This window comes from Oryza glaberrima, chromosome 4, assembly GCF_000147395.1.
Source record: "Oryza glaberrima chromosome 4, OglaRS2, whole genome shotgun sequence".
Classification (NCBI taxonomy): domain Eukaryota; kingdom Viridiplantae; phylum Streptophyta; class Magnoliopsida; order Poales; family Poaceae; genus Oryza; species Oryza glaberrima.
In genome coordinates, this window is record NC_068329.1 from 22234835 (window position 1) to 22457157 (window position 222323).

The 222323-nt window shown below is 43.8% G+C and overlaps 25 protein-coding genes, 5 non-coding genes and 1 pseudogene across 53 annotated transcripts; 16 read left to right on the forward strand and 15 right to left on the reverse strand.

Annotated features, from left to right (window-relative positions):
- The first annotated feature begins 147 nt into the window (after positions 1-147).
- Positions 148-2526, forward strand: LOC127770879 (G-type lectin S-receptor-like serine/threonine-protein kinase At2g19130; annotated as a pseudogene).
- Positions 2527-5922: 3396 nt separating this feature from the next.
- On the forward strand, positions 5923-7319 carry LOC127771412 (sialyltransferase-like protein 3). Its single transcript, XM_052297325.1, has one exon. It carries the CDS (start codon positions 5935-5937, stop codon positions 7177-7179), a length of 1245 nt encoding a protein of 414 aa, XP_052153285.1. The 5' UTR covers positions 5923-5934; the 3' UTR covers positions 7180-7319.
- A 5463-nt stretch (positions 7320-12782) lies between these two features.
- LOC127771003 (uncharacterized) lies at positions 12783-19810 on the reverse strand. Of its 10 annotated transcripts, XM_052296789.1 has the most exons (7): positions 19479-19726; positions 18760-19224; positions 17559-17681; positions 16476-16552; positions 14515-16314; positions 14133-14322; positions 12783-14047 (listed from the first exon to the last, which is right to left on the reverse strand). In XM_052296789.1, exons 3-7 carry the CDS (start codon positions 17599-17601, stop codon positions 13338-13340), a joined length of 2820 nt encoding a protein of 939 aa, XP_052152749.1. In that variant the 5' UTR covers positions 17602-17681; positions 18760-19224; positions 19479-19726; the 3' UTR covers positions 12783-13337. The 10 variants fall into 10 exon arrangements, with proteins under 10 accessions (XP_052152749.1, XP_052152752.1, XP_052152747.1 ...); XM_052296792.1 differs by lacking the exons at positions 18760-19224; positions 19479-19726 and adding an exon at positions 19792-19810; XM_052296787.1 differs by lacking the exon at positions 18760-19224.
- Positions 19811-22629: 2819 nt separating this feature from the next.
- Positions 22630-39193, reverse strand: LOC127770566 (DNA mismatch repair protein MSH1, mitochondrial). Its single transcript, XM_052296329.1, has 22 exons — positions 38847-39193; positions 36708-36840; positions 36502-36599; positions 35948-36023; positions 35398-35517; positions 34731-34778; positions 32589-32653; positions 32267-32352; positions 31527-31691; positions 30965-31074; positions 30659-30764; positions 30496-30571; positions 30301-30359; positions 28331-28398; positions 27539-27712; positions 27253-27459; positions 26722-26978; positions 26250-26393; positions 25596-25647; positions 24545-24844; positions 23384-24091; positions 22630-23296 (listed from the first exon to the last, which is right to left on the reverse strand). Exons 1-22 carry the CDS (start codon positions 38966-38968, stop codon positions 23072-23074), a joined length of 3399 nt encoding a protein of 1132 aa, XP_052152289.1. The 5' UTR covers positions 38969-39193; the 3' UTR covers positions 22630-23071.
- A 297-nt stretch (positions 39194-39490) lies between these two features.
- Positions 39491-41148, reverse strand: LOC127770051 (protein LOW PSII ACCUMULATION 1, chloroplastic). 2 transcript variants are annotated; one of them, XM_052295715.1, is made up of 4 exons: positions 40849-41148; positions 40135-40731; positions 39969-40019; positions 39491-39881 (listed from the first exon to the last, which is right to left on the reverse strand). In XM_052295715.1, exons 1-4 carry the CDS (start codon positions 41049-41051, stop codon positions 39740-39742), a joined length of 993 nt encoding a protein of 330 aa, XP_052151675.1. In that variant the 5' UTR covers positions 41052-41148; the 3' UTR covers positions 39491-39739. The 2 variants fall into 2 exon arrangements, with proteins under 2 accessions (XP_052151675.1, XP_052151676.1); XM_052295716.1 differs by having other exon boundaries at positions 40854-40985.
- Positions 41149-45815: 4667 nt separating this feature from the next.
- On the reverse strand, positions 45816-47652 carry LOC127772281 (benzyl alcohol O-benzoyltransferase-like). Its single transcript, XM_052298305.1, has 2 exons — positions 47150-47652; positions 45816-47057 (listed from the first exon to the last, which is right to left on the reverse strand). Exons 1-2 carry the CDS (start codon positions 47582-47584, stop codon positions 46143-46145), a joined length of 1350 nt encoding a protein of 449 aa, XP_052154265.1. The 5' UTR covers positions 47585-47652; the 3' UTR covers positions 45816-46142.
- Positions 47653-49422: 1770 nt separating this feature from the next.
- On the reverse strand, positions 49423-70392 carry LOC127772279 (CLIP-associated protein-like). Of its 4 annotated transcripts, none has more exons than XM_052298300.1 (21): positions 69892-70392; positions 69083-69238; positions 68926-68988; positions 68764-68832; positions 68253-68418; positions 67132-67293; positions 66532-66629; positions 66089-66163; positions 65948-66016; positions 65790-65875; positions 65590-65707; positions 64893-64991; positions 64433-64793; positions 62488-64280; positions 62256-62354; positions 61667-61771; positions 61508-61582; positions 61351-61419; positions 61176-61244; positions 60403-60504; positions 49423-49943 (listed from the first exon to the last, which is right to left on the reverse strand). In XM_052298300.1, exons 1-21 carry the CDS (start codon positions 70228-70230, stop codon positions 49785-49787), a joined length of 4332 nt encoding a protein of 1443 aa, XP_052154260.1. In that variant the 5' UTR covers positions 70231-70392; the 3' UTR covers positions 49423-49784. The 4 variants fall into 4 exon arrangements, with proteins under 4 accessions (XP_052154260.1, XP_052154262.1, XP_052154261.1 ...); XM_052298299.1 differs by lacking the exon at positions 49423-49943 and adding an exon at positions 59064-59609 and having other exon boundaries at positions 69892-70389; XM_052298302.1 differs by lacking the exons at positions 49423-49943; positions 60403-60504; positions 61176-61244 and adding exons at positions 50344-50446; positions 51466-51534.
- LOC127772280 (benzyl alcohol O-benzoyltransferase-like) lies at positions 56183-58062 on the reverse strand. Its single transcript, XM_052298304.1, has 2 exons — positions 57399-58062; positions 56183-57299 (listed from the first exon to the last, which is right to left on the reverse strand). The coding sequence occupies exons 1-2, from the start codon at positions 57939-57941 to the stop codon at positions 56400-56402; spliced, it is 1443 nt and encodes a 480-aa protein (XP_052154264.1). The 5' UTR covers positions 57942-58062; the 3' UTR covers positions 56183-56399.
- Positions 70393-77883: 7491 nt separating the features above from the next.
- Positions 77884-81403, forward strand: LOC127770109 (GDSL esterase/lipase LTL1-like). The gene is made up of 5 exons (XM_052295782.1): positions 77884-78445; positions 78553-78680; positions 78763-79005; positions 80425-80677; positions 80811-81403. Exons 1-5 carry the CDS (start codon positions 78199-78201, stop codon positions 81044-81046), a joined length of 1107 nt encoding a protein of 368 aa, XP_052151742.1. The 5' UTR covers positions 77884-78198; the 3' UTR covers positions 81047-81403.
- Positions 81404-81654: 251 nt separating this feature from the next.
- Positions 81655-84006, reverse strand: LOC127770111 (2-phytyl-1,4-beta-naphthoquinone methyltransferase, chloroplastic). The gene is made up of 8 exons (XM_052295787.1): positions 83742-84006; positions 83562-83626; positions 83394-83484; positions 83215-83303; positions 82948-83081; positions 82796-82857; positions 82495-82594; positions 81655-82109 (listed from the first exon to the last, which is right to left on the reverse strand). The coding sequence occupies exons 1-8, from the start codon at positions 83901-83903 to the stop codon at positions 82009-82011; spliced, it is 804 nt and encodes a 267-aa protein (XP_052151747.1). The 5' UTR covers positions 83904-84006; the 3' UTR covers positions 81655-82008.
- LOC127770110 (uncharacterized) lies at positions 83976-90497 on the forward strand. 3 transcript variants are annotated; one of them, XM_052295784.1, is made up of 6 exons: positions 83976-84411; positions 85063-85833; positions 86744-86854; positions 87895-89514; positions 89999-90063; positions 90156-90497. In XM_052295784.1, the coding sequence occupies exons 1-2, from the start codon at positions 84084-84086 to the stop codon at positions 85776-85778; spliced, it is 1044 nt and encodes a 347-aa protein (XP_052151744.1). In that variant the 5' UTR covers positions 83976-84083; the 3' UTR covers positions 85779-85833; positions 86744-86854; positions 87895-89514; positions 89999-90063; positions 90156-90497. The 3 variants fall into 3 exon arrangements, with proteins under 3 accessions (XP_052151744.1, XP_052151743.1, XP_052151746.1); XM_052295783.1 differs by having other exon boundaries at positions 86744-86830; XM_052295786.1 differs by lacking the exons at positions 86744-86854; positions 87895-89514.
- Positions 90498-90546: 49 nt separating this feature from the next.
- LOC127770108 (protein trichome birefringence-like 2) lies at positions 90547-94274 on the reverse strand. The gene is made up of 5 exons (XM_052295781.1): positions 92947-94274; positions 92505-92697; positions 92220-92416; positions 91950-92108; positions 90547-91658 (listed from the first exon to the last, which is right to left on the reverse strand). Exons 1-5 carry the CDS (start codon positions 94188-94190, stop codon positions 91316-91318), a joined length of 2136 nt encoding a protein of 711 aa, XP_052151741.1. The 5' UTR covers positions 94191-94274; the 3' UTR covers positions 90547-91315.
- Positions 94275-95769: 1495 nt separating this feature from the next.
- Positions 95770-95857, forward strand: LOC127772394 (small nucleolar RNA SNORD25). Its single transcript, XR_008017383.1, has one exon. It is a non-coding gene; the product is annotated as a small nucleolar RNA SNORD25 (small nucleolar RNA).
- A 338-nt stretch (positions 95858-96195) lies between these two features.
- LOC127772395 (small nucleolar RNA SNORD25) lies at positions 96196-96283 on the forward strand. Its single transcript, XR_008017384.1, has one exon. It is a non-coding gene; the product is annotated as a small nucleolar RNA SNORD25 (small nucleolar RNA).
- Positions 96284-96358: 75 nt separating this feature from the next.
- LOC127772381 (small nucleolar RNA snoR136) lies at positions 96359-96502 on the forward strand. The gene has a single exon (XR_008017372.1). It is a non-coding gene; the product is annotated as a small nucleolar RNA snoR136 (small nucleolar RNA).
- Positions 96503-96952: 450 nt separating this feature from the next.
- Positions 96953-97039, forward strand: LOC127772393 (small nucleolar RNA SNORD25). The gene has a single exon (XR_008017382.1). It is a non-coding gene; the product is annotated as a small nucleolar RNA SNORD25 (small nucleolar RNA).
- A 79-nt stretch (positions 97040-97118) lies between these two features.
- LOC127772391 (small nucleolar RNA SNORD25) lies at positions 97119-97206 on the forward strand. The gene has a single exon (XR_008017380.1). It is a non-coding gene; the product is annotated as a small nucleolar RNA SNORD25 (small nucleolar RNA).
- Positions 97207-98855: 1649 nt separating this feature from the next.
- LOC127770413 (isocitrate dehydrogenase [NADP]-like) lies at positions 98856-104711 on the forward strand. The gene is made up of 15 exons (XM_052296124.1): positions 98856-99273; positions 99391-99434; positions 99528-99637; positions 100739-100776; positions 101378-101455; positions 101861-101914; positions 101996-102097; positions 102186-102271; positions 102379-102482; positions 102897-102965; positions 103046-103161; positions 103298-103332; positions 103423-103565; positions 103719-103841; positions 104374-104711. The coding sequence occupies exons 1-15, from the start codon at positions 99033-99035 to the stop codon at positions 104465-104467; spliced, it is 1437 nt and encodes a 478-aa protein (XP_052152084.1). The 5' UTR covers positions 98856-99032; the 3' UTR covers positions 104468-104711.
- Positions 104712-106307: 1596 nt separating this feature from the next.
- LOC127772187 (glutaredoxin-C6) lies at positions 106308-109140 on the forward strand. Its single transcript, XM_052298181.1, has 4 exons — positions 106308-106487; positions 107482-107570; positions 108580-108678; positions 108853-109140. Exons 1-4 carry the CDS (start codon positions 106384-106386, stop codon positions 108945-108947), a joined length of 387 nt encoding a protein of 128 aa, XP_052154141.1. The 5' UTR covers positions 106308-106383; the 3' UTR covers positions 108948-109140.
- A 183-nt stretch (positions 109141-109323) lies between these two features.
- LOC127772186 (uncharacterized) lies at positions 109324-110863 on the reverse strand. The gene has a single exon (XM_052298180.1). It carries the CDS (start codon positions 110765-110767, stop codon positions 109580-109582), a length of 1188 nt encoding a protein of 395 aa, XP_052154140.1. The 5' UTR covers positions 110768-110863; the 3' UTR covers positions 109324-109579.
- A 3383-nt stretch (positions 110864-114246) lies between these two features.
- LOC127769919 (transcription repressor MYB6-like) lies at positions 114247-117086 on the reverse strand. 2 transcript variants are annotated; one of them, XM_052295580.1, is made up of 4 exons: positions 117027-117086; positions 116626-116830; positions 115408-115537; positions 114247-115302 (listed from the first exon to the last, which is right to left on the reverse strand). In XM_052295580.1, exons 2-4 carry the CDS (start codon positions 116789-116791, stop codon positions 114753-114755), a joined length of 846 nt encoding a protein of 281 aa, XP_052151540.1. In that variant the 5' UTR covers positions 116792-116830; positions 117027-117086; the 3' UTR covers positions 114247-114752. The 2 variants fall into 2 exon arrangements, with proteins under 2 accessions (XP_052151540.1, XP_052151539.1); XM_052295579.1 differs by having other exon boundaries at positions 116626-116922; positions 117027-117073.
- A 9230-nt stretch (positions 117087-126316) lies between these two features.
- LOC127771575 (protein CANDIDATE G-PROTEIN COUPLED RECEPTOR 7-like) lies at positions 126317-128212 on the forward strand. Its single transcript, XM_052297501.1, has one exon. It carries the CDS (start codon positions 126476-126478, stop codon positions 127826-127828), a length of 1353 nt encoding a protein of 450 aa, XP_052153461.1. The 5' UTR covers positions 126317-126475; the 3' UTR covers positions 127829-128212.
- A 3136-nt stretch (positions 128213-131348) lies between these two features.
- On the reverse strand, positions 131349-132205 carry LOC127770880 (probable inorganic phosphate transporter 1-7). Its single transcript, XM_052296652.1, has 2 exons — positions 132200-132205; positions 131349-131657 (listed from the first exon to the last, which is right to left on the reverse strand). The coding sequence occupies exons 1-2, from the start codon at positions 132203-132205 to the stop codon at positions 131349-131351; spliced, it is 315 nt and encodes a 104-aa protein (XP_052152612.1).
- A 1244-nt stretch (positions 132206-133449) lies between these two features.
- Positions 133450-138607, reverse strand: LOC127771685 (E3 ubiquitin-protein ligase WAV3-like). Its single transcript, XM_052297610.1, has 2 exons — positions 138059-138607; positions 133450-135626 (listed from the first exon to the last, which is right to left on the reverse strand). Exons 1-2 carry the CDS (start codon positions 138326-138328, stop codon positions 133770-133772), a joined length of 2127 nt encoding a protein of 708 aa, XP_052153570.1. The 5' UTR covers positions 138329-138607; the 3' UTR covers positions 133450-133769.
- A 6078-nt stretch (positions 138608-144685) lies between these two features.
- Positions 144686-148331, reverse strand: LOC127772192 (general transcription factor IIH subunit 2). The gene is made up of 4 exons (XM_052298196.1): positions 147922-148331; positions 146037-146498; positions 145578-145956; positions 144686-145148 (listed from the first exon to the last, which is right to left on the reverse strand). The coding sequence occupies exons 1-4, from the start codon at positions 148252-148254 to the stop codon at positions 145021-145023; spliced, it is 1302 nt and encodes a 433-aa protein (XP_052154156.1). The 5' UTR covers positions 148255-148331; the 3' UTR covers positions 144686-145020.
- Positions 148332-157683: 9352 nt separating this feature from the next.
- Positions 157684-164183, forward strand: LOC127772008 (receptor-like serine/threonine-protein kinase ALE2). The gene is made up of 8 exons (XM_052297978.1): positions 157684-157981; positions 158969-159103; positions 159263-159355; positions 159458-159829; positions 159913-160164; positions 160611-160994; positions 161119-161359; positions 162863-164183. Exons 1-8 carry the CDS (start codon positions 157933-157935, stop codon positions 163611-163613), a joined length of 2277 nt encoding a protein of 758 aa, XP_052153938.1. The 5' UTR covers positions 157684-157932; the 3' UTR covers positions 163614-164183.
- A 335-nt stretch (positions 164184-164518) lies between these two features.
- Positions 164519-173000, forward strand: LOC127772007 (uncharacterized). 4 transcript variants are annotated; one of them, XM_052297974.1, is made up of 19 exons: positions 164519-164882; positions 164993-165051; positions 165220-165301; positions 165666-165733; positions 165929-165998; positions 166626-166707; positions 167697-167761; positions 168178-169245; positions 169321-169383; positions 169487-169533; positions 169671-169716; positions 169808-169887; positions 169987-170103; positions 170773-170854; positions 171087-171212; positions 171346-171420; positions 171674-171799; positions 172054-172158; positions 172497-173000. In XM_052297974.1, exons 1-18 carry the CDS (start codon positions 164553-164555, stop codon positions 172117-172119), a joined length of 2652 nt encoding a protein of 883 aa, XP_052153934.1. In that variant the 5' UTR covers positions 164519-164552; the 3' UTR covers positions 172120-172158; positions 172497-173000. The 4 variants fall into 4 exon arrangements, with proteins under 4 accessions (XP_052153934.1, XP_052153935.1, XP_052153936.1 ...); XM_052297975.1 differs by lacking the exon at positions 169321-169383; XM_052297976.1 differs by lacking the exon at positions 164519-164882 and having other exon boundaries at positions 165913-165998.
- A 150-nt stretch (positions 173001-173150) lies between these two features.
- On the reverse strand, positions 173151-175966 carry LOC127772009 (uncharacterized). Of its 3 annotated transcripts, XR_008017258.1 has the most exons (7): positions 175596-175966; positions 174609-174741; positions 174320-174445; positions 174176-174243; positions 173560-173647; positions 173302-173472; positions 173151-173211 (listed from the first exon to the last, which is right to left on the reverse strand). XR_008017258.1 is itself a non-coding variant. In XM_052297980.1 (6 exons), exons 1-6 carry the CDS (start codon positions 175797-175799, stop codon positions 173396-173398), a joined length of 693 nt encoding a protein of 230 aa, XP_052153940.1. In that variant the 5' UTR covers positions 175800-175966; the 3' UTR covers positions 173151-173395. The 3 variants fall into 3 exon arrangements, 2 of the variants coding, with proteins under 2 accessions (XP_052153940.1, XP_052153939.1); XM_052297980.1 differs by having other exon boundaries at positions 173151-173472; positions 174176-174240; XM_052297979.1 differs by having other exon boundaries at positions 173151-173472.
- A 2503-nt stretch (positions 175967-178469) lies between these two features.
- LOC127769830 (endoribonuclease Dicer homolog 4) lies at positions 178470-194050 on the reverse strand. 3 transcript variants are annotated; one of them, XM_052295486.1, is made up of 25 exons: positions 193764-194050; positions 192619-192796; positions 192200-192310; positions 191722-191862; positions 191300-191375; positions 189971-190035; positions 189737-189871; positions 189496-189624; positions 188660-188795; positions 187581-187674; positions 187163-187355; positions 186544-186704; positions 186232-186438; positions 185856-186121; positions 185506-185780; positions 185004-185428; positions 184724-184824; positions 184037-184248; positions 183727-183936; positions 182891-183349; positions 182494-182766; positions 181702-182031; positions 180944-181280; positions 180419-180533; positions 178470-178892 (listed from the first exon to the last, which is right to left on the reverse strand). In XM_052295486.1, exons 1-25 carry the CDS (start codon positions 193856-193858, stop codon positions 178721-178723), a joined length of 4896 nt encoding a protein of 1631 aa, XP_052151446.1. In that variant the 5' UTR covers positions 193859-194050; the 3' UTR covers positions 178470-178720. The 3 variants fall into 3 exon arrangements, with proteins under 3 accessions (XP_052151446.1, XP_052151448.1, XP_052151447.1); XM_052295488.1 differs by lacking the exons at positions 191722-191862; positions 192200-192310; positions 192619-192796; positions 193764-194050 and adding an exon at positions 191506-191546; XM_052295487.1 differs by lacking the exons at positions 191300-191375; positions 191722-191862; positions 192200-192310; positions 192619-192796; positions 193764-194050 and adding an exon at positions 190610-191252.
- Positions 194051-197197: 3147 nt separating this feature from the next.
- On the forward strand, positions 197198-198319 carry LOC127769980 (uncharacterized). The gene is made up of 3 exons (XM_052295640.1): positions 197198-197378; positions 197494-197650; positions 197780-198319. Exons 2-3 carry the CDS (start codon positions 197529-197531, stop codon positions 197988-197990), a joined length of 333 nt encoding a protein of 110 aa, XP_052151600.1. The 5' UTR covers positions 197198-197378; positions 197494-197528; the 3' UTR covers positions 197991-198319.
- Positions 198320-204584: 6265 nt separating this feature from the next.
- LOC127772364 (ammonium transporter 1 member 1) lies at positions 204585-206724 on the forward strand. Its single transcript, XM_052298399.1, has one exon. It carries the CDS (start codon positions 204736-204738, stop codon positions 206230-206232), a length of 1497 nt encoding a protein of 498 aa, XP_052154359.1. The 5' UTR covers positions 204585-204735; the 3' UTR covers positions 206233-206724.
- The last annotated feature ends 15599 nt before the right edge of the window (positions 206725-222323 follow it).

Here is a 222323-nt window from a genome sequence, read left to right on the forward strand (position 1 = left end):
ATGATGTATGAACTGCTGTTATTTATTTTCTAAAAAAATGAACTGCAGTTAACTAAGCTGCTTTGCACTGTGCCACTGTGCAATTATGCATACTGCATAATCGCTTCCAATTGACCATGGAGTTTGCACACCACAAGCCAACGCGCCATGGCACTTCTCTTCGTCCCATTTCTCTTCTCCCTACTGATCACCACCTCCCCGCCCGCTGCAACGGACACCGTCACCGCAGGCCGGCCGCTGGCCGGCGGCGACAAGCTCGTCTCCGGCAACGGTAAGTTCGCACTGGGATTTTTCCAAATGGCCGGCGGCAACGGCAGCAGTAGCACTGCACCGAAGTGGTACCTGGGTGTATGGTTCAACACGGTCTCGAAGTTCACCCCGGCATGGGTGGCCAACCGAGAGAACCCTCTCGCCGACGGCGGCGCCTCGTGGCAGCTCGCCATCTCCGGCGACGGCAACCTCGTCATCTCGAACCGCGCCAACAACAACTCCATGACAGCTGCAGCCTGGTCCAGCCAGGCCAACACCACGACGAGCAACAACACCGTCGCCGTTCTCCTGAACAGCGGCAACCTCGTCCTCTCCGACGCCTCGAATTCCTCCATCATCTTCTGGAGAGCTTCAGCCACATGACGGACACCTTCCTCCCCGGCGCGAAGATGGGGTGGAACAAGGCGACGGGTTTCACCCACGGCCTCGTCTCCAGCAAGAACTCCGGCGACCTCTCACCCGGCGTCTACTCCGCCACGCCGTCCTCCGACTTCGTCAACCCGGGCCTGTTCCTCGCGTGGAACTCCTCCGTGGTGTACTGGTCGACGGGGCCATGGAACGGGGACTACTTCAGCAACACGCCGGAGCTGACGGCTCGGGCTCTCTTCACCTTCGACTTCGTCAGCAACGACCACGAGGAGTACTTCACGTACAGGCTGAGGAACGACACGATGGTCACGAGGTACGTGCTCGCTGCCTCCGGGCAGGCGAAGAACATGATCTGGTCCAGCGTCTCGGAGGATTGGGTGACCTTCTACGCGAAGCCAGGAGCTCAGTGTGACGTGTACGCTGTCTGTGGAGCTTTCGCTCTCTGCAGAGAGGACATGCTCCCGTTCTGCAACTGCATGGAGGGCTTCTCCATCAGGTCACCACAGGACTGGGAGCTAGGAGACCAGACCGGTGGATGTGTTAGGAACGTTCCTCTGAATTGTGGTGTGACAGATAGGTTCTATGCCATGAGTGATGTTAGATTCCCTGCTAATGCCAAGAACATGGAAGCTGGGACTGCCGATGGATGCAAACAGGCTTGTCTGAATGATTGTTCTTGCACTGCATATTCGTACAACGGCAGTTGCAATGTTTGGAGTGATGGACTGTTTAATGTTGCACGGCAGTATAACTATAACCAGAGTAGCAGTGGAGGAATTCTTTACCTTCGCCTTGCAGCTGAGGATGATGTTAGTGAGAGCTCAAAGCACACAAGAGGATTGATCATTGGAGTGGTTGCTGTTGCAAGCGTTCTCATTCTGTCCTTGTTTACAATTGTTATCATGTTTGTTAGGAGAAATAAAAGGAACTGTTCATCAGTCGGTAGAATTATATGTGGAACAGTAGCTTTTAGGTACAAGGATCTCCAGCATGCAACAAAAAACTTCTCAGAAAGATTAGGGGGTGGCAGCTTTGGTTCTGTGTTCAAGGGTGTTTTGACTGACTCCACTGTAATAGCTGTCAAAAGACTTGATGGTGCTCGTCAAGGAGAGAAGGAATTCAGAGCAGAGGTGCGTTCAATAGGAATAATCCAACATATTAACCTGGTCAGGTTAATTGGTTTTTGTTGCGAAGGTAGCAATAGGTTGTTGGTCTATGAATACATGCCAAATGGTTCACTTGATTCCAATCTTTTTGGGAGTAAAGTTGCATCTCTGGATTGGAGTACTCGGTATAAAATAGCGCTTGGTGTTGCCAGGATTGGCCTACATGCATGGGAATTGTCTGGACTGCATCATACATTGTGACATCAAGCCACAGAATATTCTTTTGGATGCATCATTTGTTCCCAAGATTGCAGATTTTGGGATGTCAAAGCTCATGGGGAGAGATTTTAGCCAAGTTCTGACAATGGTACGAGGAACTATCGGATATCTTGCGCCTGAATGGATTAGTGGAATGGCCATCTCATCAAAAGTGGATGTTTACAGCTATGGAATGGTGCTGTTGGAAATCGTATTTGGAAGAAGAAATTTTAGAGGAGAGTGCACCAGTAATGCTACCTATTTCCCGGTTCAGGTTGTTGGTAAACTCCTTCAGGGGAATGTGCAATGCCTATTGGACCAAAACATTCAGAGTGACATCAATTCAGAAGAGGTTGAAAGAGCTTGCCGAGTTGCTTGCTGGTGTATTCAGGATGATGAATTGAACAGACCGACCATGGCACAGGTAGTCCATATACTTGAAGGCGTCTTAGAAGTCGACATGCCTCCCATGCCAAAGTTGCTTCAGGCAATTTCTGGCAACATGGATTCGACTAAGACATAGATATGTGGTCAGTGACATAAAATTGTTCGTGTTTAGTTTGTCCCTTTTTTTTTGTAATGGGCCGGCCCGCTCGAATCCTAGTGGCGATCGATCGGACGGTGGGCTGGTGGTGGCCCACAGACCGGCGAACCGTCAATCAAACAGATTAGCGCTAGCCTCAAACAAAGGCATAAGTGCCAATCAAAATCAAACAGGTGCTCTAAATAAAAGCTAAGCATAACAACCAACTAATGATCTTTTATATTTCTTCTCCAGCTCCAAGCAGCTTGTGCTCCCTTTTTCCGGTAAGGATGCACTACAACGCACTGGTATATACACGAGTTATCCTCTTCATGGTGGTAATACACCTCGTGTGCATGCTCGTCCATATCTGCTTAGCGAATATTAGTTTAGATTACACTACAAGCTTATCCTAAACTACTAGAATTGATTGAAATGATCTATACCGTATACGACGTGACGCGCGTTTTTTTTCTTCTTAAAATTAAAGCACTTTCGGTAAACGCGGCGGTGCTCAATGGCTTTGCTCATCTTGGGCAGGTTACAACACGGGAACTCTTCTCCGGCCCCAGTTGCTCTCGTGACGAGTGAAACATCAGTGAATTAGGCAATGCCCAATGGCCTCATTTTCTGTTGTCTTATCGGTTTTATAACAGAACAAACACTTAATGGTGGGGACTAAATGAAAATTGTTAGGACAGGAAAAAACAAAATTTCATCTTAAAATAGAACATATGTATATGTAAAGAAATATTATTAGGAAGTAAAATGAGTCATTTCTAATAGTTTTCCCCGCGTTGTTGTTTTCAGGGCATGTTTATTTCACGAAAAGAAAATTTTTAGGTTTGACCGGATGTCGAAAGGGGTTTTCGGACACAAATGAAAAAACTAATTTTATAACTCGCCTGGAAACCGCGAGACGAATCTTTTGAGCCTAATTAATCTATCATTAGCACATGTGGGTTGTAGCACTTATGGCTAATCATGGATTAATTAGGCTCAAAAGATTCGTCTCGCGATTTCCTCCCTAACTGCACAATTAGTTTTTTAATTTATCTATATCTAACACTTCATGTATGTATTCAAATATTCGATGCGATGTTTTTGAGAACTAAACAGAGCCTTAGTTGGTGGAAGTGTTGTAGTCTGTCGACGGAACAGTTAATAGGAATAAAATAGACCCTTTTTTTCTACAGAGGTAGTAGATTTTAAGCCCGGAAAGACATGTGTAGTTCAAATAATATCAAAAGTAAAAAAAGACAATTGTGAATGTGATTACATTTCTACAAATAAATTAATTTTTTTTGTCTCAGTGTAGATCAAATTTTAGTTGGGTTGATACAATCTACGTTTTAAAATATACAATGCTACAACCTTCCGATTTTATGTTTAAATAATTACTATTTTATTGTGACAAATATATGTTAAGCGTGACTTATAATTTTTCATATTTACACTATTTATTTTATAATGAATTGTCATAAAGATATCTACATCAGTGCAGTACACTTGAAAACAAAAGGAGTAGCACTCTATATGCTCTTTTCTTCTTCTTCTTATTATTATTATTATTATTATTATTATTATTATTATTATTATTATTATTATTATTATTATTATTATTATTAACCATTTAGACCCCGTATTAGAAGCGAGCACACATGCCACCATGATTAGAAATTCAGAACTATTGATTTCCTGAAGAGTGGCAGATTTGTGGTGGTCACGTCCTCTCCTGAACACTTGGACAATCATATATATCGTGATTAATTTTCTGTTAAGATTAGCTAATCCTTTTTAATAAAAGAAATATAAACGCTTACACTCACAACTTCTGCACACGCACACCCACACCCTACTCATATGAATAATATTAAAATAACCGGCACCAATAACTCATCGATAAACGAACGTGGAGAAGATCCAAAACTAACAACGACATTGAGGCATGACATTTGTTAAAAAGTCCAGCCGAAGCCTACGTCTTCGGGGTATTGATTATGAACACTCCCACCTGATCTAGCATAATTACAGTATATTAGAGTTACAATGACTCTTGATTGGCACACCACCGGTCAGTTGTTTTCTTTCGTCTACGCTATGTCGTCGTGCAATTACAAATTATAATTGTATCTCTCTATTTAGAGAGTTTAGGACAGAGATCGACTCTAGCTCTATCCTAACACATGTACAACCCCCAATGCTAAATTGTAACATACTTTATACATATATTAGATAGAAACTTTATCTAGCACCCTCGAAAGACCGGACCGACAATATCTTAATATTGACGAAATTATCATGGGCATCTCTCCATCAACAGGTATGTACTAAAAGAATAAATTGTCATACATATGAGCACACATGTCAAAGATTAAAACTTGAATTCGGATAGACATGTTTCATAAAAGAATGAGACATGGTAGGACCGTCTCCAGGGTACACCGGCAAAGCGGACAATAGGCTTGCAAATGCTACATTAATCCAATGGAATGCTACAAGCTCATTCCTGCATTCCAAATGGGACATGGATCCTCTGCAATACTGCATTTACAATATCAGTGGTTGACATGTGGACCTGGTCCTATATGTCAGTGGCTGCTATTGTAGGTGTAGTACTGCAGACAATTCCCACGGTTACAAATGGCATGATAATAGGGTCAGGGACTCAGGGTGTTACCGTGCGTGTAAGTTTTGCCCTTTTTGTTTTTTTCTTCTGAGTGAAAATTCGCATGTTCTGGGATCTTAAGATTCCATCGCTGGACCCAGATTTGCGTGTAAAGATGACCGAGCACTTCGACCAAATGTTCAGTTCAGAGCTGGACGGAATGTCGATCAGCTGCCATGTTAGACCACCGAGTCACCGACCGGTACGTGTGTATCTTCCCATTTTCCACCGAGGATCGTGCCTGGGACGACGAGACGCACGCACACGCGCGCGGGAGCAGTAGTACACGACTCGAAATACATGCATCACATCCCACGACGTCGCCGCCGATCGACCTCCCCCCCGCGGCCCGCGCACTAGTTGATCACTGCCGCGCGAGCAGAAAACGCGGCCTCCTGGGGGAGGCACGGCTCGGAACCTTCGCCAATCGCGTCTCGTGGTGCACCATCTGCCGCTCCGTCCCCACATGAACCTCCGCCAACTTGCCACGAAAACCAATTGTTTACGCCGCCGCCGTGCCCTGAACCCTGCAGGCGAAAGCTTCAGCTGGCAAATTGTATTTTTTTTCTGCGTGGTAATCTCAGCCGTGAGCCGTCAACGGAGTAGAAATTATTAATTGAGAAAATTGTGCGCTAGTATGGGCGTGGTTCTGTATCTTCGGTTTCCAGATTCCGTCTCCCCGTTTTGACGAAACATGGGCTACATGACAGTGAGGATGCCATTTGGAACACCCGTATAAAATGGCGGATTTGCCCACAATCGTGGCGTGTGCTCTCTCTCCTCTGATACTGCAGAGGCGAGCTGTGCTGGGCGGGAGCTTACTTGGCGAGATGAAGAGGAGGCATTGGAGCCACCCGTCGTGCGGCCTCCTCCTGCTCGTCACCGTCTTCTGCCTTCTCCTCGTCTTCCGCTGCTCCCAGCTGCGCCATTCCGGCGATGGCGCCGCGGCCGCCGCGCCGGATGGTGGTGCGGGACGGAACGATGGTGATGACGTTGACGAGAGGCTTGTGGAGCTCGCGGCCGTGGACCCGGCGGCGATGGCGGTGCTGCAGGCGGCAAAGAGGCTGCTCGAAGGGAACCTGGCGAGGGCGCCGGAGAGGCACCGCGACGTCGCGCTCCGGGGGCTGAGGGAGTGGGTCGGCAAGCAGGAGCGGTTCGACCCCGGCGTGATGTCCGAGCTCGTGGAACTCATCAAGCGCCCCATCGATCGGTACAACGGCGACGGTGGTGGCGGCGGCGAGGGGGAGGGCCGGAGGTACGCGTCGTGCGCGGTGGTCGGGAACAGCGGGATCCTGCTGGCGGCGGAGCACGGCGAGCTCATCGACGGGCACGAGCTCGTGGTCCGCCTCAACAACGCGCCGGCGGGGGACGGTCGGTACGCGCGCCACGTCGGCGCGAGGACCGGCCTCGCGTTCCTCAACAGCAACGTGCTGAGCCAGTGCGCCGTCCCGCGCCGCGGCGCCTGCTTCTGCCGCGCCTACGGCGAGGGCGTGCCCATCCTGACGTACATGTGCAACGCCGCGCACTTCGTCGAGCACACCGTGTGCAACAACGCCTCCTCCTCCTCGTCGGGCGCCGCCGACGCCACCGCGGCGGCGCCGGTGATCGTGACGGACCCGAGGCTGGACGCGCTGTGCGCGCGGATCGTCAAGTACTACTCGCTGCGGCGGTTCGCGCGGGAGACGGGGCGGCCGGCGGAGGAGTGGGCGCGGCGGCACGAGGAAGGCATGTTCCACTACTCGTCGGGGATGCAGGCGGTGGTGGCCGCGGCGGGCGTGTGCGACCGCGTGTCGGTGTTCGGGTTCGGCAAGGACGCGTCGGCGCGGCACCACTACCACACGCTGCAACGGCGCGAGCTGGACCTTCACGACTACGAGGCGGAGTACGAGTTCTACCGTGACCTCGAGTCGCGGCCCGAGGCGATACCCTTCCTGCGCCAACGCGACTCCGGCTTCCGCCTGCCGCCCGTGTCGTTCTACCGCTGACACGCCACGCACGCAACCCCGCAAACGCATAGCATGCATAAAATTCTTTTTTGTAATTAGATACGTGTTTTAGTCATTGCAACAAAGCGAAGCAAACGTAAACAACAATCCGTGAACATTTGGGTCGTGAACTCGTGATCAGCTCGCTAATCTTTTGCCGTGCTTTGGCTGCAACGACATTGGCTTTGTTTGCGACGACGGCCACGATACTTTCGTTAGCCTCGATGGCGCGCAACTTGCACTCCATGATTCCATCAGCTTTGTCTAAGATAGTTTACGACTTACGAGTTACGAGCCTTCTTCCGTTCCCATGCACGTATTATTGTTTGGCGGCCAAAATCGCAACAGGCAGTTGACTCGTATTTGCTCTAGTCCGCGGCTTTGCACGGGCAGCACTTAAAATCGTCACGAACTAGTGGATCTGCAACTCCAAGGCGCTGAATTGGTAAGCACATTGTACGATTGCTGAGCTTTATTTGGCAGAGGACAAGTGGACTCTGCTGAGTATTGATTTCGCCGCGCGTGAAACATTATGAATCAATGCGACTTTTGCGATTCGGGCCGAATCCAAATATAGGAGTAGTATTTCCAAACTCCAGCCAGTTAAATCTCCACTGAGAACATCTCTACCATGGTTTACTTCTGGTGTTTCTAAGCTTTCACCTGTCTGTGATGACGCATTTCAGAAAGTTCTCTCCTAGTACTAAATTTACGGCCCATCCAGAGATTTTTTTTTAAACTAATCGACGAGCTTCAATTTCATTGAATAGAGGAGTAAACTTTACAAAGCGAAAGGAAAGAAAACGAGCTCAGGGCCTTCGGTCCGAGCTAAATAAAAGAGAGGCAATTATAGGCCCATCCAGAGATAGGTATGCTAAGATTTTCCCATAGCTACATTCTTCTTCTGAGCTCCTTAAGGAATCAGGATTCTCATGTAGTTTTGCACAAACTGTGCTCTACCATTCTACGGACTGCCTCTGTAAAGTTCAATACAGTGGAAGATCCATGCGATCTTCAGTTCTGTGCTAGCCTAACTAGTCCATGAAAATTAAACCGATGAGAGAGCTGGGTCTAAAGGTCTTCAGGATTAGCAGACACACACATTGGAAGAAATCAGAGTACAATAATGGAAGAAACAGAATGGTTACTCCACTGAAACCATTTACCTGACGCCTCACATGCAAATAAGTTTTGCAGACAAACAGCTCTAGGAGCAGGATTTAATCCTTCATTGGCAGCATCCATGTATATGATATGGACAGTCCTTGCAATTCATCAGGAATATAACAGACAGGTGAATTCACTAATTCATAATATTTAACGAGATAGATTATGAAAATATAAGAGACTATACAAACATACAAATCTAAATTCGATCTACACATGAAAAAAACAAAAATAACAAACTTTATCTGCGTTATACCGACACTATTCACTGTCTGATTTAATTGTTTTTGTTTCTGTAGTTATAAATCAAATTTAGTCTTGCATGTATGTTTATAGATATAGATTTGTATCATCTCAATTATAATGTTACTATTTTAAAAATAATTCTATAACTATTTTAAGTTGTATGCAAATAATAGATGTCATAGTATTTAGATATAGAAAAACCCTGCCCAATAACTTCACGGAGATCACAATGCGAGACACTGTAATCTAACGAGGATCAAAACCACTCCTCTGAACAGGGAAAAGATATTGTTCCCAGTTGAAAAGCTGGTGAAAAGTTTGATTATTACAGGGCACGTAAAAACCAACCAGATAAGGCCAGAACATTGTGTAACAACCAGGTAAGGTCAGAAGTCTAAAATATGTGCCCCAATGCCCACTCATCAAAGTAGGAAAATTAATGGTGCCACAATGCTTTTCTCAAATCAATATCGCTGCTCCTGCCCCATTGACCGATGCCTATTTAACATTTAAACTGATAGTGCTGCACCTTGAAAAGAGAAAGATGACGTCCAGATTAGAAAAATCTCAAGCCTGGAGAACGTCCAGTGCTGACAAGAGCTCAAAGTTGCCATATTGTTGCACTAGACAAACGATTCGGGCCCAAGCCGCTGCCTAGTGCGCGCTCTTCCTCGCCGCCGCAATTGCTTCCTATGGATTACCGTTGCACTGGTATTGAAATACCGATTGACAACTGCTCCAAATAATCTAGGACAAACACTGACAACGACAAGGCCGTCCAACACTTCACACACAATCTGTGGTCTGATATGCTTCCAATTTCAACAACAGATGCTGAGATGTCTCGAAGAAGGAGGAGAGAGGAGCAAGAGAGGACCAGGATGCGGTGGCGCTCCAGCGAGGGACGGCGTGAGTGAAGTGGTCCCGGCGTTCTTGCTACCAACGGAACGGGTCGGAGTTTTAAACTCCGAACGCCCTAGGCCTCTTACAACCGTCCGATCACATTCGGGCGGCCAAGATTGAGTAGCAGACATGCCTCCCTCCCTACCGCCTACCGGCTGGCCCAACACTCGACGCGGCGAAATCTAGACCGCACGGACCTCATCGAATAGCGATCATCGATAAGATGACCCGGGGGGTTCGGAGCTGAAAACGAAGAGGAAAAATTTTGCCAAAAATGCGGAGTAGAATTCGTTGATTCTCGGATGTGAAGATATCAAATGGGATACATCAAACTCGCATGTCCCGTGATCCAGCCAGGTTCTATTGATCATGTCTCCTTCTCAACAGTTGTACCTTGTCTTGGGTCTTTGGCTTTACTATCACCGGAAAAATCAAAGTCTCGGACTTCAGAGTTTGAAACTCTGAATGTATCTCGACTCTGATCACTTGTTGGGCCATCGTAATGGAAGCTGGGCTTTGACTTGCAATTCAGGCCCAACTCGGCCCCGTGCGCTCTCTTCCTCACCGGCGCAATCTCTCCTTCCAACCTCGCTGCGGCTCAGCCACGTCGACTTCGGAATCGCCGGCGTCTCGCCGTGACGCCGTCTCGTCTTCACCGGAAACTTCGCGTGCGCAGGTGCGCTGCCACTGGTCGTCGTCTAGCTGGTGCATCCATCTATTCTCTGCTCCTTTTCCTTCGTTTCCTTCCCTGCTTGCAGTGCCGCTAGCTACGTGGTTCTATCTTGGTAGTGATGAAGACTTTTTTTTTTTAAAAAAAAGAAGGCAATAATTTCTCCTTGTATATTTATAAAGGAGTTACAGGGAAATATTTACAGGCGGGGAGTTTAGGTCATTCCCGGACCACAGCGTTTAGCGTGGAAGACAGTTGGAAAATGTGTGGTGGAGTTGCTGCCCAAATCTCTGCAGTTAAGAGTTTCTGAAGATGATGGAAGCTTTATGTCAAAAGAAAAAATAGATGACGGAAGCTGGATTCGGAATGTTGTAATTTGCAAGAGCTCGAAGTATCTCCATCTAAAAACCATCTGCAACCATCTAGCTCAACTTAAGTGTATATGTCCTCCTGCTGCAGATTTGTGGACGAAGGGGAGTAGATAGATATGTGTGGTTAGGGTAACAGAACAAAAGAAACTCCTGCTTTGGGCCAAAGAAAAATATATATAAATTCTAGAGTTTGAATCCTATGGGAAAATCTATGACAACACTGACAATATCATCCAACACTTCACACACTGTGATCTGATCTGTTTCCAATTTCAACAACAAATGCTGAGATGCCCTGAGGAAGGAGGAGAGAGGAGCAAGAGACGATAAGGATGCCGCGGCGCTCTAGTGAGGGACGGCATGAAGCGGTGCGGGCGTTCTTGATACCAACGGGAGGGGCCCGAGTTTAAAACTCCAAACCCCAGGGACTCTGGTGGCCGTTCGATCAGGTGCGTGCGGTCAAGATTGAACAGTGCCTCCGTACTCGACTCGCCAAAAGACTGGCCCAAGAAAGAAGCATCCACGAAATCTAGGCCGCACAGACCTCATCAAATGGTGATCAGAGACCCAGAGGGGTTCGGAACTTTAAATACCGAACCCCTCCGGGCTATTTGATCACTTGCAAATCCAACCCAAAGCCGCCGCCTTCTGCGCTCACTTCCTCAGCCATGTCGAGTTCGTGATTGTCTCCGGCGTCTCGTCTTTCACTGGAAACTTTGCATACTCGCGCTGTCCCCGGCCATCGTCTACAAAAAGTCCGTTGAATTTTTTTTTTTTGGAAATAGGCAAGATGCACTTTTTTTCTATTAAGAGAAATAAAATTATTTACAAGTCGAGGGCTGAAAAAAAAAATGAAAGGTGAAAGGTACTGGAAGTGGGCAAAGCTTCGAAAGCCTATTCTCGTGACATTGATTGGACAGGAGCTGAAGTGTCACCTGCTCGGCCATCCCTTTGGCAACATCTAACTAGCTTCTTGGCTTTTGATGGAACACCTGATTATTCAGCGCCTTCCAAATTGTCCAGGCTATGAGCGTTGCAACGGCGTCGAATCCTCACCGAAGAGGCTTGCAAACTTTCTTCTGGTTGTTGCAGAGCCAAAGATGAAAGGATTCATCAACATGCAGTTAGGCTGCCCAATCGCTTTGAGCACACACCACTAAAGTTGCCTGAATTCTGGACATGCGACTAATAAATGATTGATGGAATAACCTATTTTAGAGGTTTTTGTGTGTGTGTGTGTGTGTTGGGGGGAGGGGGGATGAGTTTGTGGACTCGCCTTGTGTTATCATTTCCCACTCTTTTAATGTCAAGCACTGTTCTTTTTCATGTGTATCATCCAAACGATAGTTTTGATGTTCTCATTGTTAATTTTTATATGAATTACATAGGCATGATATTCTATTCCTGGACATTTGGGATAAGGCCAAGTGTGCAATTCCTAATCAGACAGGGCCAGAATGTTTAACAAAGATAAGGTCAGGAGTCTAAATTACTTGCCCCCATGCCTGATCATTGATAAAGTAAAAAAAAAAAACTTAATGCTTTTTCTTCACCCAATATTGGTGTTACTGCCCCAATGGACAATTCCTACTTAAACAGTTAAACTAATACTGCTGCACCTTGATATGAGAAAGATGCCACCCAGATTAGAAAATCTTTGACCTGGAGAATGTCCAGAGCTGACAAGACCTGCTAATCACCTTTGTTTTTGTTCAAGTTGTCATCTTGTTGCATTTTTTCGATGATGGAAGCTTTATTAAAACTCAGTCAAATACACCAAGATGATACATTCCAACTGAGCTCACTCCTGGCCTCTGCATGAAATGCACACAGCCACAAAACATGATCTAACTAGATCCTCAACACAAAACAAATAAATTAGTGACTATCAAGCCGTAGACTAGATCGCCACACATGTTCCAGGGTAAAAAAAAACTCCTGTGCCACCTGATCCAAACGACGCGATACCACCATAACAGTATCATGAAGACCCGGTTTGTGGAGGACAGACCAGGTGCATAGCCACCGGGTGACTAAAGCAATAATCTATAAAGGAGAAGACACCGTCTTGTTGTTAAAAAATTACCCCGTTTCTGCTTAGCCAAATGGACCAACAAAGAGCTGTTGCACCCATCAAAAGCAGATTTCTCATATCCTTAGGAACACATGTAAGCCAATGCCCAAACATATAATTAACATCTTGAGGAGGTTGTAAGTTATAAACCATATGAATAACGGACCAAATCAAACGAGTAACATGACATTGGAAGAACAAATGTTGGATGGTTTCGCCCTTAGACAGAAGCAACATTTCTTATTAACATCTTGTTGCATTATACAATTCATTCTTGATTGGGACATTAAGATGCCCTCGTTTCAATTTTATATTCAGACGTTCAGATTGACGAATTTGACATAGAGCTCAAGACACCAGGATGCTGCCAACTGGCGCCGGAATGCATTATATAATACTCTTTGCAGCATATGGTCATATGGAGCAGTGTTCTGCTGCACCTCAAAGTCAAACACACACGGCCACTAAAAGTTAGTATTTCGCTTCCCAAAAAGCTACAATACTACTGACACCATATGCTATTGTTAGACTTCTGACTAACACAATTTGACCAGTAGGACATCTACAGAGTAAAGAACTGCACGATTTTGGCCAATCTGAGCTGTAGGTATAAGCAGAAGCAAGAGTAAGCAACTACATGGACTTATATACAATCTATGAAGCTGCTGAGGAATTCTTTCAGCACAACAAAATTCAAGGCAAGTGCTCATATGAAAGAAATTGCTTCCTACAGATTTGCTACTGGCATTGAAATGCCATGCTCTGAACAACAAATTGACAGATGCTCCACAGAATCTGTGACAATGTCCTCCAACACTTCACTGGCAATCTGCTCAGTGATCTCATCTGTTTCCATTGTCAATAGCTTAATCCAACCCTTCCCTTCCACCTCCTCCTGCATAATTCTTTCCAAGATTATTCCAGCATTGTCGTCCTTGTTTGCCGCAAAGCTCCCATCTCCATAAAGCCAATCGCTCACGATGTTCCATACTTCTTCACCCAAGGTTTCAGATAGTTTCTCCCTCCATGTTCTTAAGCATTCTCTACTCCATGGATAGCTGCATAGTAACGTATCCTGGCCAATCTCAACCAAGGCCATATTTACACAATCGAAAATGAGCTTTTGGTGTGACCTTCGCTCCCTCGATTTAGCATCCTCCTCCTTGCGATCCAAGAACTTGTCACACAATGCAGGATCAAGGGGGGATTCAGGCAGGTACCACCCTGTGAAGACCATACTTAACTGCAGATGGCATAATCCAGCAGATGATACTATCTCTTGTACAAGAGAGTAACATTTTAGTTCATCATAATCATAATCGGCATCATCTACATTGGAATGCTTTAGGCCACCTAGCAACGGAGAACCTGAGTTGGTATCTTCCCATGAAAATGAGCGGGCAACAGAATCGATAGCAGGGCATCGTAAGGCAACCCCTAAAGACATAGAGAACATGTAGTTAGTACATAATATAAGACAGCAATGGCAAGCTCAAGGGTCAGAACAGGTGACAAAACTTACTCTCGGTGCAGGAAGTTCTTCTTGAAGATTCAGGTTCATTACTGTTGCTATCTTCAAAAACCGTGTCAAGAATTGAAGTAGGACTAGTCTCATCGTGGATAGATTTTAGATCACCATTTGATTTTACTTCATCGACATCTCCACTTACACAGTCAGAAGATACAGGTACTTCTATGGAACCAGAATCCTGCTACATGTCTCTTATTAGTTACTGAGAGTAAGAAAACTGGAGTACAAAGCAGTATTCTTTTGTAGGAACTCGGGAAGAGATAATCAAAGAGCTTCACAAGGCCATGGTGGAAAAGGAGAATCCGGTAGACCAATGCATTGATAATTAAAAAAAACTAGTAAGGCATGAATATAATTTGAGATAAGTGCGTACTTTTGTAGAACAGGGAGCATGATTGGTGGAATTATCAGCTTCATCCTTGCAAAAAGCCATTTGTTCATCAGGACCAAGATTGTGATCAGACTGCGGCACCATGTGCCCGATACATCCAAATATCTCGCCTGAGCTATCAGATGAGAGGGAAGTTTTCTCTTTTGTTGGCCTTTTATTGCCTGGGAAGAAAAAACTTGATATTTTCCCCGTGAAAGATAATTTTGCTCTACCTGACTTTGTAAACACCTTCGGAGTCCCTTCAGAATTTGCAGATTGAGCATTCACTGCTACGTTGTCAAATATAGATGAAGACACTGGGACAGATTTTGATTTTGCTAAATTCCTTGGAGAGCTCTTCCCATTTTCATCGTACTCTCTTAAAGTAGATTTGCATGCATCTTTCATGGCCAACTCATTTCCTGTGCCACTTGACCGGTTGCTTGAAACAGAAATTATCCCAGCAACAGCTTCTTCTTTCTTAGCTACTTGAAGGGAGAGCATCTCACCCAAGGTGGTTGAGCTCCTTCGCAAAGGTACTTGTTCTTGATTGATCTCATTGTATGATACCATTGCCCATCTCTCTGAAAGCCGTTTTTTGGCTTCCCTGATCACAGATGACTCAGGTGAATGTGAATGGGCCCTGCTAAAAGTAGAGGCTGAGTGAGGACTGTTGTGTCTTCTGATGTAATCCCATGAATGTCGCGACATTGGACTGACTGCATCTGAGTCACTTGGGCTACCTCCATCAATGTAGTCAACTTCTGACCCACTGAAAGAGCTTTCATCTCCACCATACCCATTTGAATATGTGGATGATATCAGGGATTCGTCCCGCCGATGACGACTCTCTGGCATGTGCTGAACCGAACCATGCAGTAATTCCCTAGATCCTAGGATGGATGCATCATCTTGTAAACCTCCATGGAAGTCGATCCGCCGAGTTTGTTCAGATGGAGCTGCTCGGGCAGTTAGCCTGGCTCCTGTTCTATTAGGCTTCCCAGGGCTAGGCTTTAGGACCACTATCCTAGTTGACTTGGAGAAGTTGTCATCTGCTGAGTAAGATCTCTGGTGAGTCTTTCCCATCACAAGTTCATTTTCTTCATTAATAACTTGGTGTGTTCTGGTTTCTCTTATTCCATTGTTCTCAACAGATTTGATTGGCTTCAACACTGTAATACGCTTCGTCGGAGGCGGTGCAGGCGTTGTGTCAAGTCCATCGAGTTGCTTCAAGAAAGCAGGGCTTGGTTCTTCAAGAAACTTCAGAAACAACTCCCTGTTTGAACTTAGAACCTCAAGAGCTTCTTGAAACTGCTTTGAATGGATGAGATTCTCATTTGTGGCAAGGCGTTTTGCTTCCATGAACTTCTGTCGAACAGCTTCGATCCTAGTGTCACTCTTGTTCCCAGAAGATCTTTCCCAAGGAAAATTTTGCCCCAGAATATGATGTCTCTTTAATGGATCTTCAGAGACTTCGTACACATCCTTAAATTCAACTGTCTCTTTGGGGCCTATGTGTATGTTTGGTGTTGTCCTGCTGTAATGCTGCTCTTGCTGTTGTTGGGGCCTGTTTGTTGTTGCCAAATTATCAAGTGAATGACTTCTCCGCAAATTTCTTCTAGAAGATTGTAATGCTGGTTCTTTAGCAGGTAGATCGTCATCAAGCCCCATTAGTCTGGCAACGACACTAGGTGGCTTCCTCTTTGATTCCACTCCTTTGGACATCTCCATTGCTACTAATCTGTTCATTGGAGATATGGTTGATTTGTTGCTTGAAGAATTCCTAGTACTAGCTACTACCTGCTGCAATGAATACTATATTAGAAAAAAAAATGAAGACATACTTTCTGAAATTTACAAAATTGTGTAAGTGCTGTCCAGATATATATTTAGAAGGACAATCTGACACCTACGATAAATTGAAATTGCATATGCTAGAATAGGGCAAATGACATGATACTCACTAATTTGTCCTCTACACAACCTATTTTGGGATCAACAGTTCTATTGACATCTTGCCGGCTTTTATGAACTCGAGAGCCTGAAAGATGCAAGCTGAACAATTAACATTAGGCAGAAAACACTTATGTCTATCAATACAAACTAACAAATAAAGAACACAGTCAGTTTGATTTTTAAGGTCAGTGTCTTGCAACAAAAATAGCAAGAGCTCTTTTGAATTATTTTCAAATCCAAGAAGAGGAAAACATCCAGAAAGAAAAGACAAATGTGTCATCATCTACAAACAATCAAACATGACTGTTGGAGGCATGCCATGAAGCCCTTTGGCCGGACCTGCCGAAACCATAGTACCAGTAAGGATTCAAGCCAAAGACGTCAAGACCATTCAGGCAAAGCCCTATGGAGAACGCCATAAGCGAAGATGGCGAAGGCTGGAAAGCCGCGTCGGTACTCCGAAAGTAAAGGCATCTCGGGCGAAGGCATCTCGGGCGAACTACAAAGACTTCGCTATGACGAGTTCGGCATCAAGGAGGCCCAACAGGCCTCTCCCAGCCTTTTAGGCCCATTTGCCATAGACCAGGCCCAGCCTATCAGCCCATTAAAGGCCCATATGTGCAAATGACACTGCATACCCATGTAAATGTCCCTTTCATAAGGGCAACCATGTAAAATCCCCTGTAACCCTAAACCCTAGAAGGTGCAAGCTTGTGCTAAGGCTATAAATAAACCTCTAGGGCCATGTAATGGGGGGATCCCCAAAAAATTTTACGAATCAATACAATTGCTTTTACATTCCAACTACTGTTGAGAGAACCACGCCTTTCGACGTGGCACAGTTGTCCATTCGACAACAATGACATTGTCTAAAGGGAGACCACCATCTAACATTATGCAAATGAATCATTATTCAAACAATGCCAATGCCATCTAGCCCGTCTATCTCAAGTAACTCTAAAGTATAAATTCATATGCATTATGAAAGCAAAATCAGGAGTTGCCGACCCGGCGAAAAAAAGCAAAATCAGGAGTTGCAGATCACTTGCTTAAGCAGCACTTCAAAGAAAAAGTGGAAGAAATTTTTGTACCATCTCTGTGAGTTCTATCAGTTAGCACATTTTTGCTGGTCATCCCGGTACTCAGGTCAAACAAATTGATCACTGCCTTCTTATTACAAAGGAAGCCTCAGAGGATAACAACATTGATGAATCCTGAAAAGACAGTTATGACAAGAAATTCATTCAAATGGAACAGCGAGTATGGAACATTACAAAACCAACCTTGTACCCGTGATCCAAAAGCTGATGTAGCCAATTAAATCACAATAGAATTACAGGTAGCTGGTAAGAAACTGGCGAGCGAACAACCTAGTGCAGCAAAGCATATAATGCTCTCTTGCAAAGCCCTCAGTATTGAACCCTTAAATTTGAAACTGTGGGTATGGGCCATATAAGGTCAGACGAGCTTACTAATTTACTGTACACTGTAGCAAGATGCTGTCCTTCCAGGAAAACATCAACACACACATGCAAAGGCTGGATTTTTGCAGGCATTAGTAGGCCCAATTTGATGCAAGGAGAGTACAGTTCATGGCCCTGTTCTATTTAAAACCAAAAGAAAAGGAGAATGGCACGTCCGACGAAAAGATACGATGGGGACTGAGCAACACCAGGCAAGATGAAAAAGTAGAATGTGGTATAGTAGCAGCCAACAGGAGGTAAACATAAAAGCAGATGCACTATTCCAATTGGATGGAGAGGATTACAAATCCATGATTACCATCAAAAGGAATCTTTGCAGTAACAAAGGCTTTTAAAGGCTGCACTTTCCTCAGTCAGATAGTTCAGCTATCATGAACAAAACAAGTGCACAGCTCCACAGCTGGCAGGAGAGAGAAGGCCAAAGAAGCACGGCTTTCTACTCCATGGAAATCAAAATTCGAGCTGTTAACTTCAAGCTCATCTAGTTTCAAGAATTCAGAATTCAAAAGAACAAAATAAGAAACATATAATAGAAAACTATCCAGAGCAACGAGATCGTACGGGCTGGACCTCAAAGGGAATCTTGCAGTTTTCATCAGAACATCGGTAGAATGAAAAGAAGAGGACGCCAGGTATTCCTGATGGCAGATTAGCAGGGGGAGAGGAGGAGAAGTATAACGACAACGTAGAAAGGAATGAGAAGAACGAGACGTAACGTACGCCCTGAACCCCAAACGATCCCTGAAACCGAAAGCAAAAGACAGAAAAAATAAAAAAAAATAAAAGAGGAAATCTGATGAGCTCTTACTAAAGCTGCGGTTTTCGCAGCGGAGAACAAGAAGCACCAAGAACTCGAAGCTTTCCACGCGGAATAGGGCCGAATTCCAATCCGTGTGAAATCGAGACGAGCTGAGCGAAACCAGAACGCTCGTCACTACGCAAGCAGGAGCTCAGTGACGGACGGATGGCGGTGGTACGCATGAGATGGCAATATGGCATCTTGCAGCCAAACCGACCAAGCATTTAAAGTGTAAAGGCTCTGCATCCTTTGCTCTGCTCATCATCAGAGAGGGCAGCATTGCGAGCAATAAATTCTCGGGCGCGGGAGCGGAAAGGGACGGGAGGGGAGGAACTGCAGAGAAAAGGCGCCGCCTTTACGCCATCATCGATGGGAATTTCGGTCCGAGGGATATCACATAAACCCGAGCTCAGATCTTCACGCGCGCCCCTCCCGCACGGCCACCGGGATTTCCACGAACACACACCACCTCGCCTAAAGAAAAAAAAAAGGAAAGAAAAAATCGCCCGGATCAAATGCCGCACGCAATGGGTGGTCGAGGACAACCATCATCAGGGTTTTGCGGAGCGGAGCTGAAACGAGAAGAAATGAAAAGAGGAAGATCTAACGGAGAAGGCAAGAAAAACGAAAAACATCGGATAGGAGGCACGCAACTCATCCATCATCCGTGCATTAATTCCGGGAATGGTGGGAGAGAGAAAAAAGGATGGGAATCGGGAGGCGCGCACCTATGGCGATGCGGGCGGATGGCGAGCGTTCGCCCGCCGGCGGCGAGCGCGGGGGTGGGCGGGCGCTACGCGACGGCGGCGGTGTGGGGAGGTTGGTTGGTTGGTTTGGTTGGTGTTGGTGGGATGATTTAACCCCGACCCGCCTTAGTGAAACTGTGCGTGTTCTTGTTTGCTCTTGACCTTCTCACGCAGTCACGCGTTCCATCCATCCACCGCCACTCCGCGCGTGGGTTGCGTGCGTGCGTGCGTGCAAGAGAGAAAAAAAAGAAAGTGGACATGGGATGATGAGAAGTGGGGGAGTAATTAACTGAACTGAAAAGAACGGGAAGCAGCGGCGGCTGCACAACACGCCATGTGTGTTCCTTCTTTCTTAGGCTAATCCGTGGCACTGCTACCTTCCAGTCGTAGTAGTAGTACGGAGTAGGAGTACCGTGTAAATGTGCAGAGATTTATTCATTTGTTGGACGCTTGTACGCGTGGTTTTCTTTACGGAGGAGAACCGAAGTTTCTCTGTTTTGTGACAGGGAAGGCAAACCGAGATTCAATTTCAAAAGTCCCACATAATAACACGGCCGCTATTTATTGGAGCTTTGGAAAACAAGCATCTCGGTAATCCGTAGTCAAGTCGTAACGCACCAACTGTTCGTACAGGCGTGACGTAAAGCACGTTGACCGCGAACAGATTGATCCATCGGACTGCTTTCTCTGGACCGGCAGTTACAGTAACTCTTCGCTCGTTGCACCCTCCCTTTCGAGTTTTGACACATTGCAAGCGATTTACACCGTTGATCAGACGGGCCTCAACGGGCGTTTGTTTGGTTTTCGTCCTACCCTCGGCTCTGGCCTCTGGCCTCAGCTTTGGTGTGGTGCGTTCACGGGAGGTGTGGGGGCTCGGGCGATCGATATTCGATCGGGACGCCACTGCGCGCCTGTCTGGGGTCTGTGCCCGCCCGCGGTTAGCACTGTACAGCGTGCACTGCACAGCATGAGAACAGCCAGCCATGCGAGGCAGCGGTCGCGCGGTCCCGCGGACGTCGTACGCCCAAGTGTGGCTGCGAGCAAACGGGCGAGTTAGGCCGGAGCCGTACGTACTCCCCGCTCATCGAGATCCCCATCCACCCCCCGCCTCCCAGCTCCCTCGCCGGTAGCCAACCCGCGCGGCACACCACCACAGCTGCACGAGCACACGGCCGCACGGTGAATTCTGGTGTTTTTTTACGCGCGCTGAGGCTGATGACGCGGACGCGGACGCGGACGCCGGCCCGGCGAGCCGAGCGACACCGCGACAGGTTGGGCAGATCGACCACGCTGCCTGCATGCGCTGCGGCCGCATGCCTGCCTGCCTGTGGGCTGCTGGTGCAGGGGGTACTATACTCCTCGCGGTGTCTCGTCACGTGCCTCTCCGTCGCCTCGCCGCTGCGCTGCTCGTCTTCTCTTGTTCTTTTCCACGCGTGGACGCTGCCGGTGCGCGGCACGGGGAGGGGGCGTGTTGGTGTTTGGGGAGATACGATCAGAAGGAATTTCTCACCGCCCCGGGTTAACTTGTCAAGAAACGTCCATCGTTCCGGCGGATGTACGACGATGACAGATTCTGGTACCTCTGCAACACGAATACCGACGATTTAACGTCTCGTCCTCCCGTGAAAGAGATATTCCTTTCCTAGTACTTGCGTTTGCCTACAATTGTCCATATTTCTCCAAGTAAAATTTGAACCTAAGCACTAGCGAGTGCTTGGATAGTTGGACGAGCTTCTCCTAAGCAGGGAGTAGTATTTAAAATGTCAAAAGAAAAGTTTAGGATGATCAAGCTGTCTAAAGTCTTTTAGGTAATATAGGTTTCACTAATTACACTAGGCCGGGTCACTGAGGGACTGAGGCACATGTGACGTGGCTCACTGTTTGTAGATTTACGTAAAGCTGAACTTGCGAGGCAGACTCCACAGGTGAGATGCCTGACATTTCTGACCAGCCGAGAGAGCGTCCGCAAACCGGCAATCTATGTAACCCTGAACCGGCAGCTTTCGTGTGTAGCAGCATGACACACAGGTTAGTCATGACTCATGAGCCATTTCCAGGCGTGCCAGGCTGCCTGCTCATGCAAAAATAATGTCATAATGGTACTACTCATATGAGGCTAGGTTTTCAAAGATATCATGATCAATTGAGGGGGTGTTTAGATACAGGCATATAACGGTGTAAAGTTTTGGCGTGTCACATCAAATATTATATATAGTGTCATATTTGGTGTTTGGACACTAATAAAAAAACTAATTGCAGAATCCGTCAGTAAATCGCGTGACGAATTTATTAAGCTTAATTAATCTATCATTAGTAAATGTTTAATGTAGCATTACATTGTCAAATTATGAAGCAATTAGACTCAAAAGATTCGTCTCGCAAATTAGTCACAATATGTGTAATTAGTTATTTTTAAGACTATATCTAATACTTCATGCAGGTTATCAAACATTTAATGTGATATGGTGTAAAATTTTTGTGGGGGATTTAAACGGGGCCTGATTATACGTTCACGGAGGACTCATGGGTGCTGCTTGATCGTCCAGCGGACTGAATTACAGAAGACACGAGGTTTACGTTTCCTCTGCATTTTCTATACTTTTTTTTAATGTATAAATTTCTTTATCTTCACACATGTAGCAGCAGTAGTAGTAGGGCTGGTTAGTTAGCTGAAGTGTAACAGTCAGCCAGGTACGGAGATCTCATCATGCAAAACGGGAACTAGGGGGAGGCAACGATGCATATGCGGCTTCGGCACGTCGCCGTCGCGGCCCAAAACTGCCAAACCGCCAAGCGTGAGGCGAGCCCCCACACTCGTGTAAGTCTCTGGCAACGTAAAATCCGTCGCGAGCTGGCAACTTGTTCACGGTGACAAATGTCACCCGCATCGGATGCTGACTCTCACTTGAAGCCGAAGTCGTTCTGGAGAGCCGAGCAGAAAATAACTTGGCGTACCATTGTTGTCATAGAAATAAATATACAGAGGATAACTTGCACCTTTCTCATCACATATTCACAGAATCACATTATACTAGCTTTGGGTCATTGGGTGGAACATTTCGAGTATGTGGGGTTCAAGTATCTCACTCCCGTAACAGGGCAATGGCCCCCAGGGAATCTATTGATGAGAAACATAGGGTGAGAGCGTTTTGAATTTCGATAGCCACAATTTTGCAAACAAGCAGTCTCCCTGAAGAATATTTGGGAATTTGTTGATAGAAGATTAACTACACCAAGTTGGGACCTCATAGTGGTAGCCATAGTGTCATCAGTAAATCCAGTTGTTTTGAGTAGCGAATCATGTAGTACGACATAAATAATATCCGAATTAAGCATTTCGCAACATAAGCTCTCCCACTGCTCCACATGGACGAAGGCCCCTTACTATGCACAATGATGGCATACTACCAAGTAGACAAAATTGGGGCGGGCAAGATGGATACGACTTGCTCCTGCCACTTAACGTAATTAGCAACCAAACTGGATCAGAATTTACTCTCCTAGAGTTCGATTAGATTGCATATTATAAAGAGTTAGTAGTACATCAGATTTTCAGTGGGTATGCTCAGTGTGCTCTATGCGGCAATTGCCTCTCCTGGGACAAGAGATATACCGAAATTTCGATGCTTGCCATCTGCCTTGTTCATGAGCTTGAAACCTTTCAAAGGTAGCTGATTTATGAGAAGAGTTTCCAGTTGGCATGCAATGCTCTTCCCAGGTACCAAAATATATAATATCGTGGCATCCTGCATACCTTCCTTCGATCTGTGAGCACTAAGTCGACCCACAAGATCATCCGTCTGCAGACAACGGAGACAACATTTCATGACCCTCGTAGCAACGCGGTAAGAGAATGGAGATCACAGAGAATATGATAAAGAAAATACCTGTCCAATATAGAGCTTGCTGTCACGTCTGATAATTACATAAATGCTGGACCTGCCAACAGTTGAAGGTGGGGGTTGCTCCCTAGCACCCACAGCAACACAGACCACCTCAATCAGTTCTGAGATGCTCCTTTTGTGGTAGAGATCCAACAGTTTCTTCTTGCATATTGTGGTAACAACACTCTCAATTTCTTTTCTTAGTAATCCGAAGGAACCAGATTGAAGCTCTAGTCCATTTCTCAGGTAATTAGGCTTCTCAACCAAGCTATTTACAGTAGAGTTGGCTATGGATATTTCATGGTGGACAGCTGATGATGTCTGCTTGCTGTTTGTGCTCATAGCCAAATATAGTTCCTCAGCTCTTCTAATTATCAAGTCAGGCATACCTTCTTTCCTGGCTGTTTGAAAAGCAAGACTCTCTCTACAGATGCCATCCATTAATTTCCATGTTGGCTGAATGCATCCATCGATGATTTCTGTTCCCATAGCTTTGAAATCAGTATTGTGGAGTGACAGTGGAAGGTCACAAATGCCATGCAAATGAGTTGATATGATGCCTATGCAGCCAACATTATCGAGTCTTTCAATGATGCTACCAGCTATACATGTTCCTTTTGCTGTTTCTGTGCCCCTACATATTTCATCAATTAGAACAAGACTCCTAGCTGTAGCTTGGCAGACTAAAGATCGTATCTCTGACATTTCAATCTGTAACAAAGAGACAGATTTGCCACGGATATTAGGAAGTTCATCATAGACGATAATAGCAAAACATAATTTTTAGATTAAGAAACAAATAACCTAATGCATGCGGTTGGGGACCAAATAGTGCTGGTACAGCAACTAAATTCATCATAGGGTTTGCATTGAAGTTCTTATAGTGATGACCACGTTTTTTGAGATCTCGTGCAATTAGGCCTCAAGTTTCTTATCATGTGAATTGCCATATGCTACTTATTGGGGGTAGATCAACGTAAAAAGATAGCTAGTAAGACAATTAGTTTACAACAGCAATAGCTGTATCAATACAATTTTAGCAGGTTATATCCCATCATGAAATAAACTAACATAACATATGGTAATAACTAATAACACCGATGTCAACCTGCGAATGTAGTACACAAATTATATTTAAAAAATGAAAAAGCTATAAATTGGCACCTGAAACGAACTTTTACCATCAGCTGGGCTATCATATGCTTTCATATGCAGCATGATGGAATCGAAATGTGGGATGACAGCTGAAGCAGCTGGCACCATCAGGCCACATATTCCAAGTAATGCAGCAGCACAGACTGATCTCAGCATACTGGATTTACCACCACCGTTTGGACCAGTAAGAATAAACAAAGAGTGCATATGGACATCATTCAGTATTGCATTCCCTTGGTTAGTATCAAGCCAGTAAGGAAAAGTTCCTGACAATTCCATTTCACTTGAGATTTCCTCTCTAACATTATCCTGCATGAAATGTATTACACATATAAGCACAAAACATTGTAAGAAAGGAACATGCCTCCAGGCAAATAAAAAGTTAGTATCGGTGATGAATGGCTGGGGCTAGCATCTATACACAGAGGCTGGCCCTACTTAACCATGCTTTACTTTTGTTTAACAAGAATAACTGTATCATTCGAAACTAACAATACTGCATTTTGTACCTGTAACTAGCAAATACTGCATGAACACAACAAAGAATGTAACAGACAAGGAAACTTTGATGGCTACTATGAGTACCTATCATCAATCACGATTTTAGGATTTTATGGGACCTACTAAAACTAGCACGCATGCAATCATACGGCAAGTTAGTAACCCGAACTGGAAGTCCTCATTTACATAGACCAACCCCACCAGAAGAAAACTGAAAACACAGTTCTTGCGTGCATGCTTTTTCGCGGTTGTGACAGGGAGCCAGAGGGGCTAATTTCACAGATACATAAAGGCTAAATGGATACAGTATCATCAATGCCCATTGCTAAAAGTTGTTCCAACTGGACTAACATGTGCATCTGTAAAACTGATACATGACTACTTAAATCAAAAAATAAAAAACCATAGAGAGCAGAAAGAAAAAGATAGCACAACTGCCCCACAAACTTAAGCAACCATTTGAGGTTATTTCAGTTTAAGCAAAGATAGAGGCATCATGTGAGCCTATTTACATGGAGATTATTGACCAGACTCAAAAAATAGTAAGACAATATGGTACCTTACACAAGGGAGATATAGTAGGAAGCACCCAACCCCTTCTTCGTCCTTCACTGCTCAAAACCCCAATAAAAAAAATGCATGAAACCAGAATATTGTGCATATTTACCAAAACAGGAACATCATAAGCACATTAAATTGACTAAATTGTCCAACAAATATAAGTAACAGGCTACTAGCTAAATTCAATTAGAAACATTTCATCAATAATTTCCAGAATAAGTTTAAAATGCATAACATAGAAATATTCAGGCCTAATACCCAAGATTGATGTCAGTGGCTAAAAAAACAAGTCAGTCACACTACAGATTGATGAGGGCATGAGGCCTTTAAAGAAAAGAACTAGCCAGTTGATTATCTATAAAATTTTCATTTTGAGAAACATGAAGTTCCCAGAATTATATATAAATTGAAAAAGAATTGAATCCAACTCTATTGGCGCTTTTGCCAGTTTGCTACAACTGCTATTAACCAGACCACCAGTTGTTTAGTGGAGCTATGGAACAGCTCAGGTGAAAAAAGAATGGTCATTGCTTAATTTTACAATAGCAGAATAACAAGAGGATACACTATCTAATGGATTGCATGTTTATGAAAAGAGAAAGAATACAATACTCAATATGATGTTTGTAGAGGCAAGGCCAAAAGTAATCACCTAACATGACCAAAAAGTGCTTTTGTTATGATGAGCATCGTTGAGCAAAAGACAAGGACATTAATCTTGTCCTGCAATTCACTTGAAAGTCCTCTCAACAACTCAAGAACTTTACGTTTTGCATTATCACAAGCTTCATGGTACCTAAAGAAACAGATATTATAATTTTATTAAAAAAGTTACTGTCAAAACAACTAAAATGTTAATTTATTTGTTTCCTCTGTAATGAGTTACGGCTAGCTTATTATGGATGGAGATATTATTGTCAAAAAATACTATAGTGTGTAGATTATTATCACTAATTTTGTTCAGAAGCAAAACAATAAAAGGTGGCATTTTGTACAAATTTAGCAACTTCTGACTTCTGAGTGAGATAGATGTAGTTCAACAGATAAATCGGGTAAGACTGCCAATTTGATTATTAAGTGAGGTTGCCAGACCAAGTGGTTATCATCATCAGTATATTGAATACCTGGTTAAAGCATTCTCAACTTTGATAGTGGTGAACCATTCTTCTCCGACCTTTCTACCTTTTGAGTCAATTGCAGGCTTCAATTGCTTTATCTGTAGTTCACCAGGAGTGTTGGCCCACACATTTGGTGTGAATCGCCTCCCTTTAAACCAAACAGATTCATGCTCTTTTGCATAACAGATTTCTCCCTTCGAACTTCCATTTGAGGACATCACAGATTTTACTCTTGAAATAATTGGCAGAAAATCTTCAATGACCTGAAAAAAAAATCTTAATGTCTTAGTCGACTCATGACAAATCATATCAAAGGAAATGCAAATGCGGAAGGTGCAGTTCAGCCTCCTGCAAATATCCACAGTATTCATATCCTTGTTTGAAGACTGCAGCCACAGGTATTGATTTATTGTTGAAGATTCGCACATTTTTACATTAGTGACCACAACATAGCATTTTAGTTTGTTCAAATACTGATAATTCTGGTCAGTTCACAATAAATTCGATAAACACAGAAACCAATTGCTCAAAACATACCGCTGTTGACAGTGCCTCAGCAGCTATATCAACATTTGAGAACTCCTCTTCAGCATGCACCCTTTTTACACGTCCCTTCCAAGATGACTCCATATCATTGAAGAACTCTTTCGGAATATATTCAGATGAAGTTATTGCCTGGTCACTTTCACCACCTAAAGAGATTACTTCAGCTATACGTTGTGAAATAAAGCTACATTCATTCACCTACAAAAAAGGCAAAATAAGATGCTCCGGATCAATAACATAGTGAAGGGAAAGACTATCAAAATTGGCTTCAACTTACTAGTATATCGGCTTCAACTTTGAACCCAGTAACTATGGCGGCAGGATCAAGCAATTTATTCAGGATAGCAGAAAGCTCAGCATTGCTACCCATGAACAACACCTCATCGAGGACATTCTTTATTCTACAAAATTCGATGTGATTAACCTCTTTTGACTCGAGTAATTTCACAAGCTGCAAAATCAACATTTGAAAAATAATATAGGATGAGAAAAAGGACAAAACAGTATGCACTATAATCATGATATGATAACTAAATTGATCAAAACTAACAGGAGACCAAAAAGGTTTCCCTAAAGATATAATAAAATTGAAAGTACTACAACAAAAAGGAATCTACAATACTTCCTTTTTTGATATCCCAATTATCATTTTACTCACTATAAAATGGCCCATGAACATATTGTGTGGCCAGTTAGTAGCAGTGCCTATTTTCTAGTATGCGCAATAGGCTGCTCAAGAAAATAGCCAAGAAGAATAAACATTGAACATTTGAAAAGACCTTTTTTTTTTTGTATCTCCAAACAGTATTGTCATATGATGCATCTTACTTGGCTAAATTCCTCAGAATTATTTACAAAACCAGCTTACTGTATATTGAGTAACCACAAACATCTGTACACATCACACAAGTTACACATGACTAAGGACACTGCACTACTCTGGGCTGTGGTATATAACTACTGGGTATGAAACGTTAAATTCATTTATCCAGCATGAACATGCAACAAAGCACACAATCTAGTATAACTGACGGTGTTGCAATATCTCTAAGGAGAAAGAAAAAGCAACCTTTGCTGCCGGTATGCATGTAAATTCAGGAATCGAGCAAGTTATGCTACCCATAAGCCTGCAAGCCTCTGAAACAGTTCAAGAGTTCAAATTATAACAGCTGTTATGATATCACATGGTGCAACATTACTCAATTTTCTGGGGAACTAGAACAAAAGGAAAAAAATGAAATCTGAACAGAAAAAATGAAATTAATGCAGCGTAGTATCAAATCTCCCTCTGATTCCAAATATAAGTTTTTCTTAACAAAATCCAAAATATATTTGTTTCAGATTTCTGCACGAGAATTAAAGAAATAGCTCAAACAACTCTATCAGTCTATTGCCCATCATTTATACAATATTGGAAAAGGATGAGTCATTTCTTTGTAAGAAGGCAAGTGCAAACATGGTAAAAGAGATGGCGAGGCGCCATTCCAAAACGACTTACATTTAGGAAAGAGTTGAGAAAACTAAAACCACTATCATTTGGAATCAGAGGGGGTATAGAGCATCACTAAGAATACACAGGATAAGCTGAAAGATGATAGTTGCTCAAAAAAGGATATAATCATTTCAACCTTGCAGAGCATATCAGAAAGGAGACTAAAGTTGTGATATCTAAAAATATCACAACTATGGCCCCGTTTGGTAGAGCTCCTAACTCCAACTCCCAACTCCAAACTCCAACTCCAGTGAGAGCTAGCTCCTCTAGGAGCTGAGGTAGGTAAAAAAGTGTTTGGCTAGATTACTCAGCTCCACATTTCTACATCCTTTGTCGCCATTTCATCGAACACCTTCTAGGCGTCGCCTTGACGTTGCCGCCGCAGCCGGTCAGCCCACGAGCCACCGCCGCCGGGAAGCCCACGCATCTCCGCCGCCTCCCAAGCCGCTGCGCAAGCGCCGTCGCCCAGGCTGCCTCCTGCCAACGCCCCCGCACGCGAGTCGCCTGCCGACGCCGCCGCCGCGTGCCGCCCGTCGCGGCCACCGCAACACCGCCCGCAGCCGCCGCCACCGCCTGCCGCCGCCGATGCGCCACGGCCTGCTGCCCCCGTATGCTGCCAACGCAGACACCGCCACAACCGGTTGTGGCCGTTGTCGGAGGATGGGGAAGAAGATGGGCCGCCGCCACCTGCTGGCCGCGCCGCCGCGCCGCCTGTCCTCGTCCCCCAACAGCCGCTCTCCGCCGCTGCCGCAGCCCCCCGCCGCCAGCCTCCGGCCGCGCGTGCGCGCCGCAAGCGCCGCCAGTCGTCGTCCCGCAGCCGCCGCCGCCCGCCGCTGTCGCTGCCCGTCGCCGTCGACGCTGCCGCAGCCCGCCGATGCCGCCGCACTAGCTCGGGATTGGGAGGAAGATTGGGGGAGGAGAGAGAACAGGAGGAAAGAAGGGGTGAAAGGGTAGTTGAGTGGCATTTTTGTGTAAATACACTAAAATATTAGAGGGTAGTGGGTCTTTTGGGGTGGAGTGGAGCTGTGGAGCAGCAAAAACCCAGCTCCACCCCCGTAGTTCATTTTCTAGGAGTAGCTCTGCCAACTCCACTCCAAAAAAAGGTGAATCTGGACCGTTTGGCACAGCTCCCGCTCCAGGTAAGTTGGAGTTGGGAGCTAGAGCTGTGCCAAACGGGGCCTATGTTCCACCTAAGGGATGGTTTGTTAATGCAATTATGACCTATGAGGCTTTTTTTTTTCCTCGAAAAGACCTATGAGGCTATGACAGTATCTGCAGTTCTCCACAATGATGGAAATACATTTTTAGTCATAGCAATTAAACCATCATGATGTAGTGATGTGATCGGAAAAGGAAAGCATGCAAAGTTCCAAGGATTGAAATTCAGATGAAATTAGGCATTCCATTTTTGTCCATTTCCAAAGTTAATATTAATCATAATTGTATGCGCTTAATTAAAAATCAAATAGATACTATCTTACACGCAGTGAACTCAAGTTCCAACTCAGCAAATTACAAACACTGAATCTCACAGTGAAAAAATATACCTTGAACTGATGATGCAACATCAAAAGATGGAGGGTTAAGAAGAAGATCTCTAATATACCTACATATCATAAGAAAAGGTAACTCTCAAGAGCCAAGGCATACACATATAAGCAATGGAATATAAAGATCTTGCTACGATTTTTATGGAAGGCCACCAAATAGGGGCACTTAATCCAACAAATAACAATACTTACAATGATGGAAGGCCACCAAAGTTTGGAGGGAGAACAATTTTTAGCAAACTGGGTATTCCCTCAGTTGGTATCACCCCTATAGCACATTAATTAATAAATGAGATGTCACCACTTTAGAAGTCTCTTTTAAAAGATCAACACTACCAAGGAAGCTAACTCATACCAATTTGAGTAGCTGTTCCAAGATACAAGGGTTGAGGCCTCCCTTCCAATGAGACAGTGACATTACGGAAAATAGTCTTCTCTTCAAGCCCATATATTTCCCTTACCTTGATTTTTTTTTTTAGGGGGGGGGGGGGGATATAAGAAAGTAAGAAACAATATTCAAGGCTCACTGAGAAGAATATAGAAGTGTGGCACATAAAAATCTAGGAAAATCAGCAAAAGTTCATATTTAATCTCAACACATGGACCATATGCACAAAAATTCATGATAATTATCCATTACACCAAGATATATTCTACAGACCTTGCATAACAGTTCTTCAATAGGATTACCATCAAACCACTCAAAAGATTTTCCACTGCACTCTCCCCACAATAGCCCACCTTCGCCAAATTCTCCCCAGCGTGATGTGCCTAAACCATAAGAAATTTGACAGGAAGGATCATAAATAAATAGGTACATTCAAACCATAGATAGCTACAACTACATTCGTCATATGCATATTATCTTAATGGCACGAATCATATTACTCCACAAAAATTTCAATCTCAAGTTTCTTCCATCGTACATATGAGTGATGCAGCATTCATATAAAAAAACTAATGCGTCAGTAATGTAGAGAAAGGAGTGAGCACCACGAGCTTTAAAATTGTTGTTCAAGTACAAATGCATGAAACACGATACCAGTGTAACACCTTCAAATTTGGACAATTTTAATGGTACGATCCAAAATGAACAGAAAATCATGTTAAGAGCATAATTTGGAACTTTATATCTCCTAGTTCCATAATTACTGTATCCTTGATTCCAGATCAAACACAATAAATAAATGAGAAAACAATTGCTCTGAAATATAAACCCAAACCTGAAGAATTGTTCCTCAAAGAACTATGAAGGTATAGATGATGATAACGGCATATGCGAAGCTTAGTAACAACTGCTTCCTCTGTTAAGCCCTCCTCAGCTGAATATGTTTTCATTGTCTCTAGCACAGAAATCAGGCAATAGCCTTTTGCAGATCGTGAAATCCCTATCAATATAAATTTCATGGTGTATGAAAATGTCAGTGCTGGAATCAGTACATGGTGGCCTAATGAAACCATCATATAAACAGGGAATAGAAATAAAGCACGAACAGAAATGAAATACATTTTAAAACTTACGAAAAAGCATAACATAATGCCTCAAACACAAAAAAAGTTCTTTGCGCCTTGAACAACACTCATAGGTCTATACACCATGATTTATTACTTGTACTCATTAAATTTTGGGGGAAAAATATGCTATAAAATCTTTGTCAAGATTCATGAGTAGTAATTATGACATTTTTCAATGAAAGATATAAACAGTTCATAAAAGTATTGTTCAATAAAAGAAAATAACATTCCATATAACCTAATGGACTATACCATTACCAATCAATTTCCACGCTCGATTTTGATTTACTAGCACACTCTCAACATGAAATTAATCCTACAAAGTTACATATGAAATTTTATGGAGCAAACATATAACTAGCTAACAAGCAGCATAGTTATGATGGAAGAGATAACACAGAGATATTTAACTTGATTTATGGAGTAGAAATCTAGAAGTATAACCCACCAACTACAGGCATTGGATCAGGGAACTCAACATCATGGTCTACTTCAGCAAGACCAAATACATAAGGACTACCAGGATGTGCATGGCTGTAACAGAAACAGAGGTACATGGTTACGGACATAAGTAATTGTAAAACTTAAAATGTAAAAAGCATTATAGAACTTCCTACTATTAAGATCTAGATGCACCTCCAGTAACATTGAAACAGGCTTAAGGACGATAAATACTATGAGTACCACTATATTTTGTCAAAAGATCACCCATCACTAATAAATAATAAAATTATAAGTTAAACTTCCACGATAAATAGTCACACAATTACCCAGAAATAAATCGGCCTTTCCTAGCACGAGCTTGGGTTGGGCCTTGAATTTCTTCAACTATGCACTGCAAGCAGTAGTAAAAAATAACAATATGCACAAAGGGTCAGCTTCAAGAAGATGACCAATTAAATGTAACCAGAGATGCCAAATTGGTGGGAAATTAATGATCAAATATGTCACGGTTGATAAAAGCATGGTCAAGTACTGCTCATAATTGAACAGGTTGTGAAATGTGAGCATTGCATCTCTACAGAATAAACTGAGCAAAATCCACAACTGTTTAGTTCTATGATCACTCCAGCACTAACGCAAAAAAAGTTGGTTTCAAAATTTCTTGGTGTGAAATCATGTGGTGATCTCATGTATAAGATCTCATCTTGATACACCTCTCTCCAGAGACTTATGTCAGGCCCAATCAATTGTTCAGCATGAGGACACTAGTAAATAACATAAATAAAAAAGTAATAACATCCTTGAACTGTCCTGTAAACAGTTAATTAACTTTTTACTCTAAGGCTTGATGAGAGGATAAAAATTGCAAACCAAAGTACTCATTACGGCTCCAAATAAGCACTGACATTTCATGTAGATCATTGAACTTTTGGCTTACTGGAACAGTGACTTTAGACCTTATAGTTGAAGTTGTATTTCTACAACTACCAAGGTTCTAAAAAGTGATATCAGATTCCATGGGATCACCCCACCTTGTAGCACTTATGGGAAAATCAGCCGCTTATGCAGCTTGACCGGTACAAGGTTGGGGCACATGTTCCTTACATGCAGAATTGTGGTTCTTTTGTCAAGAACACTGAAATCTACATTGCACAAAGGGGCAATTGCATCCATGCCACCACTTTCGAAGCCAATTGCTGTTTTACCCCCACTTTTTAGGGTTTGCAGTTTTACCCCCACTTTTTGAATCTGAATCAGCCATGTACCCCCACTTTTAACAGCCGGTTTTAACGGTGTTAGTGGTAGAAAAAAGGACATTTATACCCTTGGTGGTTATTGCATTTTTGCCCCCATTTTATTTTATTTCAGCTCTGCGATTTTGCCCCTATTTTGTGATTTCAGCTTGTGTGATGAGCATTTGGACCAAATATGAGCATCTACTAGGCAATAACAAAATTTGACCAAAGTTTGAATAAAATTTTAACAGCATTTACAAAATTTGACGAAAAAGTGGCCACCGGCAGGCCCTCGACGCGGCCGCGGCCCGCGGCCACCGTCGCCGCCTCCGCGTGCGCCCACCGCCGCCGTCGCCGCCTCCACGCGCGCCATCGGCCGCTGCCGCTACCTCGGTGCGCGCCCGCGGCCTCCGCCGTCGCCTCGTCCGCGGCCGCCTCCGCCTCGCCCGCCGCCGCCGCTTCCGCGTGCGCCAGCGGCCGCCTCTGCCGCTGTCGCCGCCTCGCTCGCGGCCGCCGCCGCCACCTCCGCGTGCGCCCACCACCGCCGTCGCCGCCTCCGCGTGCTGCTGCCGCCGCTGTCGCCTCGCCCGCGGCCGCCTCCGCCTCGCCCGCCGCCGCCGCTTCCGCGCGCGCCAGCGGCCGCCTCTGCCGCTGTCGCCGCCTCGCCCGCGGCCGCCGCCGCCACCTCCGCGTGCGCCCACCACCGCCGTCGCCGCCTCCACGCGCGCCATCGGCTGCTGCCGCCACCTCCGTGCGCGCCCGCGGCCTCTGCCGTCGCCTCGCCCGCGGCCGCCTCCGCCTCGCCCGCCGCCGCCGCCTCTGCGCGCGCCCGCCGCCGCCGTCTCCGCCTCGCCCGCGGCCGCCACCTCTGCGCGCGCCCTCACCGTCGCCGCCTCGCGCACACGTCGTCGCCCACACGAAACCGTCTCGCACGAAACAGACTCAGAGGCCTTATCCATTCCCTCGGGGGTACAAAGGTATATCATATTTCCTAAAAACCTCTTTTTTATTTCCTTTTGTATTTCTTTAACACAAAACATGGGACCCACCAAACGGCTGTTACAAGTGAGGGTAGACGGCTGGTTCGGATTCAAAAAGTGGGGGCAAAACTGCAAACCCTAAAAAGTGGGGGTAAAACAACAATTGGCTTTCAAAATAGGGGTACAGATGCAATTATCCCTTGCACAAATGATCCTAATGGATATGTTACAAGCAACTGAGTTAACATCTTACCACAGAGTAACCACATCGAGTCAAATCATCCAATGTCTGCCGCAAATTCTGTAAGGAAATGTGCTCTGATGTCATAGAATATTATCAACATAATGTAAAAAGATGTGCATTATTAGTTATAAAGTATAAACCATATTAAATCAATGTTTGCACAAGTTCTGAATGCTCTTTTCATACTATTGCCAACAGAACAATAAGATATGAAGCATGGTAACTTCAATTCCTAGCATGTCTCCTAGTTCAAACCATATTGGTGAATAAAGCTTGAACTATATTGATGGATCATGAGCATCCGAAATGCTAGACAGGTGTGATGTAAGTAACTAACAAAATAAATAAGTCTTCCATATCCACAATGTGTAATTGCAAAAAAAAGGCAGGCAACTTACAAAATGTTATTGTGGTTAGACTGAAACTTATATGTAGATAAAAGGCAGCAGTAAGTGCCGCACAGTATGGTACTGATACGCTGACTCTTCAAAAGCATAAAAAAGGAACGCAACAAGATCTGTTTCACAGAAGAAGTTCAAGCTCCTCGTTCTCCACTTTTTCAAAAAACAAATTACATAATGATGCAAAAATTTGATAATTAACTAGGCAGATCACTATGATAGTTCTTAAAGCAATCCTAATTTCAGAGCATCAGCATAGTTATGTAACAGTTTACCATGACTGGACATCCAGCTTTTGGAATACTATCAGAACGCAAGCCTCCAAAAGGATTTAAGCCTGCATGCTCCACAAGGATACATGCATCAAACCCAACAGCCTCGTAGAAATCTCCCACCTGAATGGAGAAAGGTTATTCCGTTATAGGTCTATGTATTTGGATATTTTTTTCCAGCTTGAATGTAAGAGGAAAACCAGAAGAACGCTGGAGAGATACATTAATTCTGAGTATTATATTTAGCAAAATGCTGAAAGCGAATCCAGATTGACAGATGGAAATGGGTATGGAGGGGTATGTAGTGAAACAAAAAGTAAATTGTTTTGGAAACAAGGACAGCAGTGCACGTAAGTTATGGCATAGTAAAGATTTCCCAGAGGCACATAAAACACACCATCACATGTCATAGATGTTCAGAAAGAAACATCTATGACATCATAGGTTTTGATAACTAAAAATTCCCAGCTAAGAAATTCTTGGCATTTCTCCAGATTTTCGCAAAAAAGACGATCAAGCATGTGAACAAAATAAAAGAATAGAATAACATTACTCTGCAAAGTAGAACTTCACGAGGAAACTTCGATTTGAATTGCAACATTTCCGTGTTCAGGCTTCCATCCTTCAAGCTGCAAAGATTCATATCAACATTTGTGTTAATGAAAAGAAAGTAAATACCAAGAAATGTGCCTGATTTGACCAACACAAAAATGGCTCAAGCAAGAAATATTTAATAAAATGAAAGAAAAATAACCATGGAAGAAAGGAATTGATTATATATGATACAAAATTACATTAAACTTTCTCCAAACTAGTCAGATTGCTCTGGTAGAAATTCTTTTTCAAGACATACATGAAGCCGTGATTGCCATAAAATTCTCCAATGATTAAGCAAAGAATAGGAACATACAAATTGTAAGATTAATAGAACTAAGCAAACAAATGGAGTAATGAACACATACATATTTCACTTTAGAATATGAAAAACTGAAGTAATTCACAGTAACTTAAAAATAGTACAACGTCATGCTAGCCTTCTATTTCTTAAAGAAAATGTGAAAGAAATGATCATTGCATAATTATATTAAGCATGAGCATCTGATTCACCTTCCATTTCTTAAAGTTGGATCCAATCCTAAAATATTTGAATACACAAGTCTCTGAGTCAATTGCATTGATGATGGTTTCCTGCACCTCTCCATTTTCTGAGAACATTAAACAGAATAACAGCAATAACAAAGCTGAAGCATTAGTGATTCCCTGTCAATACATTGGAGAGAAAAAAATACATATATGCCAACTTTTGCAAGCACCTCTTTCCACCACAGAATATGTGGCAGCATGCCTTCATTACAGAGATCTCCTTGTTTGTTCATCTTCCTAGACACCATGGAAATGCTTCGTGAGACTTTCCTTGGTTTAGACCAGGACCTCCTGTTAAATAGCCTGAAGTGTGGATGTACCCAGATTACCAAGAAGTTTAAACAGGCCAAATAATATAGAACAAAAATCAAGCCAAGCATGCCACTTCTAAAAAGTGAAATTGAGATCAGGTTCAAGGTGCAACAATCTATAAATAATTTCTTTAATATTTTTGTGTGTCTATCAACATTGTGCAGTAGGAAATAGGAGCTGATCCAACTCATATAGGGCACCAACGTTACGTGTTCACTGGTTTAGTATAGTAAAATGGATCTTGCCAGAACTGGACTTTTAGTATAGCTGTATAGGGCATCAACGTTACGTGTTCACTGGTTTCATCCCCAAATAATGATGCACGCGTGCAGTGCACTACAGCACTACCAATTGCATCACTGAATGACCTCCCATTGGTTGTTCTAAATTACAGTAGTGCATTTGAACTTGATTTTTTAGTTTACTTTAATATGGAAACATGGAATAAGTCTACATAACCCCCCAAACTATTGCAGGTTGACTATTTAACCCCCCCAAACTCTCAAACCAGGGATTCTACCCCCTAACCTTTTCAATACCGTTTACTTAACCCTGAAGTGGCTTCGCATGGTACAGCATATCATGAGGGAGACTGAAATTGGTATATGTGAGGATGTGAGATAATGTTGTACTGCACTTCTGTGTCTGTCTCTACAAGGATGACAAAATTTCAATTTGAAAGCCTAGGAAGCTATGATCGGAGCGTGGACATGGCCATCCTCCAGTGTGTCCCTAGATCATAGTAGTAACCTAGTACATAGTAATAGTAGTTGAGTATGGGTTGTTTTGGTTGATGCAAAAATTTGCCCTACCAAATAATTGGCAACTTTAATAGTACTTTGTAGATATTTGGATTGATGCCAATACTTGCCAAAACCAATACAAGTCCTATATCCAACTCTACCAAAAGGTACGTTTTGGACTACGGACTACCAATGATTTGGTAGGGCATCTCAAACCTCCAAAAAACCAAGAAATTTGGTAATATGCCATCTAATCCGCACGCCTTTGATAATTTACCACCCAATCCGCATGCCTTTGATAAAATGCCACCAGGGCTGTGAATTTTTCGATCTCGTGCCACTTTCGCCGGAGGAGAGCAGGAGGCAATGGCCCTTGATGGTGGCGGTGGTCAGCGGCAGCAGCCTCGCGCATCCCCGGCGTCTCCTCCGCCTCGACCCGCCGCCGGCGGTATCCATTCGCGGCTGCTGCCCACGTAGCCAATGCAACAGCCTTGCGCGTCCCCAGCGATGTCTCCTTTGCCTCATCCCATTTCCTGTCCGCCGACGACGTCCACGGCTACTGCTGCTGGGGACGTGCCCCCATCGGCGTCTCCTTCACCTGGTCCCGCCGCCTGCCCGCCAGCTGCGTCCGCAGCTCCACGCGTCCCCATCAACGTCTCCTTCACCTTGCCCAGTTGCCTGCTGGCCGACAACGGCATCCTCGGCTGCTGCTGCTACCTGCGCTGCCACTGCATCGCCTCGCTGCTGCCCGCGCCACCACTGCCGCCACCAAGGACCATTGCCTCATGCCCTCCTCCAGCGAAAGTGGCACGGAATCAAAAAAAAATGCAGCCCCGGTAGCATTTTATCAAAGACATGCGGATTGGATGGTATATTATCAAAGGCACACGGATTAGATGGCATATTATCAAATTTCTCAAACAAACCAAATGAGTCCTATATTCATTTCATTCAGAGTTCAGGCTGTTAACGATCATAGATACAGTAATCAAGCTCAGTTCTCACGGATTAGAAATAGATTTATCTAAATGCATGATCAATCTATTAGTATGTAGTACCCACAAAGTTTCGAGATTCCAAAAATATACCCCACCGCCGCGCCGGACTCCAAAATCCCTACCATTCGGATGTGTATTCTGGGCCACGAACGTGACAACGCCTACTATACAATGCCATTACCAAAACCAACAAACCGCCTATACAGCAGCAGCAGCAAAAGGCAGCAAATGCCCGGGGGGTGCGAAGGAAGCTCACAGCGCGGGGAGCGGGGAGCAGCGAGGGCGGTGGCGGCGCCGGAGAAACGAGTCGGCGGCGACGGGGAGCCACCGCGGCGTGGCGGCCACGAGCGAGCTCGCGAGCAGCCGCTGAATGGCCATGGCGCCGCCCGGCGCGCGGGGAGGGGGAGGAGACCCGCCGCCGCTAGGGTTCCAGCCTTCCGGTGGCTCCCCGGCCCGCGGAGCGCCTGGCTCCGGCCGCCTCCGTGGATGCCGGCGGAATGAGACCGGCGGCCCACCGCCACCGCGAGGGTTTTGGGGGAAGCGAGGAGCGGAGAAGAGGAGAGAGATATGGGCGGTTTGGGGTTTTGGGAAGTGCCAGGGCGCGAGCAGCCAAGAGGCGGTGTGGGGTTGTGGTTGTGGCTTACGGCCGCGCGCTTCTCGGGGTAGTGCGCACACGTCCCGACGTGACGTGACTGATGGGTGGGCCATGGTTTCACGGGCTCACGGTCCATGGGCTTTTTGTATTCTGGGCTGGCTGAACAACCTCAGGTTGTTTAAGCCGTCTGATTGTTTGCATTTATCATTACCCCCACGGTCCAGTGTTCCATCAGATTTGTCACGGTTCGTATATATATTCAAAAATAAAATAAAATGGAGAAGCCTACCACGGAAAAAGCGATCTTTGACACAGGATTCTCGTTAATAATCAAGTCACGTAGGCTGCAAAACAACATGTACATGGGCACATGGCATATCACATTCACTTGGGCGATGTCGCTGGGATGCAGGAAGCAAAATCAACCCCACAGAAGTTAAAGCAATCATCAAACTCTTCCTGTTCTTGTTCTAGTATAAGCTATAGATCGAACCCGGCCGTCCTTTTTTTTCTCCAATCAACTAATGTTTTCACGGTCTGTATCAGTCAAATATTCAAAGCACCCTCCCGTCCATCCCATCAAGGAGGCCGGACCACATCCCCTTCACCGGCGGCAGCTGCGCCACGAACGCTTGCCACGGCGGGTACCCGACGCCGCTGCCACGGACGCGGCCGTCCAGCCGGAGCGAGAGATACCTGCAAGAGTGATGCGGTTTCAGTTCAGCAGCTGCAGAAACTTCAGTTATATTTTCAGACAAGTTCAGAGTAGTTTTTGATACTCACACGGGGGAATCAGGTGACACGTTGGCTAGCTTCTTCTGGTCATCTAGCCATCTGCAAGAAGCAGCAATCGATTTGAAAATGAGATACTAATTTGCATTTGAATTTCGATTGACATGAAGAAGAAATTTAAGCAGCTAAATTCATGGGATCCCGGCTTTGCGCGTACTTGGCCCATTCAGAAGTGTAAACCGGAGTGAGCTGCCAGAGCCTCCGCTTCATCTTCCCAGCCGCCGCCGCCGCCTCCTCCTCCTCCTCGTCGGCCTCGTCGAACTGCAGGTCCGGCGCGTTGCCGTCCGTCGAGAAGGGCACGACAAGCACGCCGCGCTCCATGAGGTCCTTCAAGAACGGCTTGCTCCGGCGGAACGACTCGGTGACGAACGCGGCGGGGCCGGCGACGATGACGAGCCGCGCGGTGCCCCTCAGCTCGCCGAGCGGGACGGGCGGGCGGCCCTCGCCGGCGCGGATCCTGAGCCTGGACAGGTTCTCCTCCCGCGTGAGCTTCGCCACCTGCGCGTCCTTGGCCTTGCTCTCGCGCCAGTAGAGGAACGCGAAGACGGAGACCGCCGCGACGTCGATGCCCAGGCCCTTGAGCGTCTCCCCCGCGGCGGCCGCCCTCGCCGGGCTGGACAGCGCCGGGATGAGCTGCGTGAGCGCGATGAGGGCCCCGAGCCCGGCGCTGGCCATGAACGCGAGGTAGAAGAACATCCGCACGGAGCGGAACGGGGACAGCACCTCACTCCTTATCTTGGCCATGGAGGTCGAGCTGCAAGAAACGAAGCAAGCCATGACGATCGACCGACGACGACGAGCCCAGAGCACCCCAGCCATCGAGCTCCGATCAACACAGAAACAAGAATATGGGGGGCGGCTAGCCGGCTACCTTACCTCGGTGCCCGGAGCGGTGGAAGGAGAAGGCTTGTTCGCCGCCGAGCATCGCACGCCGCGGCATGCTCCGCTGCTGCAGGAGCCGGAGACCGCCGATGGATTGCAAGAAGCTGGCCGTAGGAAGAGGAGAGGGCTCAGAGGAGTCCGGAGGGAGACGGAGGTGAGAGATCGCGGCGGCGACGGCGGCGGCGGCGCCATCGAGCTGCAGGCCTGGGTGCCTGCCTGCCTGCAGAGTGCAGACCACCACTGCTCGCTATGGAGGGTAGGATTTCTTTTTCTCTGTTTTTTTCATCCATTTTAGCTTTTCTAACTGCCACTTGATTTGTGGCGGCAAATGCAACAGCGAGGGAGGCAGGGGGAGGCGCTGGCTTGGCTCTGTAGCAGCCGCATGCCGCCCGCATCCACTCTGCTTGCTAGTAGTACAACCAGGTAGGGGTGGATATCGAGCCAACTCGGCTCGGCTCAATTCGGTTTGGCTCGTTACCTTAACGAGCTAGCTCGGCTTGGATCGTTAAGACTAACGAGCTCAAACGCTGACTCGGCGAGCTGGCTTGTTGAGCTTGATTAGCTCGTTAACTCAATGAACCAGGCTTCCACCATCAGTCCATCTGTGCGTGTGCATGAGTGCATCACAGTCACATAATAAGAAAACAAAACTACAGAATAAGATCACAGTCTCACAGATTCACAGATTATTAGAATTCAGAGAACTCTATGAATATTAATTAAAATAGCATCACAGATTCACAGTCACACTCTCAAAGATAACATACTCGGCAAATAGCATAGTAGCAGCAAGTACTTAGCAAATAGCATAATAGCAAGTTCTAGTATTAGTCTGTTACATTCATTGATCCACATATCCTAGATCCAATCATGCATAAGCATAATCGATAAATAATATCCATTGATCCATAATAGCATCGCTGTTAAGAAAAGCAAAAGCCCTTTGAAGTTGCAACTATTTTGTCTTCAAAGCCACCTAAAAGATCTTGTCAGCCTCAAAAAATGTCTTGACAGCCATCCAAGCATCTAGCAGTCCCTACAAAATTAGATAATCTTACATGAGTATTCTTGTCTTCAAGTCTACATACTTGTATACATATTTTTACAAACATAAACACCCTTGGACCTCACCACACCATACATTTGAACAAATTAGAAGTACTATAAATCAGAAGCACCATACTTGTCTACATAAATCAGAAGCACTATCATACATTTGAACAAATCATCAGAAGACAGAAATCTTACAAAATGTCTTACCTCTACTATCCTAGTTGCTAGCAACAACACTCTCTGGAAGTCATCTAGTTGCTAGCAACATCATCTTTATCATCTTCCGCCTAAAAAGAAAATTGCAAGTTCAACTTAAGATATAATGCAATTATAAACTGGTAAAGAAAAATGCAAGTGGTTGATATGGGAGATCATACCACAGCCATTGGAGGTGTCTTGTTATCTTGAGAACCACGTATCCAACTAGAAGCACATATTAGTGCTTGAACCATTGATGGGCGCAAGGAACTTCGGTAATCATCAAGCACTCTTCCACCAACACTAAAAGTTGTTTCAGATGATACACTAGACGCTGGAACATTCAAGAATCTCTTTGCCAACCTTGACACAACAGGGAACCTGTGAGTATTCAACCTCCACCAATCAAGCAAAGTGAAATCCTTGTCCGTTAAAGGATGATTTGGTTCATCTAGATAGATTAGCCATTCTGACTTAGATACATTTGCAGAGCTAGATTGCAAAAATATCTGGAACTCGCTTGAAGATTTAACTGAAGCTAATGAGTTACTTGTGTCAATGGTTGAGGTGGATGTTTCATCCCTTCCCCTGTTTCTTGCAGCCTTCTCAAGGCGATGCGTCGTTTCAGCCGTGGCAAAGAGTTCATCAACTTCTTTCCTCAACTTGACCAGCTTCCTCACCATACATTTGAACAAAACACCAACTCACATACCTTATCTTAAACCTAGGATCAAGGGTAGTGGCAATGATCTTAAGGTTGTTCTTCTCTTTCCAATATTTATCAAACTTTTCCAAAATAGCTTCAACCATATTCTTCAAAACCTTGTCCCTATTAGTAGACTTAGATGCAGCAAGCAATGCCCTCTTCACATTCACAATGCTTGGATAAAAAACATTTGCTGTGGGGTATGTAGATCCAGAAAATACAGTAGTTACTTCAGCAAGTGCCTTCAATATTGGATGAATTTTGGAAAAGACTAACCAATCAGCAAGCAAAGGTTGCCATTGGTATTTAGCATCCACATAAGCATATTGAACAAAAGCATCCTTGTAAAACTCACAAGCACAAAGCATCTTATAGGTTGAACTCCACCTTGTTGGCACATCAAAACACAAACCTTTTCCAATAGGCAATGCAATTTGTTTACATACCTCTCTAAATCTATGCATACGAGAAGGAGACTTCTTAAAGTACTTGCAAGTCTCTTGAAGGTTTACTAGCAAAGGTCCCAATGGTGCCAAGCCATCATTCACTATCAAATTCACTATATGCGAGCAGCAACGGACATGAAAATACTGAGGCATGAACTGTGATGAACCCCTAGCAATGAACTTGTCCTTTAATTTGCCAACAACACTATCATTATTAGAAGCATTGTCAAGGGTAATTGAGATAACCTTATCCTCTATATTCCATTCAGTTATGCACTCAAAGATTGCCTGAGCTATCTCAACTCTAGTGTGTGGTGGATCCAATTCAATAAAGTTCAGTACACGACACTGCATTTTCCAATTTTCATCTATGTAATAAGCTATCAATGCCATATAGCAAATATTTTGGTTTGAAGTCCATAAATCAGTTGTCAAGCTTACATGATCAACACTTTTAAGAGCTTTCCTAAGAACCTCTTTTTCTGTATTGTAAACATCCACACACTCTTTTCTAATAGTTTTCCTACCAATAAATTGGTATGCTGCATTCATGTATTTCATCAAAATATTAAACCAGAGGTGCTCTACCATCCTAAATGGATATTCATGGACAATTATCATCTTAGCAATGATTTTACGAGTGGCCTCATGATCATAATCAAAAAGAGTAGCAATGAGAGAGGCACCTGCCATGTCGGGATTAAAGCCAAGCAAAGCTTGAGCCTTCTGCCTGCCCAATTTGTTCAAATATGCTGTGCACTTCTTTATATGGCGATTGAGAGTTGAAGTAGCACCACCTTTCTTATAGGCAATGAGCCTATAGCAAAAACTTCATTTGGCCTTCGTCTTAGTGGCCCCTTTCTCCGTTTTTGATGGAACATCCACAACCTTGAAAAGCTTCCAACAATCTGAACGCTTAACCCTTGCCACACTCTTTGTAGGGGATACAAAAATAACCTTCTTTCGTTTCCCTTTCCTCTTTGATCCTTGAGATCCAGAGTTGCCCTCATCTGTAGATTCTCCATCCACTTCCTTATCTTGACTTGAGGAATGAACTGACAAATGTGAGGGTGTGCTATCAGACGAAACAGACGGCATAAAAATTCTTCATTTTTCGAGTCTGATCCCTGCAAGTTCAATTAAATAGTCAGATTGTTATGCTATTGCTTACCACATAATCAGTACAGGAGGGTATAACATAGCTAAGCCTACAGGATATCTCATTACAAGTTGATATGGTTTTTATTGGAAATCTTAGCTTAATAACCAAACGAGTTGTATGGTTCAATCAGTGATAAAATGAGGAAACAAAATTGGAAACAAAATTGCTATAGATTGTGAAAAAAAATTGATGCAGCACTTGATGTGAGGTTGGTGGATTTGATTTAGGTCTTTGTCTTGGTGGCTTCTGAACAGAGGCGAGGTGGCTGCCGCCTGGACAAGCTTATGATGATTTCTTCCCCTTGCTGCGGTTCTTGGACTCCATGCTTGCCAATCGGCGCTCCCTATCCATGAAGGCCCTGCGGCGGCTGCGGGAGAAGGGGCGTGGTCGGCGTGGCCTGGCGGCTGCGGTGGGAGGAACGGCGTCATCGGCGTGGCGCTGCGGCTGCGGGAGGAGCGACCGGAGTCGTCGCCGTGGCTTGCGGCCCTTGCGGCTGCAGCCTGCGGGAAGAGGAGTCGGTGGGCAGGGCAGCGGCAACGTTGCGGCCTGTGGCGGGCCAGTGGTGCAAGGAGAAGGGCGAGGGCGCGAGGCAGTGCTGCGGCGGCGCAAGAGAAGGCCACGGCGGCAGCCTGCGACGGCATGCGCAAGAGAGGCGCCTCGGGCCCTCGGCTGAATGAGGATGGTCAAAGCTAGGGTTTTTCCTTTTTACTAGGTACTTGGGCTGTTGGGCTGAGAACTTGGGCTTCCTTATTGGGTTGGGCTGCATGTCTGATTTTTGAGCTATGCGAGTTTAACGAGCCTACCGAGAACTCGCGAGCTGGCTCGGGCTCGGCTCGTTTGCTTAACGAGCAAAACAGTTGGCTCGGCTTGGCTCGTTAAGACTCCAAGCTCGAGTCGATCCGAGCTGAGCCTGAAACGAGCCGATCCGAGCCACGAGCTTTGAGCTTTTTGCCCAGCCCTACACAACCAGGTTTGCTAGGCTGTGCGCCTGTGCCTCTGCTTGCTGAAAACCTAAAATCCATCCATATTTTCGGTACTTCGGTTTACCCAAGCAACTTCATAGAGTGTGAGAGCCCAGTATCCAAGTCTCTGGCAGGTGGGGCCATCCTCATAAGCCTACACATTAGAGAGACATGTCCCTCTAACGTCAGAGGAGGCTTGTGGCCACGCCAAGTGATGTGCTGATTTGAGTTCTGGAAACAGAACCATTGTACAACTGTTGTTCAATTACATAATGATATGCAATCTCAAATCTGGTGCTATGTGAGTTCTGGGAGCAGACTAATTATCCTTGTGCATTCGCAAGAACCAAGTTGCAGGAAGAACATGGTTACGGACTTGAATCTTTGGACAGTTGATTATCCGTAGGAATTGGAGAGATCGAGAGAGGACAGCAACTGCAGTTCGTCAGGGAGTGATAATAAACTGATAATAAAGTAACAGCTCTTGGAAAAACTTTGGGCCTTGACATTTTCTGGTTTCTGGGTTCAGTGCATCCGGCCTAACTCTTCGGGATTCCCCCGCTGAAAAATTTCGTTCAACATTTAGCAAGATCTGTTTAAATTTGATCCAATATTATTTGAATTCGGATCAAATTATTATAGCTTCCGAAATACAGAACCCAGTTTCTAAAATTGATTTATTGGATTTTTTTGGGCCAACAATTGGCGCTGTAGAAGCCCAATAAGAGGCCACTTGAATGAAATCCAAGCCCAAGTCTACATCTTCGACAGAGCGGCGTCCTCCTCCGCCGCACGGGGAACGCCCGCCGCGAGCCCCGCACGCACGGCGCCCGCGAACCTCTCCATGGCGCGCGGCGGCAGGCACATCGGCACGGCGATCCCGCCGCCGCGGGCGGGCATGTGGAACGTGGCCAGCGTCGTCGTGGCCGGCCCGCCGAACAGCGGCCGCCCCCACCCGAGGTCCACCTCGTGCAGCGGCGACTTCGTCAGGTCGGTCACCAGGTACGTCCGCGCCGTCGTGAACCGCCGCCGCCCGCGGAGCACCACCGCGTCGGCCGCCGACTGCGCGTAGCCGTCGGCCATGGTCCGCGCCCTCGCGGCGGTGATCAGCTCCACGGCGCGGGACAGCGGGCCCGAGCAGAGCTCGCCGGCCGTCGTACGCGCCACGCCGAACGTGAGCGCGTTCCCGTAGAACCCCTCGGGCAGCGGCCTCCCGCCGTGGCCGCGGCCGCGGCCGTTCACGACGAACATGAACCGCACCTCGTCGCCGGGCGCGTACCCGAGCGCGGCGGTGCGGCAGCGCCAGGTGAACGCGGAGAGGAGAAGGAAGCGCGAGCACCGGGGCCCGAGGCGCGCGGGGAGCTGGGCGCGCAGCGCGGCGACGTCGTCGGGGCCGAAGAGGAACCTGCGGTGCACGAGCTCGTCACCCGGACGGAGCTTGTCGCTGGCCTCGTCGGACGCCGGCTCGTACTCGGGGTGGTCGTACGCCGGGCGCGGCGGGTGGCGCGCGTCGAGGAGCTCCCTCGCCCACACCGGCCGGACGCTGGGCGCCGCCGCGCCCTGCGCGAGCTCGCCGACGGCCTGCCAGAACTGCGTGATCCCCGCCGCGTCGACGAGGTTGTGGCAGATCTGGGTGCCGAACACGAAGCCGCCACACCTCAGCCTCGTCACCTGCATGCATGGCATCATGAGCACGTATACGTCACGTACAAATGGAGCAAAAGTTGCAAAATTTTATTCAAGTTTTATGACGACGTGTGTACCTGCACATAGAGTAGTGGTCGGTCGGTGACGACGGTGGAGTTGCTCTCCGGCAGGGTCAGGAGCTCGCCGGCGCAAGGGATCGGCGGGCACAGCGAGTCACCGAACTCCTCCAGCGAGACGTCGGCGTCGGCCTCGACGAACGAGACCCCCTCGCCGGTGCAGTCCACCACGAGCTTCCCGCCGGGAAGCTCCCGGATCCTCCCGGCGATCGGGTAGTAGTGCACGAGCGCCGCCGCAAGCGCGCCGCGGATGACCCTGGCCGGGTCGCCGCCGCCGGACCGGTAGAAGTAGATGATGGAGCGGTAGAACCGGAAGCTGCGCTGGTCGTCGATGTCGGAGAGCCGCCGGAGCCCGCGCGGCGTCGGCCCGGCCGGCGCGACGAGCTCCGGGTCGCCTCGGCGCGCCGTGAAAGCCAGGGACGATGACGCCGCCATCGATCGATCGCCGTACGTTCGCCGGAGCTATAGCTTGACGATCGAGCTCACGCGCTCGGACACCGAAATGGCTCACGTAGTACGTTTTCCTCGTACCACGCATGCATCTAGCCAGCACGCGTATATAAAAGTGGGATCGGGCGGTGAAGATAGTTTGGTCACTGCATGCGTCGTTGAAGCGGCGTACGTTCTTTCTCGGTCCAAACTTTCTACTCCGAATAGATAATGCGCCGGTCAGAAATTCCTCAATCGGTCGAAGTCTCGAGGAGGGCACCGGGCGGTGACGGTGAGACGCCGTTGTGGCGACTTTAGAAACCTAGAATTTCCTCAGCCGGACCTGGTATGTTAGGCTGGTATACTTGCATGCCGTCCAGATTCCGAGACCGGAGATCCAATTAAATTAATACTAGTACGTTTAATTCTAACTGATCCTCTCTGCACACGGTGTTGCTCGGTCAGTCAGTCAGACACCCACCAACCCAAATCCCTTTTTTTTCAAAAGCTTTGGGTTCCTGCAGCCAGTGCGGTTCTAAAGAGTAAAGATGATTTTCGCGTGATGGAATTTTACTGACTAATCTGGCTAATCAAATCAATTAATGTGGCGCACCCAATCAACTGATCAAGTAGGAATATTATGCTGGATCGCCTGATCTAGGAGACTAGGACGGCATGATTGTATCCTCGACAAAAATATCGAGGGCTATTTTGAAATGCAGAAATGGAAAACTACAGGAATATATGAAAAAAAAAGTAAGAACATCATAGGAATGTTAAGGCCTCATCATCGTTTGGCTTTTTTCCCTAATAAGCCGGAATAAAAATAAATTTATAGGTAAAATTTTTATATATGTATTGTTGGTGACTTAAAGCCAATGTAAAAAAGGAACTACGTTGAAAATATCTCTAAGTTTGAAAATTTAAAATTTAGCTTTTTCTTTGTTTGATTAGGCCATCCGATGGGAGCTTAACCTTCGCAATCGACTTCATAGTCCATAGTCCTTTGTCGCCTGCCCCATACTGGCGGCCAGACTTGATAGTCCATAGTCCATAATCGAAGTTGACTATCAATCAGTTCTTAATCAGTTCTTAGAATCTTTAAACTGCTCTAAACAAACCCACTGTACGACAGACTCAGCAGCAGACGGACAACCTGCTCCCGCTCCTTGCGAAGAACCGGCATTATCCTAACCATTAAGGGCCCCTTTGAATCACAGGAATGAAAAAACAGAGGAATAGGAAAAACATAGGATTCTGACAGAAATATAAGTGTAAAACAGAGGATTGTAAAACACAGGAATAACGTAGGAATGACCGTTTGATTGGACCAAAGGAAAAACATAGGAATTTGAGGAGAGATAAAGACTCAAAGGATTTTTTTCCATGAGGTTCTACCTCTTGTTAAAATTCCTCCAAAATTTGTATGGGAAGAGGCATTCCATAGGAATTTTATAGGATTCCATAGGGTTCATTCCTTTAATTCAAAGGGTTTTGTAGGAAAAATTCCTATAGGAATGAAATCCTCTAAAATTTCTATGAATTTCCTTTGAATCAAAGGGGGCCTAAACCTCATCACTGGCTAGGACACTGGAGCTTTGCTGCTCCTGGAGACTGGAGTGGTGAATTACTGGCAAGGGAACCCAACTAATTAGAGAGAATTTGACGCCGTAAAAATTTCAACAAAATCCACTGTGCTGGTGAAGGTGTGAACTTTGTATGAGTTCAGAGCTAACATGATGTTCGCGTTGCTGGTCCGAAACATACCAGAAACCCCAGAACGTAAACCAAGTTTTGGGCTAGATTGGGAGCTCCATAAGCAAGGCAAAACCAAGAACTAGGTTGACAACTGAGAATTCACACCTAGCAATTCCAACGGAAATCATACAGCAAATGAAAATGGGGCAGACACTAGGTCTCTCCATGAACCTACACTATCCTTTTTCTTTGTACAGTGTAAGCACTAAGTGGTACAAAAAGAAAACACTCATTAACACTCACCATGCTGACAAAAAGAAGAGGATAAAAAAAAAAGAGGGAATACATAATCACACAAAGAGAAAAAGAAGGGCAGGAGCTCGATACACAAGGGGCTTTGTTTATACTATACACATGCACAAACAAATGAAACCCAAAAATGCACCCCTGCCAAAAAGGTATTCATACAGAACACAAATAATAACAGGGCGTTGTGTTGCACCTCAGGTCATTGGTTAGCATCAATCGGAGCGCCAGACCTTGCTTGTGAAATCCGGTTTGCGTAGATAGTTACAAGGCGCAGCTGCGTGCTGTTAAGCCCTTCCAAATACGGGACGAATGCCTTCCCAAGCATGATGTAGATATCAACCAAGCAGAATACAACAGTCTAAAAATATGAGAACAATACTATCAGATATGAACCGGGATGATGCATCACGAATTGATTCATGGTGAAAATGCAAGAACTATAGCAGGTTATGAGACATTTAGAGGCTTAACCATTCTAGGGCATGCCAGAAATCAGGGTTACACAGAGATGTATGTGGATATTGTAGCAGACAAAAAAAACTAGGAAGCAACGTAACAAAAGAAGCTGCCGACTTAACTAACTTCAACACCGGCACATCGAAATGAGTAGCACTGCATCTGGATGACAAAACTACGGAAAAAAGACAACCTCATCCAGTACCAGCTTCAAACTAATCTTGGGACAGGAAATCTACCATGACAAGAGCTACAGTATTACTACATTAGGAGGGCTACAGTATCACTGTATTAGTACCTACCTTTCGAACATCAGGGCTTTGGTTACTAAAAACATCAAACAGCGCTGGCAAAAAATGTGGGCAACTGATTCATCAATTCCTCCTCGGAAAGCCGTCCAACAAGCTGCAGGATTATCCAAACAGAACCAGCAGTCAACAACAGTTGCTAAAATTATACTCCCTCCGTCCCATAATATAAGGGATTTTGAGTTTTTGCTTGTACTGTTTAACCACTCGTTTTGTTCAAAAAAAATTTAAAATTATTATTTATTTTTTTGACTTACTTTATTATCCAAAGTACTGTAAGCACAACTTTTCGTTTTTTATATTTGTACAAATTTTTTGAATAAGACGAGTGGTCAAACAATACTAATAAAAACTCAAAATCCCTTATATTACAGGACGGAGGGAGTATTTAGTTTACCGGTTTTTAATTGGTCGGAGACACAATGCTGCCATTAAAACAGATCATCCAATTGTTTTATTCAAATACATACGATTCCTGTGTCCTATGCAGGGCACACGATTAGTTTATTGGCCGCTATTCTTCAGCACAAAATAGTAGAATGGCGTATATACTCAAACAACAGGTTGAAGAATTCAAGAAAGGGCATCTACAACTCACTAAATTGTAACATTGAACGCTAAAGCAATTCAGATAAGTTGCAATTTGACCACTTACCAGAGTACCCAAAAAAAAAACATAATATATACATGGAACTGAGAAAAAAGCACTTGCACAAGAGATTAGGAAATCTAACCAAGGGATGTGTAATACGTTAGGTTTTGGTGGAGCAAAATAACTGATAGGACAACTCAGCAGAGAGTAATTATATTATCAATTGATGCTATTACAAAAGAGATATATAAAGAACATATGATATGAACTTACTTCATCCGTTCTAAAATGTAGCTACTTAGTACAATAGTACTACGAATCTAGACTGGAGGGTTGTACAAATTCAGTACTAGGTAATGTCAGATCCTGTACTAGGTAGCTAAATTTTGGGACGGAGGTAGTATTTACTAAAGAACCATGGCACCATGAAGTTTATATGTTATATTGTTATTATTATGTGCCATTCAAACTTAAATGGGAAACGCTCAAACAGTAAACAGGGAAAAACTGCAGGTATGAGACACCTTTGTCAAGGAGTTGATACACACAACAAGTGTCTTTTCATCATCACTGACCAATAGAGGCACCACAACCTGCAGTGGAAAAAAATCATGAAAATTAAGATAAAGCCAACTACAATTAGTAGAACAGGAAGTAGCAGTGGTACATAAGACATAAGAGAAGTAGTTTGTACATACAGAAAGACATCTGAAAGGATCATATTTTGCTAACAGAACATTTAAGCACTGGTTTGCCTCATTTGAAATCTGCAATGCCACAAAGAATCTTAACACATAGAAGACGCCAAGGAGAACAGTTCTAGAGTTATCTCTACTACTTAAAAAAAAGAGATGTTTCCGTCATCCTAAAAGAAAACCGGCGAAAAAAAAATCGGGCGAGTGAAAAAAAATCGGGCGGAGAAAAGGAAAAAAATGAATCTGTCCGATAAAAAAACGGGCGAAAAAAAGACTGGGCAAAAAAAAATCTGACTCATGTAAAAAAAGGCGAAAAAATAATAATAAAAGAATCGGTCCGATTCCAAAAAAAAAAGGAATCGGGCGAAAAAACTGGGTGAAAAAAACCGGGCAAAAAAAGAATCCGATTCTGTGGACGCGGTAAAAAAAGGCAAAAAAATAAAAAAAAGAATATGTCTGATTAAAAAAAGGAATTATATGTGACGCGGTTCGAAAAAAATCAAATCCTATTATATGTGACATGATACTATATATCTCTATCTTCTCTATCTATATCTATACTACTTACAAAATTGAAAATGTTTCTGTCGTCCGTAATAAGTAATAGCGAAAAAGGCGAAAAAACATTAAAACAAAAAAAAAGAAAGTCCAATTCAATTTACTTCCGTCGTTCGTGAAAATCTTATCTTATCTTAATCTCAATCTTTCCGAGGGGACCGAGCGGCGCCCTCCGTCCCCGCCCGCGCAATGAAACGCCGGCCAAAGAAAAAAAACTGAAATTGAGCAAATGGATAAACTAGATTGAAGTTCCCAAAATTAAAAGAGGATAAACGATATTAAAATTCCCCTAACTCGAAAATAGGGAATAAAATAGATTGAAAATTTCCGGACAAAATTCCCCAAATTCAAAAACCCTAATTTCGGGTAAGAATCCTAAGAGTCAAAATCCAAATCAATTAAGCTAAGGGTTCGGGTTACTTAACGGACTTGAAGCCCCTAAGCTCACCGGAGCTTTCCGGGCAGCGGCACCGCTGCATCTTCACCTCCTCGCAATCGCGTCGGGTTTCCCTTCACGCGCTGTCATGGAGCACCCCTCCACCGTCCTTGGCATCACCCTTCCCACCGACGAGGTCTAGGCCACTCGACGCTCGTAGCCATTTGCGTACCCGCCTAGCCGGACCGCCGTCGTCCCGCTCGCTCGTCGCCGGAGAGAAATGGAATTAAGAGAGGGGGATTTGGGAGCTAGGGTTTTGCCCCTCTCTCCCTGTCGGCGCTTCATCTGGTGCGGGGAATATCGAAACCGTCCATGAGATCGGACGGCTCAGATTCGCCCAGCGTCGGGCCGCCGCTGCCGATTACGCTGCGCTTAATGGGCCGTGGAAGTGCATCGGACCATCCCCGCATAAGTGGGCCGCGCTCAGCTGCTCGGCTTGCGGGCAGTCGAATTGACTCGGCACGCCGAAGATGGGCCAGCCCAAGTTTGGGCCAGCTTGGGAAGACCTGGGCCGAAAGCAAATTTGATCAAACAATGTGGCTCAGATTTTTTAAATTAAAATCCGTTGGATAAACTCCTAAGTAGGCTCGAAAATTTCTAAAACTAAATCCTAAATCCTATTGTAATTCATCAAATTAGACTCGGTTCTACCTATTTGTTAATATATCAAATTATACTTGATTTTTACCGTTTTGAGGTTTTTTATCAAACGGTGTTTTTCCCGTTGCAACACACGGGCACTATTGCTAGTAATGTATATATCAAAGGCATGCATACCTTTGCCACCATGTCTTTGGTAACATGCAGAAGTTTCTCCAGAACAATTTCAATAGACTCTTCCATAGCACCACTCTAACAGCACAATAATCATCAGTAATCAGAAGTATGAAGCAATTAACTAAGGGCCCCTTTGAATCACAGGAATGAAAAAACGTAGGAATAAGAAAAACATAGGATTCTGACAGGAATGAAAGTGTAAAACAGAGGATTGCAAAACACAGGAAAAACATAGGAATGACCGTTTGATTAGACCACAGGAAAAACACAGGAATTTGAGGAGAGATAAAGACTCAGGATTTCTTCCATGAGCTTCTACCTCTTGTTAAAATTCCTCCAAAACTTGTATGGGAAGAGGCATTCCATAGGAATTTCAAAGGGCTTTGTAGGAAAAATTCCTATAGGAATAAAATCCTCTAAAATTTCTATGAATTTCCTTAGAATCAAGGGGGCCTTAACCTGTTCATCAACACAAAATTGTGGATACCTGATTGTTGAGCATCTCGGCAACTGAAGACAGAGCAATTTCCCTAGTAGATGAACCAAGTTTCAGGAAGACATGGTCAGTGGTTACAGATAGGGATGGCAATGGGGACCCATAACCCGTGATCCGATAGGTTTTTACTCTATTAGGAGTCAAATGTGTTTCAAATATTGCACCCATGGGTCTCTTATCGGGCCAAAACGTCACCCATCAGGTGGGCCGGGTCCTGGAACGTTTTCCATCCACCCGAACCCATTAACCCGTGGATTAAAAATACCCATAGGCCTCAGCCCAGAAAATACAAGCAGCCCAAGGCCCAACAACAAATCTAAGCATCTAAGTCTAACCCTAGGTATAAAAACCCATTTCCTCTCCCTCTCACTGAGTCACTTCTCCTCTCTCCCCGGTACTGTGCTGTAGGGTGGCCGCCGCCACAAATCCTAGCGGCGCCGCTCGCTTGTGCCGGCGCACGGCCGCGCCGCGCCGCGGCCGCCACCAGCCCACCACCGCGCTCGCCGCACGCCACCAGCCCACCACCGCGCTCGCCGCACGGCATCCTCGCCTGCTCGCCGCCGTACGCCACAACCGCACGGCATCTCTGGCTGCTATGTTGCTGCCCTGCTGTCTGACTGGATGGATTGGTGTGCAGCACAGTGTGCTTGATAGCTCTAATGGGTATGGGTACCCAACGGGTACCCGTCACCCGTGCGGGTGTGGGTATGGGGGAATTTTTCACCCGTGAGCGGGTGTGGGTATGGGGGAATTTTTCACCCGTGAGCGGGTGTGGGTATGGGGGAATTTTTCACCCGTGAGCGGGTGTGGGTATTGGAGCGGGCGTATTTCATTTCAATGGGTGTGGGTATGGGGTGGGCGAACCCGATGGGTACGCACCCGTTGCCATCCCTAGTTACAGACTTAAATCTTTGGACAATTAAATATCCGTAGGAATTGTAGAGAGGACGGCAAGTGCAGTTTGTCAGGGAGTGATAATAAAGTAAGGGTGTGTTTAGTTCACGTCAAAATTAGAAGTTTGGTTAAAATTGAAACGATGTGACGGAAAAGTTGGAAATTTGTGTGTGTAGGAAAGTTTTATGTGATGAAAAAGTTGAAAGTTTAAAGAAAAAGTTTGGACTAAACTCGGCCTAACAGTTCTTGCAAAAACTTTGGGCCTTGACATTGTCTGGGTTCAGACGTTCAGTGCATCAGGCCTAAATCTTCGGGATTCCCCGCTGAAAATTTCGTTCGAAAAATTAGCAAGATCTATTTAAATTTTGATCCAAAATTATTTAAATTCGGATCTATTAATACCCTCACAAAATTATTATAGCTTCCGAAATACAGAACCCTGTTTCTAAAATTGATTTATTGGATATTTTTGGGCCAACAATTGGCGCTGTAGAAGCCCAATAAGAGGCCTTGTGAATAAAATCCAAGCCCAACACTACGGAGACCACTACACTTTGGACGTCTGATGGATAACACAAAATCGGACAAAATCGGACGCTCGTTATGTTATATTTCTGACGCATGCACTGACATGTGCAAAACACTTTAAACTATTTTTTCTCTTAAATTATTTATTCAAATCATGATCCGATTACACCATTAAATTCGCTGCAATTAAATCTTCAAAACAAAACCACACATGAATATATTTCGACAAAAAAAATTTAGCTAATTATTCAATTATTTTTAAATGTTGCACGATGTTCCACCAGGTATATCGGAATTGTTTCACTAAATAGATCGAAAATGTTTCAATCGTTTAAATCGGGTGTTGTTTCACCTTATATAAAAATAATGTTTCAACAAATAGCGAAAGAATGTTCCAGTTCACTATAACATTTGATTCATACATAGTGAATATAAGTACACTAAGTGAAACATTTTTGGTAGAACAACAAATAAAACGAATTCTCTTAATAGATGGTTTCTAAAATATGTGGGTAATTTGTTGCAATAGAATGTTTCAATTCACTTCAACATTAGATCTATACATAGTGAAACATTTTTTTAACAAAAAAAAATGAAACGAATTCCCTTAATATAGAGTTTACAAAATATGTGGGTGATTTGTTGCAATGGAGTATGTGGTGGGACACATGGCAATGTGACCAGGGAGACGTGGTGGGGCCCAGGGGGAGCATGTGCGCACGTGGTGGTGGTGGGGAGGGGGGAGCGCCCGATTTTCTCCCCCTCCCCCGGGCGACCAAGGCGAGATCTTATTGTAAAGATTTAATTGAAACGAATACATTGAAATAAACGGATTATAGACTGAGTGAGTAGTTTTGGAGAAAAATGATTTTAAAGATTACACTCAACTTACATATGCATATAACTTGAACAAAAGTTGTGCGTACATGTATCATGAGTTCCTGACATGATAAAGAGATGAGGAGGTATTTTAGCATCTAATATTAAAAAGGTGATTCAAATGGGGGAGGAAATGATGAGGCGTCCGAAGTTTCGTCCGTGATCGGACGCTAGATGGGAAGTATTTCCGCAACTCTACATCTTCGACAAAGCGGCCTCCTCTGCCGCACGGGGAACGCCCGCCGCGAGCCCCGCCCGCACGGCGGCCGCGAACCTCTCCATGGCGCGCGGCGGCAGGCACATCGGCACGGTGATCCCGCCGCCGCGGGCGGGCAAGTGGAACGTGGCCAGCTTCGTCGTGGCCGGCCCGCCGAACAGCGGCCGCCCCCACCCGAGGTCCACCTCGTGCAGCGGCGACTTCGTCAGGTCGGTCACCAGGTACGTCCGCGCCGTCGTGAACCGCCGCCGCCCGCGGAGCACCACCGCGTCGGCCGCCGACTGCACGTAGCCGTCGGCCATGGTCCGCGCCCTCGCGGCGGCGATCAGCTCCACGGCGCGGGACAGCGGGCCCGAGCAGAGCTCGCCGGCCGTCGTCCGCGCCACGCCGAGCGTGAGCACGTTCCCGTAGAACCCCTCGGGGAGCGGCGTCCCGCCGCGGCCGTTCACGAGGAACATGAACCGCACCTCGTCGCCGGGCGCGTACCCGAGCGCGGCGGTGCGGCAGCGCCACGTGAACGCGGAGAGGAGAAGGAACCGCGAGCACCGGGGCCTGAGGCGCGCGGGGAGCTGGGCGCGCAGCGCGGCGACGTCGTCGGGCCCGAAGAGGAACCTGCGGCGTGCGAGCTCGTCGCCTGGACGGAGCTTGTCGCTGGCCTCGTCGGACGCCGGCTCGTACTCGGGGTGGTCGTACGCCGGGCGCGGCGGGTGGCGCGCGTCGAGGAGCTCCCTCGCCCACACCGGCCGGACGCTGGGCGCCGCCGCGCCCTGCACGAGCTCGCCGACGGCCTGGAACAACTGCGTGGTCCCCACCGCGTCGACGAGGTTGTGGCAGATCTGGGTGCCGAACACGAAGCCGCCACACCTCAGCCTCGTCACCTGCATGCATGGCATCATGAACACGTACGTCTGTCACGTACAATACAAATGGTGCAAAAGTTGCAAAAATTTATTCAAGTTTTACGACGACGTGTGTACCTGAACATAGAGTAGTGGTCGGTCGGTGACGACGGCGGAGTTGCTCTCCGGCAGGGTCAGGAGCTCGCCGGCGCAAGGGATCGGCGGGCACAGCGAGTCACCGAACTCCTCCAGCGAGACGTCGGCGTCGGCCTCGACGAACGAGACCCCCTCGCCGGTGCAGTCCACCACGAGCTTCCCGCCGGGAAGCTCCCGGATCCTCCCGGCGATCGGGTAGTAGTGCACGAGCGCCGCCGCAAGCGCGTCGCGGATGACCCTGGCCGGGTCGCCGACGACGCGACGGCCGCCGCCGGACCGCCGGTAGAAGTAGATGACGGAGCGGTAGAACCGGAAGCTGCCCTGGTCGTCGATGTCGGAGAGCCGCCGGAGCCCGCGCGGCGTCGGCCCGGCCGGCGCGACGAGCTCCGGGTCGCCTCGGCGCGCCGTGAAAGCCAGGGACGATGACGCCGCCATCGATCGATCGCCGTTCGCCGGAGCTAGCTTGACGAGCTCACACGCTCGGACACCGAAATGGCTCACGTACGTTTTCCTCGTACCACGCATGCATTTAGCCAGCACGCGTATATAAAAGCGGGGGAGAGTCGGATCGGGCGGTGAAGATAGTTTGGTCACCGCATGCGCCGTTGAAGCGGCGTGCGTTCTTTCTCGGTCCAAACTTTCTACTCCGAATAGATAATGCGCCGGCGAGACGCTGGCTGGTTAGAAATTCCTCAATCGGTCGAAGGCCTTTATAAACTTTATCTTCAAACTTTCAACTTTTCCATCACATCAAAACTTTCCTACACACACAAACACATCGTTCCAATTTAAACCATCCAATTTTAACGTGAACTAAACAAACCCCAAGTTTGGAGGAGGGCAGCAGGCGGTGACAGTGAGACGCCGTTTTGGCGACTTTAGAAACCTAGAATTTCCTCAGCCGGACCTGGTTCGTACCAAGCTGGTATACTTGGAAAAAAAATTACGAATATACTTATTTTTTCAATAATTTACATTTATATACATGTATGAAAATTTTTTGCAAAAATATACCCATCCCGCGGGACGAAAATGTGAGACCGCAAAAACAGTGCCGCGGCTCCAAACCACGGGACCGACATTGCCGCAGCGGTCCCGCAGCTTCAAAACGTAGGACCGGCACGGTCCCGCAGTTCCAATATGCGGCACCGTATCGCCAGCGATTTTTATACTGCGCGCACTGTTGAAACACTGTTTGGGCACTGTTTTTGCACTGTGCGTGGAGCGCTTCCGCACATTCAAACCGCGGGACCGCCCATGAACAGTACCAAAACAGTGGTGAACAGTGCCAAAACAGTCTAAACAGTGACGCAGTATTCGCTCGCATATAACAGGCGCGTGGGAGAGGACGGGAACGCGCGGTCCCGTGCAACCGTGACGCTCGACCGACACGGTCCCTCTCAACGGCGACGCGCGACCGTCTCGGGACCACACTCCTGGAGACTGGAGTGGTGAATTACTGCCAAGGGAACCCAACTAATTAGAGACAATTTGACGCCGTAAAAATTTCAACAAAATCCACTACGCTGGTGAAGGTGTGAACTTTGTATGAGTTCAGAGCTAACATGATGTTCGCGTTGCTGGTCCGAAACATACCAGAAACACCAGAACAAAAACCAAGTTTTGGGCTAGATTGGGAACTCCATAAGCAAGGCAAAACCAAGAACGAGGCTGACAACTGAGAATTCACACCTAGCAATTCCAACGGAAATCATACAGCAAATGAAAATGGGGCAGACACTAGGTCTCTCCATGAACCTACACTATCCTTTTTCTTTGTACAGTGTAAGCACTAAGTGGTACAAAAGGAAAACACTCATTAACACTCACCATGCTGACAAAAAGAAGAGGATGAAAAAAAAGAGGGAATACATAATCACACAAAGAGAAAAAGAAGGGCAGGAGCTCGATACACAAGGGGCTTTGTTTATACTATACACATGCACAAACAAATGAAACCCAAAAATGCACCCCTGCCAAACAGGTATTCATACAGAACACAAATAATAACAGGGCGTTGTGTTGCACCTCAGGTCATTGGTTAGCATCAATCGGAGCGCCAGACCTTGCTTGTGAAATCCGGTTTGCGTAGATAGTTACAAGGCGCAGCTGCGTGCTGTTAAGCCCTTCCAAATACGGGACGAATGCCTTTCCAAGCATGATGTAGATATCCACCAAGCAGAATACAACAGTCTAAAAATATGAAAACAATGCTATCAGATATGAACCGGGATGATGCATCACGAATTGATTCATGGTGAAAATGCAAGAACTATAGCAGGTTATGAGACATTTAGAGGCTTAACCATTCTAGGGCATGCCAGAAATCAGGGTTACACAGAGATGTATGTGGATATTGTACCAGACACACACAAAAAGAAAAAAGAAAAGAAAGCAACGTAACAAAGGAAGCTGCCGACTTAACTAACTTCAACACCGGCACATCGAAATGAGTAGTACTGCATGGGGATGACAAACTATGGAAAAAAGACAATCTCATCCAGTACCAGCTTCAAACTAATCTTCATCCTCCATGTCCTAAGCTCGTAAAACACTGAATGTTCCAAATAACCAGGGCAGGTAAAAAGATTATCGTGAAAATATTTCAGTGGGCAAGAGCAAGTGATACCTAGACTGCATCAGAAGCTAATGGACCTAGTATCAGAGATGGGCAGGGTGGCTTTAATTCAGGAACTATAGGAAATAGGCATTTGTAAGCGGCATCCCTAATGTATAGCATGCTTCTCTATGTAAACTGTTACAATTCCATTCCACCAGCCTATTCCCTCCAGCTCATATTCCACTCACTGCCTGAATGTTATTAGAATTTAGTCCAACCAGAACTTAAGCCATGGACTACCATTCCACAAATCCTACCTTATAAAATCCTCATAGCACCAAAATTTCAGTGAAATAAAAAAGCACTATGAGAAACAGAAGAAATCTACCATGACAAGAGCTACAGTATTACTGTATTAGTACCTACCTTTCGAACATCAGGGCTTTGGTTACTAAAAGCATCAAACAGTGCTGGCAAAAATGTGGGCAACTGATTCATCAATTCCTCCTCGGAAAGCCGTCCAACAAGCTGCAAGATTATCCAAACAGAACCAGCAGTCAACAACACTTGCTAAAATTATATTTGGTTTACCGGTTTTTAATCAGTCGGAGACACAATGCCTAGATACTAGAGGTGTGCCAATCCAATTGTTTTATTCAAATACATATGATTCATGTGTCCTATGCAGGGCATACATTTACGAACACACGATTAGTTTACTGGCCGCATTCTTCAGCACAAAGTAGTAGAATGGCGTATATACTCAAACAACAGGTTGAAGAATTCAAGAAAGGGGCATCTACAAGACTACAACCCACTAAATTGTAACATTGAACGCTAAAGCAATTCAGATATGTTGCAATTTGACCACTTACCAGAGTACCCCCCCAAAAAAATCATAATATATACATGGAACTGAGAAAAAAGCACTTGCACAAGAGATCAGGAAATCTAACCAAAGGATGTGTAATACGTTAGGTTTGGTGGAGCAAAATAACTGATAGGATAACTCAGCAGAGAGTAATTATATTATCAATTGATGCTATTTACAAAAGATCAGATATATAAAGAACATATGATATGAACTTATTCACTAAAGAACCATGGCACCATGAAGTTTATATGTTATATTGTTATTTTGTGCCTTAAATGGGAAACGCTCAAACAGTAAACAGGGAAAAACTGCAGGTACGAGACACCTTTGTCAAGGAGTTGATACACACAACAAGTGTCTTTTCATCATCACTGACCAATAGAGGCACCACAACCTGCAGTGGAAAAAAAATCATGAAAATTAAGATAAAGCCAACTACAATTAGTAGAACAGGAAGTAGCAGTGGTACATAAGACATAAGAGAAGTAGTTTGTACATACAGCAAGACATCTGAAAGGATCATATTTTGCTAACAGAACATTTAAGCACTGGTTTGCCTCATTTGAAATCTGCAATGCCACAAAGAATCTTAACACATAGAAGACGCCAAGGAGAACAGTTCTAGAGTTATAATGTATATATCAAAGGCATGCATACCTTTGCCACCATGTCTTTGGTAACATGCAGAAGTTTCTCCAGAACAATTTCAATAGATTCTTCCATAGCACCACTCTGACAGCACAATAATCATCAGTAATTAGAAGTATGAAGCAATTAACTAACTTAACCTGTTCATCAACACAAAATTCTGGATACCTGATTGTTGAGCATCTCGGCAACTAAAGACAGAGCAATCTCCCTAGTAGATGAATCAGAATCATCCAGCACCTCAAGCACAGCCGTTAAGATTTGATTGAAATACTGTTGTATAATTGAAGGACTGTAATTAGAATGCAATAGTATAGATTGAAAATTTTCAGATCTACCCAAAGTTGATATAGAGATACAAGGAAGAAAATTTGTTAGTCTCCAAGCTTCAAGCTATAACATGGGTTCCTTTCTTTCTATCATGGGGAAACTTTGCTTCTTTTGGCATAAGACCAATCATAGTTGGCAAACATTAAGTCCGAGTATTGGACAAATAGATATGTAGGATAGAACCAGACAAACTGACCAAGCACAAGTGTGGCTATAATAAACAAAATATGGTCACCTAAGAGCACTCTTTAGTTTTACAAGCAAACATTGCATTCAGAGGTCCAAGCTACTTTTCAGAAATGGGAAAAAAAAGGTACGTGTAAATTCTAACAGATGTTTGTCTAGTACAGACAGCCAAGAAAAGGGCAAGAAAGGCAACTGATTAATAACATGTGGAATATTCATTGAAAAACATCAGATTGCAAACCTTTGCCCAAATGGAGATGTCATTATCAACAGAAGCTTTAACCAACTGCTGTAATGCTTCCCGCTTTTCCAAACTTGAAACTTCGGTACCGTTGCTTATCTAAAAAGGTGAGAAACAAATTATTACTTGTACTTGATACACATTTTAGCGAAGAAGAAAAAAACAACAGAACCATAAGGTAGTGGCACAGAATAAAGGATACAGAAACAGTAAAAGACTTTTTCATTGGTACCTGATGAAGAAGTTGTGGTATGCTCAGTTCGTTGTCAGCATGTAGGCTAGTCTTTATAGAACTAAGTTTCACAGCAATATCTCCCTCTTGAACATTTTCTTCAGCAGTAGAACCAACAGCATTGTGCCCATCAGAAGCAGCGCGATGGCTTAAGTCTAAGCAAGGAGTACTGATAGCAGTTTCATCATCCAAAGGCGCATCAGTTTTTTCAGGATAGTTTGGCCAAGAACGAGCAGTTTCCACTAGTGAGCTAGTATTATTCTTTGACTCTCTACTTCTAGTTAAAAGAACTTCACTTCCAGTGTCCAGTTCTATGCTTTGACTAGTATGATCTATGCTCATATCAGAAGTAGTTCTCGCCATAGGCGCATTACGCGGTGTTGACTCTTGCACTGAATTCATCCATTTCCCACCTTCAGCATCAAGGGAACTAGAGGAATACCGCCCAAATGGATAGCTTTTCTTTGATGCAAGCGCGTAACCATCTTCGGAAGAAGTTCCATAATCTGCTTGATCATAAGATTTGGGACGGGGACGATCTTTCTTGCTCTGTAAGTAGTTCACTAAATCAACTTCAATGCGAGGTGTGTATTGCTTCAGTGCACGCCTCAAGAGGTTTTGCTCCTCAACAGATAAGTTTAGAATAAAATTTAGCACTGCTGTTGAATCAAAATGAGAATAAACAGATATGATACCAGAAATGGATGCCTCCTTCAGTTTTGCATTTTTTTCATGAACTAAAGGTGCCAATTTTGAAAGCCATAGTTTAAGGAACCCACTGTTACTATAACCTTCAGAATCTACAGTGTACTTGCTGAACGATTTATTTGCGAACTCAAGAACAGCCAACTTTGCCTTTGGGGACCTCTGTTCATCTAGTGAGCGCACTAGGGCAGGTAGCAACATATCAATTGCATATGTTCTCCCAACAACATCCAAGGTTGATGAGCATGGTTTTTTTACCAATTCTTTTGGATCAATAAGCCGGGAAAAAACATATGGCAAAATTCTTTCAACATAACTCTCAAATGGCTTCTTGCAAGCTGGAATAAGTTCTGCAAGAGTAGAAAAGGCTGCTTGTGCAACCTTATGATGAGGGTCATCCAAATGACGAAAAAACAGCTTCATGACCTTTTCAAAATTCTGTGTAATTTCCTGAATACCTCTCTGGCCTTGTTGCAGAACATTCCGAATAAATTCAAAAGCTGAGACTCTCACTACCCAATCCGAACTAGGGCTGAGACCCTCAGAAAGAGCATCATTTAGTGAAGCCAGTGCATCCGTATAACCAGACACGTCACCTGACTGTACTTGGCTATCGTCAAAGCTGTGCCTGATGCTGGCAGAAGCCCTTGACATTACTTGCTTCCTTAGAAGAGGTCTCTGGAAATTTGGAACATGATTATTATGTGAATCTCTGTGGATGGCATCTCTGTAGGGCATGTCAACATAGTTTTGAGTTTGGGGGAATCTCCTAGTTGACCGGATATCACTACCCTCATCCATGCGGCCTCCTTCTTGTGGCCTCTCCAAAGACCTTCTTGGAAAAGGCAGTGATAAGCTTGTCATGGACTCAGATGATATATTACCCAAGTACGGTGATCTTGATCGCTCTCTGGTGCCCAACTGGGTTGTCATTGACTCCAATAAGCGGGAGCCTCCATTTCGTGCACTAGCATTTATGGTGCTAGGAACAGATGAGTCGAGCAGTGCTGAATTCTGTAAGGACAGATGATTTGAAGCTGTTGCTGCAAGCGGAACAGGAGGATCACGAGACGATGGAGGATCAACCCCTGCACTAGGATTAAAAGGAAATAAGAAACTGATTTTTTTTATCATAGAAAACTAAGATGATAATATTGTCAGTCAATGACCAGGAAATACATGATAAAAGGCTATTTCTATTACTTAACAGTAATTGACAACTAAGCAGTTAAAAGAATACCAAGATCCAAGCTGGTTGAGCGGGTAGCTGAGATATTTTGCCTATCTGATATGCTTACACCTTTCAGCAAACTTTCAATGGCAGAAACCTTTTCTTTGCTTGAGTTAAGCACACTCTCTAGGCTTCTTTCAGAACTTCTCCCAACAGTCTTTGACTGTGACAAACGAAGAGTATTTGATGAAAAGGATGAATCTGAAGAAATAGCAGCAGTTTTGTCCATAGCAACAATAGCTGAAGTGCCATATCCAAGTGCACTTGTACCACTTGCATGTGATAAAGAACGAGAAGGCTGCACAACCCTCTCACGAAGAGAGGGTGAAGCATACCGCTTGTGCACACCCCCATCTTCATCGTTTATAGTCTGCATCATTTGTAGTTATACATTAAAGCGTGAGGGTGTGCTTATTTGTAGGGAAGTTGTAACGGGGTGAATATACAAAAGATAAGCATAATTCCGTACCCTCTGTATAGCAGGATCAAATGACATAAAAAGCCGACGTGAACGCTCAGGCCATGTCTTTGCAAACAGTCTATAACAACTTCTAGCAGTTGCACGGACCTGTGGAATTGTAAAAAGACATAACAGAAAGTAATCATCATGAGTATTGCCGAAACAACAATAATGCCCATAAAAACCGATGCTTGCTCGATTAATAGTAGCACAGTGATATACAATTTCATCCCCCCTTAATCAATATCCAGGTATAATATTGTTTATCAAAGATATAAATATTGACGCAGAACATGGGCCTGCCATTTGCTATGTAACCTACAATATTTTCTCTGGCATCTTTTGCTTTTCAATGCAGGGTAACACAGCAATCTAATTGGGCGCAATGGTCATTTCGCAAGAGAAACTCCACAGCTCATGTATTGTGCAGGTTCCTGAGGATCAACTTGCTGGTTTTTGTAAGAAAATTCAAGCTATGAACAGAAATTAACAAAATTCCTCATGTCCACCCCACCCCCCCCCCCCCAAAAAAAAAAAATATAAACAAACAAATAAATAAAAACAAATGCAGAGTACACGCTATACAAGGATCTTTATCTTTGTTTTGTTTTTTATGTGCAGTGGTATTAAAAATTGAATAATTACTTTCAATACAAACAAAGATAAAATAGGTGAGCCATGGAATGCATTCAGCAAAAGATCCTACCTCACTCATCGCATCTGCTACACAGCACTTTATTAGATCTTCGTATAAATCAGCTGAACGTTGTATCTCTGGGGCATCAGCCCAATACTCCAGTATTAAAAGAGCGTACTCGCAGCACCTAATATGGTAGATCGTAAGCTTCAAGGCTTCAGCACATTATATACATGGAAGCAGGAAGATAACCACACACAAACATATACCTAGCACGGAGAACTGCACTTCGGTCATTCTTTGCTGTGTCAGCTATGCGAGGAAGAATTCGTGAAACCTTGCAGTTCCGTAGAATCTGCAATATACCTCATGTCAGCAACAAGAGACTGAATGATAGCAACAAAATATATATTAAAAAATAACTCACGGTTTTTATGCATGTATCGGCTGATTCAGCTATGACAAGCACTGTTATGACAACAAGCTTAAAAAGCATCTGAAAAATTCACAGATATGTTAGTTTTATTGAAACAATATAAGGAAGAAAAGAAAATTTGTTTGTATATACCGGAATAAATAGTTCAGCACATGGCTCAAAATCACCAAGGAGTTCTTTGGATAGTACATTGAGTAGATGGCATGCCTGGTGAATAAAAAGAAGATGGTAAGGAAGTATCCTGTGAAATATGCAGCTCATTTTGGGCAACAAAGCAGGAAGAGAAGAAACATTGTTGGAACTAAACAGCTACTCCCTTCGTTTTCATAATATTTGGCAATTGATTTACTTTGACCAATGATGTTTTCAAAATCGTTTGATTACGATGAATGGGATTTATATGTTTATATTCACCATGTAACACACTTCATTAGTATGATATATATTTTAATAATCATAAGTTTATTTATAAAACAGGAGTGGTCAAACTAAAACAATGCCAAGTCGAATTGCCAAGTATTGTGAAACGGAGGGAGTATGTACTTACCAGAAGAATTGACGGGTGAACAACATACCTGTTTTACAATGCTAGACCGTCGATCAGACAGCTGAGTTGATAGAGGTGGAACCAACTGCTTCAAGAGCATAAGAAAAGATGGATAATCAATAGCACCTGACAAGATAAATAAAAACATTTTAAACTATCATACAGAATCATATTAGCAATCAATAAGGGGTTATCTGTTCATAATGAATGATATAGCTTTGATATCAATATGAAGGCTTAAAGTGACAAATTTCAGTTGCATCATCAAGATTTTCAAGTCCATAGTTCTTTTGTTGAACAAATATCACTAGATAGTGCTAATTTATTGAAGGGTGTTGCAGTGATTTCCTAAAGACATAATTACCATTTATTTCACTTCACTGAAAATTTCAAGAGCATGAAATCAATTAGGTTTGTTGCATAGTTATCAACAAACAAAGGGACAGTGACAAAATGTTTACATCTACATCCTAGCAATGAGGTATCATCTCTGGATAGAAATAACAGTTTCTAATTTGTACAATCAATACATGCTACGAAGTCTCTGCACACAGTAATCATTAATGAGCATATTTGCACAAAACATAATCAAGGACAGTAGCATATGGGTGAATTCAGAGCACCAAACCTCCATACACCAAAGCTTCAATCCTTTGCATGGCAGCAATACGCACGGACCAGTCCTTTTCTGGAACAAGGGTAGCTGCAATCTTCTCAAACTCCCGAAGTAATTCTTTCTCTGAGTGAACTCTTACTGGTTCCACTGGTTTTTCTGTTATATCCGTGTCTCCTGTAAATGAAAAAAAAAAAAGGTATAGTACACAAGGAACATAGTATATGTATCACAGGTGTGAAATATCAATCATAATTTGGATACAAATTTCAACATATTTGCTGGCAGAGGACCATTCACTTCTAAGAAAATACTGGTTTATTGTGGTACATTGTATACTCAAGTGCTCGACAGAAGTTTCAGGAAAGACAGCTCAACCACATGCCTCCATATTGCATTAAATAAAAGTAGTGCTCCACTAAACCAAGAAAATATGTAAGAGCATTTGAACCGGCAAAAAATATATGCACATCAACATATGAAAGGGATCAAGGTTACAGATCATTTTCATAAGAACTGGTATGCATGTAATAAGCATGTGGCACTGCGGTGTACCCTATGGCTGATAAGCATATAGAAATAGTAGCCCCACTAGATCTCAAATTTGTGGATGTGCTACAGGTTATGTCATAATATTATAGACAGTTGTCCATGTAGATTATTTTCTAAACAAATATATTTCATTGCTGTATTGCCAGAACATACCAATGTATCTGGAAAAAAAAAAGAATCATATCTGGTCAAATAATCCCTGAAAGTAAACATTCTATTCAAGCCAATTATATTTCAGTGTCAGTACACACAACATAAATGTAACTCAAGAACTGGAATTTGATTTTGCTGGCAAAGCTCAGAACTGCTAAGTGAGGGTATAAAATTAGCAACAAAAGTATGTTTTGTGCAGCTTCTTGATGACTGACTACACCTTACCATCATAGCATGGTAAAAGCGTTTATAGCATCTACAACTGTCCATCCAGATAAAGAGAGAGAACAGGAAGGGCATCTCCTGGTGACTAAGAACAACCTAGATTTGCTTCAAGAAATCGCTTGTGCCAGTAATGTCCTAAATTGTCCCTGCTTGAATGAAAATATAGCGAAACGCCCATGCAAATTTCACTGGTACATAGAACTTACCTCCGAATAATGTACTTTCCCGTGGTGTGCTTTTTGTCCTTGGACTGCCTCTTTTCGGATTAACACTAACAGATCTAGATTCGACAGCCTTATATTGCATGATATTACCATCAGATGTGGGAACCTTTGGTTCTATTCTTTCCAATCTTGAATTTATCTCCCTTAGCTGTGGACATCAAATAAAACAGATTAGGGTAATCTACACATACTCCTCGCATGTCTTCAAAAACATGGACCCATAAGAGCTCAACCATCCATGGTAATGCTACTACAAGCCTCCTACTCCAAAATTAAAACATTATAACAGTGTACTATGTCTATCACATTAAAAAAGTGTCATAAAAACTGCCAAGGAAAACGAACGAAAACGTATGAACTGTGTGGTTTGCATAATAATAAAATAGATGATCATATAACCATGAAGAGGGATTTTTGCCCTCTGACTCTAGGGAGTAAAAGGAGGTTGTAGTAAGACAAATAGGCACAATAACTAGATAACCAAATGTATTACCATGTACGGAGGTAAGTTATGGCGCTGCAACTCTTCATGGAACTGAGATCCCATATGTGTGTACATCTCCTGCAGTCAAACACAAACCATGAAACTGAGAGCAATATAAGTAGAAAAATATGAAAAGCATTAGCTGAATCATTTAGTTTGACGTCAGCTGACCTCAATGCAATAGATAGCAGCATCTCGAACACTTTGATTTGAATCATTCATCAATTGCAAGACCTGGAAAGCCAGAAAATCTTAGCAAGCCCATCTATTAAAGAAATAAAGTAGGAGCTCTCCACAGGAGAAATTACTAAATGAAGCCTAGACTTACAGGTGAAAGAAGAACTCGTTGCAATGGGAGCTCGGTTGAAGCAAAAAGCCCAACCGCGGTTGCCACTGTACGTACAAACTCTTCCCGGACCCTCCAACTCTTGTGAGTCCATGCATAACTTCCAGCTCTTTCAACTATGATTGTCGGCGAAGAAACCTGAGATACAGATAGATTAAAAGGTTAGCTGCCAATAATCCAAAACCCTGATAATAAGACAAACATGTTTGGATTGGTCCTTTCAAATCATAGGATGAATGTAGAAAAGTAAAAAAAAAAAAAAAAAAAGGTCTAAAAATGATGGCACGTTTAGTATATATAAATCAACATTGACAAGTAAAAGAGAAAAGCTATCATATATTTACACTATAACACCAAAAAATATATATATCAGCACAAAAGGGCAAAAGAAATATCTTTGAATATGAGTATTTGAAAGTTAAATCATCTGCTCCGAATAAAGGTCAAGCCACTACATGCATGGAAGAAGTTTCAAAGTTCACTTGTATCCCACATTTTAACATCAAACCCGGTAAACAAGTGCTCCCTGAAAATCATATTTAGTGTTTTGATCAATTTTGGTATTAGGGCCTATCAATTTATTGTAATGTGCCGGACAATTTTAGTTTTCTCATTTAAGTTCGGCTGTGCAGCTCAACATCCCCAATAAACGAATCGAACTACTCAAAAACAAGCCCACAAGATGCCAAGCCTGCTCCTTATCTAACACTAACTCGTATTTGCAGCTCCATCCAGCTCCCAAACAGAACGAAAAAAAACAACCAATGAGATTGCAAGCAACAGGAGCGGACCTCCATGAGGGTGATGAGGAGCTGCCGGGCGGCCTCGCGGACGGGCTGCTTGCCGTCCCCGAGGCGCTCGACGGCGGCCGGGACGAGCGCGTTCAGGTGGATCTTAAAGTGGTCCCCGGCGACGACGGCGGCGGCGGAGAGCGCCTGCAGGCCGCCCTGCGCGACCCGGAAGTTGGCGTCCCGTATCAGATCCATGCAGGTGTCCACCAGCGCCGTCACCTCCCCCGCCGTCAGCCCGCGCTGCCGCGCCGCCGCGTCCAGCGCCTCGTGCAGCCGCTCCACCCCGGCCAGCCGCTCCTTCGTGTCCTTGGCGCGCGCCGCCTCCAGCGCCGCCTCCATTTCCCCCCCGCCCCCACCCACTACACCCCGAGCGACCAAACCTAGGGTTTCGAGCCCGGAGGCGAGCGGCGAGGCGAGTCGAGGAGGGGGAGGGGAGGGGAGTGGCCGGATCTGGAGGAAGGAGAAGGGGAGTGTGAGCGCAGCGAGACACGAATGCCAGGGTGGTTGGGGGGGCTTTAGGTGGCTTTTGTGCATTTACACCCCTGGTTTTTCGTAACCTCTCGCTTTTAGGCCCCTCTTGGTTGCAAAGCCTTTTGAGGTGTGAACTGGACTCCATGAGCAGTGGGCCCCGCTACGAGCTTGCCTCAAATATCCGCGGCAGATACGAATTTTGGCCATAATTTGAGCAGCGGACAAAATTTGTGTCCCCTATTTGAAAGTGTAGTTTTGTTATGGCTAAAGCGTCGATACAGGAGTACTGGTACTACTGTCCGAACTGGCCGTTCTTAAGCATACAAGAGTACAAGACATGACAGAGTGTCGCAATCAAACAGTGCCAAAATCGTTTCGTACTGCCGTGATGATGTTGCCTCGTCGCCAATCCCTGGTTTGGTTTAATCCGTCACCAAAGTACTACTATTACTACCAATCACCTAACGCGAATTCTTGGTTGAATTCAACAGGAGCTGGAAGCACGTACTACGTATCACCAAATCAGGTCGAAAAATGCAGCTATTTCAGCAGACGAGCCCGCCTACAGTACTGGCAAGCAACAGCTACGGCGAGATGTTACATCCCAGCTAATCTTATCCTGATCTCTAAGCTAAGCAGTAGGACACGCACGCTGCATTCATTTCGATCACTTCGCTTCCCAGAAAGGCCGAAACAAATGGGAGACCCTGAAATTAATTCCACGTATCCAAACCTGAGAGTCTGAAACATCCAGTACTAAATAAATTTTGTGTTGCACTGATGCAAAGTCAGCAGTCTCAGTTCAGTAAGCTACTAAAAACAGTATTGAAAATTCAGTTAATTACACATTTACACTGCATTGTCCTAATCTGAATTAAGGTAGCTTACCGATGCTTCAAGGGATCGCAGGTACAGGTTGGCTCTCGATGGTTTAACTGACAATGATTACGTACTGAAGCCATCATTTTTTATCGGCTCGCTTTTGCAAAAAAAACAGTGGGGCACTCGTGCTGTCGCACGCCATCCGCGAGACCCATGATCCATCCAATCTTGATCTCTCCTTTTATTACTGACCATCTGCTTGCTTTTACCCCACGAGGTCACACCAGTCTGGACTAGCCTGGAGAGGCACACATGCTCTCACTCTCTCAGCATCGGCGTCGCTGGCTGGACTTCAGTGTTCAGCCGCCATGCATGGATGGACCAGTGCACGCAGGTGCAGCACTGCAGCTATGGCCGCAGCGTTTTCTCTGATGATTCACAAGGAAAAGGTTGAGTACTGCTGAGTAGGAAAGAGACGAGGCGTGATCTGTTTTTGCAAAGGTTCAACTCGGAGTAGTAGACAGTAATGGCTTTATTTATAATAAAAAAAATCATAGGAAACTGTCAGGATAAGAGCTCCAGAGCTCAAACGGGGGTGTCGTGTGGAGAGACAGACAGATGCGGGAGTGCAACGGGTGGTAGATCTCAGAGGACGGGCAGCATCAGAATTCTGAAGGCGATCGTCCGTTCTCGCACGCTCTTTCTAGGCCTGGTCTTCAACTCCAATCATTTACCTCATCTCATACTTATGGAGTAGTAGTAAAAAGGTTTGAGACCAGCACATTTTCATGGCTAGTTGGCTACAAATGAAAGCCCGGGCTGAGTCGATCGACAAGTAGTGAACACTGAACAGCATGAACCCAATCATAAGAAGTCGATTGGTACTAGTACTGAAGATGTTGGATTAAGATTACCGAAGAAAGCTAATGTGACGTAAACATTGTTAGCTCTCGGTGGACTCGACTCAAATCGATCAATTGACCAAATTGGAACGGCCCATCAGCAGCTATTTAGCAGCGATTTGGGCCTTGTTGTGGCCCACGAATAAATGGACCTCTGATTTTAATGGCCATTGTTGGGCTTAAAGGCTGTTTAATAGTCCAATTTCACGGAGGCACGAAGTTGTGTCTCAATTTCGATCACCACGAAATTCGGCCTAAAGGTTAACGTGGGTCGTTTTGGCGAGACATGCCGAGCCTGAGCTGGCTGCCTCGTATTCGTTTTCGGCCTCCAATTGCCCCGTCACGTAGTCATGTAGCACGCATATTAAGGAATAAGTCTGTTTTGCCTCCTTCACGTCTTGTTCGAATCCCTTGGCTCAACCGTAAAACCAGTTATAACGGCTCTCTCATCTTGCAAACCGGTGTAAATTGACTCTTTTGGTGGTTTGGGAAGCGGTTCCTTCTCATCTAATCTTCTTCCTCCATCCAACGTTCCAATAGCAGCAGCAGAGGCATGCAGGGAGAGCGACGGTGGTGAAGAGTTGGAGCCCTACCCTCCTCTTGTGGCCACAGAAAGGCATATCATATATGTATTCTGGGACCCACGCACCCGCATCGATGAAGGCGGTAGAGCCAGTGACGGGGCCGCCGTGGAGGAGGACCAACTCAGTGATCTGTCGGATTGCCTGCTGTAAGACCTCCTCGCGCATCTCGGGTCCCATCAAGCGACGTGCGGAGCGTCGATAGCCGGACAGGGAGCTGCAGAAGGGGCAGAACCAAAACCATGTGTTGGCGACAGCGCGGTTGTACGCGTCGCACCGCGCGTCATGGGGAAGAAGCGGCGGCCACATCCCAGGCTCGCTGCCGCCGAGGATTCCCCACGCAAGGAGACGACACTCACAACAGAGGTACTCCCTTCGTCCCATTAAGTGCACCCATAAGTTTTCATGCTCAACGTTTGACCGTCGTCTTATGTAAAAAATTTTAAAAGTTAAGTCACTTATAAAGTACTATTCATATTTTATCATCCAATAAAACACAAAAATAATAATCATAAAATTATTTTAAATAAGATGGATGGTCAAAGTTGGACACTGAAACCCACGGCTGCGTTTATTGTGGGACAGAGGGAGTAAGTGGGGTTCTTCCGTCATTTTCGTGGCCATCGCTTGACGGGGACAAAGAAGGGTCTGCTGCTGCTGGTCGTCGGGCTTAGCCAGGCTCGACCACCGCGGGGCGTGAAAGCATGATGTATGACTTGATCCCGAGAACGTACGAGACGACGAGGCTTAGCACGACTGCCCTCCTCAAGATGCCACCCTTGAGGTAGTAGCGAGAGAGAGAGAGGGAGGGAGAGGGAGAGGGAGAGAGAGAGGAGAGGCGATGAAGAAGATGAGACGAGGAGAAGTCGTCGACATATAGGTTATACTTGCTGACTCAGCGAGTCAATCATGATCAACCTATCACGTCAGTGAAAACAGGTTCTCAGATCATTGGAGAATTCAATTTGAACCGGATTTTGAAAAATAGGGATGCGCTTTATCCATTTTTGTGGTTGATGAACGCGATTTAATCAGAAGCACGAGACGAGCAAGTCAAAATAGACTTTCTCGCATACTAATAGACTGGAGAAAGCATTTTGACTCCCTCCTATATTGGTTGAATATGATTCATACCACCCTGCTGTAAAATTGGGTATATCACCACTCACAAGAAACTGCTTTGAGAGTGATTTTAGTCGACATGGTTGTTCACGTGGCAGCTAGTTATCGAATAAATTTAAAAATTATATGTGGGCCCATCCCTCCTATATCTATATCTCATATTCCCTTGTCTCAAAATAAATAAATCTAATACGGAATGTGATATCCAATGTCACGTCCTTTTATATCTCCTATCACATCTCGTAATAGGTTGGTTTATTCGACAAAAGGTTTGTTCCACGAAGTATGTCTCGATGTCATATGGTTGCGATGCTGACCGGCGCTCATCTGGGCCGTTTTTGGCGAGACAGGCGGCCTCCGTTCGGCCCGCCATGAAATCATCTGGCAAGCCTATTAATGGACAGAAATGGACCATACCGGGACGGCCCATAAGCTACCCGGCATGTCCGTACACACCGAAGGCTCAGCCCAGATAGCGCGTGCGTGTCCCGTCACGGCCCACAGCCGAACGGTCACCTAACCAGACGCACGCATGCGTCGTCGTCGATCGTTCGTCGAGCTCTGCAAGTCTGGATCTTCCCGTCGAGTGTTTGCTCAGGACTCAGGAGGTTCAGTTCAGAAAACGGAACGCGACATCATCATGTAGAACACATCTACACAGTTAACTGCACACAGTTAAAGCACTGCAGCGTCGTTTTAAAGCTGGTCCCGATCGAGAAGAAGAGATAGTTAAAACACAAGTGCGTGCCTGCAGTGCTTCGGATCAAACGGCACATGCATATATGTATATGCGTACCATGAAGAGCCTAGCAGCCAGTCGCTCGATCGATCCAATGAGGAGCGGAGCTGGACCGATCTGGATCGAGAGAACACGATATGATCGAGCAGTTAATACGAACTGATCTCACTGTTTGTGTTACAGCGCGTTATGATTTATGAACTCACTGTTGTTACAGCAGGTACTCTGGCACAGCGAGACCACCGGGACGGCCGGAAGAGATTGGAATCTTCGGGCGCCGCTCCGTACGGCCGGCCGCGGCGAGATCGATCGATCTGTGAGTAATTTCAGTTTTCACGGCCGCTACGCCGGCCTCGTCGACCTGCATTGCCCTGTCGTGTGAATTGTCGAGACTCGAGAGAGACCAGCCGGTCGATCGCGAGGAGTGTCAGCAGGAACTTCTGCGGCTGCTTGATCTACTTGACACATAACTTTTAACTTTTTCATCACATCGTGTCAATTTTAACTAAACTTTTAATTTTAGCGTGATCTAAACACACGCTTGATGGCCGGCCGTTCGGCGTTCGCGAGATGGGAGAGTAATTGTACGTCAGTAGCTTGCAGATGGATCGCCATTCGCCAGCCGATCTGCAGACCAAGTACATGTGTATCAGTCCACGGGAGCCAGCTGTTACGAGTAAATGCTCGCTTTAGCCTTTACAGTTACAGATGGTAGCTAGAACAGCAGAGAGCCAATCAGCCAACGACCGATCGGGTTTTACCTTGTCCCCCTCCTCTCCACAATTTTACTGTAGTACTCATGGTGAGTACTGTACAATTAACTGCATGGTCTAGATGTGAAGCTGCTTGATAGGTGCATGCATGTATCGGTGTGTATGGCTTTCCTGGTGGAACTCGCACAGCTCGATCGACGAGCTGTGCCTAAATTCCTGAACTGCTCCTTTCCTGAACTCGCACAGCTCGATGAAGCTCGATCGAGTAGTACATATATACAACGCTGAATATGAAATTTCAGAACACACCTACGTACACAGAGAGAACCGGAACTGGAACATGCATGCCACTGAATACGCTCCTATATATACATACGACGCGAGTTTGATAGCTGCTGGTGAGCGTTCGATCTCTATGTTTTGAGATAGATTTTCTGTGCACGCAAAACAAAAAATCTCATTTACACATAATTAATTAATTAAGTATTAATAATTATAAACTTAAAAATAAGTTTATTTGAATTTTTTAAATAACTTATATATAATTTTTTTATAAAAAATATCATATAACAATTTAATAAGCGTGTTAACAGAAAACAAAGAAGTTTGAAGTTTGAAGTCGAGAAATACAACTCGATTACATCACAATTGGCAGATCATGGAGTAATACTTTGGGTGTGTTTAGTTTCTAAAAAAGTTGGAAGTTTGAAGAAAGTTGAGAGTTTGTAAAAAAAATAGAAGTTTATGTGTGTAGGAAAGTTTTTTTTATATGATATTATGTGATGGAAAGTTGATAATAGAGGAGGCTCTACGCCAAAATGCGTTCTTACAGCCCGATCTGGCAGATCAGTACGTAGGAGTACTTCGCTGCAAAGCCTGTACGATTTGCAGAAGATGGAGTACATAGGACGAATCGCCGGCCGGCGAATATCTTTTTACAGCGCTGCGCAATTACGCCTCGAGATTTTATCTCACTCGCCGTACGAGCGTGCGACTAGTAGGCGGTATTAGCTATGGGTGGTGGCACACATTGATTGATCGATGATTTCTACCCCACCGCTTAATGAATCTCACATGGCGTGGCGTCCCCTCTGCTACGCGCCTGCATGCATGCATGCGCAATACGTACTGGATCAAGTACAATAAATGAATGCTGGCCGTCTATACGTACGGTACGACGCAGTATACGGCCGCGATACATATGATGCTCCGTGTGTATACTGTATATACGGCCATGTGCACTATACATCGCAACTGTCGCTCTGAATTTACATGGAATACGTATATATCTATACATCACAATTGTCACTCTGAATTTACATGGAATGCGTATACATGTACCTGTCAGAGTCAATTTGTTTCGTTACAGGTAACTGGTAATTAAGTGTGGTAAGGGCATGGCCGCAAGGCAAATGAAATGGCTAGCTAGGTAAGTGGTAAACTCCCTTCGGTATGGACCATACATATATGATATATGTACATCTATCTATCCCAGCTGTCAGCTGAATTATGACATGTCAATGTTTTTCTGATGGAAGGTAAGTGCAGTATATGTTCAGGGGATTTAATTACATTATTAACTCGCCAACCTCTCACGAGTTGCAGGTACGAGTAGTTACTAGTTAGGAGGACTGAGATAGCCCAAGAGGATGAAAAACAATATGGCGTATTGAAATCTTCGGTGTAGAATCCATGCATGGTTGCGACTTTTGTCCGTGAGAGAACTCGCTTCAAAACTCTGTCTAGAAAGCGGAAAGAGGAGCTAGCGCGCTGAGTCTGAAACTCTGAATTAGTACGTTTGTTGGAAAATCAAATTAGCTTGCCTTGAGTAGCAGAATCAGATTACTGTTGTTTATCACGCATCCCAAATTAAAGGAAGACGACCGATTTTGAGGTTTAAATCTTGTCACTGTGCTGCTTCTCGTACCCGATTTGAATTGAGCGGGAGTTAGTTAACTTAGTTTCAGCTACGGATTTTCTCTTATTGGATTCTTCATTAAGATGTCCGTGCACCATGTCCCACACTGTCCTACTTTCAGGAACAGCAGAGGATCGACCGCATTAATCGTGAGACCAACCATAAATGATCGATCATCGATCGATATATACCAATTAATCCAGATGACACTAATCTCCATCCTAACACGCGTCGCTCTCACTCGTGATTGCAAAAACACATCTTCTCCTCCTATGGAGACACCACCAAAAAGGCGAATTCAATGAGAAACAAATTAAGACGCACAGCTGCGCATGCCCCCCTGCTCCATCTGGAACGAACTGAATAATTGACGATGACTATACACGCACAATGCATCCCGGCCGGAAGAGGATTCAGTTCCTGTACTGCCGGGTTCACTAGCTTTCAAGTCTGGGGAGCAATGCAATTCTGGTGGTAGGTAGCAACAGCGAGCTCGCAGCGTTCTTTCCCCTTCGATCGATCTCCATCTCTTTCTCGTGCATGCACATGATCCGAGGCACAGCAAGGCAGGGCAGGGCAGGGCCGGGCCAGCCAAGTGGCCTCCGAGGGCGAGACGCGTACGCGGGGACGCAACGCGAAGCGCCGCATTTAGCATCCAACCACCCTGCATCTGCGGCGTGCAGCAGCAAAAACAACTAGCTTGCGTGCTTGGTCAGGCGCGCGCGCGCGAGAGAGAAGAGGGGTGTGTGGTGTGGTGGTCCTCGCGCGCAATTGCTTTCCGTGTCCCGCGCCCCGCTAACTCACTGCTCACGCCTTAACTGCGCGTCTTAAGGTGGCGTGGCGCGAGACATCGATGCGAATTGCGAACGCGAATGCGGCCTCCCTCTATAAGAGAGATCGCAAGCGAGAACGTGAACGCCGCCACCCTCGCGCCGTCCATACATCCACCGTCGTGTCGCCCACTGTCCAACTGCCAGTCAGCTAGCCCCAAGTGTATACTCTCAGCTGCTGTCGCGAGTCTCGCCGACGTACCCGCGCGATGGGCGCTTCTTCTTTGGTTGGATTCCTCATGGCGGCGGTGGCGGCGCTGCTCGTGGCCGCCGCGACGCCGGCGGCGGCGGCGCCGAGGGCGTTCTTCGTGTTCGGGGACTCGCTCGTGGACAACGGCAACAACAACTACCTCATGACGACGGCGCGCGCGGACGCGCCGCCGTACGGGATCGACTTCCCGACGCACATGCCCACGGGGAGATTCTCAAACGGGCTCAACATCCCGGACATCATCAGTTAGCACCTTATCCATCACTGTCACTTGTAAAAAGAAACACAATGCAATGCACAAAGTTAGTTACAACTGTTCTTGACACGCTGCATTTTTTTTTTTTTGGCTCAGGCGAGTACCTCGGGTCCCAGCCTGCTCTGCCGTACCTGAGCCCGGACCTCCGAGGCGAGAACCTTCTCGTCGGCGCCAACTTCGCCTCCGCCGGCGTCGGCATCCTCAACGACACCGGCATCCAGTTCGTAAGCCCCCGCGCGCGCGCATCCGCCACCATTTTCGTCACGAACAAATGCGCATTAACGTTGTGTTTTGCTGTGGGTGCAGGTGAACATAATTAGGATCGGTCAGCAGCTGGACAACTTCGAGAACTACCAGCGGAATCTGGCGGCGTTCGTCGGCGAGGACGCGGCGAGGCAGGTGGTGCAGCAGTCGCTCGTGCTCATCACGCTCGGCGGCAACGACTTCGTCAACAACTACTACCTGGTGCCATTCTCCGTCAGGTCCCGACAGTTCGCCATCCAGGATTACGTCCCCTACCTCATCTCCGAGTACAGGAAGATCCTCACGGTTAGTCTCATCTCATCGATTCCAAGTTTCTTCTTGCTCTAGAGAATAATAAGTAGCCTCAATTAACTTCCGTGTTATCACCAAAGGTAGAATTTGGCAAATTTACGATTAGCATTTCAGTAGAGACTCAGCCGATCGAAGCAGATGAGCATAACTCACTTGCATAAAAGCAGTAGAAGAAAACAATGCTGCATGTTAACTGTTGGCACTGCAAACAATAGATAGAAAGTGCAGGCTGCAGCCTGCAGAGTGAACATATCCTGGTGTGGAGTCTCTTTTGGGTAATATGAAGTCAATGACATGACCTGTAATTTTTTCTGTATCAACCTGAGAAAGTTCCTGTTGAAAACAATAAGCCGAATACATTATGCAGTTCATCTCACACTATTTGCAGTCAGTGTCAGTAAGCCCCCATCTTCATCCTCCTGTCCACTGCAAAGGAAGAAAATAGAAGTATGGGTGGTCTGGTAGTAGTAATGTACTCCGTATACCAATACCTGTATTATCATCAACCGTTAATTTATGATTTACTGTTCTACTAGTAGTTAAGGCACATCGTAAATATATATGATCGTTAGATTAGAAAATATGAACGGTATAGATTGATTGTAGAGACTATTTAAAATACCTGTAAAAATACTTCCAGTTAGGACATTATGCTAACTTTAGCATCATTAAATTAAGAGCTCGAACTGCAACAAACAATTAACATGTCTGACAAGCAATATAAGTACAGTGTAATGCGAAAAAGGCTTCACGCCTTGCATTATCAGAAGTACAAGATTTTCATTACAAGGAGCAGTAAGCCAGTAAATGAAAATGGGCAAGTCACTGTATCAGATCTCTCTGCTTCAGATCTACACATTCCTTCACACTCTTGAGTTACTGTATGATTTATGAATAGCTTATTACTATGATCTATGGGGTTCAATGCCAATAGGCCTAAACATTTACTACTACTAGATCAGCTTCCCACCAAATAATTTCAAGAGGTAGGAGGTAGCAGTACATCTAGCACCCAAGTTTTACCGTACGGTGAGTCGGTGACAGTACTCTGTCTGACCGACTGTTCCTCCTCGTCGCCGTTCGGGTGGATGTATGCATGCTGTGTCACCTACCACACCTTCACTCTGCAGAGGCAATGAATATGCCAAGTAGGACAATTAACGCTGTAAAAAAAAACAAGCAGGATGCAGTCATCGTAGAGGGGGCTTGTTGTGTCATCGCATTTACTCACTCGTGTACCCGCGAGGCCATCGTGCCAAAATTTACTCATGCCACATGCAACGACAGTGCCAGTTGCCACTCGTGCAGACGTGCAGTGCTCGCAGCTTCGTGTACATGTAAATTGTATTTGTGTCCTTCGTCTTGAAAGGAAAAATGATATGACTGCGTCCGTGTATATGGTGGTGCATGCAGAGGCTGCACGATCTGGGTCCGCGTCGGGTGATCGTGACGGGCACCGGGATGATCGGGTGCGTGCCGGCGGAGCTGGCCATGCACAGCATCGACGGTGAGTGCGCCACCGACCTGACGCGCGCCGCCGACCTCTTCAACCCGCAGCTGGAGCGCATGCTCGCCGAGCTCAACTCCGAGCTCGGCGGCCACGTCTTCATCGCCGCCAACACCAACAAGATCAGCTTCGACTTCATGTTCAACCCCCAGGACTACGGTAACCAATTACCAACCAAGAACAAAAATTCAGAGATGAATCTGAACAGAAGTCGTTTTTAGAAGTTGGTTTTTTTCTGAGACAGACGGAAGATCCATGTAGATGATTTTGATGTGTTTGTGGGGGTTTGCAGGGTTTGTGACGGCGAAGGTGGCGTGCTGCGGGCAGGGGCCGTACAACGGTATCGGGCTGTGCACGCCGGCGTCCAACGTGTGCGCGAACCGGGACGTGTACGCGTACTGGGACGCGTTCCACCCGACGGAGCGGGCGAACCGGCTCATCGTCGCGCAGATCATGCACGGCTCCACCGACCACATCAGCCCCATGAACCTCAGCACCATCCTCGCCATGGACGAGAGGAGGAATTGATCGATCTCATCAGGCATTCACAGGACACTACTACTTTGCCCAGAGAGTACATCATATTTACTACTACATTACAATGTGTGGCTGGCTGTATGTGCTTAATAGTGCTGGTTCAAGTTTTGAAGTTTTCTCTCTACCTTCTTTGATTTTTCTGGTTTAGGTGAAAGTGATGGTGAATCTGGTTTAGGGGTGAAAGTAAGTAAGTAATGGGTGAATTAAGAGCCTACAGTGGGTTGTGTTTTGTTAATGTTGCAAGGGTACTTATTGGATAGTGGGGGTTTAAGGCATGTGTTTTCTCCTCGGTTATCAGGTGGAGAATTTGTTTGTAATAGCTCAGTAAAACTTCGTTGCTAGAATTTATATTGCGAACATTTTGGTGGCTGGTTCGTTGAGCTCAGTTATAACGACCCTACAGAATACTTGTCCCGTTGTGCAGCGAAGTGGGTAAAGAGTCTGACGAGTGATTAAAAACTCTGCCCATAAATACGAGTGCACATCTGGTCTGTCGCCAATAGGGACCGATTAATCATCAGACAGAGGATTCTGAAATCAGGGCAATGCACACTATGGAGATCCTTTGGGTTGAGGGCTTGAGATTCTCACCTGCTTTCATGCCTCCGATAACCGGATCGTTGATTGAACTGGCTGATTTCCAGTCAGATAGCTCAAATGTTGCCAGGTCGCTGGTATGCACGGTACCGGATTTCATCTCAATCGTCTGATTTTGATCGAACCGCTCCTGCACTATCATAAATTGCAGGTTATTGATTTTTTCAGGTGGTTACAATTGTCCTTTTTTATTAAAGAAGAAAGGAAATATACATCACGAAAGTTTTGAGTTTTTGATGCATGATCCCTGTTGGATCAGCGGAACATAACTATCAGATGATGTAGAGGGAAAAGGAATGAAGCAGCTACAAAATTCAGGTAAGTTGTACAGATCAGGTTCTTCACAACCATTCTACTCAGCGAGTTGCAACTAAGTCTCCCATGAGACCTCCACCAAGTTCATAATGCTTGGCTGCAGAAAAGCCAGCTTCTTTAGCTAACTCCTCCAGCTCCTTTTCTACAATGGACGTAAACCAGCACAAATAAATTAAGGTAAATACATGAGAGATAACTTTGGTCGCTGATGAAAGGGCATTGACCAATGGACTGTTTGGAATATAAGAATGCAGCTTCTCATATAAAAATGAATTGAATCTTTAGATGCGTGGCCTTGTGAGCGAAAAAAAAGGGATTCCTACTGTACTCCATCAGGATTAATTGAGAAGTGTGTTGAAGTACTGCTACTATCAGAATGACAAATGTAAGTTGTGTCATTACTTTTTTGTTTTTCTAAAGTTATAATTTTTTTTTGTTTTACTCGAGTATTGCTTAAAAAGTGGTAAAACATGTGACCATCTTGTTCTTCAAGGGAATTTTCTCACAAAGGAAATATAAATGCAAACCTGTTAGATAGTGTAATATTGAACTTTTCAGGTACTTGTATTCTTCAGTGAGTCCATAGCCACTAGCTAAAGGAACCACAACGTTATCGATCATCCAACTCTGTCCAAGGGAAAACATCAATTTGGTTAGGGAATTATAGGACCAACCCAAAGTCATTGACACTGGAAGTCAACACATGATCCATCCGTGAGACCGTGATGTTGTTACATTGTCATAGTGCAATAATCAGGAAGTTATCTTTCTCTTTGATCTCAAACACAAGCCAAACTTGCGTGTACTATAGATGGTCTGATATTTTACCTGCAATGACGTTGTGAAAAGTGATGAGCTCTTGTTAAAATCTAGAATAGATGCTCTTGATCCTGCAGTCCAGCGAAACCCAATCATGAAAATTTCTGCTGAACTGTATAAGCATGATCAACCAGAAAAAAACTTTGGAATCTGCACTAGACCTGGTTTTAGGACCCTAAGTATCTCCCGCATTGCTTTGGGTTTGTCAACCACATTGCGTAACCCATAACCAACCGTAACAGCATCGAAGTAGCAGTCTGTGAAAGGCAAATCAAGTGCATCGCCTTCGATCCACCTGCAACCATAGAGGTCCAAAGCACGCATCTGTCAGCCACGCGCACGACCTGTCCACTTCATTAACAGCAATCACAAAACTACATATCACAGGTTGTTCTTAATCTACAAACTCTCACATTGAGGATGCTCACTTGATGTTCTTGTAGCAAGGCTTCCAGCGTTGATCCTGACGGCTAGCAGCCGTTTGCAGCTGCTGACTTGAGAAATCAACAGCCATCACCTGTAAAATATGAGAGCTTGGGCTAGAACATTCAAGTCGATTTTTTTTTCTTTCTGAAATCTAAAGCAGCCAAGCAAATCCAACACCAACCTGTCCATCCAAGCCAACCTTCTGAGACAGAAGGAATGCCAAATCCCCACTCCCGCAGCAGAGATCAAGAACACGATCCCCTCTCCTTGCCCTGACCACAATAATTCAACCTTTTCCATCAACCAATTGCAGAACAAGAGTATATGCATGCTGCCACTAGTGGCGTACCTGGACCAAGACACGCAGATGCGCTTCCATGTCCGGTGCTGTCCGAGGCTGAGCACGTCGTTCAGCTACAAGGAACACGGCACTGCGCCCGTCGTCAGTACGATGCTGCTGGTAGTATACGTATCTCCAGTGGAATTCAAAATTTTGCGAGAAGTGGAGGAGGAGTGGGAGGTAACGGACATGGTCGTAGACGGGGGCGATGCGGCTGAAGAGGGCCTGCCGCTCGTCGGCCGCGGAGGACGAGCCGCAGCTCACGGCGGCGAACCCGCGGCGGCGGCGGCGGCGAGCGGCGGGGGCGGGCGCCGCGGGGCCCGCCGAAATCGCGGCGGCTAGGGTGGCCATGGGTGTCCGCCACGTCCCCAGTCAGGATAGGTATATCGTGACCGGTTTGGACTAAGTGTTTGACTATTTTGCCCCCGCCGCCGCCGCCTCGCCGCGGAAGTGAAAGCGCTCTCGACTCTCGCCGCCGCCGCCGCCGCCGCGAGCCGCGTCGTGCGGGAACGCGAGGGTTTTTCCAGGGGGATGGATTTGGGGTCGTGCTACCTCGGCGGCAACGCCGACGCGGTGGAGTTCTGCCCGCACCGCCCCTTCCGCCACGTCCTCGCCGCCGCCACCTACACGCTGCAGGAGCAGGGCGGGGAGCGGCAGGACCGCGCGGGCAGCGTGTCGCTCTTCGCCGTCGACGCCGGCGAGGAGGACGCGCCCCGGAGGCTCCGGCTGCTCCACACGGTGGAGACCGCCGGGGTGTTCGACATGAAGTGGAGCCCCGTGGCGCCTCTGCTCGCGCAGGCCGACGCCCACGGCCGCCTCGCGCTCTGGCGCCTGGAGCAGGAGGACGGATCGGACAAAGGTGCTGTTTGTTCCTGCATTTGCATTACCATAGAATCAAATAAGTTGTCTGCTGTGTCAAAATTGGATCACTATCCACTTACTAAGCTTCCATGAATTATTTACTGAACATAGTGATGCACTGCTACTGATGCCAAAGGCAAATTCAAGTTCTTAGGATTCTGAAAGCGTTCTATCATCCATGTGAATGTTGCCTGATGCTTGCAGAAGTATTTAGGGGTTCAGGGGTTATGCTTTTTTTTTTTTTTGGGGGGGGGGGGGGGGGGGGGGAGGTGGTGAAATTGGTTTCTTACTCTCATGGATTGAGTGGATGTGTTCCCAGTGGTTAATCTGGATTAACAAGAAGTTGCTTCAACTATGCAATATTCTGCCCTTCTGGAGGTGATCCGTGTCTGTCATCTTCTTTTGAGAATAAGGCAATATGCTGCTGAATGATGTTCTAAGTCAATTCGTATTCTTGCATTTCTGGATCAAATTTGGTCTTGATTTTTTAGTTAAATTGCCACGATAGTCTAGTTGATTCTGTACTGGAAGCAGGGGAGCTTGTGTAGCTATTTGTAAACAACTCAGTATTTGTCATATTTGTAGTCCACCATGTATTTCTTATATGTTGAGGCTGAATTCAAATGCTTTATGTGACCGAATTATGCAGGTGCTGTTCTCAGGGATGTCTGTTCTGGAGACATTTCTTCTTCGATGTGCTTGTTTGTGGACTGGAACCAAACTGCCAAGGCACTTTCCGTTGGATTATCGGATGGTTCCCTGTCTGTGGTTTCCATGAGGGAGGACCGCTTGGAGGTATCAGAACAGTGGACTGCTCATCAGTATGAAGTGTGGACTTGCTATTTTGATCGTGCAAATCCACACTTGTTATACAGCGGATCAGACGACTGCTCCTTCAGCTGCTGGGACTTGCGACAGAACCCATCAAACGCTGTGTTTCAGAACAAAAAGTCGCATAATATGGGTGTCTGTTGCATTGCTCAGAATCCACTAGAGGGGAACATGCTACTTACTGGAAGCTATGATGAATTTCTCAGAGTTTGGGACATAAGATCAATGGTGAAACCCGTTAATGTGAAGTCCCTAAATTTAGGGGGTGGTGTATGGAGGATTAAATATCATCCTCTTATTGCAGATGTCGTCTTGGCTGCATGCATGCACAATGGGTTTGCCATTGTTAAAGTAGGTACTGGGGATGCTGCAGTAGTGGAAACATATTGCAAGCATGAGTCCTTAGCATATGGTGCGGATTGGCAGATAAGTGAAGGTGCAGAACAGAACAAGAATTTTTCAGTTGTTGCTACCTGTTCATTTTATGATCGACTCCTCCGTGTGTGGCAACCGGAGAACCTAGGCAATCTTTAAGAGTGAAAGTGCCATTGCACTCAGTTCAAGTATCACTATGTGGACTTGTTTCCAGGTAGCTCCTCAAAGTTGTGCTGATTTATTTAAAGACATGAGCTTTTGGTAGAATCATGTCTGTTCCATAGCTTGTCATTCACATATATTTGTGTGATGCCAGCTTTCCCGTCGCAAAACTATATATTTGTATGGTCCTCAAAGATGTTTCCTGTTGATTATATTTGAAGTACTCCATTTTGTAGATTATATTGACGCTTTAACAACAATCTTTACATCACAAAATTGCCTTAGTGTGGATCTTCCTTAGCTTTTTGAATTTTGACCGATCACACTTCTGTCTGTAAATTACTGTATTATGTAAGCTTGTTTGATAATTTGAATTTTGCCTTTCAATCATGTTTTTAGTAACAGCTATATAATCCAAATTTTATCCTTTAAAGTTGGTGCCTTCATAAATACTACCTCCATCCCAAAATATAAGAATTTATAGGGTTGGACACGGATATCAAGGAAGTAGGTGGAATTAAATGTGAGAAGGTTGTGATTGGTTGAGAGGAGAAAGTATGTGGAGAATTTGAATGCTGGAAGATTGTGATTGGTGGAAAAGAGAATGTATGTGGAGAAGTTGTTATATTTTGGGACAAATTTTGAATGCTAGAAGTTGATGTATTTTGGGATGGAGGGAGTAACCTTTTTATTGGTATAAATGGCAATATACCAAAGGCTTAAATTTCAAATTTCTATTTACGAAATTTGAGTTGTTTGATCTTTGTGCCAAAAGAAAAATAACAAATAAGTTCATTTATTGGGGTTTGTAGTGGATCTTACTAGTTTCCAGTAGACATACATTTAGATTCAAGCTCTTTAGTAAATAGTAGTGTTACTTCTTTGAAAAATCTCAGATCTTTCTTTTCTAAGAGAGCTGATTGGCACTCTCCAGGTAGATAAACTGGTCTATTTTGTTTTAGGAACCTGTTTTGATATTATCATTGTTTGGATTTGTGGTGAAAACATGGACGATATGGGTCGATTATGGCATCGAATATGATCTATAGGTAAGTTTGAAGATGTGTTTGAAGGTAGGCATTCTTTTCATTTTTTGTGTTGACTCTAAATTTATTAACATTGAATCATTTATCGATTATCATAGAAGTGCATGCCTGTGGAAGACACAAGATGATATATATACTGTTTCTCCTTATCTGATACCGCTAACCACAATGCACTCGTGTAAGATAACTACATGGGTGCATATCCACTCAATAAACACCAAAAGTGCATTCTTTGTAGGTTACCATTATTTTTCCATGCTTGTGATGTGGACTGCATTGTGCCGTCCTCTTTGATTATCTGTAAAGACATGCTTTCTATGCTTTGATTGTCACACTAACCCTACTTGATATTTCATAAGTACAGCATTTTTCTTTAGTTTGAAAGAAACAAACTACGGGGTACAATAGTTGAAGACTATGAATAACCATTGTGCTGTCTATACAGTGTCCTTCTATTTCAATACTGCCAATATACTATTTACTGTGCATTGTTCCACAAACATAATGAGAAAAAAAACAGAGCTTTCGAGGAAAAAAACAGAAGGTTCCATGTGTTGCTTGATTAAAAATGGAACATGAGACTTGGTTTAGGTTATGAATCTGATTGCCTTATGTGATTCACTTTATTGCTGGTGATTGGTGAGGGGTCTGTTTAATTACCATTGGGAACTTTACTGTTTGTATTATAATGACTTATTCTGCGTGTTGATTTAATCTTTCTGCTAAGGTTAGCTTTATTAGCTGGAATGTGCAGTGGATCTGATAAACTAATATTTGCCATGCTTTAAATAAATTTATTGAATCCATCCCACTGGATTAGACAAGGAAACTTGAAGAGGGATAGCAACTTAACATAAGGCATTCCACTGTTGCTTAAAGCTGTGCAGTGATGTTTTTCGTATATCTTTTTTTTCTCGAACATATTTTCATATATCTTGCACCTACTGATATGCTTATTTATCAGAATTTAGCTTTAGTGACCCAAAAGCTAAGGGTTAAGAGAGGTTACTACTTAAACCCTGAAATATGATATCTTGTTTGATCCCACCTATCTTTGGCATTGACAGATCATTCACCATTGAATTGATTGACAGCATAGCTGAGTCTGCAGAGTTCAGTTCTGGTAATGCCCATAAATTTTGAAGGTGTGGAAGGAAAATGAGGGCAGAAGATAGGAAATACCATTAAAGTTGCATTCACGTAATATTCGAAGCACAGCTGAAAATTACTTGCCTTATATCGTGACATGTAGGGAATGGATCTTTCTGTGTTACTCCCTTTGGGGCAATGTTACTTCTTACATGAATAATGCTTGACCTTTTTCTAAAATACTGTGTTTTGACCTTGACATTCTGTTTGAGATCTATATAGAATGCTTTTAAGACTCTTTTTTGAAGCATTATGACCCTTGTGGTTCACTGTTTTCCTTTTAGTTTCTGTTTGCTACAAAGTGACTCATTGTTGGTTGCTACTGTAAGTTGTGAACATAAACAACAGAATTGATGGCTCATGGCTAGATATTATATCATACATAAAGAAACATAGCACCATAGGCATCTAGATCATGCTGCAGATGCAAGTAAGGTGCTCCTGTTAATAAGTTGGCACTAGTTCTCAATCAACCAAAATAATTACCGAACACATGCAAACCAAGTTATAATCCTGTTCCTTTTCTTTTTTTTTTTTTGAGAAAAATACTTTCAGAGTTGGGCAAATGTAGGTAGTCAAACATGGTCCCTGCTTGGTCAAGAATGATTCTGGGATAATGTGCTCTCCTAATGTATCTAAAGCCAGCTCCAGATTTGTTACTGCTCAATGGCCAGTGCATGTTATGTCTGGTCGATGAAAACAATTGATCCTCTATTGGCTAGGATACAGTTCTAATAAGCTGCTACTTGATAGCCAGCTATTCAGGCACAAAGTGGTTGAACCATCCAGTTTTCGTTGGTTTCTAACAAAACTAGATAGAATATGTGATTCTTGATATTGCTTGTTCTTCACAAAATTGATGGGGGATGGCATATTATGACCAATGGTACCCAACCAATTGGTATTGGCGGGACCTTGAATCTTGACTGGTATATGATGTTACTGATTGGGTGCATTTCTGAGAGGGTATTCACTATCTCCATGTCAGCCACCTATTAAAAAAAAGTCAAAAGTTCAGAAATTTTCATAGGAGTGTTCGACTTGTTTGTGCCCAGCAACTAAATCCCACTTCGGTGAAGCGGTTGAACCCCACAATCAGTGCTAGTGATTTCCTCCCTGTACAAGTGGAAAATTCCATCCTAAAATACAGTTAGTTCTTTTTCTGTTTTGTTTAGTTATATGCATATAAGGATGCCTCCGTTGGGCTCAAGAGCTCTAGTCGTACATGAAACTGAGATCTTATCGAATTTAAGTGCATGTTATGGAAGCTGATTTATTTAGAGGGAGGGACTTCTGACTTTGTCATCCAGGATTTGGAAATGTAATGCTTTGGATAAACATGAGTTAGTGGCTAAACAGGAGTGTCACATTGTTCTAACTCCACACTCTTAAAGGCATAGCTCTAAAGGTGGAGAGTGCTCCTTCAGCTTTTTGTAATGGGTGCCTTTCTTTTTTGCCCCCTCTCTTGCTGATAGTAGATTCAGTCACACATCATGAGTTTTTGAAGTTCGTTTTGTTGGTGAGGGCTTAAGTACAAGGTTGGTGATTAACTTGCTGTATCTACAGTTCTACAGAATTTTCTTTCTTTTATTAGAAACACAGATATAGGTTGTTCATTAAATGTCAATGAACTAATAGTGAAAATCAAGGCAGATATAGTTAGATGAAGTGTGCACACTGCAAAAGAGATGCACAGATTTTATAAGTATATAGGTTTTTCAGGAAAAAAAACAATTTACAAGTATATATTCCCTGGGAACTGGAACTGGATCTTTGTACATCTTCTTGTTATATAATATAGGTCTATAATTGTTCTGTTAAGTAAAATACTCTGGATAGTATTGGGTTTGTAAGTGGAATGAGAATTTCTCTAGAGAAGGAATATAGTTAGAATTGACATGATGAGGGAAGAACAACCTCAGTGTGAAGTCCAGCAAATGAGCACTTGGCACAGTTTTTACTTTCATTGTCCTTTCTCCACTAAACATGCTGCGCTGTCCAATTTAAAATGCTACCATGCAGACTCTGGGTTCTTTGCAATTGATTTCTCTGGAGAAGTACCTGCAGACATCAGCAACCTCCTCAAGGTATAAAGTAGCTTTCCCCCTCGTCTTGTTTGTACTCACTACTAACCATGGAAGATGAATGGCTTGAACATGCACATGGTTCTTGAGAGCAGCAGCAGGAGGAGGATGAAGAGCAATGGCTAAGCTCCAGTTCAAGAAGCTCTTCAACTCCATGGTGCCTTTCCGGCCTCCTAGGTGGTCGGCTGAGGTACGCACCAAACCGGCAAGTCACAAAACGGCAATGGTGAAACTCCAGCAGGAGTCCACCCTTTTCTTTTCTGCATTTCCATCCTTCCAGTTGTATCAGGTGGTGGCGAAATAATCAGAAATATCTGTGTGATCCTTAATATCAGGTGGTGGCAATTATTGATACTTAATTGCTGAGTCAATGCTTGTTTTATGTGTACTCTGGAAATTGCCCTACTACTAATAAATGGCTGCTTTTTATCTAGAAAGATGCTATGTTGTCTCATTTGATTGTCTTTGTGCCAGTTAGCAGTTGGTCATATCCTTGCTTTGAGACAAAGTTGCTTCTGCTGGGGGGATGGAGAGTACACCTCATTTCATTTCTGCCTTATGCCATTGCAAGTATGTTGATCCTGTAAAGATCTGCCATAAGAAATCGATTTGCATGTTATGTTGGTGACTATCCAGTTTTTTCTATTGATATACGTTTCCACCGAGGCAGAAATTTCCAGGTAAAAAACTATGATTTGAAATATGCCAATAAGATTTTTAAAACTGAAAAGAGGAGGAAAAAATTCAAAGAAGTTTTCCCTTTTGCTGCTGCCTGCTGGCTGAGTCCAGCATTTCTTCTGAACAAGCCCGGAATGATTTACTGAAGGAAGATGAATTGTTGCAACGCAAAAGAGTACTACTACTTTGCAGTGGTGCCTGAAGCAGAACTAACTTACAGTTACATGTGTTTCACTGACTCCTAAGTCCTTGAACATGAAACCTTAAGACTCAGACGTGGAAACTTCTTGCAGTGTACTCTATGAAAAGGCAGCTATGGTTTCGATATGAATATGTGATGATATTCTTCAGATGGTACATCAGTTATTAAGCTCTCATATGTACATGAACTACCGGGAGGAAAGAATTAAAACCTCATCATCTTATTAACGATTAATCTGCTTCTACCTGATCTACTCACTGCAGGATTTTCCTGTGTTTATGTGCACCTCTAACATGAACCATGTTACCACTCATCTTTTTTTTTTCGCCTGTGCCTTGTGTGTCAACTGTCAAGAGATTTTGAGAAATCAACTTCTCATAGACTCCACGATCCTCTCCCTGCCTGGAGCAGCGAGGCGTACAGCAGCTCGTTCCAGGAATCCGGCACGCCGGGCAGGCACCAGTGGCTGCAGTCCTGCTTCGCCACCGCCGCCATCCGCTCCTCCTCCGTCTCGTACCGCACCCGGTACACCGACGGGTGGGCGTCCTTGCGGTAGTCCGTCATGGCGCTGATGTTGAGGTAGATCACCGGCGTCCTCATCCGCCCCAGCACCTGCTCCAGGATCCTCATCTTCTCCGGGTACTCGGCGAGGTGCGTCCGGTTGAAGATCGGCTCCGTCTCCCTGTGGCATCTCCCTCCTGAGTTCCACTGCCCTCCCCTGGAAGGTGAAGATGGAGGAGAAGAAGAATACGCCGTGTGATGATTAGAGTTCAAAATTCTGGAACAAAATTTCCGAACAAAATTTGGACAAAATATTACCAAATTCACCAAAAAAACATGAAAAACTTTAAATATTTTGGCTGAAATAATATCATATCGGGGTCTGATACAACTGAATTTTCTAAAATTTCGGTATATCGACACCCTCTGATACAAACGCTGAAAACGAAAGATTGAACCCTGGTGATGATCGGATGGTGCGACGGAGATGTGTGATTCGATCTCTTACCTGAAATGTGTGAGGGAGTATCCTCTGAACACCACCTGAGTTCTTGTGGAGTCGATGTTCTTGTCGACCCATCTAGCCCAGGTGGTCAGAGCTCTCTTGTATGCGTCCATCACCTCGAGGCTGGGGTGCACGTAGTTACCTTCTTGGTAGTAATTCAGCCTGTGGAGACAAGAACAACGTTTGATCAATGGTTTGGCAGGAGAGGGTGAAATGACAGATTTTGTGTAAAGTTTCATGTGGAAGTTCAGTTTGGAGAACGGTGTGATATACCCTCTTGATGTTTTCCAGTGCGTCCACCAGTGGCCGGTGTTGAAGACGACGATGTCGGCAGTCCGGTACGCCGGAGTCGTTTCATCGAGTTCATCCAATCTCAACTTAGCGTCCACCACGGCGCCGCCTTTGGTCTCGTTGATCATCTCCTTGACTAGAAATATTGATCTTATGAAATCCACGGAGCAATTGTAATCCTACAAGTGCAGTGAAATTAGCCCTGAGATACAAATGTTGACAAAATTCAGAGCTAGTGTTGTTCAGTGAGCCAGCCTAGCTGTGTACCCTGAATCTGAAGGAGTAGTATCCCCTGGTCTTGAACTGGTTCCTCCCTGACGCTTCATACATCCTCCTCTTGTCCCTGACACCATGCCGCAGAATGCACACCAGAGACTCCCACATGTTGCGGTTCAGTGAGTCGCCGACGAATATGATCCTCTGCCCTCTCAGCCTCTCCAGAAAATCAATCGGGTTCAGCCTGATGAAGCAGAAGAGAATTAAGCTTCGATCACAAATGCACTCGAAATGATCTTGAAATTTTTATAATTCCGAAGCGAATTCAGAAAGGTGTCGCGTGCATATTACAGTGTACGTGACGGAACAAGACCCTCTAACGTTACGCAACGTAACGTCAGAAAGACATGGTCGCTGACATGTGGGTCCCACTGACCTCCGGTTCTCTTGGAGTTACTGGGAAGTTCACAGGAGCTGAGGTTGTTGGGCTCACCTGGGGATGTCGCAGCCGTGCGGCTGCCACCTCCACCTGAGGAAGCCGGTGTCGGCGCGGCCGTTCTTGTGGCAGTTGAAGTCGTCGTCGATGTGGGGGCACGAGCCCGGCGGGTAGAACGGGTAGGCGCCGCCGCCCTCGTCGTCATCGCGCACCCAGCGGCCACTGAACACGTCGCACTTGGCGAAGGAGACCAGGCCACTCTGCACGCCGGACGTCCAGACGACGCGGTTGTCGCCGACGGTGCTGGTGTTGATGATCGTCGCGGCGGGCAATGCCATGGCGGCGCCGTCGTCGCGGCGATCGGGAGCTTCTTGGCGCGCCGCCGCCGCCGCGAGGAGGACGGTGTCCTTTCGCCGCCTCGGGTGCTGGTGATGATGCTGCTGCTTGTGCCTGATGCCTCTCCGATGGCTGTGGTGGGTGTCAGCCTTCCTCTCCGGCGGCGTCGATGGCGTGGCTGCGGCTGCTGCTGCGGCTCGCGGCGTCGCCGTCGAGTTCAGTGGTGGGGCCGGGGCGTCGGTGGAGTTTCCGGGAGCGGCGACGATGGCGTGGTGGGTGGAGTTCTTCTCCTCGTCCCTTCTCTGCCATCGCGGCATTGGTGTTGCGGTTTCCACTCGCTGCTGTCGTGATCGCGTGCCATTCCCGACGCGTTGATCCCCGTCGACGTCACCGACGGTGGCGTTCCCGGCGCCCGACCGGAGATCAGAAACCCGCGGTTTGGCCGTTTGCTCCGCCGCCGGCGCCGGCAACCCCGAGCCCTCGGCGCCGCTCTGCGTTCTACGCGCGGTGTTACGCAGATCAGCGCCGCCGCCGGCAGGAGGAATGGGCGGGTGAGGCGGGAGAGACCTCCTCGGCAGCGCCGCCGCCGACGTCGAGTTCGACGACAGCCACGACAGGAGTGACGACGACGACGCCCCCGTCGGGGAAGGGAACGAGGCGGCGTCCGCGGTGGGGCCGCTGGCGACGGAGACGTAGAAGAAGGCCACCACGAGCGCGACGGAGAAGCATGCCAGCACGGCCTTGCTACTCGTCATCACATGGCCGCCGCCGCAACCACCACCGCCGCCGTGCTTACCGCCGCCGCGCTTGTAACCGTTGAGCGACGACGACGACGAGGACGGGGAGAGGAGGCCGTGGAGGTGCACGTGCAGCGACCCGCTGCTCCCGCCGCCTCCGCCGCCCGCGCCTGATCCGCCGCCTCGGTCCAGCACCGACAGCCACGCCTTCCTCCACGCGCCGGCCATTAAATAGCTACTAGTACTAGCTAGTCAGCGTGATCGGTGTGTCCGGCTAGCCGCGCGCCGCCGCCGCAACTTGCTGGGGAGTGAAGCGAGCGAGGAGTCGAGGTGTGTGCGCGACTCTTGCAGCAGTTGGTGATAACTGTAGTGGAGTGGAGTGGATCGGATCAGCCAGAGATCGAAGTGCAACCGCTTTTACTGGTTCTTGGCCAGTGCCCAGTGCAGTTAGGGTCGTCGAGCTCCCTCTCCCCGCGCTTCGCCTCCGGACTTTTTCCAAACACCTTGCATGCAACACGATCTCGTCGATCTCGTCCTCGACCCTTCAGAATAGACTAGGAGGCCCGTTTATAAATCTAACCCAGCCACCGAGCATCTCGGCCCAATCATCTATTGCTCCTACATGGAGGCCTAACACAGAACTGGGCCGAGTCATGGGCCGCACCCTCGTTATCTTAGGGTTAGTTACCCATGAAATCCTGACCGTTTAATCTCTCGTATCTGCATCCTGACCGTCAAACAAGATTACACGGAGTACTAATTAACCCACCTTCTATAAAAGCTCGCCCCCATCTCCCTCCGCCTCAGCAAGCGCCGCTCCGGTTAATAATAGCAAAATCCCCTCCCACCCCCGCCTTCTCTCTGGAAGCTTCCTCCTGCTCTTCGCCATGGCCGGCGGCGGGAACCTGTTCGGGAGGGTGCTCAGCTACGTCGTCAACGAGTTCATCGTCGAGGGGCTCGCCAACAAGTATGATCCCCCAATCTCATCCTATCTTCAGATCCGTCTGTACATGTATGCGAATTCGTTTTTGATTCGATTGATGTGCTGCGATCGGTAGGCTTTCGAGAGAATCAAGTTCCCGACGGAGTCTTCATCTCGTTATCGTGAAGTGATATATGTTCTTAAATTATTTTTTCTCACAACTTTTCGAATGGATGTCATGGAACAAACGAGATTATGCGTTCTTGGAATCTGTAGGAGACGGACTAGGATTTGGAGTCCCAAACCCAGCACTTGACCGAGTCTTTTGTTGATTTGTGTCCAATCCTCGGTACTCTAGTGTTGATTTGTGTCCAATCCTCGTAGTCGGGTTCATGTCGTGTCCGATCCTCGTACTCTAGGTCAACCAACTTTTATCTCCGCCGCCTCCACCTCCCCCGGTGTAGCAGAATTCTCTTCCCTGTGCCATGGCCTGTGGTCCTGGTGGCAACCTGTTCGGAAGGGTGCTCGGCTACGTCCTCAACGAGATCCTCGTCCAGGTGCTCGCCAACAAGTAATAATCCCCCATCCCATCCTTTATCCCCCCAACTCCTTATCTTTAGATCTGTTTGTCACATGCGAATTCGTTATTTGTTTCATGACATGTGATTGCTACGCTTCGTCATCTGGTCTGTGGGAGAATCAAGTTCCCGATGGACTCGTTCCCTTGAAGCCACATTGTCTCGTTGTATCAGCCCTTATCTTGCGCCCTTGTAGTTCCCGTGAAGTTGGGCGCAGTATGGCTCTTACATACATGTTACTGTCACCATGTTTTCCAGTAATATGCGTAATGTCTGATTAGTGTATGGAATTTTTGTTAGTTGTGCCTGTGGCAGTGATGATCCCTAACAGACCTGTAATGATTCTTGTGTATATGATCGCTTGATTCAAAGAACATCTAAGGGACTGAGTTGTCATATATGCACAAGACTGGTGTTGTCTAGTCTAGTAAATTGCTACTGTATAGTACATTGTTATTCTGTCTAGTACATTGTTACTCTTTCTAGGGATGAGATGTGATCGTTACGCTTCGTCATCTGGTCTGCGGGGAATCATGTTCCCGACGGACTCGTTCCCTTGAAGCTATATTGTCTCGTTGTATCATGGGCCTGTCCCTTATCTTGCTCCCTCGGAGGATTTCCTGTTAAGTAGGGCGCAGCATGGCTCTTACATACATGTTACTGTCACCATGTTTTGCCATGCGTATTATGCATAATGTTTGGTAACTAGTATGGAATTTTTGTTGGTTGTTCCCATGGCGGTCTTGAGCCCTAACAGACCTGAAATAATTATTGCGGATATGATTGCTTGATTCAGAGCACATCTAAGGGACTGAGTTGCCATAGGCATATGGACAAAACTGGTGTTGTCTAGTACGTTGTCACTCTGTCTAGCAGAGTAGTTGTTTGTGTTAGTGATCGTTACCGCTTCTCGAGGTTCATGCTTAAGAGCTGGTTGTGGTTCTTGAGCTTTGGAAAGTGAAGCAAAATATTTTGTGGTTCCTCTCGCTATCCAGGGCAGAATTCTATTTGATGTTACTGGACGTCGAGGAACTACATTAGTTTGCTTGAAACATATAGTCATCTCGGTGTTGATTTGTTAATTGTGTCATGCAATGTTTTAATGTAGTTTTTGTGTTATCATCTGGTCTTTGGGAAAGATTAATGTCCTGATATTCCCAGTAGACTTGTTCCTTGGAAGCTACTTCCTCTGTTTCACAATGTAAGACTTTCTAGCATTGCCCACATTTATTTAGATGTTAATGAATCTAGACATATGTATGTGTTTAGATTCATTAACATCTAAATGTATATGGATAATGCTAGAAAGTCTTACATTGTGAAACGGAGGGAGTACTATCATGTTGTATTATCATACATAGGCTTCCCTTTTCTTGTGCCCCTGGAAAGATTATCATACATAGGCTTCCCTTTTCTTGCGCCCCTGGAGATTTCCCATGGGACATGGTACTTCATGGCTTTTTTACTTTCATGCCATCTTACCATGTTCATTTGACGGTGATTAGCCCTAACAGACCTGTAATGATTCTTGCGGATACGATCGCTTGATCAAAGAACATCTAAGGGACTGAGTAATAGTATGCTTTGTATTTCCATCTTTGGTCATTGGTTTTAATGGATGATCTTTATTTATTCGAAGCTTGTGAATTACTGCATGGCAACAGTGATGAGTCCTTACAGACCTGTAATGATTCTTGCGGGAATGATCGCTTGATTCAAAGAACATCTAAGGGACTGAGTTATCATGAAGCTTGTCAAACACATTTTTGTATTATGTGCTTGTCCATTAGATAATCTTTGCTCCCATCTCTTCTCTTGATTTGTCTTTCATCCTTTGCTTGTTAATGCTGAAGTAAAAAGGCTTAATTTAACACTTCTTATTTCAATCCCGCTGAGCATTTCTGTGTACTTTCAATTGTTTCCTATTGTACTTGTCTTGTTTCTGTTGGTTCTTACAGTGGGACATCTCAATTTTTGCAGCCGTACCTTCCAGAGATTTGCTGTGAGGACCAACAAGTCTCTTGAAAATCTATCGTCCAAAGGTAGTTTGCTTAGCCTCTGCAGTGATTATAGTATATACTGGTCATGATAGGGTTAATCTATGTGTTATGACGTCGTGATATTCTGGTGAATTGTTGCGGAACATTACAATAATGTTACCGATTTGTGCTTTTCAGCTAAAGAAGTGAGGGAGGAGCTATCGGAGCAATGGAGGAATTCTCGTGGCAATGATGATGTAAGTGGTTCGCATAGAGCTTTATACTGTTTCATATTCCATCAAGTGCTGTATCTGATCAAATTCTGTTTTGCAGCATTTCAGGCAGTGAAGCTGGTCATTTTATGAGGACTATGAAGTCGTTGCTAACTGTACAATCTTGCTATCGGCTTTCCTAGTGCTATGATTGCTATTTTTCTATATTGTCGCATGGAAGAAACCATTGTATAGAAACCATGTGATCTCAATTTTTGTGAACTTGATAAGTAGAAATCAGACCACTTTCATGTCGTACTTCCCTATTATCTTCCGAGTATACTTTGTAATGGAGAAATCCTGCATAAGTTAACTCTTGATGATGACGGAATGATAGACCCGCATTTAAACGTTCGTTGGTGTCCTATGTTGGTCTATGAATGTTGACAGTATTATAAGCTCGCTTGCTAACCCTTCCCTTCCCCGAGGGGATCTAAGGTTGTTTGGTTCATTGTCAAAACAAACCCTATCAAAGAATATTTGGCAATTGTAATTGAGCGTCATGGCTGACGAATTTCTTTATCAAATGGGATTATAGCTTCTTTTTCAAGTGGTTAACCTATTAAAGAATGATTGGCAATGGCAATTGATTGTCGTGGTTGCTTCTTTTTCCAACGGTTACCTATCAAATAATGGCAATGCAAATTGATCGTCATGCCTAACAAATTTCTTTTTCTGATGGGATTTTAGTTTTTTGTTTTCAGTGGGATCTGGTTCATTGCCAGTTTTGAGAAAAATATAAAAAATCATAAGTCACTCAAACTATTATTCATATTTTATCATTTAATAACAATAAAAACGATAACCATAATCTTTTTAAATAAAACGGACTATTAAAGTGGTATGGAAATTTAAAATGTGACGGATGGAGTTACAGGCATCCAAATAACCTTGGATGGAGTAACAGGCATCCAATTAACCTTTAAAATGTGACGGATGGAGTAACAAACCCTATTAACCCTTAAAAGAGAGGGTACAAATTACAATAGGCGAAACCAACTATGCTGATCACATGTTGCCAAACCCTTTTGCCGGACTGCTTGATCCTATCGCGGAGACGACGCCTTTGTTTGCACCAAGGCCGCCCGTCCCCACTCGCCAGTCGCTACGCTCCCTTCCTCTCGGTCCCGGACTTCCCCTACCGCGGCGCCGCCGCTTCGTCCCTCTTCCCTCCACCCTCCCTGCCGCGCGCCCCCACCCCACCACCACCACCCTTGTCGTGCGTGGTGCGCGTGCCCCACACGCGACACGGGAGGACCTCCTCGGCTCCGCGCCTCTTCGACCTCGTGGGTGGGTGTGCGGGTGCGGGACTCGGTGGGATGCGCCACCTGCTGCTCCTGCGCTGCGGCATGGCTCCTCTCTACGGCTCCTCCTCCTCCGCCGCCGCGACCAAAGCCCTCCTCTTAAACCCCGCCGCCGCGCACGCCTTCGTCCCTTCTTCCCCCGGACCCCGCGCGCTCCGCCGCGGCGGCGCCTCCCTCCGCTGCTATGCCGCCGCCGCCGCGGCGGTGGCCGAGCAGCACCGCATCAAGGTCCACAACCCCATCGTCGAGATGGACGGTGCGTTGTTCCACCCCCGATCCCACCCGCGGCTCGCCCCGCTTCCTCGCTCCTTGTTGTACAGGGCTCTGTTGTAAACCTCGCTCGGATGACGACTCTCGTGTGTGCCCTTTTCAGGTGACGAGATGACGCGGGTCATTTGGAAGATGATAAAGGATAAGGTGCGGGATTCCGCGATTGCCTCCTCGTTTTTGATTCTATTGGACTTTTCTACCTTGTTTGATGCTCTGATGACGCGACCTGCTTCGTGTTAGCTCATCTTCCCTTACCTGGAGCTGGATGTCAAGTATTTCGACCTTGGGCTGCTCAACCGGGATGCCACCGATGATAAGGTCACTGTTGAGAGTGCCGAGGCTACGTTGGAGTGAGTGGATCCATTCCTTGCTCTCTGTTCACATCTCACGATCTCAGTTGCAACCAATTCGATGCAAACCCTTCATGCCAGCATCATAGTAATTAGCATAAATTGAAGATGAAGTACACGCATAATTCATTCGGAATTCGTATGCCAGCTTTTGGAGATGTCATTTGGTTGTCATGTAAGTTAAGCTGTCGAGTTCGTAAATGTGAGGTTCAACTAGTATAGAGATGAAATTATCACTTACGTAGCTGAATGCAAGTTTGCCATGGCATTTTAGCTTCCTGCAGGCATGGAGGTCTAGCACCTTTTCCTTAGAAATGGTTCGGTCAATTTCAAACCAAGTGCTTTATTAGATCCAATTATTATTGGACCTACCCTTGATTTAAACTAGATGACCTTAAAACAGGCTTACATGCCCCGGTTTTTGGGAGGAAGGCTTAAAGTGAAATGGCCTGATGGGCTGGTATTCAGGACAACGAGGGGCATGCCTTTTAATAGGGTCGTCTTAATTAGACTGAAAGCAGTTAGATCATGTGGAGTAAGTTCCCACAGAGGAATTGTGCATGTAGTGAAGTACTCTCACTTCAGACTTTGGAGAAGTTTGCCCTGCAGAAGCTAGATTTTGGCTTTACTGTTCCTTTCTTCTCTGCTATTCAGTGTATTTCAGGGATGTTCTATTCTATATCCAGCGGTAGGTTTCTTCTCTCCAATTCAATATCTAGCAATAGGTTTTCAATGACATGTCTATATCTTTTGTACTCTGCTCCTTAATGGTGGTTCTCTTTTTTTCTACACATATCTCATTGTGTGACTAACTAATTGAAACGAGTGCTCTGTTGCACTGTTGTTATTAAGTAGGACTACTGCAGCTATCTCCTGTCTGTAGACCTTATGGTGTAAGTAGTGTCATCCTTCACCAAATGCAACTTCTTACGGAAACTGTTATTCTAGGTAGATAGTCCTGCGTAAGAGTGTCAATGCTTTGAAAGAGATGATCGTAAGTTGGTCGCAAAAGTTACATTGAACCTTTTTGAAGTAAATCTCTCTTTGGATTTTCTTGTTGCTTCAGTTTGTATTCAAATTCCTTCTTTATGACTTTAACAGGTATAATGTTGCTGTTAAGTGTGCTACCATTACACCTGGTAGAGTCCCTTAAACTTTTGTTCCCATATTTGATTATATTTCCTTTTGCATTAAGGTGCACATATTTCACTAGTATTTATGTTTTATTTTTCCAGTGTCCCTTTTGAATTTTTTTATATATATGTGTGCTTCTGTCATAAGCATATGATTTAATTTCTGTACCTATTTCTGGGACATTATTTGTTCTCTGAATATTTTCCCTTGTCAGCTTGGTTTTGATGAGTTCAAAAGTTACATTTTAATTTTCTTATGATCCCCACTATTTTCATGATGCAGTACTAGCATTATTTTGCTAGAGCCATAGTAAAAAATGTTATATATGCGACAATCTTTGAGAAAAACTATTCCGCATACTTCAAAAGAAACAAATTAAAGGTTCTATACTTTGTAATACTTATTTGAGTTATTTGAGCTGTCAGCAAAGCCAACTATGATTAGCCACCTTTTCCTGGGCTACGCAATTCTACCTTAAATGAAGTTGATAGTACCTATAGATATACTATTTCTGAACTTCTTTTGGTTGAGTGTATGTAGATTGTATTTTTAATCTTGGGTACTTTGTTTGTCTTATTTTCCTCTTCTCTTTATGCCTATATGCAGATGAAACAAGAGTTAAAGAGTTCAAACTCAAGTCAATGTGGAGGAGCCCAAATGGCACCATCAGGAATATTCTAAATGGTTAATTTTTCAACTCTTGAGATGTCTTTGATCTTTTATTTACTTGGTGAAATGATTCTCGAACTGAATTGACATGCACTCTGTGAATTTTGTTAGTGGGATAAATTTAAATTTCTAGTTAATGCTTATAATAAAATTTTATGGGGTCAAAATTGAGAATTCTGGTTGCCTTAATGTTGGAAATTTTACACACACATATTTTCATATGTAATATACTTCATCCTAATGTGGAGTGTTTAAATATACCTGTAGATTCTGACAAGTAGCAATAACATGAAATTTACTTGAAATATACTTATTTTAGCACAGATACTGATAATCCTGAGTAGCAATAATATGTCAGGAACTGCAACAATATAAAAAATATTCTGTACCATGATCACTAATGTTCACCATGACATACAGGAACTGTTTTCCGGGAGCCCATCTTGTGTAAAAATGTACCACGGATACTTTCTGGTAAGGAATTATTGAAATATTGTCATGGGAACAAGTGACTAAGTGACTGTTTTCCAGACTAAAGGTAATTTTCTTCTATAGGCTGGAAGAAGCCCATTTGCATTGGAAGGCATGCATTTGGAGACCAGTATCGAGCTACTGATACAATAATTAATGGTCCAGGAAAGCTTAAAATGGTTTTTGGTGAGCTTCAGTTGACAGCTACTTATTTGTATACCATCTAAAGCTGTTTTGTTGCTCATCAGTTTGTTCTTTTGGTACTGAAAATCAGTCCCAGATGGTGCTGAACCTGTGGAGTTAAATGTTTATGATTTTAAAGGGCCTGGTGTGGCTTTATCAATGTATAATGTGGATGAGGTATGATAGAAAATCAATGCAGTTCACTGCCTTATTATTCTCTTGAAAGCTATGCTAACTTTTACTCTCTCTCTCTCTCTCTCTCTCTCTCTCTCTCTCTCTCACAGTCTATTAGAGCTTTTGCTGAGTCATCAATGGCAATGGCACTTTCCAAAAAATGGCCTCTTTATCTCAGCACCAAGAACACAATATTGAAGAAATATGATGGCAGGTATCTGGGATTGCCATTATTTCCAGTTATTTATTATGTACCAGTACTATAGTCAAGCACTCTTTTGTTGCCACAAGGAGTGCCTTCTGACTTCTATTGCAAAGTTGCTCTCTTAACCTTTATCCTCTCGGTACACTGCTTCATATGTGTCTTTATGATTTCTCTGGTCTCTTAACAATTTATAAATTAGTATGAGGGGCACTAAATCTCATTGTAAATTAGTGGACAATAGCAGTGTACCGAGAGGATAAAGCACTCTTTAGTATGATGGTTATTGTCCTCGGTACATATGAAAATATCAAGCACTCTTTAGTATGATGGTTATTGTCCAATGATTTAAAAACCATACTGCAGCTGATTATATTATCATAAACAAGTCCAAACCTGACATAGGCAGTTTTGATATCACCAAAGGTTCAAGGACATCTTCCAGGAGGTATATGAAGAGAAATGGAAGGATAAGTTCGAGGAAAACTCGATATGGTATGTGATATTTTACATTACCATATTTTACCACTAAAGTTCTTCGTGAATTCCAAACAATATTTGGATCATGCACCCAGGTATGAGCACCGGTTGATTGATGACATGGTGGCATATGCTGTGAAAAGTGAAGGTGGATATGTTTGGGCTTGCAAAAACTATGATGGAGATGTTCAGAGTGACTTCCTTGCCCAAGGTTTGTGCTTTCTAGTTGTAGCTTTCATGAAGCTGAATGGTGATATTTGGCAGTATAATTGCTTTGCAGTGTGGATTTTTCTCCTATTCCTCTTTCTCATTTGATACTTTTTCCCCTCACTGAGCACTTGTTTCAGGTTTTGGTTCCTTGGGTTTGATGTCATCTGTTTTGGTAGGTCACACGAATCCTTTTGCTCCATTGTAGAATCTATTCATCTATTGTGTTTTATTGGTCCCTAAGTAAACATGCTTTATTCTGCAGTTATCTTCTGATGGGAAAACATTAGAAGCTGAGGCAGCTCATGGGACTGTCACTAGACATTTCAGGCTACATCAGAAGGGACAGGAGACAAGTACCAATAGCATTGCTTCTATATTTGCTTGGACTCGTGGACTAGAACATAGGTAATCACAATAGTTGGTGTAAATGATGAATTCAATGCACAAGCAAGTTGATCTGCTAGGATATTCCCCCTTTTGCTTCTTGTTCATAATCAATAGAAAACCGGTATACCTTTTCTTACCCACAGATATAATGACTGCCCTTTTCTTTTTCAGAGCAAAGCTGGATAAAAATGATAGGCTGCTGGATTTCACAAAGAAACTTGAATCTGCATGTATTGAAACAGTTGAATCGGGGAAGATGACAAAGGATCTTGCACTCCTTATCCATGGCCCCAAGTAAGCCAATTTATGCATATGTGTGAGTTTTTTCATGGTAGTTCAGAAACTTAAATGTGTAACAGCTCAAGACAAAGTGTTAATATAATAATACAAAGTAGATAGTCCTACAGTGACATGGTTTCTCAAAAAGTAGAGTTGCAGTGATCATAATAGAAAACTTAGGCAGCTAATATTACTGTAGCTTTTCTACGGATGGTGATAGATCATAGCAAGCATCAAATAATTGTTCTTGCTGATTGCAAGGCAGTTAGTACACCAAATAGTTTAAATATTTTTCAGAAGTGGAAATTTTAAGCGCTTGTTCTGCTGCACATTTTTAGACCAAATTCCTGTATACTCGAACCTTTTCTTTTTTTGGATCTGTGCGGTAGGGCAGCCTGTTTCACATATAACAAGAAAAATTTCGGTGTTTGTATCAGTGTGTTATACTGGTTGCTGCTATTGGCTTATTGCCTCCGCTGCTCTGTTTTATGTATTGCCTGGTTTTCACATAAGCTTGATAACAAGTGTGCACTGTTCCTGTTGTCAGGGTAACAAGGGAGTTCTACCTTAACACCGAAGAATTCATTGACGCTGTGGCTCAGCAACTGCGAGAAAAGATTCAAATACCAGCTGTGGTTTAATCCTCAATATGCAAATTCTATGTCTGGTTGGAAGCCTATCATTGGGTGCAGCAGGTTCACTCGCTGTGCATTCGCGCGCATTTTGATTGGGGTGATGAGACGGATGATCCCATTTAATCGTTTGCCTCGAAGCGATTTTTGTTTCAGCCTACCATTTTATCATGTTAAACTGTTAATAATCTGCTAGTGCTAAGTGAATTGGTGATTTCGCTACTCAATTCACAACCTCGCATGGTTGGGTAAATTACCTTGAGGTCAATACATAAGCGTAGTCTCATTCAGGGTTTACGATTCTGACATGCCCTTACGTTTCACGCACTGGCGGAATTCGGAATTTCATGAAATCCGGTGGAAAACCGGTAAATTCTAAATAAATTTCATAAACCAAAATTTAAATACAAATTTATTGAGTTTGCCAACAAGTTCTCGAAAACCGGTTGGTTTTGGTGAAATTCCGATCGAAATCATCGAAATTTCGATCAGTAATTTGTAATAGAGGTAATTTGCTGAAATTCTTTTTTTTCTTATGTAAGTTTCAGTAAATACATATAATACTTTTTTAAAAAAATTTATATCCCTATAGGTTCTATGAATATCATAGTATTTATAAGATTTTATTTGATTTTTTCTTTTTTTTATCAATTTATATTTGAATTTGGATGAAACTCCTTGAAATCTCATATAGTTTCTACTTTCGAGCCTCGTCGAAACATCGAAATTTTGCGAAATCTGACCGGATTTCGTCGGAATCATAAACCCTGGTTTCATCCATGCTCTTTTTGTAGAATTTTATTTCCATCTTCTCGGACATGAACTGGCATCCTTTTCTTCATGTAATTGTACCCTCTTTGCATTCTGGACCTTAACACACATCTCTGTACGACTGTACGTGTAAACGGGCCACAACAACGATGGTTGTTCTCAACTTCTCAATTCTCATACCTTCCGAACTCTGCCCCCTCAGCCAGCGGCTCAACGCCCGCCTTCGTGGCCCAGCAGCGTCCTAATAGATTAGCGAGCAAATTTACACTGTTTTAAATGTTGTATTGACAGTGAATTTACCGTCTCACTACTCCCTTACTAATAAACAATCAAATTTAAATGATTAGCCACATACAGAATCAAATTAAGATGAACATTCCTATAGCTATAGGTAGCACATTTCTTAAAAATACTTTTTAATTTATTTTAGATAATATTATAATATATTTTCTTGTATTCATAGTTAAAGTTCGGTGCTTAGCCCCGTCTCGCAAGGCCGCAATAAATTAGATAGTACTAATACCTGATTAGACGCCGTCCCATTGAACCTACCACGTACTTACAAGTGCCGGACTCATCTTTTCGTTTATATTTATACTTATAAGCTAAATTGTTAATTTTAAATTTAAAATTGATTTTAGGGGATTTTCATCTGAGCTTATGTTCCAACTTTTATTTTTAATTACTAAAGGCAGCGTTCGAGAGGGTGAGAGACTGAGTTTGTTTGTTTCTTTTTCCGCGTGCACGTTTACCAAACTACTAAACGGTGCGTTTTTTATAAAAATTTTCTATAGGAAAGTTGCTTTAAAATTTAAAATAGTTAATACTCAATTAATCATAAGCTAATAGCTCACATCGTTTTGCGTATGTTTCCAATCTTCTCAATCCACCTCTACTCAAACACACCCTAAGAATACGTATATAAAAATTTTATTTATAAATTATTTTTAATTTGTAAACATGCTGGGGCTATTTGACTCGTGGTTAGGCCGGGGGACGTGCCCGAGCAGTCAATCCTTGGATACGCGTCTCGCCGCGAGTCCTCTCATCCCAGACCGCTCTTCCACCGCCAGCAACCGCCCCCCGCCGCTCTGCCACTTCCCACCTACCCCACTAATCCACTATAAATACGCGAGCGACGTCACACCGCAGAGATGGGAATCGCCTCCTCCTCCTCCTCCTCGACCCCGGAATCCAGGAAGATGGCGCTCGCCAAGGCCAAGGAGACCGTCGCCTCCGCTCCCGTCGTCGTCTACAGGTTTCCCTCCCTCTCGATTTGCTCCCTGCCGTGAACGGTTGCTAGTTCTTGCATCTTTAGAAAAGAGTGTAGTTGCCGAGGGATTCGTGAGGAGATGGACAGGGGAAGGGGAAAGAGAAGCGGAAGTTTTGGATAAGAAGGAATAAATGCTTCTGCGGACTCTTTTCCTCACTCATCCCTTTTCCTCCCTTCCTCATCTCCATTTACTGAGCATATTCCTCCGCTGTTCTTTGCTTATTGTTTATTGACGGGAGTATTATATTTGAGTGGGTGATGCAAAGAAATCACATGAACTAGATTTCTAGAGAGAGTACTTGATTATTTGCTTTCTAGAGTAGAAATTGTTTGAACTAGGTGTACAATTTCTAGAGAGTAGTTGATCTATTTGCTTTCTAGAGTGGAGAAATTGTTTGAACTAGGTGTACAACTTTTAGAGTGAGTACTTGATTTATTTGTTTTGATGTTTTCTAGAGTAGAGAAATTGTTTGAACTATGTAGACATGTGAAACATTGAAAGCCTATTTGGAAGATCTGGCCCAATTTTTTGTTTGTTTGGATGGCATAACTGTGATTTGTTCTGCAACCCTGCCATGCGTATGCGATTTTGGGGGAAAGTACATTGAGAAATCTCTTTCTGGATCACTATGATTTTTTGTCTCCAAAATGTTTTGATGGAGCTTTTGATTGTCTCTAATGTTCTAGTGTTGACATCAGAGGTTTGTTTTGTTTTGTTAAAAAAAAAAATCGGTAATGATGAGTTCAGCTCACCCGCCTGGTACAGAGTTAGTAGTCTGCTCCTGTGCTTTTATAAGCTAACATGCTACCATCTGACGGGCAATGGTTTCACTTATTCTAAATTTATTATTTTTAGTTTTGATCTTTGTAAGTTTTTGTTCCCTGTTTTTTATCTGATTCTCTTATTGTTTGGTTTATCTGCAGCAAGTTTTTGTTCCCTGTTTTTTTATCTGATTCTTATTGTTTTGTTTATCTGCAGCAAGTCTTACTGTCCTTTTTGCGTCCGTGTGAAGAAGTTGTTCGAGCAGCTTGGAGCAACTTTCAAGGCCATTGAGTTGGATGGGGAGAGTGAGTACACTTGCCTTTGGTTCCACTTTCTCTGTTCAGTTATGGAATCCTTAAGAGGACAGGGTAAAGGATTACTAGTACAATACAACTACGAGTAGCTGGATCGAATTGCACAGGAGAAAACAAACTGATTTGCTTGTCCTGGCAGTGCTGATTTTGTTGAAACATGAAAAAGGTGGGCATTTGGGGTTTTTATTTGGAAATACTACTGTGGCAGAAAAAAAAATTATGTAAGCTCACAATGTGCAGAACCTAGGATACTTAAAGGGTCTGTTCGATGGAGAGTTTTGGCTTTAGCTTATTTGCGGCAAGCGAAACGAGATTAAGTATTAACTATTGTAAACATAAAAATGAATTTATTTGTTTTCTTTAGAAACTTCTATATAGAAAGTTTTGCTTTTACATGAAACACACCGTTTAATAGTTTAGGAAGTGTGTTCATGGAAAACGACGGAGTAAGCTTCGCTAACCAGCTGAATCAAACGCAGATTGCTTGATTAGATGCCAGAGGAACACTGAATGTGGCAATTATCTAAGAATTACAGTACTAATAATTATGGAATTTCAATGTTGACCATTATAGTCTCAGTTAATGTTGTTTTTATTTAGCTGCCAAGCCCCTATTTACCTCGGACTTGGATCTTTTGCATTGAAGAAAATGCTTAGGATCCTTTGCATTATAGTCTCACTTGCATTAGGCATGGTTTTTGCCATTGGATCTTCATCAAACAGCTGAAAACGAATGCTACAGTGGGAATAATATTTTTTTTTGTTCACCGGTGAAAATCACACTGTGCAAACATTTTTTGCTACAGTACTACTGTGTTCTACTGTGTCGCTAGACTCCGTTTACTGTTCTAACCACGTCCATTTACCTCCTAGCCGGTGTACTGTACGTGTACCATACATAGTGATGGCTGAGTCATCATTGGACTCAGAAAGAACTACTATTGAATTGCGAAAGAAGATTGCGAAAGAAAGTACTCATAAACCAATCTGTTCTATGAAGGTGATGGATCTGAGCTGCAGTCGGCACTTGCTGAATGGACTGGACAAAGGACTGTTCCAAATGTCTTCATCAATGGGAAGCATATTGGTGGCTGTGATGGTGAACCCTTTTGCCTTTCATTCTTTGTCTCCAGTACTCTGTGCTTTTGTTAGTTTCTATATTGATTGCTGTCCATGAAGTCCATTATCTCTGCTTGCTCGCTCGCAATTTTATTAGTACTCTTCAGTGTTCAGTTAACGAATTACTGTTTGTTGTAAATGTCACTTGGGGCAGATACTTTGGCATTGAACAATGAAGGGAAGCTGGTGCCTCTGCTGACCGAGGCTGGAGCAATTGCCAGTTCTGCAAAGACGACAATCACCGCATAGTTCTTCGTGGGACACTGGGACTAGCCTTCGTTGACCTCTTTATACTGCATCCATTCTATTAGATAATAAAGGTGGATGTTTGTTTGGCAAGACCATTACTTGTTGCCGTCTAGTATCGTGTGATAGCTATCCTGTGCCCGTGTGAAACTCCTTGGACATCAATAATATCGTCTTTGTGATAGCAGTTCGCTGATATTAACTGTCGATTATAGTCTTTCTGCCGTGAGCATACATGGCTACGAAACACATGTTGGAGAGAAGCTATAAACGTCGAAACTGCATAGCTCCACACAATGCCCTGCAGGACAATCAGGGAGGCAAACAAATTTCAGAGGCAGAAAAGCCAAAAACGCAACAACAACTACCAATAAATTTAAGAGGCAAAAAGCCAAAAAACACAACCACAAGTCCTCAACTACTTGATTACAACTGTGAACTGGGGTAGCTTTACAATTGTGATGTGAGCTAATAGCAGCTTTACAATTGTGAATGAATGCGACAGGCAGAGGCACAGATCGACGATATAGTTAATTCGAAGTGATGTGTATTTTGATATTTTTCCTCCAAAAATAATAAAGTGGTTACAGATATCTGATATCCCCGGCCATCCAAAATTCCAAACAAACGACGATTTATCGCCGGTTACCGACCAGCCTAGGATACACCTTGTACACCACCAGCTCTTCGTCTTCGCCGCGCGCCATGGGCGCGGGCAGCTCGCCGTACGGGAAGTCCGGGCCGAACCTGTACTCGTCCATCCACCACTCCGTCCTCCGCGACGCCCGCCTCGCCTCCTCGTCGTCCTCCCTGTACCAGAACACGAGGCGGCAGCCCATGTCCCCGCGCCTCCCGTCCACGACGCGGCACTCGCGCACCGGCACGTACGCCCCTGGCCCGGCCTTCCGCGGGCGCGGCGGCGCGCCGTCCCCGTGCCCTTGCGCGTGCCCGCGCGGGCGCACGGCGGCGAAGAACCACTCGCACCGGTCGTTGGCAGCAGGGAGCGCGGCCGTGATCACCGCCGGGTGCGCGTCGAAGACGTCGTCGGCGCGGTGCACGCGGCACGCGAGCGGGTTCCCGAGGCGGAGGCTGGCGAGGTAGAGCTGGACGAGCACCTGCGGCTTGGCGTCCTCGTCGGCGCGGTGGCGCGTCGCGAGCACCGCCCGGTCGGCCCCGAGCCGCTCGTGGAGCGCCCCGCCGCGCGCCGGGTAGACCTTGCAGACGACCAGCTCGAAGCCCTCGGAGCCTCCGGCGCCGGCGTCGCGGCCGCGATCGCCGTACTCCACCATGCGCCACTCGGTCTCCCTGAAGCCGCCGCCGGCGTCCTCGTACTCGTAGTACCGGAAGCTGTGGCAGAACGCGTTGCCGCGGTGCTTCGCCTCCTGCGAGAGGCGGTAGTCCCCGGGCCCGGCCCTGCGCCGGCCACCGGGGCACCGACGGCGGCACACGAAGAAGAACCACTCGAACCGCTCGTTCGCCGCCGGGTACACCGACGCGAGCAGCGCCGGGTGCGCGCCGTACACATCCGCGTCGTGCACCTGCCTCGGCAGCGCGTCGCACCGCAGCGCCCGGCGCAACGGCAGGTACCGGTTGACGATATCCTCCGCCGTGGGGTCGAACGGCTGGCCGCCTCCGCCGCCGCTGCCGCCGGACGCCACGGCCCTCGCCATGGGCGAAGGCGGCGGCGGCGGCGGCCTCGTCGCCCTTGACCTGCCGGCGAGGAAGACCCACCCGTCCTCGGTCTCCTCCTCGCGGAGGCTCTCCGCGGCGGCGGCGGTCTCCGGCGCCGCCGCCTGACTCGCCCTGGGACGCATGGGCCGCATAGGGTTTAAGCTAGGTCGTCGCCACGGCCGCGCATGCGCGAACTCGACTCAACTACTACTCCGCCATATATACTATCGGCACGCACCGAAACACAACCCACAAACCCGCCCGCGCCCGCGTAGGCACGCACACGCAATATATATACTGATCGGTCGCCTCGCGGCGCGCGGGGGATTCGGGGGTTGAGGTATCCGTACCTGACGCGCTCTCTCCAACAACCCCCCACGCCGAATCGTTAAACAACACGCGGCCTCGTACGGACGGAGGCGTCGCATCTCCGTCTCGGCTCGTGGGGTGCGTGCGGCCGACGCGGACGCGGACGCGGAGCGGCGGGAGCGCGACGGGGGCACGTAAAAGTCCCCTGGATTTTTGGGCCGGCCACTACACTACTGGAAAAGGTGGACATAGATCCTGCTTCCAGTGCAGCAACACTGTAGCAGTGGCTGACATATATAGACCTGGGGTCCACACGTCACTTGTCTAATGCTGGTGTAGTGGTTGTGGTTAATAGTAGTGCAAACAATTCCGTCATGAAAAAGTCCACTTTTCGAAGACACGACTATGAGTTAAGTCAAGTTGGATTCGTAAAAAAAAAAGTCAAGTTTTACTTGCGTCTCTCAACCATAAAAACAGATATAAACCATTCTCAAGTTCTCAACTATCAAAACCCCAATATAAATCGAGCCCTTCAGCAACAATTTGGATGATAGTTTTATTAACTTAGTATTTATCCTCTATGTCGACGGGGGATACCCGTAGACCGGATAGTATGGATATTGAGGTACGTTGGTACGAGGATATATACAATTCAACATCAAGCAAACAAATAGACAGGATTATATCGGTTCAAGCCCCTCATGAGGTAATAGCCCTAATTCAATTTATATGAGATTGATATGGAAATACACAGAGTACAATAGAGAACAACTGATTTCGAGATTACCGGCGAGATCCTTATCGAGAGAGTCTTGACGAGATCTACCAGCGAGTAGGTTCCAAGTCCTCTGTGCTTATGTGGTGGCGGGTTGGTTGGTGCTATGATTCGATGCCTTGGACCCCTCAGGGGATATGTATCTATACCGTAAATCCCCTAGTCTTCAAGTATAACTCGGGGACCCCGGACTCTGCACGATATAGTATAATCTTAATCCTTTTTGAGTAGAGCTCTGTTATGTGCCTATCCATGAGGATTATTTTCATAATCTCTTGTTGATTTCCTTATCGTATACGGAAGTCTACCGTACATATGAAGGTATGCCGTATCCATGTATTCCATAAGTCATATGATAGAAAGTATGTCTTATCCATAACCATGACACTCTATGACATCTATGTGGCTCTTATACGATACTAGAAAAAAAACCCCTCAATGGAACCCGCATGTCAACAAAAGGGAAAGAACAAAAGATATTGACCCCTCTCTTCCTTTAACACCCCCTTCCTTAGGTTATCCATCTTACAGTTTCACATCGGAGGGCCACTTGACATCTCTTCGTGTCCTTCTTCACCTTCCTCAGCTCACTCGCCACCGTTGCTCCTTTTCCCAACGAACGATGATGCTAGGCTAGGATCTATGCCGTAGTCCTGCTAGTCGTGGGCCAGCAAGGAGGGGCTCGTTTTGACTCGCCTTGTCAGGGAAGAGGCGAAGGCCTCACCCACACGTCGAGGATGACACCAGCAAACACAAACGACGAAGTCAAGGGGCACGAGTTCGAGGGGCATGCTATGATGTGACAAGAGTCATAGGAGTGCGGACTGGCGGCAATGGGAGGGATGCAACGTGAGACTATGCTGCTACTTATCATCGTCGTCCTTTATGACATTGAGGGGGCGACACGGACATGGACAACCACCTACGTTTGGATGCTCTTTACCACTTGCTTCCTGCCTAGATGTGCGGGGCTCTTTGCCACACTCTTAGTGGTTGTCTCTGTGTTTGTCGAGAGGAAACGCCACAATGCATCGTATGGAGGTCGAGGTGGGGGAGAGAGAAGGGATGCAGGAGAGGAAAGAAAAAAAAGAGTGACATGGATGAGGTTGACAACTGGGCCTTTACCAAAAGTGGGATAGCCACGGAATGACTCATCATGGTTAATTATAGGACACGGCTAGATCGCGCGCGCTAGCGGCATATCGCTAACCAGCGACGCCCTTCTCTCAAACAGTTACTAGTACACTCAACAGTACATGCCTTTTTTTTTTCTTCCTAGAGAATTTTCTCCTAAATTACTTATCCGATTTATAATCCGATTACACCATTATGGTCGTTGCAATTAAATCTTTACAACAAGATCTTACACGATTATATTCTGATAAAAAAATATCTATGTTGTAAATTACTTTTATTATATATGTAAGTTACTTTTGTCCTATACATAAATTACTTTTAGATTTAAGCTCTTTAATAACTTATATCTTTTAAATCACGTATTATTTTCATGATCTATTTACATCATTGTACTCTACATAAAATATGAGATAAAACAAGATCCATGTTGAATATATTCAAATATTTCATTAATTTAAAAGTAATTTATTTAAATTGTAGTAGTAACTTAGCTATGCAATAGATGTAACTTAGCTATGCAATAGAAGTAAGTTAGCACAAAATAGAAGTAAATTCTTACAACATTAGAAGTAAATTCGAGAGAAAAATATTTTGTATCTAAAAATTAAATTTAAAGTCCATAAATTATAGAATTGACTAAAAACTATAATAAATATAATCGACTTAAAGCATTATGAATATATAAAAAGTAATTTAATTAAATCTAAAAGTAATTTATATATATGATAAAAGTAACTTAAGTATATAATAAAAGTAATTTACAAGTATAAATATTTTTTCATCGTAGTATAATCATGTAAGATCTAGTTTTGAAGATTTAATTGCAACGAACACAATGGTGTAATCGGATTATAGATCGGATAATTAATTTGAGAGAAAACTTTGTAAGAAGGGGAAATAATACATGATGTGTAATAGAAAAAAAGGCATGCATGTGCGCTGGCTTCTCCACGGCTTCTATGGTTGGCGTCGCGCGATAAGACAATATCAAGAGGGCTCGCTGATTAGTTTTTGCGTTAATTATACCCACAACAGGCGAAACCGCTTCTGAAAATACCTTGGGAGGTTACGTCGGTTTTAAAATTTTAGGGGAAGTGACGCGAATCAAACTGGCCTTGTGAGGGATCTACGTTGGACTTTACCCGCACTACGCGAGCGTGAGGCTATTGGGCCGTGCCCTGTGAGGGTTGGACGCCGTGAGGCCCATGATGGTTCGTTCACCTTTCAGGCGAGAGGTGAGGCGAGTGAAGGACAAGATCAGCTAGTGCGCCGTGGTGGCTAGTGTTTGCCTCCAGCTCCGAATGATTAGATGCTTGCTAGTGCGTAGCGGAAAAGAGGAATCTACCCGTACATTGAACAGTGTCAGTAAGTAATTCCTACATATCATATTCTTGTCCCATGTATCTGGCAACGGATATATAATACTAACAGTCATGAAAAGCTTTTTAATTACAAGTTTACATATGCATATTGTACTACTACATGGCATAAAGTACTGCACACGGTGACTTATTGCCTAATTGGTAGTAATTAACAGTTAACTATATATGGAATCCCTCCATTTGCTGTTAACTATACCGCAATGACAAATTAATTGCAACAACCCTCACATGCATATAAATCTCTCTCTCTCTCCTTTGTTATACTAGCTCTAGCTAGCTAGCAACAAGGGGAAAAGAACACATTAGTTAATCTCCCCTGATTAAAGAAGTGTGACCAATAATAGTACTATGGCTTTAACGTGTCATCGACTCAGGCCGTCGTTTGTGGAAGTGGACGTACGATCGATCCACGGATGATAAGTTTGCTGTCCCATCTTTATCCCACGAGCACGCCGCAGCTATGTCGTCTGTATGCACGTACTCGAGATCGCGACTACTCTTCTCTCATGGCGTCATGCAGACCGGGAAATTGATCTACCACAGCGTGCATGCTCCGGCGGCGCCGTCGAGGTTCCACAGGCTGCCCCAGGTGGCGCCGTCGTCCTCGCTGGAGCCGTAGTCCTCGCTGGTAGAGGCGCAGCAGCTGCCGCCGCCGTCGCTCAGCTGATGGCCGGCGACGGCGGCGCCGTGGAGGAGGAGGTGGTAGGACATGGCGGGGCACATCATGAGGTCGTCCATCGCGTCCTGGTGCATGATCAGGTCCTCCGCCTCGCGGCCCGCCATCGACAAAGACGACGACGACGACGACGGCGCCACAGCCGCTGCGGCGCCGCCCGCGTCGTCGTCGGTGCGCGCGTCACCGGTCTCGGCAACGATGATGTCCTTGCTCTGCGGCGTCGGCGTCGGCATTAGCTTCGGCTGCTGCTGCTGCTGGCTCTGCTGCATCTCGCGGCGCTGCTTCAGGAACCTGGCCCTGGCGCGCTCGATGTTCTTGGACGGCTTGCCCTTCTTGAAGTGCGTCCTCCAGTAGTTCTTGATCTCGTTGTCCGTCCTGCCCGGGAGGCTACGCGCGATCGTCGACCACCTGCAGCATACCCACGCATATATGCAGGTTAATTCTCCTGCAGCTGTAGCTAATTAACCAGTAGCTAGCTAGCTAAGAGTGTAGCATCATCATTTGTGTGTTTACCTGTTGCCCCACAAGGCATGGAGCTGGACGATGATGCTCTCCTCCTGGGGAGTGATCTTGCCTCTCTTCAGATCAGGCCTCAGGTAGTTAACCCATCGTAGCCTGCAGCTCTTGCCGCTTCTCTTCAGACCTGCAGCAGCAACAAATAAAATTTAATTAGTAAATGGATCTCGGTATCACACTATGTCAAGAGAGCCACCTATGCGTATGCACCAGCACTACAGCATAGTTAAACTCGCCACCTAATGTCTTAACACATGTATGCACCACACATTAATTCATCTATATTTATATCGCCATCACATAGTAGTACTGATGCTTGGTTAATGCCAACTAAAATTTAAACAGGAAAGCGCTGAGTACTTTTCATGCACTAACTAACTAACTCAAATGCTTTCGACAGTGTATATGTGCCTCTTCTAAATAAAAATATACTTTTAGTATTCCAATTAAGCAACTTAATTAACTCATCCAAAAAATATCAGGCAGCATTAGCAGTTTTAACTATACTGTTTCTACTCTCTTAGTCTCTTGTAGTATCTCTTACTCTCCTAAATCATATAATACGGTAATACCTCTTCTAAACGCCTTCTCTACAGCGATATTACATGTGTCTATGCATCGCAAGCCGGGGAACATATTGGTGCAAAGGAATTGAATTTCATAGGCGGAGCCAATCCAACTAGTCCTTCATAAAGTATATCACATCTTCCAGACTGAGGTCTGAACTCTGAACTTAAATGGAAGAGCAACAAGAACATGCATGGAGCCATGGAGTGGAGACTGGAGATCAAGATCAGTATGGTTCAGTTGAAGAAATCGAGTTCAGAAGACGAAACCGATAGATCCAGCTAGCTAACACGTCAGAATTTACTGGATAACATGTTTTGTACATGATCCAGTCATGCGGCTCAGTTGACATGCATGCAAAGTTGCCACTTGAAGATCTTAATTAACCACAAGTACTACAAGCTGCCTAAAGTGCAACAGGTTGACTGCCCCATGCAACTTGCAGGGCCAATCATTTGCAACTCACAAGTTGTACCTGGTCGCATGGTGAAAACTGAAAAGAGATCACTGGATCTATCGAATTTATAAGCCATCGGAAAAAGTAAAAAAGAGAAGGAAAAAAAAAAGGTAACGCGTGCAACTGAAGACTGTCGGTTCATGACTTGTACGACAACATGTCCATGGTTAATTCCACTGAATTACTCCTACCTGTAAGCTTGGAGACAGAATTCCACCGGCCTTCGCCGTGCTGCCTGACATGCTCGACGAGCAGCGCGTCCTCCTGGCTCGTCCACGGCCCTTTCCTCCACCCGCCGCCGTCCTGCTGCAGCTGCCTCCCCCACCCGGCAGCCGACTGCACTTCCGCCGCCGCCATTGCCGGCCTCTTCAGTCCAGCTACCTCTCTTCTTCAGTTCTTCTTTCACCAGCAGATCGAAGAAAATGAGCTTAATTGATGCGTATTTGTCTCTCTCCCCTCTGCCTGTTTTCTGGGAGATTTTTGTGCAGCTGGTAGGACACAGGCAGAGAGAGAGAGAGGCCGGGGGCCAAATTAAAGGCGAGCTAGATTAAGATAGCAGCTATAGCTATCTATGGCCGCGAAGCAAACAAACCTTTCTTTCCTCTTATGCTGTCCCCCAACGAGCTAGTGAGGCCATGGCGATGTAAGCGAGTGAGCCGCTGCCGCGTATATATCGGGCACAGCGCCCCAGCTCCTTTCAAAGGACAAAGGCCACGTCGCTGTCCGGAGGAATTCCAGCTCCACTATCTCGTGGCTCCGTGCATTTACGGAAATGCCCACGGTAAATCTTTTCTTTACGTTTACTCTCTGAAAATTACACAAAATGGAAGATTTATTTGGACAGAGATTTCAAATGGCAAAAACTGCATTATTACTTTCTTTCCACCTTATATATTGGAGTAGAGAAATTTTATAATTCTTGTGAAAGTATGGTACCAAGATTTTATACAAAAAATTTTAGTACTTTGAGGAACCTAGTACTAAAAGATATTAAATTTTACACTAGAAAATATAGTACTTCCTGGTACCTTTTTAAGGATAGTAAAATTACCTATTGGAGTAAACACAATATCCACCCATCTACAAATATATATAAGTACCATATAGTTTCACTTATTTTTATAGCTCAAATAATTACAAAGGTTTTATTTTGAGAACACAAATAATTACAAAGGTTCGACGTGGACATACATGCCTGCTACAAGTGGTACCAAGTTCATAGTCATCTCGATCGTACCATCAGTAGAAAAATGCGATGGCAACTGCACACTCGCAGCGATCATTCGCTTTCCGACGCACAAACGAACTAAAATAATCCTAGTTTGATGACCATTTATCTCTGGAAGTGCAAAAATCCTTGCCTTCATTCTCAGCACCTGGTCGCTTCGAAATGTTCGGATCGAGCTGGAACGCGGTTAACAAATGGTAGATACGCCACCTCACTTTGGTACAAAGTTATAAGTGGAAATTAAAATATATTTCGATCCGTCTAGTCACTAATGATCGTCTATCTTTTCTATCGCAATCCAGTAAAAGACAAAACAATTCACACGGGGATAGCTTTGTCCAGGTGCATGTACCATGATCTCCAAACACAATATAATTAATCTAGCTGGCTTAATCGTGAATTGAGCGAAGTTTAACTGGATAGATTACTTGTGATGTACTAGTCTATCTAGATTTAAATTTTAGATTTAACACGGGAGCTCACATTTACGATTAATTATTCTGCGATATACCGGTCGATAATAAAATGTCTTTCGGAGATCCTCATAAAAATATAAAAATATGATGTGCATGTGATACTTACGTTTGTACCGTCTTTCTAAAAAAAATAGCTAGCTTAATCAGCTCGCTGATCGCCTGGTACGATACGTGCATTACACGCGCGCGCGCGCATGCGCGCACAACTGGTTCATCTCCATCGATCGATTGGTCGTCGTGTTCGGGTGATCAAGTACGTACGAGTACGACTCAATCGGTCACGGTCAGCATGGGCCAAAGCGTGGTAGCTGCGCATGCGGCCTAACTCGTTACGCGCGCGCGTACGGTTGCCATGTTGCAGGGGAGCGAGACATGCATGAGTCACAGGACTCGAGTCAAAAGCACGCACCGTATCTGGCGCGTGGCCACCGCGGCCGTGCCAGATGGCCTCACCCGGTCATGCATGCTGTGACCTGTGAGACATATATATATATATACACGGACGCGACTACAACGAGAATACTAGCTGAATACTGCTAAAGAGAGACATCTTTCTTTTAAAAAAAGCTACTAGTGCTCTCAATATCTATGTATATTTTTTCAACTTAGAGAAGTTTCTCTTACATTACTTATCAGATTTATAATCCGATTACGTCGTTGTGTTTGTTGCAATTAAATCTTTACAACAAGATCTCACATGGTTATATTTTGATGAAAAATCATAAATTACTTTTATGATATGTCTAAATTACTTTTAGATTTCACTAAGTTATTTCTTAAACTATAAAAGTAAATTCAGTAAGTCTAAAAGTAATTTATATATATATTATAGAAGTAACTTATAATAAAACGAATGTAACTTTAGCATGTTATTTGAAGTAAATCCGTTGTAGAAATAAAAACATGACTCTATCTAGAAATTAAATTAATCAGCATAAATTATGGAATTTAACTAAAAAGTCATATTTTATCCCTACAACGAATTTACTTCTAATGTCGTGACAAAGTTACTTCCGTTTCGTGTTAAATTACTTTTATAATATATGTAAATTACTTTTAGACTTTATTGAATTTACTTTTATATGTCTAAGAAGTAATTTAGTCAAATCTAAAAGTAACTTATGTATATGATAAAAGTAATTTACAAATATAAATATTTTTTCATCGTAACATAATCATGTAAGATCTTGTTGTGAAGATTTAATTGTAAAGAATACAATGGTGTAATCGGATTGTAGATCGAATAAGTAATTTGAGAGGAAATTTTATTTGAATAGGAAAAAGACACCCACGTGAACTTTATTTGAAAGAGAAAAGACACCCACGTGGATGGACAACATGACGACGTGCACAGCTAGCTCTGAGATGCGTCGCGTTATAGAGCTAAACCAAGAACGCTCTCGAAACAAATTTCGCGTATATATACGCTATTCCGTTTTTCAGAACAACCGAAAGGGAAAGTAGAAGGTGCGTGCCTTGCAGTTGACACGTACGTACGTGTGCGTGCGTTGTACGTGCGGAGAGGTTGTGGCTCGAGTTGTGGATCAGCCCGGCAGCATGGGAGCAAGCATGCACTAGATACGATTCCTTTTTTTTTTTTGAACGGATTCCTTAATAATTTGGGGTGGGGGGTACGTTTAATTATGTTTGATCCCATATAGAATCTATACGGGCACTGTCCTCTGGATTACACAGGAGTACTCCAGCGCGATTGCGGCTACCGTAGTTAATTAATTAACGGAGTGATTAATTAGGTTATTACCGGAGGGCACATTTGGAACGAATCAAGATAAAGTGACGCCCTTACCCCTTCGAGAGACCTCGCCTTCTCGTCGTGACATCCACTAGAGACCAACAGCGAAGACTAATTATATACTAGTATAAGTTTATTATGCTTTGGCTAGATCATTAGAGACCTCCTGATCCGGGATTAAGTATTGGTAACTTGGTAAGGTCCCCCCGCTCTCCCCCGCCACGTACAACACCCCCCACCCCCCCCCCCCCCCCCCCCCCCCCCCCCCCCCCCCCCCCCCCCCGCGTCCCGCGTAGAGCCGTAGCGGCTGATGGCTGATGCTGCCTCCTTGGCGCAAACCCAATTAACTAATCGACGGGAGAGCCCCGATTTAGCATCACCTCCCGCATCAGCACGACGCTGAGAGCCCCATTTAACAAATGCGTTGCCGCCACTACGACCGGTGGATGCTTTGCTAGCTGCTGCATGCCAACCGTGTGCTCTCGCGGTAGCTCTTGGCCTTGGCATTGGCTAGCCGCTAGCGCGCGTGGCGTGGTGGGTGCGCGCGCGCGCGCATGCAGCGGCGCTTAGCTGTTGCGCTGCGCCGATATGATGGGAGCCGAGCCGGCCAATCGCGCCGCGCCACCGCTCTCTCTCTCTCGCTCGGCCGATCCGGGTGTGTGGCCTGTGGCGTGGTGTGGTTTGGTGGTGGCGTCGCGCGCGCGGGGGGGATTAAACAATGCGGGCGCTGCTATATCGGGCAAGCACGTACGTACGGCGCGGGCGGGGAGGGATCAGATCAGAGCGCGCGGTAGGAGGGGGGAGCCGCAGGGCGGGGTTATTCTAAGAGAAAGTTTAACTGTAGGTAAGCTAACTACTCCCTTCGTCTTAAAATATAAATATTTTTAATCATGATTCAGTCTTCTAGATACTATTTTAATCAACAATACCTATAAAATTAAAATATTTTAAATAAAAAGGGTTACATATTATAATAGTTTGTTTAATGATAAATATAGTAATATCAATTTTGCATGATTAATCTTTTTTATTGTTTTGCTATTAATATTTAAAGTTAAACTTGTCACTACTTTAAAAATGCTTATATTTTAAAACGGAGGGAGTATAAATTTATATTGAGAAAAAATAATTAAAAAATATTATTGGTTCTATAGAGCTACTCCTACCTCTTTACATACTTATGATATATTTTATTCGTCCAGAAAAATACTCCTACATAACTAGGTGAGTATTTGATCATCTTAATACAATTTGATCAGCTGACTAGATTTAATTTGTTGTACTAGGATAAGCCATATCCCTACTTATCTTTTTTGCGACGGTGAGTGAAAAGAGAAAAGAAGAAAAATAGAAATAAACTTATAGCTCAGTTTACTCTAATATGAAATTGTAGCTAACAATTGGCTCTACTATTTAACTTGCTCGAAGATCAAGTACATGCTATGGGTTAGCAACAAGCACATGTATGAGAGGAAAAAATGACTATAACTTTGTACTAAGATGTGAACTTCAAGATATTGTGTGGGTACAGAGGTGAATCAAGTATAAATGATGTAATATATATTTATATAAAATCGTTATAAGGGTAGATTATTAAAGTGACGTAGATAGTACGTTAAATTTTTAGAGGTAACAGTTCGCTATATATACAACAACTATTATTAAACTTGCTCGCGTCGACGTCTTTACGCGTGGGTGCCGCGACTTTGGCGCATCACTCCGGCGACAGCCGACAGGTGTCGACGCGCCCGGGGCTGGACCACCGCGCGCCTCGTTTGTTTAATCGAACAACCCGACATCGCCATCGCCATCGCGCGCAAATGGAAAGCAAAGCAAGCAGCAGCGCCAGATCGATATCCATCCAACGACGCCGCAGCAGCGGCATGCAGCTAGCTAGCTTAGCACAACGCATATAGTAATCGATCGCGATGTTAATCATTAGATATTTGGGTTTTGCTCGCTAGGCTTGCAGTACATGTTACGGCCGCCTGCACTCTGCATCTCACTGAATCGACGACCGCTTTGCTTGCTTTAATCGGTTCGATCGATCGCTTTTACGAGCTACAGCTACCGGCTGTCTGCTTCTGCCGCTCGCTCGCTTGTCGTTCGCTGAGGGCACGCACGAAGTCCGCGTCCCATTCGAGCACGATTAGTAAATTTCTCCCGGTGATGTGGCTCATTGCTCCAAAGGGGTTGTTTATATATGTTTAATCGCGTGCGGTGAAATGAAGCATCCGTATAAACTACATTTGGGTCTCTGCGATGATGATCGATGCGGTAGCAATAGTATAATGCTGGTGCATTATATTGGCCCAGAAGTTTCTTTCAGCACCTGTACTTTTTCGATCTAGAATGGTCTCAAGTCCCGATTTGTTTAATGCTGTGCAGATAAAAGGCCAGGTGTATTTTGGAGGTATGTTTATACTCCAAGCAAAGATAAGATAGCTAGCTCGTCATGCAGATGCAGGGGGCCAAAAGTAGAAAGCAGAGATACGGCTCCGACACAAAGTGATCGAGCTGAATGCATTAGCGACATTCACGATCAGGCAAATCGGGTGCTGGGGAATACTATAATGATGCGCTAAAAGGCCTCTGATCTCTTGCATTGTGAGGTACTCTGCTGCTTTACAGCTCAAGCCAAAGGTTAACTGCACTGGTGGCTAGCTTAGCTAGCTACCACAGGTAGTCAGTAGTCAGTAGTCAGTACTCGCTAGGTTGCTGATGATTCGATCGGTCTTGTACGCGCAGACACGTTTCATTATCTACACATAATCCTTGGATTTATGCTCGTTTACGTGCGTTGAACAACTTCTTCGCTTGGAAGTCCAGTTGCTAACTTACTGGAAATGACTAACTAATCCTATAGAGTACTCCCTCTGTCCCAAAAAAATTCAATCCTGGGTTTAAACCTGGACACAATCCTATCCAATCATGGGTTTGAACCTGGACACAATCCTGTCCAGGTTCAAACCTAGGATTGGGTTTTTTTGGGACGGAGGAAGTATGCAAAACTATTAATTATACATAGGGCTGATTGGCTGAATACTCTAGGTAGGTGGATGAAAAATATTAGGTGATGATGTGCCTGTTCACTTTGATGTCATTTTCAACCTTACCAAATTTTGGTAAAATTGCCAAAAAAGTGGCTACATTTAGTTTGCTGCCAAATTTTGGTAACTATATAAGAAATCTTGCCAAAATTTTGGCATAGTGAACAGGCCCGATGTTATCTGTAAAATCAAAGTGTGTTTGATTGTTAGTCTACAATGAACAATTGGCATATGTGATTATTAGTTTTGATATTTAGAGATTATTGGCGAAGTGGTTTTGGAGATAATTGAATTACATGTGATGGACATGATTGAAGTGTCTAGCAATTACGGTCAAACCGGCTAGGCCGGTCAGACTAGAGCTATGTGAGCGGTCAGATCGGCTGACGTTGTGTCGGTTTCGGTTTAGTGGTTGATTCTTTGGATATCCGTAGATAATTCATGTTATGACTTCTAGATGGATACTATGCGTATGTAATACTGTTGTTTGCTAACAATAAGTCAAGTTGGTGAGAACTTGTACTTGGATATTGTTTCTTGGTTGATGCATGTGTAGGTGATTCTTAATGCTTCAGGAGATTGTTGCCGGTGATGGATCAGGAGTCAACTTGGGAGAAGATGACGTCCGGACGATCAGGATATCATGCGTGATGTTTAGGCTAAAAATCAATGAACGTGGTTGTTGGAGATTCCATATGGCATACGATAGAGATATTGTGTGCGTATGGGATGCAGAGTCAAATTTGGAGGGTGTCGAAATTTGGTACAATTGGAGTTTGTAAAGTTTCTTTCTTGAACGGGAAGGTTTTCTAGGGGATTAGGACTTCTTGTACAAGGTTGATTCATTGCTTTAGGTTGCCTACCTCGGTATAAATAGAAAGGGAGAATGTGGCCTCCTGGTATCGATTTTTGATAGAGTCAAGTTTAGAGAAAAGTTAGGGTATCGAGTTTAGTCGAGATTTTCGTGAGGAGCGTTGTTTTTTTTTTACTTTACTAACACAGAGAGAAGTAGTAAAGTTTCAATATACTTTAAGAGATCTTCAATTTATGTTAGCTCGGGTGCGGCGATCTAACCAGCAGGATACCCGCAGTAAGACCTGCGACATCGCACCGGTCAAACTGGCGGGAGCACGACGGTCAGACCGGCGATTGGTTCAGGCGACAACGATGATCACAAGGCGGTTACACCGGACGATCTACACTATTCAGACTGGCGGCACAGGCGCAGCCAAACCAACGGATCAACTCCGGTCATACCGATCAAAATCGGATTCGAGGGTAACTTTTAATTCCGCTAAAATTTTTAGTTTTTGGGTACTCTAACCATTCAACCCCTCTGGTTGGCTTAGTACTAATCGACTAGTGTAGTCGATTCTTTAGAAAGTCCATATGTTAACTTTTTTATTCTTTCAAAATGTTTAAACTTCGAAAATTTAAAGGAGATGGAGATCAGAAAGAGAATATTTTGTTTCACTGAAGTTTATATTCAAAGGTATTTATGGACATCGGGTAGAAACATTCATATACGACTTTACCATTGCCATGCTTCCCTACCCCCTTTTTTTGGGAATAGACGAATAGTACTATAAAGAAAGTACAGGTATATGTTCTTAAGGACGACTTAAAATACGTACGCTATAATTGACTAATCGTATAAGAAACTGTTGACACTATACGCGTGCCTTGATGGGAATCTAGGCCTTCGGTGAACAACTAATAGGTGCACACAAACACAACACAACTCGATGGAGTTGACATTCTAATCCTAATGAGCACCATGTTCTTTGTTGGGCTAGATATGCATGATGCATCGTCGTGCATCGCAAACAGGAGTGAAATTCCGGCTAATTAAGCTACATCGCGAGAAAATAGAAAACAAACTGGTGGCATCGGTTCCATTTTGTACGCTGCAGCGTGATCCCTCCACGAGTACCTTCGCAACCTTAGCGTAAAGCGTTGCCGGAATCTTTGGTGACGCCGGCCGCTCGAGAGAGATCCAAAACTGTGTGCTGCTAGTTAAGCTTACGCACGCACGCTCGCATCTCCACTGTTCTCATCAGTCATCAGCGACAGGGAGGACAAATGTGCCCACAAAAGCCACTCGAAGTACTTATAACCTACGGTCTTTCTGGTTCCTAGGAAATGTTCATACTATCTTTTTTCGAAGCAGACATATGCGCTTGTATATATAAACACACATTTATCCCTATAAACACACGTATATACACCTCATTCTTATGAAAACCTTTGTAAACTGAATTGATAAATCATATGTGTATAAACTTATGAAGTTACCAACATATGTCTCATAGTTAACCTATAAGATTTATCAATTCATTTTACAAAGGTTTTCATAAGAATGAGGTGTATATGCGCTTATATATATAAACTCATGAAGTTACCGACATATGTCTTATAGTTAACGGATAAATCATTTACACTGAAAGAATAATTACCCGTAAATATGAATACATTGGTTAAGTTTAGGATTTGAATTTGGGAGAGCAGGTTCCGCCAGGCGAAAAATAGAGCAACCCATTGTTTCTGAAATACTTTTTGTTCTTTCGTCGTGGATTGTTTCTGGCTTTCTGCAAGTGAAGGAATAAGTCCACTTGCCATCTCTCAACTTTGCGTCGAGTTTGTTTGATATCTATTATCTTGAATACTAGAAATCTTCACCCTAAACTATATAAACCGTGCAATTCTGGTCCCATAACAGTATGAATGCCTAGTCAGCAAAAATAAAATAAAAAACGTATGCATACCGGCTGTCTCCCCCTCCCTCCCAGGCTTGCTGGCCGCCTCTCCCCCTCTCCCACCTCCGCCTCCCCTAGAGGCTGTGCGAGCTCGAGCTCGAACACGTTCGTTGGCTGTCCTTCTCGCCGCCAACACCCGAGCGTTGTGTGTGGTTGGGAAGAAAAGAGAAGAAAGAAGAGGGCACGGACATGCGAGGCCCACATATTTTTCTTCTCGCCTACATGTGAGTCCCGCATTTCTTTTTCTTTTGCTGACTAGGATGTTATGTTAGTGAAACCAAGCATCCGTACTACTACGGAACCAAATTACACGGTTTTGTATAGTTTAGGGCCGAAGGTTTCTGGTATTTGAACATATGGGATGTCAAACAAACTCAATGCAAAGTTGAGGGACTTATTTCCACAAGAGAATGTCCATGTAGTTTCAGAGCCCAGGTGGACCAGATTCTGGCAGAAATGGTCAGCCTGGACCAAATACAAGGCCCAGCAAGTGAACCCATCAGCCGAATGCTGATTCCCGGCCCATCTACGGGGTAATGGGCTGCCAAACAAAGGCCTTGGGGAGAGTTTGACCCGTGCGCCTTCCTCCCGGCTGGCTCGCACGGCCACCCCGAAAACACGCCACACGAAACGACGAGCGCGCCCCACCTCTGTCTCGCCGTCGCGCGCCACGCCCGGAGCGGCCATTGCTATTCCCTATCGCTTCCGCGCCTATTGATGGCGTGACGAGTGAGCGACACGGGCTACGTACGTGACCGATCGATCGAACGAATCATCCATGGCCGCCTCCGTCTCCCTCGCCGTAGCCGCCACCGCCGTCGTCGCGCTGCTGCTCGCGCTGCCCGTAGCGCTCGCCGAGATCAAGACGACGCCGATCGTCGCCGACTCGCGGCCGGTCATCCTGTTCGAGGAGTTCGGGTTCAAGCCTGGCGGCGTGTCGGCCGTGTCCGTCCGCGGGGTGTCATGGCGGGTGGCCGAGGGGTCGAAGCTCCAGGCCGCCGACCCTGGCCTAATGGGGTTCATCCTCATCTCAAACTCCCTCTTCTTTCAGATCAACAACGAGTCCGACTACGCCGAGGCCACCGGCGGCGCCTTCTGCCCGCTCACCAGCAAGTACGTGCTGCCGCTGTTCCGGCTCAAGGACATCGCCCCCGACGGCAACGGCAAGGGCTCCGTCACCATCGACGACGACGACCAGTACACGGTGCTGTTCAGCAGCTGCCAGGACGGCGTCGAGGTGACCATGGAGGTGCGCACCGAGATGTACAACGTGCGGCCCGGCGGCGGCCGCGGCGTCAGGGAGTACCTCCCCGTCGGGCTCCTCCCGCTGCCGGGCATCTTCGCGGCGGCGTCGGCGGTGTACTTCGTGTTCCTGGGCGCGTGGGCGTGGGCGTGCGCCAGGCACCGCGCGACGGCGGGGCAGATCCACGCGGTGATGGGGGCGCTGCTGCTGTTCAAGGCGCTGAAGCTGGCGTGCGCGGCGGAGGACGCGTGGTACGTGGAGCGCACGGGGACGCCGCACGGGTGGGACGTGGCGTTCTACGTGTTCGGCTTCTTCAAGGGCGTCCTCCTCTTCACCGTCATCGTGCTCATCGGCACCGGCTGGTCCTTCCTGAAGCCGTACCTCCAGGAGCGGGAGAAGAAGGTGCTGATGATCGTGATCCCGCTCCAGGTGGTGGAGAACATCGCGTCGGCGGTGATCGGGGAGACGGGGCCGGCGGGGAGGGACTGGCTGGCGTGGAACCAGATCTTCCTCCTCGTCGACGTCATCTGCTGCTGCGCCGTCTTCTTCCCCATCATCTGGTCCATCCGCAACCTGCGCGAGGCGTCCAAGACCGACGGCAAGGCGGCCAGGAACCTCAAGAAGCTCACCCTCTTCAAGCAGTTCTACCTCGTCGTCGTCGGCTACCTCTACTTCACGCGGATCGCCGTCTCGGCCTTCGCCGCCGTGCTCAGCTACAGGTACCAGTGGGTGGTCACCGTCGCCATGGAGGCGGCCAGCCTGGCCTTCTACATCTTCGTCTTCTACAACTTCAAGCCGGTGGAGAACAACCCGTACCTGTACGTCGGCGAAGACGAGGAGGAGGAGGCCAGCGGGCAGCTTGAGATGGAGGGCACTTTCGAGATATAAATCATGGACATAATATATATGACATGGCTGCCTAACCTCTGCACATGCCTCTCCAAGTTTTGTACGTAGATGATGGTGCACTGCGTCTTTCTGCACGCAGCTGTGTATAAATCACCATGCAAAAAAAGGTAGCTCCTGCCTGCACAAAATGCGTTGGCACGCCCTTCAGCAATTCTGTGATTCCCCACGGGAAAATAACGAAGTATATAGCAAACGAAATGTGAAAATTGAATTGACCCAAGAAGGTATTTTGAGGTTTAATATCTTGCTGACTAGCTTATTATTTGTAACTTCTTTTTTTAAACCTGAATATTGCTAGGGAGGCCCCGGCAGTGTGATTTTATTTAAATTTACAGAAACAAATTTTGCATATACATATCACAAGGCATTTGCCCAAGTTTAGTTTCTCTCTCTAAAGATTTAGGGCCGGGAAAGGAAAGAAGGATGAGGCCATTATTGTCAAGAAGTATCCAATTTTGAACTAAAGATGTTCTGATCTCAAAACATTTTAACAGTTTTCTTAGACTGTGTTTAGATCCATGGGTGAAAATTTTTGTCGTGTCACATCTGATATACGAATACACATTTGAAGTATTAAATATAGTCTAATAACAAAAAAAGTTACAGAATCCGCCTGTACATTGCGAGACAAATTTATTAAGCCTAATTAATCCATTATTAGCAAATGTTTACTGTAACACTACATTGTCAAATCATAGGCTTAAAAGATTTGTCTTGCAATTTACACGCAATCTGTGTAATTAGTTTTTTTTCTATATTTAATACTTTATGTATGTGTCTAAACATTTGATATGACAGGGTGAAAAAACTTGCTAGAGGATCTAAACAGGCACTTAGTTGAGGAGTATTTAGTTTGCCTGTTTTTATAGTTTGCTAGGGATAAAACATATCTCTTGTCAGAGTCATGGGTACGGGGTGCCCTGTGCAAGTAGGCAGAATTTCCGTCCCTTCCATAGAAATCAATGAGCGGAGTGCTCCACGCTCGTTGATTCTCCAAGTGCTAAGTTGTAACACATTCTCATTTAACGTGATACAATATAGTAGATCTTTGTTTTCATCTGTGAGATTAGAGCGATCATAGCTCTTTATCGGGTCAACTCCCCAGTACCGAATCCCCGGTTCATCACGAAACAATCTGCATACAACAAATGGTCGACACCTCTCATTCCAAAACGTTGTGACCACGGAATATATCGCTAATTTTGAGCGCTCAAGAGTTCAGCAGATCCACCAAGAACAACTCTAGTTTGTCCCAGTTACAACTCAGGATTCTTTTTTTCTTCTTGTTTTGAAACGGAATCAGGCATGGCTCACGTACATGTAAAAAAGAATCAGGCTCGAATCGGCAACAGCTTGTATACAAAAATATATCCACTCATCACCTATTCACCTGGCATCGATCGATCTCGCACCATGGGCTCCCCGCGCGACGATGGACGCCGAGCAGGCAGAACAGCGCGCCGAAGATAGAACTGCCTTTTGTTAGTTTGGTGCATGAAATCCAGAGCAGCTAACAAGCTTCTCAGGGTCTACCTCGTCCTCCAACCAAACAAACCCTAAGAATCCAGGCCCACCAAGACCAACTCTAGTTTATCTCCGTTACAACTTTCTCTCCCCCTTCCTTTGGAAGGGGCTATAGCTGGGTGTTGCGTATATAAGCTAACATAGCCCACGTACGTGTCGAAAAATCAGGTACGGATAACGGATTAGGCAACAAAGCCTCTCAAAAACCCTCCTCATCTACCATAATCAATCTGACGTTCGATCGGGTCATCAAGACCAGGCTTTCGATCTCTCTCCCGCCGCCATGGGCTCTCGATCACCGCGCGACGACGGACGCCGCGAGGTGGCGAGGGCCGCGGGAGTAGCAGCCGCTCTCATCGCCGCCTCGCTGTTCTGCCTCTTCATCGCTTTGGTCCTCCAGTCGACGTCGACGTCCGGCGGTGGCGGTGGCGGCGGTGGTGTCCGGGAAGAACGCGGCGGCGCCGCGTACTCGGCGGCCGTCACCGTGCTCAGCGGGCTGCACCCCTCGAACGACCTGCTGCATATCGGGACGCTCTTCCCGGTGTTCAACCTCACCGTCCACGTCGAGGTGCCCCCCGGCGGGAAGGCCGGCGGCGTGTGCCTCGGCGGGCACTCGGTGGCGGCCGTCGTGTCGTACGGCGGCGCGTTCCTCGGCGAGGGCTCGGTGGGGCGCGTCTGCGTGGAGCCGCAGCAGCAGGAGGGCGACGTCGCGGCGACGGCGTGGGGCAGGGACGTGTGGATGCCGTGGGTCCTGAGGAGGCGGCTGGCCGAGGAGATGAAGCGAGGCGAGGCGGAGCTGGAGGTCGCCGTGCCGATGCGTGGGGGCGATGTGCTTGTTTGCAAGGCCAAGATCGGGGGTGACCTGTCGCCGTGCACGTTGGAGGAGGCGTCAAATTAGTTTCTTCGGTGTTCTTTTTTGGTTGTTTTTTTTTTTGGGAGGTGTCAGGAGATACTCCAGCCTCCAGGTTATTGATATTTGGGCAAAATTAGATCCCTTAGCATTTATTTGAGAGTAAAATACACCAGCGGTCCTTAAACTTATCATGAGGTTTCACTTAGGTCCACGAACTTGTAAAACGCACATCGAAATCTCTAAACTTGTTTATTATATCATCCCGGTCCAAAGCCTCGTTTGATAGTGATGTTGCCTACGTGGCACGCCCTGTGGACGATGACATGTACTTTTTATTTTTTTCCCTTCTCTATTTTTTCCACTTTGCCTCCCTCCTCTCCCATCTGCCGCTGAGGGCCAGCGCCCACCTGTCAGGGCCTTCTTCCACCTCTCCACCGCACGTGCACGCTCTCTGTCTCGCGAGTGGTGCGCACGCAATGACGTCGACGTCGTCTCGTGGTTGTGTTCTCGGAGTTTTGCCGTCTATTGACGCGACGCCGACCATTGCAGCGGCGGCGACGGCGATGACGGAGGTGGCCGCCAGGTCGTCGTTGTCGTTGTCATTGTCGATATTGTCGATCTCGACTCGTCTTGCTTCGGGTTATTTCGCGGACACCGATGGCATCGGCCGTGCGGCTTCCTCGCCGGACAAAGGCGATTTACAGAAGCCGCTGCAGGAAGAGGAGTGATCGGACGACGGTGAGTTCATCAAGCTGGAATCCTTTTGATTATAGAGAGAGATGCGTTCTGTTTTGTTTTTTTTTGGAGGAGACCATCAACAGAAAAAAGGAGCGAACCCGAGGATCCCTTGTGCCGAAACAGAATCAGCATGAACCCTAATGATCGTCCATTATATGACCCACCTGATGCTAAACTACATTGTCGTCAACAATTAATTGGCGGCCATTATTTCATCATACTGCCTCTAATTGTCACCGCCCTAAACCCCAAAAAGAAAAAAAAAGAGAAGAAATCATATGCTTCCAATGGATTCTAGAAAAAAGAGAACAAAAATCTCGTAGTGGACTAACCGTGCATATGCATGGATCTTGCATACAGATGCCGGTGGAATTAACGGGTGGATCATGGCTGGTCGACCTCGTTCTCGCGTGACATCTCCTCGAGCGACTTGCCCTTGGGCTCGGGCACCAGGAAGGTGAGGAGGAAGCCGAGCAAGCTGCAGCCGGCGAGCGTGAACAGCGAGTTGCGGACGCCGATGCCTGGCGGGTAGCCGTGCGCCGCCGCCTTGGCCGGGTCAGGGCTCTGCGCCAGGTACAAGAACCCGAACGACCCGATGATCGCGCCCACCTTCCCCGACGCCGCCGATATCCCGTGGCTCATCGCACGCAGCCTCGCCGGGTATATCTCCGCCGGCACGATGAACGTCGCGAGCTTCACACCACGTCGTCGTTGTCGTTGTCATCATCGAGGTTGAGAAGCCGCTGCAGGAAGAGGAGTGGTCGGACGACGGTGAGTTCATCGAGCTGGAAGGAGAGTTAGGCATCGTCGCCGCGACGAGGAAGACGACGGCGGGGTGTCTGGCGTGGAGCTGGAGAGGAGGCCGCACGAGGTCACAGGAAGCGGGTGGCAGAGCTGCGGCGAGCGGAGCAGAGGCTGATGGAGAAGGAGATGGAGGTGCGGCTGTGGAGCTCGCGGTGCAACGGCCGCCAGAGAAAAAAAATGAAGAAGGGAGAAAAAAAATAAAAAAATTCCACATCATCGTCCATGTGGCGTGTCACGTAGGCAAGACCACGGTCAAACGAGACTTTGGACCGGAATGATACAATAAACCAAGTTTAAGGATTCCAATGTGCATTTTACAAGTTTGTGGACCTAAGTGAAACCTCACGACAAGTTTAAGGACCGCTGATGTATTTTACTCTTTATTTGATATAGGAAACATGGCATGAACATTGGTGCTCACACATACGTACACTCATCTCTATGCTCGCACATACATAGGTACACATTATTTTTATGAGTAGGCTTGACAATTTCTAGTTTTATTCACTTTAATAGCATCCAACCTTCTTTTGTTTTTGCGCTTCCATCTCGATTGTCTTATTATTTGACTGATGTTGACTTAGTTGGAAAGTTTTTGTTTTTAGCTTTATAGCATCAAAATTAAGTTTTTAAATTGCTTTAGTAGCATATAACTTTTTCTCTTATATTTAGTCAAAATTTTAAAACCCCAATCATCAATAATTTCGTATAAATCAATAAAAAGCCAAGGACTAGTGAGATCAGAATGAAAATTGGAGAAGCTTCCGACGTGATCAACCCCCGCACTAGGGAGAGCATCTTCACTTGTGCACAAGCGCATAGGCCCATATTTATTGGCCGCAAAGAAGCCTTCTATTGCAGTTTCCATCTACTCGTCAGTATCACCTCCTCAGTCCTCACGAACACAAATTAGATCTACCCGCCAGTATCACCTCCTCAGTCCTCACGAACACAGATTAGCTCCGGCTCGTTAGGCCGTGACCGTTCCGCCAGTATCACCTTCTCAGTCCTCACGAACACAGATTAGCTCCAGTTCGTCAGGCCACGACCGTGCCGCAGCTTTCTCATGACTGCTACACCCCGCCGCCGAGTAAGGACTAGTGAGGGCCGAGCCATCGCCCAACCAGCCCTCGTTCAACTCCACCTCAAGGGATTTCTTTGGGTGAAAACACTAGATTCGTTTGGATTGGGCGATGTCACCGTTGTATCCTTTCTTGAAGACTTCGTTTTAAGAGTAGGTTGAACTATTTCTTAGGTTAGTACGTCAATGCTGAGGTTTTTATTGGATTTTCATAAATTAACCGTGTTATTGTAAGATTTTTTGATACAATTTTTCTTATAAACTATAGCGAGATAACAGGAGCTAGGTCCTGCCCGTTCCCTCAAAAAGAAAAATCACCCCACCACCAGCCGCCGAACGGCCGGAGAGTTCCCGTCGTGAGAACATCGCCGCGATTAGGCGCGTTGGCTGATCGGTGAAGAGAGATTTTTCACCGTTCTCTACCATGCAAGAAAGAAAAAAAAATATGCCGTGATCGGTGGCATACCAAACTAATCCGATGATCAACTGATTATGTTTAGGCTAAGCTGTTAGATCCTGAGCTTTTGTACATAACCTATGATCAGATGAAAAAATAAAAACAGTTTTCAGTAACACAGTTGGGAGACCAAACTATCCACATTTTCATCCTCTTTATCCCCAAATCTTATTAGTTCTTCACACGACCAAATGAGCACGTACACCCATCAGAATGTATTCAGTACTCGTTGCCAACCCTCGGTATAACTTAACCCACTGCGGCTCAAAGCCTCAAATCAAATAATTAAGCAAGAAGAATCGGCAGGTACTATGTACCAACAATCAAGCTAACAACTACGAGAGCTAATTAACACGATGAATGCTTCAGAGTGCTTCACCGTGGTCTCCTCGCCGGAGCTTTTGGAAATTGCCAAGATCAGCCGGCGGTGAGCTACCTCGCCGTCACCGGGGGGCTTGCCCGATCACCGGGGCCGTGGCCTTTGCCGGCCCTGAGGCGAAGGGAGATGGTTCTGGGAGTGCTGTAGCATCTCAACCATGGATGGCGTCTGGTAGGAGTAGATGACGGTGCTGCTGTCCGTCGAGTCACCTCGTGCTGTTGCCCTCTGCCACGAGTGTGAGCTCAGCCCGGACAGCATGTAAGCCCTCCCTGAAGACTCGTAGAGCTGGCGATTTGCCATCCTCTCCTGCATCTCTCGCAGCTCCGCGTCGAGGGACAGCGACAGACGGTCACCGCTCCGGCTTGCGAATGACTGTGACAGTGTCCTCCGGCAATCCTCAAGAATGGCCACGGCCTCAGAGAGAGCACCCCTCTCGGCAGCAGCCCTTGCACACTCTATGGATTCAGCAGCTTGTATGCGGTTCCTCTCGCGGTCAATCTCAATGGACACATGCTCAGATATGTTGGATGTTGTCGGCCGGTTGATCTTCACCTCGTCACCTTGAATCTTGATTGTCTCACCTGTCACCGGATCTCTGTAGGCACAAGAAACCTTCAGTGCTGAGGTCTGATGACGAGATTGTGGGATGTTCACGGACAGTAAGATGTCTCTCTCCTCATCAGCATACAGGTGACCAATGTCGACGGAACCGTTTCGTCCATCTCTTGCCACCTTACTTGGGTAGCTACCAGATTTGATGGAAGAAAGTTGAACACCAGGATGAACACATTCCATGCTAACTCGCATCTCTTGGATGACAATGCTAAGAAGCCCACCAATGCATTGAGCAAATGCATCTTGCATTACACCTTCATCCTCAATAAAGGAAAAGGTGCCACCAGAAGCTTGAGCAATTGAGTGCAAGGAATCCGAGTCATGGTCTGCTCCAAATCCGAAGGCATGAAGAGGCACCGTATGGCGAGCATCATTTATAATGGAAGATGGGACAAGTGACTTGTAATCTGGTGAAGCCCCCTGAACACTTGAGGAAATGTTGTATGTATCTTGGCCGTCCGACAGAAGAATGATGCTGCACACTGAATTCTTGTAACTGCGGTCTTCAATCACCTTCATAGCTTTCTTCAGTGCATCAGCAATGTTTGTACCGCCGCTAGCACCAAGTGAGTTAATTGCCTGCAATGCCTGCTGCCTGCCATGATGTGATATTCGCTGAAGGTGGAACAGTCTTCTAGCACTAGATGAGAAAGCAATAACAGAAAGACGATCGCTTGGTCCAAGGTGCTGAACAACAAAACCCATTGCTCGCTTTAGGAGCGCTAGTTTGGTGCCTGCCATGCTGCCACTAACATCAAGCACAGTAACGAGATCAACCGGAGCACGGTTTCTTGAAGATCCAGCTGAGCTTTCATTCGCCAATTTACCTGTGCCCTGGTCTGGGTTAGCACTAGGAGCCTTCAGATGGATCAGAATAGCAAAATCATCTTTAGATGAGGACTGCGGTATGGTTGAGAATTCTGGATATGTGTTTATCTCTGCAGTCTTAGTAGATCGAACATTAAGATTGTCAAAAACTTCTGGCTGCTGCAAAGGTTCATCATCATTGAAGTCTGCTGGCTCAGAAGTATGTGGGCGACGAACTCGCTGATGATGGTTTGGAACTTGGTGGAGAAGAGCCATATTGGCATCTTGTTGGGTCAATCGAGCTCGGCTAACTCCAATTCTTCCATGCGGAATGTTAGAAGATAGCGATCGATTGAAGGGTATCTCTTTCCACTTTGCCCGACAAATTGGGCAGAAATAATTCCCATGTTTCACATTAGATGAGATGCAGTGAAAATGGAACATATGAGAACATTCAGCTGTGAATAGGGCTTGACCATTCCCATGCCGCATGGAGTCAAAGCATATTGCACATTTCCTCTGTTGAAATACCCAAAAAAAAAGGTCAATACAGTTGTATTTATATAAAAAATAATTCAGAAACAAAAAAACTTCATCAATATTTCGTTTCTATGTTCATGAAGACAGATACAGAGTTATAGCCCCTACCACACGAAATTTTCTACTTCCTCCGTTTCACAATGTAAGTCATTCTAGCATTTCCCACATTCATATTGATGTTAATGAATCTAGACATAGATTCATTAACATCAATATGAATGTGGGAAATGCTAGAATGACTTACATTATAAAACAAAGGGAGTAGAAAATAAATATGAACCTACAAATATGAATGGTTGAATTCTTTTCCTTAAAATGAATGGTATGTATTCATCCCGTTGCCGTAAAAATCTCAAATATGACATTGTAATACAACGCATAGAAGACAAACTATAAAAAATTCCAAACACAGGGTAACCATAAAAAATGTAGCCAATGTAGCTGTCTTTGCCAACATCACTAAAATAACAAGTGAACTATCTCATAGGTTTGCCTAGGGATGGAGCTTCTTGAGGACTGAGGCCCTCTTTGTTTAGGCTTAGGCTTTTAAGTCAGCTTATTGGCTTATATGATTTATAAGCTGGTGGAATTAATGTCCTAAGTTTAGTGGTGGAGTCATACATATACCTCACATAAGCCAAAAAAGTTTCTCCAACCTAGCTTTTGGCTTAGGGCAAAGCCTGAGCAGTATTCTTGGTCAAAAAAAAAATACTGTTAGAGTGGCTTATGGCTTAAAAAAAGCCAACTGAAAAGGTTGCTTGTTTGTTTAGATTTAGAATTTTCGGCTTATAAGTTGGCTTATAAGCCTAAACAAAGAGGGCCTAAGTGACTCGTGGCGCCTCCTCTAGAGAAATGATTCGTCAAGTGCTTATTTTCACCACTTTAAGTTCACAACAAACACTAAACTATCCTCTCCTTTCAAAGCTTAGGAAGGAATTTAGAACTTCACACTACCCTGTTGGGTTACCAAAACCCCAGATTAAGAAAAGTCTAAATTCCAATGTAAGCTAGCCTTTGACCGGGGATTAGCCGCCTATCACCAACCGCCAAGGCCGACAAAAGAACAAAATAGCCATCCACGTTTTCTGACATGCCAAAGAACTTTCTATGTATTACCACCAACATACTGTAAACATCAACCCACGGGTGCTATTTCAGTTCTTTTGCAAATTGTCAAAGGTATCTACTTAAACATGCAGAATAATCAGCAATTAAAATGATATACTTTAGAATAATATGGTATACTAAAAGAAAGGTAAATACTACTACCAAGACACAGTCATAATCAAACTAGGATAACATACAAACTTGTAAGAGTGTGACACATGCATTGGAGGAAAACTACTTAAATTTATGTTGTATTGAAAAGCTTTTATTTTGGGAAAAGTTCGTGAGGTACATCACCAGATAAATGTCAACTCAATGAGGTAATGCTTATGAGGCTAACTGTCCATTTGGCACCAATTAAAGATAGATTGCCAAATCTAGCACGCTATTCTCATATAGTCAAGGCATATTCACCACAGAATAAGCAAAAATTTCACCAATTTGCATTAATTAATGATAGCTGTTGTCAAGTTGGAACGTTGGCAGTAAAGAAGGAAAGCTGGTGGTAGGAGGAAAGAGTAGGGATTTGCCACACGTGAGCACCACGGGCAGGTGATGAGCGACGAAACAAACTTTTCCCTTTCCTTTTCAGGGGGCAGGCAAGTGGAATATATGAATAGTAGACGCAACAGGAAAGTAGTTTGAGTTAAGCGATTCACACAAATAGAAATGATACTGAACAGATTAAAGCTACACCATATCATCAAGATATATCAAGAGGCCTCAAACACACCAAAAAAGGGAAATTTGATTATTTTTTTTCTCTGATGATAGAAATATTTCCCTGATAATTAACTAAATTCAAAACCAACAGTAAACAAAAACCAGGCAAAAGTGCAAAACTATGATTTTTTTTCCTGCGATGATGACAATCCTAATAAGCATAATGAAAATGACCAACTCGTTCTCTTCCAGAAAAACACTGAATTTTTCATCTGGAAAAAAAAAGGAAAACTACTGTAATTTGCATAACTCCTAAAAAAAGGCCCGAACTGTCAAGTTTGCAACAATTAAATTACCATTTTCCCAGTAATGACATACTACAGAAGACCCGAATCATACCAAAACAATCTTAAACAGATGAACCGAAGCCAAATTTCGTCCTGATAGACATCTAATCCTCCATAGCAGCCAGCCACGCGATGTGTAACTCGCTTTATACACACAATTCAAATTGGAATGACTAAATGCAGAACTCGCCCACATCCCAAATTCACAATCCAACAACCGACCTAAACTAACCAAGTTTTTTTATATCAAAACTCAAAACCGAATTCAGAAACTGTCACAGAAAAGGGGATCACCTTAGAGGAGGATCGGCTGCTCCCCGACTTGGACCTCCGCACCACGCCGGGGAGCGGCAGCGGCACCGGAACGTCCGACGGCGCCGGCACCGACTCCGGCCCCACCGTCACCGCGGCCTCGCCCCGGCACCGCGCCCCGCTCGCCGCCGCCGGCAGCCGCCTCCGCCGCTCGCTCGAGCAGTCCTCCCTCTCCCCCTCCTCCGCCTCGGGCACGTGCACGCACAGGCCGAGCCCCAGCGCCCTCTTCGCCTTCCTCCACGCGTCCTCCATCGCCACCGCCGCGCGCCCCTTCTCCCCCTCCTCCCTGTGACGACTCTCCCCTTCCTCTTATACCCACCACCAGAAACGCGCGACGTACGCGGCGAAGCCCTACGACCCGCGCGCGAGGATGAGGGGGAGAGGAGGCGGCGCGGCGTTGGACGGGAGCGGTAGCCGTCGCGGCATTGGAGGTGGAGCGTTTGGCTGCGGCTTCTATCTCCTCTTCTCTCTCTCTCTCTCTCTCTCTCTCTCTCTGGTTTGACCTCGTGGGAGAGAAGAAGAAGGGGAAGGAAACTTACAAGGAATCGCAACGGAAGAGAGGCGGGGGGTGTTTAAAAAGCGATGGGTTAACTCGCGAGTGATGGGTGGTGGTGGGGTGGGACCCGCGCGCGGGAGCGTTGACAGTGGAGTAGGAAATTAGTTTTTCTAGGGGGGCCACCTGTCAGTGGAGATGCACTTGAGAGTCTTATCTTAATTTGAATGTGCTGTCTTAAATACGAATATTTTAACTTTTTGAGAAAGAGAAACAAAGTCTCTCCATTTCATACCTTTAGTTTTATAATGAATAGCAAAAATACCCGTGCGTTATAACGGGTGAAAAATTTTTAATGATAATATATATTTTTCATGCATAATCATATCAATGACAATGTTTATATTTTAATGAGCGGCTTGTTTTTTTTATTATCGGTGTTTTTTTTCTTGCGCGATTTTCTCAAACCATTTTTCAGAAATAACAAATTTCTTTCTAACAGTTTTTTCCTAGCATGTTTTTTTCCTTTTTTTACTTATGACGAAAACCATATTTTTCTCCCCTTTTTTGTTTTGTTTTTCTCGCGTGTTTTTTTTGCCTATTTTTCTGACAATTACATTCTCGCGTGCTTTTTTTTTGCCTGTTTTTTCTAAATGTTATTTTTTGCTTTTTTCCAATACATGAGAATATATGACGAAATAAAAACCGTGTAGTAGATAGTAAAAAATAGATGGATCCAATCTGACTCAAGCGTCCATCAATTTAGCTTTTTTCTGACAGTTTTTTCAGAGCGATTTTTTTTATATAGATAGTGTCTTTTTTTCTTGCGTGGTTTTTTCAAACCAATTTTTTTTAGAAATGGCGCATTTTTTCTAACAGTCTTTTCCTCGCATGTTTTTTTAAAAAAGTTTTTGCCGACAATGGAAATAATTTTTCTCACGTGTTTTTTTATTTTTTTTAAGAAGATGGAAAAACCTTTTCAGCGTGTTTTTTGCGCTTTTTTCTGACTTTTTTCTCACACGTTTTTTTTTACCATTTTTATTTTCTCGTGCATTTTTTATTTTTAAATAGTTAGATTAGATTAGAGATAGAGAAGAGATTTATACTGATTAGAAATTGGACTTTGTTTCGCCCTTTCCATTTTTTTCTCACGTACATTTTTTATTTTATACAAACCAACTTTTTATTTTTTACGAACCTTTTTTTTGCCACTTTCTTAAGGTATCGGACAAACTTTTTTAGATGTTTTTTCGTATTTTTTCGCCTTTAAGGAATCAGACTTTTTTCCCGTTTTTAAAGGAATCGGATCTGGCTTTTTTTTCACCACTTTTTTTTGCCTTTTATAGGAATCGGATTTTTTTTTTTCCGTTTGCATCTACAGTTTCGCCACTTAGGGGAAATAGACTTTTGTTATTGTTGTTTTTTGTTTATTTTCTTTTTTGTGTGGCTTTTCTTTTTCTTTTTATGCATATTTCTGCCTTTGTTCTATCCCTTTTATTTATTGTTTTTTTTAAAAAAAAGACCAAAAGCACCTTATTGCAAGATTATAGGGACTCAAATGTAAATATAAAAATTACAGGGACTCAAATGCAAATGTATAAACCCAAAAATTAAAATCATATAAAAATGGAATGCTCTCGACATGTAGGTTCCGTTTTGCAAACAGATCTTCAATCCGGCACATCAATTTTTTTTCACCAAGATGTATGGAATATCACGGTATAGATTGAAACCGAGAGAAGTGGTGCCTAGTATCTCGGACTCAAACCGAGAGGAGTGGGACTCGGATCTAGAGTCGGACTTTTTTTTTTTGTTTCTGAGAGGGAATCACAACGAGGAGTCGGACTTTTTTTTTTATTTTTATCGCTATTTTTTTACGGGATCGAGTCGGACTTTTTTTTTATCGCTATTTTGTTTTTTCTTTTCTTTTTTTGCACGTTTTTGTTCGCCCGGTTTTTTTATCGGACAATTTTGGTTTTTTTTTGCCCGGTTTTTTCCGCCCCTTTTTTCTAGATCGGACATATTTGGTTTTTCTTTTTTTTCGCACTTTTTTTCGCCCGGTTTTTTTATCGGACAAACTTGGTTATTTTTTCACTCGGTTTTGTTGACGGACGATGGAAGCACCTCTTATTTTTTAAGTAGTAGAGATATGTTCATATCGATGTCATTTTAAATTATCCTACTGTTTGATAAAGTTGATAAATATATAACAATATTTAGTTTGTTATCAAATATTGGTTATGCCTAGAGAATTACATTTAACCTATCCTTTCTATCAAAACTTATCAATGCTGCAATCTTGCTAAATTTTTCGCAATGCCAAATTTTGAAAAAAAAATAAATTTTCCCTAGTATGACCAGTTTATAGAAAAAAATGATGGTCATAGATATGTTTAACTTGGAACAATGACAATTGATTTGTAAATTGTAACGGAACAGCCATAACATTAAATTGGTATGTATTTATGTGGTATAATAGATGTCGGTATATTTTTTTCTATAAAATTGGTTAAAGTTATAGAAGTTTGATTTGTGTCAAATAAAACACGTTACAACATGGAATGGAAGTTTTAAAATATTTTAGCAGCAAAGTACTTACTTGCAATCACCATAATTACCTGTGTGCTAAGACTTTTTTTGTGGGTTTTTAGTGAAACAGCTAGCCACGCAGTTTCTTTTTGTAATTTGACTGACTTAAACAGATTGGTCATCCCTGTATAACTTCACTTCCTTTTTTCCCTTTCAAAATGAAATAAACAAGTACCCATTTTATGGTGGCATTTTCACCGACTAAATAAGGACTAGGATGCCTTAAGTAACACGTTCCTTCTCACGTGTGTACATATTTCGGAACAACGAGACTGACAAATCAAGCAGACAGCTCATTCGTACACCGATGGAAGCAACAGAAAAGTAGCTGGTAAACACTAAACACATAGTACCACCCACGCCAAGCATAGTCAATGGCTTGATTAGTTGATGGATTAGTGCTACGCGAAAAGATAAGTATGGTACTCCTACTTAACAAGCACTGGTTCACCCACCCTGAAGCTTCTGCAGATTGTTCAGAACATTTTGAGGCTTAACAAAGCTATCCTGCCGGCTCACATCCAGCCAATATTCACATCAGGAAAAACAAAATGGAAATAGATAAACGCTGATCCATAGCAGAATCCTACCGGTGCAGAAATGCTCGAGTGTAATCAAACGAGATTTGATTTCTTTATTGATTTAGGTTTTCAGGTTTGTTAGCTGGGGTGTTCTCAAGTTTGTTAATCGGCTGATAGACATATTTACAGGTACAATGCAGGTGACCGACCGAGCGTGACATCCTAATAATCCCCACATAATTATGTCTCGGCAGCTGTTATGCTGTCTCTAATCCGGTGATAATTGCAGTGAGTTCGACGGAAAATAACATAATGGCGCACGAGGCACACTTGATCCACTAACACAAGTACGTAAGACTTGTTGGACAATCACCTGTCCTTGCCTTCTCGACGTAAGCTGAAAGGACGGGACGACCGAAGGATGCATATTACTCCCTCGTTTCAAATTATAATGTGCGGTAAGCGCATGTAGCGACATCGAAAGAAATGCAGAAAAAAAAAACCAACACAATTGAACTAGGCACAATCTATAAAACTAGTTTTTGACTTTTAATTTCTTGTATATTATTACTGTAATATTTATAGTAACAAAGTCAACCATAGAAAAGTGCATTCAAATTTTAACCCAATGATATTATTTTCGTCAAATAAAATTTAATTCATGTTAGACTAATTATTGGTCAAATTTCTTTTGAATTGAATCAAGCATCTTATAGTATGGGATAGTGGAAATAAATGAACAAGATGCTGGTGAAACCAAGGGAAAATGCTTCATCCATCGGTCCATCCTATTAGAACGGACAAAAGTTTATTTTCCCTTCCATTATATGTTACACACGCGTAGTATGAGTTATACTTGTGTTGCTTTCAAAATGATTTCGGTGTGATCAGAAAAGGCGATATTGCACCTGCTTGCACTGACCTTCTGTTGAGCGCGAAGACATGTTCAGTCTTATTTTTTAGAAAATAGATGTTCAGTCTAATGCCGTCTGAAACACATAATTTCACAAGAATTTCATAGTTATTTTTCGTTGTAAGAAGAAAAGTTCCCAAACCAGGTCGTGCAGCTAACCTTACCTCTCTGCAAGGTTCATGGTTGACTATCCAAACATGTGCTTTAGCAATTAGCATAGCCACCCTTTCCATGCTGAAGATTTCTGCCGTAAAGCAGCAATGAACTTTCCTGCTAGAGAGGGAATCCGGCAAATCCGGGCTTGGTAAACTCACGGCGTAAAGGGCTTTGTCCCGGTAAACCACACCTTTTGGAGCTGATATTTTTCCACCAAACTTTGATGCGAACTTTTCAGCCATTTGATGCAAGGAAATTCACCACTGCCTTTTTCTGGGTTCTGAATGTTTGCTTGGTTCAGAGATACGAGTAATAAAAATGTTTGGTGTCCATAGTACAGAGGCTGCAGCTCAGGAGCAACTAGCATGATGGCAATCATGTCGTTGTCTCTCCAAGCCAAAGCAAGCAAATCCCATCATGGGGTCAGTATCATTGCACGAGCTCGATGCGATGCCCAGCCGGTGCCGGACCACATCGTCAGAAAGTTGCAAGCGGCGAACTCAGTTCGACCTTGTGGTTTGAGTTTGTCGATCCGGATTTAAATTATAAACTTAACACGGTTATTAATATTTATAGCTAGTTAATTCTTTTAGTGGTAGATAATACTATATATATCGACACATGATATATGTCTATGGTAACTTTGAAATATGATAGAGAGATATGTCTATGATAACTTTGTTAATCTTAAATTAAATATATACCGATCTAATCTTTAGAGATGTTTATAAAAAGAGTAAATTTCATAAAACTACACGTCTTGTAGTTTAAGTTGTAGAAAACCATAAACATTTTGACACTTGGCACTTAAGTATATATATTTTGGTAGTGTGGTGTCACAAAACCACACTATCAATGAATGAATTCACCCGCGAGATGATGTGACTGTTTCAACTAGGACGAGAACATGGCATTCTATTACCATCCATCCCACGAAATTAATAGGATGCCACGTCATCATCTAGATAAAACAACCACGTCATCTCACGTGTGAATCCATTCATCGATAGTGTGGTTTTGTGAAACTAAACTACCAAAATATATGTACTTAAATGCCAAGTGTCAAAATATGTGTGGTTTTCTACAACTTGAACCATAAAACATGTAGTTTTGTAAAATTTACTGTTATAAAAATATGATGTGCGTATATGTGTTTATATGAGCGAGGCGTCCGTACTGTTGAAGGAAAGGAAGTTGCAAGTGACTGTGTATAGGCAGCATAGGGCACGAAAAGGGCTTAGCGCCATAGAGTGTGCACACTGTGCAGTGCTCGGAAAAGGCCGTGGTCGATCGGTTGCCGTCGTGCTGTCTCACCTGTGTTTCTTTCAAGTGGACTCGAGTGATCTACAGTTGAAAACACACAGGACGGTGCAGCAGCCTGCAGTTCGTCGTGCCCACAACTTGGCCGTGCAACTGGTGAAAAGGAGCACTGGCACCGCTGCCTGTCATCCATTCGCTTTAGCAAAGTCGACATGATAGCCACAGGAAGCACACTTTCATCAGAGTGTAGGGAACCAGGGATATGCTGCGTATATGTAATTATGCATGATGATCGCCACTGCTCGTCACCGGAAAGCTGAAAGGGAACAACGAAAAAGCCCTGAGTTAGCATCTGTGTTGACTCCGCCCATCAGAAGCGAATTGCGAGGCAGCAAAAAAACGTAAGCCATCAGCCTCTTGGGTCAGCAACATCGTGCTCTCTCCAGCGTTTTGCCGTTTCGTTCTGCGTCTCCGCCTGCTTTGAAATTGTGCAGTTAATTGCACGAGGCAACTGCTTACCTTGACGATTCTACAGTCAGCAACCAGCAACGGAAAACGCCGGGTGCGTGCGTGCGTCGAGCCGTCGATATCCAGCATATTGGCATATCAGGAGAGGAAGGGGGAAAAAAAAGAAAGGAACAGCCTCTGCTCGTAAATGGCATGTCAGGGCATGACTATGACACTGAAAGAATACATCTTTGCCTCAGAAAAACGGCAAGAGTTACAAGTTTTCACTTTTCAGTCGCATTGTACATTTCTAACACCTCCCCTCAGCAACAATGCTATGGCTTCAACAACTCTTTGACCAGTACTCTGTATCAAAATAGCTTAACTAGCTACTCCATCTAAATGAACAGGAAGCGTCAACAAAATGGAGGCCGGGCACTATATCATCTGTACACTGTTTGATTACCTCACAACATCGCCTACCAATGTCAGTGTACGAGAAAGCTTACAGCAACGGATAGCTTCTTGAGTTAAAAAGACAAAGATTAACACCACAATGGCATCCCTATGAAGAACTACGCTGACTCTCGCAACCTGGGCAATTGTGCAAGCTCTCATGGATGTAAATGTCGCAATCAAGGCAGAAGTGTTGGTTGCATTTTGGACAGCGAACATGGAGGCTAGATTGACTATCTGCAAGGATATTGGATAAATAATTAATAAACCTGATAATTGCAAAGTACTCCCTCCGTCTCAAAAAATAACGAACCTAGGACTGTATATAACACATTCTAGTACAACGAATATAAACAGAGGTATGTCCAGATTCATAGTACTAGGATATACCACATCTAGTACTATGTTGGTTTTTTATGGGACAGAGGGAGTATAATCTAGCAAAAAAACCAGTGAAAAACATTAAATGTAAGAGAAGTATGAGGATTGGTAATTGAAGAACATGATGCCATGTAATAACAAACAAATGTAAGCTTTGTATTATGTATTTTCTCTTCTTTTTTCTACCAACTGCAACATATGTAGCACAATAAGGATATCTTTCCTTGTATGAAAATGCATTGAAAAGGTAGCATGTACTGTTAGACGTGTTAAAGAACTGCATACCAGGGTTAATAAAGCTTTGCTGGCAGCCGTAACACTTTTGTCCTCCCTTTTGACCTAGTCTATTTGGGTGCACGGAGGACACCTCATCAAATGGTTGTACAGGGAAGAGATGATGATAGGACCTTGCCAGATGTGGAGAGCTAACTAGTGTCAGCCCGCAAGTTCGACATTCTGTTGGAAGCTCACATACATTGACTTTGCATCTAGGACATATGTAACCTTCAGCCCCCGACTTTATTTTCTTGTGACAAGAGCAGATGGAGATAAGATCCTCTGCTCCTCTCTGCGGAAAACCCATCTTAATCAAATTAGCTGCAGCATACTCAGCAATTGCAGGTGGTGGAGGAGCATGTTCCAGAAGCAATTCCTTGAAATGGGACTGCCAAAATAAAACAGGCATTATTTATCTTCACAATAACTGAATAAGGAAAGGTAAACACACAAAGCATATTTTAAGACCTCATCCAGTGCAACTGTGTAGGATCCGCCAGTCTCTTCACACAGATATTTGCAGATAAAAATCTCTGCAGCAAGCCCAATAACCGAACATCGTATTTTGGATTTCTTGCATTTTGCTATTGTCTCCATGATATCTCCAGGATCACAGGTATTCAGGGCCGAGTACAAAAATAATACTTCCTTGTGACCATATGAAGGAACCTGGTCTAAATAACCATGGACAAGCTCTAGAGCATTCTGCAGAGATGATTCACCAGAACACTCAAGCTTCCCCATCAATGCTTTAATCTGTGATTCTGGACTACCTCCAATCTCTGTAAGTCGATGGGAAATCCCATCTTTCATTGTCACTATCCCCACATGACTCAAGGGATTCTGGTCAAAAAATTCCCTTATGAATACCTCAGCATATTTTGCAACAACAGCCATTCGACTAGGTCGATAATCCATCTCTGAAGCTGCCTACATGATCAAAGATACAACCAGGATAAATGGAGATTACAACCGAATGCAAAGAAGTAAAAGAAGTCGTGGGCAGCATATCAATTTGCAGTAAAAATATCTTCATCACCAGAACAATCATGAGCAGCCTACTTTGTGAGAAGAAAATGTACATATGCTAAAATAAATGGTATAGGCCCTCTCCAAGATTTCTTGGAGCTAGGTATTTCTAGCTCCATAAATCCATGGATCTAGATCTACGATTACGTTAATAACATTTAAATAAATTATTTCGTGCACATTTCAAATGAAATTTAGAATTTTAAACCATTATAATTTAATTTATAAACTTCAAATCTACCATGGATCTAAGATCTGGAGCTGTGCCAAAGAGGATCTTATTTACTACCTATCACCCAAAGGAAGAAAGGGCTTTTTCCACATGAATGCATACACAAAATATACGTAGTGTTCTCAAATCAACAGAAAACACTTTCCAACAATGTCAAATGGTATGGAGCAGTAATGCAGTACGGTGCCCCTTTCCTTTGACATAAAACAAATGACGATCAACCAAAACGCTTTACCGCTTCAGAATCTTGATAATGAAAAACCTCACGCTCCTCCGATTCCTATGAAGTTTTCAGATAGGACAGAACCAAGAGAAAATTGCTATTAGCATGAGCCTAACAGGGATGGGGTATGAAATATGTCTTTTCCTTTTTAGCTTGCTCATAAGAGTCATAGTGCAGTAATTTATAGAAAGAATTTTATTTACCACAGATCTCAGGAGACCCTTTGGCACAAGAATTTTTTTCCTTTACAAAACAAACTATTATAATTGTAGAAGAACCATTTTTAATACAAACCATATACAATTTCATTTTAGTTTGTGAACTTCATTGCGTTCAATGGTTGGCGAAAACCCCCCATTCAATCTCTGGTTATGGCCCTGGTCAATGGCAAACAAAAATGGCTAGATTCCAGTATTGCCCTGATATGCACCGATTATAACACCCACTCTCAGGGATTAAAAGCAGAACACCTAAGCAAGAAGACAAGCTAGCAAATCATACATGAGTGATGAGATCATCAACTCAAACATCAAACCTTGATGTGGAAGTGGAGAGGATTGCGCAGCTAGTCACTGAAATAGCTAGCATATGAAATCAAGCTAAAAGCACTACATAGTGATCACCGATTCAACAATACTGCCTCCAGTCCACATTTCACACGAACCAAATTGAGGCCATGGGCAATACCACCAGATCAGCCTCGGCACGAGGTGTTGCATTTAACAAACACTGAGAGGTTAGCACGATCAGCATTGCCCGCCATCCCCAGTGATCCTAACCCGAGCTCACGGAAAACTCCGCACTCACCAAGTGCTCGACGGAGTGACTGACCCGAGGACAAGCTTAGGAGAAGGCACGGGGGAACGAACCCGGGAGAGATCGATGACGATGTAGAGGTAGCGGATGAGGCCCTTCTGGATGCGGGCGGCGGCGGAGGCGGCAGAGCGGAGGAGAAGGCGGCGGCGGTACTGCGCGTGGACGAGGGTCTTGGTGTCGATCGGGCGGAGGAGGCCCGACTCGTCCTCCTGCAGCGCCTCCCATGACCGGTCGTCCGCGTACGCGCGCTCCCAGGCCTCGAGGACGCGCCCCTCGCCGGACTCCTCCTCCTCCTCCTCCTCCTCGTCGTCCTCGTGGTTGCGCCGCCGGGCCGATGCCGTGTAGGGTGCGTTGAAGCCGCCGCCGCCGCCGCCGACGCCGTACATGGTGGAGGCGGCGGCGAGGCGGAGTGGGAGCAGAGGAGGAAGGAGAGGCGAGGTCGGGGACCGGGGAGATGGGCCAGGTTTTGGGGTTCCTGGGCTTTTGAGTGGGTTTTCCTTAACTTTTCTAGCTTTCCCATGCTTGACGGTTGAGGCCTTACTTGCTTGCACTTGAAAAAAAAAACTGAAAACCCACCTAAAATTTTATGAATATTTTTTGGGGGTTATCGTCAAATCTTGCAGATTTAGGGTCAAAAGATGTGCTTCGTGATTAAGATAAAAAAAGATGTGCTTTGTGATTTGTGCTCTATATTCTTCTCCTCTTGCTTTAGCAACCTCCTTTTCTTTGTCGACATTGGCGCCACCCTGAACTAGAATCGACGGATTAGGGTCCATATTAGATTTCGGGTAGGGATTGGGGAAGAGGGAGGAGATCGTCGGTCTTAGAGGCATGATCATGGGAAGTGGTGGACCAAGGGTGGGTGGTGGACAATGGATGCTAGTGAGGCGTCAACGGCGATGTCAGCGCCCATTGGGATAAAGGAGCGCGGTAGGGGCAAAGCAAGCTTGTGTTAAGAAGCGGTAGTCGGTGGTGGTGGTTATGAGCAGCCGGAGATGGGGAAGATGTCAGATCATGGGCATCTGCTGGCTTGAGAAGGAATAGAGGGGGGAGGGCTCTGCCAATATTAATGACACTTCCATCTAAGTGATAGCACAAGAGGCGTTAAGGTCGAGCATGTCGTGCATTGGTGAGGAGGGAAGAAGAAAAGGAAGAGGGTTAACGTGGGGGGATTTGAACGAATCTCAAAGTACTCCAACGAGGGGTTTATGTCAAATGTAAGACTTATTTCCTTTGTCGAGTTAAGTTGACATATGCACACACTAACTTTATGCATCTAAGTCCTAACATACACTCAAATTCGAACAGTAGCCTCGTTTAACATGGGTATAAACTTAACCACCAAATATTATGTGCATTCAGTGCCTCCGGAGATTAAGTCTCCGAGAAAGTGCAAGCACCAGCATACTACCTCATCAGATTAAATCCTAGAAAAAAAATGCAAAAGCACCTATACTAAGACTACAACTTGAACTTCGATGGATATGTTCTACCGCAAGGGGAGCTCAGTTGGCAAATTTGATGAATAATTTTGATAAACTGAAATACAGGTTGTAGTAGTTTGCATAATAATAAAATCACTAGACATCTGCACATGTGCATGTTTGAACTTTCAGACACTTCATAAAAATAAATATAGTTTTATGTTGACAGTTGGAGTTGCAGCATTGGCAATGTGGCACCTGACCACCTCGATTTTTTTAATAACGAAGTTCATGCGATCTGTAAGTATTTATACTATAAATTCATCTCTATAGTTTATATCATCGACATGGTTGACTGGTCGACATCGCATCTAATGCGCGAATGTATCCATGTCTCATGTGCCACGCTTTTGTTATACAGGTGTCGCTGATAATATCTTCGACAGACTTTGCAGTACTAGGTGCCAATGCTGCAGTTCCACGGTTGTTGTTCTGTGCTTCTGTTGTAATGCCACTGATGACAGCTAAGCTAGGACTAATCCTAATTCCAATCAAAACCTTAAGATGTTCCTAGTTTCCTACAGATCAGCTAACTTCAGAAGGATGAAAGTACAGTCTGATATTTTCCATGCCTCTTGAAATGTGCACTTCATCTTCATGCTTGTTCATCAATCTGTTATCTGTGAATAAACTTGATGCATTCTTCATCGCATTGTGATCCTTGACTTATGTTTAGAAGATTTTCATCTCTAGACTTCGGGGTCTTTCTGAAGATCAGGTAAGGCCGAGTTTAGTTCTAAACTTTTTTTTAAACTTTTAACTTTTTCATCACATTAAAACTTTCCTATACACACAAACTTTTAACTTTTCAGTCACATCATTTCAATTTTAACCAAACTTTTAATTTTGACGTGAACTAAACACACCCTGACTTCAGTAGGATGAAAGTACAGTCTGATATTTTCCCTGCCTCTTGAAATGTGCACTTCATCTTCATGCATGTTCCTCTGTTATCTGCGAATAAACTTGATGCATTTTCCATCACAAGTATCATTTAGGCCTGGTTTAGATCTAAAAAATTTTAGCCAAAAACATCATATCAAATGTTTGGACACATGCATGGGACATTAAATATGGAAAAAAAACCAATTGCACAGTTTGCATGTAAATTGCGAGACGAATCTTTTAAGCCTAATTACGCCATGATTTGACAATATGATGCTATAACAAACATTTGCTAATGACAGATTAATTAGACTTAATAAATTCATCTCGCAGTTTACATACGGAATTTGTAATTTGTTTTGTTATTAGTCTACGTTTAATACTTTAAATGTGCGTTCATATCCTTTAAAAACATTACACTCAAATAAAAACACATCCTTAGCTTATGTTTGGAAGAGTTTCTAGACTTTGGGGTCTTTCTGAAGATCTCTTCTGGCAATCGTTGAGAAGCACAGCAACCTCTGTGCAATAATAGGCCTGGGACTATGCGGTGATGTTCTTTTCTCCTAAAGATGAAGATGAAAATTAAGTTTTTTACGCAAAAACGAGGTGATATTAACGTATGTTGATTGAGTTTTAATTATTACAAACTTTAAAAATAGATTAATATGATATTTTATAGCAACTTTCATACAGAAAGTTTTCGCACGAAACGCATCGTTTAGCAGTTTGAAAAATGTGCCACGAAAATCTTAATCTTCATCCTGTTGTGTGTGTCAATCAGCTGTACTAGTCATCTCCTTTCAGAAATTTTCAGAGCAGCGTTTGGCTCTTGTGTGTGGTAGTCTTGGGCTATTGGCTCTCTTCAGAAACTTGCAGAGCAACTTCAATTCGTACAAGCAGACTGTATCAATGAGCATAAATGGTTGGCAGTACTCTTCCAGCCTTTGTCCTCAGCTGCTTATCCATGCTCATTTTCCACACATAGACCTATCCCTCCTCCTCTTGCAAGTTCCCTTCCTTCGGCAACCGTTTCTGCAAATCTGCCAACCACAGGTCAGACCTTGGCTCTGCATCAGCCTCCAGGTCCAGGAATTCAATGTCCTCAAAGATGTGTTCATCACCAGTGTTGGAGCGTCCCTATTGCAGACAGTACAACTGATGCCCCGTGTGTTTTTTCCGAGGACTTTCACCCTGTCACATCGAACGTTTGAACACATGTACGTAGTATTAAATATAGGCTAAAAAATAACTAATTATATAGATTATGACTAATTCGTGAGACGAATCTTTTAAGCTTAATTGTTCCATGATTTGACAATGTAGTGCTACAATAAATATTTACTAATGATATATTAATTAGGCTTAATAAATTCGTCTCGTGGTTTACTGATGGATTATATAATTAGTTTTTTTATTAGTGTCCGAACACTCCATGCGACACCCTATATAATACCCGATGTGACACGCTAAAACCATCCCTGATCTAAACACCCCCTAAAACTTATAATAGGAGTATTTTCTAAAAACATTCTAGTAGGAGAGTATGAGTATTTCATCTTCTAATGAATTGACGTGTAAAACTTTCTGATTATGGCTTACACTTAAAAATATGACTTAAATATTTCTTTTTACTTCTTATTAGCTCTCACTGAAAAACAAACACCTACACAATAATAGTAAGATATGACTGTATAAAGATAAATCGATGACTGACAACTGATGATATATAAATATGTTATATTAGTTATTTAAAGTTGTTTGTTTAAGCTTATGATATGTGCAAAACCACCATCCAAAACTATTTTAAGGGCAAGTGGATAGTATGACAAAGTTCAAACTTTAGAGGGTTGGATGTCCGATTTCAAAGCTCAGGGTGTTAGACGATCTTCCATCTAAAGTTTAGGAAGTATTTAGATTCTTTCCCTTCATCTTATATCAACATTTGTAAACGGACCCTTAGTCTGCTATATAGAGACAGATATATACGGAGTACTAGTACATACAAGATCGATACGGTTGATGCAGGCATATAGCAACTGCACCTTAAGGCATTGGATCGAGCAAATAAAAGGAGATATCTGTGCCCACAGTGGAAACAAACAGTAATTGCCACGGTACATGTTTGCAGTGTTGGCTACTTTCATGAGCAGTACAAGCAAGATCTGCACCATACAACCAAGATCCAACGGTGGCTAAAGCAACCGCTAAAAGTCGCAGTTGCTAGTTGCTACAGCCACTGTACTTTGATCCTGATGATTCACATATCATGCATTCATGCTGGCCTGGGATGCTACAGTGGGTAAACTTGTGGCATCTTTCACCGCTGCCATGGTCTACGTGTCTGTGCAAGATGACTTCATAACGAAACGGCAACAGAAGCGTGTGATGGCCTACAGCAATTAAGGCCTCACATGACGCTGCGTTTTGTACTTGAGCTCCCAGCGCTGGCCATCTTGATCTGGCCGTTTAATCCACTCGCTACTGGTAAACGGTAGTAGGAGACTGATTCCATATTAGTGTATCAAATGATGATCAATCCAACCCGGTGATGAACGATCGATCGTTTGGTGATTTTGTTGCGGTTGAAGTGCTCTCGGAGGTTCAGAGTTCAATGCGTAAAGCCAAAATTGTTTTCGATCCTCTCAAGAAATCATGACGATGATGCGACGCGTTTAACTAGGGATCGCACTGCCGGAAACCATCCGAAACTGACTGATTGGCACCTTGTACCATGGGATGGCACTTTATCAGAAGTTGGTTGGCACAACGAACGATCTAAAAACACTTTATCGAAAGCGAAAATTTATGGACGATAGGCAATGACCTGATTGCTATTCTGGGCTGTGTTTAGTTGCTTCTAAAGTTAGAAGTTTGGGTTGAAATTGGTACGATGTGATTGAAAAGTTGTGTGTGTATGACATGTTGATGTGATGAAAAAAGTTAAAAGTTTAGATCTAAACACAGCCCTGATATCTGAACATCTGTTCTTTTTTTTCTTGAATAACAGCTACCTCGCCCAATTTCGACAGAAACATAAGCTGTGAATTATCCGCATCCCCGTAGGCAAGCAAATCTAGCTTGCTGCCGTACAAATCCACTGGAAATTGCCTTTTGTCCTGATCGCGAGCAGCGCGGCCACCGCCCGTGTCCCACTTGCAATTTAATCCGCATCCGCGGGCGGCGAGATGGACCGAGGAAGAAGTGAAGACGAACCAAAAAAAAAAAAAAACACGCATTTCCTGCCTTGTAATCCAACCATCCCATCGACGACGCAACGCCTTTGATCGTCGATTGCTTCCTTTCTTTCCTTGTTTTTCTATCGAATTGCTTGCTTTGGCTGAGTTTAGTTGCTAACTTTTTCTTTAAACATTTAACCTTTTCATCGCATCAAAATTTTTCTACACACATAAAAACTTCTAACTTTTTTTTCTTAAATTTTCAATTTTAGTCAAACTTTCAATTTTAACGTAAAACTAAACATAGCCTTTTCGCAGACGAGATATCGGAGCGGTCGACGGCGGTAGTTGCATATATACTCAAGCTCTATTATCTCCTGCATTTCAGTTAAGGCCGAGTTTAGTTTCAAATTTTTTTCTTCAAACTTTCAACTTTTGCATCACATTAAAACTTTTATACACACATAAACTTTTAATTTTTTCGTCACATCATTTTAATTTCAATCAAACTTTCAATTTTAGCGTGAACTAAACACACCCTAAGGGACGAGGCTACTGGCTACGTACAAATGCACAGGCAGCACAGTACAGGTCACTAGCGGCAATAACCGGTGACGGTGACGCGTAATGCTTTTCTTGGCCTGTCATTCACTCAGGTTGCCGGTGTGTTCCTCGACATGTAGTCATGTTGCCGATCTGTCTAAGAGAAAAGCAGGGAGAATAGAAGAAGGCAACTCAGAGACCAGAGTACAGCACGGTGAAATTCAGAGTTAAGAAGGCGATCTGTCTAAGAAAGGGGAACGGAAGATGGAGATTCAGAATTTCAGAAGTTATTGAAGTGTTAAGCAGCATGGTGAAATCCAGAGTTAAGAAGAGATGGCAGTTGTGGAATTCGACCAATGTAGGGTCACAAAAGTCATAACTAGTCGTAGGTCAAGTGAACATCAGAATTACATTTATGCTCACAGTTCATGTTCATGCTAACTTCGGAGTAGTAGTACTCTACTTTGGCCATGTTTAGTTCACACCAAACTTCTAATTTTCCATCACATCACGTCACATCCAAAATTTTTCTACACACATAAATTCTCAACCTTTTTTTTTTCTAAACTATCAACTTTTTCTAAACTTCTCCCCAATTTTAAAAACTAAAACACAGCCTTTGTTGTAGATATACTCATATCTACTCCTCCTAGTAATGTGGCTATGTTTTGGTGTAACCGAAAGATGATCAAAATTTATTGCCCTTTTTACCAGCTTTGTGCCAATGGATGAGGTGGTGGGCCTGGGGATTTTCATGCTCTTCCTTTAAGCTTACTCCTCTCTGGTCTGCGGTGTATGCATCGGCCGGGCAGCCGGCTGGATGGCACGATGGAATTTTAGTTGCCACTGCCCTGACTGCCAGCACGGGCGGCACCGCTGAATTTTGTTTGTCTCCCGTGAAAGCTTGTACGTAATCTTTGCTCTACGGCCACCGTGTGGCGTCACCCAGTCGTCAGCCCGTCACACACAGCGTCTGCAGTTCTGCAGTTTGCGCTAGTAACGATTGGCCCATTTCTCAGGTTACCTGATTCACGTTTTCAGCAAGGTTAAAAATCAAATAAATTAAACTTAAAACATTAATTACTTTTAAATTATTCAGTTTAAAAACACTAGAACCTGATATATGGATTAGTCTTAATTTTTTTAATAAAGTTAAAAATTCATTTTTTAATATCATAATAGAAAAATACTGTTAAAGATATGTTTTGAGCACCGTGTTATTGATCAAACCATCAAGATTATGAAATCAGAAAAGTAAGTTTTAGTTGTAGAGTTCAAAATAATTTACTAGTTTTAGTTGAAGTACTCCCTCTGTCCCAAAATTTAGCAATCTTGTACTGGATGGGACACATACTAGATTTGTTGTACTAGAATGTGCCCCCATCCAGTACAAGGTTACTATATTTTTGGGACGGAGGGAGTAGAACCGTTAAGTACGGGTTGACATGCACCCATCGTCAACACCCTATGACAACTCAAAGACTCGTATCTATTTTGAAGTAATTGTACATCAATACTCTTTTAAAATTATACAAAGAAAAATCACTTCCTTAAAATAGACCCCTTTTTGAAATATATGCAGCCAAATAGCAAAATATAACTCCCTACCACTCCCTCCGTTCCATGTTACAAGTCGTTTGACTTTTTCTCAGTCAAAATGTGTTAAGTTTGATCAACTCTATAGAAAAAATTAACAACATCTAAAATATGAAACTAGTTTTTTTTATTAAATCTACCATTGAATATGTTTTAATAATATATTTATTTTGTGTTGAAAGCACCACTATACTCTATTAAGTATTTATCTATAAACTCAGTTAAACTTAAACATATTTAACTATGAAAAGTCAAACGAATTTTAATATGAACCAGAGTGTACGTTGCAATGTGGGCTACAACATGGAGTGATCAATTTTGTTCCTGCATACTGCAAGTAGTGTTTAGGGGATTTCATGATTTACCGCACTTTAGTCATTGACTCAGAGGGGTCTCATTACCGCGAAAATGTCACGTGGAGTAGCCATCAATAATCTACTACCTTCATTTTTTTAATAGATAACGGCCGTTGACTTTTTCTTATATGTTTGACCATTCGTCTTATTCAAAAAATTTACGTAATTTTAATTTATTTTTTTATGAGTTGTTTTATCAATCATAATACTTTAAGTGTGATTTATATCTTATACATTTGTATAAAAATCTATTATATTATTAAAGGAATAGAAAAAGGAGCCTCCACGTTCGCTCTCATGTCCTACAAATTCTTACATTAATCGAAGAAAAAGAAAAAACATAGTTCATATAGAAATACAATTTAGAAATAGCTGAAATTCGGAATTAAAAAATAAGTAATATTAGAATAGGAGACTAGAGTCTATGTAGAAATACAATTTATAAATAGCTGAAATTCGGAATTAAAAAATAAGTAATATTAGAATAGGAGACTAGAGTCTATGTAGAAATACAATTTAGAAATAGTTGAAATTCGGAATTAAAAAATAAGGAATATTAGAAGAGGAGACTAGAGGCCATATAGAAATACAATTATGAAATAACTGAAATTCGGAATTAAAAATAAGGAATATTAGAGGAGGAGACTAGAGTTCATATATATAGAAATACAATTATGAAATAACTGAAATTTGGAATTAAAAATAAGGAATATTAGAAGTAGAGTATAGAGTCCATATAGAAATACAATTAGGAAATAATAGAAATTCGGAATTAAAAATAAGGAATATTAGAAGTAGAGTATAGAGTTCATATAGAAATACAATTAAGAAAAAAAATAGAAATTCGGAATTAAAAAATAAGGAATATTAGAAGTAGAGTCTAGAGTCCATATATAAATTTAAAACTAACTAAAATTCAGAATAAACATAATAAAATGAAAAGTAGTGTTTAGAGTCCATATAAAAATACATTTTACAAATACCTAAAATTCAAAATTAAGAAAAACATGGGAAGAAGAGTTTAAATACAATATAGGAATACAATTTAGAAGTAACTGAAATTTGAAATTAAAAATTAAAGAATATTGAAAGATGAGTTTATAGTCCACATAGGAAAACAATTAGAAATAATAAAAATCCAGAATTAAAAAATATATTAAAAGACGAGTCTAGAGTCCATATAGAAATATATATATAATTTACAAATAACTAAAATTTGATATTAAAAATAATTAATAACTAACACGTATATAAAATACAAATTGAATATTACACATTAATAGTTTCGTAAAGTTATTGTAAAATTTAAAATTATATTATCATTGTAATATATTTTAATAATATAATGAGAAAACATATATGCTATTATATGAGAGAAAATATAATGATGCTAGTTGTGCAATCTGCGTGGGCCATCATGCTAGTTTTGAATAAGACGAATGATTAAACACATAAGAAAAAGTTAACGGCGTCATCTATTAAAAAACGGAGGGAGTATTTGGCTTGATAACACAACACAGATAGCAGCACGAAATGGAAACATACTGTACAAAGCAAGAAAAGGAAAATTTTGTGTGAAAAGGGTGCATCACTCACACGACACATGTTACTGTCAGTTACTTCCCGAAGTATACTACAGTACACTTGGAGAAAAATACATGTTATGCACGGATGAAGGAAAAAAAAATACAGAAACAAAAAAATAACCCGAAGACACACTTGGGAGAAAAAGGTTTCAAAGACCCAGATGTATCTCCCACCCGCCAATTAATGCTCCCTCCTCGGGACCAGCGTCATCACTTCAATACAAGGAACCAAAAAAGAGAAGAAGAAGTAAAAAAAAAAACCTTGGAAGAAAGGCACAGCAGTACAGCAGCCAGCAGCCTCAGCTCCCTCGCCAAGCAGAGAGCGCGAGGAAGAAGAAGGAAGAAGGCGCGGACCGGGGATCCCCCCGTCGGGCCCCACATGGCCGCGCCTTGAGCCCCGCCCCGTCCCGCCCACTCCGGACCCAGGGCACCGAGATGCCGCCGCGGCGAGCGGCGCTGCTCCTCCTCGCTCTCGCCGTGTATGGTATGTTCCTTCAAGATTGTGTGTGTCTTTTCTTTTTTTTTTCTTTCTACCCGCTGTTCTTCTTGCCCGGCCGGGCGGGCGATTTCTTCGGGGTTTGAGGTTGCAATGCGGAGTGGATTGTTGTCTGGTTTGTTTCGTTGCAATGGGATCGCCGGCCTGGAAGAAGAGCGGTCATGGCTGGCTGGCTTGCGTGGCACGTTCCCCAGGGGTTGTTGAAAGATGGTTTCGCCTTTGCTTCATGGAGCTGTTCCTCCTGTGATTCGTCCGAGCGCATCGGCATCTGAATCCAGTAGGCGTGGACATGGCGTAGATTCCCGTCAATTTTCTCCTTTTGATTCTCCTCTCTTTCCCTTTCTTGAATCAACCCATGCCGAGTCTGAGAAAGTTTGGAATTTTTATGCAAATCTGTTGTTAAAAATTTGCTGCATTGGCGCTGCCCGCAGCGATTTTCGGTGGGCTTTTACTACGCTTGATTTGCCGGCTTAAACCCACCGCGTTTCAGTACTGCACCAGCTGTAGTGGTTGGTGTGCATTTGCCTTTCTGTTGTATTGAACCGAAAAAGTTAACAAGCTTTTGGTGCAATGCTCGATTAGTGGTCAAGGTTTTTGGCGAGGTTCCTGCTGTTCTGTTCTCGTCTTGCAATCTTGCAGACACATAGTTTTCGTTGCACTCTGCATTGCTCATCTATAGTAATTTTCTTGTTTTTAATCAAACTGTAATTTTGTAGTAATTCGCACTCATTCGTCCTGCATTATCTGTAATATTTGGCTGTAGTTTCTTCAAAACAAAGGCCGGAATGAATTCCATTATCTAAAAAAAAATATATACAGTGGCGTGCAAAACCGTGTGAGTTACTGCATTAGTATTCCAGTTTCCACTCCATGAAACATATGTTCATTGTAGTTATGCTGAAGTAATAGTTAAGAGTATACAGATGTTATGTATCATATGAACAGCATTTTTTTTTTGGGTCAATATCCTTGCAGTGCCACTGGGAACGGCAAGCTCAACAACTATCGCGTCGTACTTACTTGGGTTATGGAGTAGAGCACATCGGCATTCTCTTCCTGCCCCAGCTCCAGCTCCGGCTCCAGCTCCAGCTCCAGCCCCTGAAACTCACCGTAAGTAGAAATACTGTTGAAATTTGTACACTTAAATAGTAATTCAGGTGTAACATGTTCTGCAAACTTAAATATTTATTTCATCAGTATTCTTACATTCAATGATTTTCTTGTTGTCTTGAACCGTCTTGTAATTTTGTCGATCATTTTGGTTCTCAGGACCTGGTATTAGACACCCAGTGCCTAGGCATCACAGGAAAAGGCCTCATGTTGCCCCACCACTACCACCATCATCATCATCAGAAAGACAAGGTTCTACTTTTCTCTACTGACCAATTGAGATTGCAAATCTTAGTATTGTTAGCACTGAAGGACACAACAATAATAGACGCGTTTGTGCCTGCAATGTAACAGATTGCAGTGGGATTTCCTGTACTGCTCCACTCACATCTACTCCAATCGGTTCCCCCTGTGGCTGCGTATATCCCATGCAAATTCAACTTGATCTTGTAGTAGCACCATATCAGTTGTTTCCAAGAATTGATGAGTTAGAAATTGAGATTGCAGCAGGAACATTTCTGAAACAGAGTCAAGTTCGGATAATGGGTGCTGGGAGTAGTCTTCAAGATCCTGAAAAAACTACTGTCACCGTTGATTTGGTGCCACTAGGTCAGAAGTTTGATAGGACTTCAGCCTTACTGACTAGCAACAGATTTTTGCAAAAGAAGGTGCCAATAAACTCGTCCATATTTGGTGATTATAACGTAATATATGTTCATTATCCTGGTGAGTGACATATTTTTTTGTTGACATCAACTTCAATAGTATAATTCCCAGTATTGCTGTATGTAATCATAGAAATTTTGCAGGCCTGCCTTCTTTGGTCCCTAGTGTTCCAGGATCCTTGGGCCCAATAAGCAGTAGCCAATACCCCTTTAGTGCAAATGTACACAATAGAAGACATCAGAAGATTAACTCTAAAAGTGTTGCCATAATTGCATTATCAGCTGTTGTGCTTGTATTAATGAGCTTTGGCATTTGCATCATATGGAAATATAAAGGATTTGAAAAGTCTCGTGGCACTGGTCGTGTTTCGAATTCGTCAGCCACAAGAAAAACAGGTAACTTTTGGCAGTCCTGGTACATATGCTACCGTTATAATATGTCCTGTTATATCCATTTTGCATTTAGACACCCTCTGTTCTCGAATAACTAATACTGTTGAACTGTTGACTATTGGCATCTCACTTTGATCACAAATTACTTTTAAACTATGAGATTACGATGAATGAAATTTGTATGTTTATACTTGTGATGCCACACACTTCGACAATATAACATATTTTCAAGTATTTATTTTATTTTATTTTATTTTTTGCTAAAGGAAGAAGTGGTCAAAGTTTGAAAATAAATAGTTCCAGTATCAGTTATTCGAGAATGCAGATAATGTTAATTTGCAAGTTCAATTTTGGCCCTTTTTTTGTGTGATTCAACATGAATAGTAAAACCTTACTTTTTGACTGTGTAATTCCCTTGCTGTTTGTATAACATCTTGTTTCTGTTTCAGGTATGAGGTCATCATTCTCCAGTATGACCAGCTCGACGGCATCTTTTGTTTCAACAATTGCAACATGCCCACCTACAGTTAAGACATTCTCTATTTCTGAGCTTGAAAAGGCCACAGAAAACTTCAGCTTCAGCAAAATAATAGGTGAAGGAGGGTATGGCCGTGTTTATCGAGGTACAATTGATGATGAAGTTGATGTTGCAGTCAAATTGCTTACAAGAAAACATCAAAACAGAGATCGTGAGTTTATTGCCGAGGTTGAGATGCTAAGTCGTTTGCATCATCGTAATCTTGTCAAGCTGATCGGTATATGCATTGAACGGAGCACAAGGTGCTTGGTGTTTGAGCTTGTTCCAAACGGAAGTGTGGAGTCTCATCTGCACGGTATGTACACTTATTTAGTCTACACCATTGGCATATAAGAATCTTTGGTACATTTTCAGCACTTTCCTATGCTTCATTATACATTGTTGTGATCTGCATATTTACTTCTGTTTTGATGTTTCAGGTTCTGATAAAATATACGGCCCACTTGATTTTGATACTAGAATGAAAATAGCCCTTGGTGCAGCAAGGGGTCTGGCCTACCTACATGAGGATGCCAATCCCCATGTTATACACCGTGATTTCAAGGCCAGCAACGTTCTTTTGGAAAATGATTTCACTCCTAAGGTTGCGGATTTCGGGTTGGCAAAGGAAGCCTCAGAAGGAATGGACCATATTTCTACTCAGGTCATGGGGACTTTTGGGTAAGTCGCATTCTTACCATATTCACCTGTGGCTATTATATCACCCCAAAACACACTAAATTTGTAAGGAGAAAAAGGAAGAAGATAATTTAGTCATACACTAGTACACCACAGTAGATTATCAATCTTGTAGGATCGAATCACAAGAACTAAGCCAACCAGAGGGGGGGCGGGGGTGAATGGTTGGTATACCCCAAAACCCAAACTTTTAGCGAAAATAAAAGTTACCCTCAAATTCGATGTAGATCGGACTGAACGAGGTTGATCCGCCGGTCTGACTGCGCTTGTGCCGCTGGTCTGAACGGTGTTGATCGCCCGGTTCAAAAGCCTGAAGATTGCCTGCCGCGCCTGAAGTCGTAGCCGGTCTGACTGCCTCTCCTCCGTCGGTCTGACCGCCGCTATGTCGTCGGTTAGACCGCCGAACCTGATGAAACACAAATCGAAGAACTCTTAAAGTAGATGACAACTTTATTGCTTCTCTCTGTGTTTACAAAGTGCACCAACAACACTCCTTACAAAAATTTCGACTAAACTCGAAACCCTAACTAAACTATCAACTCAATTGCTCTCAACAGCGATACCGGGAAACCTCACACTCCCTCTCTATTTATACCCAAGGTAGGCAGCCTAAAGCCACGAACCAAACTCATATTAGAAGTCCTAATCACCTTAGGAAACCCTCTAGTACAAGAAACAAACTTTACATAACCAATCATACCAAATTTGGATTCCTTTCAAATTCGACTCCGCATCCCATACGCACACAATACCTCCATCGTATGCCATATGGAATCTTTACCAACCACGTGCATTGAACTCTAGCCTTAGTATCCCGTATGATATCTGACCACCATGGACATCGCCTTGCCACCAAGTCGACTCCTGGTCCAACTTGACTCTCTCGAGGCATCGAGTCACCTACACATGAAACTAACAAAGAAACCATATTCCGAGACCAAGCTATCCCCAACTTGACTCATTAGTAGCAAACAACAGTGTTACATACGCATAGTATCCTTCTAGAAGCCATAACCATGAAACAATCACGGATATCCAAACAAACAAACTAAAACTGACACAGTGTCGGCCGGCCAGACCGCGGGCTGGCCGGTCTGACTGCTCAATCATCACCGGTCCGACCGGCACACATTGCCCGGTCTGACCGGACCCAAAACACAGCAGATCACCTGTGAAATCCAATCATCTTCAAAATCACTTCGTAAATAAATTTCAAATATCAAAACCAATAAACGTCAATGCCAATTGTTCATCACAGAATAACAATCAAAAACACATTTGATTTTACAAATCTTGATTGTAGTGATAAATTAAATATTTCAATAAATAAATTAATAATTAATAAAGCTGTGATCTAAACAATACAATAGACGAAAGCTTTCTGAGAAATCGTATTAGCAAATAATTAACGGCGATGATATTGTGAATAATAAGCTGAAAAGAAAGTTTAACTTTTGATCGATTTCTTTTTGTCATGGTCTTCAGGTACGTTGCCCCGGAGTATGCGATGACCGGGCATCTCCTGGTGAAAAGCGACGTGTACAGCTACGGTGTCGTGCTGCTGGAGCTCCTCTCGGGGAGGAAGCCGGTGGACATGACGCAGCCGCCGGGGTCGGAGAACCTCGTCACCTGGGCGCGCCCCCTCCTCACCGACCGGGACGGCCTCCAGCAGCTGGTCGACCCGTCGATGCCGGCGGCGAGCTACGGCTTCGAGAAGCTGGCCAAGGCGGCGGCCATCGCGTCCATGTGCGTGCACGTCGAGGCGTCGCACCGGCCGTTCATGGGCGAGGTCGTGCAGGCCCTGAAGCTCATCTACAACGGCAACAACGACGAGACCTGCACCAGCGGCTCGTTCGGCGGCGGTGGCGGCGAGGAGTACGAGGACGAGGAGGCGTCGTCGCCGTGGAACAACCGCTCGTGGAGCCACGACTTCGCCGCGACGCCGCCGCCGGCGTCGCGCAGGCTGGCGTTCCCGCGGGCTCCGGCCCGCCCGACGACGATGGACTACAGCTCGGACCCGGCCGACGGGGCGGCGGGGACGTCGTCGTCGTCGGCGCGGCGGCAGCGGTCGACGTCGAGCCTGGTGCTGGACAAGATCGAGTCGCTGGCGGCGTACGACTGGTCCGGCCCGCTGAGGGCCAGCAGGGGGAGGAACTTCTACAGGCTGAGGGGGAGCATGAGCGAGCATGGCGGCCATCCTTCCGAAGATTGCTCCATGGAGGGCTACTGGATGTAGTAGCTAAAGCTGAGTGATGATGATGATGATCAGATGTTGTCTGCAGAATTGCAGATTGCCTTCCATTTCTTGTCATGTTCTTCAGTTAACTGTATAGTTTTCTGCTCATTTGATGATGATAGGATTTTGATATGATTGATGCCATGCTCTGAACAACAATCACCACACCACCCCTGGTCTGGTCCTCATTTTTTCCATGTAGTGGATGAACGCACTAATCATCATATCATTATGGCATTTTGCAACATTCATTGCACTAGAATTTAGCATTAGTCTAGGCAGTATCAAACAAGACATTAGAGCATGTTGCCATGTACATGAACAAATGGATAGCACAACAAAAAAAAGTGCCTTAACTACTCAACTAGCTAGTTTGTTTTCGTCTCAATCCATCTGTTCGGCAGCGGAAGATTGAGATGAAAACACACTGATTTTTGGTCGTTCGTTTTATTTAAATCATTTTTATGATTAATATTTTTGTTGTTATTAAATGATAAAATATGAATAATATTTTTAGGGTGACTTATGTTTTTTTATTTTTTAAAAGATTTTTAAATAAGATGGATGAAAAGTTGGATACAGAAACTCGTGATTACGTTTAAAATGGGACGTAGTAGTATTCTCCTATCTTCTCTTAAACACTCTTTAGGTTTGTTTGGGAACAAATGCCCCTTACACGAAAAACGGAGTAGCTATTATTTTAAAAAAGTTCAATATAATTTTTTTTAAGTAATAGTTTGAAAAAACGTGCGCCTGAGGGAGAGGGTTGGGAACCTGAGAAAAGACGGGCCACAGGGTGCTGGGGCCCACTGGTCAGAGACCGGGCACTCGAACCATCTAGTGCAGACGTGGCAACTGGCGCGCCTTTCTCCCCTCTTTATCAACACCACACGCAGGTCGACCTCGACTGGAAGCGCCTCCTCGAATCGAAGAAGTGTCATGGCTTTCGCTGCTCCCGCGACATGCGCGTGCCGCATGGCGCCGCCGCCGCCGCTCGCGGCCGCCTCCGTCTCCGGGCGCGGGCGCTCGCCGTCGTCGGCGTCGAGCTATAGGGCGGCGGCGCGGTGGTGGCCGGGCGCGAGGAGGGGGAGGCGGAGGAGGTGGGCGGGGTTGAGGGCGAGGTGCGCCGGGCAGTCCGTCGTGAAGCCCGGGTCGGAGAGCGCCGCCGGGGAGGGTTTGGTCGGGGAGGACCCGCCGCGGCCGCCGTTCGATCTCAACCTCGCCGTCGTGCTCGCCGGGTTCGCGTTCGAGGCCTACACCAGCCCACCCGTGAGCCCCTCCTGCTTCACCCGTTCACCTCACCCTCATCCTTAAGGTTAGCTTCATTAGTCCTTGTAAATTCGCGAGTCATTTGGAGAATTGTTCTTCGTGTTTGGCAGGAGGATGTGGGCTGGCGCGAGATTGATGCGGCTGAATGTCAGACGGTGTTCCTATCTGAGTGAGTTGTGCGCTTATCCTTCTTTTTTTTATTATTAATTTGTTAATTTTGATAGAAATATCTCCCTAGCCGCTGTGGTGCTAAACTGGAAAGGGAATGGAATTCTGAACGCATTGATATGGTCATCACTGTAAATTTTGTGAATTGTACCGTGCCTATGTATTGCAGTTCATTTCTCCGTGAAGTATATGATGGCCAATTGGTTGTGAGGCTGAAGAAAGGCGTAAATCTTCCCGTGATGGATCCTTGGGTACGGTGATGTATTTGTTGGCGAAAAACCATTTATTATCCTACTTAAGTTATTACCGACTTCTTGTTGATCTATAGGTGAAACAAAATAAATCTCTGCAGGTCATACTTATATGAGTTAAATTTACCTTTTCTTAGATGAGAGTTAAATGTACTTCAATTAAGGGATATCTGAACTTATCTAAAAACCCATTGCTTCTCATAATAATCCCGGATTATGAATGTAGCCCAAACAGGCAAACACCCAATGATTTAACCTGCATGTTGCAATATAGGGTCGAGCTTGCCCAATCTAACTACTGTTAAGCAGACCTCTTCCTCCAGTTTATTAACAACTTCGTTTTCTCTAACCATTTCAATTGCAGGGCACAAGTGACCCTTACGTAGTTCTACAACTGAATGGTCAAACTGCAAAAAGCAATATTAAATGGGCGTGAGTAACCTTTTCCCTTTTCTATGTATGCTGGGGTCTTGGCGGAGGAGGATATTGCTGTTTTTTTTTTCACACATTTTGGAATATTTTGCCAACTAATGATTTAATTTCTCTAAGCAATATTTGATATGCTTGAAGATGTTATTTTTCTCCATCATTGATGCAGATTGTGATTTCAGTAATTGATCAACGTAGGACGAAGGAACCAACATGGAATGAAGAATTCACATTTAACATTAGTTTATCTCGAGAAAATCTACTACAGGTATGAGCAAGCTCATTTTCGTACAAGTATAATAATAAACACTAGAGATTAGAGTCTTAGGGTGTATCATTCTACATACCATGTCTTCATAACTTGTTGTCCTAGGCTCCTAGCCCTATTATTATGGCCTCTCTCAGCAAACCAACTGAAGGGACACACTACATATCTTATATGCTCATATTTGATTATTATTCTTGTTTTATAATTCGTAGAACTCTGCATCTTGGAAGTGGCTATTGCTCTTCGAGAATCTTGTTCATTAGGAGTGGATCACTGAGATTACTATTTTAAATAAAACCATTTGAGAAATTTGGCATGTCAACCTCTGAAAAAAGCTTAAGCTGAATGAACAATATTAATGCCAGACATCTTGACAAATCGAAATAAACATATATGACTCAATATGGTTCTAGAGGACACGGCAAGTAGTTTTATTTAGTTAACAGGACATACATAAGCAAACTAGACGTATCATTCTAGCAAGTTATGGTAAGCTGCCTCGCAAATCATAGTAATAATAGCATGCAATTCTGTGCAGCATTACTCTTCCTTTTTTATCAACTTTATTACATATTGGTACATACAGTATCAGTAAATGATTATTTGTTTAATCATTTTCCTCAACAGGTTGCTGCTTGGGATGCAAACCTTGTTACCCCACACAAACGCATGGGAAATGCTGGATTGTGCCTTGAATCGCTTTGTGATGGTAACTATTTTTATTGACGTAAAAAATAAAAATGCACGCTGTTTGACATTTCCTTTTGTTATAGAAAGAGCTTGGAACCTATTTCTGTGATGGCATGGATGCTGGTTTCTTTTAATTCTGAGCAGGAAATTCTCCATAAAGAATCATGGCCAAAATACATATGGAACATTCTGGAATTGGTCAGAAACCATAGGAGCTAATCACTTTTATATATGATGGCATATGAGAAATGAGCACTTCTCTTTTCATTAGTGATGCTTTCAGAGTATTGATTAATCAAAAACTAACAGAACGATGTTCTAGAACAAACTTGATTTAGCAAAACGAATTTTGAATATGTAACATGCCCCCAGCATTTCTGATATCAAGCGGTTCATATCTTATTTGTTGGGGACTTGGTGTCAACTCACAGTTGCGCACTTACTCCCTCCGTCGTCCCATAATATAAGGGATTTTGGGTGGATGTGACACATCCTAGTACAATGAATTCAGACATACGGTCTATCCAGATTCATTGTACTAGGATGTGTCACATCCACCCAAAATCCCTTATATTATGGGACGGAGGGAGTACATGTTTCTCAGTTGCATGTAATTTTGCCGATTTAAAGTACTTGTGATTTATGAACCTTCCTGTGGGAAAAAAAATTACACTGACTAGTTTACAAATTACACTGACTAGTTTACTCATTTCTCCTCCCACCTTTGTATTAAAACTAGTTCCATGTATTAACAATGACTATTTACTCATATCCACGTCATTTCTGGTGTCATAGTTCATTTCTTATTATGAAGAACTCGCATGTGAGAATTATTGATATTAGCAGTCAGGCTTTATCTTTTCAGATAATATTTAATATGAATTTATTTTATGACTTGCCCTTGGGAGAAACTTACAATGCCCTCCCAACCTTTTCCAGGATCTTTAATATGATTCATTTTAAGGCTTACTCTTGGGAGAAACTTACAATGTTCTTCCAACTTTATAGGAAGTAATCACAACGTTACGGTTGAATTAGAAGGCCTAGGTGGTGGTGGGACTATTGATGTGGAGGTAAATCCTTACCTCTTCTTTTTTTTTGGCACCAGTATACTCTAGCAAAGGTGCATGTAGTGAACTAATTGTGACCTCTCAGAGAGAAAAACTAAGTACCTTTCTAATGACAAGAATCTTACTCCCTTTGCACAGCACAGCAAGTTGTACATATATGGAGTAGTTAGCATCTTCCCTTTGCACAATCTTAATAAGTGGGAAATCCTTTGTGCTATAGTTGTAAGTAAAATGACCATGTTGCTCACATGTGATGCTATGCAATATATGTCGCGGTTTCCCTAGCAAAAAACAGTTCTGATGATATATTGACAGCCACCTGTTATGTTGCATCAATATCAATGGTTTCATGCTTTGACGAAACTGTAGGCTTTATTTTGTTATAATTGTTAATCTAAGCTCTAAGTATAACATATCAGGTCAGGTATAAGAGTTATGATGACATTGAGCGTGAAAAACAATGGTGGAGAATACCTTTTGTGTCTGACTTTCTTGTGAAGAGCAGCCTAGGATCTGCTCTTAGAACGGTCCTTGGATCTGAAAGTATAAATGCAAGTCAGTTTGTGCAATCTGCATTTGGGCAACTAAGTTCTTTCACTTACACATATCTTCCAAAGCCACCATCTTTGGATATTAGAGCTGAGGCCCCTAAAAGGGCTGAAGAATCTGTAGATAACTCGGCTGGATCAAATGAACTTGAACAGTACAAGATGGATTCAAAAGCTTCTGGAGATGATTCAGATTGTTGCAGTGAAGCTGAATCTACTGCTACAGTTGTGAACACTGAAGGAAGCAGCTCGCCAAATATGAAGGAAACAGATGAATACTTCTGGAAAGCTTTCACCAGTGTACTCAACCAAAATGTTCTCCAAAATTTTGGATTTTCTCTTCCTGAGGTCAAGCAATTGGATGGATTTGACCTATTGAGTTCACTTGGCTTAAAATCAAGTGAAATCGCTGAAAAGGAATATTTAGAATCTGGACTAGCAACAGTAGATGCATCAATCAGTGAAGGCCATGAAACAACTCCTAAAGATGCAATCGATGTTGACAAAGAAGATGGCACTATTCCAATTAAAGAGAACTTGCCTAAAGAGGAGGTGCAGGCTCCCTTTCCAGACGTTAGTAAAGTTTCTCGGGATGTATTATCTCAAACTGAGAATATACTAGGAGCTTTGATGCTTCTTTCTAGAAGCTTATCACCACAAGACAAGGAGTCAGTAATGGTGGATGATGGAAGTAATAAAGAAGATTCGGTCAAAGAGGAACAATGTGCTTCTGATTATACAGATAATGATGATGATGCTGTATCTACTGAAGTGTTCACTGATGCACAGAAAGCAGAGGATAGGCAACGACTGTTTGAGAGTGCAGAGACCGCCATGGAGGCATGGGCTATGCTTGCCACTTCATTGGGGCGTAACAGTTTTATAAAATCAGACTTTGAGAAGATATGTTTTCTCGACAATGTTTCAACAGATACCCAGGTGAGATATTGTTGTACTATTAAGAGTTTTGCTGTTTCCTTGTTGGTTGGTTGTCTCAAGTTAAAATCTCTGAAGGTTGCCATTTGGCGTGATTGTTCACGAAGAAGGTTGGTTGTTGCCTTTAGAGGAACTGAACAAGTATGTTGTAACATCATGGCATCCCTTGTGTTTTGTGAATAAAAATTCATTGTTTGATATGTCTCCTTTGTTATTTACTTTACTTTTCTATTTGTTGTTTCAGTCAAAATGGAAGGATTTGCTAACTGACCTTATGCTAGTGCCTGCTGGGTAGGACTCGATAGTCAACATTATGTTCTCTTTCATTCATTTACAGTTTGCCAAATGCCTAGTTTCAAAGAGTGCTAGCATTGTGGTCCATTTTGATTTATGTTATGTTTACCTGAATATTTCCAAATTGAATGCAGACTAAATCCTGAGAGGTTGGGTGGTGACTTCAAACAAGAAATTCAAGTTAGTCATCTATAACTTTATTCACTTGCTTCTGTATTTCACCTCACTTTATGCTATCTGGTATCCAACTTCTTGACATATTACATTTCAGGTTCACAGCGGATTCTTGAGTGCATATGACTCTGTTAGGAATAGAATCATCGCTCTTGTTAAATATGCCGTAGGATACCAGTAAGTATTTCTATAATGAAACAGTTTCTACCACAAACATATATCTCCTGCCAAGTATTAAGTAATCTTTCTTTGTTTCTATTCATTTTTCCACTGCAGGGATGAAGAAGATGGAGAAAACATACCTAAGTGGCATGTCTATGTGACTGGACATAGTTTAGGTGGAGCACTAGCAACCCTTCTTGCTCTTGAACTTTCATCAAGTCTAATGGCCAAGTAAGAAGCTCTGAATCTGATATCTGATCTTATTTGCTGGATATGAGAGGAAAGACTCTCATATCGAAATTTATTAAGACAGGGGTGAGGCTCGAACCCAGCCCAGGTCGGCTAGCCCACACCTTGTGGTGCTAGCCGGAAGACCCTTGGGCCTTTATCATATCTGACCTTATTTCATACAGACCTTATCATACCATTAAGTTCAGGCTTAATGTGGGAATAGGTTTCAGTTAAACATTTAACGACTCATAAGAAACTCTTTGGTTGTGAAAGATCAGATGAACTTGGCAGGTCTCTGACCCAATTTAATTGTCACGCTCTAGCAAACCTTTGCAGGAAGGAAGATTATATGTGCTTTGACCCAGTTCAATTGTCGTTCTCTAGCACAACTTCCATTTTAGTATGAATAGTGGCATTTAATAGAATTGAATGAACTTATTTTGAAAGATACTCCATTGTTGTAATAACAATAACAATAATCCATTATTGTTGTTGTTGTTGTTGAAAGCTCCCAGTTTTATATGATTGTGCTATAAAGCAACAAATATATGTTTGTATAGCTCTTCTTCTGCAATTGACAATCTGTAAAATTGCATTAAAGACAGCTTCTATTTCCCTACATCCTTTTCTACGATCATTCGTTCATATTTATCCGTTCACCTTTTATAGGAGTGGGGTCATATTTGTGACAATGTACAACTTTGGCTCTCCTAGAGTTGGAAATAGAAGGTTCGCTGAAGTCTACAATGCGGTAACTAAGAATTTCAAATTGAAATAGGCTTGCATTCATTGATTTTGCATATCACTCTGTCGTTCAAAGTTCAAACCGGTTTTCCTTAAATCAGTATCTAATCATTTCATCATATGGACAAGGTTGATAGTGCAAATACCATCTCTCATAATTTGAAACAAAAATTGAAAGCAGTCTGCAATACCACAATCTGCCTTTTGAAACCATTGTGATTTTGGACTAATTTCTGCAGAAAGTGAAAAACAGCTGGAGAGTTGTCAATCACCGTGATATCATTCCTACAGTACCACGTCTTATGGGCTATTGCCATGTGGAAGCACCAGTTTATCTTAAATTTGGAGATCTAAAAGATGCACTGGTGATTAGTATTCTTATCCTATTTCAATCAACTTTGTTGTAGGAATGTTTTTTAGTTCCATTCAAAGTTCCGTGTTTTTATCCATAAGATTCTAAAGTTCTCAACTGAAACCATTGTATGTATTTTGATATAGGTAAATGAGGAGACTATAGATGATGAAGGTGATTCCATAGGGGAGTACACCCCTGATGTTCTTGTCAGTGAATTTGTGAGTGTCTTGTGAACTTAATACATTTGTCTGTAGACTCTTGACTAGCTAGATTCTCTTGATTCTGATGATAAGATGAGGATTCTAGTTTTCTAAAAATAAAAAGAGACACTTAGTTGTTTTAATTAGTTTCTTCACAATGTTCTGTTGAACTCATAATACCGATGTAAGTTGAAGAGGATAAATGATTCTTGAATAAACAAATGATTTTGCTCAAATTGCAATTGAAATCAGGTGTATTAAATCCCTGCAGATGAAAGGAGAAAAGCAACTTGTGGAAAAACTACTTCAGACAGAAATAAATTTGCTCCGATCAATCAGGGATGGTTCAGCTCTTATGCAGCACATGGAAGACTTTTACTACGTCACACTGCTAGAGGTTTCTTACCTTGCTTATTTTTATTTTCAAACACAAACAAACAAACCTTGATAAATATTCTGTCCTTTACTAAGAGGAAGAAAGGGGCAGAACCATGAGCACACAAACAAACCTGCACACTTACCTTGCCTAATTACTTGTCCTTGATAAATATTCTGTTTTTCACATCATCTCTGCTTTTCATTTCACTTGTTATATATCGAAAGCTTCCTCCAAGTAAATTTAACCAACAAAATACACTTAAACTTTTGCAGAGAGTGAGGTCAAGGTACCAAACAGGTGACGGTGCAAATGAAGACTACCGTCAGTTAACCGCCTGATCTTAGTACATGCTTGAAACTCCCAAACCTGGGTTGCCTGTAAGTACCACTCTTCTAAGCGCACACAGCTTGTACTTGTCTTATGGATATATTTGGAGTTGTTGGACGGTACTGTAGTTTAGGGGATAATTCGGACAAAGAAGAAAGTTTTTTTGGGGGTGTTTGAGGGGGGATTGGAGTTTGCCCTACTGTTATATGCGTAAACAAATAGGCTTTGCTTGCCCAACATTCTTTTACTAGCAACCTAGCAATTATCCAAAAACTTCAGTGGCACTAGTGCATTACCCTTACTTGGTGATTGGTGATCGCCACAAAGTTGGTTAACCCCAAAATCATTTGTTCTGACTCTGTGTCTGATGTCCGTTTTGAGTTTTCAGGGCTACTGCCGTTCAGCTTCTTTGGCTGATAGATATCAAGAAACATTGCAAACAATGGAACCTGTGCAGGACCAGTTTAGGGGTTATGGTCGAACTCGGAAGTAAGAGGACGCATTGCCCTTGGTAGTCAGTTTGTATGATAAAGCTTCAAGTAATCAGGACAGTTATCTGAGGATCCTCATCTGCGCAAATTGCAAATGGACTTAGAATGCAAAGACCTTCATTCCCCGGCCGTAAGTGGTGTGATTGACACGCACATCCTTCCTCGTGTGTGGTAAATTCGTGTAATCAAACATAAGGCTTGGAAAATGCCCTTTTATCCTCAAGTGCTTTGAACTGTAAATTATATAAGCTCTATGATCCTTAGGCTAAGCAGTTAGAAAACGTGGCAAAAAAAAGTGTGGAGGTATACCAAAAGATGTACCAAAAAGGGTGAAATAAGGGGAATAAATGCATATTTTGGGTCACTGTTTTGGAATCTTGATCAACAAAAGGATTTGTTCAGTTGTTTCATCTGGGCCAATATGCACGCAAGTCTCAAACGAGGACAACACACAATTTTCAAGGTACAAGAGCAAATATGTTTATGACCAGAGGCATCTCGATTCATATCAACATCTAAATAAAGTTTTCTACAATTGCTGCTGTTTGTTAAAAAAAAAAAAAAACTAAGATGAGAATAGCAACGTTCCGTTTGCTCATTAGCTCTGGCACACTGCAAAGCACGAAAAAATTCATCGGACAAATCTACAGAGATAAAAGTCTTGCCCATAATGAAGGTCTGATGTATGGAATTATTGATTACCGTAGTGAAGTAGTTGGTATATAGATGACAGATCAAACAGCAGCACGGAAATGCTTCTGAACATGATGTGTTGCACGCGTGGCTGAATCAACAGTCACTCCCCCTTTATTTGAGAGAAACTAGATAACATGTCTGACCTAGAATTTGCTAATTCCACAATTAATTCAAGTGCTGCATGAAATAAATATAGAGTTAGACCAACACACAAACTGAGGGGTTCAAACTGACGGTGCATGTTCCTGTTAGAAAGAACCGAACCTGTTTCAAAGGACATCTGGGCCGATCGTAGTTTTGGAGATACCAGTGCTCCAAAGGTTGATAGTGCTTTTGATCTTGCCTTCTGAACCTAAGGTGCAAAATATCAAGAAAAGGTTCGGTAAAATTTTGAAGTCCAAGAATATAGTACTACTTCCGTTTTAGGTTATAAGATTTTCTAGCATTTCCCACATTCATATAGATATTAGTGAATCTAGACACACATATATGTCTAGATTCATTAACATATATATGAATGTGGGCAATGCTAGAAAGTTTTATAACCTGAAACGGAGGAAGTAGCACATAGTAAGAAACTAGTTGGTCAATGGGGGGAAGATTGGTCAAATGAACTAGTCAATGCACAAAGAAAACTCTGGCTTTGTTGGCATTTACAAATTAGAATAGTGACTGCTCTACTTTTGTTGTTATAAGAGACACCATCAATTATGCTCTAATGTTTTCTTCCCTAGATGAAGCAATATAGCTTGGTAGGTGGACAACTCCAATTTATAACGGTTACAAAACGTTTTACCAAAAAGAGCTATAATGTATATATGCGAGTACCAGTCTTCTATCCTTCATCATGTATATAATGTAGGCTTCATATTAAACTTACATGGCTACTAGTGTCCACACTAGTAGCAGACTCTGCCGGAGTTGCATCTGAATCATGGCTGCCATCTTCTTAACACGAGAAGATACGATGTGAGCAAGGAGAACTAAGCAATATTACTAATTATGGATTGTGGAATGCTAATACCTGGCGTTGCTGCTGACCCTCGGTACCTTAATTTTGGCTTAGTAGTATCTCGCACACCGACAGCGTCATTGGAGTTGGATTTTTCTTGCAAGCACCACTTTGACAGGATAAAATGTGGGTTTGGCTCTGAAACATGATCTTAGATTAGTTCATGACGTGCAACATGGAACTACCAGAATACTTAGATATACAAGACAAAAAAGATAACACGAGGGCTTCTGGAGAAAACAATGATGTTTGCAAATACGTTTTGACATTGCTAGCAAGGATTAATAGAGAGATGTTTCACCTGATGACTGCGAGTCTGCAGAATCAACCACTTGCAGCTTGCTAGCTGCAGATTGCTCTTTGTGATCGAAGAGTGTACTCGAAACACGTGATGTACCCATCGAGTGACGGGCACTTGCCAGATCAAGCCACCCCTAGAGACAAAACAAAACCATTGTTCATGCTAATCTGTGAACTCTGCTACTGTTCAGTAAATCAGACAAAGACTAAACAGCAATAAAGGACCTCACTCTTTCATAATCAGTACATGAACAAGGCAGCCAAAAGAGTTCAGTTACTGAAAATTATCGAGCTAAAGTGTTAGGAGCTCTAATGGGCCATGTCATCCATTGTCCAAAGCAAGCCCAAGCAAGCCCAAGCCAGCCCAAGCAACAGTAAAGAAAGTGAAGGCTGCTGCTCCTGCAGCACACATCGATTGATCAATTGGATTGGCGGAGCTGAAGCTCCCGGCGGCGTCGGCGACTTGGGCGGCCGGTGGGCACCCTTGTCGATCTCTTTCCCCTACCTCTCCTCCTACCTCCAACCTTCTCTCTCTCAGTTCTAGAAGCTTCTAGAACTTGTAATCCCTAGTTTCTTCTTCTCTTTTCACCCCAAAACACTTGTTGCTTGTATGGTGGATGTTTGCTATTGAGTTGGAAGAAGTGGGTTCTTAACATAAAGGTAAAAATCAGCATCCACACAAGTTTCAGGGCACTTCACTCGGTGGCTGTTGGTGCAATACGAGCAAAATAATCTGAACAAGCATTCTTCTCCAGAACAGGATTAGGAGCTGATTCTAAGTGACATGCAGTTGGCTAGAATTCAAAGATAACGAACTCGTTTCTTTTCCCCTCCCGATAGTTAACTGCATGCTACTCCTGTAATAACTATCGCTTCATCTGGAGTTAAAACTACATCGCAGAGCAAAGGAAATCCAAGAAAAAAAACACGAATCACAACAAACCAAGAAAGAGGTCGGGGGTGGATGAGCGGAGAGCGGGAGCCGTACCGGGCGGAGAACGGAGGACAGTGAATCCATGAGGAGGAGGTAGCCGTCCACAGAGTCCATGAACCGCAGGATCTCGTCGTCGTCGCCTCGCCCAAGTCGTCCCCCCTCTGTGGCCTCGTCGACCTCTTCCACTTCCCCGACTCCAGGGACGACGGATCCCGTGATTCGCGGCTGCTCCTCCGTCGCCGCCGCCTCCGCCGCCATCGTACCCGGGGATCCCGTGCAAACCCTCGCTGTCGAAGCTCACTGGTGAGTGGCGGAGGCCGAGCCGCCGCGGCGGCCGGGGAGGATGCGCGTGGGTCTCGAGTCCTCTGCTCGTGCGATGCGGGTGTGTGCGCTTGCCCCGACTCGTGAGCGCTAATACACGGCCGGATCTCGGGCCTACGGCGGCACGCTTTTGTTGATTGATCGTTTCGGTGTGATACCGAAACAGGAGATAAAATTTAGGAAAAGTTCATACTTACTAAAGTTTTATTTCGGTTTTACTATACTATATATAGTACTTGCGATAGTTTTTTAGTCGTAAAAACTTTCAAATCATGAACTTCACATCAAGATTCATCAGATAATAAAAATTCTCGCAAAACCTGCGGAAGCGAGGAGTCGAACCTACACTGAACGGAGCTAAATTTATTTTATCTTGCTGAAACTCTTATTAAATTTTTTTTAGTGAACTCTTATTAAGAATAAGTGTCATGCTTTGAGCACATATAGAAAATTGACGCGCCAATAGGCGCACCCATGACATCTTATATCTGCACTATAAAAATTAAATATTTGATAGAACCTATTAATAGCATTTTTAGGTAGTACTCCCTCCTTCCAAAAATCTGAGTCATATTTCTTTTTCATCAAGACCAAGAAGCAATTAATTTATTCTCCATGTGACAAAACCAATAAATATGCAACCAATAAGCATTAAAATAGCTTCAACAATTTAATTTAGCACATAATGATACAAATAGGACTTAGACTTTTGAAAAAACCAAAGAATGAAATAGGTCTTAGACTTTTGAAAGGAGGTATTTATTACTTCATTTGTTCCAAAATATATATAATAATTTTTAGCTTTTATAATTTGTTCCAAAATATAACAAATTCTCTGCATACTATTCTGAAAATAAATTTCAAGAAAGCATACGATCATAACCTACGAACATCCTATTCCTAACCATTCACAACCCTCTACAATTCTTTTTTTTACCTACCTCCACTTTCCATCCAATCACATTCTTCCCCATTTAATTCTACCAAATTTCTTAATAACCATGTTCAACTATAAAATTTCTTCTATTCTAGGTTGAAGGTAGTAAAAGATTTACAGTGCCATATATTTCTATAAATGTAAAAGTTTTGAATGAAACAAAACTTTTATATGTTTTCACGGTTTTATCCATATTTGTATTATATTTCCATGTTCTTATTTGAAGTATTGTATTTGTCTTTCCCGAATATAGTAACATAAATATTTAAGCACATTAAATATTTGACTTATTTTGTTTTTCTCATCAACTAAAATACAGACAAGTAATTATTTATTTGATAAAATCATCCTATGAGTATATAATTGCATATAATTGATTGGAGGTACTATTATGAACCTTAAAAGAATTACAAGGATCATTCTATTAATATGAAGTGGAGATGCAGTTAGGCATGCACATAGACCGTTTTCTCTCACGCTTTTCTCGTCTCACGTCCGCGCACCGTTTTCCCCCTTCTTCACAGTTCACACTCTCCTCCAAGAATGTTCGTGTTTTTTTTTCCCTAATCACATATGAACCCAGCCCAACCAAAGTGCAACCGTTTAGACTCAAGGAATCAAGGCCTAGCTGCCTGGAGTGCACACGTGGGCGATGGCCGCCATTCCATTGCACGTGAGGGGCAATCCGTGAATCACGCCGCGTCACTTGGTAGAGCTCTCTGCCCGAGAACGTGCACGAAATTCGTATTATAGAGATAGATTTTCTAAAATTTTTATCTAGTTAAATTAAACGGTTAATCGGTTAATATCATTATTTGTAGGGCTTGTTTGGCACAGCTCTAGCTCCAGCTCCACCCCTCCTAGAGTTGGAGCTCACCTAGAGTTGGAGCTCAGCCAAACAGTTTCAGCTCCACCAAAACTGGGAGTAGAGTTGGGTGGAGCTCTCTCATAAAATGTACTAGAGTTGTAGAGTTTGGTTTAGGCAGCTCCACAACTCCACTCCAGACTCAACTCCTGGAGCAATTAGGAGTTGGAGCTGTACCAAACAAGCCCGTAATACTGTTAAATTAAACGGCTAATATCATTATTTGTAAGTTTTATATGAAAAATTAGTCGGGATTAGTCCCTAAGCCTCACAAGCACCGTCTATTATAAGAAAAGAATTAAGAGCAGTAGGACAACTATTTCTTCTATCACCAATTTTAAACCTAAGAGAGAGCTCCATCGATCTCTAAAACCGGTGATCTCGAAGCCAAACATAAGTGCATAAACACTAGTCCATAAAGAAAGAAACCGGGAGAAGATTGAAGTGGCTTCAGTGGCATCTAAAAACGGTTATAGATCAAATTTCACATAAGCAAGAAGTGATCATGTTAGGCTAAGATTCAATTTATATAATTAGAGACAACATTGTGGTATCAGAGCAGAAACTTAGCCATTATGTTCCCATCATTCCGTTTAGATGCCATATATGCCTATGTCTTGATGTAAATTATCAGTAAATGAAGCAATTAGCTTCGGATTAACTCAGGAAAAGGAGTTTCGGGATAAAGCAAAATTTTCCAGCAATTCAATTCAGCAAGTTTGGGAAGATTGGGATAAACTAGAATGAAATTCCCAAGTTTTCCCAAACTCGTGAACCTACGACCGAAAATCCCCAAGTTTTCAAATGGAACTTGAAAGAATACTATATGCGTCTATTGAAGAATAAAACTATATACCAATATACGTCTCATGGAAAATAATGGACTAGCTATACAACTCTAGCCATTCAAAGGGCACTGGAGAAGTGAAAATTTATACACGTCCCTTAATAAGGGAGGTTGGACATCAGAGCAAAAGAGAGAAAGGCACGTTTATCTCTGGACAAACAAATATCACTGTACTTTCGCACTGTGACCCCCAAAACATGACAATGTTGCTATACACGAACGTCCTCTTCTTTTGGTAGGTGCCCAAGTTGCTTGAGACACCAGAGCGCCCCTTGTGCCGCATGCTCTTGTGCAGCCTTCTTCTGAAGCTTACCATCGCTATGACACTCCAAAAGGGTCGCCGAAGCACCCTTGATCTCAACAACCACCTTGTAAGTGAACCTGTATCATTCCTCCAGGGAAGTTAGCAAGCATGTGTACATATGCAAGTGGCAACAGAGATAGTTGTGTACTCCCTCCGTTTCACAATGTAAGTCATTCTAGCATTTCCCACATTCATATTGATGTTAATAAATCTAGACATATATATTTATCTAGATTCATTAACATGAAGCTAGAATGACTTACATTGTGAAACGGAGGAAGTACAATATTACTAAAAAATGTATAAGCCATGTGTCATCTAGTTCCCTAGGCATAGAAATTATTATATGACAGAATCGTGCTTAATAGTTCTGCTTGTCAGTTAAACGATTGCTGCTCCAGCTTATACCAAGCTTTAGTATGAGAATGGCATTATGTATAATCCACATTTTAGAACACCATGTTTAACCTAAAAGCCAAGGTGCATCATCGAAATTCTGATCATAAAATGTACAAGCTAATTTGTGTTCTGGATAGACTATAAAGAACTTAAATATGAGCATCTACTACTCTGGGTAGGCCATGTATATATTACTGCACAAAGGAAAGGAAACAGTACAGGTAGGACGTAAGTTTCATCGTAACACGTAAAGGTTATTATTTCACCCTTAGAGCAAGTTTAATAGTATAGCCCACTATTAGCTCCAATTTATCTATAGTCAATCTAATAGCCAATTCATACAATAGTTGCTTACTATACTACTAATATATGGTCCCACCTATTATATACACATTGCGTCTTAGAGTCCGTGCTGTAGCTGGCTACAGATCTGTAGCCTGCTGCTCTTCTCTCTCATCTTTTATCTCATTAAAATATGTTTATAGCTGGCTAATAGCCTGCTATTGTACCTGCTCTTAGCAGACATATTCAGGGCACCCACAATGGTTATCTATAGGCTCTCTACAAGACGGCAACATATCCTATGCACACAGGCCCTCACGTGTACACACGTGCACACCAACTAAAAAATATCACAAAAAAATCTAGAAAAAATCATACACATACTTTCAGTTGTATTACACCTAGGGTTAAAATCTTAACGTCAAATTCATTATATTTTAGCCGTAACAAAAAAAACAAAAAATCTAACAGTTTTAAGGTTACAATTTTGTTAGAATTTTATCTTTTTTGTTACTCTATGTAGAATGAATTTGAAGATGCGACTTTGCACGTAGATGTAATACTATTGAAAGTACATGTATGAATTTTCCTAGAATTTTTTGTGATAATTTTTAGTTGGTGTACACGGTGTGTACACGCGAGTGCCTGTGTGCATAGGATACGCTCCCCTACAAGACATCCATGTCAGCATATTTTCCTACTTGGAAGAGATTAAATGAAGAGAGAGAGCAAAGCTATCTACTAACCTAGAAATAGTCTATAGAGAAAAACAAGACAATAGATTAAAGAGTTATAGATACCCATATAGACATACCATTGAAGTGGTTTACTATTAATCTAGCCTATTGCTGAGATGTACATGTTTTATAGATAGCACATTACTTTACTATTGCGGGTGCTCTCAGTAAGAAGATGAACTTACTTCCGAAGGTGGCTTGGTCCTTCCTCTTTACACAACTTGAATTCAGGAGGTTTCCAATAATTTGCAGCACATAGTTCAAAAAGGAATGATCTTGCTGTTTTGTGTACCATGTCACCTACCAAGATGATTGACAGTGTTAAGGCATTTCCTCTAAAATTAAACAATCAAAACTGTGAAGTGTGAACCCAGTATTTGGTAAACACATAGTTTAAAATGATGTTAGTACAACGACACGGTTGCCAATCTCGTACATTTTAGCACATAAAGTTAAAAAGAGATAACATATATTATGTGTCCACTTGTGCGGTTGTGCCCAACAGAACAAAATTAAGTTATTTTTCGCGTACACGCAACAAAATTAAGTCAAATGTACACTACAAAGTTGAATGGAATATGTAATTGCTTAGTTTGAGCTACACCACAATATTGTAACTGTAAATCTGAATATGTAGGTAACTGTTTAGACTTCCACCAGGTTTCAAATTTTCTAATGGTAGCACTTTAAAGTAAGAAATTTTAGCATACCATGATACACCTTTTTATTGCTTTTCTCTGTTGCTTCACTAGGCAGACGACCACTCTGTGTTGCCAACTTGGGTTGATTGTTCCTTCCATTATTGACATCATGTTTGCCAGACCCTGCTATAATTTGATTGTGGAATTTAGAACTCCTAGTGAAAGATGTTTCTGTATTTTGAAAAGGTATGTTCTCTTCATGTATATGTGGACTCTTCATTTTTACAGATATGTCAGCCTCAACATCGATTGGATCTTCATTATATCCTATCAGTTCTGATTCCCTCTTCCTGGCAACAATCAAAATCTCCTCAAGGGACTTGTTTCTGTGCTTATAACCGTAATTCTGCATAATTTACAAAAGGACCAGTAAGCTGGTTGTGGCATGCATTTTAAGAAACAGGGTATTTGAATGGACAGATTAACACAAACAACAAAGAGATATTGTGTAAATTCGGCAAGTTGGACTGGAAAGCAATGAACACAATGAATAGTTTCTTTCCAATCTATTAAATCAATGATCTTTCACATTCATGTCAACAATTAAGCAAAATAAAATAGATCGTTGTAATGGCTGAGGTTCTGATACTCACATTCTAATAATAAAATAAATAGTGTTCCCGCAAAAAAGTAAAGCAAATGGAAAAATCACAAAAAATATATCTTTTGTATAGACTACAGAGAGTGCTTCGTGCAGCTAACTGAAAGCAAAGCATTCGTGTTGCATGGTAATTGCAGAAGAAAATGCTAAGGGAACAAAATTGTACCTTCAGTTTAGAAAGTGTTTCTTGTGCAGCAAACTTTCTAGCGGCTTTTGAATTCCGATTTGCTGCAGTACAAATGATAATTTTGCTCTTTATGTTAACTTCTACTTTGACATGGTACTCTCCATCAGCTTTCATAGGTTTCGGAAGGCCTAACTCAAATCCATGACACTGACAAAGCTCTCGAAGTTCTCTCATCGGATTAGTGTGCATGTTGGCAAAGGTCAATACTGGCTTTAGAAGCATAAGCATTACCTTCCAAACATAGTTCAGGTTGAAGCCTGAATCTAAAAGCACTGCGCCAATACAAGATTCAACAATATCACCAAGAGCCTGTATTGTTGTAGATAAAACTTATAAGCTTTTGCCATAAAAAAAAATCAATCAATCAATTACATATAACTAATTGCTCACAGAAAAGATCACAATCATGGTAATGAGCTATGATTAATAATTTTCTAATACACTTGCAATTATTGATAACACTTTTGCTCATTTTGTAGAACTTATAAATCTCCCCTATCATATTGAATATTAAACAGTATCCTTGAGGAATACTCCTTCCGTCCCATAAAAAGCCAACCTAGTATTGGATATTGACACATCCTAGTACTAGGAATCTAGACAGAGACATGTCCAGATTTGTAGTACTATGATGCGTCAACATCAAGTACTAGGTTGAGTTTTGTGGGACAGAGGGAGCAACCACAAGACCATGGTCTTTCTTCCTCTCGGCTAAAAAAGGGTTACTACAAAGGTGCAGATGGAAAAAAATCTCTGCAATAACATCAATACCTTGGGACATGCTGGTTCTTCAAGCAAGTCTTTCTCTGAATTGGAGAGCTTCACATACATCTCAAATTTACTTATTGCTGACGTGAGATGGTTTGAATCCTTTATAAGATGCTTATGGATAGATTTCTCAACCGCCGCATAAGCAAGCGAATCATTACCAACAGCTAACGATCTTAGATCTGTTATTTGACCAGGTTTTATATCCGGATAAGTAGAGTAGAGGTACGAAGTTATCACATACTCCAAAACAGCGTCTCCAAGAAACTCCAGTCTCTGACCAGAAATGAAAAGAACATAGCAGGTGAGCAACTATCAAGAATCACAGCACCTGTGCAATCAGAGAGAGAGAGAGAGAGAGAGAGAGAGAGAGAGAGAGAGAGAGAGGGGCAACTCTGACCTGGTAGCAGCCTCCAGAATGTTGACTAAATGAAGGGTGTACGAATGCTTGGAGAAGTAGACCCTTATGTTTGAACTTGTAACCTATCAATTCTTCAAGCCCGGCAATGTCAGTGTAGTCCATAAGAGATAAATTGATGGAGCTTGAATCTAATACCCTATAGAGAGCTGAATTATTAAAATCAACGTCTATTCCAATCCAATGCAGGAAAGCAAATGCAGCTTTGAATCCACCCTCAACAAGAAATGCTCCAATAAGCGATTCGACAACATCTGCAATCACTTTCCTATGCAGCCAATGATGTGACCTTGTACATCTCAGGTTACAGTTTTCTCTGTTATCTGGATGAATATCCATCTGGTGTAGTCTCACTTCCACGTCAGTATTGCAAACAACTTTACAAGGCCTTCCTGGAGCAAAGAACTGAGTCGGTTCAAACTGTTGATCCCGTATGTATACCTAAATTTCACGAGAAAGCATTGCTGATTAAGAATTTTGCAATAAATACTTGACAGGAAAGTTGTATCTTCTACAGCGATAAAAGGAATCCATCTAAAAATAAACGGAAAGGGAACCGTTGTATAAATAAGCAGACAAAATTAATAGATCACAAGTGTCACAAAATGTTTGTCAATATTGCTACTACCTCCGCCCCAAAATATAAGCATGTCTAGCTCTGAATCTGGACACTAGATTCAGAGCCAGAAATGCTTATATTTTGGTACCGAGGTAGTAGATCATAATGAAAGAGCCAGATAGTGCAGAATATGATGATTCTGGTAGAATTGTAGATCACACAACTTAGCAATAAAAAAATGGGTTCAAGGTTAACTAACCTGCAATTTTTTTCTGATCGATAACTCATATAAATGTGAATTGTTCACTACATCAGAACGTCTCCTGGTCAATTGCCCTTCATCAAGTCCTTCATATGTAATAAACTTGTGACGTCCAACCACGTACTTCAAGAAAGCATCGCCTAGGACTTCAAATCGCTCCAAAGATATCCTCTCCAAACATTTCTCAGTAGTAAGCGCTTCAAGTATCTGAAATGAACCCGTCTAAGATCACAACTATTTTCGGCATGGATAAGCAAATTCAAACTAGATGTTCAGGATCAAAGGTACAAAAGATGGTGCAACTTACACCAGAAGCACTAATTTGAGATGCCTCTGGAAAAGAAGATAACATCACATCCTTCAACTCAATAGCCACCAGCAAATTCTCCAAACGATACATTAAAGAAGGTAACAAGGACAGGGAACTGCCCATATCTTTTGAAAACCCAATGACCTTCAAAGAGCATAATTCTGGAGGTAACTCCACGAAGTGCTCTAGTAATTCACGGCCCTCCGATTCTTAAAAATAATAATAACAAAAGATGTAACAACATTAGAAGTGCTATACCTGGATCAGAACCATGCAAAGATTCACAGCAGAGTAAGATATTCAAAATAGGATTCAGTAATGCATTGGGTCCCAAGATTATAAATGTACTACTAGTCTACTATAGTAATCCCAGTATACAAAAGCCGGAGAAGGAAATAGGAAAAATAACAGATCCAACTGATTCCCAAGCAGTTTCCAAACTCTAAAGCAATCCACAAGAAGTTCAAGAATTTTGAAACAATAAATAATAGAAGTTTACAAAGCAACTTCTCCGCGACATATATGTAGTTATATAAAATTTATTATGCTCTTTCTGAGCTGTGGTCTAATGGATGACAAAACATTCTTGGTAGCATAATGATATACTGATTACATTTTTTATCATGTCATAATAATCAGAAGTAATGAATGAGGTGTCTTGTTACGGTGGGACAACGGAATAACCTGTGGTCTCCGGTAACCGATTATGAAGCAAATTTCGCAGGTTGAAGATCTGTTTAGCCTTCAAAAGTGGCTGTTCAGGATGTGATAGCTCAATACGAAACCTAATTAATGCATAAGTTCATCAGGACATGTATAAAGCTCTTAAACTTGATTGTGTTGCTATATCTACCTTAAAGAATGCTCAATAGAGGTATTGCAATGTTGTACTTTATTTAGTAAAATCCCATTAAAAAAACATGTAAACCAGGAAGGTGAGCACGGATAATAATTGACTTATTACCTTTCCTTGAAGTGTTCTGCATAAGTTGCACCACTGTGCTCGCTCCAAGCATTTATTTCGTCCAGAATGCCATCAACAAAGAAAAAGATATTGTTGTGGGGACTAAAGACTACACTGCCAACTACATCGGTTTTACTGAAGATTCCATCAAGAAGTCTCAGAGACTCATTTGATGAATATGAGGCATGCACAGACACATCTATAGGGTCTTTAAAAATCGGTGATGATAAACAGCGCTCAACTGCTGGCCAGTCAATCATAAATCTATCACCATAACACTTTTGCTTGATGGGAAGCAGAAGGTAAAATGTTGAATTGATTTCTAATGTAACATCATTGCCCAATTTAACATGGGGTGAAGTAAACTCAGATCTGTCCAGGAGAATCTTCAGACACATCTCTTGAAACTTGTGTGCAAGCATCATCTGAAAATAAAAGAATATTAAATAATATCCAACAAACAATCATGTGTTATCAATTGAACAGATGAGCAGGATGATGCCTTCTCTTTCTCAAATGCTATTTTCCCCAAATGCTTAATTCCTGCTTTCACAATCCTGCCACGAGCAAGATGCAAATCAACTTGCAATGTTTCAGCTTCCACAGGAAGGGGATTGATCACAAAGAGACCAAACATCTGATATCGCCTATCTTCTGGTATGGGAATAAATTTAACATAGTAGAAATGCAAGTTCAATAAAGAATCCAACTTTAATCCCGAAGGTTTGAGAACTGCAGGAATTAACATCTCATGAAGCTCTTCTCTTAGACTATCATCTGAAACAAGGAAACAAGAGTTAAGCCAGAGCCAGCATTATGCGCTTATGGTACTGTATGAACAAGTGAAAATACCTTCAACTTTGTTGTTTGATGAATTATTTGTTACTGATACTTTATTCTTTCTTGAACCTGGACCCGGCAGAAGAAAATCTGTCAAAGCACCCAATTTATGAAGTTTTACGCATGCCTTTAAGCATGCATCTCTCTTAGCTTCATCTTTTGACAGACATGGTTGACCATCTGCTTGACGGAAAGCAGCATTTGGTGGAAGAATTAGTCTGCAGATTATTCCCTCGATGCCATCAATGTAGAAGAACACTGGGGAAGGAGTAAAAAACCTTCATAAAAAGGAGTTATATTAGCATCGCAAAGAACTAATCAATAAATCATTGTCATGGCGAGTTGGTGACAGACTGAAGAGCAAAAAAAAAAAAAAATCTTGACATACATATCCCTAGGAAGGTTGTCGCAGTAGCGATGTAGTAGAGATACACTACAAGCAGTGCTAATGGAAGCACCGGTGTTATCCACTCGATAAATGTTCTCCTCGAGGCAATCAAACATATCATTTGAAGTTCTTGAGTCTATCTCTTCATTCATAATGCTTTCACCAGCAATATAACCATTAAGCAACTTTTCATGAGACTGATTTTCTCTGGCATGTATCAAAATGAGTTAGGTCTTGGACCATAATTAAGGACTAAAATACAGTTGAGTCTTACAATATGAATAACACTTATACGTAGGGGAAAAAAATCACCTCTCTAGGAGAACAACGTATTTAGATTTAGTCATCCGGGCACGCCCCCTTGATTGGATAAAACTAGCAACAGTTTCTGGAAGATCAAATCGCACAACAAGACAACACGTCTGAATATCAAGTCCCTCTTCACCTACGCTTGTAGCAACCAAAAGATTCACCTGCAAACATCAGACGAATTTTGATGCAAGAAATACAATATATGAACAGCATAATTTAGATTCAAGTGGTCACCACAATTACTTTACCAGTATATTTCTTAAACATATGAAATATAAAATGCAGAACTAAAGACCTTAGGCCCACACATTCAAATGAAGGATTATTTGTACACTAACTATGCTATGAAATCAACGACCTTAGGCCTGCTTGAATAAAATCAACGACCAAAACAACCTTATGTAATTATTAGTAAACTAACTATGCTATGAAAGTCAATAATCCATCCCTTTTGCTTTGCGACAATAAGGATGATAACTTAAACTCAGTAAGAAAAAAAATGAATTAATGCAGGCTGTCACATATTCAAAATACATAGCCAAAGAAGTGTTCGAAGAAATTGTAAAAAGAAAACAAAAAAAGAGGAAATATCAAGAAAGGAATGGATATTTAATTATACCTCACCAGAAGAAAACCTTTGAACAATAGCATCCATCTTATTCCTTGACATGTTCTTTGATCCTGAGTGGCAGCCCACAAGAAACTCACATTTCCAAAATTCAAGACACTTCAAGTTTTGGAGAATGTTTGATATTGCTCTTGCAACAGTTATTCTTTTCACAAAAACAATGCATTTCATGTTTTCCTGCAACCTGTTTACGGAAGTGGTCAACGCAGAAGAACCAGCATGATCAGAAAAGACACAGACCAAAAGTTTCTGGAAGCTATAAGCTAAAATTGAGATGAACAAACTGTTTGGTTCTCCCTAACACTTTCAAGTGGAAACAGCTAAATCAATGGAAAACCTAAAAAATAATGGCATTGGTAGGAGAAGGTATGTTCAAGAAAGATATGATACCAAACATAATTACACTTACCCGTATCTCGAAAGAACATTGATAAGAACAGAAAATTTATTTGAGAAGAAAGGTTCTTCAAGCTTCTCAAGGTCAAATGAACCAGCGTGGGAACCTAAGAAGCACTTCTTGTCAGATTCAATCATTTTTTATAAAAACAAATGTATATCAGCTGACAATTATTTCATCACAAGTCCTCTGAAGAAACAAAAAAGACCATATCCTTACAATTCCAATACTGAATGTTGTTTAAAAAATTGAGCAGCCCTAAAAGCAGACCCTGCCAATTCTGGTTTTTTTCAGATGAAATTTCGCACTTTTTCCATACAACTCTCACTCTGATTTTCAACCCCCAACCACAGTGTCAGGTGCTATCTCCAACGATAGATTCTATGCGTCCAAGGCCTGGTGTAGGCACTCTTACAATAGAATGAGCGATGTCATGCTGACTGTAGCACCATGACAATTAGTTCCCTTGGAGATAAATAGATTAGTACTATCTATTTCCATATGATATTAAATAGTAGTTTGGTACCTAAGTGTCAATTAAGAAGTTTATGGGTACAGTTAGGAAGTTAGAGATATGGTTTGTTAGGGAAGTTTAGATTATATTCTTAAAGGGTAACGTTACTGTTGATAGAATTTTTTTTTCCAGGGAACAAACTAAATATTTGCATATCATTGCATTAAGGGAAAGAATGTTAGGTTACAACCCCTGCCCAGCTGAAACAGCCAGCAACAACCACAAGACAATCACATGCTGACTCCTCGCAAAAGAATGAGCGACCTAAACTCGCTAAGAACAGTAGGCAACCTGATGGACCAATCTAGATCCAGAGACGGAAACATTACATGAGGCACTGTAGCAGCATCCATGTTATGTAACCCAATTAACGTTAAGCAAAGAGATCAAGAGTTGAACTAAACCCAGTCTCTACCACATCAGGGAGAAGCCCTGCCATTAGCTAGAAAAGGGCGAGTGCCCTACCCAGCCAAAGATCATATCAAACTTGAACTAGGAAGATGGGAGATATTGGACCCAACATAGGTTCACAGACAAGCATCAAAGAATAACAAACCCAACTTGAGAAAGCGCTCACCATCTGTTTTGTTGCGACTAAGAATAGAAGTTGCTCCGTTCAGGTAGTGATGTGCGAAGCTGGAAGTACTGCCGTTAAGATCGACCTCCCTTCTATCTAGCTTATCGCCATCAAAGGACAAGAAGGTCCTCGCAGCCTGTGCTACAATGAAACAAATAAGGGATAACTGATGTGCAGCCTACCTTAACTGACATGCGACATCTGTTTGTTTAAAAGGGGCGAAACAGAATAGGATACTAAATTCAAGAATCACATGAACGAGAACAAATATTATCTACGAAGAAATATCCAGAATGACCTTTCATCAATGTACACTTAGCCTACAAAAAATGCCCAGCAATTTGAAGGCTTGGTAACCTAATCAGCATAATGACACTGACAGAAAATAAGGAAAGGAAATCTTTTTTCACAAGCACATGCAACACAGACACAGATAGACACACATAGAGATATTCATAGTGGGTCAATGATCCTAACTTTTCTCCTAAATTAAGTTAATCATCACATTTCAACAGGACATGTGATGCCAACCAAAATCGTACATGATGAAATAGTGGGGAGCCACTTCCACTTTATCATTAAACACATGTTTTTGCTGCTGCAGCCATAGTTTGCAACTTTGCAAGAAATTGAGTGATTCGGGTTATACAGGGGTGTGTTGACGCAAAATTGTCTAGTGGTTTCATATCAACATGTTGCCAGGTGCAAAAAAGCACTACAGCTTATTTAGGCAAAATGAGAGCAAGATCCAGGAAAGAAATATCCTCAAAAACAAACAAACATTGAGCATCGAGCTAAGTAAACATGTAAGTTGCTCCCACATAGATTAAACTCACTTGCAGAGCTCCGAAAGAACCAAGTTCTTGCAAACAGAAAATAATATTTTCATGCAACCTCCATAAGGACTTCAGTTTCTTCTGAGAATCCTTGAAATCGCATAGGCTCGCTCTTAGCATGCGCTCACTCTGTATTAAGCCCAATAAAAATAATGAGAAGGGAAAAAAGGAAACAGAACACATAAGGTTTTGTCAATTGGAGTAATGACAATTTCAGCATAATGGTGGAACAAAACTTTACCTGAAGCTTTAAGCTATCAAGCTCTTTGATGCATATTGTGGTAAGGTTAGAGTGATTAACTGGGCCATAAAAGTACACCTCCATATCAGGAGATGCAACCACACTTTCAAGTTCTTCATTATCAACTGAACAAACCTATCCAACATGAGAGTGAAAAGTTTTACAGAGAAGAATATCACTGAGTAATTTCCCCCAATCCCTAGAAATCTTGCCATGAGCACCAGCAATATGTACCTTTGCATGAAGTAATTCCTCAAGACTGTTGATACATTTCGTGTAGTTAAGTTTATTAGACCCACCTGCCATATAAAACATATGTACATTAATCGACCAGACATGCTTAATATAAAAGATAATCGAAGCAACCAAAAATAATTTTAGGGTAAGACTACTTCTATTCTTAGCGGTCCAAAAGGCAAGGCTGAAAAAGAGAAAAACCCCAAAATTAACTCTAAAATTAAGTTCTAAAAGGAATTCAACGGGCCAGCCTAATTTATTAAGATTGGAGCAGAAGAAAACTCAAAGGTGCTCAACAACAGGGTTGTTGAAGGTACATATGCTACAATTACAACCGCAGGCAGGCGACCACACATTTAGCACTAGGTAGCCACAGAACAACAGAAAGCTCTACACTCCAGCATCAGGAGGGTCAAGGAACTTCTAGAATTCAAATGCTGGCTGAGGCTTATAAACCAACGCGCAGCTAATATTTCAAAGTGTTACATAAGTTACTCCAGCAAACATTTTTTTGAGCCCTGACCATAACATTTTAGCATTAAATTTCAAAAGATATCTCAGGTAATCATGTTTTAACTTATAATGTACTAATGGTGTAAATCACAAACATTTGTTCATAACTCATCCAGCTTTGACCTTTTGGAAGAAAAAATATTAGAGGCTGACAAGGAGACCTTCCTCCTTTTTCTGTAAAGCTGTGTGAAGGCATGACACCTGGGATGGTGAAGATGGTTACAGAAGCACCCACGCAAACATGACATGCACATGAGTTGAATACTCAATATATGCAGAATTTCAATGCGTAAAGCAAAACTTCAGTGCGTCAAGAATTTATTTTATGTGTTTTTGGTCCAATTTTCCTCTTTGCTTTGGTACTATGAGGCTTCAAGTGCAATTTCTGACCAACTGTAGTGGAGCAGAGACATTTTATATTTGAGCACATTTCCGTTCGGTTTTTAGAACTAGGAGTTGATATAATGATAACTACTCTTTGATCCCAATTTCTTGTTCAATTATGAGTTTCAGAAAACCTTTGGTGTTTCTCTTCCAATGGATCATATTTTTTTTCAACCACTGACAACATAAAGATTTAAGGATTTCTTAAAATGATCCCAAAAAATTTAGTGGCATTTACCCTGTGTTGTAAATTTAAAAGCATACCAAGAAATAGAATAGTATCCAAGAATTGATTGTATGTAATGAGGCAAGGTTATGTCCTAACTCTTAGATAAATAAAGAAGATAATATACGTCAGGAGCATATTGACTGTACAAAATGCATTACAGAAGAAAAGTGGTATGCAGTACTGGTAGAAAGAATCATTACCTTTCCCAATAATTGGTGAAGCAGTCATGCCAAAAACCCGAGGGAATTTCTCAACACTGTTACTATTATAGAATTCCTGAAACATTGTCATAAATATTTTTAATCCAGAAAAATTGCAGTTCATTGAATTAACTACAGGTACTATTTAATATAAGAAGCTGTCCTACAATCCTATAGGTTTACTTATGTATGAACAATTTGCTCACCTATTGATACAACAGGAGCAACAAGCAACTGGACCCAAAAGCCTACTCCTACCATGTGGATATAGTTTATAAGAAACAATTTAAATGAAAAGAGTATCAATGATGTACTGCAGCATGAGGTTTAATGGGTTAAAAACTAAACAACTAAGTATTCCAATAGATGTAGATTACCAAGAATTCAAAAGTTGTAATAAAGCAAGAAAATCATGAACTTGCCTTCATAATTTGCGCATATGGATGCCGTTTTTGCGCTTGTGCATGATGGCACTCGTCAAGTATCAGAAGTGCAATTGAGTTCATCTTGATGAAGCAATGACGCAAACTTTGCAATAATATTTGGGGAGTCATTACAAGGACCTGACGTGGCAGAGGAAGTACAAAAGTTACGCAAAGAACTAATGTACAGAGTAGAAGAAAAGATGAATTCAAATGGATTATATTTGAAAAAAATGAATACAATAATGATATATGTGCTGTCTACATGTTCTCGGAGTCAGACCTCTAGTTTCAGAATAAATTAGGCAGGATTAAGCAGGACCTTTTAGCTGAAGATTCTTCTCCATCGTGTGCATCTTAAATTAGTTTATGATAAGTCAACTAGTTATCTACAAAGCTTCTCTTTCGTTTACAAATACTTTTCATGCTGGAATAATAATTTGACTGGTCTGCAGAGGTAATGTACTGCAAAGTGTACCTCAAACTCCCTCATGTCGTTCTCCCATTCCTGATGATCTCTCGAGTTTTTACCATTCCCATAATAACATTGAACTTTGAAATCGGTGGAACTTGCGATCACCACAGCTTGCTGTATAATATAATAAAGAATACTTACTTTTTTAGTGAGCAAGAGCACAGACTAACCATGGTTTTTCTTTTTTGATAATACACTGATTAACCATGTAAAGTTTTATTTGATTCTGAAAGGTGGAGCTATAACCATTCATAAGCAAATTGAGATGCACACTTCTAGTGAGAAATTAAGAACCCATGTTCCCAATTCAAATCGGTTACCCTGACATATTGCAAATTGGAAACTTAATGGTAACAAATGATTGGGAGCAGCTGCAAGTTGATGTAAACCTACAGTGCGGACCAGGAAAGGAGGATATCTACCTGGCGTACAAGGGGGATGGTTGGGGCAAGGAAGATGCAGACCTCGCGGCTTGGCTTGCGGATGAGATGACCAAGCTCATAAATCAGCAGCACGGCAATGTGCGTCTTACCGCATCCTGTCCCAAGGTACACTATGATGTTCTCCTCCACAGCCCTCTTGCAGAGATCCAATTGATACCTAAATACACAAAATTAAAACAATCTTCAATGCTATTCTATAAATTACGCCCTCACAAAAAAAACATAAATTACACATAGTTGAACAAAGCGGAGGAATGGATTAAAAAAGCTAAAGAAATGCAACAAAACAAGATAGTTCGCCAGGTGCTGCACCATTCTGAACTCGATGAAAGGGTGCCGTGTCCTGCCAGAGTATGGGTGCAAGGGAGCTAAAATGGGTGCAAATGCCACAGAATCTTTTCTCTTCTCTTTTTTTTTTTTTGACAAAGAGAGGCAGATCTCTCCCGCTTCCATTGCAGAAACGAGGCAAATGACACAATCTGGTATAATAAAGGGAATGTAGTTCATTTATGCATGGAGATGATATTACTACTACAGATTATCTGGCACACTGCATTGCCACCGAGTAACGGCGCAGTCTACATAAACACAGGCTTTGAATGCGCATCAACAGCCATCAATATGTGAAGAGTAGTACCAATTATTAGCAGATATGCAACCGCTTCCCCTGAGAAAGCATCTGACAGTATCGAATCGTAGGCAATAAAAACGGGGATTGCTTTGCAAATTACGAGTAGTAAAACCTTAAAATTAACTAATAGAAAAACATTTTACGGACTCACTGTCTCCTTAAGATTGATCCGCTGACCTATGCTTGAATCAGATCGGTCTACCAGACAGCAGAGAATAGAGCATGAAAATGCTCCACACAAAAAAAAAAAAAAAACGCTCCATAAAACCCACCTAAAACCTCCCAATACTCCCGAGTAACAAAAACCACGAATCAATCACGAAACGCGAAGGTATCGTCGTTTCGAGGGAACAAACAGCAGCGATTTCACTTCGTCCCACCCACCACCATCCACGACGCATCAAAAATCCCCCACAAAATAACCAAAAAAAAAAACTAACGAGGAAGACGCGGACGCGGTAGTAGTAGGAGGAGGAGGACGGGCGGTACTCACTTGCGCGCGATCGTCCTCGGATCCTTCGGCTCCCCCCGCGTGCTGCTCGGCCCCGCCGCCGCGGCTGCCGGGGCGGCGGCGGCGGCGTCGCCCATGGCTGGCGGCGGAAGCTTCGAGCCGAAGCAACCCGCTTCCCCTTCCCCCTCCCGAAGTCACCCCCCACACACTTGGGCGCTGGACACGAGACGTAACTGTGCTCCGCGACCGCCGCTGCGGCGGAAAGCGTGAGAGGGAGAGAGCAAGGGAGGAGGGGGGCCCGTGGCCGAGGAGGAGAGGGGAAGAGGAGGAAGAGCGTGCGCCGTTGCGTGCGTATAAGAGCAGATACAATAACAGGCTATAGCATGTACAATAGCTGGGCTATTAGCTAGCTACTCCCTCCATTTCACAATGTAATTCATTCTAGCATTTTTCACATTCATATTAATATTAATAAATCTAGACATATATATCTATCTAGATTCATTAACATCAATATAAATATAGGAAATACTGGATGACTTACATTGTGAAACGGAGGGAGTATAAACATATTTTAATAAGATAAAAGATGAGAGAGAAAAGCAGCGGGCTACAGATCTATAGCCAGCTGCAGCACGGAGTCTAAGACGTAATGTGTATAACAGGTGGGACCGGCTACAGATCTGTAGCTAGCTGCAGTACAGACTCTAAGACGTAATGTGTGTATAACATGTGGGACCAGGTATTAATAGTATAGTAAGCAACTATTGTATGAATTGGCTATTACATTGTCTATAGATAATTTGGAGTTAGTAGTGAGATTAGAGCAGGTACAATAGCAGACTATTAGCCAACTACAAATATATTTTAATGAGATAAAAGATGAGAGAGAAGAGCAGCGGGCTACAGATATGTAGTCAGCTACAGCACGGACTCCAAGACGCAATATGTATATGACAGTGGGACCATATACTAATAGTATAGTAAGCAACTATTGTATAAATTAGCTATTAGATTAGTTATAGATAAATTTGAGCTAGTAGTTGACTATATTATTAACCTTTGCTCTTATCAATCAATTAAATTTGCTCTAAGGCAGTGTTTGGCAAATGGCAAAGGAAAATGATTTCCCACTCATCTTTAAATCCTAACCATTCATTCTCCCTCTTCCACTTAATTCTAACCCTTCATTCATTTCCCAATCCCAATCTCACCTCACATTTTTTATTATCTAAACACACCCTAAATGAGGCAAGCGAAGCGAGGAGCGGGTCAAGTCGCGTCAGGAGTCAGGACGGCGTTTGTTTCCGGCGCACGAGAGCGGCGGCAGCGTTGGGAGAGTCGGGGAGAGAGAGAGAGGGGGACCCACCTGGCGTCACTGCAGAGGTGGGGCCCACTCGTGCGGTAGGGGGACGGACTGTCCTCTCCGGGCTTTTGGTCTGGTCGTTTTCGTCTATACTGTGCGCGAGCGGAGCGTGTGGTGCGGTTTGGGTTGGGACTTGGGGTACGACGAGGTGACGAAGTATTGAGAGATGACTCTAGCCGGTGTAGTACTGCTGGTGTGTGGCGTGTGTGGCGACGAGGAATCTGAGCCCGCGTGGGCGTCATCAGTGTGCACGACGTGCCTTGGGCAGTTGGGCTCGGTGGATGGGAGCGCGGTAAGAACTGCAACGTGTACCCAGCGTGGTTTTCCCAGATGTTACATACACCGTCTGTAAAAAAAATTAATTTGAACATGAACTTGTCCATGTGTATTGCTTAGAATTGGATTTTTTTTCCGGATAGAGTATAGGTCGGTATGTGGGCCGTAAATTCCAATACTTGTTTGGTTTACATCTAATCTCATCTAAATTATACGTCTTTCATTTGGTTTATAAAAATACTCCTTTGATAGCTAGCCAGACAAGAGGATAGCCAAATTTTGCCAAAAAAAAAAAAAGAGTAGCAACAACCAACTTCATATCACTCTGAGAAAGAGATGGTTGCACCACGTGATATACCAGTGCGTTTTATATAATAAACAAATGTAATGGTATAATGAGATGATTGGTTACCGAATAGGAAAAGGTAGCATATCTCGTTTTCACCATAGGTCGAGGACAACGGTGGTGGTAGTCACACATAGGTTGGCTACAAATCAAGAGACTTCTATTTATAATGGTTGTAAACCATAGTACACAATATTATCAGATGAGTTGAAACTTGTAAAACGTAAGGCAAGCAATGGATGGTTAATAGAAGTTTTATTGAACTACTTGATTTGTTGACTGGTCTATTTCTAGGGGAACACACTACCAAAGACAACTTATGAAGAAAAAAATGTATCATATCCACTGAGGCTAGGGTACAGAGAATCCACGCATACCCAATTGACTGTATATTGTAATACAAGGATAATGTCGGCTTAGAAGCATGTCCTTCGTGCAAAGCTACTTGATAGGAGAGAAAAGGTATTAGCATAGAAGACAAGAATGAATTCGAAGAAAAGTGTCTAACAAATGTTGTATACTATTTGCCTATAAAAGTTCATTTGAGGCCATCATATATGGGCCGGTATGTGCTAGTGTCATAAGTTTACATTACATCAACAAGAACTCAGCAACAACTAACCAATGAACAATGATATAGTGGTAGGTTATTTTTGTAATTCCTACGTTGGTGGCATGTATCATCTTGTAAATAACATGTACTCAATAAGTCACTATTACTCTTACTTCTGTTGTGTACATGTCTTAGTTACGAATATCATTTATCACATGGTACAAAAATAATATTGTGGTTGGGTTAAACCAAATATTGGCTAAATTACATGCATTGAATCCAGGGTGAATTAAATGGCTTGGTGATCAGCCCGAGCAACCACTCGGCTCGTAAGTAATGACACTATGATGACATATATTTTCAGTGTTCAATAATATCTATCATTGTCCGCGCATGTATATGTCTAGCATATCTAAATTCCTCTACCTTTTAAGATAATGGATATAAAACCCGACATTTGCTTCAATTGAAGCTACAACCACTTATTACAAAGTTATTGGCACAAAGCCCAAACACACTAGAAATAACACAATGGTAGATGAAAAGACGACACAACCACACCAACCAAAGGAAAATAGCTTATCAAAGTTCATAAATTCCTCCACTGGTAGGGATAAGGCGCACTCAACCTGGCGATTTTCCTTTGATAACCTAGTTCATAAATATATCTAAAAACTAAAAGAAATAAAAACAATTTAAGAGATGTTCAACACTATAACATCTACCACGACAAAAAAAAAAGATACTCAATATACTATGTATGTAGGGAGGGAAAAAAAAGATAAATCTCAGGTGAATAATAAGGTGATATGTTTGAACACTACGTACTAGAGCACAATTTTTTTTTTCTTGTATATGAATCCGGACATCTAAACTAGGCATAAATCCAAGCCGCCCCTTAATTTGCTGCGACCAACCCGTGGCAGCAAGAAAACCTCGCTCCTCGCTCAGTAATCGCCTCATCGATCGGGCTAGTCCGTTCGACGACGGGTGTGTACGTGGGTGCAATAAAGAACAAGAAAATCGCGCACAGATTCCTTCCCTCCCTTGCCCTCCATACCAGAAGCTCTCTCTGATCCCACCCCCAAAGTGCGCTTGGAGCCTCTCCACCTCCAGGTGACGCTACTGGCTGCGCCTCCCTTTTTGTTTCTCTTTCTCCTAGCAACAAGCTATAGATCACCTAGCTAGTGATGCCCCAGCCTTTTAACTAGCTTCGGACTCGATCGTATAGTAGCTGCGAGCTCGTCGGACAGTACAGCCTCGATCATGGGGACGACGTCGAGTCCGGACACCATGGCGGCGGCGGCCGGCCCCAGCCTGTCCATCACCGTCGAGAAGAACCCGCCGGAGGCGCGCTTGCTTCAGCTCGGCATCAAGTCGTGGCCCAAGTATGTACATGCATAAGCCTGGCTCTTCCTTAATTAATCTCCTCGTTATTTGGTTGTTAATTTCCATCCGGTGTGATTTGATTTGTAAAATTAAGTTAGTTTAATTTTGGATGTGATTGGTTATATAAGATGGGGGTGTCCGCCGGGGAAGTTCCCGCTCAAGTTCGACGCGAGGCTGACGTGCTACCTCCTCAAGGGCAGGGTGAGGGCCTCCGTGAAGGGCACCGGGAGGTGCGTCGAGTTCGGCGCCGGCGACCTCGTCGTCTTCCCCAAGGGCCTCAGCTGCACATGGGACGTCGTCGTCGGCATCGACAAGCACTACAACTTCGACTCCTCCTAGTCAGTTAAACACCAAGCTAGACATGCATGCATCATTCATGCTTCGCTCGATCGTCTCTTCTTAATTAATTTGTAGCGTTACATCTTTGTTAATCATCTCCTCACTTCACAGTTTAGTGACACGCTAAGCTTGCAGCAAGTGTTTTGTTCTTGGCAAAGTCGGTAAATACTAAATACCTCCATTTGTGTATGATTTTTATGCTCTTTTCTTTTGTAAAATACGACGATGCCACATGGTGATCTAGCTAGGTAGCAAGATTTTGTGTCAGCCGTTATTAGTTTTCAGGACTCACATGAGTGGAAACAACCGAAAAATTCACTGGCTGCTAAGTTCAGAAGCCCTCACATGCCATCTGTTAACGAATATCAAAACTGCAAAGATGTTTGTGGATGCTTTATTTGACCGTCACGGCTCTCATCAATCATCATCGTCATAGGACCAAAAAGCAATTAAGCAAAGCAGCAGCACTGTCTCTAGTTCAGTGACACCTGTGAGGTTCCTGCACTAGCAAGCTTTGAGCTTAATGGTGATCATTGGCCGTTTTTACCGGCTGCTTTTGGCCATGCGCCTCTCTTTTTTTTCCACCTCCTTTTGATTCAGTGGTCTCGAACCCAGCTTTGGACCGGGCGGCCGGGTGGTGACTGGTGAGTGCACCGGGCGGAAATGCGCGTGCAATGTTGCTGTCACTGATGGAGCTAGCGAAAGGGATGGTCCACGACGCAGTCCTCGGCGTGGTGGTGGTGATGAATTGGCTTCACACATAACGCTCTCATCACGCAGAAAAGACCAATCTTGGTGACCTGTGGGCGTTAAATTTCCAGATTCTTTGAATTTTGATAACACTGTTTGGGGTGTCTAATCTTTAAATCAAATCATTTTCTAAAAAAGCTAAATCAAATACCCAGTGTGGTGCCAGGCTAGCTTTGAAGCTGAATATATACAGAAACACGTATATCTATATGCATGCTCTAATCTTCTTTCTTTTCCCCTTTATGACACAAGTCTGAAATTGATTCCTGCCGAGCATTGCATGATCCGTCATTGTTTGTAGCTTGGCCCAGCAAAGATGAAACACCGCCGCTGCCCGCACGAGCCGGTGATGGATGATCAGCGGATGCAGGCCGGTTCATCGGAGATGGGTCGTTCTGTCGAAAATGTCGGGAATAAGTTCACTCTGACTCCCTTAAATATGGGTTCAATCTAATCCATATCTTGACCCCTAAACTGTAAAAACCAGTGTAAAATGACTCTCTTGGTGGTCTTAAGCGTGGTTTTTGATGAGGTGGCTCAATAATGTAACCTAATCGGCTGAGTCAGTATGTAGGACCCATATGTCAGCATGAAGATTTTCTTTTTTCTTTCCTTGTCCTCTCGTCGTTGAACAGGCTCTCCTTCCCATCCAGTCTCCTCGTGTATGACAGCCCGAGCCGCGACCGCACGCTGCAAAGGTCGCTAGTGCTGGAGTCGAGCCCCATGAACTCCCCCATCACGGCGGTGAGCGGTGGCCCGATGAGCGGTCTGTCGACGCCATATATATGCTATTGTGGTTGAGGGATATGATCAGATTGGCATATTTAAGGGAGTGAAAGTAAACTTATTCTAAAATGTCGGCCTAGACAGGAGTCCGAGACAGCCGGCCCGGCCTACCAAATAACACGTAAGACGGCAGAATTGGGCCGTTGGATTAGGGGGCCTATAGGCCTTGCATGCAGCCCTGCACGAAGTCTTTCACCGCGAGGCGGTAGAACTAAGAAAACGGAATACACGCTTCCTTCCAGTAAATAAAATGAAACAAAATGAAGGAAAATAAAGAAAAAACATAATAGAACGTGATAACCGTTGAGGTGTGGTGTAGTATATGCGCTGACGTCACCCCCAACGTCATACCGTCCGCTTGCTCGCAAAAAAAAAAATGGAAGTAATTTTCAGAGAGAGAAAAATGTAGTGCTACGTATTACCACTAGTCAGTCAGAGTTGCTGCAGTGTAGGTTAGCACAAAATATTGCGGCGAGGTGAGCTGATTAACTCTGATAATCCAATTCTCTTAGATCCAGAAAGCGAGTTCATCACGCATTCACGCGACAGCCGACGGCGCCAGTTCGCGAAAAGAAAATTTTTAGGTGTCATATCGGATGTTTACTAAATATTAAAAGGGGTTTTCGAACACTAATGAAAATACTAATTTTATAACTCACCTGGAAATCGCGAGATGAATCTTTTGAGACTAATTAATCCATCATTAGTATATGTGGGTTATTGGAACACTTATGACTAATCATTGACTAATTAGGCTCAAAAGATTCGTCTCGCGATTTCTCCGTCAACTGTGTAATTAGTTTTTCTTTTAATCTATATTTAATGATTCATGCACATGTTAAAGATTCGGTGTAATATTTTTGAGGGAAAAAATTGGGGAACTATTCAAACTTCTAACTTTTTTCATCACATCAAAACTTTCCTACATACAGACTAGGAAAGTTTTGATGTGATAGAAAAATTAAAAGTTTGAAGAAAAAGTTGTGAACTAAACCAAGCATGAGTATGAACATTTAAACCCTGTGGAGGAAAAAAAGACCGCACCTTCTGCAAGTCGCAACCACTAGTATCAGGATTCAAGATCCCCTATTTTTGACCAGGAAATATCAAAGCCATAAATGAATGGGTGATACGTTCATTCACGCTCTAATCTTGAGCCTCTATCTCCCCCCAAAAAAAGGTCAGCTCTGACTTTAAGATGCAGGAAGATTAAATGCAATGGCTCCGACCGTACGACGGTAGCAGTAGCAGCAGCAGCAGGACATCGACATCTGGTCGACACGGAGGAAACTCTGGTTATGCAAGTGAGACACGCAGGAATCAATGAGGATCTCTATCAGATAAATCACCCTCGTTGACACATTGGACAGCTAGATCTGCACGGAAATGGAAATTAACACCTGTAATGTCCGAGAAAAAGAGTGAATTAACATCAGAAGAAAGAACATAGTCTTGAGTGACATTGAGTGCTGGGTGCTGTTGATGTTCTTCCATTCGATCAATTCTGTGATTGATCCTGTTTACTTGTACAATACGATGACAAAAATCACTTTCTAGAATACAATCGAGCATTGACTAGTACTTTGTAAGAACTTGTCTCCTGGGAAAATAAATCATTGATCGAGAGGGGAACTTTGCTAAGCATCTTTCAGCATGTCATCAGTTTTTGACAGCACAACGTCAGACCAGCTAGGATACTTGTGCGTACTTGTGTAGAGAAACGCTGACTTTGCATCTTATGGAGTATATACTACTGATTTCTGTCCCTTTTAACTGAATCTTAATTAGTATTTCAACAGCTCGGCTCGAAATGGAAGCCATTGTTCTTCCAAAAAGAAATGGAAGTCATTAGTTGTCCAGAAGGCCGAGAGCGACATTTGATTATTAATTAGCTCAACCATGATTTTTTTTACAAGGAATCTAATACAATTATTTGGCCAAATGAACTGTATCTGAATCAACAGACGTAAACATTTGAGTATTTGGCAGAAGAGAGGTTAGCTACCATTTCCTCTACTCCTCTTTGGTGCATTGACTATGTGACATTCCCTGTGATACCTTAGGTAGGTATCTGTATCCCTGGTTATCTCATAAACTATACTATGTTCCGAAGAATCTCCACCAATCATTCATTCAGTGCCTAATCGATCAATTACCTTCATTCTAATGAAACATTCAACTTCCCGCACGGTGTCGAGCTTCCAACTTGGAGATTTAGACAGTCTTGGATAATTATAAATGGGGAGCTAGCGAGCAACAGCAACCAGACAACTCATAAATCATTTTGTTACATTGCCTAAAAATAACCCTCTAGTCTATCTTAGACTAAACAAGAAAGCGACAACGCATTCAGGAATCAAGAACATGCGTACAACAGAAACCCCTTTGAAGTAGATGCAATGCAATCCGTCATCAAAGTGCACCTTATCAATTTATAACGACTAAGCTGCCTTTAAAGCTTGTAACATTTATCTTCAGTCTGTATAGATAAGATTTCAGAGCCAAAGCACCACAGATATATCTTCAGGACACTCTCAGAATTCAGAAAGAAACACCATGAGTGAGGTATAAAAACAGGTCATTCTAGATTAATCCATGCCTACATGCAACGTGATCCATGCCACTAGATCATTAACCAAACTAGATTCCAAGCAAATGCATAGCTGTTTCTTTCCGGCGGGAATCACCCAGATCAGCATGATCCAAAAGAGATTCAGGTCAATGCGAAGCTGTTAGCCCATGGGATTCTGAATTTCGTATTGCCGCCAAATTAACATGTCAAATGTCACTGAAACTCATAAACTAGGGGGGCACACAACGGTATGAAAACATGCTTGGCTGCTTGCAGGAATGTATCACATTACAGGCATAGAATAGTAGAAAATACTTTCCCTTGTAGAAATATTCTCCTTGTTTTCTTTTCCTGCTCACATGGCACACTAATCTAATCTTGTCAGGATGAACAGCTAGAACAGAAACTGATAGAAGATAACTCTGGCGAATGGGAGTGGAGGACAACATCAAGCGGAACTCAGATATCGCTTTAATCTATCCAAGAAGCAGGTAGATCAGATGCTATCGCGTTACGTCTCACCCGATTTCTTAAAACAGAAACCCGATTTAACTAAACCAAAGTCAGAATATCCACGCGTAGATGCAACAATCATGTAGTGATTCTTCACATAAGCATAAGCAACACGAAGAGAAATAGCAGATTAATCAGCGAACATGCAAAGCGGAATTTGGCAACGGGAGATGCGGCAAGTGGGGAAGTTTCTTACTCTGAATATGTTTACCTGCAGAGTTCATTTTTTTTCTCTCTCACCCCAACAAGTGCATATTAGTCCATCCTTGCTGATGGCGATTTAATAAGGAATCCGATAGGTGACAGGGAGATAAACAAATCGGACGCTGACCTTGCTGTGGCGAACTGGGTGATCATCGATGGCGATGCGAGACATCACCCAACTGCGTCGGGTCTCCACAGGAGGGAGTTGCTTGTGCTTGGTCCGTTTGGGGATCGTTAACTTAAAACACTTTTACGGCGACCTCGACACAGCTAAACCCTAAACTAATTGCGAGTTAGAGGCTTATCTCGATCTCTTCTATGCAGATGTTTGACAACTTGGGAGTAGTTTACTGCTGGTTTGGAGTATCTTCTCAACTTGCAATTTGATTATGTTTAAACGGGGAGTGCATGATTGGTGTTCGCATGGTTTTAAATCAGATTTTATAAACTGATGCTCGTCAAGAGACGACAAGGGGCCAGATTAGGGCAGCAGAGTACGTGCTTGCTTGAATTCTGAAGCATGTACGAAATAAATACGATAGAAATTTCTTAAGAAATTCTGTATTTTTCTGAACCTCCAATAAGATCGCGTGGTTGCCAGTATTGCACGTCGACTACTACATATCTGAATTCAGAACAATCCAGAAGAGATGTTACTGTTGATATTTCTACGTATAAAAAAAACATCAAAATGCTTTGTATATTACGAAAACAGAGCGGGTTCCCTTATTGACCAGAGCAAAAAGGTTGAGCCTGATTAAACAAAGTCTATGAGCTTGCAGGATGCGTCTCTTCCCAAATTTATTCACACCAAAGTCCTCTTCGATGACATCGCCCTATTTGAATCTTATCGTTGACATTGCTCATTTTGCTCTTTAGTTAATCTGGGCAAATGATTGGCGGTGGTACTTCGTGATGTGGAACAGTGAAACTGTTTGTCAATCTGTGCGCTCGAGGTACAACCAGGTCGGTTCCTTTGCTGTTTTATTAATAAAAGGAGCATAAATTAGCGCCAAAACTCAAGTTTTACCACAAAAAAACAGTCAGTTTTAATAAAGATTAAGCAAACCCTTGAATTGCACTCTGTAAAATGTTTGTTTCCCCTCAAAAGCTGATAAGGACGGACGCCGATGTGAAACGAAACCTGCTATTTCAACCATGTACATATATAATCAAGAATTTCCTACACGACTTCCATTTTTTGTGTGTTGACTAGTTTCTCTCCTTCCTGGAGGTGTTAAAAGAGTTCCGATTCTGTCAAAACTTCCATACAGATAAATCCAACCTGTCAAACTACCAGCTGTTTGATTATTCCTTTTCCCATTTTGTTATGGTACACAAAGGCACATAACCATTTACACGGAGCAGAACAGAATAGGATATGTATTAAAAAAACAGAATGGAGAAAAATCCTGAGTCACAAGCACGAAAAATGAAGGCGAGATTAATTCGAAACCATACACATCATCATCCACATCTCGTCGTTTGTCTCACAGGACATGACACAGGGAGCGAAAACCACATCATTAATCGCGGCCTACAGCTACACATCCAGATTCTCCCGGGATCCCCGAAACGGCTCCCACCCCGCAACCGCCGCAAGCCGACCCAGCCAAAGGAGATCCCCCTCCACCACGGAAGATTCACTGCGCGGTGGGCCCCGCCGCCAAAAACCAAAACGGCGAAACCATTCGCTTTTTTTTTTCGAGCTATTAATAAGCTGGATTTAACAATAAATATTCCGCGTCATCTCTCCCGCACGGCGAGCGAGCGAGCGAGCGACCTGACCTCCTCCTCCTATAAATCCGGCGCCAGCGTTTCTCCCCAACCTCCCACGCCCAATCCTGCCGCCGTTTCAGCAGCTCTAGTTTGAACGAGGGATCGTAGAGAGGAGGAGGGTTTGGTGAGGGAGGGAGGAAGATGGCGACGTGCGCGGCGGACCTGGCGCCGCTGCTGGGGCCGGTGGCGGCGAACGCGACGGACTACCTGTGCAACCGGTTCGCCGACACGACGTCGGCGGTGGACGCGACGTACCTGCTCTTCTCGGCGTACCTCGTGTTCGCCATGCAGCTCGGGTTCGCGATGCTCTGCGCCGGGTCGGTGCGGGCCAAGAACACGATGAACATCATGCTCACCAACGTGCTCGACGCCGCGGCCGGGGCGCTCTTCTACTACCTCTTCGGCTTCGCCTTCGCCTTCGGCACGCCGTCCAACGGCTTCATCGGGAAGCAGTTCTTCGGCCTCAAGCACATGCCGCAGACCGGGTTCGACTACGACTTCTTCCTCTTCCAGTGGGCCTTCGCCATCGCCGCCGCCGGGATCACGTCGGGCTCCATCGCCGAGAGGACGCAGTTCGTCGCCTACCTCATCTACTCCGCCTTCCTCACCGGGTTCGTCTACCCGGTGGTGTCCCACTGGATCTGGTCCGCCGATGGGTGGGCCTCTGCCTCCCGCACGTCCGGACCTCTGCTGTTCGGCTCCGGTGTCATCGACTTCGCCGGCTCCGGCGTCGTCCACATGGTCGGCGGTGTCGCCGGGCTCTGGGGCGCGCTCATCGAGGGCCCCCGCATCGGGAGGTTCGACCACGCCGGCCGATCGGTGGCGCTCAAGGGCCACAGCGCGTCGCTCGTCGTGCTTGGCACCTTCCTGCTGTGGTTCGGCTGGTACGGATTCAACCCCGGGTCGTTCACCACCATCCTCAAGACGTACGGCCCGGCCGGCGGCATCAACGGGCAGTGGTCCGGAGTCGGCCGCACCGCCGTGACGACGACCCTGGCCGGCAGCGTGGCGGCGCTCACCACGCTGTTCGGGAAGCGGCTCCAGACGGGGCACTGGAACGTGGTCGACGTCTGCAACGGCCTCCTCGGCGGGTTCGCCGCCATCACCGCCGGGTGCAGCGTCGTCGACCCGTGGGCCGCGATCATCTGCGGGTTCGTCTCGGCGTGGGTGCTCATCGGCCTCAACGCGCTCGCCGCGCGCCTCAAGTTCGACGACCCGCTCGAGGCCGCCCAGCTCCACGGCGGGTGCGGCGCGTGGGGGATCCTCTTCACCGCGCTCTTCGCGAGGCAGAAGTACGTCGAGGAGATCTACGGCGCCGGCCGGCCGTACGGCCTGTTCATGGGCGGCGGCGGCAAGCTGCTCGCCGCGCACGTCATCCAGATCCTGGTCATCTTCGGGTGGGTCAGCTGCACCATGGGACCTCTCTTCTACGGGCTCAAGAAGCTCGGCCTGCTCCGCATCTCCGCCGAGGACGAGACGTCCGGCATGGACCTGACACGACACGGCGGGTTCGCGTACGTCTACCACGACGAGGACGAGCACGACAAGTCTGGGGTTGGTGGGTTCATGCTCCGGTCCGCGCAGACCCGCGTCGAGCCGGCGGCGGCGGCTGCCTCCAACAGCAACAACCAAGTGTAACCAATCCAGAACGAACGACGTCACAGCGAAGGAAGAAATCACGGGTTTCTCTCCCTCTCCGATCTCGATCGTCACGTCATAAATTTGATCCCCATATTTGATTGCCAGTTTCTGTTTGGGCCAAATGCTTTTGCCGCTCTCTCTGGTGTTGCAAGACTGTAAAAACACTGTAGGATGGACGAGTGTCTTTCACTTTTGCTGGGCTTCTCTTGTGTACAGGCATGCGTACGTGTCTTAGAATGTGTGGTGTGAAGGTGGGAAGAATCAGAGGTTAGGGTTTAATTTTCTTTTGCAAAATGGTTACTGCTATTATTGTTTTATTTTGTGGTCGAATTTTATCGTCATAAGGGTGTGGTGGAATGGTGGTCAAGATAGGTGGCTGTGCAGGGCTCAAAGACTTTGCGTGGGTCCTTTTGTCCTGCAGTGCTCTACCTCTCTATCAAAACTTTGGCTTATTTCCTGGAATCTAGTGGTTTGAGAGTGTTTGTTTTATACTCAGTTCTGCATTATGTTTACGATATATATATTTTTTACCAAAAGCATTTCATTTAAACTCTACCGAGAGTACTTGTTTATGCTGAATCAGTACATCTACACTGAGTGATATTTAGAGCCTTATACTAATTGAAGATTAAATAGTCAAAGTCCATGTGCACATTTCTACTCGCCAGTTAGTCTGAAAGAAAAGATTCCTGTGTGCAATTGTGCATATCAGCATATGCCACATGGCGATAAAGTAAACATACTATAGTTGTGAACTGTGCGATGACAACGACCAAATTAAGCAGCCTGATCTTTACAACGACCGCTGTATAGAGAACAGACTATATCAAGTTTTGGTCCGCTGTTCTTCTTTTGGGATTGTGAAGCATGAAAATACTACAGTTTTGCATTTCTTTTTCCCGTAAATGTGGAATGCATCTCGATATGATATGGCTATTTTAGCAATTGATCTGTCTCCTTTTTTTTTCCCAAAATACAATTGATCTCTCATCTGTCGCACACAGCCACGATATGGTATAGAGTTAATTTTGGCATTTTTGGCAATATAGCACATTACTATTATCCCCTTAAATATTGTGATATCTGTTTTTCAATATATCTGCTCGTTGCACTGATTAGTCCGCAAAATGAGGTCTGCAAATTGCTCGGTACAGCTTTTGACTATATATATTAGGATAAACGGATGCTTTCTCGTCTTGTAGTTCTGAATTGCAATATGTTTTCCTCTTTTTTTAATCGACGACAATATATTATCCATTCAATCATGGTCTGTAGTACCTTCCTGCAGTACACTCCCTACCTGTAAATTTCAAACATGTATGCACCACAGTACATACTCCTACATCTCTCTTTCACCAATGCTGCCAAATAAGACGCTAGGAGATTGAAAGAGATTGGATAGCACAACATGCACTTGCCTCACCTCTCTCACCAGTCACCACTCACGACAGTACAGGTTGATACGCACGGCTAGCACTGATCCGCAAACACCCCGCATAATTAATTAGCAAAGTAGCCAATGTCATCAGGTGAGTACGTTACTAATCTGACTGCTTGAATCTGTGACAAAGAAGAAACGACTGGTTGGGGGGGAGAGAACATAGATCGAGACCTATAGCTATCATATCCCACCGTAAGATTCCCACACTGCGCGGCTGCCGATCAAAAGGCTGTGGAAAAAACTAGGAATAATTGAACTTTCGCAGCACTGAACGTCAAAAAAACTTTCGCAGCAGAAGATATAAAAGGAGTGTACCGTATCGTTTTCACGACAGAAAGCCGATACTAGTCCTCTATATTTTACTCCTGTTATGTATGCCCACGATCGAAGTTCCGGTTAATCTCTCCAAGCTAATCAATATACGGTCTTATCAATTGCAAATTGAGATTTTTTTTTTTACGTGAAGAAAACTACCTTAGATACTCCCTTTACCTAAGCGCGCACGGGTACGGAAAAGGACACGCGCGCACTTCCCTCGTAGAAGGAGCAGGAGGATGAGCGCGGCCGCAAAGCTGGGCGCGCACCCTTTGTGATGTCACCGCCTCACGAGACGGGCCCGAGGAAATCGGAACTCGAAAGGCACGCCACACTCGAGCGCACCGGCGCGCCACCGCTCGCATCGCGCGGACGGGGGGAAGCCCGGAGGCGGACCCGCGCGCGCACTCAGCTCGGCAGTGACCGAGCCGCGCCCCCGCTCGCGTCTCAGTCCTCGCCTTTTTTTTTTTTTTCCTTTCCTGACGTCTCAGAATCAGGAGACCCGAGCGGCGCGCGCGCGCCGCACCACACGTCCACACGGAGCAGCTAGCAGCAGCAGCAGCGCGCGCTCCCCTGCGAAACGGGGGTAGTCTCGCGGTCTCGGTGGATCACGAGGATCCCGTCGTCAAACCGTCGTCTGCCGCCCGATCGACTGCCCGCAGCCAAAGGCAACGACACGGCCGACGGCACGCGACGTGAGCAAAGTACATATACTAGAGTATACTAGTCGGGGTGCTGCGTGAGCGTGATGCGCACATCGATGTGATTGGTGTGCAGCCGCGCGGAGTCGATCGCATACTTGCATGCATGCATGTACACGATCATTGTTTAGCGAGAAGATAATGCCGCGTATGATTTCCGGAGAGATAATAATGTCTCGTGATACAGGCGTACAGCGCTCTGAGGTTGTCCCTACCTCTCGTCGCGTCAGCTAGCGGGGGAGCAGGATCCTCCCATCCATGTAGGTACAGTTGGGCTGGGAAGTTGTTTAATCCATCACCAAGATCTGCCCGTACAAAAAACGTTTGAAACTCGGGTTAAGATAATGGATGATCGAGCATCGAAAAGTTCCCCTTTTTGAGCGGGCGGGAGCGACAGCTTTTGACGCCCCGAAAGATTAGTACACGTAATTTAATGGCTACGGTGGTTTCTCCGTTTTTTTAACAAATTGGTTCTTTTCAAGAACTTATTTCGAAACTAGTTCCTACAAAAAACTTCAATCAAAAATAGAACTCAGGACTATGAACCTTAGCGCTAACCTCGAATCCGAGGTGACAGGAATTTGCTAAGTTGTTTGGCACTGAGATTCTAAGATTTAAATTCATGCGGAGGCATTTAGCTTCAACAACCCACCGATAGCATAGTGGTAGCGGGCTTCTACTCTAACCTATGGAGCAGGGTTCGATCCCTCGTCTCTCCCATTTTTTTTCTTTTCTTCTTTTTCTTCTCTCTCTCTCTTTATTTTTTCTTTTTTTTCTTCTTCCGATCCCCCATCTCTCCCATTTTTTTTCTTTTTCTTCTTTTTTCTTCTCTCTCTCACTCTTTATTTTTTTTCTTTTTTTTCTTTTCTGTTTGTCTCGTGATACTATCTTCAAGAGATATGTTTAAATTGCAATTTTTTTGAATTAGAAAAAAATATTAAAGTGGTATATTATATGGCAATTGAGAACTTAAAGTGAAATTTCAAATCAAATTCAAAATAAAACAAATTTACAAACGAAACTATCATTTTGTAAAGAATAAGAGTGAGTAGTCGAGAGAAAAAAAACTTATTTTGTAAAATATATTAATTTTAAAAGAATGCTATGAGGAAGAGAAAAGGAAAAAACCCAAAATACAAAAAAATATTAAGCATTAATTTTAAATGAATGCTATGAGGAAGAGAATGCTATGAGAAAGATAAAAGGAAAAAACCCAAAATAATTTTAAAAGAATGCTATGAGGAAGAGAAAAGGAAAAAACCCAAAATACAAAAAAGTATTAATTTAAAAGAATGCTATGAGGAAGAGAAAAGGAAAAAACCCAAAATAAAAAAAATAGAAAAGGAAAAACATATTAATTTTAAAAGAATGCTATGAGAAAGAGAAAAGGAAAAAACCCAAAATACAACAAAGAGAAAAGGAAAAAACATATTAATTTAAAAGAATGCTATGAGAAAGAGAAAAGGAAAAAAACCCAAAATACAACAAAAAGAAAAGGAAAAAACATATTAATTTAAAAGAATGCTATGAGAAAGAGAAAAGGAAAAAAAACCCAAAATACAACAAAGAGAAAAGGAAAACCCCCACAAAAAAATATTAATTTTAAAAGAATGCTATGAGAAAGAGAAAAGGAAAAAACCAAAAAAAAAAAGGTGAGGTGGGATACCAGGATTTGAACCTGACACCCAAAGCCTAACAGCTTGAGACATCAACCACTAGGCTATCACTATTTTACACTTGCGTCTCTATTTGAATCGTCAGGACCTCAGCGCCAAGTAGTAAATTCATGCCACCTCAGATTAGATGTTAGCGCCAACAACATTGGATGTTATAACTCAACGACAGGGTCTATGGCGTTGAGTCCACGGCCGGTTAAAGTTTTTTTCAGGGACTGTTTCGAAATAAGTTTTTAAAAAGGACCAATTTATTAAAAATACGGGTGGTTTCTTTCCCGCATCCAACCAGGATATAGAATTTGTACGCTACTCGCTGTAGGTACTACGTACTCTCTCGTTCTGTGTCACGAAAAGGTTCAGTCTAAACAACTCCAACATCGTGACTAGAATAATAGACTGAAATCAGCGGAAGAACAGGGGTTGGTGAAACCGCGAAACACTGATCGGTGAACAGTTGCTGGAATCTGATGTTGGACACTCAACCGATGCCCTCATGGTCAAATTCTGGAGTGGGACGCACATGCCGACGAGACCACCGGCTGGAATTGGAATCTGAGCGATACGCTTGCATTGCAGCAAGGGCGCAGCATTTGTTATTTCTTTTTTTGCAGCTTGTACGGTTGCATCCTCACACCTGATGTGACCAACGTGTTTCTGTCCCGGCATGCTTCCATCGACGGTTGGTGTTGGGATCGTTGTGTGCCCGAAGACGCGGAGGGGCACCGGTTAAACTGAACCGACCTCTCTCGGTCGTGTACAAGTACAACAAGTCGCAATGCTGCTACGTACAGTGCCACGAACACGAGGCAAGTGGATGGTGGCGAAGCGGCCAGGTCGAGGGAAATTGCGTAGGCGAGCTGGGCTGCCGCCAAAGGGGAAAACGGCAAAAGCAGTCCTGTCTTCTTGCTTGTGAGAGGGTGAGGGTAGCTGCATGTGAGAAGATGATCGCTTATTCAATACTCCCTCCGTTTCATAATGTAAGTCATTCTATTATTTCTCATATTTATATTGATGTTAATAAATCTAGACATATATATCTATTTAGATTTATTAATATCAATATAAATATGAAAAATGATGGAATGTCTTAAATTGTGAAACGGAGAAAATACTAGCTAGGGAAAAGAAAGAGACTGCATTTACAAGACTTGTGTGAGCACGAAACGGTGACCATTGTCAAAGGCGACAACGGCCTGCCTGACTTCTTATCGTTTTGTTGAAAAGAAAAAGGAAGGGGACGTATACGGCTTGAAAGTAGAGATTGCATAGTCCCAAGCATAGTGAAGTACAGGAATTGGCCAGGCTCGAGTACGTGCAAGCTATAACACTCTTTCTTATCGCCCTTTCCTGCTGTAGTATTACGCTCTTATCTAGTTCTCAACTTTTTCTTTAAACTTTCAACTTTTTTATTACATCAAAACTTTCCTACACACATAAACTTTCAACTTTTTTCTTTAAACTTTCAATTTTAGTCAAACTTTCAATTTTAGCGTGAATCTAAACACACCTACGTATACCAAACTATTCTACTCCTATAATAACTACTATTCACTGCATAGTACTAAGGAATCAAGAATTTGTTCATGATAATTTCAGGGTTTAGGGTTTAGGGTAATACTCCCTTCATTTCAAAATACAAGAATCAACCACCTTTAATCCAAATATCAAAAAATAATTATTATCATCTTATAGTTTGGATCATCTTAATAAATACAATTTATGCATCCAATATAATTAAAAATCTTAAGTATGGAAGATTTTAAACATGATATTTTAGCGGGAAAAAAGTGCTACTTAATAGCATGCATTCATACATGCATTATATTGTAAAACATCTAAAAAAAATAGTTGTGTTTTATATTATAGAATTGATAGAGTAGCTTCTTTGTACTATCAAGACAATAGCAATGCGGCGCATGTATTTGTCGAACCTCACATGCCACATGGGCTAAGGAACGGTGATAGACATGAGGTTCACAATGATGTAACCTCAAGTGGGGTCTAAACAATAAAGTTTTTCCTTTTCTTTTCTCCACCTTTCCCCTCTCTCTCCCCCTTTCCTCGAGACCGACACTCTCCTCTCCGCCTTTCACCGCTTTGGCCACCACCACCGGACCACCCTTCCCTCTCCCATCCGGTCTCCTTCCTCGGCGGCGGTTAAGGAGGTCCTCACTGGCGTAGCTGCGTAGGGCAGATTGAGTTGTCGTCCTTCACGACCGCCCCTTCCTCGTCTACTCCGGCCTCCTCACCAGGCTATCTCGAATCCACGCAGCAGTGGCGGTTGAGGAGCCCCAGGCAACACGGGCAACGAGCTCACCGGCGGCCGCACGGGGCGGATCGAGCCGATGACGCCCCTCCCCACCCCGCTCCGGCCACCACCGCCCCTTAATCTCCCCCTCCGGCTTCCTCACTTAGCTACCCCCAATCCACGCAGCAGTGGCAGTGGATGAGTCCCCCGGTGATGCGGCCGGCGGGGCAGATCGAGGACGACCGCCCCTCCCTCCCCACCCCTAGCCACCATCGCTCGATCAACCAGGGCCGGATCTAGCGGCGTTGGCGCCCTTATTGCTCTCCCCTCTCCGGCGCGGATCGAAGCAGGTGGGAAGCATGGGCCAGCGAGGGCACCTTCGTCGGGGTCGGGCTCTTCGATGCTTCACCACCTACGCACCCCTCTATAGCGAGCTTCACTGACGCATATCGAGCTCTTTTCTTTAGTCGGACACCGTTATCCCTTCTCTCTCTCTCGCTCTCGCCACGCGTGGATGACCACTTTTTCTAACCGAACTGCTGCGAGGCTCTCATGATCAACTTTGGTCACGTGAAGCCGGTGAAGGAACGGTTTCCACTCCCCTCTCTTCTCCATGCAAGCGACTTATGTACGTAGACCAACATTGCCATACGTCATGTGTGTGCACTGTGAATGACCTAATTACTACTCCCTCCGTCCCGAAATAAGTGCAGTTTTGCACTATTTACGTTCAATGTTTGACTGTTCGTTTTATTTGAAAAAAAATTATGATTAGTATTTGTATTGCTATTAGATGATAAAACATGAATAGTACTCTATGTGTGACTAAATATCTTTAAATTTTTTAAATAAGACGGACGGTCAAACGTTGGGCACGGATATTCACGGCTGCACTTATTTTGGGACGGAGGTAGAAATACAATTCGATTGTTTGTGTTTGTCGCGAACGTGCAGTGGTGTCGGAGCCTTGGAGCGCCCACTGGGAAATTAATGGGAACCTTAACGATGCTTCGAAAACCAGCAACACATCTGTCGTCCAAAGATGCCACACTCACCACATTTTACGCCAGCTTTGACCTGACATGACAAAGTGTCGAACTGTCGATCCACGCATACGTCAGAACCTACGACGGCGCTGTTCCGGATTGCACGAAATTCCAACTTGTCATGTAAACAGTAAACTAACCTACCTATAGAGTCGTAGCCATTGTACCCTACTACTCCTACTGTACTGACAGGCGTTGAAGTAAACGGCTGCATGCAGCTCGCTGCCAAAAACTGCAGCTCTCTATACGTAGAATCCAGTAGAGAGTGCTGTTGGATCACACCTCGCCATCCCGGTTCAACGCCCAGCGGAGCAAGTCTACGCCCCGATACGGAACGTGACGAACTGCATGCATCGGGAAAAAGGCCACACGAGTTATTGCAGGCCGGCGGCGGCGGGGTCTTCGTCTTCGCGGACGGATCGTGGATTGGATCCACGCCGCGCTGACCAGAATCAATCACTCGTTGCCAAGCGCACGAGACGTATCGTACGGTCGATGGCATAGTAGTAGCAGCAGCATGTCCTTGGTCTAGATGGCAGAAGTATCTATCTCTCGCTGGATCGGTGCCGTGCGGGGCCGTGCGTGGGGTTAGTAATTTGCCCGCGTGCGCAGCAACTTTTGAACGTCGAGCTGATGACGAACAGGAGAGCTCAGCGCTGACTTGAGAACCGGTTCGTCGTGTGGGGTCTCAGGCTGTGATCCATGGATCCTGTCATGTGCAGTGAACTTCGGATGCAGAGGACAGCTACTGTGGGCCAGTTGATTGGGAGATGGATGACCCGGGGGGGGGGGGGGGGGGGGGGGGGGGAGGCGACGGCTGAACTGATCATGATCAAGCAGCTGCATGCGAATTGCTCCTCGCCTCTGATAGTGTGATCGCCTATCTGATTTACTAGTATATAAATTAGTAGAACCAGGTTTTCGATTGGAAAGGTGCTGTCAAAAGTCAATAACCACCTAATCTAATGCAACCTGGATATTACTCCATGCTTATATAATGCTCGGCTGATTGATTCCTGCAATTGCTAGTAGCTAGATCAGTAGTATCTTGGTGAGTTGGTATAGTTTTTTTTTTTTTCAACGCTCTCAAGTCTGAAGATCCCAGGCACTTTCTTTATTGCAATTTTCCATTTTTAAAAACTCGGGTGTCGTTTTTGCTCAACAGTTGACACGGATATATCGATTGGGAGATATTTGTCAGAATTTCAAGCTGCTGAAAGCAATGACATGCTTTCGTTGTGCGTTTTGAAGCAGTCTTTAGCTTCCTTGCTACAAGCACTTCTGACATGAAAAGGATTGGTAGCTGGTACATGCAACTGCGAATGAACATTGAGCACAACTAGTACTAGCCACTAGCCAGCGCTCCCCTGACCTTTATCCCCAAACTACTTGTCAAGTCGCCAACCCGCCGAAGTACAATCTAACAACAGTGGTAGAGCATGGCATAAATGACTGAGATAAGATGCAGTCCAATCTACATGGATAGGATAAGATTGCTGAAAATCTCTCTAAAATTCCAATTCCCTGTTCTTCCGAACCCCTACGTACAGACATTCTGCGCCGCGCCATTGACAACTTGATCAAATCACAAGGAAAGTGTGATGGTCCAACATAAACTGATCAATTGCATGCAGCATGCTGGAGGCACCAGCTTTGGTTCAATGGACCGCATTAGATATTCCCAGAAGCATCACCCATATATTATCTGTTCAGGTTATTAGCTGCAGATGGGAATTGTTATACAGTAGTGAACTGAAAACAGATGCCCCGGAATAATATGGAACGATATGATTTCTTATTCTGTACTGTCCAATTGTAGCCAAAAGTAATGGACAAGGGTCAAAGATGTTTGGAGCATGAGCAACCAAGATAAGGTCCCAAGGAACCTCTTACAGGTTTGAACAGGAAGGACTTGGTGAGAAACTTTTGGCAGTTTTTGGGTCCATTTTGAACTACACTACTGGGCAACAAACACAACATGGGCCACTACGGGATAAGCCGAGGCGAGCTGCCTGCAGTTGCCAACACTACAGGAATCTGCACGGCCCATTGGTGAAAAGGCCTGTGTGGAGTGGACTCTGGCCCGTTAGCTGTGGCCGCAGGCTAACAGCCGACTAGTTGAAACTTGAAAGTTTGATGCTGTACATGCTTAACTCTGAGTCTCTGAGTATTCAACAAATATACTATCGGCCTATCGGGGTGAAGAAACTCACAAGTCACACCCAGCATGTCCGCATGTTGCATGTATTTACTCGCTAGAAAATAACAGCAGATGATAGATCGATCACCAAGTCTTGCACAGATAGCGCACTTACAATTTTTCCTACAGAAAAATAGCAGCCAAGTGCGGCATAGTACATAGGAGCACCAAGCTAGCAAAACAAAATCAGGATGTACGTGGCATTACAGCGGCATCAGGCGTTGATTGCTGGCGAAACAAATGGAGAACATCCATGTCCGAAGATCAGAGCTGAGAGAGACCACTGTGGAATCGCATCCATGAACAGAACCACACCGGATCAGCTAACGCGTTGAAGAGACTTTCGTCGTCAGGGATGCTCGCCGTCGTCCTCGAGGAGCTCTTCGACTGACTCGATGATGAGGCCGAAGCAAGCGGCAAAGCCGGCCTCCTCTAGCACGTCATAATCATCATCATCATCGCAGGCCACCTCTTCGACGTCAATGACGGCTTTGCTGCCGAGCCGGGCCGCCGCCTCATCCTGGAGGACCTTGACTCTGGCGCAGAAGCTGGCAATGTCGTCGGCGACGACGACGTCCTCCTCCGTCTCGACGCGGAAGCCGTGCTCATCGCAGATCAGGAACCCGGCCTCCTCCGTCGACGCGAAGGGGAAGACGGGGTCGTACGCGAATCCCTCCGGAGTCATGGACCGGAACCTGGCTGGCTCGTACAGGGATCCCGGGTACAGCGGCGTCCACACGGCTGGTTCGAGCAGGCCGAGCGCCTCCACCGTCGACGACGTCGCCATCTCCGCCGTCGTCCTCTTCCCGGCTCTCAATTCGTTCGTCTCGTGCGCGATAGAGAGAGTGTGTGCGTCACGATCCGGGCACGAGGCGCAGGGCTTTGCTTTGACAGGTTGACGTACGTGCTGCGGGAGCATGGCTTATATGGAGCCATGTTACGACTTGGAGTCGGAGACGGATTGCGGCTGCACGAGCGGAGGCTGGGGGCGTCACGCCTGTACGTACGGGCAAAACCAAAACGGAGTCGAGTGGAAGACGAGATGGGGGAGGTAGAAAATGCCACCGCCTCGACCACAAACCACAGCAGATGATCACCGGGTTAGAAAATCGACTTGGAATAATTGTGGTATTTTGTTATGTTTTGATTGGTAGCAAAAGAGAGATAATATGACTATCCCTGCTACCATGTGATATACGGAAAAATAAAAAATAATAATGGTGTAAAAACTTGTCTAGTTGTTGTAAACCCTGGTTGAATGGAACATCCACACTAGCAAACTGATTATACGTGGCGGTGACCATAATTCATGCATGTGGGTCAATCTGAACTGAATGGAGAATAATCCATAATGCAACCATCGTTCTCAAACAGATCCATACACAGAAATTTATGATGCTAGAGTAACAAAAAGAACAAGATGAAAGGAAGGACGAAGCTGCTTGAGCAGATTAATGATTGCTGGAGACATACTTTGCTGTGCCGCCACCCTCGAGGTCCAGTCGATGTTGCTGCCATAGCCTTCAAGATATTCACAACTATTTGATCGTCGAATTTGAACTTCATTTTTCGTGGACAGATAGATATATATCACAATACTCAACATTTTCAAATTTTTTCTTCATAATTTTCACAGCTATTTGTGTATTGAATTTGGAAGAAAAAAGATACACGAGGGGACATTCCCTCAAGGTATTAGAATCCACTCCCCCAAATCATATGGTTTGCAAGATGTTGCATTTAGCACCCAACACAAGTTTATACACCGTAGGTTCAATTTGCCCAAAACAATATATCTGTAGCTATATTAATGGATTGGCTGATTCGAGAATAATTGCAGGTTAATAAGAGAAGCAATATCTAGCATCATAAATGTTGTCTTGGATCATAAAAAAGAACAGAAATTTATTATGCTAGAGTAACAAAAAGAACAAGATGCATAGGCGGTGAAAGTGCAAATAATGTTTTCTCATCTATGTGCCCCTAATGTTGTCTTGGATGCATGGTTAATGGCAAACGTTTAAATTGTCTTGGATGTTTTCATTGACATACTGAAATACTACTGAATATAGAAAATAGTTCACATTGGTGTCAAAGCAACGTTGGAGATTCCGGTTTCATAAAAGAGATCGAATTGAATGGATACTCGTCTGGTAATAATTTTTTTATGAGTATTGGAATATCGTACTATCAAAATGTTGTTTATTCGGGATTTAGGCTCCCGTGGAGACTATGCAAACACTGAGTCACACAGCTTCAATATTATCAACTCCACATCCACATTTCCACCGTGACACACCAAGGTGTTTTCCCATCATTTTTGGATTTTGAAATAATATATTGAAGTGTGACTTGTAGTTTGTAATTTCGAACATGGAAAATGTTCTAAACTCCAAACTAAATACATAATTTGCTGCGCAGATCTATATAAAGCAAATAAATAATTTAAGCAAATGCCTACAAATAGCATGTGAGAATGGTACAAGAATTGTCAAGATCAAATCTATCAGCTCAACTTCTTGATGATGTGACATGCATGTGCTTCTTTATGGCAGTGATTACAGAGCACTTGATGATTTTCTATTTATCAATTCTATTTTCTGAATTATTTAATCAATAAAAAAACTGAAAAATCAAGGGAAAAAAGGGGCATTGGGCAACAAACAGGCCGAACCGGCGGCATGCCGCTGCCAACAGTACAGTTGTACACTTGCTCTGTTGTTCAACAGCCCACGAGTGGTAGGCACTAAAAGGCCCATGTGGAGTGGAATCTGGCCCGGTGGTTGCGCTTGTGGCTGCAGATTAGGAATAAGTTCACTTTGGGTCCTTCTATTTGTCGCCCAATCCGATTTTCGTCCCTCGACCGCAAAACCGGGTACAACCCATCCCCCAACTTTCGAAAACCGGGCAAACAAGATCCCTCGGCGGTTTTGAAGGTGGTTTTGGCTGACGTGATGCCGACGTGGCTTGTTTGACTAGTTCTCCGTCCCACGTGGCATTGATGTGGCGCTGATGTGGCAATTATATCTTCGAAAAATAATAAAAATCGTGGGCCCACAATTTAACAATAGAAAAAATAATTAAAAAATGATGGGTCTCACATGTCAGCTAAAAAAATAAATATGGTGCCCCACATGTCATTCCCAAAATGACCAAATCCAATCCTCTTCTTCCTCCTCTCTCTGGCTCTCCCCATCTCTCTGCTCCCTCCTCTCGCCAGGCGGCGTCCAGCACGACGGGCGGCGCAGCGGCGGTAGGCGGCACGGGCGATGGATAGCGCATGGCCGGCGGCGGGCGATGGCGCGCGCGGCGGCGCGCGAGGCGCGTGGGGCAGGGGCGGCCATCTCTCTCTTGTGCAACAGATGGATTAAGTTATGACCACGATCGATCGCTTCAAACCAAGTTGAGTTCACAGCAACGAGATTCACATACTGCAATGCAGAAACGCAAACAGAACAGGCAATTCAGATGGCCAAATGCGACAGAATGGAAGAGTTAACCACAATCCAGAGCTAGAGGATTCAAACAGCAGCACCAGAATTGCTTCACTGGGTTATGTTGCGATCGCCTAATAACCAAACTGAAATCATAGCAGCAAGGTTCAAATCACCGCAATGCAAACACAGACAAGCAATTCATGAGACGATTCTCCACTGCTTCATCACAGATGCTCAACTCCAACCGAGGAACTCCAAGTTAGTTCAAAGTTCAAACCAATTCCCTTCCTCCAATCCACCGAACTTCCAGAAACACATGCGTACATTGAAACCACACTCGATTAAGAACAAGGCACGCGAATCCGAACCAATTTCAAAAGTTCAAGAGCTCCGGAGTTTACTCAAATTCGCCATCTCGAACTCGAAGCCATGCACGCACATGGAGCAGAGCGAATCACTTACCAGTGGAAGGGAGGGCGATGGCGAGCGAGGAGGAGGCGCGCGGAAGCCTGCACGCCCGGAGCGGCGCCTCGCACGGACCGCACACGGATGGCTGACGCACAGGAGCGGCGCCGGCGGGAGAGGAGGGAGCGACGCCCGCGCGCTCGCCGGTAGGCCAGGGAGCTCGCCTAGCCGTCCGCCGCGCTTCTAGCTCGCCGGCGGGAGAGGAGAGAGCTCGGCACGGCTCTAGCTCCTTCGTTCCTCTTCCCCTTTCCCATATGCGCGTGCCCGGGAGGGAGTGAGGCGAGTACGAGCCGCCGCCACTGCCGCTGTCGCGGCGGACAGGGAGAAGAAGCCGAGGGCGGAGGCCGGGTCGGGGGAGGAGGCGAGGGCAAGGAGCGTGGTGTTGAGCATGAAGGAATTGGGGGCGCAGGGGAGGGAGGCGAGGAGGCGGAGCACGGCGTTGGGAGGGGAGAGCGCGGCGTAGACGGCTTGTGGAGCGGCGGCAAGCGGCGGCGGGAGGATGACGAGCGCGGTGTAGAGGCGCTTGGCAATGCCGTCCCGGCGCGCGTGGAGGGCGTCCGGGTGGTCTGCGGCGGCGACATGGATGGCGGCGTCGATGGCGTCTTCCAGGGCGCCGCCGCACTGCTCGCCTTCACACGGAGCGGCGGCGCCGACCACGCCCGCCGCCGCCGCCGGAGCTCGCCTGCTTCGCTGCCCACCCGCGCCGTCCTTTGCCTGAGAAAGAGAAAGAGAGAGGGGAAAGGGAAGAAGAGAGAGAAGGGAGAGGGAAGAAGAGAGGAGTGAGACTGACATGTGGGGCCCACATGGCCCGCACCATTTTAAAATTATTTTTTTTTGCAGCTGACATGTGGGGCCACGTTTTTTATTATTTTTCTGAGATATAATTGCCACGTAAGTGCCACGTCAATGCCACGTAAGACGGAGACCTAGTCAAACAAGTCACGTATGCGCCACGTCAGCCAAAACCGCCTTCAAAACCGCTGAGGGACCACGTTTGTCCGGTTTTCGTAAGTTGGGGGACGGATCATACCCAGTTTTGCAGTCAAGGGACGAAAATCGGACTAGACAAAAAGTAGAGGGACCCAAAGTGAACTTATTCCTGCAGATTATGAGCAATTCTCCGTTCAAAAAAAAAAGAGAGATTATGAGCAATTCTGCAATTGAGCACGTGGGCGTACTCTCGACTCGAGCATCGATTGTGTGAAGAAAGAAACCAGTTAACCAGCACGTAATTCCTCAGAAAAGAAAGCAACTGATGATATCTCAATCACCAAGTTTTGCATACTGCAAAGGTTAAGTGAGATATTTATTCCATTACATAGATAGATTTGCAACACAACGTACTACAAATCCAAGTGATCTGCAGCTTACATCAATCAAGAGTTAACTAATCTGAGCAGAACATCCTAGATTAGATACTGGCGCGAACACAATCTTGTGATCTGCCGCAGGAGCTACAAAATTGTCCTAAATCCCAAGAGCATCTTTCCCATCCTTCAGGGAGTACCATGAGGTACCATGAAGTACGAGGTACCAATCTAATCTAACCGTTGATTTAGAAGGGGTATGATCGGACTAAATAAAGTTAAGGTGCCGCAAATCACCGCCCACTCAACCAATAGCGATACCCTGTTCCCGTCTCCTACCTTCTACCTCATCTCCGGCCGCCGCCACATCATGGCCGCCGTGGCCACGCGTCACACAAGCTTCAGCCTCCGTCGCATCGAGGCCGCCGCGGCTGTGCGTCGCACACGCGTCTGCCGCCGTCGTATCGAGGCCGCCGCGGCGCCGTTGCATCGAGGCCGCCGAGCAGCCGTCGCATCGACCCCGCCACGGCCGCCGTGGCTTCAACGCCGCCGCATAGACGTCGCCGCCTCTACCCGCCGCATCCGCCGTCGCAGGCACATCAACATCGCCGCCTCCACCCCGTCCCATCCGCCGTCGTAGCCACCCCGAAGACTCCGGCATCTTTTCCACCATCTGGTGTAGACTCTGTCGTAATAAGAACTAAATTTGAAATGTGCTTCATCTGGATTTGTTGTTTGTTAGTACATTTTATGGTTGAAGAAGTGATGAAGGTTGTAAATTATTTGGCAGGTTCACTGTGCTGTGTACAGTGGAAGGTGTTGGTAGCAGAACAAATATGCTGTATGATGTTGTTGTTTGTCTAAGTTTGAGCTGAATTTACGTTGTATGCCGTGTGCATAAGTTGTTTCAACCATTGTTGTTTGTATCTTGTACAACTTTCATAAAGTAAGTACTTGAATCTTGTTGGTCTAAGTTTGATCTCTGTTCAAGAAGCAGCAGTGCCAGCAATTTTCAGTTTTCAGCATCAAAAAGCAGTACCAAGCAGCAAATTTAAATTTGTAGCAGTAATTCCAGCAAGAGGAGCAATAAGTTCAGGCAAACTGCAATTGTGACACAGTCAATTCAGCAGCATATATGTGTATTTCATCTCAGCAACACCAACTTCAGTTCCGCAGACAGCATCCACCAGTAACAAATAATCAGCAAGCATGCACCAGTAATAAATCTCGCAAGAAGCATCCATACAAAATG

What these genes read in the sequence shown, in the direction of transcription:
- LOC127771412 (XM_052297325.1), top strand. Translation starts at nt 5,935, where the DNA reads ATGGCGGATTTGCCCACAATCGTGGCGTGTGCTCTCTCTCCTCTGATA.
- LOC127771003 (XM_052296792.1), bottom strand. Translation starts at nt 17,601, where the DNA reads ATGACCAGCAAAAATGTGCTAACTGATAGAACTCACAGAGATG. An exon ending in ATGCTCCCTGTTCTACAAAA is followed by an intron (nt 14,323 to 14,514) that starts GTACGCACTTAT and finishes AGAGACATGTAG; the next exon opens with CAGGATTCTGGTTCCATAGA. An exon ending in AAGAACTTCCTGCACCGAGA is followed by an intron (nt 14,048 to 14,132) that starts GTAAGTTTTGTC and finishes CTATGTCTTTAG; the next exon opens with GGGTTGCCTTACGATGCCCT.
- LOC127770566 (XM_052296329.1), bottom strand. Translation starts at nt 38,968, where the DNA reads ATGGCCATTCAGCGGCTGCTCGCGAGCTCGCTCGTGGCCGCCACGCCG. An exon ending in AAGCTGGATGTCCAGTCATG is followed by an intron (nt 34,779 to 35,397) that starts GTAAACTGTTAC and finishes ATTTCCTTACAG; the next exon opens with AATTTGCGGCAGACATTGGA. An exon ending in TTTGGTGGCCTTCCATCATT is followed by an intron (nt 30,360 to 30,495) that starts GTAAGTATTGTT and finishes TATGATATGTAG; the next exon opens with GTATATTAGAGATCTTCTTC.
- LOC127770051 (XM_052295715.1), bottom strand. Translation starts at nt 41,051, where the DNA reads ATGGCGCCGCCGCCGCCGTCGCCGCCGCGATCTCTCACCTCCGTCTCC. An exon ending in GCTCCGGGCACCGAGGTAAG is followed by an intron (nt 40,732 to 40,848) that starts GTAGCCGGCTAG and finishes CGTTTCTTGCAG; the next exon opens with CTCGACCTCCATGGCCAAGA. An exon ending in GTGTCACCTGATTCCCCCGT is followed by an intron (nt 39,882 to 39,968) that starts GTGAGTATCAAA and finishes TCACTCTTGCAG; the next exon opens with GTATCTCTCGCTCCGGCTGG.
- LOC127772281 (XM_052298305.1), bottom strand. Translation starts at nt 47,584, where the DNA reads ATGGCGGCGTCATCGTCCCTGGCTTTCACGGCGCGCCGAGGCGACCCG. An exon ending in GACCACTACTCTATGTGCAG is followed by an intron (nt 47,058 to 47,149) that starts GTACACACGTCG and finishes CCATGCATGCAG; the next exon opens with GTGACGAGGCTGAGGTGTGG.
- LOC127772280 (XM_052298304.1), bottom strand. Translation starts at nt 57,941, where the DNA reads ATGCGTGGTACGAGGAAAACGTACGTGAGCCATTTCGGTGTCCGAGCG. An exon ending in GACCACTACTCTATGTTCAG is followed by an intron (nt 57,300 to 57,398) that starts GTACACACGTCG and finishes CCATGCATGCAG; the next exon opens with GTGACGAGGCTGAGGTGTGG.
- LOC127772279 (XM_052298300.1), bottom strand. Translation starts at nt 70,230, where the DNA reads ATGGAGGCGGCGCTGGAGGCGGCGCGCGCCAAGGACACGAAGGAGCGG. An exon ending in CTGCTATCTATTGCATTGAG is followed by an intron (nt 68,833 to 68,925) that starts GTCAGCTGACGT and finishes GTTTGACTGCAG; the next exon opens with GAGATGTACACACATATGGG. An exon ending in CCAAAGACATGGTGGCAAAG is followed by an intron (nt 61,420 to 61,507) that starts GTATGCATGCCT and finishes GTGGCATTGCAG; the next exon opens with ATTTCAAATGAGGCAAACCA.
- LOC127770109 (XM_052295782.1), top strand. Translation starts at nt 78,199, where the DNA reads ATGGGCGCTTCTTCTTTGGTTGGATTCCTCATGGCGGCGGTGGCGGCG. An exon ending in CAACATCCCGGACATCATCA is followed by an intron (nt 78,446 to 78,552) that starts GTTAGCACCTTA and finishes TTTTTGGCTCAG; the next exon opens with GCGAGTACCTCGGGTCCCAG. An exon ending in GTTCAACCCCCAGGACTACG is followed by an intron (nt 80,678 to 80,810) that starts GTAACCAATTAC and finishes GGGGGTTTGCAG; the next exon opens with GGTTTGTGACGGCGAAGGTG.
- LOC127770111 (XM_052295787.1), bottom strand. Translation starts at nt 83,903, where the DNA reads ATGGCCACCCTAGCCGCCGCGATTTCGGCGGGCCCCGCGGCGCCCGCC. An exon ending in TCGCCCCCGTCTACGACCAT is followed by an intron (nt 83,627 to 83,741) that starts GTCCGTTACCTC and finishes TGTTCCTTGTAG; the next exon opens with CTGAACGACGTGCTCAGCCT. An exon ending in AGGTTGGCTTGGATGGACAG is followed by an intron (nt 83,304 to 83,393) that starts GTTGGTGTTGGA and finishes CATATTTTACAG; the next exon opens with GTGATGGCTGTTGATTTCTC.
- LOC127770110 (XM_052295784.1), top strand. Translation starts at nt 84,084, where the DNA reads ATGGATTTGGGGTCGTGCTACCTCGGCGGCAACGCCGACGCGGTGGAG. An exon ending in GGAGGACGGATCGGACAAAG is followed by an intron (nt 84,412 to 85,062) that starts GTGCTGTTTGTT and finishes CGAATTATGCAG; the next exon opens with GTGCTGTTCTCAGGGATGTC.
- LOC127770108 (XM_052295781.1), bottom strand. Translation starts at nt 94,190, where the DNA reads ATGGCCGGCGCGTGGAGGAAGGCGTGGCTGTCGGTGCTGGACCGAGGC. An exon ending in ACTACTCCTTCAGATTCAGG is followed by an intron (nt 92,417 to 92,504) that starts GTACACAGCTAG and finishes CTGCACTTGTAG; the next exon opens with GATTACAATTGCTCCGTGGA. An exon ending in TACTCCCTCACACATTTCAG is followed by an intron (nt 91,659 to 91,949) that starts GTAAGAGATCGA and finishes TTCACCTTCCAG; the next exon opens with GGGAGGGCAGTGGAACTCAG.
- LOC127770413 (XM_052296124.1), top strand. Translation starts at nt 99,033, where the DNA reads ATGCGCCACCTGCTGCTCCTGCGCTGCGGCATGGCTCCTCTCTACGGC. An exon ending in GTGTGCTACCATTACACCTG is followed by an intron (nt 100,777 to 101,377) that starts GTAGAGTCCCTT and finishes GCCTATATGCAG; the next exon opens with ATGAAACAAGAGTTAAAGAG. An exon ending in CAATGTATAATGTGGATGAG is followed by an intron (nt 102,272 to 102,378) that starts GTATGATAGAAA and finishes TCTCTCTCACAG; the next exon opens with TCTATTAGAGCTTTTGCTGA.
- LOC127772187 (XM_052298181.1), top strand. Translation starts at nt 106,384, where the DNA reads ATGGGAATCGCCTCCTCCTCCTCCTCCTCGACCCCGGAATCCAGGAAG. An exon ending in CATTGAGTTGGATGGGGAGA is followed by an intron (nt 107,571 to 108,579) that starts GTGAGTACACTT and finishes TGTTCTATGAAG; the next exon opens with GTGATGGATCTGAGCTGCAG. An exon ending in GCATATTGGTGGCTGTGATG is followed by an intron (nt 108,679 to 108,852) that starts GTGAACCCTTTT and finishes CACTTGGGGCAG; the next exon opens with ATACTTTGGCATTGAACAAT.
- LOC127772186 (XM_052298180.1), bottom strand. Translation starts at nt 110,767, where the DNA reads ATGCGGCCCATGCGTCCCAGGGCGAGTCAGGCGGCGGCGCCGGAGACC.
- LOC127769919 (XM_052295580.1), bottom strand. Translation starts at nt 116,791, where the DNA reads ATGGCGGCGGCGGAAGTGCAGTCGGCTGCCGGGTGGGGGAGGCAGCTG. An exon ending in TTCTGTCTCCAAGCTTACAG is followed by an intron (nt 115,538 to 116,625) that starts GTAGGAGTAATT and finishes TTGCTGCTGCAG; the next exon opens with GTCTGAAGAGAAGCGGCAAG. An exon ending in CATGCCTTGTGGGGCAACAG is followed by an intron (nt 115,303 to 115,407) that starts GTAAACACACAA and finishes GGTATGCTGCAG; the next exon opens with GTGGTCGACGATCGCGCGTA.
- LOC127771575 (XM_052297501.1), top strand. Translation starts at nt 126,476, where the DNA reads ATGGCCGCCTCCGTCTCCCTCGCCGTAGCCGCCACCGCCGTCGTCGCG.
- LOC127771685 (XM_052297610.1), bottom strand. Translation starts at nt 138,328, where the DNA reads ATGGAGGACGCGTGGAGGAAGGCGAAGAGGGCGCTGGGGCTCGGCCTG. An exon ending in GCAGCCGATCCTCCTCTAAG is followed by an intron (nt 135,627 to 138,058) that starts GTGATCCCCTTT and finishes GTATTTCAACAG; the next exon opens with AGGAAATGTGCAATATGCTT.
- LOC127772192 (XM_052298196.1), bottom strand. Translation starts at nt 148,254, where the DNA reads ATGTACGGCGTCGGCGGCGGCGGCGGCGGCTTCAACGCACCCTACACG. An exon ending in TCGTCATCGATCTCTCCCGG is followed by an intron (nt 146,499 to 147,921) that starts GTTCGTTCCCCC and finishes TTGATCATGTAG; the next exon opens with GCAGCTTCAGAGATGGATTA. An exon ending in GCAAAGCTTTATTAACCCTG is followed by an intron (nt 145,149 to 145,577) that starts GTATGCAGTTCT and finishes ATATCCTTGCAG; the next exon opens with ATAGTCAATCTAGCCTCCAT.
- LOC127772008 (XM_052297978.1), top strand. Translation starts at nt 157,933, where the DNA reads ATGCCGCCGCGGCGAGCGGCGCTGCTCCTCCTCGCTCTCGCCGTGTAT. An exon ending in CCTCGCTCTCGCCGTGTATG is followed by an intron (nt 157,982 to 158,968) that starts GTATGTTCCTTC and finishes ATATCCTTGCAG; the next exon opens with TGCCACTGGGAACGGCAAGC. An exon ending in AATATATGTTCATTATCCTG is followed by an intron (nt 159,830 to 159,912) that starts GTGAGTGACATA and finishes GAAATTTTGCAG; the next exon opens with GCCTGCCTTCTTTGGTCCCT.
- LOC127772007 (XM_052297974.1), top strand. Translation starts at nt 164,553, where the DNA reads ATGGCTTTCGCTGCTCCCGCGACATGCGCGTGCCGCATGGCGCCGCCG. An exon ending in CCTTGAATCGCTTTGTGATG is followed by an intron (nt 166,708 to 167,696) that starts GTAACTATTTTT and finishes CCAACTTTATAG; the next exon opens with GAAGTAATCACAACGTTACG. An exon ending in GTGGGACTATTGATGTGGAG is followed by an intron (nt 167,762 to 168,177) that starts GTAAATCCTTAC and finishes ATAACATATCAG; the next exon opens with GTCAGGTATAAGAGTTATGA.
- LOC127772009 (XM_052297979.1), bottom strand. Translation starts at nt 175,799, where the DNA reads ATGGCGGCGGAGGCGGCGGCGACGGAGGAGCAGCCGCGAATCACGGGA. An exon ending in GTGTGGACACTAGTAGCCAT is followed by an intron (nt 173,648 to 174,175) that starts GTAAGTTTAATA and finishes TTTGCACCTTAG; the next exon opens with GTTCAGAAGGCAAGATCAAA. An exon ending in CCAGATGTCCTTTGAAACAG is followed by an intron (nt 173,473 to 173,559) that starts GTTCGGTTCTTT and finishes TATTTCATGCAG; the next exon opens with CACTTGAATTAATTGTGGAA.
- LOC127769830 (XM_052295486.1), bottom strand. Translation starts at nt 193,858, where the DNA reads ATGGGCGACGCCGCCGCCGCCGCCCCGGCAGCCGCGGCGGCGGGGCCG. An exon ending in GTTCTTTCGGAGCTCTGCAA is followed by an intron (nt 188,796 to 189,495) that starts GTGAGTTTAATC and finishes ATTGTAGCACAG; the next exon opens with GCTGCGAGGACCTTCTTGTC. An exon ending in TCGGTTACCGGAGACCACAG is followed by an intron (nt 184,249 to 184,723) that starts GTTATTCCGTTG and finishes ATTATTTTTAAG; the next exon opens with AATCGGAGGGCCGTGAATTA.
- LOC127769980 (XM_052295640.1), top strand. Translation starts at nt 197,529, where the DNA reads ATGGGGACGACGTCGAGTCCGGACACCATGGCGGCGGCGGCCGGCCCC. An exon ending in GGCATCAAGTCGTGGCCCAA is followed by an intron (nt 197,651 to 197,779) that starts GTATGTACATGC and finishes TGGTTATATAAG; the next exon opens with ATGGGGGTGTCCGCCGGGGA.
- LOC127772364 (XM_052298399.1), top strand. Translation starts at nt 204,736, where the DNA reads ATGGCGACGTGCGCGGCGGACCTGGCGCCGCTGCTGGGGCCGGTGGCG.